At 43.2% G+C, this 277844-nt stretch overlaps 2 protein-coding genes across 4 annotated transcripts; both read left to right on the forward strand.

The window, feature by feature from the left end:
- The first annotated feature begins 57270 nt into the window (after window positions 1-57270).
- Window positions 57271-178204, forward strand: reck (reversion-inducing-cysteine-rich protein with kazal motifs). 2 transcript variants are annotated; one of them, XM_055634621.1, is made up of 23 exons: window positions 57271-57364; window positions 68398-68469; window positions 71151-71236; window positions 86200-86258; window positions 99271-99345; window positions 99585-99621; window positions 109281-109366; window positions 116613-116657; window positions 119208-119241; window positions 121215-121412; window positions 125100-125367; window positions 134889-135068; window positions 136402-136611; window positions 139921-140060; window positions 142420-142560; window positions 147759-147947; window positions 154369-154491; window positions 159734-159905; window positions 160805-161000; window positions 162950-163157; window positions 163561-163634; window positions 165415-165570; window positions 173799-178204. In XM_055634621.1, the coding sequence occupies exons 3-23, from the start codon at window positions 71164-71166 to the stop codon at window positions 174003-174005; spliced, it is 2871 nt and encodes a 956-aa protein (XP_055490596.1). In that variant the 5' UTR covers window positions 57271-57364; window positions 68398-68469; window positions 71151-71163; the 3' UTR covers window positions 174006-178204. The 2 variants fall into 2 exon arrangements, with proteins under 2 accessions (XP_055490596.1, XP_055490597.1); XM_055634622.1 differs by having other exon boundaries at window positions 71154-71236.
- Window positions 178205-188720: 10516 nt separating this feature from the next.
- Window positions 188721-226134, forward strand: LOC129696580 (activin receptor type-1-like). 2 transcript variants are annotated; one of them, XM_055634624.1, is made up of 11 exons: window positions 188721-188919; window positions 195309-195435; window positions 196787-196866; window positions 200127-200381; window positions 208823-209034; window positions 213716-213815; window positions 217132-217278; window positions 219154-219429; window positions 219515-219712; window positions 221826-221956; window positions 224171-226134. In XM_055634624.1, the coding sequence occupies exons 3-11, from the start codon at window positions 196800-196802 to the stop codon at window positions 224303-224305; spliced, it is 1521 nt and encodes a 506-aa protein (XP_055490599.1). In that variant the 5' UTR covers window positions 188721-188919; window positions 195309-195435; window positions 196787-196799; the 3' UTR covers window positions 224306-226134. The 2 variants fall into 2 exon arrangements, with proteins under 2 accessions (XP_055490599.1, XP_055490598.1); XM_055634623.1 differs by having other exon boundaries at window positions 188721-188886.
- The last annotated feature ends 51710 nt before the right edge of the window (window positions 226135-277844 follow it).

A 277844-nucleotide genomic window follows, 5' to 3' on the forward strand; every position in this document is an offset into this window, starting at 1 on the left:
AGCGAAGGAAATAGGCGACGTTTCGGGCCGAAACCTTTCTTCAGTCTGAAGAAGGGTTTCGGCCCGAAACGTCGCCTATTTCCTTCGCTCCATAGATGCTGCTGCACCCGCTGAGTTTCTCCAGCATTTTTGTGTACCTTCGATCTTCCAGCATCTGCAGTTCCTTCTTGAACAACATGTTGATGCGAAGATTGTGCTCGTCAATAGAATAATTTCCCAGGTCGTAACAAGTGGAATAGCCTATCGTGGAGATTCACATCCTAAAACATTAACAATTGGTGATTATTTGCTTTCGTTTCCCATGCTGTTTTGAAAATTTCCTGATCATGGATATTGTGAAATGATGAATATGAGAGTGTTGCCTAAAAATCACACTCATTCCTTCATCAGCTTTCCATGAAAGTAGTCAGAAAAATTCCGGCGTGAAAATAGGCTGTTGACCTGGGGATACTTTGTTTCAAGCCAATCAGTAATGGTGCGTAGCAAATCCAGGGCAAGGTTAACATATGCATGGGGTGGGAGGTACACTGCTGTTAGCACATCCAAAGTGAATTCCCATAGCTTGGTGTTATGCCCCTGTCCCACTTAGGAAACCTGAATGGAATAACTGGAGACTTTGCGCCCCACCCAAGGTTTCCGTGCGGTTCCCAGAGGTTGCTGGTGGTTGCCGGAGGTTGCAGGTAGTGGAAGCAGGTAGGGAGACTGACAAAAACCTCCGGGAACCGCACGGAAACCTTGGGTGGGCGCAAAGTCTCCAGAGGTTTCCGTTCAGGTTTCCTAAGTGGGACGGGCATAAGGTTGACACTTCACCGTTACATACAAGTCTGGGGAACTGATAGGAACTCACCAAGACCACCACGTCAAACCAGCATGAGATACTGATTAAGAATAGAAACCTCCATCTCTTCCCTGCCCAAGGATGTCATATGGTCCATCCAGTGAATTGAGAAGCCCTCGGTTTATTTGGCAGTCAGGCGCTTCATGAAGATGTGTAGGAAGGAAATGCAGATATTGGTTTAAACCGACGATAGACACAAAAAGCTGGAGTAACTCGGCGGAACAGGCAGCATCTCTAGAGAGAAGGAATAGGTGACGTTTCAGGTCGCGACCCTTCTGTGTTACTGGATTGCAGCATTACAATTATAAGGAGAAATTGGATTGGATTGAGAGATTACCCGAGGCTGGTATAGAAAAAAAATTATGAGCGGGATAGATAAGCGAGGGCGTCCAAAGCAGGAGGGACAATGTATAAGCTGAGAGGTGGAAGGCTTTGAGGGGACCAGAGGAAGAACATTTTCACACAGTGTTATAATCAAGCATGCGCTGCCTGGGGAAGTGTTGGAGGCACATACTTGCAGAAGCATCTAGACAAGCACCTGGATAGCCATGGGATAAAAGATTGCAGTCCAAATACAGGTAAGTGGTATTATTATAGTTGGTAGTCAGCATATGGTGGGCTAAAGAGCCTGTTTTTGTGCTGTACTACTCTACATTCCATCTTTATGCTGAATACCTGCTACCACTAATTATTTGATCTTTTGTGCATGGTGAACATTTAGTGATGCCTGAATCTTGAGTTCTAATTTAGCAGCCCGGGTGTTAAATCAGCCTTGCCCATTGATGGACCTGATCTGGAGACCTGGAGAATTGTTTGGCTTTGCACTTTCTATTGCCCTCCCAATATGGAGGCCATGGAGAATATGACCTGCATGTATTGTTCTGCATTTGAAGCATGTTGGCCAAAATACTGATGCACCGTGGTCAAGCTTCGCAGCCTATATATATCTCTGCCCGTCCTTGGAAACCAAGGATCATTTTGCAGTAGAATCTTTCCTCGCGAGTAATTCCATGACACATATACACATTAACCATCAGGATATATCCATTTTTTTTTTTACAGAAAATAATGTCTTGAGCTTCAATCAGTCATGTTATTTACAAGGTGAGAATCCATCAGAATTAGATAGTTTGGAATGTGCTCCTCCATTCAATCAGAAAAAAACTTGCTTCTGTTGCCTTGTGCACAAGGCAGAAAAATATAAAATGTTGGTTCCTCAGAGTCTTAATTGCACTTGTGCTTCCTTCCTATTTAACCACGGAGATGTTACAGGTAAAGTGAGAGTGTAGCTAAAATCTCCCTTGTAAAAGATTTGTTTTATTTCTCAGGAACAAATTCCCCAGAGTCCACCAAACTGTTGCATCCTGTGAAGATTGAGTTCTTTCAGTGCTGGTTGGCAATTACTTTATTTATAGCGAGGCTGGACGTTTCCTGGAGTGAATGTGTTAACGGGCAATGATTTGGCATTTCCTGTTGCAGTCCTTTGCTTGTGCAACTGCCAAGGCCAGTGAGTAAAGGAAGGAGGCTGGCCACAGTTTACGGTAACGACATTGCTTTTTAAACTCATAAGGTTTACACAAAGGATTACAAAAGATGCAAAAATGAAAATGATTGTAAATCATTAGAAATGAAAAATTAATATTCTTGGAAGGAGCGCCCAGTGGAAAATATATTGTTTGCCTTTTGCATTAACATACTTTATTGTGCATTGCAGTAAAAGTCATATGTTCAGGTAAATGTTTACTTGTCACTCTAAGCCCTGACCTATTCACAGCTCCTCTGAGGCTCCAGCATTTACATTGAGTGCTACAATAATCCCTACTTCCTTAAAGCCCTGCCCCATGGTACGGGTTCATTCCAAGAGCTCTCCCGAGTTTAAAAAAAAAATCAAACTCGTGGTAAGCATGGAGAATGAACGTAGCGGGTACGTCGGAGCTCGGGGACATCTCTTAGTGCTAACGGCAGGTATTCGGGAAGACTCGTTAACGGCAGGTAAGCACGGGAAGACTCGTGAAGATTTTTCAACATGGTGAAAAATGTCCACGAGAGCCCCGAGTACTGACGAGCGGCCATTACCGTCAAACTCCGAGTTCGAATCAGGGCAAACTCGGGAGAACTCTTGGAATGAACTCGTACCGTGGGACAGGGTTTTTATTTGTATGGTTACATTTATAGAACTCATGGTCCCAGTGATAATCTCAAACAAGGGTAGCACAACCGTGCAGCCACCAGAGCTGCTGCCTCACCAGTTCAGGCACTGGTTTCAGTCCTGACCACCAGCAGATGCTCCATCTGTGACCCCATGGCTTTCTCTGTGACCCCATGGCTTTCTTCCAGTAATCTGGTTTCCCCCCACATCTTAAAGGCATGCTGGTAGGTTCCTGAGCTACTTGTAAGTTGTTCCTTGGTGGAGTGCAAAGGTGAAAAGAATCAAAAACAAAGTTGGCAGGCATATGTGAGAGAGAGTTAGCTGAGAATAAGATACAGAGAAATAAAGAGAGGAGGAATAGAGCGAGTGGGATTGCACATTCTGGCAGCAATGGGGCTGAGCGGCCTTTATGTCAGAACAACTCTACCAATGACTTTGAAACTCAGTTGTCAAATATTTCTGACAGACTGAATGCAATCAATAGGCAGCCAATTCACTCATCGGCATGGTGTATTTAACTGTCCATGACTATCAGTAACGTGACTAGTGGGAGCACAGCTGGCAATATTTTAGAACTTTCTACTTGTGTTTTTAGATTTCTTGCTGCAGTGTGTTTGTATTTCTCACAACACACAGTTTGCCAGTTTCTAAACGAGGAATATTGTTTGAAGTCACATTGTGTTAACAATTCATGGAAGGGCTCACATCTGGCTCTTCCTGCTCCTGCAAATGAATGAATTTGTTATCTGACAAATTAACCAGGTACAGCTAGGAGTGCTGGAGTTACTCAGTGGTTCATGCAGAACGTGGAGAATGTGAATATGGGGTGTTTTGGATCGGGGACCCTTTCTCAGACTTTAGGTTTCATCAAGAAATGTGTGCATGACTTAATTCCAACAAAGTCAATTAAGATTAGCAATGTTACAAAATTTTGAGAATTTTAAAATCAAGTCTGCAATTTATCCCATCAGATAAAGCATAAAAATAAGTTTAATTTGACATCTAATTCACTTTCATATCTTCAGTATTAAAGTTATGGCCATTTTCATACTCGGAAATTAGCATCTTGTTCCCTATTGATTTTCCATTGACTTAACACAAAAGCTGTGATCGAGGACAGTCTAAAGCCCATAACTTTATTAAAAATTAAGAGAACTGAAAGAAATTTTCAGTTATTATAGATTGAAGCATTCTGAAACAAATATTAAACAATCTTACTTGGATGACCTGAAATTAAAGCATATAATTAGTTAGTTACCCAATTGTAGCTAATTCCAAAATTCAATTACTAGATCTAAACATCTATCCATTTCTTAAGGAAAGACTAACATTTTTAAATAACCTAAGTTTCCAAAGAACATTCACACAAGAATTCACAATAAAACATGATTTTTAAATCTTATTGACATTAATTTATAGGCCAAATGGAGGGGATTTAGTTTTCAATTGCTGTAAATTAATGGCCATTTAAATCAGCCATTAAATGGGATTCTATGGAACGCGCTGGTTTAGAACGCTGCCATTGCCGTGAATTTGTACCCCATGTCGGCATGAAAGATACTGCTGGTTCAGATGGGCCCCCAAGTCAGCTACTTGCAACTTAAAAAATTTTGTATAAAGGGATCTTACGAATCCCTTTTTAATGTAAAAATGAACAACCTACCTTGCGTTGTCTCCTACATGAGATCCGTCCCGTTGTCGGGGTTCGCGGCTTTAGAGGATGATTTTTAATCCACTATAACAATTAAATAACCCAATTTACTTTCTACTGGTGGAAATAATTCTCAGAAATAATGGAAAACCATATAACTGATGGCAAAGTTGAAGTATGCAAAAAACGTGTATGTTTACTCATTTGGATGCCAACCTCCAAGCCATCACTGTTGTATTCATTGGGACATGCAAGTGGATGGGTCTTACACTTAATATCCACAAAACAGACTTCTCTATCAATGTGGCCCTGCTGTACAACGCTGCCTTCTGACAACTGAAGTGCATGGTGAAGTCCTCAACAACGCCAGTCATTGATGATGAAATCTGTCACTGCCTTCGATGCATCAGTATCGTCTTTGTTCAATTGAAGAAATGTGTATTTGAAAATCAAGATCTCCGATCTGCCAGAAAACTCCGGGTCTACAGCAATCCCTGCTTTCTCTGTGCTTGTCAGACCTGGACTATTTATAGCAGGTGTAGAAAGTGCAACAGTGCGGCTGAAGAACAGGCCCTTTGGCCCACAATGTTTGTGCAAACCTAATGGCCAGACCATCACATAAATATCTGCACATAACCCAAATCCCTCCATTTCCTGCATAATAGAACAATGCATCTCAAGGCATCGAAAAGATGGCGCCAATGCTTTCTCTGCCAAATCCTCCAGATCTACAGGAAGATTCAACCAATCCTCTCCCCAGCCAACATCCCAAGAATTGTAGCCAATTGCACTCACTGAGGGCCAGTGTTTTGCTAGCTTCAAACCAGACTCTTGAAATGGTCATTCCATGCTAGACTATCGTAGGAAGAGATTATTAGGAGAACAGATGATAACATTCAAGAATTTTCAGAAAATCTTCCTGCAGTGTCCCCATGTGACCCTCTGACCATGACAGCTCAAAGTGGAGGAACGGTCAAAATGGCACTGAAGACCTCTAAACCACTTGCTTAGAGCACATTGAAGCCCAACGTAAATGACAGAAGAACCAAACCACCCGACACCTCAGGCATAGCCTGACCTATACATATCCGACCCCAAGGATACCACATTTTGCTTCAGTGTATTGGAATAATTTTCTGCATTAAATGAGATTTTTTATCCAAATTTCTAGCCAGGCTGAAGAGAAATCTCGAGAGTATTATTTTTTCTCACTTTTCCCACTTGCCTCCAAGGTAACCATGAAGCTCTGTGTTCTCACTTTGGCCTTTCATTCGACTCGCAGTAGCATTTTTGGGTCTTTCTCCAAAAGCTTAGAGTACAGCAAATAGTTCTGTGTGCAAGCTCCAATCTCATGCAACCAATGTAAAGGAAAAGACAAGCCATCTCTGGAGGTGCTCATTGAATACGACCAGCTCTGACATCCATATTGATTAAGGTTTCCTATGCTTTGCAGCCAATGTTTACAGTCAGGCTGTGTGCGATACAGTCTCTTTCAAAGGGTATATAAATTCAGGCATAATCCAGACATTGTGATGATTTCCACTCTTGACACATAATCTGCCAATTACCAATAAAGAAGTGAATGGTGACACAAAATGAGCCTTGACCCAGTTGCAACACTGCTGGCAGCTGGTCTCTTGCCAGGATGATTTACCAAGCAATAGGACAGTGTGTGCAAGGGAGGATTTACTTCATATTCACAAGGTCAGTGGTATACACTTACGCTATCATAAAATTAAGCCCGTTTAAATCCCTTTGAGAAAATATTGCCGGACAAAGTTGCAGCTCTGCTTGCTTCAGCCTTTGTTTAAGTTTTTAGCATTCAACACAAAGCCCAAAGCTTGATAAATCAATTGCAATACTTTTAAGTAGTACTGGGCTCCCACTGCTGTGGTTAATCACAGCAGCTTGCCAGGATGCTGTACATTTCAGACGTCAGTAAGTTGAAAAACAAGAGTTGTGACTGCCAGCAGCATTCTAATATTGAACCCGCACAGCCATCAAAACTTTTGAAGAATTTAATCTCAGACCTTATAAACAGGCATTGATTACATTCCCATTATTTTCTCTGGTCAACAGTTGCAGCCCTTATATATATACAAATAATGAAACAACTTAGGATGAGGCAGTCAGATGTTTTCCATGGGAAGGTTGGAAACTGATCCAAATAGCTGAAATTGGCCCCAACAAATCTGAGACACAGTGTTGGATCAAACTCTGGATGACAGATGAATGACTCCTGTTTCCCCCAGCTGTTAAAGATGTTGTCAACATTTATTTCGGCATCTTTAACAATTTGGTTCCCCGAGTAGCTCACGACGACATAATTTGGCACTGGATCACACTGCAGTTGTGAATTCTTCACACACTAAACTCATTATGTGAAGGTGACTGAGGGAGAGACAAAATTAATGACCAAAAGCTGGATGGAGCATAGGAAAATCAATATATTTTCAGGCGCTTACCTAATGCTGTTCTCATTCCCTTTGTTGTGGCAACACTGACAGTCAGTGACAAAATGCAATGGGCAGACTAGTTGCTCAAATTGCCAGAATCTCGACCATTTTAATTTGTAGGTCATAAGCAAATGAATCAATAACACAGCACCGTGTAAATCGTAAATAATTTCAAGTCTGCACCACCCAAGCTTGAACACGATGTAGACAGAATGTTTCAACCATAATTGTTTGGTTGGCGAATGTAGTTCCCAATTATTTAAGAGCATGGATTGCTAGTAATGCCTAAGACTAATTGAAAGGTGGCATAAGTCAATTGCTTGAACTTCTACTGTCCATATGATGAAGGTTCATATGTAGTCTATGAGATTGGTCAGTTCTAGGACTGAGAGACAGAAACAATAAAGCAACAGTTGAATATTTTCAAGTCAAGGGAAGGTATGACTTTGAGGAGGTTGTTGAGATGGTCATGTTTTGCCCCCTTCCCATTGGTGGTGGAGTCTGTGCGTTTGTGAGGTTCTGCCACGAGAACGGATGTAATTGTAGTTGTTTCATAAATGCGTGTCAGTGTTGGAGGAACTCATCATTGTGTTGTAGATGTGTTGCTAAACTGGCCGAGGTCATGCATCTTAAGTGTTACTGGAGCTGCAGTCATCGAGGTGAGTGAAGGGGATTCCAACACAGAGCACACGTGTGTTTTATTGATGGAAAAAGGCAATTTACTTATCCCATAGTACACAACCTCGAACTCCAGCTTTTATTTATGTGGTTGTTATATTGTTTCTGATCAGTGGGCAGCCCCAGGATGTTGATGGTAAGGTCTCAGCAGTGATCATCACGTTAAATGGCAAAGGTAAGTGTTAGACTCGAAGGTAGACACAAAATGCTGGAGTAACTCAGCGGGACAGGCAGCATCTCTGGAGAGAAGAAATGGGTGCCGTTTCGGGTCGAGACCCTTCTTCAGACTCTCTGTTAGACTCCTATTTGAAGGCGATAGTCATTAACTGGCCCTTATGTGCCTCACGTTATTTTCAATTTATCATTCTATGCCTGAATGTTGTCTAGGTCTTGCTGCATGCAAGCATGGATTGCTTTGTTTGCTAAGGTTTTATGAATGGAATGGAACATGGAGCGATCAACATCAAACAACCCCATTTCTGACCTTCTGAAGAATGTTCAATGTGAGACGGCAATATTGAAATCGATGCAAATGTGCTTCCAGTTGTATTTGGGGTTTATTGGCCAATTATTGGCCAATTATTGGCCAATTGGCTGTAAGGCCAATTATAGCAATTTATTGCTTATGTGGGTTTCTGAACCATCTCGGCTATTTAGTTCATGCTAAAGTTGAACTTGCATTGGAAAAGTCCAATGGGTGGAATGAAAACCATAAGAAAGTGGGATTCTTCTGCAACCTTACTCTAATGATGCCCAGCATTAAGGCGCAGCTTTGCGTAATGCCTGGAACCATTGGCTTTTACAATGATTTCTTCAGATGTGAAAGTTACATGATGCAGATGTAATATTGTAAGGAAATATTCAATCCTCACTGAATTCGAGGGGAATGACAAAGAAAATGATTGAAAGATTTTTCAGTAATCTCATTCACGGATATGCCTGTATTTGCCAGCAAAGTGATTTTCAAGCTACAAATGTTCTCTTTTGATGACGGCTGAATGGTCTGACGAGTGTGCTGAATAACAAGTGTGTCCTCATGCTCATCAATATTATTATCTAACATTTTTACATGCTTTAATGAGATCTGATGCATAATTTGGTGGATGGTAGAACTTCTTTGACTTCTAAATCTTTTTGTTGCCTTCCAACTAACATAGTTTCAAGAATGGAACATGTACAGTACCTGCTTAAGCAATATGCAATTCAAAATAAAATCAGATGAGCTGACAGGTGGGAAAATAACATAAAAATATGCAAATAATTAGTGGGGGTACTTTCAGGTGATGTTATTACCAGGATGTTGCACCATTCAAAAAAACTGGTCTCCAAAGAACATTCATGGATGGCATTCCTTCATAAATAAAATCCAAAAGGTAATGGAACGGTAAATGGAACAATTAATGTCTTCAAGTGCCCCACTGTACTTGTTAAAACCGACAATAGACTCGTCTTGGCTTCAAGTTTCAATTCGGGCAAAGTAAAATCAAGAATTGAAGTAGGATTTCAGATTTATGGGAAGTGCAAGATTTGGATTGGTGTGTCAGCAAAGTGCTATGATTCAAATTGATACATTTTATATAATTTGTGATGCGCTCTTGGGCACTGGATAAAAGGAGTACAGGTGGGTGAATGCAGGAAAACTCCTTGGTCTGTGCGGGGCGATGGTGGGGTAAGATAGAAGTGCGATAGGGGTGAGGGCTGTAATTCAGAAGGAGGTGCGGGAGCCGTATTCCCTGAAAAAGGAGGACATTTCGGATGTCATCTGGGCCCTAATGTGGTGGAAATGGAGAAAAAAGCTGTATCTGGGCCCTAATGTGGTGGAGATGTAGAAACTGAGAGAATTGTGTGGCATTGTCTCAAGAGACAGGTTCGGAGGGAATGTAGTCTCCGTTGCTATGCGTATTGATGAGTTTGTAGTAGATGACAGTAGATACTTTCCCCCCTGAAAACGAGACAGAGAGATCCAGAAAGGAAAGAGAGGTATTGGAGTTGGTCGAACTTGATTTGGGGGCAGGGTTAAAGTTACCGACGATGTTGATGAAATTGATGAGTTCCACATGGGTACAGTTGTCAATATAGCGGAGAAAGAGTTGGTGGTGCCGCAGTAGGCTTGGAACACGACTGCTCCATGTAGCCAATGAAGTAGGCTGGCATATCAAGCACCCATACAAGTGTCTTCAATTTGTCGGAAGTGGGTGAAATTAAAAGAGTAAATGTTAAGAGTGAGAATAAGCTCCACCAGTCAAAGGAGAGTAATAAAAGAGGGAATGGATTGGATTCATATTCTAGAAGAAATGCTAGGCTCTAAAGCATTTCTTATGGGAGATGGAAATGTCTAGGAATGCAATTCACGGTAAAGATGAGGAGGTGGTGGACAGTATTTGAGTCATGACATGGAGTAAAATAGCTCCATGCCATGGAGATGAGGGCCTTCGGCCCACCGAGTCAACACCGACCATCCATCATCCATTCACACTCGTTCCATGTTATCCCACTTTCTCATCCACTCCCTGCACATCAAGGACAATTGACAGCAGCCGATTAACCCTCATGTCTTTTGAATGTGGGAGGAAACTTGAGCACCTGGAGGAAACCTCGCGCAGTTACAGGGAGAACGTGCAAACTCTACACAGAAAGCAGCCCAGGTCAAGATCGAACCTTGGTCTCTAGCGCTGTGAGGAAGTGGCTCTACCAGCTGCACCACAGTGATGCCCCGGTATTGATTTGGACTCCTTGTTACTGGTGCCGTAAGGCAGTAACTCTACCACTGCGTCTCTGTGCAGTGGCTATTATGAGTACAGTTGCATCATAAATGCACTCAGTTGCTGAAAGTACATGCAGAAAAAGGATGTATAGAGTGAAAATCCAGATGCTTTCGAGCAAGTTTGGAACTCAAAAATTCACACGTCAGCACCAGATTTGAAATTAATCAATGCAAATTTGAATGTGTACTTATCTTGCTTAACGTCTCATTTGTCAATAAAAATGATGTGAATTATTAAACATGTTGTAGTCTCAGTTATAGTTCTGTTTTAATGATAAAAACAACCAACAGCATTGTGAATTCTTTTCACACCTTAATCTCCTTTTGATGAATGATTGATGAGAATGTGACTGCAGTTTGTTTGGGATCCCAGCGATTCCAGGACTGACTAATTAAACCTCTGTCATTGTAGGAGTATAAACTGTTTGAACATGTACCCTCAGCGGTGGATATCACAGAGCCACAGAGTACAGAAACAGGCCCATTGGCTTATCCAATCTGTCATAAAGATTCATAGAAATGTGCAGTGCAGCCTTGCATCGCCCCTCCTGTCCATGTACATCGCCCCAACCTCACTTGCCCGACTACTCCCTATTCAAGCACACATTGTAATCGTACCTTCCCCCACCACTTCCTCCAGCACTTTGTTCCTCTATGTGAAAAACGTACCCCTCAGATCTCTTTTTAAATTTCTCACCTTAAATCTGTGCTCTCCAGGTCCAGACAGGCCACTGCTCTGAGATAAAAGTTTCTGACGATTTATCCCATCAATGCATCTCATAATCGTTGCCTCAGATTTAAGATTTCCAACCCCTGCACTGATCTAGTTCTCCCCACCATTTTCATCAATTCGTCCACTTTCTCACTCACCCGCAACTAGGGGCAATTTACAGCAGCCAATTAACGTGTTAACCTATCAACCTGCATATCTTTCGAATGTGGGAAGTCACTGCACCCAAAGGAAACCCATGTAGTCATTTGAGAACTTGCATACTCCACACAGACAGCACCAGAGGTCAGAGTTGAACTTAAGTCACTGGAACTGTGAGAAAGCAGCTCAACTAACTCAATGGGTGTACTCCTGTTCATTGCTATCACCTTTATTGTTATAACAGTGCATTGTTCAAATAATTTCAGAAGCCATGATGCTTTTGTTTTAAGAATAATCCAAATAAGAGTCTTCAGGAAATAACCAGTACCTCTCTCTCTTAGTCACCCAGGAACTCCAGTGCCCCGTCTGTATGAAAGCTTCTTGCTCCCCTCATGTTTCATGTTCCATCCATAAACAGGACGTTGCAGAAATACCTCTCCGTAGAATAATGCTGCTACATTGAAACTGATAATCCGCTATTCTTGGGACTTCGGTGGTGCTGGACTGGAAAATGTTTGAATTATTGGATGTTACATTTTAATACTCGAACATACTTTAATTTCATCTTTCTTGCATGTTACACAGTGCTATGATAAATTGATGAGGGAACGGTGATTTTAACAGGAGCAGGACGCATACAGGACCCTGACTCTGGCCACTGAGCTCCCCTTGTTCCTGACCATTTTAAATGTTGTTGTACATGGTTCATGTTACAATGACAATAAAGAAACGATTCTATTCTACCAGCTGATCCAGACGCTGACCCCAGCTACAGTCGTACACCTGGCCCAAGGTCCAGACCTCGGACCCGGCCACACTCTGGACTCCCACTCTGGATCCCCAGCTCACGCCAGAAAATTAAGTTGAAACAGCAAGGGAAAGTTGTGAAATTATCTGATTATATGACACAAAGCTGGGTGGCAGTGTCAACTGTGAGGAGGATGCTATGAGTATGCAGGGTGACTTGGACATGTTGGGTGAGTGGGCAGATGCATGGTAGATGCAGTTTAATGTGGATAAGTGTGAGGTTATCCACTTTGGTGGCAAAAACATTATTATCTAATGGAGTCAAGTTGGGAAAAGGGGAAGTACAACGGGATCTGGGGGTCCTTGTTCATCAGTCATTGAAAGTAAGCATGCAAATACAGCAGACAGTGAAGAAAGCAAATGGCATGTAGGCCTTCATAACAAGAGGTGCAAAGAGGTCCTTCTGCAGTTGTACAGAGGTCCTTCTGCAGTTGTACAGTGACCACACCTGGAGTATTGTGGGCAGTTTTGGTCTCCAAATTTGAGGAAGGACATTCTTGCTATTGAGGGAGTGCAGCGTTGGTTCACCAGGTTAATTCCCGGGATGGCGGAACTGTCATATGTTGATAGAATGGAGCGGCTGGGCTTGTATACTCTGGAATTTAGAATGATGAGAGGGGATCTTATTGAAACATATAAGATTATTAAGCGTTTGGACATGCTAGAGGGAAGAAACATGTTCCCGATGTTGGGCGAGTCCAGAACCAAGGGCCACAATTTAAGAATAAGGGGTAAGCCATTTAGAACGGAGATGAGAAAAAACGTTTTCACACAGAGAGTTGTGGAATTCTCTGCCTCAGAGGGCGGTTGAGGCCGGTTCTCTGGATGCTTTCAAGAGAGAGCTAGTCAGAGCTCTTAAAGATAGCGGAGTCAAAGGATATGGGGAGAAGGCAGGAATGGGGTACTGATTGTGGATGATCAGCCATGATCACATTGAATGGCGGTGCTGGCTCGAAGGGCTGAATGGTCTTCTTCTGCACCTATTGTCTAGAGACGAGTGGAATTGAATCGATGTTTTGCCAGTCATCAGCGTACCACGAAAGTAAGGAACATAGAGAGGTTTCAATCCATCTCTCTGTTGCCATGAGTCAAAACAATAAAAATAATCACACAACTCTCTCACAGATGCTACCTGGCTGCTTGCCAGATGTAATGGACAAAGTCTCTGGTGGGTCAGCTGCTATTTCCTCTCTGAGGCTGGGTTTGGCAAGATTGATTTAATGTAACACTAAACAAAAGACGAAGGAAATAGCCTGTCTGATCTTTACAGCATTTCACTGACGGATTCCTCGAACAAATGACCATTTTTATCTCGGTGAAAAATACCTATCTTTGGAATGACTGGTGTAAGATTTGATAAAATAGAAAGGGAGACATTGATCCATCGAAATGAGGGGATGGAACCAATGGACAGAACTGTAAGATAATTGCTGAAAAGCCCAGTGGGAGGGAAGGTTAGACAAAAGTATTTGTGCAGCGAGTTGACACAAACAGGAAACATGCTGCCTGAAAGGGTGCTGGAAACAGAACCAATGATATATTCTTCTTGAAACGAGTAAGCAACAGGGATTCAGCTAAAGATCAGGGGAATGAGCCTTTCCTGATAACTCTTTCATAGAGCAGGTCAAGGCACAGAGGGTTGCAGACCCAGTTCCTTTCTGTCTGATTCTATGACCATCTCAGCCTGTGTTCGATCTCCATTAATTGCCATGTGCCTCAGTTCAATTGTTTCCACAGTTCAGTTTGTCAAAATAGATTTCAATGGGTTTTTTTAATAATTGGTGTTCCCAGAGTGTGAGAGCAGGAGCCATTTGCTCTGAGCTTGGCAGTGATGGTGCTGGAGATTGTCGCAGCCTGTCCAGTGCCACACACACAGCCTCTTATCTCAGTCTCTGTGGAACATGGCTGCTCTGCTGCATGCTCACGACTGTCATCCCACTCCTCTGCCTACTGCCCTCTGCCATCCTCATTTGGGGCCTGGTAACGCCAGTCCTTTCTCTCCTTTTTGCAGTTGATGCCACTCCTATGTGTTAATGTGTGCTGGCCATGTGGGGACAAAGATCACTGTTGCCTGGTAGACCACAGGTTTTCTGCCAGCTCCAAGGGTCCTGATCTTCAAATATGCTTTTCCTCATTCATCTAAAAGCGTGCTGGTACATTGAAGGCTACAGTGAAGCTCATCATCGATAGCTACACTCACCAAGAGGTGGCTTCTGAGATGGGGAAGTGTTTCCAGTTTTTCAGGGACCGTGTCAATTTTTATTGTTGGAGGATAGTGACCTAGAAATTCTTACATTCACCACAAGGTGTCACTGCACATGGCACCCACATCATACATGTATTAACATCACTATTTCCCCTGATCTTAATTTCACACTGTAGCCATAGGCAAGATGCCAATTATCCTGATAGACCCTGGGAGGACATTCTGCTAACTAGGGATAGAGAGAGATGCTGGGAATCACAGAGTTGAGAAGCACAGTGAAGGAAGATCATGTGCTCCCGTTCCTGTGCTGCACCGTTCATTGGTCTATGATCAACGTCAGGTCAGAGAGAATAACTGAGACTGCTTTATAGCTATGTGATGTGATCATAAGAAACAGTGCAAACAAGATAAGGGTGTTTGGGAATGACCATTGAGTGAAGTTCAAATAGCCACATATAATTAGGGAACTTTCTTGCATAATAAGGTGGAAGATGTGTTTTGTATATCCTGTGGATGAGGGCCAAATTGAAAAGATTGACTTGAGAGTCATGAGAATCTTGGTCTGGGGTAAGAAAAAAGAAAGCCTGCAAATGATTGGAGGAAAGGCATATAAAGTCTTAAATTTTATTCTAAGACTGTGGCCCCTTGTTCTGGACTCGCCCAACATTGGGAACATTTTTCCTGCATCTAGCTTGTCACTTAGCAGCATTTTCTGTGATTGATCTCGAGTGGTGACCTCAGTTATATAGCCTTCGAAATTGTCCTCTTGCCCTGGTTTTTTGGTGTGCGGTTTTATAGTCAATGTTTTTAAACAGCACCCCATTTGAAGTAAGGATTATTTTTAACTACAACAGGTGATGAAAAAAGAAAAATACCAGAATGCAGAAAATGATGATACAGCATTACAGCCTGATAAATGGGGGGAGTGAGTCAGGCAACTAAGGATTCAGCTGCAGAGTGGCGGGGGGGGGGGGGGGGGGGGGGGGGGGGGGGGGGGGGGGGGGGGGGGGGGGGGGGGGGGGGGGGGTTGATGATGAGTTTGGTTATGATTACACTGTTGAATGTGGAGCAAGAATCAAATAAGAGTCTTGTATAGCTATCTGGCATGAAAGAACTGAAACCTTGCATGCCTTAAACTGCAACCATTTATAACAAAGGCCAAACTACATATAATCAGCAAAATTATGATGATACAAAAGTGGGTAGTTTTGCAGATAGTGACGATAGTTGTGAAAAATGTTGATCGATTAGCCAGGTGGGCTGAGGAATGGATGATGGAATTTAATGCACAGAAATGTGAGGTGTTGCATTTTGGGAAGTCTAACATGGGCAGGACCTACACAGTGAATGGTGGGGCTCTGGGGAGTGTTGTAGAGAAGAGGGATCTAGGAGTGCAGGTTCCTTGGTGGAGTCGCAGGAAGATTGGGTGGTCAAAAAGGGTTTTGGCACATCAGCCAGTGTATTGAGTTGGGAGATAAGCTAAAGGATTATTCTTGCACAGATTATTTTGAACATACTTGTCTTTGCTCTGTCAATGTGTAGCACAAACTCATGAATATGAAGACACCAGAAGTTTGTTTTCACAGCCCGTATGTGGCCTCCTGGGAATTTTGTGTCTGATTTTGTCATAGCAGTGCTAATTGAACAGAGCTCCAAAATATCTGTGGAAAGCTGCTCACAGGGAATGTATTATAAAGGCGTTACGGAATTAACAATCCTGTACTTCCAGTGGCACCATACAAACTTGATGCAAGTTTATTTCTAGTATCTCAGCTGCTGCAGACTAGAAAAGGTTATCTGGACAGGTGTTAGCAGTGAAGATTCTGGGTGTTTTAAAGGAGAAATTTGAAGTAATGAACATCAATGTATTTTATAAATAGTGCAGCTCTGGGGAGTGTTGTAGAGCAGAGGGATCTAGGAGTGCAGGTACATGGTTCCTTAAAGGTAGAATCGCAGGTAGATGGGGTGGTCAAAAAGGTATTTGGCACATTGGCCTTCATCAGTCAGAGAATTGAGTAAAGAAGTTGGGAGGTCGTGTTGCAGTTGTGTAGGACGTTAGTGTGGCCGCATTTAGAATATTGTGTCCAGTTCTGGGCACCGTGTGATAGGAAAGATGTGGTCAAGCTGGAAAGGGTACAGAGAAGACTTACAAGATGTTGCCAGGATGTTGCCACAATAAAAATAGAGGAGGTGGAGAGGCTTTTCAGAGGACAAAAAAGCCGGAAATCTCCAGGACCTGACAATGTTTACCCCTCTACTCTTAAGCTCTGTGCCAAACAGCTGGCCATACAGACATTTTTAACCAGTCCCTGCAAACATGTACTGTCCCTGCCTGCGTCAAAGTCTCCACAATTATCCCTGTACCCAAAAAGGCAAGGATTACCTGTCTTATTGATTACAGGCCTGTCGCACTGACCTCTGTAGTCATGAAGACACTCGAAAGGCTTGTGTGGACCAAGCTGAAAAATATCACAACCCCCCTGCTGGACCCTCTGCAGTTGCATATTGGGCCAATAGATCTGTGGATGATGCAGTCAACCTGGGCTTGCACTTCATCCTCCAGCACCTAGACCGCCAGGGGACCTATGCGAGGATCCTGTTTGTTGATTTTAGCTCTGCATTCAACACCATTGTGCCAGAGCTACTGCACTCCAAACTTTCCGAGTGAACTGTGCCTGAACCCCTCTGTCGGTGGATCACCAGCTTCCTGACAGACAGGAAGCAGCATGTGAGGCTGGGAAAGCAGATCTCGAACCCGCAAATGCTCAGCATAGGAGCACCGCAAGGCTGCGTACTCTCTCCTCTCCTCTAATCTCGCGACACCAACAACTGCACCTCCACAAACACCTCTGTCAAGCTTCTCAAGCTTGCGGACGACACAACCCTGATTGGACTGATCCAGGATGGGGAGGAATCTGCCTACAGACAGGAAGTGTCGCAGCTGGCGTCCTGGTGCCATAGCAACAACCTAGAGCTCAATGCTCTTAAGACAATGGAATTGATTGTAGACTTTAGGAGAGCTCCCCCTCCCCTCACCCCACTCACCATCAACAACACCACAGTCACATCTGTGGAGTCTTTTAAGTTGCTGGGAACCATCATCTCCAAGGACCTTAAGCGGGGGACTACCATCGACTCCACAGTCAAAAAGGCACAACAGAGGTAATGATGGTCCAATTCTACACGGCCATTGTAGAGTCTGTTCTCACTTTCTCCATCATGGTCTGGTTTGGCTCAGCCACCAAGCACGACACCTGGAGGCTGCAGCGAATCGTCCGATCAGCAGAGAAGGTTATTGGCTGCAACCTTCCATCCTTAGATGAACTGTACAGTACAAGGGCCAGGAGACGAGCGGGCAAGATCATCTCTGACCCCTCTCACCCTGGCCACAAACTCTTTGAATCACTTCCCTCTGGAAGGCGACTTCGGACTGTCAAAGCTGCCACAGGCAGACATAAAAACTGTTTTTATCCACGAGTAGTTGCTCTACTTAACAGCCAAAAATCTGTAGCCTCCCTTTGATCTGGTATTTTGTTGGTTCACATGCTTGATCAATGGTGTTTTATCATTAATGTTTTATTATTATTAATGTTTAGTGCTTTCTAAGTCATTCGTAACTGTCACTGTATGTCATGTTGTTACTTGTGGGCGTAGCACCAAGGCAAATTCCTTGTATGTGAATACTTGGCCAATAAACTTACTTAATTACTTACTTACTTAGAGGGCCTGAGCTACAGGGAGAGGTTGAGTGGGCTGGGACTCTATTCCTTGGAGCACAGGAGGACGAGGGGTGATCTTATAGAGAATAAGATCATGAGAAAAATAGATTGGGTAAATGCACAGAATCTCTTGCCCACAGTTGGTGAATCGAGGACCAGAGGACATGGGTTTAAGGTGAAGGGGAAAATATTTAACAGGAATCTGAGGGGTAACCTTTTTACACAAATGGTGGATGTATGGAACAAGTGGTGGATGTATGGAACAAGCTGCCAGAGGAGGTAGTTGAGGCAGGGACTATCCCAAAATTTAAGAAACAGTTAAGACAGGTACATGGATAGGACAGCTTTGGAGGGACATGGACCAAATTCGAGCAGGTGGGAGTAGTATAGCTGGGGCATATTGGCCAGTATGGGCAAGTTGGGCCGAAGGGCCTGTGTCCACACTGTGTGTAGGTATGTTACAATACTTACCTTCAGCGGCGCTGCAGTTCTGCCACTGGCCGTGTGCGCAATTTTGGCACCTTTGAGGGGGGGCGGGGTTAAACGCGGGTTTCTCCTACCTGGTCCTGGATTATATATTGTTGGAGTGCAAGCTTTTGCTGAAGATTTGTTCCGATGGCCGTTCTGTGTATTTTTTTTTAAATCGCCCTACAAGTTCACCGCTGGAGTAATTTTAAAATCAGCTTCTAAAGCCGTCAACGCCGACAACGGGGACGGATTTCACGTATGGGACAGGTAAAGGAAAGCAGTTTATTTTATGTATAAAAGTGCTCCTTAAGATGCCTTTAATTCACATTTTACATTGCAAAATGGTGGTTTTTCCCCCATACGAACAGGCAGTACTTTTCCTGCCGATATGGGGTTTAAATTCACTGCAACCGCAACGTTCCAAATGATCGCGTTCCAGAAAAACCCACTCGCAAGATTAATTTACAGGTATTAAACATTAAATTCCTTCCATTTGACCTATAAATCCATGACAATGAGATTTAAAAATTATGTTATATGGTGAATCCTTGTGTGAATGTTATTTAGACACTTAGGCTATTTAAAAATGTTAATCTATTCTTAAGAAATGGATAGATGTTTAGATCTAGTAATTGAATTTTGTAATTAGCTACTAGGTAAATAACTAATTATATGTCTATGTCTATGTCTATATGCTTTAATTTCAAGTCATCTAAGTAAGAATTTCATATTTGTTTCAGAATGCTTCAATCTATAATAACTGACCATTTCTTTCAGTTCTCTTAATTTTTAAGAAAATTATGGGCTTTTGACTGTTCTCGATCACAGCTTTTGTGTTAAGTCAATGGAAAAGCAATAGGGAACAAGATGCTAATTTCCGAGTATGAAAATGGCCATAACCTTTTTAATACAAGATATGAAAGTGAATTAGGTGTCAAACTAAACTTCTTTTTATGCTTTATCTGATGGAATAAATTACAGACTTGATTTTTTAAATCTCAAAATTTTGTAACATTGCTACTGTATGACTCTAAATCACAACTGTATTAGGTTGGACCTGGCTCACTGCCTGAACTTGATGCCCATTGTGTCTGCCCATACATACTTGCCCTTTCCAGATGCACAAGCCAACAGCATGACACACTGTAACAACAGTCATTTTGCAAAGTGAAATGTGCTGATAGAGCTATTTAAAAGCTAGTCAAGTAGATTTAAGTCCCTCAAACATTATTTAAAAAAAAACATGGATGCAATAAAATACTCCCAAACAAATAAAATAATTAAATATCATCTGCTCTTATCCTTGGACAGGAGAATTATATAATGGGGTTGCTAGTTTTAAGACAACTCTGATATAGAACTGAGAGGCAGAATAAGGACCCAAGATTCCTCTCCATAAGCCGCTCACTGCTTCAATGCCAGACTCAGTGGCGAGTCCGACAGTGAGAATTAAGGGACTGAAGTTTAGGGGTAACATGAGGGGGAACATCTTTACTCAGAGAGTGGTAGCTGTGTGGAATGAGCTTCCAGTGAAGGTGGTGGAGGCAGGTTCGTTTTTATCATTTAAAAATAAATGGATAGTTATATGAATGGGAAGGGAATGGAGGGTTATGCTCTGAGCACAGGTATATGGGACTAGGGGAGATTATGTGTTCGGCATGGACTAGAAGGGTCGAGATGGCCTGTTTCCGTGCTGTAATTGTTATATGGTTATATGGTTGAGCAGAAAGCCAGATGCATTGGCATCTGATCTCTGAGTTGTTACGATTTAATAATTGGCTAAGCTTGAATGGAAATTTGAAACAAGCTAAGCCACAAATGGCTGACAATCAGTGGCTTGATGTGGCCCTATATCTGTCACCTCTAAATGTTCAAAAGCCAGTGGATTGACTAAAACATTAAATGCCCTGCCCCATGTGTTGTGTAGTTCAAGAATTGTGTAGTTTGCAATTCTTTGCACTTTGTCCTGTTGGTGCAGTTCCTGCTTCCACGGGACAACAGATGACTCCTGGGCTTGGAAGGAAGGAAATTAATCAGCTTCAGCTATTACTCCTGGTCACTGCCTGATGTTTCCTGTTGGAAAGATTCTTCGTTGATATCATGTGAAGAAAGGATTTGACCCAGTTGTGATGCTCCACACAGTGCAATCACCACTATATTAATACATTGACTGCTTAAGTGAAAACGTCATCTGCCAGCACTGCTCAGTTCCTTCAGGAAGGAAAATGGAATTAAGCAATCAGCTTTGTTGATCTATTAATTGTGACAAAACTATACTGACTCATTTCAAAATTCTAATGCATTGAATCAGGGGGTAAAATTAAATGAACGATGTTGTTCTTTGGTGTATTGCCATTGTTCAGTATAAACAGGTCCTTGTGCGTTCAATTGCTAAATATAAGGGATTGAAATTTACCTAGTCTGAGAGGGACACTTAAGACAGATGCATATTATTTATATACATACACTTCCTGAATGACCTAATGGGCAATGAATTTTAGGGGAGGCTCTTGTGGCCCCTGTACCCTTCCCCTGCACCACAAACCCCTTGCATCCCCTTGTTATGTGTCTACATATGTGTATACTGACATTATATGACATTATGGGACTGGCATCAGAGGTCATATCTAACAATCCAGTGAAAATGGTTTAGAAGTCTAGATTAACAATCCAGGGAAAGGAAATTCTAACTTCGACGTTGTTGATTTGGAATTTTACATTCAATTTTGAAAAATAAACTCGGGAAATAAAAATATGAGGCCAAAGCAAAATACTAAGAATATTGCAATTCTTTCCTTCTCTTTGCCTCCACACCCTGTTCTATGGCCAGGTATTTCCCCCCCCCCCCACCAAACAGCACCTATTTTCCCATCTTTCAAATGCTCAAGATGGCTTTGTCCATTTAAATTTATCTTTGAGACAGCCTGACATCAAATCACCTTCGCCCTCCTCACTCACTTTAACCTCCCTCTCTCTCTCTTATCTTGGACTTCCATCTCCCAATGTAAGCAAACATTGATGCTAAACATGTTGACAAGGGTCCTGTAGTTTGGTGAACTGATCTTTCCATTTATACCCAACACCAGCATCCTGCACCACATCCTCAAACGTCCACCTGGCCCATCACACACCAATGATCATTCCCACGTTTCCCAGACTGTAACTTTGCATACTCCTACAGTTCCCCAACCACTATTGCAGCACCACAGTTCTCTCATGTCGTTCTTTCCCTCACTTCCCCAATTTTCATTAACGTCCACAAACTCACAAGCTCTCCAACATTTGGGGGTGTACTTGATCAGGGGCACGTCCATCGTTCTAGCTACATTCCTTCCTTCTCTACTGTGCATCGTGATAAATGCACATTGTTTACTTCCATTTGCAACACTGCAAGTGAAGCAACCCGTGCCTGCCTGCCTGCCTGCAGCAAGACCTGAGCAACATTGAGGCTTGGGCTGTTAAGGAGCAAATAATATGTCACAAAAGCACCAGGCACTGACAGAGGACTTCTTGCCGAAGGACCGTACCACATCTTTAGGGGCAAGATTAGGGGCAGAGGCGTCTGCTTTCTAATTAACTCCATATGGTGCTCAGATGTGGCAGTCCTGGCAAGCTCATGCTTCCCAGAACTGCAAAATCGTACCGCGAAGTGTGGTCCCTACTACTTGGCACGGGAATTTATTTTGGCTATCCTGACAGCAGCCTAGCTGCACAACTATCAAACATGCAGAGAGCTCCAATCCCAGACTGCAGTTTGGTCAATCTGATCTTCTACTGCCTGCGTTCAAGCAGAAGCAGAAGTGAGAGCATTCGGTACAGAAAGTCTACACACACAGTGAGGCTCCAATGAAGCAGATGATACTCTTCGCGACTGCTTGGAGTTGGTGGACTGGTCCATATTCAAGGCATCTGCAGCCGACCCCGATAAATATTTCAGTGCTATCACAGACTTTATCATTAATTTCCCGCCGGGCCGTGGCGGCTGTGGACTGGGAAATGGCCAGAGGACTTTATCGAGGCGCCGCGGTCTCGATGCCTTCCGGATCGCCACGTAGAAGCCCGGGTCGGGGTCGAGTCGGCAGAGCGGCTGCCGGAGCCACGATCCGCACCACTGAGGCGTGAAGTGGGGGCGCCGACAGTGGTGAAGCGGCAGCAGCGGTCAAGCCTTGAGACCGATGGGGCCGGCGCAATGGACAATTGGGGAGGGGGCAAACAAAGCAAGGGGGACCCGGTCGTGGGAGAACCTGTTGAGCAGAGCCGACTGATTTGTAACGTTGTCAGCACCAAAGATCCTATAGGATCTGTGGTCAGCACTGTAGTTGGCTGGCATGTGTATACATTGGGTATGTAGCAAAGCATTTCACTGTGTCTTGTCATATGGGACAATAAAGTATTCCATTCCAAGTGTGCAGAGGACTATGTTCCAAAGAATACATGCATTCCCCAACCAGAAATCACGGATGAACGGTGATGTCCACTCCCAGGTGAAGTCCATGTCTGCAGCAGTCAAGTCAAATGACCCCGAGCAGTATAAGAAATCTATCTACAACCCTGGCAGTCATTAAAAATGTCGAGGGAATTCCGGACCAAGCTGAATTCTCGATGCAATGGCATGGATACCCGTAGACTGTGACAAGGCTTGCGGTCAATAAAGGGCTACAAAGCGAAAGCGGGCATTATTGCCGGCAACAATTGGTTCTTCCCTGATGAAGTTAATGCATTCTACATCTGCTTTGAACAGGTCAGCGGAATGCCACCGCTCTGCTAGTCTCACCTGTGCCTGTACCAACGAACGGTTTCGACCTGCTGAATATTTCTGGCATTCACTGATTGTATTTCAAAAGTTACACATATTTACCTTTTTGGTGGTTTTATGACTACATTTTAAAATGGCTAAGAACAGCTTGAATAATTGGTTATTGGTGTAAACCCATACCAACTCAAATAGCCTAAACGTTTTCACAGCACAAGTGCAGCACCCAGTGGTACTGGTTCAATATAGCAGCTCTTGTCAGTTTGTTTCTAACAGTTCTTTAATTCAATGAGTTGGTTGACGGTGGCCTAATAAGAAAGCCTGACCAAAAACAAGGGAAATCTAAGTGCAATAGCTTCAATTGAAGCTGCCTGAAATTTCAGAGAACGATGTGCTAGATATGGAGGTAGGTGATAGATATGGAGGTAGGTGAGTTGAGAGCTAAAGCCCTTTTCTGTCTGAGGAAAGGAGGGGTGAGAGCAGACCTGAAGAAAGGTAGACAAAAATGCTGGAGAAACTCAGCGGCTGAGGCAGGATCTATGGAGCCAAGGAAATAGGCACCGTTTCGGGTCGAAACCATTCTTCAGACTGAAGAAAGGGGTGGCTTCCTTGTAAGAGGCAAGATATGCGAAGATGTAGTCTATGGAGATTCAAGATTCAAGAGAGTTTATTGTCATATGTCACTGATAGGACAATGAAATTCTTGCTTTGCTTCAGCACAACAGAACCTAGAAGGCATGACTACAGAACAGATCAGTGTGTCCATATACCATTATAGAAATATATACACACATGAATAAATAAACTGATCATGTGCAAATAAACAGATAATGTGCTATTAATGTTCAGAGTTTTGTCCGAGCCAAGTTTAATAGCCTGATGGCTGTGGGGAAGTAGCTTTTCCTGAACCTGGTCGTTGCAGTCTTCAGGCTCCTGTACCTTCTACATGAAGGTAGCAGGGAGATGAGTGTGTGGCCAGGATGGTAGTGGTCCTTGATGATACTGCCAGCCTTTTTGAGGCAGTGATTGCGATAGATGGAAGGGAGGTCAGAGCCAATGATGTACTGGGCAGTGTTTACTACTTTTTGTAGTCTTTTCCGCTCCAGGGCGCTCAAGTTGCCGGACCAAGCCACGATGCAGCCAGTCAGCATGCTCTCTACTGTGCACCTGTAGAGGTTCGAGAGAGTCCTCCTTGACAAACCGACTCTCCATAATCTTCTCAGGAAGTAGAGGCGCTGATGTGCTTTCCTAATAATTGCATCATTGTTCTCGGACCAGGGATGATCTTCAGAGATGTGCACGGCCAGGAATTTGAAGCTCTTGACCCTTTCAACCATTGACCCATTGATATAAATGGGGCTGTGGGTCCCCATCCTACTCCTTCCAAAGTCCACAATCAGTTCCTTGGTTTTGCTGGTGTTGAGGGCCAGGTTATTGTGCTGGCACCATATGGACAGTCGCTCGATCTCTTTTCTATATTCTGACTCATCCCCATCATTGATACATCTCACAACAGTGGTGTCGTCAGCGAACTTGATGATGTAGTTTGCACTATGACCGGCTACGTAGTCATGAGTATAGAGTGACTACAGCAGGGGGCTGAGCACGCAGCCTTGAGGTGCTCCTGTGCTGATGGTTATCGAGGCTGACACATTTCCACCAATACGTACAGACTGTGGTCTGTGGATGAGGAAGTCGAAGATCCAATTGCAGAGGGATGCGCAGAGTCCCAGTTCTGCGAGTTTGATAACCAGCTTGGAGGGGATGATTGCGTTAAATGCTGAGCTGTAATCAATGAATAACAGCCTGAGATGTGGGAGTCACTGGGTTTGTTAGATGTCTGTGAGATGGCGACAGAGAGATCAAGAAAGGGGAAAGAGGTGTCATAGAGGGTCTAAGTGAATTTAAGGGTTAGGTGGAAGTTGCTAATTACTTATACATTTCAAGAGATTTTCAATATCACTGAATACTACAACAAATGCCTGCAGATGCGCTGCAGAAAGTATCCTAATTGGTTGCATCATGGCCAGGTATGGCAATTCCAATGCACAGGCATGCAAGAGGCTGGAGAGAGTGGTGGACTCAGCCCAGTCCATTGTGGGCACAGTCCACCCCTCCATCAAAAACATCCTCATGAAATGTTGCCTCATAGAAGGCGGCATTTATCATCAAGGATCCCCCCTACATCTGGGCCAAACCCATTTCTCATTGGGTAGGAGATACAGAAGCATTAAGTCTCAGACCACCAGGTTCAGGAACATTTATTTTCTTTATAACCAACATGTTCTTGAACCAATTTGCACAACTCAGCAATGCAAACTACTTCTTGAACTACCATGGGCATTTTCTAATTGTGTTTGGTACTAATGACTTGTTTTTGTGCAGTCTTTTTTCTATTGACTGACTTGTATAACATGTATAATCTATGTATAATTTGTGTACCATTTATAATGTTGTGGATCATGTACTACATTGTCTATAGTATGAGTCAATGTGTCTGTGATGCTGCAGCAAGCAAGATATCAACTTTACCTGTATCTGTAGCTGTACCTCACCATACTTATGCATCTCACAAACATGACTGGGTTTGACTTGATAGTGAGTTTGATGAGTTTTGCATGGGTGCAGGAGGCAGCCTAATGCAATCATTGATGTAGCAAAGAATGATGTGTGGAGTGGTGCCAGGCTACATTGGAACAAAGCGTGTTCAACAGAGCCAATGAAAAGACAGGCATAGCTGGGGCCCATGGCTACACCTTTAATTTAGAGGAAAGTTAGAGGAATCAAATGAAAAGTTATTGTTAAAGACACACTTGTCTCTCCTGCTTCTCTGTTATTTGACAGCACCCAGGATATGTTGTGTGTGGGGAACTTCAATCTTCACTCTTTGTGGACAGAACACCAAAGCTGCAATGCACTAAATGGAATGGCAGGAGGTGCAAGACAATCCAAGGTCTAGTTTTCACAGAAGCATACATAAACTTAGAACACTGAAGTACATTGGGCAGCAAAAAAGTGTCATTTGGCCACTCTAGTCAGATACTGAGGTTAAGAACAACAGTCACTTCCTGTGCGAGGTGCGTGAGAAGCTTTGAGCCATTCACCTCAAATTATTCATCCCATCCATACTGCATTTACTGGATAAATGTGTAAGTCAGACTCCGAGAAAATATCAGCTCTGCTCACCTAAGTTGCCCTGTGCACCTCTGTAAGATAAAGGTTTAGATTTAACAAATTCATCCTCAGTTGGCAATGCTAAATGCACTATATTGCAGTACCAGCATACTGCACTCACCCTACAAAAGTATTTCATTGACAAATCAATTAAGTATTTTATTGACAATACAATGTATGGGGTGATCGCTGGTTTGCACGTGATCGTTGGGCCGAAGGGCCTGTTTCCACGCTGTATCTCTAAAGTTTAAAGTCAATGACCTAATCGTGAAACCTTTTAATGTAAGAAGCATCAATTTGAAGACAGCAAGATCCCATAAATGAAATAGATGATAAAATAAGGTTTAAATTCTGCACAGTGTGAGACATGTAGATTGCTATCTTTGTCACCACTGTCAGCTTTGGGTTGGTCCACACTTGAGTTGTGAGGCAAGCGAGAGTTGCAGCTGCCTTCCCGATCCTTTTATCAATGTCTGTGTCCAAGGAGAGGTTGTCGGTGATGGTGGAGCCGAGGTACATGAATTGATGGACGGCATCAAGTTCGTAGTCGTCGATGGTGATGACGGACGATGCCTCTGTATCCTGCCCCAAGACGTTTGTCTTCTTCAGGCTGATGGTCAGCCCAAAGCCCTTGCATGCCCGATAGAAGCGGTCCATCAGTGACTGTAGTTCCTGCTGGGTGTGGGACACAACTGCGGCGTCGTCGGCAAACAACATGTCTCTGATGAGAGTTTCATGTACTTTTGTCTTTGCTCGGAGGCGGGTGAGGTTGAAGAGCCTGCTACCTGATCTAGTACGCAGGTAGATCCCCTCTGTTGTAGTGCCGAAGGCATGTTTCAGGAGCAGAGCAAAGAAAATCCCAAAGAGTGTGGGAGCAAGGACGCAGCCTTGTTTGGCGCCACTGCGGATGTCGAAGGGCTACGATAAGCTGCCATTGAACTGCACTGTCCCCTTCGTGTTGATGTGGAAGGATTCTATCATGCTCTGCAGTTTTAGTGGGCAGCCGATCTTTGGCAGAGCCTTAAATAGGCCATCTCTGCTGACGAGGTCGAACGCCTTGGTGAGGTCCATGAAAGCAACATACATGGTCATCCACTGTTCTCTGCATTTCTCCTGGAGCTGGTGAAGGGAGAAGACCATGTCTACTGTTGACCTTCCAGCTCGGAAACCGCACTGTGACTCTGGGTAGACACGATCTGCCAGCTTCTGCAGGCGGATCAAGATGACCCGAGCAAAGACCTTGCTGATGATGTTGAGGAGGGAGTTGCCTCTGTAGTTGTTGCAGTCACTTCTCTCGCCCTTGTTCTTGTAGAGGGTAATGATCGTGGCAACCCTCATGTCCTGCAGTACAGCTCCTTCTTGCCAGCACTGGCAGAGGACTTCACACAAAGGAAGCAGTAAGGTAGTCTTGCAATGGTTGATCAGGCCAGGGGGAATCCTGTCGCTGCCTGGGGTCTTGCCAGAGGCCAGGCTGTCAATGGCCTTGCTGAGCTCTTCTACCATCGGCTCTGCGTCTAACTGATCCATGGGCGGCAGGCACACGATGGCATCAAGGGCTGAGGGGAACACAGTGTTCTCTCTTGAGTCGAGGTTGGAGTAGTACTGTTCCCCTGTAACAGTACTATAACATAATTTAAAAGACAGGTACATGGGTAGGAAAGGTTTAGAGTGGTATGGGCCAAACACAGGCAACTGAGTCTAGTGTAGATGGGACATACTGGTTGGCATAGGGAAGTTGGGATGAAGGACTAGTTTCCATGCTGTGACTCAATGAACCTAATAACGCTATAGAACCGCAGAAGAGATTTAAGATGTTATAACCATATAACCATATAACAATTACAGCACGGAAACAGGCCATCTCGACCCTTCTTGTCCGTGCCGAACACATATTCTCCCCTAGTCCCATATACCTGCGCTCAGACCATAACCCTCCATTCCCTTCCCACCCATATAACTATCCAATTTATTTTTAAATGATAAAAATGAACCTGCCTCCACCACCTTCACTGGAAGCTCATTCCACACAGCTACCACTCTCTGAGAAGTTCCCCCTCATGTTACCCCTAAACTTCAGTCCCTTAATTCTCATGTCATGTCCCCTTGTTTGAATCTTCCCCACTCTCAGTGGGAAAAGCTTTTCCACGTCAACTCTGTCTATCCCTCTCATCATTTTAAAAACCTCTATCAAGTCCCCCCTTAACCTTCTGCGCTCCAGAGAATAAAGACCTAACATTCAACCTTTCTCTGTAATTTAGTTGTTGAAACCCAGGCAACATTCTAGTAAATCTCCTCTGTACTCTCTCTATTTTGTTGACATCCTTCCTATAGTTAGGCGACCAAAATTGTACACCATACTCCAGAATTGGCCTCACCAATGCCTTGTACAATTTTAACATTATACCCAACTTCTATACTCCAGGATCTGAAGATTTTAAATATAAGGAAACATTAGCGAGTTTGGGCTTGTTTTCTTTGGTATTGGGGAGGCTGAGAAGAGATGTGACTGGTAAGTATCAAACCATGAGAACCTTAGATATGCTGTGCAGGAATGACCCATCTCATTTAGCACTGAGAACCATAACTAGAGAGCTTTGTGTAAGTTAGTTGGAAAAAATTAGAGGGAAGCCAACAAAAACAAAATTTCCTCAGTGTGTTTTGTGTTCTGGAGTTCACTCTGGTCACAGATTCAGAGATCCTCATCACATTAAAAAAAGTACATGGATAAACACGCAACAAGATGTAACCTGCAAGGCAATGGACCAAGACCTGGGAAGAGGAATCATCTCAAGATCATCTTGGACCAGTATGGAGTCTCCTTTTCTATTATAAATTTCTATATTTCTACACCTGTAAAACAAGGCAAGTAATTTGGGAACTTAATGTCTCAGTTAAAAGAGAGCAGCTCGGTATACTGCATAAATTACTCGACTAAGGCTCTAGGGCTTTGGAGATGATAGTGTTACCACGTAGCAAAGCCAAACAGCCTCTGAGTCACACAAATCGAGAGAAAATGCTTTCCTATGCATGCCATCTTGTCATCAGTGAACTGGAAGCCAGTAAATCAAAAGAGTAAAAGTAACCACAGGGCTGATTATCTGAAAGTAATTGTCAGGAAAATGCTGGTATCCATTATTGAGGAAGTGGCAACCGAACACTGAAGATCATTATGTAATTAGACACATTCACGTTGACAAATCTAATAGTTTTTGGATTGAGGCATAACTAGCAGGAGATAATGCAGAGCTATTTGATGCAAAACATATGGATGTCCAACCAGCAACTGATAAGGTGACAATGGATAGTTAGTTATAAAATAGGATTCCCATGGTTAGGGAGCATTATACTAGCATGGGTTGAGGGCAGAGGGCAGTAAACATGTAACTAAATATGTTGGCAGGCAGGCAGGCATGATATTACTTATGAAAAGCTCCTTAGCTATCTACAAATCAGTTCTAGATAAATATATGTGTATAAAAATGTGTATAATAAAAAGTTTGGAGGTAAAGTAAATTTGCAATGAATCAGCAAAGGGACATAGGATAACATTTAGCTCCTGCTAAAGTATCTGCATTGTTAAGGTCACCACAAGTAAGGAATAGAAGATGGTAAAAGGAGTATAATATGCAGAAATTGAAAAATAGAATAGCCTGACAAATCTATTTCTAAGTACCAAATGCAGAATGTTATTAATAACCTGAGAGTGCACCTATGGAAAACTTTAAGGTTATTTTTCTGCAAAGCTTACAAAGATACATAGACATTAGGTGCAGGAGAAGGCCATTCAGCCCTTCGAGCCAGCACCACCATTCAATGTGATCATGGCTGATCTTCCACAATCAGTACCCCGTTCCTGCCTTCTCCCCATACCCCTTGATTCCGCCAGCCCTAAGAACTCTATCTAACTCTCTTTTGAATGCAAACAGTATGTACGTAGACTGCTGAAGATTTACAATAACAGAACCAGTAAGCTATCTAAGTTTGCTTTTATTTAAATTAAAGGATGTCTGACTGTAATTGGTTTGGAGCTATGGAGGCTGAGGCACTATATTTTCAGGTAGCTTCTTCATGTATGTAGGGTCTTCTTTCCCTGATATTGGCTATCTGGTGGGGAACAAATCAGACAAGTCGGAGGGCACCACTTGGTCTAGCCAAGATGAGCAGATGTCACCCTGGAAAGGGTACCAGCTCACTTCTGAATCCAAGGCAGCTGGCTGATGCTCGATTTAGCCCAGAATAAATTTTGGATCACCTGCCTGCATCAATGTCAAAGTTGTCTATTTACATCTTTTACAATGCCTGACAATGTCAGTTCATCTGCTGTTGAAAACCTATTCCACACCAATATTAACTTCATTTTCGGCCGTCCTGGAATACTTTGAGTCAATCCTCTTCATCTACCCTCTATACATGTTCATAAAGGAAAATGCTGCAGTAATTGGAAATCTAAAATAAAACAAATATTTCTGAAAATACTTGCAGTATTAAAGAGAGAGGTGTTCATATCAATGACCTTTCATCAGAATTGAAGTAAAACAGGTATTAAGTCACATAGATGGGGGAGGGGGAAGAGGGCCGAGGTAGGTTGGACACTATGAAACATTGAGCGACTCGGGGGTGATGGAGTTGGGTGAGAAGGATGGTAATGACAAATGGTGGGACTGGGGAATTGTAGGAAGGAGAAGATGAGTGAAATCTGAAATTATTAGGCTGGTGGAAATATGGGATACAGGGCTGATGTAATGCCTGACCGTCTGAAATGAACAAATTCTTTATTAATTTCAGAACTTAAAAACTTGCAAGGTGGGATGCTAGGTCCAGGATCTGAACCCACAACTTTGGGGATGAAGTTGCTTAAAATTATGGTGTTGAACTATAGCCAATAAATACGAGTCAGCTGAAGGTGTTATCCAGATGTTCCAGGGATATTTGTAGGACCAGGGATATGGTATCTGCCACGGACCTGCTGCAGCAGTAGGCAAATTGCAGTGGTTCAAAGCTCTCTGGGAGACTAGAGTAAATATGCGCAATGACCAGTCTCTCAAAGCACCTCACGATGGTAAACCATTGGATGAAAGTCATGAAGCCACTAAGATGATAATTGTCTTCTGAAAGCAGTTGGGGACCTAAGATAGGTTTGGAGTAGGAAGAGGTTAAAGATGTCGGTGAATACTTCTGCCAGCTGGTCTGGCAGGTTTTGAGGACATGGCTGGGGAAATCCTCAAGAATCTGGAAAGGTAGCTCTTCTCAGACAGTCCTTCAACTCCCAGTCAAGAGGAACTGCAGAATACCCATAACATATGAACTGGCCTGATGTTCACCATAACCAGCACCCATGAAGGGAATCTTGGAATCTTTACCAAGAAGATTCAAGGTATATTTGATAAGAATGATTAGTTGATTTCAACAACTAAGTTACAGAGATAGGTTGAATAAGTTAGGTCTTTATTCTCTGGAGCACAGAAGGTTAAGGGGGGACTTGATAGAGGTCTTTAAAATGATGAGAGGGATAAACAGAGTTGATGTGGACAAGCTTTTCCCTTTGAGAATAGGGAAGATTCAAACAAGAGGACAAGACTTCAGAATTAAGGGACAGAAGTTTAGGGGTATCATGAGGGGGAACTTCTTTACTCAGAGAGTGGTAGCGGTGTGGAATGAGCTTCCAGTGGAAGTGGTGGCGGCAGGTTCGTTGGTAACATTTAAAAATAAATTGGATAGGCATATGGATGAGAAGGGAATGGAGGGTTATGGTATGAGTGCAGGCAGGTGGGACTAAGGGAAAAAAAGTTGTTCGGCACGGACTTGTAGGGCCGAGATGGCCTGTTTCCGTGCTGTAATTGTTATATGGTTATATGGTATAATGACCAGGAGATGATTAACCACAAACACAAGATGCCCCTGGATTGGTCACTTTGCCACATATCAAGAGAAAACAAGCAGTTCTACAGGTACCTGGAGTTTGAGATCTTGCAGAAATGCCATTGCCAAAATAATAGATGGTAAAATGAAATAAGAGGCTCAGTACCTCACTGGCCACTGTGACATGTGCAAGTTCTTTAATGCTGTCAATCGCTTCTGGAAAGAATTGAGAAGAAAGGTGAAAAGGAACTTTTTGAATACCTTCTCAACCATGACTGTGTCCTTGAACAGATCATCCATGCCATTACAGCCTTGCTGCGACTCCTGTCTGACAACATGGAAATGGCCATATGCCAACTTACACATAACAATGCCTTGGGAGCAGACATTCTCTCTGTTGTAGTTGCATAAATTGAGTGCTTTGTCAAGACCTGGGACAGGGAAAATATGCCAGGGGATGCCATGATCATGATCATGATCAATCTTCAAGAAAGGACGTAAGACTAATTGTGAGATTTCCAGATAAGGCATAAGGCCATTAGGTCTTCCTCAACTGCCTCCCCCCAGCAGTTACAAAGCTGCCCTGCAAAACACAGCACAAATTCCAACTATCTGCAGACATAATAGATATGATCTTTATGGTGCAACATTTCAAAAAGGAATGCAGGGAGCAGCACCAGTCATTATATTGGTCTTCCTTAATCTCACAAATGATTTTGACTCCATCAACTGGGAATGATATTGGAGCATCCTCCCCAACTTTGGCTACCCACAGAAAATCCACTTCATCAGCAAAAGTGCTGGAGTAACTCAAACAAAGGCCACAGACAAAAAGACAAAGGCTAGTGAGCTAAGGAAGTCATGAGAGAAGAGGCATCAAATGTGAATCCAGATGAAGGAATATGGTGTAAGACAACAAGGGTTAGGGGAAAAGGTGAAATGTTGCTCATCCGGGTGGGTCACAGGGAAGAAAGAGCTGGAAAAAGCGGTGGGAACAAGAGGTGGTATTTATGTGTTAGATACTGAAAATTGGAGAATTCAATATTCATATCATCGGGTTGTAAGCTACCCAAGTGGAATATGAGGAGCTGTTCCTCCAGTTTGCATTTGGCTTCAATCTGGCAATGGAGGAGGTCTAGGACAGGTCAGTCAGTCAGAATAGGAAAGGGAGTTAGAATGGTTAGCAATTGGGAGATCCAGCAGGCCTTGGTGGACCAAGCTCAAGTGTTCAACAACCCCATTGCCTAGTCAATGCTCAGTCTTGTCAATGTAAGTAAGGTATGCCAAATTAAGAGCACCAAATGCAGTAAATGAGGTTAGAGGATGTGCATGTGAATGTCTGTCTCACTTGGAAGGCTGATAGAGTCTCTGGATCGATGTGAAAGAGGATGTGTTGGGGCAGGTGTTGCATCTCCTGTGGTTGCAGGGGAAAGTATTTGAGAGGTGGTGGTTTTTGTAGGAAAGGATGAGTGAACCAAGGAGTTACGGAGGGAGCGGCTCTGCATAAAGTGGAAAAGGGTGGGGATGGTAAGATGTGACTGGCGGTAAAATCACGTTGAAGGTGGCAGAATTTCATTATCCCATCCGGGACATATGACAATAAAACACTCTTGAGAAATGTTGGAGAATTATGTGTTTGGATGTGGAGGCTGATGGGGTGAGAGGTAAGGACCAAGGGAACTCGATCCTTGTTCCGGGGGGTGGGGGGTGGGGGAGGGCTGAACTACCGGATATAGAGGCCTGTGAATACTTAGTAACTGACTGACTGCATTCAAAACAGAGATCAATAGATTTCCGAATACAATATTAAATAATTCAAAGAGTATAAGGATAGGGCAGGAGGATGGTGTTTGAGGGAAAACATTCATGATACTGTTCAACGATAAATTTCCACCGACTCTCATCCAGGCAGGGGAGGGAGAACCTCGACTCGCTGCTGCGCTGTACACTTATGGGCGAACTGTAAACCAACATCACCTGGTCCTTCTGACCTTTTTGCTCCATGGGCCACTCCTGCTCCTACGCCCTTATACTTAATTTATATGTCTATTATGGTCACGTGTACCATTGTGTCAAACTCAAGTAAAACAGGTAGAACAATGGGAAAGATAGAGTGCAGAATATAGTTGTTAGCATTCTAGCCCCACCAGTTCCATACACATGGTGTATGTTTATGTTTAGTGCTTTCACGAGGCCATGGTGGGGAATCTGGACTGCGTGATGGGCTGTTCCACATCTCCAACTACTTAGTAACTGACTGCATTCAAAACAGAGATCAATAGATCTCCAAATACAATATTAAATAATTCAAAGAGTATAAGGATAGGGCAGGAGGATGGCTGTTTGAGGGAAAACATTCTCTGCAAATTCTTGCCGTCTTGAACAGAGCTGTTCCCAAACCAAGCTGTGATGCAACCTGATAGTATGCTTTCTACGGTTAATCTGTAGAAGTTGGTTAGAATGTTTGGAAATATGGTGATATATGGAAATATCTAGAGGAGATATGGAAATATCTGGAGGATGTAATGCCGTTGGTGCGCCTTCTTGGCTGTAGCGTCAATGTGCTTGGTCCAATGCAGTTCGTTGGTGATATTAACACCAAGGAACTTGAAGTTCAACCATTTCCACAGGCACCTACATCAGTTATGTGGACGGCTGGTGGGGCAGCGGTAGAGTTGCTGCGTTACAGCGCCAGAGACCCCGGCTCGATCCTGATTTCAGCCGCTCGCTGTACGCCTTTCTCAGGGTGCTCCGATTTCCTCCCACACTGCAAAGACGTACAGGTTTGTAGGTTAATTGGCTTTGGTGAAATTGTAAATTGTCCTTAGAGTGTGTAGAATAGTGTTAATGTGGGAGGATCGCTGGTCAGCAAAGACTCGGTGGGCCGAAGGAACTGTTTCCGCACTGTATCTCTAAACTAAAAGTTTTAGATGTGCAGGAAGAAACTGCAGATGTTGGTTTCAACAGAAGATAAACACAAAATGCTGGAGTAACTCAGCGGGAGAGGCAGCATCTCCAGAGAGAAGGAATGGGTGACGTTTCGGGTCGAGCTGAAGTCTGAAGGGTCTCGACTCGAATCGTCACCCATTCCTTCCCTCCAGAGACGCTGCCTGTCCCGCTGAGTTACTCCAGCATTTTGTGTCTATCTAAAAGTTCTAGACAGTCAATAGGTTGCATACTTTACCCTGAATTCGTCCATGGTGAGAGCCCCCCAACTGCACCTTGTGCCTCAAAAGTCGGTTGCTAGGAGATCCTGAGCAAGACGCTCTGGAGCCGGGATGCAAGACTCACCACAGAGAGAGGGAAATAAATAAAATAGTCACGGAGGGAGGGCGACAGCCCAATGGTCATGTGAGCGAGCGAACTAGTGGCAGACTTTTTTTTTCTCCTTACAAGGACTTTATTCAGTAATTGCAATTTGCAGTGTACCAGAAGGTACAAAAACTTTCAATAGCCACATTACCTTAGACAATCATTATAATTCAATAGTGGCATCTTTATCTGCAATACACTCGACCCCCAGCGGCAACCAGCATTGATGGAAGGCTTCCAGAGTCCTCTCCAGGGACACGTGAGCATGGATGTAGGCCCATAAGAGGGGCAAGCAGCCGACTCTGGTGTGACCATCGACTACCCGCTGCCTGGACCTGTGAATGGCCATCTTGGCCAGGCGCAGGAGCAAACCGACCCTCCCGATCGACCCTCCTCACTCCCTGCCTTGTGCCCAAATTCCGAAATCATGGGACTAAAATGCAACCAGAAGTTGAAGAGTAGCCCCTTCAGATATTTGAACAGGGGCTGCAACCTCTCACACTCCATATACACGTGGAACAGTCTCTTCCTCGCCGCAGATATTACAGGCGGCTGGCGAGTCTGTGACCCGACTCAAATATTTATTACACGTCACGGCCCTGTGCAACATTCACCACCCCAGGTCCCTGATGTAAAGGGGGAGGACTCCCTTATAGAGAGCCCTCCACTGGGGACTGCTACTGCCGTAAGGTGGTAACACGGACAGATTACGAGGACGAGGAAATGTAGAGTGTGCAGGAGCAACCTGTACAGTAAAAGTCTCTCCGTGTCATGGAACGGCACGCTGAGCATTTGGAAAGGCAGCTCATGTTGTGTAGGGCCGGGTCCGGGAAGAGATTAGGGCCTGGGCCCAATGAGCAATTCCGACAGAGTTGGGGTAAGCTCGGTTGGAATAGTTTCACGCACAGGCCTCTCCTTGACACCCACCGTGACAGGGTGAGGACCGGCCACCCTCGCAGTTATAACACCCTCCTCCCCCTGAGATGCTGCACACTGGCTGAAGGTGACCAGATTCCTAACTCTTAAGATATCACGGTAAAAGCTGGGCAGATCCCGTGTGGCGGGTCGACTGATGCCCGCCAACAGGAACCGCGAATCTCCCTCTAGGCAACGGACCTGGCGGAAAACATACGTGGCCAGAGCGTGCCATCAAGGAGGGTACACATACCTCCGCAGGGTCCTGAGACGGTGAGCCGCCACCTGGGTATGCACGCATACCAAGGACTGGCTGCCCTCCTCTAATGGGAGACTAAGGACCACTGCGGAAACACAGTGCTTCTTGCCTCCACAGAAGAAATTCATTAACCTCTTTTGTATCATGGTAACAAAGATAGATGGTGGGACAAGAGTGGCCAGCCGGTACCATAACATGGAGGCCACCAGCTGGTTTATGACCAGCACACTACACTGAAAGGAAATAACTCTGAGCAAGCCTGATCAACGCCACAGCCAGGTGACGACTTTTGTCTCCAGCTCCAGCCAGTTCGTCAGCCAAGCATCCTCAGTGGAACACAGGTAGACACCCAGGTAGAGGAGGTGCACGGTGCTCCATGCAAAAGGTGTCATCTTCTTTGGCAGGGAGTCCACCTGCCACTGACCCCCATAAACTGCCAGTTCAGCTAGGTCGCGGCGTTTTTTTCAACAAAATGCCTGCGAATAAAAAATGGTCGCCATGGAAAAAATCGATACTTTTTTTACTCGTAGGTTTAGTCGTAGTAGGTCGACATGTTAGCCGTAGGTAATCGAGGTAGTCGAAGGTAGTTGGAGAAAGTCTTCATCCTAGTCGAAGGGAGGTTGAAGGAGATTGGCTTCACTGGACACTATTTTGTGTCCAATTTTCCCAAAGTTAATCATAGCTGGTCTTCAACATGACATGGTTTCAAACTCTTCTAATCTCGCCAATTAGCCAATTAGGTCGCCCAAGTGGGACAGCCCTTTTAGTGTAAACAGCACATCCAAGTTGGCCATATGCAGAGTAACTGCCCTGCCGTCTACAAATTCAGAAGGTTGGCTCGCACGCGCGCGCGCGCGCGGGGCTGCAGGCGGTTGCGTGCGCGTGAACGAGCGGCGGCGGCAGACGTTGGTCGTGCGCGTGAACGGGCGAGTAGCGGTCGCTGGTGTCGCGCGCGGACATTGCTCGCCGCCCACAGATTGTGCTGGAGCCGGAGAGAGGGGCATCTATATCTGCTGTGGGGAGCGGCTCGGCTGGGCTGGGCTGGCGGCACCGGTAAGGCAGCGACAGCGGCAGCGGCAGTACACCGTCCGGTCTTTACTCGGGAAAACTGCCGGGACAGCTCGGGGGCCGGTGTTGAGCTCCGAGGTCGGGGGGGGGGGGCGTGAGAGAGAGAGAGGCGGAGAAGATCCTGCCCGCAGCCCGAATAGAGGGGGAGGGGAGAAGGGAGATCTCCAGGAGGGCAATGCCTTTTCCCACCCCACCCCCTCCCCTCCTCTCCGGCCTCCCCTCACCTGCGGGGGAAACTCCCCACTCCCCCCCCCCCTTCCCCACTCTCTTCCCTTTTTTTTTCACACAGAGAGTGGTGAATCTCTGGAACTCTCTGCCACAGAGGGTAGTTGAGGCCAGTTCATTGGCTATATTTAAGAGGGAGTTAGATGTGGCCCTTGTGGCCAAGGGGATCAGTGGGTATGGAGAGAAGGCAGGTACAGGATACTGAGTTGGATGATCAGCCATGATCATATTGAATGGCGGTGCAGGCTCGAAGGGCCGAATGGCCTACTTCCTGCACCTAATTTCTATGTTTCTATGTTTCCCCTGGCATGTCCACCCCCCTCTACCCCAGGTGTGTCCAACCTCCCCCCCCCCCCCCCCCCCCCGTGACCCCCCCCCCCCCCCCCCCCCCCCCCGACCCCCCCTCCCCTGGCGTGTCCACCCCCCTCTACCCCAGGTGTGTCCAACCCCCCCCCCCCCCCCTCTACCCACGGTGTGTCCTCTACCCCCTAGTACCGGTACACTATAGATAGTACAGGAGGAGGAATTTTTTACGCCTGTGTTGGGAATTTCCTTTGAATGGCTGTCGTAGGACGAGTCCAGTGCGATGGTTGTCTGTAATTGTCTCAATGCATTGGTATCATCTCCCTCCGTTTCTGCATGGGGTGTCATGTGAATGGCCAAAATATATTGTTTCCCAAATGGATTTGCAGGAATAACATATTTTTAGCATCAGTTTTGATAATATTGGATCCAAATTACATTCCATATACTAGAATCATGAAAGTAGTGGGCTTGTGAGATTGTTGATGTTGCTTTTAATGTTTCAGAATTTTCCAAATGGTTCCAACGGATTGGAAAGAAGAGAATGTAACATCTTATTCCAAGAGAAACATAGAAAGTGGGATCCTGCAGGCTAGACAGCACATTTGTAAAATGGACAGTTGTGTTGCACGTTAGACACAAAATGCTGGAGAGAGAAGGAATGGGTGATGTTTCGGGTCAAGACCGTTCTTTTGTGCATGGTCAGTAGAACTGCGTCGCAGCGCCATGGTTCCGGGTCTGGTTTTGACTTCAGGTGCTGTCTGTGTAGAGTGTGCACATTCTCCCTGTGACTGCGTGGGTTTCCTTAGGGAGCTCTGGTTTCCTCTCGCATCGCGTGTGTTTGTAGGTAAATGTTTCTCGGTAAATTACCCCTAGTGTGTAGGGAGTAGATGCGAAGGTGGGATACCATTGAATCGGTTTGAATGTGTGATAGATGGATTGATGGATGGTTGGTGTGGTCTCGGTGGACTGAAGTGCTTGTTTCCATGTAATATCTCCAAACAAAACTAGTTAGCTTAACATCTGTCTGAGGGAAATTGTTGCAATCCATTATTAAAGAGATGAAATCGGCAATTTTGAAAAAATTGAAGGTAATTAGACAGTTGACATTGTTTTGTGAAAGGAAAATCACGTGTGACCAATAAGCGAGTTCAGTATTCCGTCTGCACGTGCCCAGGTCATAGGACACTTGCGATAAACATTCTCGGCAGCTGTGTATACAGACCTGCGTTTAATCCGTAGTCAGGATCGAACCCGGGCCTCCGGCGCTGCAAGCACTGTTGAATTGCTACTGGACCATTCCCGTCCCCTCCCGAGTATCCATTCTCTGTCCGGGGGTGGCTGGGGTGACCCTGGACTGACGGGACAATGGGCCGGAGCAGTGGCGGCCCCAGGCTTACAGCCAGCGCGGAGAAGAACGCTAATTTCAGCTCAACTCTGCTTGTCCCGCCGGGTTAATCGACAGCCCTGGACTGATGGGACATCGGCCCGGAGCAGTAGCAGCCCTAGGCTTACAGCCAGCGAGGACCGTCAGTCCAAGGCTGTCGGTTAACCTGGCGGGACAGGCAGAGTTGAGCTGGAGTTAGCGCTCCTTCTACGCGCTGGCTGTAAGCCTGGCGCCGCCACTGCTGTGGGCCTGTGTCCCATCAGTCCAGTGTCACGCCGGACATCTCCGGCCGACCCTGGACAGCGATGGGACACTCGGGAAGAGATGGGGACTGTCCAGTAGCAATTCAACAGCGCTTGCAGCACCGGAGACCCGGGTTCGATCCTGACTACAGATGAAATGCAGGTCTGTACACACGCAGCAGTTCAGTTGCCGAGAATGTCTCACCGCCGGTCCAGTCTCTCCCTCTGTCTCCCACTCCCATCTGCCCCCTCTCTCTTGCTGTTACACCTCCCTCTCCCGCTACCTGGCACCCCTGTTCCTCAGATTAAATATATTTTTACACAGAAATTATGAATAAAGATAAGAATTTATACACAGTTCTTACAGCCAGCGCTTTCTCGTTTTCTTTATCGCGAATGACCTTTGACAAATTCCTTGCTTTTTTCGGAATACCGAACTCGCTTATTTATTGGAGTTCTTTGAAGAAGTGACATTTGCTGTGAATAAAGGGAGTCCAATGAACATACACTACTTGGATCTATAGAGAACATGGGACAGTACAGCCCAGGAAGGTGGTGATAAAGGTTGAATCACGAACAGCCAACAAACATCAAGCAGTTGCCATAAACTGATATTTTTTGTTGGCCTCATGTTTACGATGTGAACTTAGATGCTAAGTTTTCTGATAGCACAATGACAAGGCGGAAAGTAAGATGTGAAGGGGTGTTGAATCCAGAGGTGATAATAGGGATATCGATAGGTGAGTAAAAAAAGAATATGATTTGCAGAAGATTGTTATACAGATAAATCAAGTAATGTGCAGCATCAACAGAATGGTCTCTATTGCTGAGTGAATTGAACACTGAAGTAGAGAGATTATGCTTAATTTGTATAGGACATTAATAAGAACATATCTACCACGTGCAGCAGCAGTCTCAATTAAGAAAGCATGTTAATGTTTTGGAAGTTCAGAAAGGTTTACTGAATTGGTAGAAGACACAGAAGACTGCACATGCTGAAATCATGATGTTGGAAGTGCTGGAGGAACTCAGCGGGTCAGGTGGCATCTGTGGATTAAAATGGGTTGGTGACATTTCGGGTCAGGAACCTTCTTTGACTGAAGCTGCTGAGTTCCTCTTGAACCTTTATTTTACTGTGTTGATATCTGGAATAGCAGTGTTGTCACATGAGAAAAAGGTTGAAAAAGCTACATTTGTATGCATGCGAGTTTGGCAGAGTGATTTATTTTCTGCCCTGATGAATTTTGATGGGATTGACATGGGGAGGCTGCTTCTTCTGACAGGGTAATCTAGAACTAGAGGTCACTGTTTAAAAATTTAAGACAAAGATGAGGCAGTATTATTTAACTGTCGTGGGCTTTTGAAAGTCCACAAAGGGCAGTATGATGTGGAATCTGCTTATTTTTCAGGCAGAAGTCAGTATGTTCTTGTTTAGCAAACTTGTGAAAGATTATAGTGGCAGGAATTTGGAGTTTAAATTATTGTCAGATCAACTAGCAATACAGCATGAAACACAGCATCAACCACCATCTACACCATCTACTCCCATTCACTATACCGGGGGCAATTTGCAATGGGCAATTAACTTACTGAACTGCACGTCTTTGGGATGTTGGAGGAAACCCATGCAGTTCCAAGAAGAATGTGCAAACTCCACATGGATAGTGCCCGAGGTCAAGGTTGAACCTGGGTCTCCAGCAGCGTGAGGCAGCAGCTCTACTAGCTGTGATACTGTGCTGCTTGTTATTGCATAGCAAAACAGGCAAAAAGGGGCTGAGTGGCCTATTCCTGATGACAAGTTGTATGCTTGTTTCAATAGTCACACATTGCGTTTAAAGCATTTTAAGCTGGAAGCTGAATAAGGAAAAACTGCATAGGAAAACTAGGTATGCGGTCCTACAAAGTAAATAATTTTGTAATGAGTTGCTCCGACTTGCTGTTTGTATTCCTTTTATGAAGAGGTTCACTGAAAGTTTTTGTAAAACTATTGGCTCCAAGTACTTATAGGTTTTGATGCAAATAAAAATAATTCTCTCATGAAGTAAGATTGGCTAGGGATGAGACAGTTTTAGTTTTGAAGTATTCAAGTTGATTATTGTTTGCCAAGTGTCCTCTTTTCTGAGTTTATAATGCTTTCATGATTTTGCCTGATCATAGCCAGAATCTGTTTATTCACCCTTAATGTGGGAATGGTTAGAAACAGATTTGACATGCGCCCTCTGGCTGCAATTAGCATTTGCCAGAGGACGCAAGGCCACCCAGAGTAAAGTGATTAGCTAATATTTCGTGGTATGAACATTTTCAATTTACGTTTTTTAACTTTAAAGTCTCCCGATGTGCTGCAACGAAAATAGTTGATACTAAGGTAAAGATGGATATGCCAGGTATTTGCCCAAGGAATGTGTTCAAGTATTCTTTCTGGCTGTTCAGCCTATGGATTTGCATATTATGGTTTTGAAATATGCTTTTGCACTGAGGTATTGTGTTTAGTAGACTCTCTTCAAAGCAGATTTATATGGATTAGTGTATTAGAGTTTAAATAGGATATCTGGCAGAAGTTATTGCATGAATTGATGCAATGCCTCCAATATCCCTGAAAATGTCCTAGTACTTGCACATATAAGATCATGCCCACAGAGCTTTTGAGTGGCTGGTAAACCCTGTTCCTAGATTTCCTGCCTGTCAAGGATTTCCATTGCTTCTGAATATTTGGCATTCAGAAAGATCTCAATTCTTGATTTAAAGAGTAATGTTAAAATTATAGGAACAATTAATTAAAACACTTTTAGATGTTTTAAAATAATTAAGAACATTAAATAAAATGGTACAGTAAAAGTAATGTAACCAGCCCAATTTTACCTTAAAGTCTTGCAGTTCTAAAATCACAATTGAAACTGGTGGGGCTTTGGATCAATTACTGGCTCATGAAATCTGCCAGCACATGTGTTGAGAAATGCAGATTTTTTTAATAGTTAATTGGCTTATTATTATTATTATTATATGTACTGAGATACAGTTAAAATTTCTACCTTGTTCGGAAATAGTTTCTCACTCTCTTTATCAATTTACTTTGCCGGTTTAAGTAAAATCGCATCTTAACTAGCTAAATTCTTGCTGTTACAAAGTAAAATTTTAACCTCATAATTTAACTCTGAGCCCTGGTGAATTTGTTCTGCTCCTCCGCTAAGGCCAATATTTTGTTTATTGGGTTGAGTACCCAAAGCCAAATGAAATAGTCCAGAAGTCTCTATACAACTGAAGTGTACATCCTCTTGCACATTATTGAGTCCTCATTAGATGATGGTTAACCTTCCAGTCACATTTCTTTCTGCTGTGCATTGACGTAGAAATCTGTGGAATTGACATTTTCCTTTTTTCCTCTCTTGTCCCTGTTTTCTTTAAGCAAAGTGGTTTGAACTTTCTTGGTTAATTACTCATTCACTATTCCAAATGACAAATGTATAGATATAGATATTTTGTGTCTAGGAATGATAATTATTCGTTATTGTTTATTTTAAGGTGGAATATTGGCCAGGGTACAAAATGATTGCTCCAATTTAATCCTTAATATATCTTGGGATTTATTAAGGATTAATAAATTTATAGATGAATAGATCTATAGGTGTTTTGTTTGGATTATGAATGTCTGCTCAATTCCTGTTGTGGGCTTGAAAGTGTAGTCTTCTGGCTCGGGTCTGAAATAGTTATGGCTGAACTAAGCTAGTTTAATCACATTTTTCCCTCTTTTTGGTAAAGTGGAGGAAGGCTGGTCCTTGTGGAAAGCCTGTGGCAATCAAGACATATCAGCCATTAAAAATGAACGTTTGAGTTCTACAATGCTGCAAATCAGGACAATTACCCAAATCACAACACCTCTAATGTCAAGCTGGTGATGCAACTTTATATTTTCATCTGAGCACCACCTTTGGAATATGAAGAAACCTCTTGGTGGATCTTGCAGCCCATTGATGCTTTCAATGATTGTGAGGGGGGAGACTTGAGATACTGGAACAGAGATATGCAGATTGCCACACGGTGTCATGCAGGCTTAAAACAAGTGCAGTTTATCTGGTAACGCTCTCCACAGTCCTGCAAGTTTCTACGTTTTTTGAATTAGTACTTATTGTTTTGGTCCTAGATGACCAGGTTTGAATCTGCCTCAACTGAATTATGGCAGAGCTTTCCAAATCCGAACTGCCTGGTGTATTAATATGTTTTCCCGCTCGTATTGGATTTTTTCCAGATAGTTTCACCTACAACTATTTTTATCTGAGTTTCGTCTGAGGTGGGAAAAATCTGATAATGTGCATAGAACAACACAGCTATTAAACAGTTTACTAAATCATGACCAAACAGCACCGTTGCAACAACATAAATGCATGCATTGTAAATTATATTGTAAATAGTGTTGCCTGAAATAACTGAAGGTTTAATATAAAATGCTGCAAACTCGTGCTCTGTAATAGTATCTCAATGCTGTATATTTCCTGATTAAATCCTTGCATACAGCTGCTGACCTCACTCACCCTACAGCTGGTCAATCTTGTTAGCAGTTTTGCTTGCAAACTACACTTTTAACTCTAAAGTTTAATATAGACCAGGACTCGCATAACTTTTTTCCCCTGTTGTCAGTCAGGCAACCTTGGCAGCTTTTTAGGTTGCCAAATGACAGTTTAGGTGGTCATTTAAGATGGCTTGCATGACGCGTGCTCGGACGAAGTGCATAGTTACCAGTCGGAATTATGCTCAATGAAGCATTCACATATTATTTCTGATTCAAATAAAGTCACAAATTAACATATTCACCAATCAAGACGTGATATATACCAAAATGACATGCAGCAAAATTATAATACAGTATCTCAACTCTTTTTACACGTTGCAATTAATGCAATTTGTATTATTTCTTTCCACTTCCAAACAAAAATGTGGTTGGATTATTCAGCGTATGATCAACCTGTGTCAATAAATCAGCCTTTTTTTTTTGCCATTTTAACGTAACTTACAAGAAAACTTACACCACCGGGGCGAAACCCGGCTGTAAGCGGGTGTTAAGTGGTGATTGGAGAGGGGTGCGTGGGAAAGGGTCCAGTCTTTGCAAACTGGAGTCAAGCTGTGAGTAGGCGTGAAGTGTTGGTTGGGGTGGAGTGTGGGGGTACCAGGGTTAGGTTTCTGCTTATAGAACCTGCAGTAATACTCGTTCAGGTCATTGGTCAGCTGATGATTGTCCAAGGAGCCGGGGGTTTTCCTTTTGTAGCTTGTGATTTCTAGCAAGCCTGGCAAGCAAATGACTGAAGAAGATTCATTTGCTGAGAACTTGCTCCTCAATTTCTCAGAGTACCTTTCCTTGGCAGCTCTGATTCCTGTTCTCAGCTTGTACTTGGCTTGCCTGTAGAGGTCTACACCCCCGCTCCTGTATGATCTAACCCTTTAAACGTCAAAATGCCTAAAGTCAAGTCAACGCTTTGTAAAAAACGGATCGATTTGGTGTGAGTGTACGGGAGTGATATATTCTCTACAGAAAACTGTGTGCTGTTTTGCAAAGCATGTGAGAAAGCAGTAAATCATGAGAAGAAATATTTTGTCTCTCAGCATGTACAGACAGCTAAACACAAGTCGGCGGCAGAGAAACTGAAGGTAGGAAATACGCAAGAAGTGTCTCCTCACAACATTTACTGCTGGCTCCAGTCGCAAATCTGAGTTTTCGAGTGATCTGTGCAATGCATTCATTGATGCTGGAATTCCACTGTGGAAATTGGAAAACAAATCTCAGAGGTTTCTTAGGGAAATATACAAAGGAACATATACCAAGTGAGTCATTACAGAAAAAATATGTTGACAGCAACTTCAACATTGTTGTGCAGAAAATTAGAGATGAAGTTGCATGCAACAAAATATGGCTCTCAATAGACGAGACAACTGATGTTGTGGGGAGATATGTTGCTAATGTGGTCATTGGTACACTGGAGGCAGGCCAACCATCAAAGGAGTATTTCTTGACATTGGAAGTATTGGAGAAGTCAAAGAGTTCAACAATTGCTCAGTTTACACCTTCTCTTGCTGTACTTTGTACTTAAAGTTCCTGGTGACGTAGGTAAAGACATACAAGGAAAATACGAGAGCGTGATTTTAGCTAACAAAGATCTTGAAGAAATATAAAACATAGCTAAAGTTCTCAAAGGTAGTTGTAATGCACTAGATATCGACATGAATGTAGAGTTTATAGCTTGTTTCAGGTATGCACCAGTGATCACAGCTGGGGTAGAAATAAGTTTTTCACAACTCGCATATTCTGTCTGACAGACGGCATAGTTTAACACCAGATAATTAAAAAAATGCTGGTAGTTATGTGCAACCGGGCAACTTTGGTCATTTAATGTAGTATACCTTTATAATTGAAACATGCAAAATTCATTTAAGTTTAAGAGGATAGATGCAGGAATAATATTTTCCCTAAATGGGTTTTTAGAACTAGGGATCGGAGAATCTAATTAAGGTCAGACATTCAGGTCTTTAAAATTTTCCACACAAGACCGCTGAAGCTCAGTCAGAGTATATTCAAGAAGGTATTTTTAAGATGTTAAAAAATCAAACGGTGTGGGATTCTCGTAGAAAAGTGGCATTGAAGTAAAAATCAGCCATGAGCTTACCGAATGAAACCGCAAGCACCTGGAGTCAAATCACAATTGCTATTTCTGATTTTTTAACTATATTTTGCTGGTGGAAATAAATGCCTTTTTTGTCAATAAATGCCTCTTTCATGCCTTTTTTGTCATTTTATTATGCCTTTTTGGCTGCCTATTTAAGAGATTTTTAGCGCCTAAACATCCTGGCTCTAGTCATATGTTTTCTGCCTTCATGAGATGCCATAAATGCATCAGAAATAGCTATTGTGATTTGACTCCATGTGCTTGCGGTTTCATTCGGTAAGCTCATGGCTGATTTTTACTTCAATGCCACTTTTCTAAGAGAATCCCACACCGTTTGATTTTTTAACATCTTAAAAATACCTTCTTGAATATACTCTGACTGAGCTTCAGCAGTCTTGTGTGGAAAATTTTAAAGACCTGTAACAGGAAAAAAGCTGCTCGTCCTCTTATAGTTTTATTCCCCAAAATGTTGCATTTGACATGCTTAGCTCAAGCACTTCATAGACTTGCCAAGCACATACGTAGCTTGTTCCCAAATGTCGATCACCTAGTTTCCAATGTCAAGAAAATCTTCCTCAAAACACATGTCACGTGTGCAGTTGTTCAAGGAAATGACACCCGAGATTCCGCTACCTCCTCAGCCCGTTTTGACTAGGTGGGGTACATGGTTCTCTGCTGTACTCTAATATGCTGCAAATTTTGAAAAGATAAAACAAATCGTTAACTGTTTTGAAGAAGAAGAATCTGCTGCAGTCAGGATCGGCAGTGAAATCATGCAGAAAAAGTATTTCCACCACGATCTTGTGTTTATTGCTTCCAATTTTGCAAACTTCCCACAGGCTATCACTTCCCTTGAGAAACACGGTGAAACGTTAGTGAATAACTTGCAGGTTTTCAACAAAATAACTGACGATATCCGTAAAACTCCTGGCAATGTAGGTAAAGACAAACAAGGAAAATGGGAGAGAGTGATTTTAGCTAACAAAGATCTTGAAGAAATACAAAAGTTCTCAAAGGTAGTTGTAATGCACAAGATATCGCCATGAATATCTATATTACTAAAAGTAAGATCTTGACCACTTCCTGTTTTCTGTTTCATGATTTTTGAAAAACCGCTACCACTTATGGCTGTGATTTTTGGCCATCTTACTTAAGAGTCCCCCTCTGCTGCGCAGGACAAGAGGATTTTTCCCATCGATGAAAAATAAAAGTTCTTAATGTTTAAAAAATGTTGACATTCTCTCTGCTGCCCCTGCTGGTGGGAGGGGGGAGGGACTATAAAACCCAGAAGTGTTGTGCCCTACTCAGTCTCTGCATGATGGAGGAAGCGAGAGGGTCACATCTCTGAGCTGTGAATGCCACTGAACACATGTCTACTCAACTGTGAATGCCCTTAATGTGGTTTGAAAATGAAAATGTGGTTGCTTTGAAATGCTGCACTGCAAAAATGGTTGTTGTTGGTGGTGGTAACTGCTTTGAAATGCTGCACTGTAAAAATGGTTGTTGTTGGTGGTGGTAACTGCTTTGAAATGCTGCACTGCAAAAAGGTTGTTGTTGTAGTTGGTGGTGCTAACTGCTTTGAAATGCTGCACTGCAAAAATGGTTGTTGTTGGTGATGGTGGTAACTGCTTTGAAATGCTGCACTGCAAAAATGGTTGTTGTTGGTGGTGGTAACTTCTTTGAAATGCTGCACTGCAAAAATGATGGTTGTTGGTGGTGGTAACTGCTTTGAAATGCTGCACTGCAAAAATGGTTGTTGTTGGTGGTGGTAACTTCTTTGAAATGCTGCACTGCAAAAATGATGGTTGTTGGTGGTGGTAACTGCTTTGAAATGCTGCACTGCAAAAATGCTTGTTGTTGGTGGTAACTTGACAACTTTCTGTTTGCACTCTATATTGATTTTAGATAAAACGCTATCACTTATGGCTGTGATTTTTGTCCATCTTACGCAGTCCACGGCCGCTCATCAGGTGCAGAGGATTTTTCCCATCAATTAAAAATAAAAGTGTTATTAGTGTTTAAAAAAACGTTGAGAATCTCTCTCCTGTCAATCACGCCATGAAGGCCACACCCATTCCGACGAGGGGGGGGGGGATTATAAAACCCAAAAGTGTGGGTGTGGCTCAGTCTCTGCAAGATGGGGGAGGGAGATGTCATGACAGAGCTGTGAATTAACCGAACACACTGAATGTCTACTGAACTGTGAGTGTAGTGTTTATGTGGTGTCTTGTGTGGTTTTATAGTGGTTTTATGGTGGTTTCACCCTGCTTGAAATGGTATGAAACTGCATTTGAATGTGGTGGCCTGGCACCCTGCACAAAATGATATGAAACTGCACTTGAATTTGGTGGCCTTGCACCCTGCTTGAAATGGTATGAAACTGCACTTCAATTTGGTTGTCTTACACCATGCTTGAAGTGGTATAAAACTGCACTTGAATTTGGTGGCCTTGCACCCTTCTTGAAATGGAATGAAACAGCACTAGCATTTGGTGGCCTTGCACCCTGCTTGAAATGGCATGAAACTGCACTTGATTTGGTGGCCTTACACCCTACCTGGTGGTCTGAAACTGCACCTGAATTTGGTAGCCTCGCACCCTGCTTGAAATGGAATTTCAAGGAATAGCCGTGAGTCAACTGCTAGCCCACCAGCCATGAGTGAGCTGCCAGCACATCAGGCTTGAGTGACTGAGCTGCCACCCCAAGAATCCATTTGGCCCACAATGTCCATACCTGCCCTCTGGAAACCAGTTCCTTCAGCCCACAATACCCATACTAGCGCTACAGAAAGCCTCCTCCCACTAGCCACCAACATTGGAATTGGTGGAGAGGTGGAATATTGCATTGGGGGACCAACCCTCCCGTGTGAACATTGGACCCAACGGGTTCCACTTAGTCTAGTAGAGTCTGTTGCTTGTTTTGGGTGTGCACCAGCGACCTCGGCTGAGGTAGAAAGAAGTTTTGTACAACTGAAGCATATTCTGTCTGACAGATGGTATGGCTTAACACCAGATAATTTCCCCCTTCTCCTCATGCCTATCCTCTCTGGTTCTATATTCCTCTACTCTGGGCAAGAGACTCTTGCGTTTCTTGCATTTACCCATTCACCCTCCCATTATTTTATACACCTCTAAGATCACTTCTCATCCTCCTGCTCTCCAGGGAATAGAGTTCCAGCCTGCTCAACCTCTCCCTATAGCTCAGACCCTCGAGTCCTGGCAACATCGTTGTAAATCTTCTCTGCACACTTTCCAACTTGACAACGTCTTTTCTATAACATGATGCCCAGAACGGAACACAATACTCTAAATGTGGCCTCACCAACGTCTTCTATACCTGCAACATGACCTCCCAATTTCTGCATTCAATAATCGACTGATGAAGGCAAATGCTTCAAAAGCCTTTTTGACCATCTATATGACGCCACCTTAAACTAACTACGTACTTGCATTCCTAGATCCCTCTGGTATACAACACTTTCCAGACCCATTCACTGTGTGCGTCCTACTCAAATTAGACTTTCCACACCTCGCATTTGTCTGCATGACATTCCATAAACCATTCCACAGCCCACCTGGCCAATCGATCAAGATCCTGCTGCAATTTTTGAATACCATCTTCACTTTCTGCAATGCCACCCAGTTTTGTATCATCAGCAACCTTGCTAATCTTGCCATGTGCATTCTCATCCAAACCCAAATTATTAATATAGATTCTTTGATGTGATTGAACAGCTGGAGCCCAAACATAAATCCTTGTGACATCTGAACGGTTGTAGAAGTAATGGTACTTGGAAGATGGCAGTCAGTGCATTCACTACATCTGGTGCTAACAATTGCACAACCCTAGAATGTGGAACATCATGTTCTGGGAAGTCTGGCTATTCGGTCCCATTATTATCTCCAGAATTACTAATTTATGACCCTCATTCTTTTTTGACCTTGTCGTGCTCCAACATTTTTGTCTTTTGTGAAAATGCATTTAATCTCTTTTTAGTTACATATTCTATATTCTACAAATAATTTCTCCTGTCTGTTTGGAAGGGTTGAAATTAATTAGATAATTATTTTTACATCTATAAAAGCTTTTGTAGTGTTGTTATTCCTCACTAGACTTCTTTCATATTCTACTTATCAGTGACAGAACCTTCTAATAAATTTTGAAATGCTCTCAATCCTTAGGCCTACTGCTTTTTTGGCAACATTGTAATTATTTTCCTTTGATCTAATATTGTCTTTATCTTGATAAGCAAAGTTGGATCATTTTTCCTGCTGTTCTTTTGCCTTAAAGAAATGTATTTTCCTTGTACTACTTCAAATTGTTTATTGTCATGCCATTTAGTTACGTTTCGCAATGTACCATAGCCAGTTCATGGCTCATGCTTTGATTTTTTTTGTTGTTGCTTAATTCAGATGTCTTTTGGTTTCAGGTTGCACTGAATCACTGTCTTTTGCTATAAAATTCTATAATATTATGATCACTTTTTCCTCAAGTACCTCCATTTGCAACAAACTTTAAATAGACTTTCCCCTTTGGTCCCTGAAAAAACTATTTTTGAAGACCATCTCTGATATTCTGCAATTTATCCCCCACATTATTACTGTTAATTTGGTTTGCTAGTTTAAGATTTAAGCCTATGATATTGACTATACTGCCCTTGTATTTGTGAGTACCTTTCCTTTCCTGGGAGCGTTTCTGCCTCTTGTTGATTAATTTTAAAGCTTTTCCCAGGATGATTCTACTTTTTCTTCTGTTGTTTGATCGGGGCAACCCTTGCCTCCTTTTCCATTGATTTCTTCTAAAAGTTAAGTATCTCAAAATATTTAATTCTCAAGTGCCTCCGCAGCCGCAAAGCGATGTCCTTAATTTTGGCACCAGCAGACGACAGAACCTTGTATACTCATTCTGCTATCTGCACAGGATGGCATGCACCCCCCTAACTTTACTGTCCCCTACTTGTAGTCTAAGCCATTTCACTCCTCAACTTGAGTAGCTATTCATACCATGATACTATGGTCAATTTGGTCAACCACCTTATGGTCATTGTTCTCACTCATACAGGTTATATAAACCTTGTGCCTGTGAACAAGAGCAAGTGCTGAGGCTGATGTAGAACTATTTTCTTAATCTCCATTCCGTTCACATTCATTGTCATTAATGCCTCTCTTGATTAACCCTTTCTACAGTACTTAAAGTAAGGTGTGTGACTACCTCCTATAATAATGTATAGAGGTAGTTTTCCAATTCCAATCTCAGCTCAAAGGCTTAAATCAAAGTTCCATGTGCTGAAACTACTTTCATGGAGATGTGATTGCCATGAACCCCAATGCCTTTCATCAACTCCCACATATCATGAAAAAGAATAATAACATTTCTCCCCTTTTTGGTATCATTAATTAAAAAAAAAAATCTAAGCAGTACCCACCTTTCCCTCCTCCCAACAGCATACATGCTATTTAAACAAAGGAGGAAATGAGTATAAAAGCAAAAAATACATGTTAAAAGGGCCACTTTGAGGGAAGCTTCCTGTGAATGCAAACAGGTCATCAGGGCAAGTAACTTGGCTAAATTTACCCGCAATTGTCAAATGATGAGGGGAGTATCGGGATAACGTCAATCAAATCTTCCTGTGCTATTTGTTCTCGGGGAGATTATATCTAGAGAAGAAAGACAAAAAAACATTTATTTTGCAATTCATAACCTTGGGGTATCAAAAGCCAGTTATCAAAAGAACTTTATTGACTTTACAGATACAGAGTGGAAAGAGGCCCTTCGGCCCACTGAGTCCGCACCAACCAGCGATCCCGGCACATTAACTCTATCCGCAAAGGTGTAAAAGGTCTTTTATTGTCACGTGTACCAATTTTTTTTAAGGTTTCCCCCAACTCTCTCCCCTACCACCCACATAAAACAAGCTAAAGAATACTTAAAATCACACATTTAACACATACTAAAAAAACAACAGAGAAGGAAGGGACAGACAGACTGTTGGTGAAGCAGCCATTGTTGACGCCACCTGGGACAATTTACATTTATACCAAGCCATTGAACCTACAAACCTGTACGTCTTTGGAGTGTGGGAGGAAACCGAAGATCTTTGGGAAAACCCACGCAACCATGGTTATGGTGTATTATAGAAAACATACTGGCCAATTCTGCAGAGAAAGTGTCCACAAACATTGATATAATGACCAGGTAATTTGTTTTAACTGTGTTGATTGAAGGATAAAAAGTATGCAGGACACTGAGCAGTCTGTTTCCATTTGCCCATTATGTGTATATTCCTCTTTCTGCATATGTTTTGATGCCAGTTGAAAACAAACAAAGCTGCCATCTAAAATTAAATCCTAAAGAAAAAATATAGACATGCTTTAGATGCAGAGTGCAGGTTGGACAAATCATTATGTATTGAGGAAGAGAATTTGTTTTATATATCCTTTCATGGGAAAGAGTTGAACGTCCATGCCCAATTACGTATCAGGTGTGAGAGGTCATCTGAACCATTGCTTGATCTTTGTGGCTGGTTTGATGCTGCCCTTTCTCTTTCAACTTGGAAATTATTTTGTTTGTTATAGTGCTTTCCTTTTGATTTCAAATGACTGAAATGACTTCAAATATTGCATGTTCTTTTTTCCTTCTGCCAAGCTTTCATTTAGACATAGTTAAAGTTTCTCTTGCAGTACCTGGAATTCTCTTTACTTCATTTGCATTTAATTCTTCGTTTCTTTTATCCATTTGACCTTGCTTCCTTTTAATCCCCAGCCACCAGTCTGCCTCATAAACAGTGCTGCAGAAATGTGCTGATAAGTCAGTGGTGCAGCAATAGAGTTGCTGCCTTACAACGCCAGAGACCAGGGTTCATAGAAGCATAGAAACATAGAAAATAGGTGCAGGAGTAGGCCATTCGGCCCTTCGAGCCTGCACCGCCATTCAATATGATCATGGCTGATCATCCAACTCAGTATCCTGTACCTGCCTTCTCTCCATACCCCCTGACCCCTTTAGCCACAAGGGCCACATCTAACTACCTCTTAAATATAGCCAATGAACTGTGGCCTCAACTACCTTCTGCGGGAGAGAATTCCAGAGATTCACCACTCTCTGTGTGAAAAAGGTTTTCCTCATCTCGGTCCTAAAAGATTTCCCCTTTATCCTTAAACTGTGACCCCTTGTTCTGGACTTCCCCAACATCGGGAACAATCTTCCTGCATCTAGCCTGTCCAACCCCTTAAGAATTTTGTAAGTTTCTATAAGATCCCCCCTCAATCTTCTAAATTCTAGCGAGTACAAACCCGAGTCTATCCAGTCTTTCTTCATATGAAAGTCCTGACATCCCAGGAATCAGTCTGGTGAACCTTCTCTGTACTTCCTCTATGGCAAGAATGTCTTTCCTCAGACTAGGAGATCAAAACTGTACGCAATACTCCAGGTGTGGTCTCACTAAGACCCTGTACAACTGCAGTAGAACCTCCCTGCTCCTATACTCAAATCCTTTTGCTATGAATGCTAACATACCATTCGCCTTCTTCACTGCCTGCTGCACCTGTTCGATCCTGACTACGGGTGCTGCATGTACGGAGTTCTCCCTGTGACTGCAGGAGTTCACCGGGTGCTCCTGTTTCCTCCCAAGTTCCAAAGACGTGCAGGTTTGTAGGTTAATTGGCTTCTGTAAATTGTCCCTGGTGTGTATTATAGAATTAGTGTATGGGTGATCGCTCTTTAGCACAGACTCGGTGTGCCGATGGGCCTGTTTCCATGCTGTATCTCTAAAATAATTAAAGACTAACCTTTCTTCTCTTTTTGGTACCATAATTAATTTTAAAAAAGTATATTCCAAGAAATATACAAAAACTGTTTATGGAAAGACAGGGTGGGTATAATTTGAGAGGGGAACATAATTAAAAAAAACTCAATGTCAGAACAACTCTTAAAAGTATGTGCATAGCAATCTGTGGTGTGAATTTGTGGAATGGTCTGGAACAGGAGATAAAACTTAGCACAAGCATAATTCAGTTTAAAAATATGGACAAAAACACTTGTTTAAAAGGATATTGGGATGAGGATAGGTGATTGTGAGTGGGATATTTGTTATACTGATTGTATTGGGAAGGGTGATTATAGAGTGGGGTTGTATATATGACTAAGATACTGTATAGTATATGAGGGTTTTTTCTTTTCTTTTTTGTATGGCTTTGTAAATATTTGATTAGTGTTTAAATGTAAATAATTTGGTGTACATATAGTGGCTGGTGTACCTATGGTGTACATATAGCTGCTAAATTTGTATAAGACAATTACAAGCAGTTGAATAAGAGGTAGGAATTAATAAGCTTTGGCTTCTTCCTGCTCCTTTTTGGACACATACGATTTCATTTATTTATAGATATTGTTTATGACACTTTATAAATATTTTTGTTTTGTTTTTTGTATGCTGTTTCGCACTTGCTTTTTATTCATTTATTCTGCTCGAAATAAATAATAAATAAATAAATAAATAAATCTAAGCAGAACCCTTCCGTTCCCCTCTCCCAACTGCATAAATGCTGCATGAGTTTTCTCTAGGTGCTCCGGTTTCCTCCCAAATTTCAAAGACGTGTAAGTTTGTAGTTTAATTGGCTTCTGTAAATTGTCCCTGGTGTGTAGTATAGAATTAGTGTACGGGTGATCGCTGTCTGGCACAGACTTGATGGGTGGATGGGCAAGTTTCCATGCTGTATCTCTAAATTATAAAAAACCTAACAGAGTCAGAGATTTGAAGAAACATTACCTATTTTGTAGATTTGTGGAAATTTGCAGAACAGAGAGTCACCTTTTTATCTATCCAAACCACGCGTGGACTTTGGTGTTGCTTCCCTCCTAGCTGTTGGTTTGCAATCTTTTAAGTGCTGGCTCTTCAAGTGTTCTTAGAATGCTCATTAAATACAGTGAAGGCTGCTGGATTCACTTATACCCTGAGGCAGTGAAGTCGAAGCTCCCCACCACTCGTTGAGTGAAATCGCATGGGGATGTGTGTAAATAAAGTAGATCAGGAGGCTGAACATGCTGCCTTGATGTGAACATGTGTTCATGTTTTTCGAGAATAGGACGTGTTGTTACCAATTTGCAGTATCTGAGGTCTGACGATGACGTCTGGATCCAGTTGCGAAGCGAGGTACGGAGGCCCAGGTCTTTGAGCTGGTCATGAGTTTGACGGAATAATAGTTAATGAATAGCAGCCTGATGTATGCACTTCTGCTATCCAGATGGTCCAGAGGGTAGAGCCAGAGAGATGAAGAAGGGTCTCAGCCAGAAACGTCACCCATTCCTTCGATCCAGAGATGCTGCATGTCCCACTGAGTTACTCCAGCAATTTTTGCCTATATCCAAGGAGATGAATAGGAAGACACTGCAGATGCTGGTTTAAACCGAAGGTAGACACAAAAAGCTGGAGTAACTCAGTGGGTCAGACAGCATCTTTGGAGAAAAGGTATAGGAAAAAGAACCTATTCCTTTTCTCCAGAGATGCTGTCTGACCAGCTAAGTTACTCCAGCTTTTTGTCTTTACAGGGAGATGATATCTGCGATTGACGTGTTATGGCATTAGGCAAATTGAAGTGGATCTAGGTAATTTCTGAGGCAGGAGTTAGTTGATAGCGCCATAACTAGCCTCTCGATGCATTTCACTTACTGGAAGTGGTTATGTCAGAAAATTATCAGTTGTATAGATTTGTGCAATATTAAGATTTCAAAATCTAATAGTAAAACGTGATTAAACGATGCATTCTGTGGGTTGCGGGATCCACAAGGGTACCATTGTTTTTGAAGAGAAAGCTTGGCCTCCCTCTGAAATTGCTCCCTCTGGTTGTACTTGAATCTTGTTTGATTGTTTTTGTTAAATCAGAGAGTCCCCAGGAAATTAGGTCTACAATTCCTCTGCCCAGGCAAAGTAGCAAAACACAAGAAGCTGCCTTGGGGCTTGGAATCTCAAATGGTAATTAATATCCTGAACCCTCTCCCAAAATATGCAGATGCTGATTGATCTTTCTCTGCTAAAGATTTGTTTTTTCCTTAACTAATGTTATTGTCGGAGCAACTTTGCCTTTCTTGAACTATTTTTCTGTGTAAATTTGCATTGAACGCAGTAAGTTTACCACTTTGTCAGTTTTTCCTTTTTTTAATCGTATTGTTTAAAATGTCTCCAATCAAGCACTTGTAAACATTGCTGAAGCTGTTGTGAATGATTTACTGTTAGTGTTCCTGACTATTGATTATTGTGAAGAAGTAATTTGGTTCACTATGAATGTCCTTGCTTCATCCGAGCTCTAGTATGAGCCGCTCGCTGTAATGCAAAAGATAATTCAACACAAGTCAAATTTTTAATCCAAAATTTATGTTAAGTATTTTCAACTCTTAATTATTTTTAATATTTCTGGCATCTTTCATATCTAATTGTCACATGCACAAATTGGTGCATGTGAAAATAAATGTAACTTGAACTTGAACTGAATTGAAGGATGAAATGCATCTCTGATCTACCTTTTCTTCCCTCAGGTGAAAAAATGTCAACTATGTTCCGATGGAATGATGTATGTAGACTTTTGTAAAATTTCTAACATGAAAACAAGTTAATGGGTAAGTTTATGGTTATTTCTGAAAATGTATATGATTTTTACTCTCTGCATGAATATTTAGTGGCAAACAAAACTGCAGCCGAAAATTGCATGAAGAATTTAGTTGGATGAACTTTAAACCTTTTATGTATGTGCTTTTCTACTGGGTACTCCATTGGAACTTCTGAGATTTGGTTTACAGGTAGCTGTTAGTGACATATTAATATTTTTTTAAAGCAATTGTAAATCATCGCAAGATAAATTAACAGTTCACATTATTACAGCCGTTTGCATTGCAGACATTTATAAATGCCTGCCAGGGTTACGAGAAGGGCAAAAGACAATGTTTGTGATTGCAGAAATTTCTGAAGGGTTTTGATGCTCCTATGGAGTGGTGCTAGAGCGAATATTCCATACAAAGGGATACAGCCTTCATTCGTAATGGAGCGGGGACAGGTAGATGTCAGAAGATAGACTTCCACTGGTGTGGCTGTCAAAGTTTGTTGGAGGCAAGGATAAGAATCTTGGACAATTTGATGAACCTTCGTGACAATGGAGCTTGATGAGAACTGGATTGTGCGAAACAACTTGGGCATTGAGGAAACTAGTCAAGGGGCAGAGATTGAATATGTGCAGCTAGTTACGGCACTGGTGCCATATTTGGTTATTAAGCTATCTGAAAATTCTAATGCATTGTTTCGGTGTAATATCTTAAAAAGCTTGTGTTAGTTAGGGGAATGGAACAATAACTGACACTTTGCTCCCCTCTCCCTCACTAGTTCTCCGACTAGTTTACCTGTCCTGATTAATTTTACTGTTTGTATGGCTCGCTGTCATCTTCCAGTTAACCATTCTACATTTGCTTGATCACCATCTGTTTGATGGGAGAGTGAGGGGGGAGAGGAAGAGAGAGGAGAGAGAGGGGGTGGAGGGGAAGGAGAGAGGGTAGGAGAGAAGGAGATGGGGGAAAGAGGGGGGTGGTAAAAGAGAGAGGGGGAAGAGGGAGACGGGGGGGAAAGAGAGAACGGGGAACGAGAGAGAGAGGGGGGCAAAAAGAAAGAGGAGATATAGACAGAGGAGAAAGAGAGAGAGGGGGGAGAGAGAAGATAGAGAGGGAGGGAGGGGGAGAGAGTTAGTCGAAAGAGGGGAGAGAGAGTTAGGGGAAAGAGGGGGGAGAGAGAGAGGAGAGGGGGCAAGAGAGAGGGGGAGTGAGAGGGGTGAGAGAGCAGGAGGGGTGAGAGAGCAGGAGGGGAGGGGGGGAGAGGGGGTGAGAGGAGAGGGACAGGCAGAGGGGGAGAGAGAGAGATAGAGGGGGATGAGAGGAGAGAGAACGAGAGAGAGAGAGGGGGGGGGGGAGAGTGAGGTGGGAGGAAGGGAAAGGTGGAGAGAAGAAGGGAGGGGGAGAAAGAGAGAGAAAGAGGGGAGAAGAGAGGGGGATAGAGATGCAGGGCTGCCAACTCTCATGCATTGAGCGTGAGAATCATGCATTTCGCCAAATTCTTACGCTGATCACAAATTTCTCAGGCTCTGCCGTGAGAAATTCTGTGATCAACGAAAATTTCAAAACTCATATCAACTGCATGGGCCACGGGTGTTGCACGCAGAAGCAGCGGCGGGGACAGGTGCGGACGGGGAGCGGGACTGGCGAGTGTTTGCCGGGCTGGCCAGTCGCTCACTGCAGATCCAGCCATGGAGCAGCCTCAGTGCAAGAGTCACGGGCAGTTGGAGGCATCGGAAGCATTGTGCCGCTGCCGTGAGAGTCTCTGTGCCAAATTCGCCTAGGTGACCGGCATGGATCAGGCTGCGGCTCAGTGCATCCTGGAGGACAACCAGTGGCTGCTGTGGAAGTAAGTACCAAGCACTGGGTAGAAACGATGGAAGATAGTGGACTTCAAACGGGGGTGGTTGGAGAAAGCATCCTGCTTGCCTGCTAGATTTTCACTTACTGTAACTGCAGGAACAATATTCCCGATGTTGGGGGAGTTCAGAACCAGGGGTCTCGGTTTAAGAATAAAGGGTAGGCCAGTTAGGACTGAGATGAGGACAAACTTTCTTCACGCAGAGAGTTGTGAATCTGTGGCATTTTCTGCCACACAAGGCAGTGCAGGCTAATTCACTGGATGTTTTCAAGAGAGAGTTACATTTAGTTCTTGGGGCTGACGAAATCAAGGGATATGGGGAAAAAAACAGGAAAGAGGTACTGATTTTAAATGAACAGCCATGATCATATTGAATGGCAGTGCTGGCTCGAAGGGCTGAATGGCCTATTTCAAGTCAAGTCAAGTTTATTCGTCACATACACATACGAGATGTGCAGTGAAATGAAAAGTGGCAATGCCTTTGCAAATGACTTTGTGCAAAAAGACAAACAAACAAACTACAAACAGAATGTAACAGAATCACATATTCTTTTTCAAATTAAATATTGTGGGCGGAAGGAAAAAGGGAAAAAAACAGCAATTAAACAAAAACGCAGTAGAGTGGTACAGTAAAGTTAGACCCTGGTGAGATAGGAGTTTACAGTCCTAATGGCATCTGGTAAGAAGCTTCTCAACCTCTCTGTTCTCACAGCATGGCAACGGAGGCGTTTGCCTGACCGTAGCAGCTGGAACAGTCCGTTGCAGGGGTGGAAGGGGTCTCCCCATGATTTTATTGTCTCTGGAGTTGCACCTCCTGATGTATAGTTCCTGCAGGGGGCGAGTGAAGTTCCCATAGTGCGTTCGGCCGAACAAACTACTCTCTGCAGAGCCTTCTTGTCCTGGGCAAAGCAATTCCCAAACCAGATTGTAATATTTCCGGACAAGGTGCTTTCCATAGCCGCTGAGTAGAAGCACTGGAGGATCCTCGGAGACACTCTGAATTTCCTTAATTGCCTGAGGTGGTAAAGGCACTGCCTTGCCTTACTCACGAGTGCTGCGGTGTGTGATGTCCATGTCATATCCTCAGAGATGTGGACTCCCAGGTATTTAAAGCAGCTCACCCTATCCACAGTATCCCCATTTATCCTCAATGGTATGTACGTCCTCGGATGATGTGCCCTCCTTAAGTCCACGATCAGCTCCTTAGTTTTTTTGATGTTCAAGAGGAGGCTGTTGGCCTGACACCAGAGTGCCAGATCAGCCACCTCCTCCACCTATTTTCTACGTTTCTATGCTTGAGTATATAGCAATAAAACTCGACCATGTGATTTTGAAGCATTCATGCATGGTGGAGGTATAATGTAGTCATAGAGTGATACAGTGTGAAAACAGGCCCTTCGGCACAACTTGCCCACACCCGCCAACATGTCCCAGCTACGCTACCTGTTCTTGGTCCATACCTCCAAAGCTGCCCTATCCATGTATCAGTCTAACTGTTTCTTAAATGTGGGATGGTCCCTGCCTCAACCACCTCCTCTGGCAGCTTGTTCCATACACCCACCACCCTTTGTGTGGAAAAAGTTACCCCTTAAAAAGTTGCCTCTTAAAAATACTTCATACAAAAAGTTGAAATCATACTTCTACAATACACTAAAACATGATTTTAATACATCAAATTTCAAAAGGTCCCCACCCTGGGAGGGGGGAAACTCCCCTTCCACACCCTCTCCCCACTCGGTAGCTCCACTCCATCACCGGATACCCCCAAGGCCAGTGATCAGTGATCGCTCAGCCTCCCTACTTTCAAAAACGGTCCGTGGCCCCTGGTTCAGATGGAGAACACTGCCAGATGTGAGCGGGGAACTGAGGCCAGTTGTCCTTGATGTCTGGATCCCAATGCTCAGCGCTTCATGTTTCAGAGTTGACTAATGTTATTGATTTGTAATTAGCCTGATTTGTAATTAGTTGACAAAACCTTAATTTATTCATCCGGAATACCCAGGGGGGTGGGAGATTTGTCTCCGACCGGAAAGCACTGCAGAGGGTGGTGAAAACTGCTCAACGCATCACCGGTTCCTCACTCCCCTCCATTGAGTCTGTTCAGAGCAAGCGATGTCTGCGAAGGGCGCACAGCATCGTCAAGGACTGCTCTCACCCCAACCACAGACTGTTTACCCTCCTCCCATCCGGGAAGCGCTACAGGTCTCTCCGTTGCTGGACCAGCAGGTTCAGGAACAGCTGCGGCTGTTACACAACTTAACTCTGCACCTTGGTGATTGCCAGTCACCCCCCCCCCCCGGACACTCCTTCCCCCAGAAAAATATTAAAATGACATGCAAGGCGGCAGGCTGTCTGTCACAACATACAGCCCAGATAACCCATTATATCCTTCAGTTAAATATTGGGAAGGTAGCACTTCAATAGCAATTCCGACCCCCGATGCATGTGGCAAGGCATCCAGGCCATCATGGACTATAGATCCACCAACACCACCCCCACATCCAGCGACACCTCCTTCCTTGAGGAGCTTAACCAATTTTATGGCCGCTTTGACAGGGACAAGAGATGGCCATCAAGGCTGTGCTCGTTGCTGATCACCAGCCCCTCACACTCACCCCCTATGTGGCACTGAGCAGGATTAATGCACGAAAGGCTGCTGGCCCTGACGGCATCCCCGGGCGTGTCCTCGGGGCCTGTGCTGCACAGCTGACAGACGCCTGGACTGACATCTTCAACCTGTCACTTGCCCAAGCAGTTGTCCCCAGGTGCCTTAAAACCACCTCCATTGTGCCGGTGCCAAAACACTCCACTGCGGCGAGCCTTAATGACTTCCGCCCAGTTGCACTTACTCCCATCATCATTAAGTGCTTCGAGAGGCTTGTCCTGGCACACATCAAAGGCTGCCTACCTCCCACACTGGACCCCTATCAGTTCGCCTACCGCAAGAACAGGAGTACGGAGGATGCCATCTCAACGGCACTTCACTCCGCCCTCTCCCACCTCGACAACAGAGACACCTACGTGAGAATGCTGTTCATTGCTCATAGCTCAGCATTTAACACCATTATCCCCTCAAAACTGATCACCAAACTCTGCGACCTAGGCATCGACCCCTCCCTCTGCAACTGGATACTGGACTTTCTAACTAACAGACCCCAGTATGTTAGGTCAGACAACCACACCTCTTCAACCCTCACCCTGAACACCGGCGTTCCACAGGGCTGTGTGCTGAGCCCCCTCCTCTACTCCCTCTTCACCTACGACTGCACACCTGTACATGGTACTAACATCATCATCAAGTATGCAGATGATGCAACGGTGATTGGTCTCATTAGCTACAACGATGAGTCGGCCTATAGGGAAGAGGTCCAGCTCCTAGCAGCATGGTGCGCTGACAACAACCTGGCCCTTAACTCCAAGAAGACCAAGGAGCTCATTGTGGACTACAGAAGGTCTAGGGGTGGCACGCACACCCCCATCCATATTAACGGGATGGAGGTGGAACGTGTTTCCAGCTTCAGGTTTCTGGGGGTCAACATCTCTCTTGGACCCACAATACCTCAACACTGGTCAAGAAGGCTCACCAGTGTCTCTTCTTCCTGAGGAGACAAAAGAAGATCCATCTGTCTCCTCAGATCCTGGTGAACTTCTACCGCTGCACCATCGAGAGCATCCTTACCAACTGTATCACAGTATGGTATGGCAACTGCTTTGTCTCCGACCGGAAAGCACTGCAGAGGGTGGTGAAAATTGCCCAACGCATCACCGGTTCCTCACTCCCCTCCATTGAGTCTGTCCAAAGCAAGCGTTGTCTGCGGAGGGCGCTCAGCATCGCCAAGGACTGCTCTCACCCCAACCACAGACTGTTTACCCTCCTCCCATCCGGGAAGCGCTACAGGTCTCTCCGTTGCTGGACCAGCAGGTTCAGGAACAGCTGCGGCTGTTACACAACTTAACTCTGCACCTTGGTGATTGCCACTCACCGCCCCCTCGGACACTCCTTCCCCCAGAAAAAAATTGCACTATTGCTAATGTATGTACATATATATATTTTGCTGTTCCATTATTCTATGTTCGCTCTTCTGGGTGAGATGCTAACTGCATTTCGTTGTCTCTGTACTGTACACTGCACAATGACAATAAAGATTGAATCTTAATCTGACTATTGTCATTCACCACTCAACTATTATGTTTGTTTACCTCACTGACTATTTCTTTTTTTTTTTTTTTTTTTTTTTTTTTTTTATTTTTATTAGAAGTACGGTAACTTACAATCCTACACAACACATATATCTTAATACATTTTTTGTACCGCTTCATTTTTTTTGAGCTTTAAGAAAAATGTAGAAGTAAGGAAAGTAAAGAAAGTGCAAGAGAGTCGTGCAGTGCAAGAGTGTAAGGAAAAGAAAGCCCCTTAGGAAAGAAGTTAGAGAAGGAAGTAAAGTGAGAAAATAGACCCTAGAAAAGAAAGAAAGAGAAAATAGAAACAATCGCTCTATTATAACATTAAACTCCGCAGAAAGGGGACTACCAACCAAGTCTGTTTTTGTTGTTTTACCTCCCGTTACCAGGTCCTGATACCACTTATTTATATATTTGTTTTTTTTTAATTACTATTGCACCTCATACTTGTAATAGGTCCAGAAACATAGACCACGTCTTTTGGAATTGGTCTGCTTTACCTGCTAGGAGGAATCTCATCTCTTCCAGATGTAATGTTTCAAACATATTTGATATCCACATTTTTATTGTTGGTGTCGGCGCATTTTTCCAGAATTTAAGTATAAGCTTTTTTCCCATTATTAGCCCGTAATTAAATAAATTCTTCTGAAACACGTTTAATTCAGGGTTACCTTCCGATATTCCGAAGATAATCCATTCTGGTTCTGGTACCAGTTTTATTTTTGATCAATTTTGAAAAAATATCAAATATTTCATACCATAATTTTTTGATTTTTGTACAAAAAACAAAAGAGTGCGCTATGGTAGCTTCTTGACACAGGCATTTATCACAGATTGGTGAAACATTAGGGAAGATTTTATTTAATTTAGTTTTTGAATAATATAATCTATGTAATGTTTTAAATTGGATGAGCGTATGTCGTACGTTGATCGAACATTTATGCACCTGTAGTAAATGATTATCCCAGGTCTCTTTTGAGATTTTTATAGCTAATTCTTGTTCCCAATCTTTTCTAATTCCATCTGTTGTGGGTATTTCTATGTTTAAAATGATATTATATAGGTACGATATTAAATTAGCTGATTCCGCCTTGGTCTTCATTGCTTCATCCAATAAGTCGGAAGGCATATTATGATAGTCTTTTGTGTGTTTTTTTTCAGATAATCACAAATTTGAAGATATTTAAAATATTGGTTATTTTTCAAATTATATTTCAGTTGTAGTTGTTGAAATGATAGTAAATTCCCCAATTCATACAGATCTTCGAGCGTTTTAATTCCCATTCTTTCCCATTGTATAAATGATTTGTCTATGATTGATGGTTTAAACGATGGATTATTGACTATTGGTATTAAAAGAGATAGGTTTCTTAATTTTTAATTCTGTTTTATTTGTTTCCATGTTCTTATTGTGTTATGTATAATTGGATTTTTATTATAATTTTTATTATTCAAATTTATTGGTGAGAGGATGGTCGCTCCTATATTACTCGGGGAGCAGTCCCCTTTTTCCATTACCATCCAGTCCGCCTGCTGTGCAGAATTGTCCAGCAGGTGAATCATATTTTTAATATTTACTGCCCAATTATAATACATAAAATTAGGGAGCGCTAGACCCCCCCAGCTCTTTTCGTTTATTAAGGTGTGCTATTTGTATTCTATGGGATTTATAATCCCATATAAAATTTGTAATGTCTGAGTCCAATTTTTTGAAAAACTTTTTTGGGCTCACAGACTATTTCTAACCCCCCCCCCCCCCAACTCCTTTTGAATAGAAATGTCCCCAATCTCGTTGTTTTTATTAATTGAACATGTAGAGTCTTTAGTTTTAACTTGAACCAGGACATCTGAAGATTCAAAGTTTAATATAGTAATTGTGCTGATACTGACCCCAACCAACCACGTAATAAATATCATCCATTCTGGAGGTTTTACGTTTATGATGCCATTTAAACTTCACTTGGATTTCAATCACTTCAATGTAAAAGCAATGGGAATGGAGAGCATTGGAGCAAAAATATGCCCTCGGTACCTATTAACTGTAATATAATAATGTATGCATGTTAGTAGGTGCAATCAAAATAAAGATCATTTTTTATCATTGTTGTGTTATGAATACCACAGAAAATATGATGTACTCTCAAGATCACAGAATAATATTGCTTAAATATATAGTTTTTGGACTTTGCATCTCTGAAAGTCCCAGCTGTCTAGTGATAACGGATCCCACTTCACCAAATCAGTTATAAAGGAAATGTGCAAAGGGCTGCAGATCCACCAGCACTTTCACTTCACCTCCCAGCCCCAGTCAGCAGGACTATTAGACAGAGAAGATCACCAGATCACCCCAACCAGCAATCCAGGACCTATACCCTTCTCGCTGTCGCAAGTGAGCAAGCAATATTATCAAAGACACCACTCACCCAGCACACAAACTGTTCGCCCTCCTACCTTCCGGTAAGCGCTACCGCAGCATGCGGAGCAAAACCACCAGATTTAAAAACAGCTTCTTCCCTCAGGCCATCAGACTACTCAACACACTTAAGAAAATTCCATGAACAGTACCCAAACAAAGACAAACAAACTGTGAAAATAACTTTGGCTCAATGTCTCCAGTACGAAATTTGCACTTTTTCTATATTGCACCTTTCATTGTTGCACCCTTTTTAAAATACCTCAAAGTTTTTGCTACATTTCGGCATACTGTGCATATTTTAATATTTTAAATAATGTATGTCTATTGTCTACTTTTATTGGTATGTTGTCTGTGTTTTTAATATTACTTGCACATTTGGAGTGTGGGGAAACGTAATTTCGATCCTCTGTGTAACTACTGTTGCATAATTGAATTGACAATAAAGTTTACTTTGACTTTGACTTTGACTATTAGTACAATACAACGGAATGCTAAAAACTAAACTCGCCAAGCTTTGCAACAAAATGTGTTGAAGTATTATCACTAGCTCTTCCAGCAATCGGACAATGGGATTGTGTCCTCATGGGACGACCCCAGCATTTGCCTTTTACAACATCCTTTTCAGCTACACAAATTTGTAAGATGGAGAAAATATGCTTAATTACAGCATTGCTCTAACCAAATGTGTTTCTAGTTTTCATTCTTAGATCAAGGAAGCACAGGTCAATACTGTAGCAGAGAAGTGTCAAAGCCTGGAGCCCAGCCACTATGTGTATGTAAAGACTTTTAAAACAAAGGCCAACACGGATCCATGCGTCACACTGCAAGAAGGCACCAGCCCAAGAAAACCAGGGCTCAGACGACCACTTCAATTTGAAAAGCAAAGTGATTTTGGGACTTTGTAGTTTCTGGATTTTAGTACCGATTAAGGCTGAACGACATGTCAACACCTCTCTGTACATGAGATACCTATACAAAAATCTTTATTGTCCTCCGGATTCCCAAAGTGAATTCCCAAAGCCTATAATGGAACTTATTTTGTTTGTGGACTAGCTCTGGCTGTTCAGTGCCATATATTTACCATTCTCCAAACCTTTCCGGCACGGATGTGAACATCAGATCCAGAGTGCTTGGGGCCATTACTGAGGTACAGCACTACTTTGTGATCCTTTTTCCCCAGTTATGAGATGGCCATGTTGGTCAAATGGCGAGACAGATGGCATCAGCCTTAGAAAAAGTGGCCAACGACACGGCAGAAACACTAGAAAAAAATGACCGAAGAGATGGTTGCCATCCGAACTATTGGCCTGCAAAATCCAATATCCCTCGATTTTATCTAGGCTGAAAAGGGAAGTCCCTGTGCCATGATTGGTGCTGAATGTTGCACCTATATCCCGGACAGCTCCGAAAATATAACTAACCTAACAGAACACATTCGGAAGGAAACAGCAAAATTACACCAGGACCCTTCCTATAGCCATTGGTAGCTATGGGGGTGGGCTACAAGTTGGATGGGAAACATAGGAAAGAATCTGATGCAAGGTCTCATCATGGTCGTCATGGTAATATATGCCCTATATGTGACACGAGCCCTCATAAAATGCTGTTGTGCCCGCCTTGGGGTAGTAGCTGTACCGACGACCTGGCCACGATGATGGCACAAAATACTGACTCCAAAGACGGAAATGAAAGAGGCTATTTTTAAATAACTCTGTCAAATGGCTGATGGTTATTGTCTTGAGAAGGACAAAAAGGAGGGAGTGCAGAAGAGTAACATGACGATCGCCAAAGTGCTTGCTGGGATACTTGACACAAAAACTATACATTTGTTTATTTCAGCAGTAAACACACGGCGAGCATTAGTCATCTGGGCAGTTAATCACAAGCTCTTTTCCAAGCTATTACTAAAGTAGTGTAGATGGAGTCAATGGAAGGGAGGTTGGTTTGTGTGATGGTCTGGGCTACGTCCACAATTCTCTGCAATTTCTTGCGGTCTTGGATCAAGCTGTTCCCAAATCATGCTGCGATGCATCCCACTAAAATGCTTTCTATGGCGCATCTGTAGACGTTGGGGAGAGTTATTGGGGACATGCCTATTTCCAAAGCCTTCTCAGGAAGTTGAGGAGTAGGTGTGCTTTCTTGGCCATTGCTTTGATATGGCTAGTCCAGGACAAGTTGCTGGTGATATTTACTCCTAGGAACATGCCTACCTTAGGTTGCAATGTTGCTGGAAATCAAGTCCTCAGCTCACTTTAATGCAGTTCCTCACTCTCTTTGTCCGTGCAGTATTTCTTCCCTTACTATTTTCCTCCATCTAATTTCCATTGATCAATAATTTGTTCTCTACTGCCTTTCCTGCTGTCGCTGCTGCATCGTAAAGGATACAGTGCAATTGCTTGTTTCATAGTTATTCTACCAGATTTATTCAGTTATAGTTTTGGACAACCCTGCAATATCTCCCACTCATTAGTGCATATCAGTATTTTTTTTATTGGTTTCGATTTTGTTTATCTTAATATAAACTTGTTTTGCCTTTCCTTTTAAATTATCTGATGAAGTGTTCCCAGACTGAAGTGGTCATTCTTTTTCTCTCTGCAGATGCTGCCTGACCTGCGTAGTAGTTCCAGCAATTTATGTTATTACATCAGAGCTCTATCACGTAACTTTGTGGTGAGTTGGATATCAAGTAGGAGGTTAGATGTGTCTGCAAACGGGCTTGTTCATCATAATAAATTAAATAGAATCTATATTTCTAACTTACCTTTGCAAAATCATGTAAATAATGTGAAAGCTGTTCTTACATTTAGTGACTGTTTGCCTCTCTCCTCTTTTCCTACATAACCCAACGGTGTTTGATTCTGCAAACCAGGCTTCCAATTTCATGATTTACTGAAAGACAATTCTTCTATTGATTTGAGCAGTATGGAAGCCGATCTGGCAGCCCACTGAGTCTCAGAATCATCAACCACCCATTTTTCACTAATCCTATATTCATCCCATTTTTATTCCCACCACATCCTCTTTGACTTCCCCAGATTCTACCATTCATCTGCACCAGGGACATTTTATGGTGGCCAGTCAAGTTACTTAGTTGAATGTCATTGGGATGTGGGCCGAAATCAAAGCATCTGGTAAAAAACCCAAGCAGTCGCATGGAAACTGAAACGGCATTTCGTTTGGACATGCAACTCTACACATGCAAGCTCCTGGGTTAGGATTGCACCTGGGTCTCTGATGCTGCGTGACAATGGCTCTAGTTAATGGTGTAATAAGAGCAGCATTAAACTGGATGGGAGGTGGGGGGGGTACGTTATTTTCCTAAACCATGAGAGTCTGAAGTTAACCTGCATGTCTTTGGGGTGTGGGAGGAAAGCTCAGCATCCGGAGGAAACCCATGTAGTCACAGGGAGTACGTGAGACACAGCGGTGGTCCAAGCACCCCCTCCTGAGGCACCGCTCACAACTCCCACCCTCACCTCCAGTGGCTCTGTGTCCGGTCGCCGCTCTGTCCACACCGCATGGAGTTTTAACCTCAGCCCAGAGCCAGGAGCGGACCGGGTGAGTGGGGGCTTCGGTGCCGCCTCCGGAGCTGCGGGGATGAATCTCGAGCTAAGGCTCCTCTCCGATGCCCGACCTCGGGGCCAGTGACCCTCACCTCCTCCGGACCCCAGCTGAACACGGAGCACCTGGGCTGGCCCGCATTCCCGGGGAGGGGGGGGAGCGAGGGAAATTCTCCCCGGACATCGCCAAGTCTCTGCTCACTCCGGGTGTTGTCGCCGCTTCACTGACCCACTCTCACACACAACTTAACACACACCCTTACATACACACTGGCACACACACAAGGTTTAAAGGGAAATGGGCCAAATGCGGATGAATGGGACTAGTTTAGATGGGGCATCTTGATCTGCATGGACAAGTTGGGATGAAGGGGCTGTTTCCATGCTGTAAGACTATGTCACACCGTAGAAAGGGTGCAATTGCTCTGGAGAGGATCCAGGGGCGATTTATGAACATATTGGCAGGGCTGGAATTTTTTATTCACTTTGAAGATTTGATAACTGGGATTGTATTCTCTGCAGCAACGGAGGTGAAGAAAATACTTAGTTGAGGTGAATAATATGATGAGAATAGGACCTGTTTTGCTTAACAAAGAGTGTAGGAAGGAACTGCAGATGGTGGTTTAAACTGAAGATAGATACTAAAAGCTGGAATAACTCAGCAGGACAGGCAGCATCTCTGGAGAGAAAGAATAGGTGATGTTTCGGGTCAAGACGTTCAGACTGAAGAGGTTGAAAACCAGCCATAAAGCACAATGACTGGAGATGTGTGTTATCCAACTAAGGGCAGAAATCAGAATCACGTGTTCATCTTCATTGACGTGATACCATAATAAATATATTACAGAAAAAATAATTTAATGGGGTGGCACAGCAGTAGAGTTAATGCCTTGCAGCACCAAAGACCCAGATTAGATCCTGACTACGGGTGCTGTCTGTACAGTATTTGTACATTCTCCTTATGACCACATGGCTTTCTCTGGATATACTGGTTTCTCCCACATCCAAAAGAAGTGCAGGTTTGTAGGTTAATTGGCTTCTGTAAATTGTTCCTGGCATGTAGGATACAACTGGTGTATGGTAGATTGCTTGTCTGTGTGGATTTGGTGGTCTGAAGGGCCTGTTTCCATATAAATGTTTTACATATATCTTAATTTCATTGAACCATATACGGTTGAATATGTGCCATTATTTCCGTCTTGTTTCTATAGTCAAAGAGTAAGGTTGATTTATTTGTGCAGAACAGTGATGGAGGTCTGACTCCTCTTGCCTTGTTTCTATGTTTTTGCTTCTCTATGTATATATACACATATATTTTAATATATATATTATATATGTGTATGTGCATAACAGCATGAATTATAATCTGATTTCCATACATGAATATACTTAGGTCATTCATGTGCTGCACTTGTTGACCAGAGCCTGGCTCTACTGTGGAATGTAATTAGGAATGTAATTTAGCCTAACATTATTCATACCTAATCCAATTTGAAGCATAAATGTTGCATTCAAGTGTAAGTTAAAAGACTCGCTACAGCATGCACCAGATTGCACAATTTCAAGCTGAAAAATGGAAAAGCCCCCTGTCACACTCTCCCCCCCCCCCTCGGTCACTATGCTCCCTCGCAATCTCTCACTCTCAACTCCCACCCAATGTTGGCAGTCCTGCATTTATGGTATGATAGTGTGTGTTAAATACTCCAGACTGATGCACTATTTAAAACTAAAAACTTATTTTTTTAGGAAATTGTCCAGAATCACTGATTAAATTGTATCCTTGTTTTGCAGTAGCTTTTTCCTCATGGCCTACAGCAGCAGCCTAGCAGTTTCGTTACTATTTTTAGTACTGATGATCTTCAGATGTGGAGCTGAAGGTATGTTATTTTCATGCGCAGAGCATTTCAACTTTGATTCATTTTTCTTTATTCATATGTATTATCCACATATGCACTGGAAGTAAAATAAGTAATTGATTGCCAGATTTTGAAAAGTTCTGCAGATTGCAGAACACTGTGTTATCTTGTCATTACCTTTGATTTTTAAACTCTTGGAGGACATCTGCATCGAGTTGCATCAGATATTTTTTGAACCAATTGAACTTTATGGAGAAAACAGTATGTTATGTAGGCAGATTTTAGCATTGGTAGATTTGCAGGTGGTGCAATGGAAAGGCAGGATTAATCAAAGGGGAGAGGTTTCAATTTGGTTAAAATTGTAACAAAATATAGTTGAGGGCTATACATCAACTTCAGTAAGACCTTTGACAAGTTCCCACATGGGAGACTTGTCCAATAGGTCAGAGCTGATGGGATTCACGGAATATTGGCATATGGATTGGGAATTGTCTTCCTGGTAGGAGTAAAGAGGTAGGAGGTGGAGAGTTGCTTTTGTGATTGGGAAAACTATGATATCTGGTGTACCACAGAGACATGTGTTGCAACCCTTGTTATACATTCGTAATTTGGATTGGAATGTAGGAGATAAGGTGAATAAGTTTCCGCACGACATGAACATTTGTGCTGTCGATAGAAGGGTAGTCTCAAGGTATCCATTGGTATACAGGGGAAAAGAAAGGCATACATTGTACAAGCTTCAGTTAGGACAAAATATATAAGAGCAGAGATGTTTTGGTGTAATGACATAAATTATTAATGTTGCAGCTTTATACAGTGTGGTGTTTTGGAGTACTGTGCATCACCGAGTGTGTTTGCACGAGAAATGGAATAGAGGGTATTTGCCTGAATGTTTAGTTTATTGTCAAGTGTATCGAGGAACAGTAAAAAAAAAAATGTTGGTGCATGCTGACCAATTAGCAGAAAGAGTATACATGATTACAATTAAGTCATCCACTGTACAGGTACATGATAAACGGAATAACGTTTAGAGCAAGATAAAATCCAGTAAAGTTCAAATTAATGATGGTCCAAGGGTCTCATTGGAGGCAGATAGTAGCTCAAAACTGCTCTCTAATTGTTGATAGAATGGTTCAGTTGCATGATGACAGCCGAGAAAAAATTGTCCCTGAATCTGGGGTTATACGTTTTCACACTTCTGTATCTCTTGCCTGATGGAAGGGGAGAGGAGAGAAGAGGGAGTGAGAACTCCCTTGATTATGCTGATGGTCTTGCTGAGAAAGTGTGAAGTGTAGATGGTCAATGGAAGGGAGGTTGGTTTGTGTGATGGTCTGGGCTGCATCCACAATTCTCTGCAATTTCTTGCACTCAGATCGAGCCATTCCAAATCATGCTGTGATGCATCCCAATAAAATGCTTTCAATTGCGCATCTGTTGATGTTGGTGAGACTTATTGGAGAATTCCCTGAGCCTCTGAGGAAGCCCCGAGCGGCATAGTTGTGCTTTCTTGGCCATTGCTTCGATATGGCTAGTCCTGGTGATAAGCTGGTGATATTTACTCCAAGGATCTTGAACCCTTTCACCCATCTCTTCAGCACTGTCAATGTTTACTGGAGGATGTATACGGCTTCACTTCCTGAAACGTTATGTCCTTTGCCTTGCTGACATTGAGAGAAAGGTTGTTGTCTTGACATCAGGGCGAGAGGTTCTCAATCTCCTTCCTGTACTCCATCTCATCATTATTTGATAACTGGTCCTGGATGTTTTCAAGGATGGTGGGTTTTGGTTGTGAAGAGAGACGGGATAGGCTGAATTTGTTTTGCTTGTAACAGAGGAGGCTGAGAGGTTACCTAATTTAGTTGTGCACAAACATAAGGGCCATATATATAGGTTAAATAGTAAGAAACATTTGCCAATAGTTAAGGTTTATTAAACTGGGAGGGAATGGGTTTAAGGTAATGGACAAAGCGGTGTAGAAGGGGTCCGTGGAAGAATTTACCAACCCGTGATTGAAATCTGGAACACACTTACTTTGAGCGTGAAGGAGACAGATTTGCATAACATTTAGATATTTAGAAAAGTACATGAATTGGCAAGGCAGAAGACTGGGCGCCAAGTGCAAAAAAGAAAAATAGGATTAATATCGATGTGCACTTGATTGTTGGCATAAACAAACATGGTGGATTGCAGGATCTGTTTTGGGGCAATATGACTTTGACTCTGAGTTTATTTAGATGCTGGATATCAACCTTGGTGCTGTCTGTCCCTTTTGGGTTTGGACTTTATTGATGTATGTCTCTTTCTAATCTTTTGGCATTTGCTCAACTGTTCATAGTTGGATTTGTCTCCATTCTGAAGAAACTAAACCTTTTCTTTGCTTTTGTAATGCTGTTGATGATGTCAGCATATTCTCCAAAGTGCTTTACTATATTATTGATGTCTAACCAATTATCTCACTTGTTGTATAAAACCCACATTGATGTTTGCCTTGTCCACATTGTCTAAATTCGTGATCTGCAAATGGCATTCTGTAGCGCTGATATTAAGTAATTAGTTATCCCTACTGAACATCTTAGCTGTGTTTGGAACTGTTGATTACTTTGTTTCCCATTTTGTGAATTTCAGCGCTCTTTTCATCAGCCATGTACATTTTGTGCTCTTGTCTATCTGGATCAAAGGAATGGCCTGAATTGCTTTATCCCAAAAATGACATGTTTGATGCTACTAATTAATCCAAAGACTTGAGCACCAAAGTATGGATGGCAAATGGCGATAGCATTGAATGTGCGGCGGCTATCTTTCGGATAAGATGTTAAACCAAGCCACCATTTGAGGTTGAATCACTATCCGAAGGAAGAGTAGGGGGCGATGTCCTCAATGCCTTAACTGGTATTTACTCATTCGGTCGTACCAGAACAGATGATCAGAAAATCTCATAATTGCATTACCATGTGTGGGAACTTGCCTTGTGCTACTTTTCCAATGTTACAACAACCATACTTTCTGTTTGTAAATTGTTATACGATGTGAAAGGGATGTGAAAATTGAATTATTTTTCTCCATCAGTGACATCTTCAGCAAAAATTGCTATCAGTAATATTTTGCTACTTTAACCACCTGTTTAATATTATATTTTGAATGGATTTCCTCATTGGGTCATTGTTGGTACAGGTGCACAACCTTTTATCCGAAAGCCTTGGGACCAGACACTTTTCGTAATTCAGAATTTTTCGGCTTTCGGAATGGAAGGTTTTTAGCGTAGATTTTAACGGCTGGCTCAGTGGTAGGGTGCTCGGCTCATATCCGCAAGATCGCGAGTTTGCGCCTGGATCCCGGCAGTTACTCGATCGCGAGTTTCAGTCTTCAATGTAGTTTTTTCTTGCAGAATAGGGAGGGTTAGGCTGGGATCATTCTCTGCGAGATGATCTTAGTGCGGGAGACAAGTGTAGGAGAGGTGTACTGACTGTGTGGGCAGAACTTTGGAAGTGATTGCCCACCATTCTCAAAAGCCGCTGTGTCTCCCTGTCCCTCCAACTCCAGAGGAATCCGCTCCCCGATGGGCCGCTACGGCGACAAGTGGCAGTTCGCCCACAGCCCGAGCTGTGCCACCCCAAGAACAAGACGTACCTTGCACACCATCACCTTCTGCGTGTTCCTCTGCAGTTGGAGCGGGGCTGGGCTGGAGTTGCTGATCTGGGATCTCCGTGCTTGCAGTGGGCCTGGGGGTCGGTGTCCCGATGAGGGGGCGCAGCTCGGGCTGTGGGCGAACTGCCACGTCGCCGTAGCGGCCCATCGGGGAGCGGCTTCTGGTGGTCCTGACGTCTCTCAGCTCCTGTCCAGGGGGGTGGCCGGAGACGTCAGGACCAACAGGAACCCGCTCCCCGATGCGCCGCTACAGCGACAAGTGGCAGTTCGCCCACAGCCCGAGCTGCGCCCCCTCATCTGCAACCCGGGTTCCTCTGGAGTTGGAGCGGGGCTGGGCTAGAGTTGCTGCTGGCTGTGAGTCTCTGGGATCTCCGTGCTTGCAGTCGGTGTCCCGTTGGTCCTGACGTCTCCGGCCATCCCCCTGGACTGGAGCTGAGACTGGGAACTGTACCGCCCTTGCCCTCTCCCTCTGCAACTGCAAACAACCCCACAGTTCCCAGTCTCAGCTCCTGTACAGGGGGGTGGCCGGAGACGTCACAGCCCGAGCTGCGCCGCCTCATCCGCAACCCCAAGACCAAGACGTACCTTGCACACCATCAGCTTCTGTCCCTACGGGGAGCGTGTTCCTCTGGAGTTGGAACGGGGCTGGGCTGCTGCTGGCTGTGGGTCTCTGGGATCTCCGTGCTTGCAGTGGGCCTGGGGGTTGGTGTCCCGTTGGTCCTGACGTCTCCGGTGACTGGCACTGTGCTGCTAGCATCGCCGACGTGAAGACAGTGCAAAGCTCCCACGCCGGTGCAATGGGCGGGGAGCTGGAGAGGGGAGGGAAGGGGTCACACACATGGCCGGGAAGCAGAGGGGTGTAGGTGGGGTGAAACTGAAGGGAGCGACAATCTGCTGCTGCCTGCCCGCTGACTTTAAAAAGTTCCCACGCAAGACTCACGATACACTGTGTATCATGAGTCTACCGTGGGAACTTTTTAACTCAGCGGGCAGGCAGCAGCAGATTGTCAATTATTAACCCTCCCGCGCAATATACCCTCACCTTCTCTTTTATGAATGGGGATTTAGTTCCCCTTTCTTCGAGGACCGACCGGAGGTTCCGCTGTCACCTCTGCGGGCCGCCCTCGGTGAACCTTTCTTCAAGGACCCAAAAAGATGTCCACTATTCGGAGCTTTTCGTTATTTGGAACTTCGGATAAAAGGTTGTGCACCTGTAAATTGGAAGCCTCCATTCTCAAAACCTCCCAGCACTACTGGTTGTTGCTAAATGCAGTTAATCCCTACTGGGATGTTTGCATTAAGAGTTAAAAATCTTGATGTCAAATTCAACCAAGAACTGCATATTTTATCTATTTTTAAGTGTCTTCCCCTATGTATTGTTACTCATCTGTCCTCCTGCTCCTGCAATGTTTCTACAAAAACTAAAATTCATGCTTTCATTACCAGAACGCTGTAAGCATTATCATTTGTGTTCATCCTCTGGAGGTACCATCTCATGAAGAAAGTCATGATCCACACCCTCTCCCATACAAAGTTTTTCCAATTAACATTGCTGTTAGAAATTTCCATTCATCTAATGGGGACTTTGAGAGCATCATCCAAATATTTAATTCACAGCTTAGCTCCATTTTTTCTGAATTCTCTTTACTAGCCCTATTTCTTCGTCCTCTCTGTAGTCTGATTCCAACCAAGAATGACCTCCAACACTATCTTGTTGCACCACCTGTCACTGGAATATTGTCATTTTATGTTTATCTACTGAAGATTAATCTTTTAACCACTATATCATTCTCCTGTAGAATTCTGTTTTTGAAGCCACTTGGCTTTTTGGCTGCCTCTGCTAATCTTCAAAAGCTTCAAAGCAGCACAACTGTAGAGTTGTGTAAGAAGGAACTGCAGATGCTGGTTTAAACCACAGATAGACACAAAAAGCTGGAGTAACTCAGCGGGACGGGCAGCATCTCTGGAGAAAAAGGATGGGTGACGTTTCGCGTCGAGACCCTTCTTCAGACTGTAGAGTTGCTGCCTTATAGCTTCTGGGGTGCAGTCTGTACAGAGTTTGTATGTTTTCCCTGTTTGTTTTGTTCAGAGCATCTTGGAAAAACTGCCAATTAGTTTGTATGAGGAATTTTATGAAGAAATGAATATGTTGGCCTCCAGTCCATTTTTGATTTGAAAGTATCTATAGTTAACTACAGTGCATTTGGTCAAGGATTAAAGTATGTTCCATTGCTAAGATCTGCTTTGTCGTCGTGCATGATTGACATAATTCTAACTATTATGAACTAGTGTAGTCAAGATTATTTAGGAGATATACTAGTAGTCAAGCTGATAGTGGCGAAAGGTGAAACTTTAAAGGCTCAGTTAGTATTAACAATGGGAACCTCTGGCAATTCTGGACTTCAATGCAGTAATTTATATATTGCCTTACTGCTTAAAATTGGTGAGTCCTAAAGTATTTCACAGAGAGCCATTGCGCAATAGACACTAAACCTGGAGATGAGAGTAGGGAAAATGTCTGAAGACCCGGCTGAGACTTGGAAATATTTTAATGTTGAGGTGGAGAAATTATGTTTGGAAAGTGATTTTTTTTAAAAGCGTACCTTCCGTAACATTTCTGGTTTCACAATTTTAAAGATCAACAAGAAGAAACTATTTTGGACTAGACAAAAGGTCCAAATGGTTAACATTACTGGCATTGAAGGTGACCATTTAAGGGCGGCACAATGGCGCAGCAGTAGAGTTGCTGCCTTGCAGTGCCAGAGACCCAGGTTCGATCCCTACAATGGGTGCTGTCTATACGGTTTGTACCGCGTGGGTTTTCTATGGATGCTCTGGTTTCCTACCATATTCCAAAGACATGCAGGTTTGTTGTTTAATTAGTTGTCGCAAGTATGTAGGATAGAACTAGTGTATGGATGATCATTGATCAACGTGGACACGGTGGGCCAAAAGCTTGTTTCATTGCGTGCCTCTAAACTAATCTAAACTGAAGTGTTCACAGTATTCACTTGCATGAGATTGCTATTAAATATATTGAATAGCATAGTTTTCCAAGCATGGAAAATAATCTAACCAATTATTAATAACGCTTTGCTCTTTTAAAGTATTTGCAATTTATTTTGCAAAATTGTTGGTTTATTTTGGAACAAAAGTTGCTTACAGGGGGTCATCTGCCTGAGACATGAACTTTTCATTCTCTAAAAAAAAAACAGCTGAATGTTTGGAATTTAAAAATAATAAATGCTGGACATATTAAGCAACATCTATTGCAAGAAAAAACAGTTAATGTTTCAGAATAAGTTTTCATCAGAAACTGAGAAAGCAAGTTTTAAGAGTGAGGAGAGTGAGATGAAACTTGGATTTCATATTTTACTTTAACATTTAGATCCCATTCTCTAACGTACTCTTGCTGAAACAAATGACATTAGCAAAGGATTTGTTTGATTTTGGAGGAATCATTAAGGACGTGTTTAGACACTCCTTGGAAATGGTAGAAGTTAGACAAAATGCTGGAGTAACTCAACGGGACAGGCTGCATCTCTGGAGAGAAGGAATGGGTGATGTTTCGGGTCGAGACCCTTCAGACTGATGCCAGGGTAGTGAGTGGTACAGAAATAAAATGTAGTCGTAGACAGTAAGACTAGTGGTAGAACTGGGGAGGGGATGGAGAGACAGTGAAAGCAAGGACAACTTGAAGTTAGAAAAGTCAATGTTCATACCACTGGGGTGTAAGCTACCCAAGCGAAATATAAGGTGCTGATCCTCCAATTTGTGCTGGGCCTCACTCTGACCATTGAGGAGGCTAAGGACAGAAGGTCAGACTGGGAGGGGGAGTTAACGTGCTGAGCAACCGGGAGATCAGGTCGGTTTAGGCAGACTGAGCGGAGGTGTTCAGCGAAACGGTCGCCAAGTCTGGACTTGGTCTCGCCGATATACCGGAGTCGACACCTGGAACACTGGATACAGTAGATGAGGTTGGAGGTGAACCTCTGCCTCGACTGAAAAGACTGTTAGGGTCCTTGGACACAGTCGAGCGGGGAGGTAAGGGGATAGGTGTTGCATCTCTTGCGGATGCAGGAGAAAGTACCTAGAGAGGGAGTGGTCTTGGAAATGGTCATTGCCTTGCACTTTTGTGGGGAAGAGCATGTGTGTAATGGGCACTTAAAGTTCTTTGTTCTGAAGAAATCTTTTTAATTTTAAAATACTGAAATAAACAGTACTCCTAGTGGCAGCATGCTGTAAGGTTGTAACATCATTTGCTCCTTTAACTTTTAACTCCTTGCTTACCATTCTTTCAATGTTACTTGTTATTACTTGATTTCAAGACACGGTTTAACCTTTTTTAAAGTGTTGATAACACTTTTATACATTTCAATCGTGTAAAGGATGGAGACAAGAGCAAAAAAACTTCTCCAAGGAAGGAGCGTGGTGAAGGCGAAACCTCTGACTCCGGTACCTTAGAAGCAATATCGAAAATGAACGGAGAAATGAACACAAGATTCTGCGGTTAATGGTCTGAACCTTCCCATTACGAGGACACAATACATGGGACTAAAACTAATATTTAGTATAAAAATATTGACTATGGGTAGACAACAACACAAAATATAGACGATTTAGGCGCTCTTATGACATAATCATCTTGCGAGTGGGTTTTTCTGGAACGCGATCGATTGGAACGTTGCATTTGCAGTGAATTTGAACCCCATATCGGCAGGACAAACACTGCCAGTTCGTATGGGGCCCAAATCACATTATCGCAACGTAAAATATGATTAAAGCCATCCCAACAAGCAAGTTTATATGTAAAATACACGACTTACCCGTTGTTTTGTCCCATTTCGTGCAATCCGTCACACTGTAGGCGTTGAGGGCGTTAGAAGTCGCTTTTTATTTTAATCAAATTATTAAAGTGTGTCGCGATTAACAAAAAAAAATCTGAAACGGAAGTCGGATCGATTTTTCACCAGCAGCTAGCAGCTCGAGGAACTCCGACTCCGACAAGCAGGAGAAAATGGCATTTTAAACAGATGCGGCTCCTCCATTTCCTCCAAACACAAGGCGTAGCTATGGGCACACGCATGGGTCCCAGCTACGCCTGTCTCTTTGTTGGGTAAGTTGAACAATCCTTGTTCAATATGTACCAGGGCCCCATCCCCGACCTCTACCTCCGTTACATTGACGACTGCTTTGGGGCCACCTCCTGCACCCACACACAACTGACTGACCCACTTCACCACCAACTTCCATCCGGCTCTCCAATACACCTGGGCCATTTCCGACACTTCCCTACCATTCCTTGACCTCACCATCTCCATCGCAGGGGACAGACTTCTGACCGACATACACTACAAACCAACTGACTCACATGGCTATCTGGACTACACATCTTCCCACCCTGCCCCCTGTAAAGACTCCATCCCCTACTCCCAATTCCTCCGCCTACGCCGCATCTGTTCCCAGGATGAGACGTTCCACACCAGGGCATCGGAAATGTCCTCGTTCTTCATCTTCCCATCTCCCCCTATGTCTGCCTTCCGCAAAGACCGCTCCCTCCGCAACTCCCTTGTCAATTCTTCCCTTCCTTCCCGTACCACCCCCTCCCCGGGCACTTTCCGTTGCAACCGCAAGAAATGCAACACCTGTCCCTTCACCTCCCCCCTCGACTCCATTCAAGGACCCAAGCAGTCGTTCCAGGTGCGACAAAGGTTCACCTGTATCTCCTCCAACTTCATCTACTGCATCCACTGCTCTAGATGTCAGCTGATTTACATCGGGGAGACTAAGCGGAGGTTGGGCGATCGTTTCGCCGAACACCTCCGCTCAGTCCGCAATAACCTACCTGAACTCCCGGTGGCTCAGCACTTCAACTCCCCCTCCCATTCCCAATCCGACCTCTCTGTCCTGGGTCTCCTCCATTGCCAGAGTGAGCAACACCAGAAATTGGAGGAACAGCACCTCATATTCCGCCTGGGTTGCTTGCGTCCGGATGGCATGAACATTGAATTCTCCCAATTTTGCTAGCCCTTGCTGTCTCCTCCCCTTCCTTAACCCTCAAGCTGTCTCCTCCCATCCCCCCACCCTCGGGCTCCTCCTCCTCCCTTTTTCTTCCTTCCCCCCCCCCCCACCCCCCATCAGTCTGAAGAAGGGTTTCGGCCCGAAACGTCGCCTATTTCCTTCGCTCCATAGATGCTGCTGCACCCGCTGAGTTTCTCCAGAATTTTTGTGCACCCTCACATATGAATGGCCTGATGGCTGAGGGGAAGAAGCTGTTCCTGAACCTGGACGTTACAGTTCTCAGGCTCCTGTATTTTCTTCCCGATGGCAGTGTTGAGATAAGTGTGGCCAGGATGGTGTGGGTCTCTGATGATGTTGGCTGGCTTTATGAGGCAGTGACTCCGATAAATCCCTTCGATGGTGGGGAGGTCAGAGCCAGTGATGGACTGGGCAGTGTTCACAACTTTTTGCAATCTTCTCCGCACCTTGATGTTCAAGTTGCCGAACCAGGCCATGATGCAACCAGTCAGTATGCTCTCTGCTGTGCACATGTAGAAGTTCAAGAGAATCCTCTTTGACATAACGAATCTCCGTAATCTTCTCAGGAAGTAGAGGCGCTGATGTGCTTTCTTATAATTGCATCATTATGCTTGGTCCAGGAAAGATCGAGGGAAATATGCACGCCCAGGAATTTGAAGTTTTTGATTCTCTCCAGCATCATCCCGTTGAAATTGGTCGGTCAGGACGCTGCGAGCCGGCAGCCCTGCCAGCAGTGTGCTTGTTTTTCTACTTTTTTTAATGTGTCTTAATGTATGTTTTTAATGTGTCTCGGTGTGTCTTGTTTGGGGAGTGGTGTGGGGGGGTAAGGGAGAAAACGTTTTGGTCGCTTCCTCCACGGAGAGGCGACTTTTTCCATGTCACCTCCCCCGTGGCCTAACATCGAGGATCGGTGCGTCCTTTCCCAGAGACGTGCTTGGGGCTTCAGCTGCGGGCGCATCGAGGACGCTTTCGTGGTGGAGCGGGCGAGCCGTCGCCAGGGGGGAGCATTCCATTTGCTGGCCCGCGGCAGCCTGAAGCTGCGGTCTGCGGAACTCCAGCTGGCAGCGTAATGAGCCTGGGATCCCCCGTTGGAGACCTGGGAGGAGAAGAGCTCCGACCGCCGGTCCGCGGCCTACTTTTACCACGGGCGCGGCGGGGACTTATCATCCGGAACGGGGTCCCTTGCCGGGGATCCCTGGAGAGGAGCTCCGACCGCCGGCCCTGCAGTCTGCGGTGCTTCTTGCTGTGGTGCGGCGGGGACTTTAGATCTTCAACCGCCAACCTGCGGCCTACACCAACTTGAAGCCGCGGTCTCCGGTGGGGAGGCACCGATTCAGGACTTACCTGGACTTACCTTGTCTGAACATCTGGACGCCCACAGCGGCGACTGTGGAGGGTTGAGGTCCCGACCATGGGGGAAAATGGAGGAGGACTGACCAAATTTTGTGCCTTCCACCACAGTGCTGAATGCTGTGGTGGATATTTGTGTTAAATTTTTATTGTGTATTGTGTGTTTTTTTTTATTGTACCGCTGCTGGCAAATTCATTTCACTTGTACTTTATGTGCAAGTGATGAATAAAACTTGACTTGACTTGAATAAAACTTGACTTGATAAACAGGATTGTGGGTCCTCAACCTTCCTGTTCCAAAGTCCATAATCAGTTCCTTGGTTTTGCTGGTGTTGAGAGCCAGGTTGTTGTGCTCGCACCATTTGGTCAATCGGTCGATCTCACTTCTATACTCTGACTCATCCATCTGTTATTCATCCCATAATGGTAGTGCCGTCGGCGAACTTGATGATGGAGTTCGCACTATGTCCGGCTACACAGTCATGGGTGTTGAGTGAGTAGAGCAGGGGACTGAGCACGCAGCCTTGAGGTGCTCCTGTACTGATTGTTACTGAGGATGAAGTATTCCTACCAATTCGAATAGACTGTGGTCTGTGGATGAGGAAGTTGAGGATCCAATTGCAGAGGAATGCGCAGACACCCAGTTCCGTGAACTTGGTAACCAGCTTTTTTTTTTTTTTTATTCAAAAAATTTATTCAATTATTAAAAAATAATATTTACACTACAATAAAACAAGCCAGAACCCACCACCATAAATACAATACAAACATATATCCATAATAAACTATTATACAATTATGATACAATCCTTATTGAAGATCTTGGTAACCAGCTTTTTTTTTTTTTTTTTTTTTTTTTTAATAATCAAAAAATTTATTCAATATTTACACAACAATAAAACAAGCCAGAACCCACCACCATAAATACAATACAAACATATATCCATAATAAACTATTATACAATTATGATACAATCCTTATTGAAGATCTTGGTAACCAGCTTGGAGGGGATGGTGGTATTGAACGCCGAGCTGTAGTCTATAAACCCCAGCCTGATGTAAATGTTGTTATTGTCCAAGGGACAATGCGGAGTGGAGTGAAAGTGAGATTGCATCCTCCGTGGACCTATTGTGATCATAGGTGAAGATTCAGATTCAGATTCAATTTTAATTGTCATTGTCAGTGTACAGTACAGAGACAACGAAATGCATTTAGCATCTCCCTTGAAGAGCGACATAGCAAACGATTTGAATAAAAAATAATAAGTGTCCGGGGGGGGTGGTGATTGGCAGTCACCGAGATACGTTGTTGAGTAGAGTGACAGCCGCCGGAAAGAAGCTGTTCCTCGACCTGCTGATTCGGCAACGGAGAGACCTGTAGCGCCTCCCGGATGGTAGGAGGGTAAACAGTCCATGGTTGGGGTGAGAGCAGTCCTTGGCGATGCTGAGCGCCCTCCGCAGACAGCGCTTGCTTTGGACAGACTCAATGGAGGGGAGCGTGGAACCGGTGATGCGTTGGGCAATTTTCACCACCCTCTGCAATGCCTTCCGGTCGGAGACAGAGCAGTTGCCATACCATACTGTGATGCAGTTGGTAAGGATGCTCTCGATGGTGCAGCGGTAGAAGTTCACCAGGATCTGAGGAGACAGATGGACCTTCTTCAGTCTCCTCAGGAAAAAGAGACGCTAATGAGCCTTCTTGATCAGAGTAGAGGTATTGTGGGTCCAAGAGAGGTCATCGGAGATGTTGACTCCCAGGAACCTGAAGCTAGAAACACTTTCCACCTCCGTCCCATTAATGTGGATGGGGGTGTGCGTGCCGCCTCTGGACTTCCTGAAGTCTACAATGAGCTCCTTGGTCTTCTTGGAGTTAAGGGCCAGGTTGTTGTCAGCGCACCATGCTGCTAAGTGCTGGACCTCCTCCCTGTAGGCCAGCTCATCGTTGTTGCTGATGAGGCCAATCACCGTTGTATCATCTGCATACTTGATGATGGTGTTAGTACCATGTACAGGTGTGCAGTCATAGGTGAAGAGGGAGTAGAGGAGGGGGCTCAGCACACAGCCCTGAGGAACGCCGGTGTTTAGGGTGAGGGTTGAAGAGGTGTGCTTGTCTAACCTCACAGACTGGGGTCTGTTGGTTAGAAAGTCCAGTATCCAGTTGCAGAGGGAGGGGTCGATGCCCAGGTTACCGAGTTTGGTGATCAGTTTTGATGGAATAATGGTGTTGAATGCTGAGCTGTAATCGATGAACAGCATTCTTACGTAAGTGTCTCTGTTGTCGAGGTGGGAGAGGGCGGAGTGAAGTGCCGTTGAGATGGCATCCTCCGTACTCCTGTTCTTGCGGTAGGCAAACTGATAGGGATCCAGTGTGGGGGGTAGGCAGCTTTTGAGGTGTGCCAGGACCAGCCTCTCGAAGCACTTGGTGATGATGGGGGTAAGTGCAACTGGGCGGAAGTCGTTGAGGCTTGCCGCAGTGGAGTGTTTTGGCACTGGCACGATGGAGGTGGCTTTAAGGCAAGTGGGGACAACTGCTTGGGCAAGTGACAGTACTGTAGCGGGTCGAGGTTCTTATTGAGGTAGGAGTTGAAATGCCCCATAACCAACCTCTCAAAGCACTTCATCACCATGGACGTTAGTGCCACTGGTCGATAGTCATTGAGGCACAGCATCTTACTCTTCTTGGGCACTGGTATTATTGATGCCCCCTTAAAGCAGGTTTTGCGGAGGTTGAAAATGTCCGCAAAAACCCCAGCCAGTTGATCTGCGCAGGTTTTCAATACTCGACCGGGTATACATCAGCTCCAGGCGCTTTCCGAGGGTTCACCCCCTTGAAGGATCTTCTGATGTTGGCCTCTGTGACTGTGACAGTAATACCATCAGGGCCTATGGGGGCTCAGGAAGGCACATCTGTGTTCTCTCTATCAAAGCGTGCGTAGAACGCTTGTCAGGGAGTGATGCTTCGCTGTCGTTTGAGCTGCCTCTTGATTTTGCGTTGTAGGAGGTGATGGCATTCAAGCCCTGCCATCATGTGAATAATAAACCTAAAATTGAACATGTGAATAATAAACCTAAATTTATGCACCAACTTCACTTGGAACTATGTTGGCGATTCTGCATTGCAGGGCTTAAATCCCCAAATTCCCCTAAACAGCACTATGTGTGGTGTTACTTCACACAAACTGTCACAGTTCAAAGAGGCAGGTCACCATCACGTTTGCAGATGGGCAATAAATGCTAACCTTGCCAGCATTGCCAGATCTGAAGTTAAAACAAAACAATGCCATCTGGCCTACATTTCTCACCATTTGCTGTAAAACTTGCCTATTCCATTCCCATGATATGCACCATTCTACATTGATGTAATTTTATTAAAATTGTGTGTAATTTGAAGACTGCTTTGATTTTAAACCTTTGGGGTCAGCAATGTATTTTTCTTGCTTACAAGTTTTTGCCTATCTAATTTGGCTGGTGTTTAACAGTAAAAATACCAATTACAGGAACATCCCAGGTTATGGAATGCCTGAGGTGCAGGAATCTGAGTTAAAGCAAATCCCAAGCTTGTAATAATAATATGTTTAGTACTACTCATTATCAAATGGATACAACGTATGTTCCATTTGTTTAATATTGGGGAGAATTTGATGAAAAGAGAATTATAAGAATTGTAAGCAGCGTGCTACAATGGGTAGCTATAGAAATCAATCAATCAATCAAAGACTTTATTGTCATTCAAAAATACACCAATAAATGCAAATCTGAACAAAATTTTTTTTGCATCTGGCTCAGATGTTTCTAACATGGAAAAACCGAGAATGGACAGTTCTTGAGAATGGAGCCCTTGCATAACCTGGGTTCTGCCTGTGACTTGGAGAAGATTCCATTAAGTTCCATTATGGCTTGGAGAAGATTTACAAAACCTAGCATTTAATATTCTATCTTTAATTCTGCAGAAGCATCATGTTGTTATCAAGCAAGAGAATATCCAGTTTGCAGAGATTTCTGTGATCAGGTATGACCTTTAATGACTTTTCAATAAATGTTTTTTTAATTAATGAAAGTTAAAATAAAGTATGAATGATTATGTACTATTTTCCTCTTTAGTTTCTCTAATTTCCTCCCTGTGCTCTTTAACTGTTATATCAGCCTTAATATCTCACCCTTCAGACATGCAAAATCAATAGATCATTAGGTGTCAGAGTGTTTTATTGTCATACTAGCGGTAGGTAGCGGGGGCGGCTGTTTCCCCAGTCTTGCGGAGAGCTGCCTCACCCCGGAGGGGAGAACCCATTGAAACATGTTAGTGGGGGAGGGATTTTATGTGGTGGGGGTGGTGGTGTAGAGGGTGAGGGGAAGGGGGCGACTCCCAACCTCGCGGAGCTGGGGGGGAGTCCGGCCGCGGGCGGGGCGGGTTGTAGCTCCGACCCCGGGGCTGCGAGGCGCTCCAAATCCAGCGCGGCCCGCGGCCGGAAGCTCCGAGAATGCAGTCGGCGACGTCGCAGAGCTGGGATACCAGCGGGGTGGGGCAATGGGGTCGCCGTGCGGCAAGATCCGGAGCGCTGTGGCCGCCTTCTTCAAACATTCGCGGAGGTCGGGATTTGGAGCCGCGGAGCTGGGGGCTCCGTGGCCGGGGGGGCGGGGGGAGGCAACTCTAGGGCGGGTCCAAATCCAGGACGAGATGGGGTGAGGCGGCCACAGCGGGGGCTTGGGGCGAGGGTAAGGGCCCGCACCCGCTGGGCGCTGGGGCCGACTCCCGACATTCGCGGAGCTGGGGCGTCCAGGGGCCGCGCTGGAGGGCGAGCAGGGGGTAGAGGCCGGGGGGAAACCGGAGGAGGCCACAGAGGGCCCAGGACCCGGTAAGGCATTGACCGGACCAGGTAGGGGACTAAGGGGACTAACATTTAAGCAAGATTTACAGATGTTTAAGCGTCTCCCGGTCTCCAGGGAGGAGGAGAGTACAGTAGGGGACCTGGGTTGACGGGGTCGTTTTGGGAGGGTTGGGCCAAACGCGAGCTTTGGGCAGACGACATCTGGAAAGAAAATGGCCGGTTTTCGGAGCTTTTCGGGAACACCGGATAAAAAAGGGTGCACCTGACTAGGTGTAGACCCGTTGGATCTGTTTCCCCAGGTGAGCGGGGGGGGGGGGGGGGGGGGGGGGGGGGGGGGCAGGGCTGCGGGTGCACACGAACCACCCCCCAAACACACAGGTGGGGGGGAGGGGAGACGGGGTGGGGAGAGAGGGAGGGTGAGAAGAGGGGGAGGAGGAAAACGGGAGAGATTTGGGGGGAGAGGAGAGCGGGGTAGGGGGAGAGAGAGGGGGGGAGAGTGGGGGGTAGGGGGAGTGGGCGAAGGGGGGAGAGAGGGGGGTGGAGGAGGGTAGAGGAAAATGGTGCAAGAGGGGGGGGGAGGGAGAGAGGGGTGAAGGGGGGGGGGGGGGAGGGAGATAGGGTGAGGGGGGAGAGAGGGGGGAGAGAGGGGTGGGGGGGGGGGAGGGGGGTGGAGGGGGAGGAGACAGGGGTGCGGGAAGGGGGAGAGAGGGAGGGGGAGGGGGGGAGGGGGGAAAGAGTGTGGAGGGAGGGGAGGAGGGGAGGCGGGGGAAGGGGGAGGGAGGAAGAGGGGAAGGGGGAGAGGGGGAATAGGGTGAGAAGGGGGAGCGTAGGTGCGGAAGAGGGGTAGGGGGGAGTGGTCGAGAGGGCAGAGATGGGAGGAAAAGGGGGGAGAGAGGGGGGGGAGGGAGGGGGAGGGAGACGGGGAGGAGAGGGAGGGAGGGGGGAAAGGGAGAGGGGGGAAGGGGTGAGGGAGGGTGGGGGGAGGGGGGAAAGAGTGGGGGGGGTGGAGAGAAAGGGAGGGGAGGATGGAGGGGGGGAGGAGGTAGGGGGAAGAGTGTGGAGGGGGGTGAGAGAATGGGGGGAAGAGTGAGGAGGGAGGGGGGGAGAGGGGGGAGAGGGAGTAGGGGATGGGGGTGGAGGTAGAATGGGAGGGAGGGAGGAGGAGGAGTAGAGTGGGTAGGGGGAACGAGGGGAAGGGCGAAGGGGGGGGGGGGAGAGGGATGGGTGGGGGAGGAGGAGGGGGAGGAGAGGGAGAGGGGTGAGGAGAGGGAAACATAGATATTAGGTGCAGGAGTAGGCCATTCAAACCTGCACCGCCATTCAATATGATCATGGCTGATCATCCAACTCAGTATCCTGTACCTGCCTTCTCTCCATACCCCCTGATCACTTTAGCCACAAGGGCCACATCTAACTCCCTCTTAAATATAGCCAATGAACTGGCCTCAACTACCTTCTGTGGCAGAGAATTCCAGAGATTCACCACTCTCTGTGTGAAAAATGTTTTCCTCATCTTGGTCCTAAAAGATTTCCCCCTTATCCTTAAACTGTGACCCCTTGTTCTGGACTTCCCCAACATCGGGAACAATCTTCCTGCATCTAGCCTGCCCAACCCCTTAAGAATTTTGTAAGTTTCTATAAGATCCCCTCTCAATCTTCTAAATTCTAGCGAGTACAAGCCGAGTCTATCCAGTCTTTCTTCATACGAAAGTCCTGACATCCCAGGAATCAGTCTGGTTAACCTTCTCTGTACTCCCTCTATGGCAAAATGTCTTGGGCAAGGGAGATGGAAAGGGAGGAGGAGAGAGGGGGTGGGGGGAGGGAAAGAGAGAGGGGTAGGGGAGAGAGGGGGAAGAGTGTGGAGGGGGGGGAAGAGTGGGGAGGGAGAAGGGGGGGGGGAGGGGGGAGGAGGGGATGGAGAGGGAGAGGAGGGGGAGGAGAGGGAGAGGAGAGGAGAGAGGGGGAGAGAGAGGGGGGGAGGGGGGGAGGGCGTTGGGGGGGGAGAGCGAGGGGGAGGGGGGAGAGGGTGGGGGGAGGGAGGGGAGGAGGGTGATGAGGTAGGGGAGGGAGGGGGGGAAGATTGTGGAGGGAGGGGGGGGGGTGGGGGGGAGAGGGGGGGGGGGGACGGAGGAGAGGGAGAGGGGTGGGGTAACGGGGAGAGAAGTGGGGGAGGGAGGGAGGGAGGAGGGGTAGGGAGGGTGGTGGAAGAGGGACAGAAGGGTAGGGGAAGGGGTTGGGGGGAAGGGGGGAGAGAGAGAGGAGATGGGGGAGGGAGAGGGAGAGGGGTGGGGTAGGGGTACAGAAGTGGAGGTGGGGAGGGAGGGGTAGGGGGAGTGGTGGAAGAGGGACAGAGGGGAAGGGGGCAGGGGTTACAGAGGGAAGAAGGGGGGGGTGGGGTAGAGAGGGAAGGGGGTGGGGGAGGGAGGGCTGGGGGTGGGAGGAGGAGGGGGGAGGAGGGGTGAGGGGAGATGGAGATGGAGAGGAGAGGGTGTGGGGAGAGAAGGAGAGAGTGGATGGGTAGAGAGGTGTGCGGGAGAGGGGGATGCGAGGAGGGAGATGGGGTAGGGGGTAGAGGGGAAAGAGTGGATGGAGGGGGGAGAGTGGGAGGGGGAAGGGGGTGGGGAGAGAGAGGGAAAGGGGGTGGGGGAGGGAAGGGGGCGGGGGGGGGTGGGGGAGAGGGAAGGGGGGTGGGGAGGGAAGGGGTGGGGGTGGTAGGGGGTTGGGGAGGAGAGGGGGTGAGGAGAGGAGGGGGAGGAGAGGGGGATGGAGAGGGATGAGGATAGAGGGGATGGGGGAGGGGGAGGGGAGGGGGAGAGAGGTGTGGGGGAGGGAGGGTAGGAGGGAGATGGGGTTCCTCCGGGGGAGGGTTTCTGGAGCGCTAGTATGGGTATTGTGGGCTGAAGGGGCTGGTTTCCAGAGGGCTAGTATGGACATTGTGGGCCAAATGGATTATTGGGGTGGCAGCCCTGTCACTCAAGCTTGTGGTGGCAGCTCACTCATGGCTGGTGGGCTAGCAGTTGACTCGCGTCTAGTCCTTGAAATTCCATTTCCAGCAAGGTATAAGGCAACCAAATTCAAATGCAGTTTCCTACCATTTCAAGCAGGGTGCAAGGCCACCGAATGCAAGTGCAGTTTCCGACCACTTCAAGCAGAGTGCAAGGCCACCAAATTCAAATGCAGTTTCATATGATTTCATGCAGGGTGCCATGCCACCACCACATTCAAATGCAGTTTCATACCATTTCAAGCAGGGTGAAACCACCATAAAACCACACAAAACACCACATAAACACCACACTCACAGTTCAGTAGACGTTCAGTTGATTCACAGCTCAGACGTCCACACTTCTGGGTTTTAGAATCCCTCCCCCTTCAACCGGAAGGGGCGTGGCCTTCATGGCATGATTGACAGGAGAGAGATTCTCAACATTTATTTAAACACTAATAACACTTTTATTTTTCATTGATGGGAAGAATCCTCTGTACCTGGTGAGCGGCGGGAGACTGAGTAAGATGGCCAAAAATCACAGCCAGCAAGTGGTAGCATTTTATTTAAATCAATATGCAGTGCAAACAGGAAGTTGTCAAGTTTCGACCAACAACAGCCATTTTTGCAGTGCAGCATTTCAAAGCAGTTACCACCACCAACAAGTCATTTTTGCAGTGCAGCATTTCAAAGCAGTTACCACCACCAACGACAGCCATTTGTGTAGTGCAGCATTTCAAAGCAGTTACCACCACCAACAACCATTTGCAGTGCAGCATTTCAAAGCAACCACATTTTCATTTTCAAACCACATTAAGGGCACTCACAGTTGAGTAGATATGTGTTCAGTGTTATTCATAGCTCAGAGGGACGTGACCCTCTAGCTTCATCTTGCAGAGACTGAGTGAGGTACAATACTTCTGGGTTTTATAGTCCCTCCCCCCTCCCACCAGCAGGGACAGCAGAGAGAATGTCACCATTTTTTAAACATTAATAATTCTTTTATTAATTTATTTCATTGACGGGAAAAATCCTTTTGTCCTGCGCAGAGGAGGGGGACTCTGAGTAAGATGGCCAAAAATCACAGCCGTAAGTGGCAGTGTTTTTTCAAAAACCATGAAACAGAAAACAGGAAGTGGTCAAGATCTTAGTTTTGGTAATATAGATGTTATTCAGCTGGAAAGGGTGCAAAGAAGATTGACGAGGATGTTTCCAGGACTCGAGGGCCTAAGCTATAGGGAGAGGTTGAGCAGGCTAGGACTTTATTCCTTGGAGCGCAGTGGGATGAGGGGTGATCTTATAGTGGTGTATATGATCATGAGAGGAATAGTGAGGGCAAATGCAGAGAGTCTTGATTAGTGTAGGGAAGTCAAGAACAAGAGGACATAAGTTTAAGGTGGGGGAAGATTTAATAGGAACTTTTTTATACACATGGAGCGAGCTGCCGGACAAGTGAGTTGAGGCAGGCACTGCTCAAAGTTTATGAACCATTTAGACAGGTTCATGGATAGGACAGGTTTAGAGGGATATGGACCAAATGCAGGCTGCTGGGACTAATGTGGGCAGGTTAGGCCAAACACTGTTTGAGTCTGCGTAGCCGGACACAGTTCTAACTCCATTTTCAAATTAGCCAATGACATCATCATTGTTAGATGAATTACGGATGATGACGATGGTGGGGAATTAATCGACTGACTGAATTGTGCCGGAACACCAACCTCCCTTTCAACTTCAATAAAACTTAGGAACTGATTGTTGACTTTAGAAGAGGGAGGCCAAAGGTCTACATTGACAGGACGGCAGTGAAGAAAGTCATCATAATCTTCAAATTGCTGGGCGTGCATATCTCTGAAGATCTGTACTGGACCCAGCCCACTCATAGAATCAGAAGGAAAGCTCATAACGCCGCTACTTCCTTAGAAGATTGAGGAGATTTGGTATATCGACAAATACTCTCTTGAACTTCTACAGGTGTATAGTAGAGACCATGTTGACTGGTTGCATCATGGCCCAGTTTGAAATGTCAATGCAAAGGAATGAAGAAGATTGCAAAAAATGGTGAACACCACCCAGTCCATCATGAGTACTGATTCCCCACCATCAACGGGAACACGAGTCGCTACCTCAAAAAGGCAGCCAGCATCATCATAGACCCACTCACTCTGGCCATGCTCTCATTTCACTCCTGCCATCAGGAAGAAGATATAGGAGCCTGTTACAAAAGCCATACTAAAAAAAAGCAACATAACACACAACTACATAACCATTTATGATTTTTTAGTAATCTGTTCCACAAAGGTGGAAGCAGAGTTATTGAATAGTTTTCAGGTAGAGGTAGATCACTATTTGATGAACAGCAGATTGAAATGTTACTAAAATCAGATCAGCAATGAGCTTGTATGTTCCGGTAGGGCGAGAGGGACAGAATTGCCTACTCCTAATTTGAATGTATCTTTTTGTTCACTTGACAGCAACTGATAATTGATAAGAATGCGTGCATGTTTCCTTAGTTTATCAGGTTCCATTTAATTTGTTTTTGCTAACCAATTATTTGTGTGTACCTCGTGAGTTTAGGGTAGCAAGGAGGTATGCAGCAGTGTCTTATTTTCTGGAGCATGATAGAAACATAGAAAATAGGTGCAGGAGTAGGCCATGCGACCCTTCGAGCCTGCACCGCCATTCGATATGATCATGGCTGATCATCCAACTCAGTATCCCATCCCTGCCTTCTCTCCATACCTCCTGATCCCTTTAGCCACAAGGGCCACATCTAACTCCCTCTTAAATATAGCCAATGAACTGGCCTCAACTACCTTCTGTGGCAGAGAATTCCACAGATTCACCACTCTCTGTGTAATAAATGATTTTCTCATCTCGGTCCTAAAAGACTTCCCTCTTATCGTTAAACTGTGACCCCCTAGTTCTGGACTTCCCCAACATCGGGAACAATCTTCCTGCATCTAGCCTGTCCAACCCCTTAAGAATTTTGTACGTTTCTATAAGATCCCCCCTCAATCTTCTGAATTCTCGCGTGTACAAGCCGAGTCTATCCAGTCTTTCTTCATATGAAAGTCCTGCCATCCCAGGAATCAGTCTGGTGAACCTTCTCTGTACTCCCTCTATGGCAAGAATGTCTTTCCTCAGATTAGGAGACCAAAACTGTACGCAATGATCTGGGATATCTGGATTTTTGCTTATTATATCCATTCTAATGGGTAAAGGGCACGGTCTCGTGCAGAGTTCTCCATTGTTATGAGTCCAAGCATTATTTTAGTCAGTTGTATGTTTGTCTGCTCAGGTTCTTTTGCAGAACATTCACAGGCATGCTTGGGACTTATTTAATAAACCTTACATTTGTTTATATTTAAATACGTTCCTGAATAATACCAGTACAAAGGATGATGTTTTGAAATTAAATGAATTCCAGCTGTTTTGACAAATCCATGTGAGACACTGTGGCATTTGGTTGTTGCAAAACAACGATGTCGGTAACTTTGTGCGTGGACAAAGTGAGTTTTTCATCCTGTTTTATGGGTCCCTGACCCCTTGTTTCCTGCCAATTTTAGTTTTCTGGTCTTCATATTTCAACTTGACTTGACTTTGTGGGCTATTAGATTGTTCAGTTTGAGCTTTCATTAACTTTTATGGTTATGTCTGTTTTGACACCTGGTTTCATAATCTGGGTTCAGCATCTGATAACGGAACAGATACAGTTGAAGAAACAACATAATAAATTGGAAGCATATTAATATCTAATGTTTGGACAGTAAATATCTAGATTATTTTCTTGATCATGAGCATTTTGATTTTATTAAATTACCATCTGTTTACAATATCTTTATCTTTACTTTGCATTTACACCATATACAATGCATTGAGAAAGTATTCAGACCCCTTCAATTTTTCCACATTTTGTTATGTTACAGCCTTATTCTAAAATTGATTAAATTCTTCTTTTTTTCATCAATCTACACACAATACCACATAATAAAGCGAAAACTGGTGTTTAGAATTTTTTGCAAAGTAACTAAAAAGAAATAACTGAAGTATCACATTTACATAAGTATTCAGACCCTTTGTTCGTTTATTTGTCGAGGCACCTTTGGCAGCGATTACAGGATCAAGTCTTCTTGGGTGTAACGCTACAAGCTTGAAGCACCTGTATCTGGCTAATTTCTCCCATTCTCTGCAGATCCTCTCAAGCTCTGTCAGGTTGGATAGAGAGTGTCGATGCACAGCTATTTTCAGGTCCCTTCAGAGATATGCGATCGGGTTCAAGTCTGGGCTCTGACTGAGCCATTCAAGGAAATTCACAGACTTGTCACAAAGCCACTCCTGCGTTGCCTTGGCTGTGTGCTTGGGGTCGTTGTCCTGTTGGAAGGTGAACCTCCGCCCCAGTCTAAGGTCCAGAACGCTCTGGAGCAGGTTTCCATCAAAGATTTCTCTGTACTTTGCTCCGTTCATCTTTCCCTCGACCTTGACTAGTGTCCCAGTTCCTGCCGCTGAAAAATATCCCCACAGCATGATACTGCCACCACCATGCTTCACCGTAGGTATGGTATTGGCCAGGTGATGAGCGAGCGGTGCCTTGTTTTCTCCAGACGTGACGCTTGGCATTTTGGCCAAATAGCTCAATCTTCGTTTCTTCAGACCAGAGAATCTTGTTTCGCATGGTCTGAAAGTCCCTTATGTGCCTTTTGGCAAACTCCATGCGGGCTGTCGTGCCTTTTACTGAGGAGTGGCTTCCGTCTGGCCATTCTGCTAAAAAGGCCTGATTGGTGGAGTGCTACAGATATAGTTGTCCTTCTGGAAGGTTCTCCCATCTTCACAAAGGAACTCTGGAGCTCTGTCAGAGTGACCATCGGGTTCTTGGTCACCTCCCTGACCAAGGCCCTTCTACCCTGATGTCTTTCCTCAGATTAGGAGACCAAAACTGCAATACTCCAGGTGTGGTCTCACCAAGACCCTGTACAACTGCAGTAGAACCTCCCTGCTCTTATACTTAAATCCTTTTATAATGAATGCTAACATACCATTTGCTTTCTTCACTGCCTGCTGCACCTGCATTCCTACTTTCAATGACTGGTGTACCATGACACCCAGGTCTCGTTGCATCTCCCCTTTTCCTAATCGGCCACCATTCAGATAATAGTCTACTTTCCTGTTTTTGCCACCAAAGTGGATAACCTCACATTTATCCACATTATACTGTGTCTGCCATGCATTTGCCCACTCACCCAACCTATCCAAGTCACCTTGCAGCCTCAGCATCCTCCTCACAGCTAACACTGCCCCCCAGCTTCGTGACATCCGCGAACTTGGAGATGTTGCATTCAATTCCCTCATCCAGATCATTAATATATATTGTAAATAGCTGGGGTCCCAGCACTGAAAAGGACCCGTTTACTCCTACTCTTTGCTGCCTGTCTGCCAGCCAGTTCTCTGTCCACATCAATACGGAACCTCCAATACCGTGTGCTTTAGGTTTGTATACTAATCCCTTCTGTGGGACCTTGTCGAAAGCCTTCTGACAGTCCAAATATAACACATCCACTGGTTCTCCCTTATCCACTCTATTAGTTACATCCTCAAAATTTTTTATAAGATTCGTCAGACATGATTTATCTTTCATAAATCCATGCTGACTTTGTCCAATGAATTCACCACTTTCCAAATGTGCTGCTATCCCATCTTTAATAACTGACTCCAGAATTTCCCCACCACCGATGTTAGACTAACTGGTCTGTAATTCCCCATTTACTCTCTCCCACCCTTTTTTAAAAGTGGGGTTACATTAGCTACCCTCCAGTCCTCAGGAACTACTCCAGAATCTAAAGAGTTTTGAAAAATTATCACTAATGTATCCACTATTTCTGCGGCTACTTCCTTAAGTACTCTGGGATGCAACTTATCTGGCCCTGGGGATTTATCGGCCTTTAATCCATTCAATTTACCTAACACCACTTCCCGGCTAACCTGAATTTCACTCAGTTCCTCCATCTCATTTAACCCCCAGTCCCGTGCTATTTCCGGCTGATTATTTATGTCTTCCTTAGTGAAGACAGAATCAAAGTAGTTATTCAATTGGTCTGCCATGTCCTTGTTCCCCATGATCAATTCGCATGTTTCTGACTGCAAGGGACCTACATTTGTTTTAACTAATCTTTTCCTCTTCACATATCTATAAAAACTTTTGCAGTCAGTTTTTATGTTCCCTGCCAGTTTTCTTTCATAATCTATTTTCCCTTTCCTAATTAAGCCTTTTGTCCTCCTCTGCTGGACTCTGAATTTCTCCCAGTCCTCTGGTAGGCTGCTTTTTCTGGCTAATTTGTATGCTTCATCTTTTGTTTTGATACTATCCCTGATTTCCCTTGTTATCCACGGATGCACTACCTTCCCTGATTTATTCTTTTGCCAAACTGGGATGAACAATTGTTGTAGTTCATCCATGCAGTTTTTAAATGCCTTCCATTGCATATCCACCGTCAACCCTTTAAGAATCATTTCCCAGTCTATCTTGGCCAATTCACGTCTCATACGCTCAAAGTCACCTTTCTTTGAGTTCAGGACCCTTGTTTCTGAATTAACAATGTCACTCTCCATCCTAATGAAGAACTCAACCATATTATGGTCACTCTTGCCCAAGGGGCCACGCACAACAAGACTGCTAACTAACCCTTCCTCATTACTCAATACCCTGTCTAGAATAGCCTGCTCTCTCGTTGGTTCCTCTACATGTTGGTTTAGAAAACTATCCCGCATACATTCCAAGAAATCCTCTTCCTCAGCACCCCTGCCAATTTGATTCACCCAATCTATATGTAGATTGAAGTCACCCATTATAATTGTTTTACCTTTGTTACACACATTTCTAATTTCCTGTTTGATGCCATCCCCAACTCCACTACTACTGTTAGGTGGCCTGTACACAACTCCGACTAGCGTTTTCTGCCCCTTAGTGTTTCGCAGCTCTACCCATATCGATTCCACATCCTCCAAGCTAATGTCCTTCCTTTCTATTGCGTTAATCTCCTATCTAACCAGCAACGCTACCCCGCCTCCTTTTCCTTTCTGTCTATCCCTCCTGAATATTGAATATCCCTGGATGTTCAGCTCCCAGCCTTGGTCACCCTGGAGCCATGTCTCCGTGATCCCAACTATATCATATTCATTAATAACTATCTGCACATTCAACTCATCCACCTTATTACGAATGCTCTTTGCATTAAGATACAAAGCCTTACCCTCTCTTACCCCTTATACAATTATGTTGAAATGTGGCCCTTTTTGCTTTTTGCCCTGGATTTGTCTGCCTGTCACATTTACTTTTCACCTTGCTACCTATTGTTTCTATTGTTTCTACCCTCATTTTACACCCCTCTGCCTCTCTGCTCTTGCACCCATCCCCCTGCCACATTAGTTTAAATACTCCCCAACAGCACTAGCAAACACTCCCACAAATTTCTTTAAGTTGTGGGGCTGCATGAAATGAAAAAAAAAACACATATTGGTTTTGATTCAAAGGGCATAGAGAACAAGAGTAAAAATGATCACTGAGAGTTATAAAATGGTTGGTTAGCTGTGAGATTTGGCAATCTGATCGTGGAAAAGATATTGAAGCCCTTGAGGACAAAGAGCAAGGGAACAGTATGATAATGAGAAAATGTGAAACTAAAGCTATAGAACAGGCAATCAGAAGTGGGAAGGGAACAGAGACTTAGTTTACTCTAGAAGTTGAATTGGAAAAAATCTGATGTAACTGTACAATGTTAACAATGTGACTGAGGGTATACATCCTTTGTTTTCAATTTGTGATGTGTTCTTATCCTGATTTGTAAGTTTAATGTAATTTTTTTCAGATTTTCTACTCGCTGTTATGATAGGAATTGTCACTAATTATATTTTACTAGCCTGTGCATCTATTTTTAAGTGTCCTACATATCATGTTATAAAGTAGCATACCCTTTCATCCATCATTAATAATGCATCAGGTCACTTGCTCTACTATGCAGTTATGTTAATTACAGATTACAGGCTATTTTCTCAGGCAAATGCAGCAATAGAAAAATATATAAATTGCGTTGATGACCTTGCGACTGTTTCCCTGCCTGAAAATATTCAGTATTTCTCAAGATCAATATGCCAAAGGGGTACAGAAAAAACACCATGAAATCGCATGCCTCACAACTAGCTAAGATTGGCTTTCCATTGCCATATCAATGAAGACAGGTAATCCATTAACATTATATGGATTGCCAATTAAAAAAATTATAGATTGCGTTTGAAAGGGATAGTCCCGGTTGTAATCGTTCTAAGCTAATGCTTTTCTATTGGGAAATGCTTTTGTAGTTATCCTATATACCCAATAATGTGGTGACCTTAATACACTTTAAGAGCCACCACCTCCTTGATCTCAAACTGCACAAGCATATTCAGATATCCCACGTTGATTTTACTATTCTTCATGTTCTTCTACTTGATGATCATACCCGAAAAGTAGCTGCTTCCTACCTCGCCTACATTTTCTGACCCCCAAGCACAAATTCCCTCCTTCTCCCTTGTTACTACTAACTACTGCTACTTACTGCCTATTATGCCTCCTGGCATGTAGGGCAGCAACGAAGGTACTCCACTCCTGTCTGTTCTGGGCTAGCTTCTGGACATCACCCCATGTCAGGTCCATTGTTTCCATTTCCTCCTCTACAGTTCGACACCAAGTGGTTTTGGGTCTCCCTCTTTTCCTTTTCCCTTCCGGTGTCCAGTACAGTGCAGGGCTATTCTTGGGATGCTGCCTGGCTCATCATTGACATTCATCCAAGCATCTGTCGATAGCCCTGGAATTCCATCACGCCCAGTAGTGTTGATTCCTTCAGTTGCTGTTTCCGTAACATATTTGTTTTATGAGACAGCTCGTTAGCCCTGTGCTCAACCTCCAACCTGGAGGACCAGTGGATCGCTCTTCGTCTCGCCTCTACCCTTCGACCTGTCCAGCATAGGAGACCCTAACAGGAGACATATCTCCCGCTGGCATAGCTCTTGGGAGACACACAAGCTCCCCGACCACGACAAGGTTGCAATCCAATGCCTTGTTACCCACTTGTTTTTAGTGTGCTTATAAACAGCCTTTGGATTCACAACGAAAAATCTTATGCAGGTTTGTCTGCCTGATCTAGCGGGTTTAATTTTGTATTAATTTTGTTTGTCACCAGCTTACATCCACAAAAAGTGAGGCTCAATTGAAGTTTCTTCTGCAGCGATTGCCGGACTACTGTCCTGAGTCTGTGGTAAGAAAAATATAGATCCATTGAAATTAACCTGTAATTGCTAGTTTATTAGCTGCATATTATTGTTCGTACTGGAACGTTGGATCAGTTGTCATTTCTGGTTGGATCATTATGAAAATTGAACCGAGTCTTGCCATTTGTTTATAAAAAAAATACATCTGCAGTTGGAAATATTTAAAGAATAAGTGATTAAAATAATTATGAAGGCTATTTACTATTTTTAAAACTTTTTTTTGCAGCTTAATTTCTGGGTTTGCATCAATGCATCTTTGCCTGGTAAGTGTCATTGATTGTAATTGAGAAAAAAGAGTCAGTGGGAATATAGGTAAAAGGACTGTAACTTGAAATGTGTATGTCCAATGATTCAATAGTTCTTTTATAATCATGTGTTCTAAGGTACAGTGAAATTCGTTTTTTGCATTCTGATCATTAAGATTCTTGCCATACACAGTACCACACCAGATTAAGTTCTGTATGCTTAGAAACAGCCCACTGAGTCCATATACAAGATTCTCCAGGTTTTAGGGCCATTTTCAACATCCCAGCAGCAGTTGGCCATAAAAGCCCATTACAGCCGTTGCCTCCATCCTCCTCAGATCGCCAGCAAACCCGTTATCCCTCTCTCACCTGGGCTTCCCAGGGGGTGCCTCCTGCAGCCGACCTTGAGGGTGCAGAAGGTAAGACCCCTGGGAGTCGTTGCCAGTCCAATGTCCTTCGCCGTCTCCCTCCACCTTCCGGTTCCTGGTCTTCTGGGGCAAGCAGGAGATTGGCCTCGGACGAGGCTCACACTCCATGTGGGTTTCCTGGTCCTGCGGCGGTCAAGCCAGGCTAGCCGTCAGGTGTTCTCTGTAGTGTTCTTAAGTTGTGGGGTCTAGTGCAATTTGTTGAATATTCATGATGTTTACTGATATGAAACACTCGGCTACAGATTGAATGGTTTTGAATTTTTGCTAGCCAAAATCAGGAGAGGGGAATGAGACCAAAGGGCCTGCATCTCGTGCTGTTATCTGTTCTATAATCTCTACTGTCCCTTGTTTTTATTTTTGTGTTTTTTAAAGTTGCTTCAAACGTTCTATGATTCCTCATGGCATACTAAGAATAAATTTTCCGGTCAAATTTGTTCTGTGTTTGTTCACCAGATGTTAAATACAGATTCCTTGTTATATTCGTGGATTTCCCTTTAATATCCAGAAATCTCTGCATTAAATACACGGTGACTGAGTCCCCACACCCTTCTTACATAAAAAATTTACAAAGATCTGCAATTAACTTGATGAAGAAATTTCTTATTACCTCAAATCTGAATGGCCAACCCTTTATTTTGAGACTGGACAACTGACTGGGGAGGAACATCTACCCATCAACCACTTTAAAATATTGCGTTTCATTATTCCTCAGTGGTTCAGGTTGAAGTTGGAATTGTTACTTCCTCCTATGCTAATCATACCCTTGAATTTCCTGGGTATTTGTGGCCTCTTGCCACAGAGATCCTTTATCTTCTCCCTTTTTCTCATCCAGATCAATTGACACATGCTTCCATTATGTTTATTGTTGGTACTCTGAAAAGTATGCATACCATCCAAATATTTGTGGTGATTCACCGCATCCGCCATCGAGTTGCTGCACACTTATAAACCAGTATTCCGAGGGGGAAAGGCATTAGATGTACTTTGGCAGATTGGTAGCATTTTCACTGTCTTTTGATCTCCATGGCCTTTACATGTATAACTTGGTTCCAGACAGTTCTGTTTGTTTTGTTTTTCTTGTCTTGCCAGCAGTATTCTTGTCTTTAAAAAAAAATCTATCCAGTGACTTTCAAGTTGCTCCCTGACCGGTGCCACTGACTATACTGATCCTCACTGGCTCCCTGACTCAAGCAGGTTGTGGGTCGTTGACTCAGCTAGATTTGGTGGTGCCCTGACCACTTCCAGGCTGGGGGCGTCGATGCTGCTGGCTCCAACTGCTTCCCTCTGTTGACTCTTGAAGCCGGGGACCTTAATACGACACCGCTGGGTCTTACTGCCGTTCCCCATATGATAACCATGCCACGTCTATTCCTCACTCCTACACCACCCCATATATCCCCTCAGCCCTCCTCAGAGCCTAGGTCTCACGCCAGCCCCAACTGATGCTTTCTCCCATTGACCTGGGCGGAATGAGCGAATGCAATGCCGGAGACCCGTGTTCGATCCTGACTATGGATGCTGTCTGCACGGAGTTTGCACGTTCTCACCGTGACCTGCGTGGGTTTTCTCCGAGATCTTCGGTTTCCTCCCACACTCCAAAGACGTACAGATTTGTAGGTAAATTGAATTGGTATAAATGTAAAATTGTCCCTAGTGTGTTGTAGAATAGTGTTAATGTGCGGGGATCGCTGTTCGGCGCGGTCCCAGTGGGCCGAAGGGCCTGTTTCCGTGCTGTATCTCTAAACTAAACCTCCCATAATTATCTTGACTACACCTCCTACCGCACTGTTTCTTGCAAGGAAGTCATCTCTACTCTTCATTGGTAGACACAAAATGCTGGAGTAACTCAGCGGGACAGGTAGCATCTCTGGATTGACACAAAATGCTGGAGTAACTGAGGGGGAAGGCAGCATCTGCAGTTCCTTCCTACACATTTTGTCTACTCTCCATTGCTTTGACTTTGCCACATCTGCTCCCAAGATGAGGCTCTCTACTCTGGGACATTCAAGATATCCTCTTTCTTTAGAGACATGTTTTTTCTGCCCTGCTGTTTTGGTAGGGGTCCCTCATCAATGCTCCACTGTTGCCAGCAGTTCAGCTCTAGCTTCCCCTACCCGCATAGAGTTCCCTGGAGGACACCAGGATAGAGTTCGCTCGTACTTACCTTTCACCATGGTCGTCCCCACATTCAATACATTATTCTCTGACATATCCACCCTCTGCTACATGATCCTATCAGTAGTCACACTTTCCCATACCCACACCTTTCAGCCTTTTGTAGAGACCACTCCTTCCGCAAATCCTTGATTCACTCATCTCTCCTTACCTAAACTGCACTCCCACCCTCTGCTTCCAGCTGCTTTCCCCAGCAACCGCAGGAGATGTACATCAGTCCCTATAGCTCCTCCCTCACCTCTATCTAGGTACCCTACCAATCCTTCAAGGTGTGATAGAATTCACATGCACTTCCTCCAACCTCATCTACTGGATTTTGTAATCCTGATGTGGCCTCCTTTATGTTGGTAAGACCAAGTGTAGACTATGTGACTGTTTTGCTGAGCACTTGCGCTCGGTCCACCAAGGCCAGCCGGATCTCCTTGTTGCTAAAGGGCCTCTGACTATACTCGCCATAAGCTCGCCATAAGCTTGCAGCATGGTCGACACATGGTCGTAGGTGGTCTCTGGTAAGTCTCCTTCATGGTCCAGAGGAGTTCCCACATAGTGGTTACTACTCGCAGCCTCAGTTTGGTCGAGGAAAATTTTTCAACAAGCTGAAAATTTTTCTGCGAGTAAAAATTGGTCAGTGTGGATAAAATCGATACTTTTGAACTCGTAGTGCAGTGGTAGTGGGGTCGCAATGTCGTTGTAGGTAGTCGAGGTAGCCGTAGCTGACCGGGCATTTTAATTGGCTCATTAAAACGTAAGCACGAGTTTTCAGAACCAAGGAAAACTGAGCGGTAATGTTAAATGTCCGCTAAACATCACAGCTGTGTATCTCTGGCTTATAGCTGTAGCTGACCGGGCATTTTAATTGGCTCATTAAAACGTAAGCTTATTAAAAGTTGTCTGGCTTCTTAAAAGTGTCTCTCCCCCCCTTCTCCCTTGCGTGTGTGTGTGTCCGTCTGTGTGTGTGTCCCGAGCTTGAAGGTCGCAGACAGTTTGCTGAGAAGTCGCGTAAGTGGGACAGGCCCTTAACACTTTTTATCCTACAATATCAATAAAAGATTTCCTCAATTTCAAGTATTTCAACTCCCACTCCCCCCTCCCCCACACACACACTTTCCGGCATACCGTCACCCCTGTGTGCACCCATTTCTCTCACTATTCGACCCTCCTTGACCTGCATCCTCTTCCACCTATATCCCTCTCACTGGCTGTACATTTCTATCCACTTTCACTCCTCTTCTCTCTTTTTCTGACACCTATTTGTCTCCTTTTGTCACACTTTTGTCTCCTGTTCATCCCAGGATTAGTAAAATTGTACGAATGCTTAATATTTGCATTTAATTTTCCATATTCCCATTCTAATTTGCTAGTTTATGTGCATGCCTGCACAGAAGAAAGATATATCTTATTTAGAGCTTCTTTCAAACTTCAACCTGCACATGGAGCTAAGTAAGACCATATTTTGCTTTGGTGATTGGATAGTTTCTCAGTTGGGTTTTAACCAAAAAGCACATCAAAGGATGATCAAACACTCTTTCATTCATCTTGGCATTAAACGTTGGTGTATCTTTGATCTTATACAAAGCATTAAAACAGGTGTAGTAAATATGTTATTAACTAAAAGATCTAAATGGAGATAATATATATAAGCATCTGGATAAACAGGGTCTGATTAGGAACAGTCAACATGGATTTGTGCCTGGAAGGTCATGTTTAACTAATCTTCTTGAATTTTTTGAAGATGTTACTCGGGAAATTGATGAGGGTAAAGCAGTGGATGTTGTGTATATGGACTTCAGTAAGGCCTTTGACAAGGTTCCTCATGGAAGGTTGGTTAAGAAGGTTCAATGGTTGGGTATTAATGGTGGAGTAGCAAGATGGATTCAACAGTGGCTGAATGGGAGATGCCAGAGAGTAATGGTGGATGGTTGTTTGTCAAGTTGGAGGCCAGTGACGAGTGGGGTGCCACAGGGATCTGTGTTGGGTCCACTGTTGTTTGTCATGTACATCAATGATCTGGATGATGATGTGGTAAATTGGATTAGTAAGTATGCAGATGATACTAAGATAGGTGGGGTTGCGGGTAATGAAGTAGAGTTTCAAAGTCTACAGAGAGATTTATGCCAGTTGGAAGAGTGGGCTGAAAGATGGCAGATGGAGTTTAATGCTGATAAGTGTGAGGTGCTACATCTTGGCAGGACAAATCAAAATAGGACGTACATGGTAAATGGGTGGGAATTGAAGAATGTAGGTGAACAGAGGGATCTGGGAATAACTGTGCACAGTTCCCTGAAAGTGGAATCTCATGTAAATAGGGTGGTAAAGAAAGCTTTTGGTGTGCTGGCCTTTATAAATCAGAGCATTGAGTATAGAAGTTGGGATGTAATGTTAAAATTGTACAAGGCATTGGTGAGGCCAATTCTGGAGTATGGTGTACAATTTTGGTCGCCTAATTATAGGAAGGATGTCAACAAAATAGAGAGAGTACAGAGGAGATTTACTAGAATGTTGCCTGGGTTTCAGCAACTAAGTTACAGAGAAAGGTTGAACAAGTTAGGGCTTTATTCTTTGGAGCGCAGAAGGTTAAGGGGGGACTTGATAGAGGTTTTTAAAATGATGAGAGGGATAGACAGAGTTGACGTGGAAAAGCTTTTCCCACTGAGAGTAGGGAAGATTCAAACAAGGGGACACGACTTGAGAATTAAGGGACTGAAGTTTAGGGGTAACATGAGGGGGAACTTCTTTACTCAGAGAGTGGTAGCTGTGTGGAATGAGCTTCCAGTGAAGGTGGTGGAGGCAGGTTTGTTTTTATCATTTAAAAATAAATTGGATAGTTATATGGATGGGAAGGGAATGGAGGGTTATGGTCTGAGCGCAGGTATATGGGACTAGGGGAGATTATGTGTTCGGCACGGACTGGAAGGGTCGAGATGGCCTGTTTCCGTGCTGTAATTGTTATATTGTTATATGGTTAAATGGAATACAATGAAATCTCAAGGTGCCAGAATTGTACTACATTACAATTCTAAAATAAATTAATCAGTTGGCCATTTACAGAAGCCAAGCTGCCACCACATTAAAATTAAGACACTGAGTGGGATGTCAACAGGCTTGTGCTTTATTCAACAACCAGATGGACTGCGGTTAACAGTTATATATTGAAAATCTATCCAGATAAACAGAAGAGGATGCATCGTGCTGTTTTAGCAGATTGCCAAACCTCTCATACATTTCTAACTTGCAAAAAATTCTAAATACAAAAACTAAACCATAAATACTAAAAACTAAAATAAATTGATTGTTTAAAAAAAAATTACAATTGATTCAAACGTGTCATTGGCTACCACAGCTATTCCTTTCCATTTAAGTGCATGGAGAATCACAAAATGCAGGTTCAATTGGTAGATTCTCCAACATAAGTCAGCAGCTGGCTGTGAAAGCGCAGCATCATCAGTAAAGTAAGGACTTCCACTTGGAACTGCCAGCATTATGGGCAGTATAATGGTACAGCTAGTAGAGTTGCTGTCTCGCAGCGTCAGAGACTTGCGTTCAATCCTGACTGTTGGTGCTATCTATGTGGAGTTTGCATGTTCTCCCTGTCACTGTGGCTTTCCTACATTCCTCCCACATTCCAAAGACGTGCACATGTGTCAATTGCCCCAGGATGTAGGGAGTAAATGCGAAGGTGGATAACTTAGAACTAGTGTGAATGGGTCATCAATGGTTGACGAGGACTCGGTGGGCCAAAGACATAGACATAGAAAGTAGGTGCAGGAGTAGGCCATTCGTCCCTTCGAGCCTGCACCGCCATTCAATATGATCATGGCTGATCATCAAACTCAGTATCCTGTACCTGCTTTCTCTCCATACCCCCTGATCCCTTTAGCCACAAGGGCCACATCTAACTCCCTCTTAAATATAGCCAATGAACTGGCCTCAACTACCTTCTGTGGCAGAGAATTCCAGAGATTCACCACTCTCTGTGAAAAATATTTTTCTCATCCTGGTCCTAAAAGATTTCTCCTTAAACTGTGACCCCTTGTGCTGGACTTCCCCAACATCGGGAACAATCTTCCTGCATCTAGCCTGCCCAACCCCTTAAGAATTTTGTAAGTTTCTATAAGATCCCCTCTCAATCTCCTAAATTCTAGAGAGTACAAACCAAGTCTATCCAGTCTTTCTTCATATGAAAGTCCTGACATCCCAGGAATCAGTCTGATGAACCTTCTCTGTACTACCTCTATGGCAAGAATGTCTTTCCTCAGATTAGGAGACCAAAACTGTACGCAATACTCCAGGTGTGGTCTCACCAAGATCCTGTACAACTGCAGTAGAGCCTCCCTGCTCCTATTCTCAAATCCTTTTGCTATGAATGCTAACATACCATTCGCTTTCTTCACTGCCTGCTGCACCTGCATGCCTACTTTCAAGGACTGGTGTACCATGACACCCAGTTCTCATTGCATCTCCCCTTTTCCTAATCAGCCACCATTCAGATAAGTCTACTTTCCTGTTTTTGCCACCAAAGTGGATAACCTCACATTTATCCACATTATACTGCATCGGCCATGCATTTGCCCATACACCCAGCCTATCCAAGTCACCCTGCAGCCTCCTAGCATCCTCCTCACAGCTAACACTGCCCCCCAGCTTTGTGTCATACGCAAACTTGGAGATGTTGCATTCAATTCCCTCGTCCAAATCATTAATCTATATTACTAAAAGACTGATCTTGACTGCTTTTGGCCCACTGTGCTGCGATTTACGAGTGAACGGCGCCACCAACGGCCATCATTTTTGGCCACCTCGCTCAGAGCCCCCCCTCCGCCTTCCGGTACCAGAGGATTTTTCCCATCAATGAAAAATCAGAGAGATATTAATGTTTTTAAAAAATTTCCCATTATCTCTGCTGCCCCTTCTGGCGGCAGGGGGAGGGACTATAGAACCCGGAAGTGTAGTGCCTCACTCAGTCTCTGCCAGACCCAGGAAGCGAGAGAGTCACGGCTCTCTGAGCTGCGAATAACACTGAACGCACGTTTACTCCACGGTGAGTCCCCTCGATGCGTGTTCACAAAATGAATTTTGGTTGTGGGGTGGCTGCAGCCCAATTGTTTGCCTCGCCTTTTTAACAAGTTTGTGTTCACAAAATGAATTTTTGTTGTCAGGTGGCTGCAGCCCAATTGTTTGCCTTGGCTTGGCTTTTAAAATTGTTGCAACATTTGGATGCTAGCCCACGAATCCATTCGACCCACAATGTCTATTCTAGCCCTCTGGAAACCAGTACCTTCAGACCGCAACACCCATATTAGCTCAACAGACAGCCCCCACATTGGCGAGCAATATTGGAATTGGTGGAGAGGTGGATTATTGCGTTGGTGACCAGCCCTCTCGTGTGATGCTGGGACCCAACTGGTGCCACTTAGTCTAGTATATATTGTAAATAGCTGGGGTCCCAGCACTGAGCCTTGCGGTACCCCACTAGTCACTGCCTGCCATTCTGAAAAGGACCCGTTTACTCCTACTCTTTGCTTCCTGTCTGCCAGCCAGTTCTCTATCCACATTAATACTGAACCCCCAATACCGTGTGCTTTAAGTTTGTATACTAATCTCTTATGTGGAACCTTGTCAAAAGCCTTCTGAAAGTCCAGATATAACATATCCACTGGTTCTCCCTTATCCACTCTACTAGTTACATCCTCGAAAAATTCTATAAGTTTCGTCAGACATGATTTACCTTTCATAAATCCATGTGACAAATAAAGTTGACTTGACTGATGATTGTGAGACCTGCACTCGAGATCTCAGATCAAATATACCAAGACAGCTGTGGAATTTGAATTCTGTAAATGATCTGGAATAGAAAAAGATGATAGTCAAGGTGATGTTGCAATGAATTCAAAGTCTTCTGAATACTCATCTGCATCTTAAATGTTCTTCAGGGAAGGAAATCTGCTATCCTTTCCTGGTCTGCCCTAAATGTGACTGAATGGCAGCATATTTGGTTGATTTTTAAATGCTCTTTGAATGGCCTAATGAGGCACGGTTCAAGGGCAATTAGAAATAGAGAATAAATGCTGGGCCAGCCAGAAATGGTGAGATTGCAACAAAAAAATGTCTATTTATGCTTGGAGGACATGTGAAAATCTTAGAATTGAAAAACATAACTGATTCAGATGCAAGGTCTTTATGGATTATTTATGTATATTTCTGTTATGGAAGTCTCAGTACTCACAAGTATGGCATTTACAGCATAAAACCTGAAGATGACTATTTGGTTTATCACCAAAGTACGTTAGTAAGATTTGTGTTGGGAGAAACTATTTTTTGATATTTTGGATAACGTAAGTATACAGTCATTCCTTTTCAGTAACCAGAAGTTTGAAGGATTGCATTTACAAATTTGAAATTATTTTTGCCGCAAAGACCAAGATTCAACTGATGCATGAACTTAATTTTCTAAATCTTTGGTGCTTTCCAGTTCAGACACCATTTTGCTCTCTTGCCTCACAACTGCTGGAATGTTCTGTGACAGAAAATGCAAATCATTTCAGATTTAGCGATAATTTGTAATACTGCAGGGGTAATAAGGCATTAATGACATTTTGTTGTGACACTGTGAGTGTCACGACGGCTGGGAAGGCGGATGAAGGCTGCAGCAGAAAAGGGTCTCCGTTCGTCTTGGACTCCACGCCACTGGATCCTGACCCAGATCTGTCAAGGACCGTGTGGTGGCTGTCTGTGCACCAGTCTCCCCACGTTAAACAAAGTCATTACTAAGACGTCCTCCATATAGGGAATAGCACCCTGGAGATACCCACCGTCAGCCGTGACCGAAGTAGAAGATTAAATCTACAACTAGGAAATGTGAGAGGAAAATTAAACTGATTAAAGTTTCCCATTTCAGAAGTCAAAATACAGTATTTCATTGCTTATATTTTAAACTGACTCTTTCCATTAAGCTATGTTGTTTAAAAATCAATTGTTTCTCTTTGTCTATTTATGAAACTCTTTGTTGGATCAGTTAACAGTTTTGCTCCATCAAAGAACTTATCACATCCAAATGTTCCTGTATTCAATTTGTAGGAGCACCAAAAAAGACAGAAGGCTGGGTTGGCCTGGGATGTTGTGAACTGGCCATTTCCTTGGACTGTCGACGTGCATGTAAACAGGTAATGCACCTGAGCTACGTATAGCTTCCAGTCAGTATTTTTAAAAAGTCCCGAATATTGTTGCGAATTGGGATGGAAGCAGTTGCATTTATTGACAACAACAAAAATGTTTTATCATTCCCTGAGAATGTTCATAGATATAATTAATGTAAAACAACAGAATAGTGTAATCTGAAGTGGTGCAAAACTAATACTAATGTACACTAACCAAATAACTGAATGTGGTAGAGTTAAGAGTAAAAGTATGTAGCAGCACCTCCAGGAAGAGGGTGTGAAAGAGAAAATGTGTCCAGGGGTCTGATCACAGTGGGGAAGAAACTGTTCTTAAGTCTAGACATCTGGACTTGAGTAGAGAAAAAATGAATGGCCAGGGTCCAGGAAAATTCTTGTGGTCATGCCAAATCTTCTCAGATGCCTAAGGAAGTAAATATGCTGATGCATTCTCTTGATCACCGCACCACGTCAGTTTGAAGGGACCAGTGTAGGTGGTTGGAGTTATGGATACTGAGGAACTGGAAACTGGTGACAACAGCTCTGTGGTGACGATGGAGTTGTCTTCACCCCCTACCCTGCACCTGAAGTCAACAACCAACTATTTCATCCAGCTGACAAGCCAATCTTTTTCCTGTACTTTATCTCATCATTGTTTGTTTGGCTGGTAACAGCGAACTTTAAGATTGAGTTGGCATTGTACTTGGCCATGAGTAGAGCCAGGATGTTTAGGCGCTAAAAATATCTGAAATAGGCAGGCAAAAAGGCATTATAGAAGGACAAAGAAAGGCACGAAAAAGACATTTATTGACTAAAAAGGCATTTATTTCCACCACCAAATTATGGTTAAAAATGATAATTATAAAGGTGTACTAAATTAAATGACCAAAGTTGCCTGGTTGCACATAATTATCAGCATTTTTTCAAATTATGTGGTGTTAAACTATGCCGTCTGTCAGACAGAATATGCTACAGTTGTGAAAAATTTATTTCTACCCCAGCTGAGGTCACTGGTGCATTCCTGAAACAAGCTATAAACTCTACATTCTGGTCGATATCTTGTGCATTACAACTACCTTTGAGAACTTTAGCTATGTTTTGTATTTCTTCAAGATCTTTGTTAGCTAAAATCACGCTCTCACATTTTCCTTGTATGTCTTTACCGACATCGCCAGGAACTTTAAGTACAAAGTACAGCAAGTTAAGATGTAAACAACTGAGCAATAGTTGAACTCTTTGACTTCGCCAATACTTCCGATGTCAAGAAATACTCCTTTGATGGTTGACCTGCCTCCAGTGTACCAATGACCACATTGGCAACATATCTCCCCACAGCATCAGTTATCTCGTCTATTGAGATCCATATTTTGTTGCATGCAACTTCATCTCTAATTTTCTGCACAACAATGTTGAAGTTGCTGTCAACATAATTTTTCTGTAATGATGACTCGCTTGGTATATGTCCCACTGTATTTCCCTAAAAAACCTCTGAGAGATTTGTTTTTCCAATTTCCACAGTGGAATTCCAGCATCAATGAATGCATTGCACAGATCACTCAAACTCAGATTTGCGATTGGAGCCAGCAGTAAATGTTGTGAGGAGACAAGCTTGTGTATTTCCTACCTTCTGTTTCTCTGCTGCCGACTTGTGTTTAGCTGTCTGTACATGCATGGAGATGAAATATTTTTTCTCATGATTCACTGCTTTCTCACATGCATTGCAAAACAGCACACAGTTGTCTGTAGAGAATATATCACTGCCGTACACTCTCACCAAATCATTTAGTTTTTTACAAGGCGTTGACCTGACTAGGCATTTTGACGTTTGCAGGGTTAGATCCTACAGGAGCGGAGATGCAGACCTCTTCAGGCAGGCCAAGTACAAGCTAAGAAGAGGAATCAGAGCTGCCAAGGAAAGGTACTCTGAGAAGTTGAGGAGCAAGTTCTCAGCAAATGACTCTTCTTTAGTGTGGAAGGGCTTGCAAGAAATCACAAGCTACAAGAGGAAAACCGTCAGCTGACCAACGAGCTGAATGAGTTCTACTGCAGTTTCGATAAACAGAAACTTAACCCTGGTAACCCCAATCACCACTTCACACAATCACCACTTCACACCTACTTAAAGCACGACTCCAGTTTGCAAAGACTGGACCCTTTCCCACGCATCCTCTCCATTCATCACTTAACACCCACTTTCAGCCAGGTTTTGCCCCGGTGGTGTTAATATTCTTGTAAGTTACATTGACATGGCAAAAAAAGACTGATTTAGGCACTCAATCGTGAAAAGGGCATTATCTTCCTGAAATCATCAAAAAATACATGAAAAGGCACATGGCATTTATGGCAAAATCCTGGCTGTAGTCATGAGGGAGTAGAGCAGTGGATTAAGCACTAGGGTTAGGGTAGAAGAAATGTCATGACCAATTCTAACTGACTGAGGTCTGCCGGTCAGGAAGTCCAGAAGCTAGTTGCCGATGGAAACCCAAAGGCCATAGTCCAGGAGTTTGAGATAAGCTTATGTCTCTGTATTAATAGTAGCTATATTAATGATGTTGAAGACTGAGTTTAATCAGTGAATTTCATCTTGACTTGGGTGATCTTATTATCATGTTGATCCAGAGATGAATGTAGTGCAAGAGGTTGTCCTTCAGGGAGTTAGATGTGGCCCTTGTGGCTAAGGGGATCAGAGGGTATGGAGAGAAGGAGAGACGTGATACTGAGTTGGATGATCAGCCATGATCATATTGAATGGCGGTGCAGGCTCGAAGGGCCGAATGGCCTACTCCTGCACCTAATTTCTATGTTTCTATGTTTCATAGACCTGCATGTAAATTGCAAATTGTCCAGGAGACTGGCACAAATGTAGACATTACCCATCTTTCAACATGAATTCACTTTCATGGATCTGGTAAATATGATTATATGGTAAAGTTGAACTATGAAACTGGTGAGACAGGAATTAATATCTACCTCCATCATTGGATACCTTTGGAAAGAAGGTCTCCCAGCCATAGAAGGTTTTGCTTATTTCGGTATGCCTGATTTCCCATCCACATCCTCCTTGAGTGGCTTCACAATCTATTGCTTCTAAATCTGCATTCCATTTCCCAGTGCCTTGTTCGTATTATTGGTAAGATTAAATAGATAATATTCCCCTTGCTTTTCTGCTGCTGTCACTTCTTCTCACCAATCTGTGCCAATGTTAGCTGTTGGGGAAAAGTGCATCTCCACCAAAGTCAAATAGTGAAGGGCCATGTGGTTGAGACTATGATCATGGCCACTTTGCGTTGGGTTGAAGCTGTTCCTGAAACTGGATGTTACGGTTTTCAGGCTCCTATATCTTCTTCCAGATGGCAAGAGTAAAATGAGAGTGTGGCCAAGATGGTGTGGGTCTTTGATATTCCGGGTCTCTGAGGTTGCTGGCTGTTTTTTGGATGTAATGATTCCTGTAAATCCCTTCGGTGGAGAGGTCAGAACTCATGATGGTCTGGACATTGATAACGCCCAGGAATTTGAAGCGTTTTCCTCTCTCCACCATCGTTTCTTTGATATAGACAAGTTTGTGGGTCCTCGTCCTCTTTCTTCCAAAGTCCACAATCAATTCCCTGTTCGTACTGACGTTGAGAGCCAGGTTGTTGTGCTGATACCATTTGGTCAATCAATCAATCTCATTTCTATACTCTGACGCATCATCTGTAATTCGTCCAACAACTGTGGTGTCGTCGGCGAACTTGAAGATGGAGCTCGCACTGTGTCCGGCTACGCAGTCGTGATTAGAGCAGGGGGCACACAGCCTTGAGATACTCCCGTACTCCTGCACTGTGAAGAAGCATAAGAACTAGAAGCAGGAACGGTACATTTGATGGATCTTGCCTACCCTAAAATTGCTTACCAATCCTATACCTCTTGATTTCCTTAATATCCAGGCATAAATTGCACCAATCATACATTGGAAATGAACATAATTGGCAAGAGGGATCTCTACATCTTGAATCTGCTCCGAGTTCCATGGGACAACAATCTAGCTTTGGCCATCATTTCATGGAATAAGCATGGGCATCTCCAGTGTTGATGATGAAGGGCACTGCATTGTTTCTACCCGATATGCTCCTATTTGAGATCTTGCTGTTTGGTACAGAGCTCCTTGCATGCAGCATCAAGAATCTGTGATCTGGTTTACTGATTTTGTGAGGTGAACTGAGCAAGAATAAATGGAAAATATTGATTTCCCAGAATAACTAGAACCTTGTTTGGCCAGGAAGCAAAGCTGTTGCAGAATGCCTAGAATTTAAGTGGCATTTCTTGAATGCTCTGCTTCCAGCAAAATAACTTTGTGAAATGTCTCAAATATAATCTTGCCACCTCGGAGTTTCTCTTTTTGACCATCTGCCATGGGATTGTAGCTAATATGTTTATGTAACCAATTGTTGATCTGTGGCAAATGTAAAAATCGGTAAGTAGTGATTTAGTGGAAATTGTGCCATACGAACAGCAAAGCCCTGGAGATGTGAATGTAAAGATAACATAATCATTGTGCTGCTTGCCATTTATTACACTGAATTTCTTACACCAGTGATATTGCCACTAATATCATATTACAGGTCCACCACCGATTTAACAAGCACCCTTGGTTCCAGAACCATGCCGTATTATGCATTTTGTGAGACAACAGCATTCACGTAATAATGATACGACAATACACCTCTGATGCACTAATTATACCCCTCCAAATTCTCTAAAGCACCATGGACTGCTGGAAATGTAAATAATGAAAAAATGTATAAATAAATGTTACAATGAAACTTGATTTTCTTGCACGGGCAGCCAGTTAACGAGTTGCCCTCAGACGTCCAGATGAGGCTCGGATCACCGCTGCCTACGGGGCTGAGGTGCCGCTTTCCTGACTGCACTACCAGGCCGCCCCCTGCCTACCTGACATTTCCCGAAAATATCGCAGGGCAGGCGGGTACGCGGGCCTCCGAGAGGAGTCCGACGTTACCGGAATGGTACGCCAAGGCCACAGGGGGCTGAGATACCGACTCGCAAAGTCGGCCTCATAAGTCGGCTATGAGAACGGATCCGTTGGCTCCAGCTGGGCCAGTGTTCCAGGGCGCCGGCCACGGGACAAATTTGACCTGCCGATCGGCCACGAAAGTCCTGATTAGGATGAGATCAGCCATCTCCCCCGGCCATGGTGCCACATGTTTAGGGGTCTTCTGAGGAGGATTTCAAGCGCACTCTCGTAATTTTGTATGGATTAAAAGAGGTGCCCGACCGCCAATTGCTTGAAAATTGCTGGTGGACCTGTACTGTGATATGTATATACCGCTTCCCCCCCCCCACCCCCCACCATCAACTACAATCTATATTTCACACTGCTTTGGGAAAGCAGCTGACACAATCAAAGAACCACTCACAGCCTGGCTCATCGCACTTCTGGTCTCAAGTCAAGTCAAGAGAGTTTATTGTCATGTGTCCCAGATTCTTGCTTGCTGCAGCACAACAGAATATAGTAAGCATAAATACCAGAACAGTTCAGTGTGTTTATATAATGTAGACCATATATATACACATAAAATAAGCAAATAAGGTGCAATAGGCTGTTATAGTTCAGAGTTTGTTTGATGGCGAGTTTAATAGCCTGATGGCTGTGGGGAAGAAGCTGTTCATGAACCTGGATGTACCAGATTTCAGGCTCCTGTACCTTCTACCTGATGGCAGTGGAGAGATGAGTGTATGGCCAGGATGGTGTGGGTCCTTGATGATGCTGGCAGCCTTTTTGAGGCAGCGACTACGATAGGTCCCTTCGATGGTGGGGAGGTCAGAGCCGATGATGGACTGGGCAGTGGTCACAACTTTCTGCATTCTTTTCTGCTCCTGGACGTTCATGTTGCTGAACCAAGCCACGATGCAACCAGTCAGCATGCTCTCTATTGTGCACCTACAGTAGTTCGAGAGAGTCTTCTTAGACATACCGACTCTCCGCAATCTTCTCACGAAGTAGAGGTGCTGATGTGCTTTCTTTATGATTGCATCAGTGTGCTGGGACCAGGAAAGATATTCGGAAATATGCACTCCCAGGAATTTGAAGTTCTTGACCCTTTCCACCTTTGTCCTGTTGATATAAACGGGATTGTGGGTCCCTATCTTACCCCTTCCAAAGTCCAAAGGTTTTTCTGGTGTTGAGGGCCAGGTTTTGTGCTGGCACCATTTGGTCAATCGGTCGATCTCACTTCTATACTCTGACTCGTCACCATCAGTGATTCGTCCCACAACAGTGGTGTCGTCGGCGAACTTGATGATGGAGTTCGCACTATGTCCGGCTACGCAGTCATGAATATAGAGTGAGTAAAGCAGGGGGCTGAGCATGCAGCTTTGAGGTGCTCCCGTGCTGATTGTTATCGACGATAACACATTTCCACCAATGCGGACAGACTGGTCTGTGGATGAGGAAGTCGTGGATCCAATTGCAGAGGGATTCGCAGAGACCCAAATCTGAGAGTTTGGTAACCTGCTTGGAGGGGATGATCTTATTAAACGCCGAACTGTAATCAATAAATAACAGCCTGACATATGAGTTTTTGTTGTCCACGTGGTCCAGAGCGGAGTGGAGAGCCAGTGAGATTGCATCCACCGTTGATCTGTTGTGTCAGTAAGCGAACTGCAGTGGGTCGAGGTTCTTGTCGAGGTAGGAGTTGATGTGCACCATGATCAACCTCTCAAAGCACTTCGTCACCACAGACGTGAGTGCCACTGGTCTTCTGACTTCCTCCTTGAAAACATTCCTAAAAATTCATCTCTGGTCAATAATTTAAATGGCAACAGTGAAATCTTTGTTGAAAAACTAGTTCAAATAAAATATTTAATTATTTTCTGCAAATTGTAGGGGTTTAATTTTGTTACACTAACTGTAGTACAAAGTTGTTAGAATGTCAAATACTAAATTGAAAGTCATTCAAATCATATCAAACAATTTAAATTCATTATATACAGTGAAATTAAAGAGATACCTGTCTAATACCAGAGACCTTTTATTCTGTGGGAACACCTATTGAATTGATTATGTTTTAAACAAAGAAAGTTGTGTATTTTCATGTTGACTTCCATGACTGGGACATTTCAGAGATTCATAGCCTTCAAGTACTTTTTGAACTGTTGTTACTACTGTCGTATAGAAATTGCCTCATGTCAACATGTTCAGGGGACTATTACAATTTAAGTAAGTTTCTCTACATATGCATTAATTTGTTTTTAGGCTTCGTCAAAGGAAGATCTTAAGGATTGCAGAAAAGAATTTGAGGTGTGTATAATAAAATATTAATACATACACTGCACAATATAAAAATGTAACAGTCACTACATAGGTTTCCCAGAAATTCTGGCAATATAAGGGAGAAAAACAGACTTGTAAACCAGCAGGAAAAGGACCGCTCATCCCAGGCCCTCAAGGAAGCCACGTCTTCCAATCATGAGCATTCTCCTCCTCCCAAAATGATGCCGCTGAAGTATGGCAACTCTTTACGTGTTCTTCTCAGAGAAGGACCCACTACCAACAGATACAATCACCTTACTCTTCTAAATCTCTTCTTTTGTGGTTGAATTTGAACTGATTGTATCGATGTATGGCATATCTGATCTGTTTGGACAGCATGCAAAACAAAGCTTTCACTGCACCTCGGTGCATGTGACAATAATAAATTTAAACTTAACTGTTGCCTGATTATGTCATTTCTCTTAACAACCACTGACCTCCCATATCATCTTTACTCCCTTCTTATCCCATCCATTTTCCACCCTCAGACTGTTGCCAGGACCATCATCAATAGTTATTCCATCCAGCAACTGGCATGTCTGTCAATTTGAGATTCTGCGTTAAATTCAACCCTGGTTTTTCAAATTTTACCCCTCTCCATCCTCCTCATATTTGTATAAATGTCAAGACATTTTCAAATACCTTGCATATTTTGATCCACATTAAAGGTGTCATTTTTTATGATTGTGGTTATCTGCAGGCAAAGTTGCAGAATCAGTGTAAATTCTGGTTGCACTCTTCATTCAGCCTTTGTTTTTGCAGTAGATCTCATCATCTAAAATTTAGTTCTGATATCCAAGTAATTTATGTGTACATTGTACTCCCGAATAGGGATTTGTTTATTATTTTGCTCAATGCAGGACATATGGCCCACATGCTGGCTTATTATGCCTTATTATGCAGTTGCAATTTATTGTAATCTAACACTATATTTCCTAATCGAGAAACCAGTTTTCTGGCATCTTTCAGACTGCCTAATAATAAAATCAACCATTGCAATCACACTGCTGTTAAAAAGGTTGTTAATCGGTTGTTTTGCTTTTGTCAGTTATGTATTAAATACTTCCTCATAATTGTGACCTTTTATAGAGAGAGGAACAGGAAGGCTTAAGGGTACAGCTATTCTTAGCATGTGTAGGATGATATGAGGAGTTAGAAAATTGTTCCAATGATAAAGGTCCCCTTTATCAGCAAATATTTTCTGTAGATATATTAAAAAGATCGTTATGTAGGAAAGAACTGTAGATGCTGGTTTAAATCAGTTGACACAAAATGCTGGAGTAACTCAGCGGGACAGGCAGCATCTCTGGAGAAAAGGAATGGGCGACGTTTCGGGTCGAGACTGAAGAAGAAGGGTCTCTTAAAATAATCTTTGACGATTGAATAGTAATTAAAGATGATCACATTTGAGGGTAGAATTTTCTCATGAATAATTACTAGAATTTTCTGTAATGCCGATATTCTATTTTAGTAAGTTTTTCTGTTCATTGTTGAAGATTTAGAGTCAGTAACTTCAGAATTGAGAAAGGAAGTGAAATGTTATTAAGAGATATGAACAATAGATTCAAAATTTCATCTGCTAATTCAGGATTCTGATGCGAATAGTACGCATGCTTACTCGGCTTTGTGGGTTATATTTTTGTACCATCAATCTCGTATGAAATGTGAACTATATCGTTTTCTTTATCCTTTAATTATAATATACGTTAATATTTTAAACAATGTAACGTATTGAGACTAATTGTAAACCATTGAATCTGGTGAAATAGTTTTGGCATGTTAACTGTTTAAATTATCAATCATTGGGACAATTGAATGTTTTTACATTGATTGGCTATATTTTTTATAGGTCTTCCTGTGACTGCTTCAAGATTTCCTCTTTCTCTGAGGTCTTTAATCTCTACATTTTCCCTTACTGCAGCGCTGTCTGTATCTGCCTACTATAATTTCTGCTTTGTTCTTACTACCTAAACATCTTTTGACATCATTCCTATGTTCTGCACCAAAGACATCTAAAATTTTGTTTTTTACATATTTGTGTCCAGACCATACTGTTTGTCTGATTTAGTGTACATTACATTTGTCTTAAAACATTATAACTGAATATCAAAATGATGGGATCTTTATTTCTTTGTACATTTTGGGTGTGGATTTTATGTAACATTAAAAACTGGCTTTATGCATGAAAATATGGTAATATAATGTTTATTTTGCAAATAATATTTTTGATTGTGCACATTTAAAGTATGTGTGATTATTTGGTCACTTCGGGAGCAAATGCCAGTTCTTGGCTGAAGAGCAAAGTATGATTGGAACACTTTAATTTTGGGGTGTATGTTGAGAGGGATGGGTAACAGATGAGAAGATTATTCCAAAGCCTGACTGAAAATATAATTGCTAATGTTATGGCAAGCAGTCACTTTGAAGGAGGGTGTGGTAGAATGTTTTTGTGGGATATTTGTGATTTAAAATAGATTTTTTTCACGTTCTTGCTTTTACAAATACTAATGTATGCATTGTATTTTGTTTGTATTTCAGACAGCATTTTTCAGCTGTGTGAACAGAAATGAGAGTAAGGTTCCTTTTTCTAAAAACAGAACATGATACTAATGAAATCATTATTTAAATCTGTATATGATATAATTTACATTGAAAGGGTACAAATTGAGATAATTCACAATACAACATGTAAATGCCTTCAGTAACTGAAACCTTTTGTTGCCAAATCTAAGTCGAAAATAATAACATCACAAAAGGCGGTATTGGGCATTATCCTTGACAATCCCAGAGTTATTGTGGCATGGTCAGAGATAGATAAGGTACAATATATGACATCAAGGTGGTCTTTGAAGCAGAAAATTGCCCATTGAAATATTGAAAACATAGCAGTGAAATGCTTCCATGATCTAATTTCCTTCATCAGGATGGGAAGGTCTTCCATTTCCAACTTCCCCCATCTCACAGACGGAACAAGGATAGAGTTCCTCTGGTCCTTGCATTCGCCCCACCAGCCTCATTATCCAACACATAACTCTCTGACATTTCTGCCACCTTTGACGTGATCCCACCCCCAGTTATATCTTTCCATTCCCACCCCTTTCTGCTTTCTGTCAGTAGACTACTACCTCCCTCAATCCATTCAGTGATCCCACCAGGCCTTCCAGGTGAGACATGCACCTCCTCTAACCTCATCTATCGGATTTGGTGCTCCTGGTGGCCTCCTTTACATCGGCAAGACCTAGCATAGACTAGGCGACCATTTCACTGAGCACTTGAGCTCGATCCGCCAAAGCCTGCTGGATCAGCCATTTGCTAACCATTTTAACTCCCCTTCCTATTCAAATGTCGACCATTCTGACCTGTGCCGCCTCCGTTGCCAGAGTGGGACTACACACAAACTGGAGGAACAACACCTCCTATTCCACTTGTGTACCTAACAGCATGAACATTGAATTCTCCAATTTTATCTTGCCCCACTTTCCCCATCTCCCCTACCACCGATATCCCATCCTCTGGCTTCACATTTCACATCTCATCTCTCCTTGTCTTGCACACTTTTGTCATTTTTCATCTAGCCTTTGTCCCGTCATCTACCTATCGATAACCCCCTTATCGAAATCCACCTTTGCCAGGCTTTGCCATGCCCCCACCTGTTTTCCAGCTTTCTCTCCTCTGCTACAGTCAGTCTGAAGAAGGTTCCTGACCTGAGACGTCATCAGAGACGTCCTCCAGAGAAGCTGAGTTACTCCAGCAACTTGAGGTTTTTTTGTTAACGAGCATCTGCAGTTCCTTGTATCTCCAAATATCATTGACTCCTTCGCTGAAGTGTGTAAGAGGATGAGTCTTTTATTAAACTTTTGGAAATTGAAAACACTTCATGGCGCAATGGAGAACTGCTCTCTGTACATGTGACAATAAACTAAATTCAAACTCAAACAAACAATAGAGATTACTAGGGTGCCCCAACTCCCAAGGTTTGCCCAATTCTATTTTCTGTTTTTTGGCAGACAAATGCCGCAATCTCCTCTCAAGCCAGCATCTCCAGTGTTGAGGCTCATGTAGTGGGTACACAAAACAAATACACAGCTTTGAACTGTCATAGCAAAAGATTTATCTGATTTAAACATTGATTATGAACATTCTCGATGAAAAAAAATAACTTATCTGCTGACTCATGGCCCATGACTGCTCAAAATGGGGAAGGAGAATTTTAGACGTTCACTGAGCATCTTGCGTCTCAATGCTGGGCACATTTAGGCCAAATGCAAATATTTAAAAGAGCACACCACATCCCCAGCTAGGCACTCACCTACTCTGCCCACCAATGTCAACGGATCATCCATTAAACGTCACAGATTTGAACCAGCAAGTCATTGTTGGCCCAGAAGGATTATCTAAGAAAGATGGGGAGTATGTCGTGATGAAATGACAGTGGCAATGCAGTGTTTGCATAGGGAGAAATTGTTCTGGTTGAGATGAACAAATAAGGATATTGCGATTTATAAGAAGATGCATGAGTTAAAATATGTTCTTGTAATGTTACAGTGGGATCGTTATGCTGTAGCTATGCAGGTCGGCATACAAACTGTAGAGAATACTGCCACGCTATTTTTCGCACAGATTCTTCTCCTACGCAGTCGCAGATTAAAGCTGTGGAAAACTATTGTGCTGCCATCAGTCCACAACTTATTCAGTGTGTTGACAATTACACTCGCTCATATCCAATGAAAAATCCTGTTGATAGTAAGTATTAATCCTTCAAATTATTTCATGTTGCAGTTGATTATGTTGGGATTGTTGTGAAGTGTGTGGAGGGCTATGCGTCAGAGGGTGTGAGATTGGAATTAGCTAAAGGGTTTCCAGGTGAATTTGTCAGGGTAGAAGTTAGTGGTGAAGTTAATAAAGTCCATAAGTTCTGCACGGGTGCTTCCACTTCCCCTTCCCCCAGACGCAACAAGGACAGTGTTCCCCTGATCCTCCCCTTTCACCCCACCAGCCTCTACATCCAATACGTCATCCTCTAACATTTCTGTCACCTCCAACATGATCCCCCAACTACTCACATCTTCCCATCTCCACCCCTTTCCACCTTCCACAGAGATCACTCTCTCCGCAGCCCCTTGGTTCATTCACCCATTTCCACCCAAACCATCTCCTCTCCAAATACTTTTTCCTGCAGCCGCAGGAGAAGCAACACCAGCCCTCTCCTCCCTCAAATCCATCCACGGACAACGACAGTCCTTTGTGGTGAAACATGCCCTTCTTCCATTAAAAGTTTGTTTACCAGTTCCACAGTTTCAAATTCTTGGGATCACACCATCCCATGCCAAGAATTAGCCTATCAGGGAATCACTGTGCCTGAGGTCATTTGTTGCCAGCCCTGTTTTTTTTGGTCTTGCTTCCAGTTCTCCCCCTTACAATCAGTCTGAGGAAGGGTCCCGACCTAAAACAAGACATACATTTTCTCCAGAAATGCTCCCTAACCCACTAAGTTACTCTGGCATTTTGTGTCTATCTCTGGTATAAACCAGCATCTGCAGTTCCTTACTCGAAAGGGTAGGCTAGGACTAGGGCCCCGGTGAGTGGAAAGGACCATGGCATATGGTGAACCAGAGGCTAAGCCAATGGGATTTCCAAATATCAGATGGCAGCTTCACTGTAATCTGGAGTGAGCGCATGTGAACATGGTCTATATTGATTTCAAGCATCCTACAAATGTGATTTTCGTAGTACTTACATTTTATGTGTGTTCCTAAATGAAAGTTAAATATTCTTCATTGCTGGTAATTGCTAGTTGGTCTGTGACATTGAGGAAGCTTCAGAGGTATTATTTGTTCCCTATGATTCTCGTCGAAAGCCTAAATATCGCTGTAAGTCCCAGTAATCCTGCATTAATCGTGCTTTGTTGTGCAAGGCCTTCTGTCCCCCTTGGATATCTGGTCTCACATTTTCTATGAGATGGAACCTCTGGAATTAATAACCACCTATGAAACGGTATTAACTACCTGGATAAATTGTTAGTAGCTTTTGAAAAGCACTTCATTGGGTTTCCCTGGGACAAGTGTAACATGTCCTAAATTAGAGAGTCATACATTCAATTAATTGCTTATAATGCTGCACTGCTGCAGGTACATTCCTGCCTACGCGAGGCATTAAACCAGTGCCTCATTGCCTGATCAGACTAATGTTTCTGGTGAGGGGAGAAAGAACGAACAAGTTCAAAATAATTTGTTATCTTTGCTCCAGTCAAAGTCAATCTTTGCTTCAGTAATTGAGGCAGGGACTATTGCCATGTTTAAAAAACATTTGGAATGGGTATATGGATAGCACAGATTTTGATGGATATGGTCAAATGCAGGCAGGTGGAACTAGTGTAGAAGCGACGCGCTGGTCGGTGTGGGCTAGTTGGGACGAAGGGCCTGTTTCCACACTATGACTATAATTTATCAAATTTAGTCTTTCCTGGTGAGTTCCATCAGTTGTCTTTCAGGAGATGTTAGCCACGCAGTTTGGTGTCAAAAGGTATTTTTTTTAGAGTGGGTGTTGTAAAGCTGTTTGTACCAAAAGGCGATAGATTGCGTCATAGGACCTTTGATCCAGTAATTTTGTTATTGTATTCTATCAACTCCAAGCACTGCTGGGCTATGCATCTTATTGCCAAGAGTTGCTTTGCCCTTTGTTTTCACTGTTTAAAATGTTTTCAGATGTGGAACAGAATATGAGAGCTGAATTTTTTTTATTTGCCCACGTAAAGTTTTCGTGGTGTGTTAACCCAATCTAAACAGTTCAAGTTCTTCATAATACCAAAGATAGCTTCAAGTTTTGGTTTGAAATGAAAAATTCATCAAAAGGATTATATTCTCCTAAAGATTGGTAACTTTATCCGTTAATTTCTACACAATTTTTCACTGTGTGAGCAGCTGAGATGAGCAGCAGACTGGTAGATTAAAAAAAAACTGCCATTGGCCTCGTGGAGTTATTGCTCCTTGTGTATAAAAGAAGCGGAATGGCTTGTTGAGAGCAGCCATGAGTTGCAGTGCAAGGGCTTTGTTGCGGTGCAAGCAAATGCTGAGACTGGCACATGAAGCTGAGCAGAAGGAGATGGCAAGGTAAGGCCAAGTCTTTTTTGCACAACTGTTCCTTTCTCTTCGTGCAGTAAAGATGGCAGTTAGAGCATTGGTATGTTGTTCCTGCAGGATGTGGGCAGCCATGGAGACGTCCAGTTTTCCTGAGGATGACATCTACAGGAAGCATTGTCCAGCTGCAGTTCCTAATTAACCAAGTGAGGGAACTGGAGCTGCAGCTGGACAACTTCAAGATCATCTGTAAACTGAGAGCATTATAGATAGGAATTATAGTGAGGTGGTCACATCTGCGATATTGACAGAAACTAGATTGATGCCCACTAGGAGAGGGAGTGGACAGAGAGTTCACAAATCCCAGTGGCCATTTCCCTCCAAAACAAGTATAATATATACCTTTGGGTCCAAGTGCTTTGTTGTGGAGAACAGCGTAGCAATCGGGTATGTGGCACCAGGCTTGGACAAGGTCAGACAGAGCTATAGTTATGGGCGACTCATTAGTCAGGGGAACAGACATGAGCCACTGTACTCTTAGGATGTATTACCCTGTTTAAAAGGGTAATGTCTTCATGGCCACCTGAGGGCAATGTGTGGAGGCAACTACCTGTGAGGTGCAGCAACATTCATTACATTACATAAGCAATCAACCGTCATGAATCCCCAATATGATCGCTGGTTCTTAGAACTTCTTCAAGAGCCAAGTGTTTAATTGGCATTCGTATCGACAATAGGACAATTACATTCTTATTTGCAGCAGTATAACAGACCTGTAAACATAAAACCCAAAGATAATATATAATATACAATGAACCAACATTCAATGCATTGATTCAATTCAATTCAATTCAATTCAACTTTAATGTCATTGCACAAATACGAGTATGGGTACAACGAAATGCAGTTTAGCGTCAGTCCGTAGTATAGTGCAATATAGAAATAAAAATAAAAATACAGAATAATCGAACAATAATCGAACAATGTGGACGGAGAGACTGGAGAAGTCTATCGGTGGGACTCCGAGTTCAGCAATGTGATGGTATTATTGTAGAAGCTGTTCCTCATCCTACTGGTACGAGACCTGAGGCTCCTGTACTGCCTCCCTGATGGGAGGAGGGCAATATTACCAATGATGACCAATATTAATTAACCAATACTAGTGCAAAACAGCCGGACGTCCTTAGAGCAACGAAAGATTGTCCATAATTCTTGTGTTAAATTCTGCTGGCACTTTCATTTACTGAATGCAATGTAACTTTTAATAATTCAACAATCTAACATGAATGGCTGTCCCAATAAAGAGTAAAGAGCAGCATAAAACTAAATGATGGTTGAATTTCCAACTGTTTAGGTTTATATTGCTGTGACAGAGCAGAAGACCCTGCTTGTCAGACTACATGTCGAAGGGTGCTGATGACAAAATCCACTGATCAGGAAATCGTTGATGGGCTTATTGAAGGCTGCAAGAAAATGCCTCTGCCTCAGGATCCGCTATGGCAGTGCTTTCTAGAAAGTTCTGGATCAAGTAATCCAGACAACAGCACAAATGGATTGCCTGCGACAGCCGTTGATGGTGCAAAATTGCATTGTTGTTCTAAAGCAAATACTTCCATCTGCAGGTTGGTCATTTTTTCTCTAAATTTAACATTTTAAAACAATTACATCACAGAAAATATATAATGCAACATAAAATAATTGCCGGCTCCTATTATTAATTTGGGTTTGGTGGGATGTCAGATTTGCTGAGATAGCACAGGTTAGCATGATATCGGTGTCCCGGGAAGCCGCGCGTCCGCAGCGGCAGTGTCCCGTGGAGCTGCGAGGGACCAGTCCACCTGCCGAACAACCGCGGCACTGACCGGAGAGCACCCGGAGATGCCCGACTCGCCCCACAGGCCTCCCAGGGGACGGCAGAAAAGCCAGATGGCGAGGCCTGCCTGGGCCGAAGGAGCCTCAGCGGAAGTGATGATAGGAACATCGGCGGTGGCAGCGGGTGCCTCAGTGGCAGCGTCAACCTTGACGGCAACAGGGGCCTCGAGAGCTTCGTCGACAACGGGAGCCTCCGCAGTGGCAGGAACCTTGGCAGTGATGGGGCCTCGCGATCGACCCACGATCAACGGTTGGTGAGCGTGAGGGGGGGTGGGGAAGACAATGGTGACCCGGCGTGGGGGGACCGCTGTAAAGAACAATGGAGGACCTGGCGTTTAGGGACCGCCGTGAGGGATGGTGGGAGAACAGGGGGACCCCTTGTGGGGGAGGGAGGGGGGCACTCTAGTTTAGAATTCTCTGTCCATGGGGATAAGTTTGTGTTTGTTTGTTCAATTGTTCCAGTGAAGGCACTGTGCACATAGCAGCCAGACAACAGTCGCTTGTCTTTTTCTTTTTACTTTTAACTTCAACTTTTTCGTATACCTTGTGTGTTGTGTGTGTGTTGGGTCACCAATTTCCCCCTGGGGATGAATAAAGTTTATTCATATCGTACCAACCTGAAATCACCCCATTTTGTTTTTTCCTCCAGAACAGCTGTCTGACTGGCAGATATTTCTATCATTTTACTATCCTCAAAAGCAATAGGTTGCAGAATTTTCTCCGTATTACTTCCATTCAATCAATTGGAAATTCTAAATATCCAAGACTTCTGTGTAAATTAATTCACCACTTTTTCCATGTATATTTTGTTTTGACTTTTACAATATATGAAGGATATCTCAAATAAACAAAAATTGGGTTAAGGCGAGTCATTTTATCAAATGATGAACATCCTGCACACAGTGGAATTTTTCCCAATCGATGAATTGAAATTTGTAATTTTATTGGGGAAAATGTTACATTGATTTTAGGTTAAAATAAGTTGGTGCGTATGTATTCATCTGAATTTTCATCAGGACATATGTCAGTTCATGCTCACGGATCATTTTGTAGGACTTGTTTCAAATGAATACTTCCAGAAGTGTTTGAGGTGTTAAATTCCATCGGTGCCTGGAAAAAATTGTACCTTCATGGCAAATTTTCCTGTCCCAAAATAGAGTTTTTAGCCTTCGGGTTTCTGAGGATGACAGTATTCTAACCATATTGTCACTCTCAGAAACCTTACAAACGTTAATCTGATTCATACTTTCAGAAGATGCACAAAATTGGCGTATGGTGCTTGTTTTCATAGCAAAAGGATTTGAGTATAGGAGCAGGGGGGTTCTACTGCAGTTGTACAGGGTCTTGGTGAGACCACACCTGGAGTATTGCGTACAGTTTTGGTCTCCTAATCTGAGGAAAGACGTTCTTGCCATAGAGGGAGTACAGAGAAGGTTCACCAGACTGATTCCTGGGATGGCAGGACTTTCATATGAAGAAAGACTGGGTAGACTTGGTTTGTACTCGCTAGAATTTAGAAGATTGAGGGGGGATCTTATAGAAACTTACAAAATTCTTAGGGGGTTGGACAGGCTAGATGCAGGAAGATTGTTCCCGATGTTGGGGAAGTCCAGAACAAGGGGTCGCAGTTTAAGGATAAGGGGGAAATCTTTCAGGACCGAGATGAGAAAAGCATTTTTCACACAGAGAGTGGTGAATCTGTGGAATTCTCTGCCACAGAGGGTAGTTGAGGCCACAGTTCATTGGCTATATTTAAGAGGCAGTTAGATGTGGCCCTTGTGGCTAAAGGGATTAGGGAATATGGAGAGAAGGCAGGTACAGGATACTGAGTTGGATGATCAGCCATGATCATATTGAATGGCGGTGCAGGCTCGAAGGGCCGAATGGCCTACTCCTGCACCTATTTTCTATGTTTCTATGTTTTAATACAATATGGATTCAGAATTGATGTCAACAACATTCTCCTGTGAGATCCTCAAAAGATTGTCAAGGATTCTTTGACAAAGAGCACTTTTAAACCTGGGAATGCTTTTGCTTTGATGCAGTTTTATCTAAAGGTTTGGTTTGGAGGTGCAGAAGGTGGTGTGACATTTAATCGGGCAATAGTGCATTTAATATTTATCATATTTATCATGGATCCTCTCATAGATCTTTTCAATAGAAGGGTTAGCTGCCAAGATCGAGCCCTGTGATGAGACACTTATTATTGGCCTGCATCGTGATGTAAATTGACACTTGAGAAATCAATGAACCTCCTAATGAGGAAGTTGAATATAATTTGAGTACGGTATATAAACCCTGGAAACGAAAGCCTCTCGTATTCTTATTATTTCTGCTGCCAGAATTATTTTTAAGTTTTCTTCCCTATCCTCTCCCATACGCAGATGTAAGCTCAAGAATACCAAATTCTTTGGAATGTTCATTTTAAAAATCACCATGACAAGTCAAGCTGAAATGAACTTTAGTGTTTTCATTCCTGGGTAACCTTTCATGCATTTCAATTACATTTTAGCGTCAACATCTATGCTGCCAAACTCAATGTAAAATACTTGTTAATCCCTTGAGGATTTTTAAATTGAGGATTGTAAACTAGTAACTCAGATACTGCCTGCTCAGTCCTTTTTTTGCACTTGATGAAAATTCAGTTGGCCAATACCTAGAATTGTTCAGATTCATGTATTTTTGTGCCTCTTGTGTGATTCATCATTTTGCTTTGTATTTAATAACTCTTTGAGAGACATCTAACCATATTGTAAATGATCTGTTTACCCTGTGCCTGAGGTTTTAATGTTTTAATGGTCAATGGTGGTTCGTGTTGTTATTAATTGGAGCAGGGGCAGAGCTACGTCCGGATGCTCTTTGTGGATTATAGCTCAGCTTTCAATACAATCATTCCGGACATTCTCATTGGTAAACTGGTCACTCTCGGCCTCCCCACTCTCACATGTGCCTGGATAAAAGATTTCCTCACCAACCGGCCCCAGACTGTGAGACTCGGCCCCCACCTCTCCTCCACTCGCAGGTTGAGTACCGGCTCCCCACAGGGCTGTGTGCTAAGCCCCCTCTTATACTGTCTCTACACCTACGACTGTAGTCCGGCCCACAACAACAACCGCATCGTCAAATTTGCTGATGACACTACTGTAGTCGGACTTATTTCAAAGGGAGACGAGGCAGCCTACAGAGAGGAAGTCCTGAAGTTGACAACCTGGTGCTCAGAAAACAATCTGGCTCTGAACACCAGGAAAACAAAAGAGCTCATTGTCGACTTCAGGAGGCACAGCACCGACTTAGTCCCCCTACACATCAACGGCGAGTGTGTGGAGAGGGTCAACACCTTCCGGTTTCTCGGCGTCCATATCGCTGCTGATATCTCCTGGACAGACAACACGACAATGGTCATCAAGAAGGCTCAGCAGCGGCTGCACTTCCTGAGGGTTCTCAGGAAGCACAACCTGGACTCTAACCTGCTGCTGACCTTCTACCGCTCGTCCATCGAGAGCCTGCTGACATACTGCATTACAGCATGGTATGGCAGCTGCACCATGGCAGACAGGGAGAGGCTTCAGAGGGTAACCAGGACAGCGCAGAAGATCATTGGTTGCCCTCTCCCCTCCCTGATGGATATCTACACCTCCCTTAGCAGGGCAAAGAATATCATCAAAGACAGCTCCCATCCTGCATTTGGACTGTTCGACCTGCTGCCCTCTGGAAGGCGCTATAGGTGCATCAAATCCAGGACAAATAGACTCAGAAATAGTTGCTTTCCGAAAATTATAACTACTCTTAATTCAAATTCACACATGCACTGACTTCACAGCCCAACACCCGGACTTCCATCTGTATATATGTATATAGCGCCGCAGAATTGTGCACCTATCCCCCCCCCCCCCTTCTCCCTTCTGTTTTTTGTTTTTCTGTTTTTCTTGTTTTTTGTACTAAATTATATGTATGCACTGAGTACGAGCAGCTTTCAATTTCACTGTACATGTATAGTGACAATAAATGGCATATCTATCTATATCTATCTATATCTAATGAACTTTCTTGGTGATCTTTGATATTTGAGTAGAAGCATTGGTGCAGCACATCTAATATTTTTGCCCTCTTAAGAAATTAGTTATTTTGTCAATCTCAGTGTTTCTTTATATTTTCAGTGACTCCATCAGTACTTTTCTCTTTAATGATTTCAAGAAGGGCTGCAGGGAAAATGCTGGGAACTAAGTTAAGCCAGTGAGCTTAACATCTGTAGTCGGAAAGTTACTAGTTAGTATTCTGATGGATAGGATATACAGGCATTTGGATGGACAAGGGCTGATTAGGGAGAGTTAGCATGGTTTTGTATGTGGGAGGTCGTGTTTCACAAATCTGAGTTCTTTGAAGATGTGACCAAAAAAGGTTGTTGAAGGCCGAGCTGTAGACGTTGTATACATGGATTTCAGTAAGGCATTCGACAAGGTTCCTCATGGTAGGCTGCTCTAGAAGGTTAGATGGCATGGGATTCAGTCTATAATCTCAGTGCATCATATGTTAAACCCCTGTCTCACGGTGCGAGTCATCTCACGATTGACCCCGAGTTTAAAACAAATTAAACTCGTGGTAATCTCGTACAATTAACGTAGCGGGAAGGTCGGAACTCAAGTCAAGTTTATTCGTCACATACACATACGAGATGTGCAGTGAAATGAAAATGGCAATGCTCGCGGACTTTGTGCAAAAAGACAAACAAACAAACAACCAAACAAACTATAAACACAATCATAAACACACACATATTCTTTTACATATTAAATATTGGAAGGAAAAACGTTCAGTAAAGTTAGTCCCTGGTGAGATGGGAGTTTGCAGTCCGAATGGCCTCTGGGAAGAAACTCCCTCTCAACCTCTCCGTTCTCACTGCATGGCAACGGAGGCGTTTGCCTGACCGTAGCAGCTGGAACAGTCCGTTGCATGGGTGGAAGGGGTCTCCCATAATTTTATTTGCTCTGGAGTTGCACCTTCTGTTGTATAGTTCCTGCAGGGGGGCGAGTGAAGTTCCCATAGTGCGTTCGGCCGATCGCACTACTCTCTGCAGAGCCTTCTTGTCCTGGGCAGAGCAATTCCCAAACCAGATGGTAATATTTCCGGACAAGATGCAACTAATATTTCCGGACAAGATGCAACTCGTGGACGCAACTTAGCGACTCGTGCCGCTAACGACAGGTAACCGGGAAACTTGTTAACTTTTGAAAAACTTTAAACATGATTAAAGATTTCCACGAGTTAAATTTACTCTTGAAGTTAAAATTTGAAACATTTAAACTCGTTGTAAGAACGTAGTAGCCCGTGAGTTTACCGTAGTGATTAGTGAGTCTACCGTGGGCACTCTTTAACTCAGCGGGACAGGCAGCATCTCTGGAGAGAAGGAATGGGTGACGGGATGACATTTCCAATTTCAAAAAGCCGCAGGATGGAGCTGTCTTCTTTAACACTGTTGCTTCGGCGCCACCGCCTCCTTGTTGCACAATGGCAGCGAGTGCGGGGCCGAGATCCTGTCTAGTTTTTTTAAGTTCTGAAATTGAATAACTTTCAATACTGAATCAGAATATACTTACTGTATGAGATGCTGTCCAGCTCCTCTATTTGATACTTAAAACAGGCCTTCATTCACGGTTGGCACGAGTAACTCGGGAGAGGAACTTGGTACATCGCAGAAATGAGAAGTAAACGACAAACTTAGACATACGCGTGGGAACTCGTTTAAACTCGTGAACATCAACTTGGAACCTCGTAGACAACCACGAGTGTGATTTTTAAATATTTCACTCGGGATCACTCGTGGGTGGACTCGCACAGTGAGACAGGGCTATTAGGGGAACTGACCAGAATTTTAATTGCACAGTATGTTTTATGCATTGTGTAAATTAATTGTAAAATAAAATTGAGCGCACAATATCATAGCACTTTATTTGCATTGTGATCATGCAATTCCATGAAAACAAGTGACATTGGTCTGTGTGAAAAGTCAATTCAGCTCTTCCCCTGCAAAATTGATTTGTGTAAAAGCAATTGCCATTCATTATTGGGCATGAAGTTGAAGGTACGTCTGAACATCTGGAACTAGCCTTGCACCTACCCTTTAGACTTTAGAGATATAGCATGGAAAAAGGACCTTCAGCCCACAGCCCTCCCTCTCCCCTGACTCTGAAGAAGGGTCCCAACCTGATGCGTTGCCCATTCCTTCTTTCGAGACATGCTGCCTGTCCCACTGAGTTATTCCAGTATTTTGTGTCTATGGTGTAAACCAGCATCTGCAGTTCCTTCGTACACATAGATTTTTGAGTGAAAGAGTTACACAGCATGGAAACAGGCATTTGCTGTAACTCGTCCATACCCAAGCTAGTCTATCCAAGCTAGTCTCATTTGCCTGTGTTTGACCCATTTTACTATAAACCTTGTCTATTCCTGTATCTGTCTAAATATATTTTCATCATTGCAATTAACCCACCTCTGCAGCTTCCCTACCACTCTTATTTGTGGAAAAAGTTTGGGTCCCCTTTGAAATCTATCTCTTCTCACCTTAAATCTATGTCCTCTAGCTTTGGACTCTCGGCCATTCACTTTATTTTTGCCCCTCATGATTTTACATATCGTTATAAGGTCACCCTTCAATCTCCTATGCACCAAGAAAAAAAGTCCCAGCCTTTCTTTATAATTCAGGTCTTCTAGTTCCTGTAACATCTTGAATCTTTCCCAGCGTATTGGCATCCATCCTGTGCTTCCAGTATACCTCAAGTGTGGTAACGCTAACTCCTTCTACTGTTGCAACATAATTTTGTAACTTATGTAATCAATCCCCTGACAATGAAGGCAAGTGCGTCAAACTCCTTCATCACTCGACCTGTGTTGCCAAATTCAAGTGACTATGTCACAATACTCTCCAAGGCCTTGCTATTTACTGTGTCAGTGCTGCTCTGCTTTAATATACCAAAATGCAACACCTCATGCTGGTCTGAATTTTGTCTAAACCACTCTGCTCCAAACCTCATCACAGCTTTCCTCCAAATATGGACCTAAGCCGAAAGCAGAATTGGATGAAATATGGCCTTGAGGCACACTGGTAGGATTACAATCAATTGGCATCAAGGAGCAAACACTCCAGTACTGGAGTCATATCTTGCACAAAGATGGTTGTTGTCAGAGGTCAATCATCCCCGCCCGAGAGTATTACTGCAGGAGTTCTTTGGGGCAGTGCATGGATTCAGTCATCTACAGTTGCTCTATAAGTGACTTTCCTTCCATCGACAGGTCAGATGTGTAGATGTCTGTTGCTGATTGCACAATAGCTGTCCATACCTTCATGCAAAAAGTCCTAGTCAACATGAGCACTGGCTGATAAGAAAGTAACATTTGTGTCACAGAAGCTGTAAACTATCACTCGGGCACGAGGTCGAACCATCTACTATTGATTATCAGCAGCACTACCATTGCCGAGACCACCTCCATAAATAATCAGAGTGGTCACCATTGACCAGAAACTACAAGTTGTGACTTCAGGCAGAGTCAGCAACTGGGTATCCCACGGCGAGTGACAAGAGAAATGTTACTGCCTTTGTGCTTGCACCTGTGTTGAGGATTTGTATGAAGGATTTGAGGTGAACAATGAAAAAGCTTCATGGAAGAACTGAACTGGGAATAGTGAAGTGAATTGTCTGTAGTGCTGATTCACTTTTTAGAGAATCCTTTGATGATCTGGCACATGTTGAGGGGCTCATTCTGGCAAATCATAGCTATGCAGTCAACCACTTTTTTGTTCTTTAATTTTTTTGAAAAAAATCTTGTCTGTTGGACTAGTTCTTTGAGGTGCGATATCTGTGATTATATTTTTTGAGAAAATACCTGTATGTTAGTGTACCTGTGAGTGCCATTTTCTTCAAAGAGATGTGTTATACTGCAAGCAAAGCCAATGTCAGCTTATCTAATGTGGTATTTGGGCAGTTTGCAATTTACGACATAGCCTCACCAATCTTCTTAAAACCCACATAAACAAACCAAAAGCAAAAAAAAAGCTACTGGAGGAAGTTAACCAGTTGATCAGCGCCTGTGAGAGTGGTGAGGGGTTGAAGGAATGAGGAGATGAGTTATCTACATTTTGGGTGGATTCGAACTAAGTGTCGAAAGGGAAGAAAGCTGCTATAAAACGGGGAGGGGGGGAGATAGGAGCCAGTGAATGCTAGGTGGATCAGGAAGGAATGATGGGTGATGCGTCAAAGGAGCCAGGTGGAGGAGTGCGAGGTGTGGCGTTGAGAAACGGGCAGGTGGGCGAGAGATGGAGACACAATAAAAGGGCAAATGGAATCGAGAGCAGATAGGATAAAGGTAGGGCCAGTTGCTGGAGGGTTCAAAGCAGGAATGTAAAGGCTACCTGTGCTGGATTCAGATAGGTAAGGAAGGTGATTATGGGAACCATTAGGGGAAGGGTGAAGGGCAAATGGGAGCAGATGGGGGAGGTGATGAAATGAGTATTTAGACAGTGGGGGGGGGGGGGGGGGGGGGGGGCATTGGAGGTCAGGGGGTGGATTGGATGGAAAAATGGGTTGGGGAAAAACAGGAGGTATGTTTTTCTTGATATTGGAAAATTCAATGTTTACATCATTGAGCTGCAGACTACCCAGGTGGACTATTGATGTAGAGAAGACCGCATTGGGATCATTAAATGTAGTAGACAAGGTTGGAGGAGATGAATGGGAATATATGCCTCACCTGGGGCTATTAAGGTCTCTGGGTGGTAGTGAATGAGGTGGTGCAAGAATAAGTGTTGCATCTCGTGCTGAAAGGAGAAAGTACCAGGGGTCATTGGTCTGTGTGATGGACTGGACTGCATTTACTGCTCTGCAATTTATTGTGGTCTTGGGAAGAGCTGTTCCCTAACCAAACTGCAATGCAACCTGGCAGTATGCCTTTTATGGTGCTGGAGGTTGGTAAGAGTCCTTAGAGGCGTGCTGAATTTCCTCAGACACATTCTTTGAAGATGTTAGAAATTTTTTTAAACTGAGTTTAATTGCAGGAAAAAAAAGCAAGTTCAGTCCTGGAGTTGTTCAAACAAGCATCAGAAAACTAGAACGGATGTCACAATTCGCAATTATCCTTCTATAGTTATACAGGGTAATTAACACATACTGTGGTTATTTTGAGTTTTATGAATTAATTTGAGAAGTAGTATGTGTTTATAATAATTGTGTACTAATATTGACACTCTTTCCTCTCTGAAATGCTTTTCATAATTTGGCAGGGATCTGTGCATTAAGTTGTACAGTACCAGATGGGGGAGCACAACTCACTGGCAAGAATTCGATAGAGTGTGTGAATATAACCATCTGGAATCTGCCATGTTTACATGCCTAGCTGATGTAAGAGAGCCTTGTCAACTGGGTTGCCAAAATCTCAAATACTGCACTAATTTTAATAGCAGGTAAAGCTCCCATTTAATGGGGTTTTTTTTAAACCACCAAATATTAACATTACTTGCACTTAAGTGAAAATGTATAATGTAAGTTGTCAACCAAATTGGCAAAAATATAATTTTATTTCATTGTCGGGGTTTCTAGAATGCCAGGAAGTGTGGTAGAAGCAGGTTCCATAACTTATTGGCAATATTTTTCAAAATCCATCTAAAATTCCTCACCGCCCAATGATGACCCCTTTTCCCGTCTTCAACGGTCCCCTCCATCTCTTGGACTCCCTCAGATGACCTTCAACCCTCTTTAGACCTTTATATTTCTATGCCGATGGGATAGCAACCATCTTAACTTTTCCAATCTTCTTACCTACTCTAATCACACACCCTCTGAACATACAAACAAGCTGTACGAACTTCTTGATTTTCATAAAAATCTAATTCAAAAATAACTATTTGAAATGAGTTCCCTTGTAGATTGGGGACAGAATATTAGCTCGTTCCCATGCTGATTCATAGCTGGTGATCCAATTGCTCATGCAGAGTGATAACTGGATTAATTTTATTCAAATAATCAGTCATTATCTGCTGTCTATGCTTGCCAAGAACGGAACACATTGATTGAAAAATGACGTCCAAGGTTTTTGATAGGAGGAGAAAAATTATTTTAAATTGAAATTAATTGCTAAATGAATAAATTCATTGTAAACATGCTTCATGGCATTTTAGGTTTCTGCTTTGACCCCTTTATAAACATAAATTAATATTATCACCAACAATGGTAATTTAATGTTGTTATACCAAAGATAGATCAAGGGGCTGTCCCACTGTACGAGGTAATTCAAGAGCTCTCCCGAGTTTACAAAAAATCAAACTCGTGGTAAGTACGTAGAATGTACGTAGCAGCGACGTCGAAGCTCGTAGATGTCTCGTAGCAGCTTGTAATGCTAATGGCAGGTACTTGGTAAATTCGGTAAGCTCGTGAAGTTTTTTTAGCACTCAAAAATGTCCACAAGAGCCCCGAGTATTAGCCTACGAGCGGCCATTACCGTAATTCTCCGAGTTCGAATCAGGGGAAACTCGGGAGAACTCTTGAATTACCTTGTACTGTGGGACAGGCCCTTAAAGAGCTTCTGCCTCTAAAGAGGTTTTCTTCCATCGCCTCCACCTCCATGCTGCCTTCTATGGGGAAAAATCATGAAGGAGGGTCCCGACCTGAAACGCCACCCATCCTTTTTCTCCAGAAATGTTGCCTGACCCACTGAGTTACTCCAGCACTTTGTGCCCATCTTTGGTATAAACCAGCATCTGCAGTTCTTTGTTAGTACAAGTGAATTTTGTTGTTCAGACCCACAGAATTGTTCCGAAGTTGCAATGCTCAGTCAGACCAAGGAGCCAAAAATGACATAAAGCTTTGGGAGAAGGGGACCATCAAGATGCCATTCATGAATATACCTGTACAAAATATTAACACCTGTCAGCCGGAAATGTGGAAAGCTATTGCCTGTTCGTTACAAATCAAGCCATGCTATAGCAAGTCTGGAGGAAGCATCTGCAAGTAAGTTTAGTCTCATTGGCTTTGTGACTCAATACTTGTTGGGAAAATTTGTATTGTTTTTGGGAATATTTCATCTCACAGTGCCTTGTAAATAGATTTGATATTGTCATTATGTTCCATCAAATTATTTTAATTAAGTCAAATTAACAGCCAAAAGTAGCCAGATGAATCCTACCCAGCTCTAGATCCATAAGACCATACACACTGAGAGCAGGAGGGGATCACTCGACCACACAAACATGCTCTGTCAATGTAAGATTGGAGCTGATCTGATGGTAACACATCATTCTTTCATATTCATGGTAGCCTTTTACTACCTTGCTTATCAAGAGAAAGGGTAGCTCAATCTTCCATGGGCCGAATGGCCTTATTCTGATCCTAGCCCTTATGACCTCATTAGGCATGGGTGAGGTGTCAGAAAACTGGAGAGTGGTTTATGTTGTGCCTCTTTTTAAGAAGGTCTGCAAACTCTGTAAGAGATCTATACACCAGCATGCCTAACAACTGTGGTGGGCAAATTACTAGAGAGGGTTCTGAGGGACAATATATATATGCATTAGGATAGTCAGGGAATGATTAGGATAGGCAGCATGATTTTGTGCATGCGAGATCTTGGCTTAATCTGCATTTTTTGAAGCAGTAACCAAAAAGGTTGACAACGGCAAAGCCATTGATGTTGTCCGTATGAACATCTGTAAGATATTTGATCCACATGGTGGGTTGCTTTTGACTGTTTGATTGCAAAGGATCCAGGGAGAACTAGCCGACTGGAAAGAGAATTTGCTTCATGGAAAGAAGCAGAGGGTGATGGTGGAGGACTGCTTTTGAGACTGGAGGCCTGTGACTAATGATGTGCCTCAGCGATCAGTGCATGGCCCATTGCTCTTTTGGTTGAGATCAATGATTTGGATGAGAAGGTAAATGGTGCGATTACTAAGTTTGCAGATAACATTGAATTGGGATATTCTGTAGATGGTTTAGATGTTTATCAAAAATTATAGCAGGATCTTGATCAGTTGGGTCAGTTGGCTGAGGAATGGTTATGGAGTTTAATGCAGATAAATGTGAGGTGTTGCATTTTGAGAAGTCAAACCAGGGCAGGATCTTCACAATAAATGTCAGGGTCCAAGGACGTGGTGTTGCAGAATGATCTAGGAGTGCAGGTGCTAGTTCCCTGAAAGTGGTGTCACAGATAGATAGAGTGGTCAAGAAGGCTTTTGGTACATTGGCCATTATCAGTCAGTTTATTGAGTATGTTTTGCACAATACATTAGTGGGGCTACATTTGGAGTATTATGTTCAGTTTTGGTTACCCTGGTTTAGGAAGGATGTCCTTAAGTTGAAAGAGTGCACAGAAGATTTGAGAATATTGCCAGGACTTGACAAGGTCGGGCAGGCTAGAACTTGATTCCTCACAGCGCAGGAAGCTGTGGGGTGATCTGATAGAAGTGTGCAAGATCATGAGGGGAATAGATCGGGTAAATGCACAGAATCTTTTACCCAGAATAGGGGAATCAAGAACCAGATGGCAATGGTGTAAGGTGTGTGGGGAAAGATTTAATAGGAACCCGAGGGGCAGCTTTTTCACTCGGACAATGGTGAGTATATGGTCCGAGCTGCTAAAGGTATTTGAGCCAGGTACAATAACAACATTGAAAAGACTCTTGGACAGTTACATAGATAGGAAAGGTTTCGGGGGATATGGGCCAAACGCGGGCAAATGTGTCTAGTGTAGAAGGGGCATCTTGGTCAGCATAGCCACTGTTGGGCCGAAGGGCCGGTTTTCATGTTATATGGATTTATGACTATGACTCTAATCAATTGATCTGTTTTTAAAACATTCAGACTTTGGTTCACTATTTGGGAAAAGAAGTACCAAAACTCATGATCCGATAAGAGGAAATACCTTTTCCCTGTAATCAGTAACATCTTATTTTTTGGCAGTGATCCCCAGTTTTAGATTCTTTCAGGAGATTAACCTGTTAAGGGCCTGTCCCACTTGGGCGTCATTTACGCCGCATCATTTACACGTGCGTCGTGTCGTGCACGTGATGCGCGCATGGTGCATGTGACGTAGGCAGTGACGCGTGGCTGCGCGCGGCGACCCAGGATTTTGGGATGTATAAAATCTTTGCGCGCCATCCGCATGCAACTGACGCCCAAGTGGGACATGCCCTTTATGTTTCATCAGGATTTTGTTTCAAACAAGTCCTTTTTGCACTCTCCTGAACTCCAATGTACACAACCATGGCTGTTTAACCGTTTCTCGTATCTCAACCTATCCATGCAAGATATTAGTCTCCTCCAAATAGCTTTGAATGCACATACTTCCTTAAATAAAGACCAATATTGTATGCGGTGCTCCAGATGAGCTTTTACACATGCGCAATAAAGTGAGGCATATCCTCCCTAGTTTTATATTGAATTCCTCAAGCAATGAATGATAACATTTTGTAATCTTTAATTATTTGCTGTATGTACCTACTATGTTGCTTCATTTGGATACTTAAAAAAAAAAAAAATCCTATTGAAATGGACAATTTCATATTTAATTTGCCTGTTCTTTGCCCGCTCCATCAACCTCTAGGTATCCCTCTTGTGCTTCTTTATCTCATAAACACAACTTACTTTCCTACTTTTCTTCGCATCATTAGCAGAACTGGGAGGAAGATAGAAGACGTTGGGATAAATTATTGTATGCAACATATATGATAGGGTAAAATTTTGGCAGCCACGGATAAACTGTAAACAAGATCATCTAGTCTGTGAGTAAATGGGAGTAGTTAGAGAGTGGGAGCAGACAAAAGAATGTTGACATAGACAAGAGTATGAAATAATTGCAAAATGGAGAGCAGGAATGCATGATCAGTCTGGGTGTGTACTGCATTGCAAGAAAATAAGGGGAAAAACGCAAGCTAATCTCACAGATGGATGACTGACTGAGAAATAAAGTTACCTGAAGCATCTGGAGTTTTGTATTCAAATCTGAGAATCGGGCATAAGCATCCTGCTACCTTAATGTTTGCATTCCTCAATTTACAATTTCACAGGACGGGTATTAACGCAGCTCCAGCTGATGACTGACATTGCTTCATCTCACACCCTGTCATGGGTTCCAACATTAGTGAGAGGAGACACAGGAGCGATATATAATTCCAGGGTTTAAGCTAGAATTACTCACGATCCCTTTAGGTTGATAATTGATCTGGTGTACAATCCCTTAGAGCTCAGTTTTCTCTATGCAGGAGCGTCATGACATCAAAGCTGCATCTGACTATTTGTTTTGCAAAATCTCTGTTTTAATTATAGATCTGACTGTGTAGAAATTCTGACGAATTGTGGAGATCACAGTAAATTTCCAGCAGGACAAACTGCTGAAACCATCTGCAATCAATTATCGCCAAATAACGATGACCACAAGAATTGCATCCCACTCAAAAATTACCTTGGTATGTTTGCTGCACAATAGTTCAATGGCTATGCTTATTTTTTTTTTTTAAAGCCAGTGTGAAGAAGCGAAGAAACAACTTGGATTTAACACGTGCTTTGTGATGTCCTTAGAATGTCTTGAAGAATCACATGCAGCAAATTACTTTGAACACCATTTTTTCCTAAACTGCTTTGTTTGAAAAAGGGTCTCGACCCAAAAAGTCGCACATTCCTTCTCTCCAGAGATGCTGCCTCACCCCAGCATTTTGTGTCTACCTTGTTCATACAATTGGCAGATACAAGGTGTTAGTGTGTCACCGTTCATAGCACAAGACATATTATTCTATTGCACCTGCTTGAACTCACTTTTTTTCTTTTGCATGCGTTCGATTACTTTTTTTTCCCTCCACTGACCTTTTCTCGTGGTTGCACCAAGTTTCGGTGTCCTTCTTGCAGTGGTGCAGCTTGGAGTGCTCCTTGCGCTGATAGATCAAACAAAGGGTGTCCTATACTGAAATCTTGTTTTCAGCACCAGTTGTTGTTTGTCTCAGTGTGTATGCGACCAACCTGTAGAGGCTGTTCAGTTGCGCAAGTACCATCCACTTGTTAACATGTCTAACAGTAAATGAGGTAAATTACTAGTTCTTTAACCACCACCATTAATAGGATGAATAACGACGTGGAGTCTCATGGATTTTTGATGCTCTTTGAACTATGCTATCGAATTTTTGATCTTAATGGAATTGACAATAGCAACTTCCATTCCTAGATGGCAGTTAATATAGTGAAAGGTCTGTGACACAGGTGCATACTTTGTTAATATGTTTTACATATCCAAAGGGGGAAATATTAACATGGGTAAATGCAAGCTTAGTCAAAAAACTGGTTCTTTATGCATAGCTTTATAGTATTCAAGCTTGGTCTGAAGATTATGTACTACTATCTTAAATCAAGGTTGATCCAGTCTCCCCCAGTCATCACTTTCCATATATAATTTTTACTGCTAGTTTTCACACTGCTTTCATTTTGACAAGGTGAACTCTATGACTCTTACTACCCTTTCTTCACATCTCCATTTCAGCTGGTTGGTTGCAACCGTTCCATTCTCTGTTTCCCCATTCTTGGGATGACAATTCATTCCCTGCTGTTTTCCATCCTGCGGTTTGCATTCTCCTCTTCCAGCCAGAACAAGTAATGAAGTTGGCATTCCTCTTGTTTCCTTCCATCTCACATCCACATTCATTTCCACCATCACCTTTGTTGTCACAATTCACATCATTTCCACTTTCAAACTTCTGAAGGAACCAATTTCTCCATGGTTTGCCAGTGCCTTTTAAATCAACTCTTATCACTCTCCCTCCATGCAATCGCAGGAGTTGCAGCGGCTGTCTTCTTACATCTTGGCCCTAATTTTGCAGAGCAAAGTCCGAATTTCACCAATATTCACTGTCATTATCCAGTGAACTTTCCTGCCAAGTGTCATTGGCTGAGAGGCTGAACTCTGATGATTTTTTAAATGACTTCAGTAAGAGAGCAGTAATTTGGGAATATTGCAAATTGCAAATTTCTCATGATCTCATCAAAAAAATTATGTATTCAGTCTGAGAAATCAGAATGAATATTATCCCATTAGTTTTATTGGTGATAACTTTGAGAGACTAGCCTGCTAATATAAAAAATGTTATTATTTTTTTAACTTATTCAAGAGTTTAAAAAAAAAAAATCTTGTATTTTAATAATGATTTTGTTTTTGGTATTTAAAGAAACATTTTTTAAGCATCTGACAAGCATTCAGATGTTTTTAAAAGATTTACATTGCTGACCTGTTGACCTGTTTCAATCTCGGGGCATGTTTAAACAGGCTTGACATGTTAACAATGAGGCTAATTTTGATCAATTTGTGTGATTGCCCAGGGTATTTCTGTGTAAGTTCAGTTAGTTGCTGATCACAAAATTTTCAAGCCATTAATGTTTGTCAAGTTATGAACAGTGATGACATTTTTTACAAGTTTGTTTAACAGTAATGAAGTTGGCTAACAGTTGTGTCTAGAACATAGCTGCATATGGATTGACATCTTCATTCCAACTTTACAATCATGTACTTTAAAATATATTTTTTATTGTGTAAGGCTTGGGAACATCCTGTAATCATAAAAGCTGTTTCTCAAAGTTCAAATTATGGTTTAATTGTGCTATCATGACTCCATTTGTTTGTCCCTTGCAAAAACAAAACATGCTCGATACACAAATATGGTTTAAATTGGTTTGGTTGATTTTGATTGTGTGTAAACATCTTGGATACTTCTAAAATGTAATTGTGTGGAATGAAAAAACTCTCAGAAGGTTTTACTCAGACATTCTCCGTTATGTTTTTGACAGCTCCAAGCCCATTCCATAGTACTGTTGCAGAGGTGATACATCCATGCAATCCAAATGCCTGTCCCAACAACTATGTGTGTGAAGTAAATCGAAAGGGATGTCAAGCTGGACAAGATTGTCTTCCCTACTTGTGTGTCCCAGGTGTGTATTAGCAGTTCCAAGTTTAAAATGGTTCCTTCTTGTCTTGGGATTCCGTTGCACTTTCTGAAAAATGACATGTAAAAGGGATATGTTATTTCTATAGCATTAGATGAGGATTTTAGTATTAATTCCTTCTCCACTGCAAATCTCCTTCATGTCTTCCTATTCTGTATTTTGTGGCCATGTTGATGTCCTAGCTGCTCATTTTGAAAATTGTGATCTTTATAATGGCTACTTGTTCAGTCTTTAGAAGTCCAGAACCAGGGGTCACAATCTTAGAATAAAGGGGAGGCCATTTAAGACTGAGGTGAGAAAAAACCGTTGCATCCGGAGAGTTCTGAATTTGTGGAATTCCCTGCCACAGAGGGCAGTGAAGGCCAAATCACTGGATGGATTTAAGAGTGTGTTAGATAGCATTCTAGGGGCTAGTGAAATCGAGGGATATGGGGAGAAGGCAGGCACGGGTTATTGATTGGGGACGATCAGCATGATCACAATGAAGGGCCGAATGGCCTCCTATTTTCTATGTTTCTAAGTCGTAAAATTAGAGGGCATCTGCTGGAGGAAATACATTTTTTAATAAATATGACTATCCTATATTGTCCTGAAAAAAACAGAGTTCAGAAGTTTACATTTCACAACCTAAAAATTTGATAATCTTATTAAGTTTATGAACATTGACAGAATTAATTAAAATTAAATTATTAACAATGAGAATGGGTATATGTGGAGACATGAGATAGCAAATGCTCTAATTTTGAGCTGAAACAACCTGCATGAAGTCAGGTTTTCGTCAGATCGCATCTGTGGGGGCAGAACAATGATCGACTTTTTAGGTCGAGACTGCTTCAGGATTTATAAGATCTCTTGTAGTAAAATATGTAATTACCAAATTTGGGTAAATTCAGAACAAATTATTTCATGCAGTGTGATGGGTAATTGAAGGACATTAAAATAAATTGTATACAGGCATTCAAGTGAAAGCTGAATGTGGTTTAGAATTAGTATCAGGTCCCTCACGTTAACATGTGTTTCTCATTAGGATTGCCTGGAATTGGGATGAAAAGTTAAATTTGTTCAAGATTTCAGCTAATTGCAATTTCTTCATTTGATTTGACTTTAAGTTTAGTTGATGTCGGATTTTAAAATTTAATAACAGCTTATCATGACATGCATTTTTCTTGGCTATTAGTCTTGGTTCAGGAAGTAATTTTGCTGCTTTATATAACTTTGGTTAGGTCACCTCATTATAGGAAATATAGGAAGCTTTGGAAAGGTTGCAGAAGAGGTTTACCAGAATGCTCACTCTAAGTAGCAATGTTACAAAATTTTGAGATTTAAAAAATCAAGTCTGCAATTTATCCCATCAGATAAAGCATAACAATAAGTTTAATTTGACACCAAATTCACTTTCATATCTCAAGTATTAAAAAAGTTATGACCATTTTCATACTCGGAAATTAGCATCTTGTTCCCTATTGATTTTCAATGGACATTACAAAAAAGCTGTGATCTTGGATAATCAAAAGCCCATTTCTTAAGGAAAGATTAACATTTTTAAATAGCCTAAGTGTCCAAAGATTATTCACAAATAATTCACAATATAACATGATTTTTATATCTAATTTACATTAATTTATAGGCCAAATGGAAGGAATTTAGTGTTCAATTGCTGTAAATAAATGCCCATTTAAATCGGCTTTCTAGTGGGTTCATGTGGAACGCGCTGGTTTAGAACGTTGACATAGCGCTGGATTAGTGCCCTCAAATGCCGAGAAAAATACTGCGGGATATAAAAAGCCCAAAATGAGCTACTCGCTATAGATAACTTGATATATAGGGTTATATATATGCCCCATTTAATGTAAAAATAAGGTACATACCTTTAATTGTTTGCTCTATAAAACCCTGGGGCTGCGAGAGGTTGCGAAATGAAACAGTAATTTTAAAACTATTAGAACTATATTATCGAGGCCTATAAAACTAATAATACCTTTTGCGACCGGGTCTTGCAGCGATTTTTCGTTAATGATTTACTAGGCTGAACATGTGCGATTAGTACAGCCTAGTAAAAATCGCGTTTTAAACCCGCCCCCTCCAAACAGCGCCAAAATCGCGGCCATGGCTGAGGGCAGATTCCCAATGACGATTCAGGTAGGTTTTGTAACATACCTACTCTAAGGAGATGTTGGACACACTTGGATTGTTTTCTCTGGAGTGTTTGGAGTTGAGGGCAGATGATAGAAGTATATAAAATCATGAGAGGGTAGACAGTCAGAACCTTGTTTACAGGGTGGGTATGTCAAAGAGCAAGGGGCATAACTCTAAGGTGAGAGGGCAAAGTTTAAATCAGATGTGCAAGGCAAATTGTTTTAGACAAAATGGTAGGTGTCTGGAAGAAATGGCCAGGGGTGGTGATGGAGACACATACGATAGTGACATTTAAGAGGCTCTTGGATAGTCCCATAGATATGCAGAGATATGGATCACGTGCTGGCAAAATAAATTGATTTATCTTGGCATGAAGTTCGGCCCAGATATTGTGGGCTGAAGGGCCTGTTCCTGTGCTGTAGTTGGTTCTGTGATGATAACAAATTTAACAGATAGAGGAGTGACTGGATATTATTTGTATGGGCTTCCAGCAGACTTTTGATTCCTACCAATAATCAAAGTGTGGGAAATTGGATGCAAGCTTTTGATGTGACTTTTCAATGAGTAATGAGCTGACACTCACTATTATGGTATCATTTTCTACACATTGTGGTTATGGTGTCCCTTGGTGTCCTCTGTTCAGCCATTCAACAGATGTTTCGGTAACTTGTATGAAGACAATATCTGTGTATTGCTGTCACTAAATAGAGAAATAGAAACATAGACAATAGGTGCAGAAGGAGGTGATATGGCCCTTGAAGCCAGCACCACCATTCATTGTGATCATGGCTGATCATCCATAATCAATAACCAGTGCCTGTTTTCTCCCCATACTCCTAGATTCCACTAGCCCCAAGAGCTATATCTAACTCTCTTTTAAATTCATCCAGTGAATTGGCCTCCACTGCCTTCTATGGCAGAGAATTCCACAAATTCACAACTTTCTGGGTGAATAAGCTTTTTGTCATCTCAGTTTTAAATGGCCTCCCCTTTATTCTTAGACTGTTCTGGACTCCCCCAACATTAGGAAAATTTCTCCTGCATCTAGCTTGTCCAGTCCTTTTATACTTTTATATGTTTCTATAAGAGCCCCACTCATCCTAAATTCCAGTGAATACAAGCTCAGTATTTCCAATCTATCCTCGTATGACAGTGCCGCCATCTCAGGGATTAACCTCGTGAACCTACGCTGTACTCCCTCAATAGCAAGGATGTCCTTCCTCAAATTAGGTGACCAAAACTGCACACAATACTCCAGATACTCCCTGGTCTCACCAGGGCCCTGTACAACTGCAGAAGGACCTCTTTACTCCTGGGTCTCCGGTGCTGTAAGGCAACAATTTTATAGCTGCGCCACTGTGCCTGGAATGGACATGCGATGTTTTGGGTCGGGACCCTTTCGTACTCTTTAAACCCAATGTTAAAATGTTACTGAAATATTGCCTACATCTTAAGTGGATTCAGATACAAGTAAAGCTTTGTCACAGTTCTATGGACTCTGGCAAAACACGTAATTAGACAATAGACAATAGGTGCAGGAGTAGGCCATTCGGCCCTTCGAGCCAGCACCGCCATTCAATGTGATCATGGCTGATCATCCCCAATCAGTTCTTGCCTTCTCCCCATATCCCCTGACTCTGCTATTTTTAAATGCCCTATCTAGCTCTCTCTTGAAAGCATCAATCATTGTATTTGATGGTGCATGATGCTTATCCCAAGAAGATGATATTGACTGTGCCATTGTGCTATAACAGAATCTATCATGAGGAAAGATTGCATAGATCAGGTTTGCATCCTTCCGTGCGAAACCTTCATGGATGAACTAGTTGCAGGTGATGAAACGTTTTGATTGGGTACGTAGAATAAAAGGGAATTAGCTTGAAATTCGAACTGAGCTCTCCAACCCAAATGACAGGATTTAAATCTTTATACAACGTGCAGTGGAAATACAGAACAGTCTTGCCCCTCTATTCTTTCTCCCTCCCCACCATCCCCTCCCTGCTCTAATTCCAAATCAATTGCTGAGATTTAGTCAATTGAAAATTTCAAACCTGAAGCTGATCATCGTTTCTTTACTTGAGGTTATTCAAAGGGTATGGAGCTAACTAAAATGGTTAAATGTGAATTGATGCAGATCGACTGTGATCTGATTTAATGGAATCAATTCAGAGTAACAAATGTCTATTTTCTTGCCCTAGCAGATAGTTTTTTCCTTAGTTTATTATCACGATCTTCAAAGTTCACAAAGTGACAAAGTAAGTAAATTGTCACTATCTTTAAACTTCACCAATTTTGTCAAAATAGAATCTAATGATCTTTTGGAGAAATTTACCAGCTGCAGGCAAGTGCTTGCAACCATAATATTGAGCACATGATCAATATTAATAATACAGATGGAGGGACAAGACGACAGATGCCAGAAAATTGAGCAAAAAAGTAATCTTCTGGAGGATAGACACAAAATGCTGGAGTCATTTAGCGGGACAGGCAGCATCCCTGCAGAAAATGTCATCCATCCATTTTCTGCAGAGATACTGCCTGACCTGTTGAGCATTTTGTGTCTATCTTTGGTATAAACCGGATTCTGCAATTCATTTTTATTATATTTACACTTCTGGAAACTCCCGCCGTGTCGAGCAGCATCAGGTCGGTGGTTCAGGGTGAGGGAATGCAGGGTCTCAACCCCAAACATCGACAATTCTCTGTTGGTCACCAGATAAACACCAAGATGTTTGCTAACTATTGCTTTATTTTAAATGCTTGTATTAAAAAATTGGATGCTGCCTCCCACAACAGTTCCTTACACTGATTATTATTAGGCTTTAGTTTGAGGATGGCAGGTGTGCTAATGGAGAATAGAATAGGGGATATACACAACATCATCACTTAATTGTCGCAGTGACTTTTTTGCAATGCAGTTTAGTTGCCACTGATTTCAATGAACTTTCAAATAGCTTCAAATAAGTTCTCATTTGAAATGTAGTTTATTTTAATGATTGCTATTTATTACCTTCTGTAAAATAAATAGATGCTTTGCTTTCTTAAAGGATGCAAGCTGGGAGAAGCTTCAGATTTCCTAGTACGGCAAGGCACCCTAATTCAGCTGCCTGTGATAAGTGGGGAAATGGGCTGTTACAGAGTGTGCACATGTGAACCAAGTGGACGGCTGGAAAATTGTTTGGAGATGCCCTGTATTGACGTGCAAAAGTCCTGCATTGTAGGGGGTCAGAGGAAAGGTGTGTTTTAAAAAAAAGTATTTTTATTTAATATTGTACTTCTTCTTTTCGTGTTTGTCTTGTTCCATGTTTACCTCGCTGTCATAGTCTGTCCTGAAAAGGACGCAAGCTTCCGGTGACAATCAGTAGAAGCCATCACTTGTCGTAGTAGATGATGGTGGTAGCAAAATGAGCTCAGGATACTTCCAGTTTCCAGCCCCGCTATTAGGATGTGGGCCGAGCATCAAAAATGTGTCTAGAAATCGGTTTTCGTGACCCAACTCACCAAACTACATGAAATTTTCTGCAGATTTAGATGAAATATAATTGAGAAGGATGTCACAACTCGTCATTGCCAAACGTTGCACATTAATTAATTAAACTAATTAGAAAATGAGATCGGGAAAATAAGCGCCATCTAGTGGCCAATGCCCATATTACACCATGGGCAGCCTATTTCTGTGTTGCAGTCCATTTAAACTATATATTATTATACCAAATTAACATCCACCACAGTGAGTTCACCAGGCACCTCCTCACTGTGATGGAAGGCAAAAATCTTAAGTCTTTGTCTCATCCCTTCTTATTCTCCCTCTGCGCCGAGGCGATCCAGGCTTCGGATGTTGTGACCCCGCCAGGCGATGGTAAGTAATGCCCGTCCTGCGGCTGAATCCGAGCTCCGCGAACGGTCCAGTTCAACTCCGCGGGCCCGGGGCGGTCGAAGCTGCCGAAGCTGCGGCCCTCCAGTCCAGCGGACGCAGCTGTTGTTGCGGGAGCTCAGGAGAACAGGTCACCAACCTGTGACTGAGTTCCCGACGATGTCGTCCACTGGGCCCGCGGTGGGGTCGGGTGGCCGCTGCCGCCGGAACACTGCCCCAGCTCCTAGGCCGGGTCGCCGCTGCCGCCGGAACACTGCCCCAGCTCCGAGGCTGGGTCGCCGCTTCCGCCAGAACACTGCCCCAGCTCAGAGGCCGGGTCGCCGCTGCCGCTGCCCCCAGCTCCGAGGCCGGGTGGCCAACACTGCCCCCAGCTCCGAGGCCGGGTTGTGTGCTAGCCTGAATGAATGAATGAATGAATGAATGAATGAATGAATGCATGAGTGAGTGAATCAGTGAATGAATCAGTGAATGAATGAATCAGTGAATGTGCAGCTTCCAAATCTCATTTTTTCACATTATAAAAGGGTGCAATTGAATTAATTAAAGTCCATACAGAGATTTTCATAAATTCAGACTTTAGATCTTACCTTTCAGTTCCAGTTGATTCACAAAGTTTGACTGCAGCACCTCAGCAGCGACTTTGCGTTCAAGACTTTCTTCCTCTTCTATCCACTTAGCAGCACATTCTTCAACCTTCTTAATGCTTTTCTCACTAAATTCAATTACCCTGCTGCAAGTTTCCACGGCATGTATTCCACAGAACTAGAAAGAACCTTCATCGGAATCTCCAGTAAAACAGGCATCAGTGAAGTCCTCTCAGCCATGTTGTGTGCTAGCCTGAAGCCAAGCGCGTGATTGGCCAACTGGCATACAACTCAATGTTAAACGTGCTTTGATTGGACTAAAAACACCCGAAATTTTTCAGTTTTATCTCTAATTTAATAAAAAAATGTGCAAGTCATATTCATGATGAGTTTCAGGGGTGATTTATATAATATTTTTACACAATATGTGAAAATTTCATGTATTTCTGTGACTTGTGTCACGAAACACTGGAATAAAGCTCCTCGGCCCACAGCCTAGATGTAGCCGCTTCTGCTACGGAGTCATTTAATATTGTTTAGAATGTATATTAAACATATCCCTTATGATAATTAAATTTCATATGTCTCCCAGAGATTAGCAAATAGCTATTGACCTGAGACTAGTTAAGCTTAAGACCTTTAGGCAAGTCAGACTTATAAATGTGATTGGTGCTTTACAACTTGGTTTGTGAACAGGCCTAATCAATATTTCTAATGCCTGTCAAGTAGCAGAGCATGCTTTGTGTTACCTTTGACAGCTCAATTTCACCTTTAACTCGATGTTCATGGCATTTAAGCAAGGTTTATATCAATTAACCACCTGCTGGAATGATTTTGCTGCAGTCAATTTAATAAAAGAGTATATAACAAAGTTTCACAATTTCCATGCGTTCCAACAAGTCTCCACCTCATCTCCCTTGTGAACATTTCAGTAGGATAGCTATGACTCCCTGGTCTGTTCTTCCATCCCCACCAACCACTCTCTGTCAAATGCTACTTTCCCAAGCAACCACAGGAATTGCAATACCTCTTCCCTTCCCATCATTCAGGATTCAATCATCCTCTCAGGTGGCGCAGCAATTCACTTGCACTTCCAATTTAATGTCCTTTGCATTGGAGAAACATAGAACAGTAGACCAAGGAACATGCCCTTTGGCCAACAAAGTCTGTGCAGAACATAATGCCAAGATCAACTAATTTAATCTGCCTGTACATTATCCATATCCCTCCGTTCCCTGTTCAGACACCCACTGTGTAAAACAAAAACTTGCCCCATATATCATCTTTAAACTTTGCCACTCTCACCTTAAAGCTATTTCCACCCTGGGGAAAGAGATTCTGACTGTTTGCCCTATCTATGCCTCTCATCTATCTATATTACTAAAAGTCTGTTCTTGACCAGTTTTGGCCATCTGTGCTGCGATTTCCGAGAGAACGCCGCCATCTACGGCCGTAATTTTTGGCCACCTTACTCAGAGCCCCCCTCCGCCGCATGTGTGCTGAGGATGTTTCCCGTCGATTAAAAATGACAGAGAAATTAATGTTTTTACAAAATTCCCCATTCTCTCTGTTGCCCCTGCTGGCGGCAGGGGGGAGCGACTATAAAACCAGGAAGTGGTGTGCCTCACTCACTCTTCAAGATGGAGGAAGGCAGATGGTCACGTTTCTCTGAGCTGTGAATAACACTGAACACGTGTCTACTCAAATGTAAGTGCCCTTAGTGGTTCTAAAATGCTTGAAGAATGTGTCTATTGGTTCTAAAGCTTGCAAAAAAAGTGTCTATTGGTTCTAAATCTTGCAAAAATTGTCTATTGGTTCTAAAGCTTGCAAAAAAATGTCTATTGGTTCTAAAGCTTGCAAAAAATATCTATCGGTTCTAAAGCTTGCAAAAAATGTCTATTGGTTCTAAAGCTTGCAAAAAAGGTGTCTCTATTGGTTCTAAAGCTTGCAAAAAAATGTCTATTGGTTCTAAAGCTTGCAAAAAGTGTCTCCATTGGTTCTAAAGCTTGCAAAAAAATAACTATTCGTTCTAAAGCTTGCAATAAAAAGGTCTATTGGTTCTAAAGCTTGCAAAAAAATGTTTATTGGTTCTAAAGCTTGTTTATTGGTTCTAAAGCTTGGCTTGAAGTTGAAAGCACTACTTACTGAAAATGGTGGCTTGGGAGCTTTGGTTTGAAGTTGAAAGGCACTATTACTGCAAATGGTGGCTTGGTTGCTTTGGCTTGAAGTTGAAAGGCACCACTTACTGCAAATGGTGGCTTGTGTGTGGCTTGAAGCTGAAAGGCACCACTTACTGCAAATGATGGCTTGGGTGTGGCTTGAAGTTGAAAGACACCACTTACTGCAAATGGTGGCATGAAGTTGAAAGGCACTATTACTGCGAATGGTGGCTTGGTTGCTTTGGCTTGAAGTTGAAAGGCACTATTACTGCAAATGGTGGCTTGGGTGCAATGGCTTGAAGTTAAAATGCATTACTTACTGCAAATGGGGGTATGGGTGCATTGGCTTGAAGTTGAAAGGCACTACTTCCTGCAAATGGTGGTGGGAGCTTTTGCTTGAAGTAGAAAAGGCACAATTACTGCAAATTGTGGCTTGAAGTTGAAAGGCACTAACTGCAAGTGGTGGCTTGGGAGCTTTAGCTTGAAGTTGAAAGGCACTATTTACTGCTAATGGTAGCATGAAGTTGAAAGGCACTACTTACTGCAAATGGCGGCTTGGGCGCTTTGAAGTTGAAAGGCACTACTTCCTGAAAATGATGGCTTGGGTATGGCTTGGGTGTGGCTTGAAGTTGAAAGCCACTACTTACTGCAAATGGTGGCTTGGATGCAATGGCTTGAAGTTGAAAGGCATTACTTACTGCAAATGGTGGCATGAAGTTGAAAGGCACTACTTACTGCAAATGGTGGCTTGGGTGCTTTGGCTTGAAGTTAAAAGGCACTACTGTAAATGCACTTACTTCCTGTTTGCACTGTATATTGATTTTAGATAAAACGCTACCACTTACGGCTGTGATTTTTGGCCATCTTACTCAGTCCCCCTCCGCTGAGCAGATGCAGAGAATTCTTCCCATCAATGAAAAATAAAAGTGTTATTAGTTTTTTTTTTAAATGTTGAGAATCTCTCTCCTGTCAATCACTCCATGAAAGCCACACCTTTTCCGGTGGGGGGGGGGGGGTTATAAAACCCGGAAATGTGGGTGTGGCTCAGTCTCTGCAAGATGGAGGAGGGAGAGGTCACGACTCGCTGTCTTTAGTGGCTTTGCACCCTACTTCAAATGGTATGAAACTGCACTTGAATTTGGTGGCCTTATACCCTGCTTGAAATAGAATTTCAAGGATTAGCCGTGAGTCAACTACCAGCCCACCAGCCATGAGTGAGTTGCCAGCACAACAGGCTTGATTGACTGAGACGCCAGCCCAAGAATCCGTTTGGCGTACAATTTGCATACTAGCCCTCTGGAAACCAGTCCCTTCAGCCCATAACACCCATACTAGCGCTCCAGAAAGCCCCCCACCCCCCAACTGGCCACCAATATTAGAATTGGTGGAGAGGTGGAATATTGCGTTGGATGACCAGCCCTCCTGTGTGATGCTGGGACCCAACGGGTCCCACTTAGTCTAGTAATTTTATATATTTCTATCAGGTCTCCCCACAATCGCTGGCATTCCTCAACTCCAACAATCTCATTGTCCTCTGCAAACTTACTAACTCACCAATCTTGCTTTCAAATTGTACATATCACAAAATACAGAGGTCCCAGCACAGATCCCTGCCAAACTCCACTGGTCATGGACCTCCAGCCAGAATTATGCCCTTCTACCACAACCCTCTGTCTTCTATGAGTAAGCCATATGACCATGAATCCTGCGCATCTTAATCTTCTGGATTAGTCTTCCATTGGGAACTTAAACAAATGCCTTACGAAAATCCATGTCAACAACATCCACTGCTCCACCCTCTTGATCACCTTCATCACCTCCTCCAAAAACAAAGTCACAGTTCATTACGCATGACCAGCCGTATACAAGCCACGTTGACTGTCCCTAATTAGCCAAACTTACAATTGGTGGCTGCTTTGCAGAGTACCTTTGGTTTGTCTGCTACTTTAATTCTCCATCTCTCTCTCTCACTCTGACTCATCAATCTGTGCCGAACATTAGCAAGAGGAACAACACCTCATCAGCTGCAGCTTTTAGGATATGGTTTTGAATTCTCCAACTTTTAAGTTTCTTTCATTCTATCAGAATCAGAGCCTGCCATTTGCGTCATTTATCTATGACTTTGACCCATTTGGTTGTTTTTTGGAGATATTGCCAATGTTCTGCTTATTCCTACCCCTTCTCTACAACTGAAAACTAACTGTTTTCTCTCTTTTCCAGACCTAATGAAGAATCTCGGATTTGACACGTTAACTGTTTCTTCTTCACAGATGCTGCCTAACTTGTTGAGTGTTTTCATGTAACAAAGTTTATTTGTTCTGTGCCAATGAATAATGATTGATTTAATTGGAAGTGACTTGTGACACTAGAAGGATTAATGAAACCAATTCCATGCAAAAGAAAATTGCTAATTCATAAATTTATCTTTTGAACAATGTCTGCACTGAGCACAATAGTGTTGACATGTAATGCAAATTTATCCCATTGTCTTTGTGATATCCTTGTGAATAAAGTCCAAATGAATGGTAAAATACATTGAAATAATAATGTTTGCGTACATCCCAAACTCTTCTCAACTACTTTCTACAACTCCATAATTGCTTACTGTAGAGTCAGTTGTATCTGTTACTTTCCCACATAAGGCAAATAATGTAAATGACCATAACAATTTTGGTGTTATTTGAGGGTAGAATGTTGATCTGCATGAAATAAACACTGCCTTTAATTAATACCATGGGATAGAAGACATTTATGTTAATGGATAGACAGGATCTCGGGATATAATAATGGGATTTTTATATGATATTGGGATGTTGAAAGGCCATCTTCCGTAATTGTTAAGTTTACTTTTCTCTCCACAGATACTACCTGACATGCCAAATATTTCCCACATTTTCTGTTTTAATATTATTTCAAATTTCCTGCAGCTGCAAATCTGCTTTTTAATTACTGTCTGCGAGTGAAACCTTGTGGGTTCTTTTAGTTGAAACATCTTTCTTGAACTTCTGAATAATCCTGCTTTTGTTTCTTTCTCCCATAGGTCATGGGACATCTTTTAGAGTGGACTGCAACACATGCTCATGTTTTGCAGGGGTGCTGACCTGTTCAAATCGTCAATGTTTGAGTGAATACAGTTCTCAGATGGACCGACGAACGTTCACAGGTCAGCATTCAATTGGCATATAATGCATTCTGAAAATGAAGACCATAAAATAAATAATTAATCACCCTTACGGGTATTTCTTGGGAAATTGCTTTGTTCTAATAATAACTCTTCCTGTGTTTAATGGATGAAACAGCCACCTGATGCCAGCATGTTGCAGAATTGTGTGCACTCACAGCACAGAAAGCAGACCTGGGACCAGGCTCGAACAACTAAAATTATATTTCCAACCTTGTTCTTTTTCCCGGTGTCTGTAATTTTCTGTCGTCTTCAAACTATCCATTTATAAAAAAACTACGACTACTTAATCATGCAAACCTCAATCAATGTGGATCGGCAACTGCATCTCCTCCTCACTATCAACTCAGCTCTGTGTGCTTAGCCCTTTTTCTAATCTTTTTACAATCATAAATGTGTGGCTAGGCACAGCTCCAATGCCATCGAAACAATAGACAATAGGTGCAGGAGTACACCAGGAGCCCTTCGAGCCAGCACCGCCATTCAATTTGATCATGGCTAATCATCCACAATCAGTACCCCGTTCTTGCCTTCTCTCCATATCCCTTGACTCCGCTATCATTAAGAGCCCTATCTAACTCTCTATTGAAAGAATCCAGAGAATCGGCCTCCACCGTCGTCTGAGGCAGAGAATTCCACACTCACAAATCTGTGTGAAAAAGTATTTCCTCATCTCTGTTCCAAATGGCTTACCCCTTAATCTTAAACTGTGGCCCCTGGTTCTGGACTCCCCCAACATTGGGAACATGTTCCCTGGTTCTAGCGTGTCCAAACCCTTAACAATCTTATCTGTTTCAGCGCTACAGGTCTCTCCGTTGCCGAACCAGCAGGTCGAGGAACAGCTCTTTCCGGCGGCTGTCACTCTACTAAACAACGTACCTCGGTGACTGCCAATCACCCCCCCCCCCCCCCCCTGACACTTATTATTTTTTTTATTCAAATCGTTTGCTATGTTGCTCTTCAAGGGAGATGCTAAATCAATTTCGTTGTCTCTGTACTATACAATGACAATGACAATTAAAATTGAATCTGAATCTGAATCTGAACAGCTATTTTCCTACAACTAAAGATTTTGCTCTTTTATTCCTTGTCAGTCCCATCCTATCTGGATCTGTTTCTTTATGCTTTGTGCTTTGACATCCTTCTTTATTATTGGCTATTGGTTTCTCATATATTCTCTATATGGTTTCTCAGGTGTGATAGAATTGGAGGGGCAAGAGGTGGAGAGTCAAGAGTATATTTAATTGTCATTTGGACCCCTGGAGGTCCAAATGAAATGCCGTTTCTGCAGCCATACATTACACACAAATAGACCCCAGACACAACATAATTACATTTTACATAAACATCCATCACATAGCTGTGATGGAAGGCCAAATAAACTTATCTCTCCACTGCACTCTCTCCCCCCCGATGTCAGAGTCAAAGTCAAAGCCCCCGGCTGGCGATGGCGATTGTCCCGCGGCCATTAAAGCCACGCCGGGTGATGCGAGGTCGCACACCGGGTCTTGATGTTGGAGCCCCCGGTGTGCGCTCGCAAAGTCCCGCATTCCAAGCCGCGCGGGGCAGTGATGTAGGCCCCGCTCCAGGAGCTCTTCGACCCCGCAACTCGGGCGGGAGAAGTCGCCGTTGCAGGAGCCCTGAAAAGCGGTCTCCCTCCAGGGATCCGCGGGCTCCCGGTGCCGCCGTCCGCAGACCCGCAGCAGCAGCCTCCGACTCAGCACTCAGCAGCAGCGGCAGCGCTCCACCACCGCTCCACCCGCTCCGGTACTCGGCGCAGACCACCAGCTCCGCGACGGTGAGGTGAGTCGGCACCTGAGTCCTCCCTCCCACTAGCTTCTTCCTGTTGGAGGCCGCTCCTCGTTGCGGCCCCAACGACAGCTGAGACCCGACGAGAAAAGGTCGGGTCTCCAGTGCAGGGAGAGATTCAAAAGTTTTCCCCCCCCCCCCTCCCACCCCACCCCACCCCCCCACACACACACCCCAACATAAAATAACAAAAACTACATAAAAACACAGACAAAAAATAATAAAACGCGGACAGGCTGCAGAGGCCGCTGCTGACCAGGGTCGCGCCGCCTACCGGAGGTGTTGCATTGCTTATCAGGGAAGATATTACAGCAGTGCTTTGGCAGGATAGATTAGAGGGCTCGTCTAGGGAGGCTATTTGGGTGGAACTGAGAAATGGGAAAGGGGTAGCAACACTTATAGGGGTGTATTATAGACCGCCAAATGGGGAGCGAGAATTGGAAGAGCAAATATGTAAGGAGATTGCAGATATTCGTAGTAAGCACAAGGTAGTGATTGTGGGAGATTTCAATTTTCCACACATGGACTGGGAAACACATTCTGTAAATGGGCTGGATGGGTTGGAGCTTGTAAAATGTGTACAGGACAGTTTTTTGCAGCAATACATAGAAGTACCTACTAGAGAAGGGGCGGTGCTGGACCTCCTGTTAGGAAATGAGATGGGTCAGGTGGCAGAGGTATGCGTTGGGGAACAGTTCGGGACCAGTGATTACAATACCATTAGTTTCAATATAATTATGGAGAGGGGCAGAACTGGACCTAGGGTTGAGATTTTTGATTGGAGAAAGGCTAACTTTGAGGAGATGCGAAAGGATTTAAAAGGAGTAAATTGGGACATTTTGTTTTATGGGAAAGATGTGGAAGAGAAATGGAGTACATTTAAAGGTGACATTTTAAGAGTACAGAATCTTTATGTCCCTGTTCGGTTGAAAGGAAATAGTAAAAATAGGAAAGAGCCATGGTTTTCAAGGGAAATTGGACACTTGGTTCAGAAAAAAAGGGAGATCTACAATAATTATAGGCAGCATGGAGTAAATGAGGTGCTTGAGGAGTAGTCAGAGTGGACAGCTATCTGCAGAGCCAAAAGAGATGGGGGAGATATTGAACAATTTCTTTTCTTCGGCATTCACCAAGGAGAAGGATATTGAATTATGTGAGGTAAGGGAAACAAGGGATTCAAAGAAGAGGAAGTACTGACACTTTTGAAAAATATAAAAGTGGATAAGTCTCCAGGTCCGAACAGCATATTCCTTAGGACATGGGGGAAGTTAGTGTAGAAATAGCCGGGGCTATGACAGAAATATTTCAAATGTCATTAGAAATAGGAATAGTGCCGGAGGATTGGCGTACTGCGCATGTTGTTCCATTGTTTAAAAAGGGGTCCAAGAGTAAACCTAGCAATTATAGACCTGTTAGTTTGACGTCAGTGGTGGGCAAATTAATGGAAAGAATACTTAGAGATAATATATATAAGCATCTGGATAAACAGGGTCTGATTAGGAACAGTCAACATGGATTTGTGCCTGGAAGGTCATGTTTGACTAATGTTCTTGAATTTTTTGAAGAGGTTACTCGGGAAATTGATGAGGGTAAATCAGTGGATGTTGTATATATGGACTTCAGTAAGGCCTTTGACAAGGTTCCTCATGGAAGGTTGGTTAAGAAGGTTCAATGGTGGAGTAGCAAGATGGATTCAACAGTGGCTGAATGGGAGATGCCAGAGAGTAATGGTGGATGGTTGTTTGTCAGGTTGGAGGCCAGTGACTAGTGGGGTTCCACAGGGATCTGTGTTGGGTCCACTGTTGTTTGTCATGTACATAAATGATCTGGATGATGGTGTGGTAAATTGGATTAGTAAGTATGCAGATGATACTAAGATAGGAGGGGTTGTGGATAATGAAGTAGATTTTCAAAGTCTACAGAGAGATTTATGCCAGTTGGAAGAGTGGACTGAAAGATGGCAGATGGAGTTTAATGCTGATAAGTGTGAGGTGCTACATCTTGGCAGGACAAATCAAAATAGGACGTACATGGTAAATGGTAGGGAATTGAAGAATGCAGGTGAACAGAGGGATCTGGGAATAACTGTGCACAGTTCCCTGAAAGTGGAATCTCATGTAGATAGGGTGGTAAAGAAAGCTTTTGGTATGCTAGCCTTTATAAATCAGAGCATTGAGTATAGAAGTTGGGATGTAATGTTAAAATTGTACAAGGCATTTGGGGAGGCCAATTCTGGAGTATGGGTTACAATTTTGGTCGCCTAATTATAGGAAGGACGTCAACAAAATAGTGAGAGTACAGAGGAGATTTACTAGAATGTTGCCTGGGTTTCAGCAACTAAGTTACAGAGAAAGGTTGAACAAGTTAGGGCTTTATTCTTTGGAGCGCAGAAGGTTAAGGGGGGACTTGATAGACGTCTTTAAAATGGTGAGAGGGATAGACAGAGTTGACGTGGATAAGCTTTTCCCACTGAGAGGAGGGAAGATGCAAACAAGGGGACATGACTTGAAAATTAAGGGACAGAAGTTTAGGGGTAACATGAGGGGGAACTTCTTTACTCAGAGAGTGGTGGCTGTGCGGAATGAGCTTCCAGTGAAGGTGGTGGAGGCAGGTTCGTTTTTATCATTTAAAAATAAATTGGGTAGTTATATGGACGAGAAAGGAATGGAGGGTTATGGTCTGGGAGCAGGTATATGGGACTAGGGGAGAATACGTGTTAGGCACGCACTAGAAGGGTCGAGATGGCCTGTTTCCGTGCTGTAATTGTTATATGGTTATATACTTGCTTTGAACTTTTTTGCCATTCTGCATTCACATTGATTTTCTGCTGAATTACAACTGACAATTATCATGATTTTCTTTTGTTTCATTATACAGGAACTCCCCAACTTGTGCAATAGGTGACTTGTGTAAACTTGCACTAATGTAAGCAATTTGTTAAGCCCACTGAAGCCCACGTGGGATCCACATTGGAGCTGCTCTGTGGTTTCCATGCCAGATAATAAATTTACTTGTATTCAGTAGCACTTCTGTTTCCGACTTGCATAACATTCCACTTAAGCAAGGGTCCATGGAAAGTAACCATTACGTAAGTCGGGGAGCGTCTGTACATTTATCTTTACCCATTCAGGCAGGTGCTTGCTTTTCTCCATCTTCTACCTGACGTGTGGATATGTCTGATCTTTACTTGTTCTTCTCTTCAAAATTGCTCATTTACTGCGTGCCTCGTGATCTCAGAGAGTTAATATCCAAATGTTTAGGTAAGCTGACATGCATGGCTGAAAACTGTGTGACAAATTCTCTATTCAGGAACACAAGAATACCAAGTTGCTGAAATTATTCATACGCTTGTATTATTCATAAAAATTGCAAACACAGTATTTCCAAGTAAGTTATTTATAAATGTCTTTTGTAGGTCTTCCCTGTAATTGTGCTGATCAGTTTGTACCAGTTTGTGCCCACAATGGACGTACGTATCCAAGTGCTTGTATTGCACGATGTGTCGGACTGAAGGATAATCAGTTTGAATTTGGATCCTGTGCTTTAAAAGATCCATGCATTTCTCATCAATGTTCCAAAAGTCAAAGGTACCAACATTTTATATGGATAGGTGTATGTTCAAATTTATCGTGCCCTTAATTGAATATGATATTAGATCTTGACAGCTAGCGATTGGTATGTGTTTTTCAATTTGCATCATCAGCCCTTAAGACCCATATAGGGCAGTAAGGCATAGCAGAAAATTGTGGCCATTCGGCCCATCAAGTCTACTCTGCTATTCGATCATGGCAGTTCTATTTTTCTCTCTCATTGTCATTCTCCTGGTTCACCCCATAACTTAACACCCTTATTAATCAAGAAGTTATCAATCTCAACTTTAAAAATACCCAATGACTTGGCCTTCATTGCCTTCCATGGCAATGAATTCCACAAAGTCCCCACCCTCCGACTTAAGAAATTCCTTCTTATCTCCATTCTAAAGGTATGTTCTTTAAAACTGAGACTAGGCCATCTGGTCCTAGACCAGAAACATCTTCTCCACATTCACTTTATCTAGGCGTTTAATTATTTGGTAGGTTTCAATGAGACCCCCCTCATCCTTCTAAACTCCAGTGAGTACAAGCCCAGAGCCACCAAACATTCCTCGTACGTTAACCTAATCATCCCTGGGATAATTCTCGGGAACCTCCTCTGGACCCTCTCTAATGTCAGCACTTTCTTACTCGGATCTGTGAAAATCTGTGCGCATTTCTGCTCGGTTACAGACAGTCATAGCCACCGGTTTTGTGTTTTAATAATTTTCAGTCATCCAGTTTTCCTACTTGTTGGTTCAAACATGCTCTACGTTTCTGAGCTGTTGTCATCAGTTAGTCTGGTTGTACTAATGGTTTTATTTATTATTTTTCAATAATCTGTAATGTGACCTTTACTTGTGACATGATAACAATATTATCCAATTGTCTACTTTGGTAACTTTTTTTTAAAGGTGTATTCCAAAACCTAAAGTTTGTCTCACCAGCATTGATATCCTTGAATGTGACCAGTATGAGTGTATCTCGAGATCAGTGAATTGTGAGCTGCTTCCTATTGAACCGGTTTGTGATACTGAAAATGTCGAACACACCAATCGGTGTGCCCTGTACCAAAGTTCCAAAACTTTGTCCTATGTGGGCCCATGCCAGGTATGAATAAATACGTCTCCCACTCTAAAAAAATGTCTCATAGGCTAATACCGTTCATGGAACTGTGTATTTGAAAAACGTCTGTCATGTTTCCAACTGAGACTGAGGGGGTTAGAGAGGGGTTAGTAATGAATGCTGGAAGGAAATTTCACATTCAAATTTATCTGGCTCAACCTTCTGCAATAGTGCCTAATGGATTTCATTCCCAGTTTCCTCCCCATTCCATTCACTTCTGCTCATTCCTTACATTCCCCAACTTTTGGGAGATTTGTCTCCATGTTAAGTCAGGTTTCCTCAATTGTTTTCGGTCTCTTCCAAACATGTTTTTAATAGTCAACTCTGTTTATTTTAAATTGGTTTATATTGTTTCAATCAAAGATAGTTGCATTTGTTTTTCTACTGCTTCCTTAGCAACTCTCTCTCTCGTATGTTTCCCTATTGGTGCAACTCAGACTTCTCCTTGGATTTCCAAAAAAATGTAGTTATAATTATTTATATACATTTTATGACATTGAATTATTCAGTCTAATCTGCTCTTTGTTGTTCAGACCTTGTCCGATCCTAGCAAATTCTGCCGTCCATTTCCACTACACCCTGTATTCTCATTGCTCTGAATGCAATGATCTTGCGATCACCTGAGTTTAGTTTAGAGACACAGTGTGGAAACAGGCCCTTTGGCCCACCGAATCCACACCGACCAGCGATCCCCGTACCCTAAGCAAACTAGGGACAATTTACTATTTTACCAAGCCAATTAACCTACAAACCTGTTCATCTTTAGAGTGTGGGAGAAAACTGGAGCACTTGGAATAAACCCACCCAGGTCACGGGGAGAATGTACAAACTTAGTACAGACATGCGCGCAAAGTCAAGATCAAACACGAGTCTCTGAAGCTGCAAGGCAGCAACTCTACCGCTGTGCCACCATGCCGCCCAACGTGCTGGTGTATTTTTGTGTACCCATTTTTCATTATTTGTTCTTTTAAATTAACATTGATGAAATACAGTGGCAAAAAATTAAAATTAACAGTGCAGCTAACAGTACCTATTTCCAATGCACCACCATTTTCAGGTTGAGGAAGATGCATGATTAAACTTGGGATGTGAAACGTTTGTATCCTCCGCCGGTTTTGTAAAAACAACATTTTGGCGTCTGTTGAAGTACATTAAAAGTTAGATATAGTAAACTTGCTGCGAAAGTTACATTGTGTGAATATTTTTATAATTATGTACTTGGTGGTACTTTCTTCTATTTAACCTTTTTGGCAAAGAAAATTAATAATGCTACGTATGGAATATTAATACATATGTCTTTTTTGAAAAACTTATCTCAATCTTTCTTTCTCTTCTATGACATTGAGTTATTCCATTTGAATCTGATCTGTTGTTTAGACCTTGTCAGATCATTTTATACTCATTCAACCTAATTCACAGGAAGGATAGTTTCAGAACTTGGAAACACTGCAGAGAGCAGAATGACATTGGGAGGGATGGGGAGACTGAGACAGTATTCTCTCAAGTTCAGAAGAATGGGAGGAGATCTCAGCAAAACATTCAAAATTCTGAAAGGTCTTGGTAGGCTAGATTAAACCTCTACCTTGGAGGACTGTGCAGACTTGGTCATTGATTTCTGGGAAAATGAAGGGGCTTTAGGAATAGCGTTGAGTAATGGAATATCAACTATGGCAAAGCTTGCTCAAAAAGCTTGCTCAAAAAGATACCATACTCCTGTCGTCTCATGACATTATTTCCAATACTTCCAGCAACTGATCCAGTAAAATCTCACTAAGAGTAAACACAGATGATTCACTAAGACTGAGTGCCTGTCATTACTTACATGAATTATGAAGCAATTGTTTGTTAATTCAATAATATTATTGATTTTAGGTTTAGGATGTTCATATTAAAACAGATCATGCAATGTCACTTGGTTTGTGTTTTCTCTGAAGGATGTGTGTAAGCAGCAGCCAGTTTGTGGTCATAATGGTGAGACCTACGATAATGTGTGTGCTGCCTACTCTGATCGTGTGGCAGTGGACTATATTGGACCTTGCCAAGCAGTGAGCATTCGGCTCGAATATAATTCTCATCCGGAGTGCACAAGCGTCATATGTTCACCGCTGCCTGGCAATGGATGCAGACCTGTTACTCCACCTGGTAGGAGGAAAATTTTTTGATCTGATTTTCTTTTTTTTTCCATTTCAATCTACTGAATGATTTTCTTTTTCTCAAATTCCTAATATCTGTGCCTGTTTTATTTTTCAAGATAAAGCCTGGTCAAAAGGATTCTATTCAAGTGTAATGCACAGAGGGAAATTGTCAGGAAGATCGCATGCTGAAACTAAAACTAGGGATGATCATTTTCCTTTCTCGGTTATTTGCTCCCTACTTTATTCAGGCAATTCATAATACTTGGGTATGAATTTATAAAAGTGAATTACTTTGATTCACTTCAATAAGCACAAACTATTTACTGTAAAAGCTTGAATATGAGGCTGAGGGGAAAATATACTGCTTGAATAACAGTGGTTCAAAGGTGTAATGTTTATTCGCCATGTAGGAGCCTGCTGTCCATTATGTGCTGGAATGCTGCGAGTTTTATGGAGCAAAGATCAGTTGGACAGCCTTGCCAAGGTAATTCCCAGATATAGAGTTAAAACAAATGGTTTTAATTTAATTTGGAATTGAATTAGATAATGTGCTAACCTTTTAATACAATTGATTTTAAACGTTACTGTTATGGGGAAACATTTTCATTAATTTCAATAACTGAGACAGAAAACAATTTTACTCTATCATAGTAAAAATCAAAATGCTGGAGGAACTCAGCGGGTCAGGCAACACCTGTGAAGAAAATGGACAGTGTTGATGTTTTGGATGGGAACCGTTTTTCAGACTGGTGGAATGGGGGAGGAGAAAGATGAAAAAGACAGGTGGGAGTGGGACAAAGTCTGGCAAGAGATAGATTTTTTACAGGTGAGGAAGATGTGGTTGGCAGACGGGTGGAGTAAGTGACAAAAGCTTAAAGTGGAATGGAGAAAATAGGAGAAAAAGTGAAGTGGTGGAGGAAGGATTAAAGGGAAATATGGAACGGAATGGGAATCGGAGTGCATGGAGGGTGGGGAAAAAAGCAGGGCTACAAGGTGTTGGGAGATGAAGGGAGAAATGTGTGCACTATGGGGTAGGGAAACGACAGGGGGTGTAGTGGGTTATTACTGGAAAATTTAGAAATTAGAATTCACACCGTTGGGTTGTAGGCTACACAAGTGGAATAAGAGGTACAATTTGCCACAAGGGTGGGTGCTGTTTGCTATCCATATTAACAGTTTGGATGACAATGTAGTTAACAATGTTAGTATATTTATGGTGTAGCAGATAGAATGGATATCGAAATTTGCAAGTTATCTAAGATTAGATCAGTAGGAAGGTGGGCCAAGGAATGGCAAATAAAATGTATTTCTTAAATGTGAGGTGTTGCACTTTGGTATGTCGAACCAAGGCAGAACTTGCACAATAAATGGCAGAGCCCAGGAAAGTGTTGTTGTAAAATGTTACACAGTAGTGTAATAGATTTACCAGTGGGTCCAGGTGAGTTTAAAAGGATTGTTGGAAACACTACCCATTGGAAACATAGAAACATAGAAAATAGGTGCAGGAGTAGGCCATCTGGCCCTTCGAGTCTGCACCGCCATTCAATATCATCATGGCTGATCATCCAACTCAGAATCCTGTACCTGCCTTCTCTCCATACCCCCTGATCCCTTTAGCCAAAAGGGCCACATCTAACTCCCTCTTAAATATAGCCAATGTACTGGCCTCAACTACCTTCTGTGGCAGAGAATTCCAGAGATTCACCACTCTCTGTGTGAAAAATGTTTTCCTCATCTCGGTCCTAAAAGATTTCCCCCTTATCCTTAAATTGTGACCCCTTGTTCTGGACTTCCCCAACATCGGGAACAATCTTCCTGCACCTAGCCTGTCCAACCCCTTAAGAATTTTGTAAGTTTCTATAAGATCCCCCCCTCAATCTTCTAAATTCTAGCGAGTACAAGCCGAGCCTATCCAGTCTTTCTTCATATGAAAGTCCTGACATCCCAGGAATCAGTCTGGTGAACCTTCTCTGTACTCCCTCTATGGCAAGAATGTCTTTCCTCAGATTAGGAGACCAAAACTGTACGCAATTCTCCAGGTGTGGTCTCACCAAGACCCTGTACAACTGCAGTAGAACCTCCCTGCTCCCGGAGTAGGTATTGAACCATTGGGATTTCTGTACAGCCAGATTGCGATTTATCAAAGTTGTACTGTACAAGGAGGAGGTAAATATGATTGATAACCACAGGTTAATTAGAAAATTAATTTATTATCCATTACCGGAATGATAGATTGCTCTCACTCAGCATTTTTGTTCTTGTAGCTAAATGCAGGAAGACCATTTTCTGTACACAACATCCTTTACACTTTACGGCTCCACGTATCAGTGCCTCAGTGTGATCTTTTTGGATATCTAAGTATAGAATCAGACCTTGTGATTCTCATCATTCCAGTCGATCATGATCCAACAACACTGCAGGTATGCTTCATATATATATTTGCTTTTAACTTTACATTTTATGCAACGCAGAGAAATGCATAGCCAAACATTTTCAGGTAAAACCAAATGTATCTTCGGGAGAGTGGATAAGTGGAAATGATTTGGGTGAAAATTACCCTTGGTTATGTTGGCTGCTTTCCCAAGACAGCATAAAGTGTAGGTGGAGTCAATAGGGTGGAGGCTACGTCCACAACACTGAAATCTCTAGCAGTCCTGTGCAGAGCTGTTGCCAAACCAAGTTATGATGAATCCCAATAGGATGCTTTCCATGGTGCATCCATAGAAGTTTGTAAGATTTGTTGGAGACATGCCCAACTTCCTTTGCTTTCTGAGGTAGCAGTAGTGTTCGTGTGCTTCAACAAAAAAATAAAATGCTGCTGGAACTCAGCGGGTCAGGTGTCATCTGTGGAGGGAATGTATGGTGCTTGACCTGCTGAGTTATTGCAGCACTTTATTTTCAGAAAATTCCAGTCTCCATTGGTGTACTTTCTGCCGTAGCTTCAGTGGTTAGTCCAGGGTAAAGTATTGGTACATATTTTCACCTAAGAATTTGAAGCTCTCGACCGTCTCCCCTTCAGCAACATTCATGCTGATAGTGGGGTGTGTACTCCACCTTGCATCATGAAGTCAATACCGAGTTTCTTCAGATTGCCGACATTGAGGGAGAGGTTGGTGTCTTCACACCATGTTACTAAGTTCTAGCTGTCTATTGCCTTCTTATACTTTAGTTCATCATTGTTTAAAATCTGACCCACTACAGTGGTGTCATTTACAGACTTGTAAATAGAGTTTGAGCACAATTTGGCTGCATGGGCTTGAGTTTACAGGGAGCATCATGAGGGGCTGAGAATGTTTCCTTGCGAGGCACCTGCGTTGAGAATTATTATGGAGGATGTTTAGTTGACCAGCAGATTCAAGAACAGCTTCTTCCCCACTGTTATCAGATCACTGAACGATCTTCCCATAAATTAGGGTGTAATCCCAATTTTAAAACCTACTTCATTGGAGACCTTGTATTTTTTAATCTACACATACTCCTTAACTAACACTTTAATATTGCATTAATATATTCTGCATTCTTCTGCAATATTCTTTGTGCACTACCTGCTGTACTTATGCAAGGCTAAAATTGTACTTATTTCTGATAAGATTTGACTGGATAGCACGCAAACAAAACTTTTGCACTGTCTCAGTACACGTATCAATAATAAGCCGATACCGATACCAAATGTTAGGGATGTGACAAAGAGGAAGTCGAGTGGAAAAATGTAAAGGAAGGTTTTGTAAATGTGGAGGTATACTGCTGGATACGAAGATTCTGCCACTAAACATAGAGCTGGACTCTTCAGAGTAATCTAGATGTTGCAGAGGGTTTGACCAGAGACTGCAGATGGCAGAGACTAAGGGTATCAAAGCCATTGAGAGATTTAAAAAATGGCTTTGTTAAAGGATTGGGAGCAAATGAAAGTAGGTAGGGAATGTACACAAAGGTTTAGCCCTCAGGGTAAATCTGTGTGGAACTCAAGTGACTTGTGAGCAATGTTGTACCTGGAAGTTATGACTTGAAGGGATAAAGCCCCACTATACTGAAGAAGATGATTCAAATGAGCTTGATCACGGATGGGATGCAAGGTCATATGATCAATTTAAAATAGATCAGCACACCCATGCTCACTTACCTTCTGGATAAATCTGAGAGGAACCATAGAAGCATGCAAACAAAGCTTTTCACTGTATCTCAGTACACGTGACAGCAACAAACTAATACCAACAGAAGGGAATTGAAGTTAGAGAGAGTGTCATTTTATTTTTCATTCCACTGCAACATATATAGCTAATGTTTTTCAATGAAAGAAATGCATATTTTACCAAGCAGTTCCTCGAAAATCTAGCAGGAAAGTTGCTGAGAGAAGCAAGATAGAAGCCTGGTGCGTCATTGTTTAGATCAGATTCAGATTCAATTTTAATTGTCATTGTCAGTGTACAGTACAGAGACAACAAAATGCATTTAGCATCTCCCTTGAAGAGCGACAACTAGCGCATTAACCATATAACCATATAACAATTACAGCACGGAAACAGGCCATCTCGGCCCTACAAGTCCGTGCCGAACAACTTTTTTTCCCTTAGTCCCACCTGCCTGCACTCATACCATAACCCTCCATTCCCTTCTCATCCATATGCCTATCCAATTTATTTTTAAATGATACCAATGAACCTGCCTCCACCACTTCCACTGGAAGCTCATTCCACACCGCTACCACTCTCTGAGTAAAGAAGTTCCCCCTCATATTACCCCTACACTTCTGTCCCTTAATTCTGAAGTCATGTCCTCTCGTTTGAATCTTCCCTATTCTCAAAGGGAAAAGCTTGTCCACATCAACTCTGTCTATCCCTCTCATCATTTTAAAAACCTCTATCAAGTCCCCCCCTTAACCTTCTGCGCTCCAGAGAATAAAGACCTAACTTATTCAACCTATCTCTGTAACTTAGTTGTTGAAACCCAGGCAACATTCTAGTAAATCTCCTCTGTACTCTCTCTATTTTGTTGCATTAGGTTGTAAGTAGAGTCTGTTAAGTTATCCATTAATACTGAGTCTTAACTGGACTGGGAATAAGGACAGAGGATGAAAGTTAAGGCTGAAACTCTTTAAAAATTTAGAAAAGATTGCACTGATTGTCTAATGGTAGGAAATTTTAATTGTAAGAACCTTGAACTGGAAGAAAGCCCATAGGTTTGTCTTCAGGTGTTTCTCAGTGACATAATGCTCCTCGGTAGAGGGAGGCAAGATGAACCACTGGCTCGGTTGGAGTAACTGTGCAGAGCAGCTGAGTGACATAAAATTATAGTAGAATTGAGAAATTAAAATTTTACTTGAACTTTTCACAAAGTTGTCAGACCTACGTTTTCAGAAGGACATGATTGGTTCTCTGAAGCTCTTTCCAAGTGATTACTGTTAAAACTTAGAGATCTGATTAGACCCGCCTGACAAATTTGTGTTCAAACAGTTGAATGCATCAAACTATTCGTAAAGTTCAATAAATTCCATTGCAATTATTTCTTGATTGCTGGGCAATAAATATTGCCATGTGAACCAATAATGAAATAACTAAAACTGAAAATATTTAAGGGACCGTGTGTGGATTCCTTAGAGGATTGGAGGTTAGGAGATTCCAGTTGACGTCCTCCCTTATTCAATTGAAGCTTATTTCTACTTCTGCACCGTGTGATGATCAAGCAATCTGAAACTTGGAGAATCTACAGTACTTACCGGTGGGTTGGGATTCGGCATTACCCAACAGGCGAGAGAAAAGACATAAGCTCTCCAGATAACCTAGCTTATATTGTATTTCCTTCATTTGGTACAGAGACCACATCAATATGGTCAAAGTATAATGTCACCATACAATTGCAGCATGAAGAAAGGACAATAGACCATTTGCCTCACCAGTTCCTAGCAGAAGCTGGATGTTAATTTCCAATGGTTTGTGAGTTCCAATATCCAGGTCTCTCTGTACACCAGCACCTTTCAGCTTCTCATCGTTTAAAAATTAACCCACATTTCTATGTTTTCTTAAGTAATATACTTCACCCGCCATGTTCCTGACTGTTCACTTAGTTTATACAGATCTCTTTGAAGCCTCTCCCCATTTGCATTGTAGCTCAAGCTGCCTCGCTAGTTTTGTATCAGATGAAAGAAGTCTAATTACAAATGTACAAGACCATTGTGACGACAATATGCAGTATTCCACATCCGGAAACCAAAAATATACAATTGCAGGAAATCCAAAATACACAGGAAATACTCTGACATGTTCCCCACTTCCACCATTTTCAGTTTTAATTTTTATTATAAAATGTACTGTGAGAAAATATTCATTAAAATGGGTCCACACTCTGGAGTTCAGGAGGATGAGAACTGATCTCAATAAGAATTGATTTCATAGAAATACATGCTACGCTGAGTGAATTATGGAGAGACTTATAATGATGCTTTCCCGTAACAAATCCGTAAATTGGCATAGCCTCAGCATAAGAGGTTAACAACTTAAACGGAGGAATTTCAACTGTGAATCTTTTGAATTTTGTACAAATTAGCCTTGATGTTGGGGCCAATAGCTGCTGATGCTGGAAAACCAAAACTGAAAACACTGGAGGCAATCGTCAAGCCAAGCATCGTCTAAAGAGATAAAAACCGATAGAGTCGTTGATCCAAAACTTTGACTCTGTTTTTAAATTTGAGTTTCACAGTACCTTAATTGGTGCATGTGACAATAAACTGACCTTTGCAGTCAAAGTCAAATTTATTCGTCACATGCACCAACCAAGGCACAGTGAAATGAATTTGCCATGCAGCGGTACAGTTGAAAAAAAGAACACACAATACACAATAGAATTTAACATAAACATCCACCACAGCATTCTTCACTGTGGTGGAAGGCAACAAGGTTCAGTCAGTCCTCCTCCCCCTGTTCATCTGTGGTCAGGGACATAAACCCTCCGTAGTCGTCGCTACGGACGGCCGGATGTACAGGCCCTCTTGTCGGGATGATCAAAATTCCGACATCGGGGCGGTCGAACACACTCCCGCTGCTTAGGAGTGCCTGAATCGGCCACTTTCTCACCGGAGACCACGGCTCCAGGATGTCACAACCTTTGAACCTTTGAAATCATTGATCTACTGAGCACTTTTACTTTTTATTTTTTGTTTCAGCCTTGATATTGAGTGATAAAATAGACCAACAGCACCACCCATCTATGTGCTGAAACATGGGGTTAGTTTCCCCTTGTTTACTGACAACTTCCAACTCTATCTCACAAACGCCTATCTCATCTCCTTCATAGTTTCCAAATGATCAGAATTCCTATCCAACATCCAGTAATGCATGGGCAGAGATCTTGCCCAACTAACTACTGAGAAGACAAAAATAATTATCTGTTATCTCCTTTACTTTTCTGATCTTTTGAGGTATCAACATTCTATACGAACTCCATCGTACCCAGGCAGCTTTCGCTGCTCAGATTCAATGCTCAGGAATTGTTCCCTTTTTTCTTCTCACCAGTGGCTTCTGTGCTTCTTAATCTCTCTTCCCTCTTTAAGCACTTCAAAATCTTACGACTTTTGAGGAAGCATTAACGCTCATTTCTATTTATGTAGGCGATTCTTAGTTTTCTTTGATAATTCTGCTGTAATGCATCCAGAGACATTTGAGGCACTAAGAAAGCAGCACCACCACCATCCCAAGGAAGGTCAGGGTGGGCAATGAGTGCTGGCCGTGCTGGTAACATTCAGATCCCCAAAACATGTATAAACAAAGAAATGAAAATTATGTTTTAACTTTTTATTTCTCCTCTGAAATTTACTCCACCAAGTCTTCATCAACTATAACTAGATCGAGTACTGGGTTTTTAAGCTGGAAACATACATTGGTCCTCACAAGTCACAGTGCAACCTGACTTCCTCATTTATATTTAGAAATGAATGCCCTCTCAGGCTGCTGTATTTTTTCTCTTGAATTCCCTCATTTTGATGTTCTGAAATAAATGCTCAGTAATGTAAAAGCCATTCTCCTGCCCCTTCACTGTAGAAAATCATATTAATTCAGTCCTGAATACTTCCAGCTATATGTTTTCTCTGTAAGACTGTAATGTTATCTTTGGCCAATATTCTGGAAGTTAGTGAAATCAGATTTTAAGGAAAAAAATATGACAAATAATCAGTCAGGAAGGTTAAGAGGACATGGGTAAACATTTTCATTAAAGGAAGCCTCACATATAGCGAATTCAATACTCCCAAGAGCTCAGGAAATTGCAGCAATGGCTCAGTTGCAGCACTCCTTCATCTGAGTCATAAGGGTGTAGGTTTGAGTCCCAATCCAGAAATGTGACCACAAAAGTCTTGGCCGACATTTAAGGCAGTAGTAAATCTGCTGCATTATCAGAGCTGCTTTCTTTCAGACAGGACAATAAATTGCTTTCTCGAGTGAAAATTCGATTCCAATACACCATTTTGAAAAATAAGTCCTGACTAATCCTTATTGCAATGGTTTCAGGGATGTGTGATTTTAATTTCAAGACAAGGGTGGATTAGTTAAGGATTAGTTCCCTTGGCTGACTGAGATGTGGACACATTGATTGAGGGCTCTATCCACAACGGCAGCAGGGGGAACTATATTTACTGAATAAAGAGGATATCTCGGATGTCTGAAAGTGGAAAGTCACCTTGGAAGCAGATGCAGTAGAGATGGAAAAATTGAGAATAAGTCTTTGCAAGAGGCAGGGGGAAGGAGGTTTGAGACGTGGGCACGGGGCAGAAAGCAAATGGTGAGGGTAAAGGGTGGTTTGCCAGAGAGGAAAGATGTCTTAGGTATTTCACTTTATCAGTGATGGGAGCAATTGAGAGCTTGCATGTCAACTGCAGAGTGATAGTGACATTGATTCCAAAAGAACGTTTTTGAATCTCAACCTTTAAAGGTTGTTGCACATGGAGTGTGAGGAGATTTGCCCCAGCCAATTAGACAGAAAAGTGGAGGTACAGGGGCAATGCTGGGATTAAAAGGTATGTTGAACTTCAATTGCTCAAGTAAGCCTGTTGTAAGGATCTGAGGGCTTTTGGGACACTGTGACGCCATGTGCAAAGAACATCTATATTTTGGAAGTGAGACAAAAGTAGCTTAATGGTGAAGCCAAGTTATCTGCAATGGGAAATGTTAAATAAAATAGCTGTAAAATCTTAACCTTCTCATCTCTCGTGAAACAGACTTAATTATTGTCATATATCATTCATTGAATCTGATGGATCCTCATTTTAGTTTTAGTTTGAGCGATACAGTGTGCAACCAGCCCCTTAGGGCCTCTGAGTCCACGCCGACCAGTAATCCCCACATTCTAATGCTGTCCTACAAACACTAGGGACAATTTACAGTTATACCAAACCAATTAGCCTACAAACCTGTACATCTTTGGCTTTTTGGAGGAACCCACACAGGTCACAGGGAGAACGTACAAACTCAGTACAGACTGCACCCGCAGGCAGGATCCAACCTGGATCTCTGCCGCTGTAAGAAAGCAACTCTACCGCTGTGCCACCCACTCATCTTTAGTCTTTGCAATATTCTGCACTTCTGTCTCTGCATTGATATCGCCTCTTCTCCATCAAGTTTATACAATTGGCTCGCTGTGATTACGATTATCGCAATGTGCATACCTCAACATTGTCATTTCGAGAGCCCCAGTAAGTCTGTCCTTAGACACAAATTGCTGGACTAATTCAGCAGGTCAGGGAGTCACTCCAGCACTTTTATTTTGTAAATTAGCATCTGCACTTCCTTGTGTCTCTAGGTCTTTCCTTAGCTTTCTCTTCTTAAGTACATTTTTATAACTCAGTGCCAACTGAAAGTATGGTGTTTATAATGTTTTATAATGTTTAGTTTCTCTATTGCACTGACTGCCGTTCTGTATCATTCTTCTTTCACTGGAATGATCATGTGATATCACACTGCTTGGCTTGCATCTAGTATTGAAAGAGTCTTAACAACACTATAACTGAAGCATCAGGTCTCAACACACTCTGTACATTCTAGATCTGTGTTTATAGAGTAATCTAAATCTCTAGCTCTATTTGACCAGTGTATCAAGTTTAGCTACATCGTCGACTTCATTAGTTGAACCCTATGCCTGAACCCCTCCAAGCCTGTCCCCCATATATAAGTTTTACCTTCTGGCCCAAGTCTTTCCACCAGACTTGCCTTCTGTCCAATTAAACTTTAAACCAAGCCCTTATTTTCCCTAACTGTCAAATATTTGTCTCTACACCAACTTAAGCATTATCTCATTGTTGCTTGTGGGATTTTACTTTGGGCATTTGGCATATGGCACTGGTTGTAACAGTGAGTATATTTCAAAGTAATTCATAAAAGTTGGGATGTAAATGTGAAATTTTTATTTGTGATGCATCTTGGAAATTATTTGAATTATAGATACAAAAAAAATAGAGATTGTCTTTGTAACAAACAAAATCTGACTCTTCTGAGTGTGATAATTTAGCTCCGGTGATATTGTCACGGAATATATTTTTCATTATGTATAATTCCATTCTATTTTATTTTGATACAAACTGTTCCATAAGGTCTACTTGAACATTCTTAAACTTTTGATATTGACAATTCTTGAAGTATTCATAACCGACATATGTTTTAAATTGCAGATTGAAGCTTGCAATAAAGAGGCTGAAAAGATAGACTCCCTGATACAATCTGCTAGTCCAGCTTTAATGGCCCACGTTCCTCTGTCAGCACTCACTACCTCACAGGTGCAAGTTTCTTCAAGTGATTCATCTGACTCAGCAACGACAATCCTTTCCACAACTGCACTTTTGCTCAATCTAGTTTTTGCTTTATCAGGGTTCTTGTGATTCCAATTGACATTGCATGTTTTTACCTGAACTGGTTGCATTTAATTTGCCATTGAACTAAATTGGAAGGTTTAGCTAATGACTGAACTACAAATCCCAACATGGTAACAACAGGCAAAGCAGGCTGTATAAAGCTTAATCATCAGTATGTTTTAAATAGAAGTAAAAATCCTGAATATATCTTTATACAAGCCTTTTATTGAAGGGATGTCTATTTTATTTTATATGATTGCAGTTTGAGTTGATAGTTAAAAGTGGTTTTATATGTTAGAAATTTGAAATAATTTGGATTTTAATGTACAACAAATTACAAGTTTATTGTGGGTCTAGACAAGTCAAGCCCATGATACTGGACCTAAAACAAGCAAACAAGCAAATTCACAATCTTTTCTAATGTATAGGTTCTACCAACATTGAATTAATTCAGGCTTATTTCAGCAGTTACTGTTTATAAAGCATGTTTAAGCATCAATGGAAATAGTTGCAAAGCTACAATTACATGGAATCTGCAGACAAGGAACTGACCATTTGACCAAATGGTCTGTGTCAAGTGTTTAAACTTCACATGAACCTCCATCTATCCTGCCTGATTCTTTGCATCAACACCTTAAAACATGTGATTGAAATCTATTTCAGCCTCTGCTGTGAACTCCCTAAGCCTGATTCTTTCAAAGCAGCAAAATTTCTGCACATTCAATTTAACCTGCTGCTTTCCAATCTCTGTTAACGGATTGCATTGGCCTGTTATGGTTTCTTTACTATTTTGTTCATTTTAATATCCTCTTTTGGCCTAATCTTTATGTACCAAATTGCTCCTGCTGTAATTCTTTTAGCTGCCATTCCTCCTGTATCATGCTTAACTATAATAAAACTCCAATAATGCAGATTTCCCCATTGTTTAGTAGTTCAAATGGTTCAGCATTGTTTTCTGTGCTCCATTCAAATGTATGAGTGTTTTTTGCGCTTCCTTTAAACTTACCAATATCACTGGAGAATTTCTTGTACTAAATAAAGAAAATGAATTATGGTGTGTTACCATATTTTTCCGAAGATAATTATCCTATAGCTATTAATGATGCCCAGTAATCAAAAAACTTGCCAGTTTGACATCTCAAGTCTTGAGGGTGTCAGCTTATTGGAGTTTTATTTTTCTTTCATCGTCTTGCTCTATTGGTTTAACCTACTGATTAATCCATCCAATTAGGGGCTGGTTTAAAGTGAGCTCTTTCCTTCACCATCACAATTGTTTGCATGACTGTCTCTCTGGTCTACCTCATCTCAATAAAAAGACAAGTTAATTTTAAACTTGCAAAATGCACACACATTTTTCTTTACATTTAAAATTCACGCTGCACACAGACATCAAACATTCCTATAAATATTTTGCAACAAATGAAAAGTCACTGAATAATTCTTTATCTAACGGCGCTTCTCCACCGTTTTGACAAATCATGATATCTGAATATTAAATATGGGGTTTTAGCAATCTGGTATATACTACGGAAACGCTTTTAAAATAATCCTTTAAAAAGAAAACTGATAAATATTTGTAAGCAAAATAAATGGCAGACAGCAGGGGAAGTGCAGATAAACAAGTTTAAATGTAATGTACTGGAGCAGATTTGGGTTATGTAACTGTTTTTTGATTGACATAATTGAAATGTTTTTAGATCTTACTCGTCATTTTTGATGAGCAAGAAGATGAAAAATTATGGCTTGAGTGGAAATATATTTTTGGGATAATGGAAAGTAGAAGTTGAATTAACACGGGACCCTTTCAAGACAATCACTAATTTTCAGCATCAATGGAACGAGAATTTTAGCATCACTCTAAATATTCTTTGTTTCAGTAGTTATTGCATTGATTAAATAATTCACCGACATGTGCTCTTTTCAAAACTACCTGTTGTTGCTCAGCCATAACTTGCTAATTTTATGCCCACTTTAAATTAATTTAGTTCTCCCATATATATGTTTATTATCATTGTATTAAAATGTTTACATCCAAAGTCAGTATTATGGAAAAGGTATAATTGAAGGAAATGGTAGCACTTTCATTTTAAAGAGCATGAACAATTTTACTAATAATGGGTTTACATTTAGAGATTGATGGTTATCATTACTTGATCCCTAAAATACAAAACTGAGCATGATATGGAATTGAATACTACAGATGAGGTCTGATCTTCAACTGACCATTTTTATCTTGCATTTACTTTGGACAATATCCTTACAGCATGGATTGATTTTTTTTAAACAACCATTTCTGTGACTTGATACACCACAGGTTCATGATGACTGTTGTGCCTCCCACTCACTGTGGCTTAAGTTCCCACACTCGCCTCTCATTCATGGAAGGGCCAGTTCTCCCTCTCCCTCCCATGCATCTTTAATACATCAGGGTCTTCGGTCCTGCACACCCTTTATTACTCCACTACCCCAGTTCCCACGTTCCCTTCCAGTCACCACACTCCGTTCCCACTCACCAGGGCCAAACTTCCCACCTTATATTTCCATCATAGGGGCCACGTGTCCCCAGGTCACCAAACCTGCCTGTACCCTGGTACCCTGGTACCCACACTTCCTTCCAACTCCTTTGGCCAGAAACCTGTGCTTCCTTTCAACTTAACTGGAAAACTCATTTTTATTCTGTTTAGTATTTTAAAACAGGTTAAAAAGTATCCTGGTAATTACATCCAATAATCCAGAAAATCTGCCAATCTGACATCACCTCAGTCTGTGCATACCAGATTTTACTGTACAGAGGAAAGTAATGTCCACTGCAGTTTAAATCATTGTGTGTGAACATCCCTTAAAGGTGAAATGTCTATTGGAACTATATAAATGTTTTCCCCAATTAATCCCATTAAAAAGCAAATGACTGACTCTTTTAATTTGTCAACATTATTTTCTATTGAGATCAAAACCGAAGCATTCCTTTTAAACATTTTGTAACAAAAGCCAAGACCTGTGACATGAATTCAATCCATCTGAATGTTTTGTACTAAATCAAGTTTTCTTCTTTGAAATCGTAGCTAGCTGTTGTTTATAAAAATAATTTGTTCATGCTCCTTTAAGTGATACCAAAAAAATGAAACCATAGAACTGTAGAATTTGATAAAAAATGAAATACATTTTCTGCAAATATTTGAAATTAAATGTATTGAAATTTAAGAGGACAAGCAATGAAGGAGAGTTTTGCACAATTATTCACCAGTGTTGCCTTTTTAAAGTTTAATTGATATTTGTACATTGCAGAAAATGTATTTTTACATTAAATCATTGTGTTGTTTTCAGTTAACGGGGAAGGAATGCATGGAATGTAGAAAATATTGAATATTTTAAATATCCTATTTGTATGTATAACAATTTGAGTAAGTAACCTTCCTTCACCTTCGAGAGGTACAATCTTTAATCGAATCAGGGAGTTAAATCGTATGAAAATAATTGACATTGTCTTTTTAAGGCCATTATATATAAATAACAGCACACAAATGCAAGATCTAACAATTTTCCAGATTCTTACTTTGTTTTAAATGAGCTTTGCCAATTTTTATCAAAAAGCATTCTCTTATTTGAATAATAGAATTGCTCTCTATTTTTGTTAAGGTACTAAAATGAGAGCCATTTTTACAGTTTGACAATCATTTAAATGTATAAAATAAGCTGAAATTTATTATTTTAATTATCCTTGAAAGATTAAAAAAATAAGTGTTTAATTCATGGGCTGGAGCTGAAATATTTATAGTGTATATGCTATTTAAATGTTTATGAAGGTTTTGATATACAACTTTATGAAGTGCCATATTAAAGTATTAATGCATGATAACTGATGGACCATCTTCAAATTAAATCTTTTCTAAAATGTGTGACATTCTATTGTCAAGCTGAATGTTGTGTGCCATCTTTACCTCTATTTGTGCTCTTTATTTTTGTACTTGGTGCACACACAAGACTATCTTTTATATGAAGTCAATTTTATATCTTCAATATTATGTCATAGGTGCCTTCCAGAAGATTTTGTTTTACAATGGAAGATGTGCAAAAATCTGATTTTTGTCCATTTTTAGATTTTGTGATCTTGTAGGCACTTAATGTAGACAATGTATCACAGTACAAGGAACAATTCTCCTTGGAGCAGAAAAATACCAGTATTTATGTTATACATGTTCATTTTATTAAAGAAGTATTTAAAATAATTGAAATGGTTTTGTTTTGATGTGGATTCTTAATGATTATTTACAATACTTGTGTAACTCCTCTACCCACAGCTGTCACTTTATCAATTGTTACAGGTAATATGGGAATTCTGCTGGACATGACATTTCCATGTATTCTCTATTGCAGAACCTGTGCAGGCATCTAGCAGTGTCTGTTTATGCCAATCAAATGGTTAGACTCTCAAAGACCTGAATAATCAAATGCCATGTCCCTCTAAATCAGAGAGCACATGAGAGTAAAAGGCATTGAAGTGCACAATAAATATTAACCAATCATTTTGTCAAAAACAATCGTGAACTGTAACAACACTTTCAACATTTGTTTACAAATTATACCACTTCTATAAAGTACCAGCTATCCCAGTGACTTGTACAGGAGTCCTGTACTCATTCTATATTTCAAAAATATTCTTTATATGCAGGTACAAGCCTTTTCTCTGCATTCATTGCTCCATCAAGTCAATATGTTCACATACAGTGGCTTGCAAAAGTATTCATACCCCTTGAACTTTTCCGCATTTTGTCACGTTACAATCACAAACGTAAATGTATTTTATTGGGATTTTATGTGATAGACCAACACAAAGTGGCGCATAATTGTGAAGTGGAAGGAAAATGATACATGGTTTTCAAATTTTTTTACAAATAAAAAACTGAAAAGTGTGGCGTGCAAAAGTATTCAGCCCCCTTTACTCTGATATCCCTGAAATCCAGTGCAACCAATTGCCTTCAGAAGTCACCTAATTAGTAAATTAGTAAATAGAGTCCTCTTGTGTGTAATCTAATCTCAGTATAAATACAGCTGTTCTGTGAAGGCCTCAGATGTTTGTTAGAGAACATTAGTGAACAAACAGCATCATGAAGCCCAAGGAACACACCAGACAGGCCAGGGATAAAGTTGTGGAGAAGTTTAAAGCAGGGTTAGGTTATAAAAAAATATCCCAAGCTTTGAACATCTCACAGAGCACTGTTCAATCCATCATCCAAAAATGGAAAGAGTATGGCACAACTGCAAACCTACCAAGACATGGCCGTCCACCTAAGTTGACAGGCCGGGCAAAGAGAGCATTGATCAGAGAAGCAGCCAAGAGGCCCATGGTAACTCTGGAGGAGCTGCAGAGATCCACAGCACAGGTGGGAGAATCTGTCCACAGGACAACTATTAGTCGTGCACTCCACAAATCGGGCCTTTATGGAAGAGTGGCAAAAAGAAAGCCATTGTTGGAAAAAAAGCCATAAGAAGTCCTGTTTGCAGTTTGCCACAAGCCATGTGGGGGAAGGTGCTCTGGTCAGATGAGACCAAAATTGAAGTTTTTGGCCTGAATGCAAAACGCCAAGTGTGGCGGAAAACTAACACTGCATATCACCCTGAACACACCATCCCCACTGTGAAACGTGGTGGCAGCATCATGCTGTGGGGATGCTTTTCTTCAGCAGGGACAGGGAAGCTGGTCAGAGTTGATGGGAAGATGGATGGAGCCAAATAGGGCAATCTTGGAAGAAAACCTGTTGGAGTCTGCAAAAGACTTGAGACTGGGGCGGAGGTTCACCTTCCAGCAGGACAACAACCCTAAACATACAGCCAGAGCTACAATGGAATTAGATCAAAGCATATTCATGTGTTAGAATGGCCCAGTCAGTCCAGACCTAAATCCAATTGAGAATCTCTGGCAAGACTTGAAAATTGCTGTTCACAGATGCTCTCCATCCAATCTGACTGAGGTTGAGCTATTTTGCAAAGAAGAATGGGCAAAAATTTCAGTCTCTAGATGTGCAAAGCTGGTAGAGACATACCCCAAAAGACTTGCAACTGTAATTGCAGCGAAAGGTGGTTCTACAAAGTATTGACTCAGGGGGGCTGAATACTTTTGCACGCCACACTTTTCAGTTTTTTATTTGTAAAAAAATTTGAAAACCATTATCATTTTCCTTCCACTTCGCAATTATTATTATTATTTTTTTTTTATTTTAAATAATTTTTTTATTATTGGAGATAGGTATATGATCTATTACATCATTACTGTTACATCATTTTTAAATTGATAATATTGTCAGTTATTATTACATTGTCTCCAATACTTTTTGCATTTTTCTTCGTTTTTTTTTTATAACTAGATAGAGCTAAAGGGATAGATGAAATAGAGAGAGGGAAGAAGGAAAAAGAAAACTAAAATAAAAAAAAAGGAAGAGGAGTGAAAGAGGTAATTGAAGAAGAATGGAAAAATTTGTTAGAGTTTAAAAACATCATTCGAGATATGTTCGTACATTTCGAAGTATAGCATTTCATCCAATCTTTAGTCCGGGTGCTAGTCAGGTTCCTGTGCTGAACTATTCTGACCCTTTAAGTAATCAATAAAAGGAGACCATGTTCCAACGAATAATTCCTGTTTATCCAACAGGGAAAATCTGATTCTTTCCATGTTTAAGGTCTCCGTCATTTCTATAATCCACATTTTGATTGTGGGGGCCGTAGGGCCTTTCCAAAATTTTAGGATTAATTTTTTTCCTGTTATTAAACTGTAATCGATAAAGTTTCTTTGTGTTATTCTAAGTGTTTGATTTAATTCTAATATTCCGAGTATTATTAATTTTGAGTTTGGTTCCAGTTGTGTGTTGGTTACTTTGGAAATTATACTAAAAATATTTACCCAAAAATTTTTAATTTTTGTACAGTTTGTAAACATGTGCGATAACGTAGCTTCTAAATGTTGACATTTATCACATATAGGTGAGATATGTTGAAAAATTTTATGTAATTTTGTTTTGGCGTAATGTAACCTATGTATTACTTTAAATTGTATTAGAGAATGTCTCGCGTTTAGTGAACACTGATGTATGTGTTGTAGACTTTCTTCCCAAGTGTCTTTCGTTATTACCTGATTTAATTCTTTTTCCCATGCTTGTCTGTATAAGTCCGTCAAAGGAATGTCACTATCTAATAAGATATTATATATATAAGATATTAATTTTTCTGTATTAGGATGCTTATTCCAACATTCATCAAGAATCTCTGGGTTTCTATTTCGAAAATTTTTAGAATTCGATTTAACATAATCTCTAAGTTGAAGATATCTGAAATAATCATTTCCTCGAAGTCCATAAATCTGTTGCAACTCCTGAAATGTCAAAAAAGAGCCTTCCTTGTAAAGGTGTCCTATATTTTTAATTCCATAATTCTTCCATTGTGTAAAACCCCCGTCTAAACATGAAGGCTTAAACAATGAATTATTCACAATTGGAAGAAAAAGAGATAAGTTATCTAATTTTAATGTCTTTTTTAATTGTTTCCAAATTTTTATAGCACTAAATATTATAGGGTTTTCCCTATAAATTTTCTTGTTTAATTTAGACGTAGCAAATAATATCGAACCAATATCATAAGGCATACAATCTTCCTTTTCCATTTTTAACCAGTCTGGTTGCTGGTCTATTTCTCCCAACCAGAAGTTCATATTTTTAATATTAACTGCCCAGAAATAAAACAAAAAGTTAGGTAAAACCAAGCCTCCATTATTTTTTGATTTACACAAGTGTCTTTTGCTTATCCTATGATTCTTATAATCCCAGATAAAATCATTAACAATAGAGTCCAATTTTTTAAAGAAGTTTTTTGCCAGGTATATCGGAATCGTCTGAAAAAGGTATAATATTTGCGGTAAAAAAATCATTTTTATGGCATTAATTTTACCAACCATTGAAATAGGTAATGTTTTCCAGTATTGGATATTCTTATGTAATTTATTCAATAATGGGGGGAAATTTGCTTTAAATAATGATGTATATATCTTAGTTACATAGATACCTAGATATTTAAATTTTTCATTTACTACTTTAAATGGGAATTGTTGTATTATCTGTTTATTATGTTCCCTTATTGGCATAATTTCACTTTTATTCCAATTTATTCTGTATCCTGAAAGTGCACCGAATTGGTTTATTAGTTTTAATAGGTTTGGGATACTAATTTCTGGTTTTGTGATGTAAATTAATACGTCATCTGCATATAGAGAAATTTTATTCACTGTGTCTTTACTGTTATACCCATATATTTCCGGATGCCCCCTAATTCTTTCTGCAAGTGGCTCAATTGCAAGTGCAAATAGTAATGGAGATAACGGGCATCCTTGTCTACACCCTCTAGATAGACTGAATTTAGATGACAGTCTTTGGTTGGTAAGTATTCTGGCCGTAGGATTTGTGTATAGCAGTTTTATCCATGTGCAAAATTTCTCCCCTAGCTGCATCTTTTCCATCACCGAAAATAAATAAGGCCATTCGACCTGATCAAATTCGACACTTCGCAATTATGCACCACTTTGGGTCTATCACATAAAATCCCAATAAAATACATTTACGTTTGTGGTTGTAACGTGACATAACGTGGAAAAGTTCAAGGGGTATGAATACTTTTGCAAGCCACTGTACAATATGGCAATGTGGCTCATGTATTCAAGTTAACCAATACATCTGTGAAGCTTTTGAGCAGCTGATCACAGGGTCAGCCCCTCAAGACTGTGACAGTAGTTCTTCTCCACAAGCCTCTGCATTGGCTGCACTGTGCTTCAGTGCATCTGAGCACATACTCTTGCACCTTGGACAGTTGGAGGCATCAACCTGCATCCACCTCCTTGCACTTACTGAGACCGGTGTGTTGGAGTTTGGATGGCAACTTGATTGACATTGCCTTTAGGGGTATCGATAAGCTTTATGTGGAAGTGAATGCGGAAAAATCTAACACTAACTGCCCCAGTTATCGGAGATGTCCTCATCCTTCAGGGAACTTCAGATGTCCTCATTCTTCTACCATAGATGAGGCTCTCACCAGGGTCTCCTCTATACCCCGTGACTCTGCTCTCACTCCCCCATTCCCCCACTCGTAACAAGGGCAGAGTCCCCCTTGTCCTCACCTTCCATCCTATCAGCCGTCACATACAACAAATAATCCTCTTACATTTTCGCCACCTCCAACGTGATCCCACCACTTGCCACATCTTCCCACCTCCTCCCCTGTCTGATTTCCGCAGAGATCGCTCCCTCCGTAACACCCTGGTCAATTCGTCCCTTCCCACCCGAACCACCCCCTCTCCGGGCACTTACCCTTGCAACCGCAAAAAATGCCACACTTGTCTCTTTACCCCCCCGACTCCATTCAAGAACCCAAGCAGTCTTTCCATGTGCCGCAGAGGTTCACCTGCACCTCCTCCAACCTCATCTATTGCATCCGCTGCTCTTGATGTCAGCAGCTCTACATCGGTGAGACCAAGTGAGAGAAGAGTCACGGGGTATAGAAGAGACCCTGGTCAGAGCCTCATCTATGGTAGAAGAATGAGGACATCTGAAGTTCCCTGAAGAATGAGGACATCTCTGATAACGGGCAGTTAGTGTTAGATTTTTCCACATTCACTTCCACATAAAGCTTATCCATACCCCTAACGGCAATGTCAATCAAGTTGCTAAACACCTCCGCTCGGTTTGCAATAACCAACCAGATCTCCCGGTGGCTCAGCACTTCAACTCCCCCTCCCATTCTGAAACCGACCTTTCTGTCCTGGGCCTGCTCCATGGCCAGAGTGAGGACCACCGGAAATTGGAGGAGCAGCACCTCATATTTCGCTTGGGCAGTTTGCACCCTAGCGGTATGAACATTGACTTCTCTAATTTCAGATAGTCCTTACTTTCAACTCTCAGCTCTCCCTCAGCCCTCTGATTCCATCTCTACCTTTCTTCCTCCCGCCACCAATCCCCCCACCCCACCCACACCAGTCTGAAGAAGGGTTTCGACCTGAAACGTTGCCTATTTCCTTTGCTCCATAGATGCTGCCTCACCCGCTGAATTTCTCCAGCATTTTTGTCTACCTTCGATTTTGCAACATCTACAGTTCCTTCTTAAACAGGTTGTCCTTAAAGGCAATTTTGATTTTCCTTTTGGATCCTGATTCTTCAGAATTCTCTTCCTCAGTTCATTGTGAAAAGCAGTCTTTGAATATTTTGAGGGAATGAGTAGATCGACACTTGACAAGCAAAATGGTGGAAGGTTACTGCAGAAAGAGTGGATTGCGAGTTGAGATCACGATCAGAGTAGACAAAATCATGCTAAAAGGTGAGCATGTTGAAGGAGCTTACTCCTGCTCCTCATTTGTACACTTGTATTTTTCCATATCTGGCTTGATCATCACCCAGATGTTCTCTGACCTGCTGAATACTTACACCATTTTGTCTCTTTATTCCATCAGTGAAATGCTATTCCCCAGAAATATATGCTACTCAGCTGCAAACAAGTGGCCCTGTATTCCTATTTATTTGATTACAGGATATGATCATTGCTTAGAATCCTGCATTTATAATCCCAATGACAAGTTCCAGATTTGGAAAATGTCTTGAAAGCCAGGGCACATAAGCATGACAAGATGAAAAAAGCTCCTGAAGTGTACCATAAATATCAACAAATCATTTCATGTGAGACACAGATCTCACTTTCATTACAGCCAGTAAGGCTTACCTCACTGGCCACATGTGATGTTGGCCCATCTCTTTTTGCAGGAGAGAGCCATTAAACTCAGAGCCTCAATCAAGTAACTAGATATGTTTGCAATGGGACCCGAATGTGTGTCAAAGTTTATACATACTCTGATAACACAATTGAGCGAGGTTGTGTAAGTCTGACTAAGTATGCACAAATTGCTCAAAATGTACCCTAAGTTTGAGATGGTCATGATCCTGGGCATGGAAATTAATTCTCAGGTACTCAGGGTCAGCTTTAATTTTATGCTGAAACTGAGCTCTTCGTTAATTTAGTATATTAGCACCTGATTGATGAGTTTGGAAGCAAATTGTGGAAGCGTTATGCTTTGCATCCATGTCTGGCTTGAAATTACTTGTTAATAATATTCAATACTTTCATAGAAACATAGACATAGAAATTAGGTGCAGGAGTAGGCCATTCGGCCCTTCGAGCCTGCACCGCCATTCAATATGATCATGGCTGATCATCCAACTCAGTATCCCGTACCTGCCTTCTCTCCATACCTCCTGATCCCCTTAGCCACAAGGGCCACATCTAACTCCCTCTTAAATATAGCCAATGAACTGGCCTCAACTACCCTCTGTGGCAGAGAGTTCCAGAGATTCACCACTCTCTGCGTGAAAAAAGTTCTTCTCATCTCGGTTTTAAAAGGATTTCCCCTTTATCCTTAAGCTGTGACCCCTTGTCCTGGACTTCCCCAACATCGGGAACAATCTTCCTGCATCTAGCCTGTCCAACCCCTTAAGAATTTTGTAAGTTTCTATAAGATCCCCTCTCAATCTTCTAAATTCTAGAGAGTATAAACCAAGTCTATCCAGTCTTTCTTCATAAGACAGTCCTGACATCCCAGGAATCAGTCTGGTGAACCGTCTCTGCACTCCCTATATGGCAATAATGTCCTTCCTCAGATTTGGAGACCAAAACTGTACGCAATACTCCAGGTGCGACTTCATATTTCGTCACATTTGGATTCCCTGTATTTTCAAGGTGATTTCTGTATCTGGGGTTCTTCATTGGTGTGAAATTAAATATTTGTATGGAGATCACTTATCCAGTCTGAAGAAGGGTCTTGACCGAAACGTCACCCATTCCTTCACTCCAGAGATGCTGCCTGTCCCGCTGAGTTACTACAGCATTTTGTGTCTACCTAACATGTAATCACAGTTACGTGACTGAGTTTTACGCGGCAAGACCAAGCACAGGAAAGATTACAAGATACATTTATTTGTCAAATGTACCAATCGGTAGTGAAATGTGTGGTAGTCATTCGAATAATAAAGAGCACAGAACACGATAGTTTTTTGACACAGACATCCCCACACAACGGGATCAAAGTTTCCCACTGTGAGGGAAGGCTCCAAAAATTCAGTCATCTTCCTCTGTTGTCCTCCTGTGGTCGGGGAGCTCCCGAACCCCCGCTATCGCCACTACGGGTGGCCCGATGTTCAGTCCCGCACGTCGGGGTGATGGAATCCCAACGTTGGGACTGGAGGACATCCTCAGCGGCTTGGACATCCGAACCGGCCACCTCCCACCGGAGTCCTCGGCTTCCGAAGTCCACAGTCCGCGCTGGGTGGAGATTCAACGCTGGCGGCACTGGCCAAAGGGCCCCAGGAATGGAATGTTAAAATTAGCGCCAGCTGCGCTGGAAGCTCTTCAAACCACAGCTCAGATGTTGAAGCAGCAGGCCCAACTCCGGTGCCTCAAATGGCGATCCAGGTAAGGCATCGCCCGCTCCGTGATGTATCCAGCCCTGCGCCGCTGCCGCTGAGGCTTTGGTCCGGTGCCCGGCAGGAAAGGTCGCACCAATCCAGGTGGTATGCCGCGAGGAGGGGGGCGAGAACGCTACTCGGAGAATAGTCACGTCCTCGCCAGGAAGTGACTTGGAAACTGTTTCCCCCTTACCCTACCCCCTCCATAGAAAAGCTAGAGAAACTAAAGAAACATACTTTTAAAACTAAATTTTTTTTAAAAAGATGGAAAAACAGGTTGTAGGCAGAGGCTACCTTCAATACGGCGCCCCTAGTGGACTATTCCTTCGCACTGTGCGCATTGTGGAGAGGCTTGCTGATCATTTCGCTGAACACCTCCCAGTCTGCCTAAACCTGCATGATATCCTGGTTGTCAAACATTTTAACTCTTCCTCCCATTCCCATACTGACCTTTCTGTCCTGGGCCTCCTCCATTGTCAGAGTGAGGCCCAGCGCAAATAGGAGGAACAGCACCACATATTTTGCTTGGGAAGCTTACAGCCCAGTGGTATGAATATTGACCTCCATCTTCAAGCAACCCTTGCATCCCCTCTCTATCCCTCCCCCACCCACGTTGTACCAGTTGTACCAGTTGCACCAGCTTCAAAGTCCTCTTGTTGAGTCTCATTATCTGTAACTCGTTCTCACCTAGCTCAAAGCTAATGATGATTTGTTTCCTTTATTATTGTTGGGGGTTTTTTTGCATATCTTTTGTTCATTTATTCTATATCTCTCTACATCACTGTCGATTATCTCTCGTTTCCCTTTCCCCTGACTCTCAGGCTGAAGAAGGGTCTCGATCCAAGACATCCGAGTTGTGAATTTGTGGAATTCCCTGCCACAGAGGGCAGTGGAGGCCAAATCACTGGATGGATTTAAGAGAGAGCTAGATGGAGTCAAGAGTCAATTTAATTGTCATTTGGACCCCTGGAGGTCCAAACGAAATGCCGTTTCTGCAGCCATACATTACACACAAATAGACCCCAGACACAACATAATTACATTTTACATAAACATCCATCACATAGCTGTGATGGAAGGCCAAAAAAACTTATCTCTCCACTGCACTCTCCCCCCCCCCCCCCCCCCCCCCGATGTCAGAGTCAAAGTCAAAGCCCCCGGCTGGCGATGGCGATTGTCCCGCGGCCATTGAAGCCACGCCGGGTGGTGCGAGGTCGCACACCGGGTCTTGGTGTTGGAGCCCCCGGTGTGCGCTCGCAAAGTCCCGCGGCCATTCCAGCCGCGCGGGGCAGTGGTGCTAGGCCCCGCTCCAGGAGCTCTTCAACCCCGCAACACGGGCGGGAGAATTCGCCGTTGCAGGAGCCCCGAAAAGCGGTCTCCCTCCAGGGATCCGCGGGCTCCCGGTGCCGCCGTCCGCAGACCCGCAGTAGCAGCCTTCGCATCAGCGGCAGCAGCAGCGGCAGCGGCAACGCTCCTCCACCGCTCCACCCGCTCCGGTCTCGGCCAGCTCCGCGACGGCAACGGTGAGTCGGCACCAGAGTCCCCGGCTTCTTCCTGTTGGAGGCCGCTCCTCGTTGCGGCCCCAACGACAACGGAAACCCGACGAGAAAAGGTCGGGTCTCCAGCGCAGGGAGAGATTCAAAAGTTCCCCCCCCCCCTCCCACCCCACCCCCATCCCCCCACACACACACCCCAACATAAAATAACAAAAAACTACATAAAAACACAGACAAAAAATAATAAAACACGGACAGGCTGCAGAGGCCGCTGCTGACCAGAGTCGCGCCGCCTACCGCCGCCGAGCTCTTGGGGCTAGTGGAATCAAGGGAAATGGGGAGAAGGCAGGCACGGGCTATTGACTGGGGACGATCAGCCATGATCACAATGAATGGCGGTGCTGGCTCGAAGGGCCGAATGGCCGAATGGCCTCCTCCTGCACGCGCCTATTTTCTATGTCTATGTCTACATCACCTATTCCTTTTCTGCAGAAATGCTGTCTGACCCAGTGAGTTACTCCAGCTTTTTGTGTCTATATTATTTTCTCCTTCTCCATCCGTGATGCTTTTGCACCGTTTCCCTCCCCTCCCCCACTCTTGACCTCTCGCCACACGTGTCGGAGCGGTGGCTGGTGCGCAGGCGCAGGGCGGGAAGCCTGTGCCGCACGACCATCGGCCAAGCTGCGGAGTGACGCAGCGTGCGTGCCCTGCGCGGTGACGCTCGTCGGCACGGTCGGCGCGGCGACGGAGTGACGCAGCGTGCGCGGTGACGCTCGTCGGTTCGGTGCAGGGCTAAAGTTTGGGCTGATCCGGAGAGAAAGGATTGAGCGGCGGATCCCGGGCGCTGGGCCCCGCCGCCGAGCACAGCCCCGACACGGACACGGACACCGCCGACACGGGCACCACCGACACGGGCACCGCCGCCGCAAGGTTGGCGCAAAGCCGAATGAAACGCACCGTCTGGTAACGGAGGACGGAGACGTTCATGTGGGCGATGGGGGCGGGCGGGCGGGGAGAGAGACTGGGGGGGGGGGGGAGCAAGATGGTGGGGAAGGAAAGGGAAGGAAGGAAGGACCGGAGGGAGGGGGAGTCTGGGGAAAGAGACGTGTAGAGGGGGTGGGAGACTGGGGGCAGGGAGAGGGAATGAGAAGGAGAGGGGGTTCAGACTGGGGGGTCAGTGGGAAAGATGATGGAGGGGGTGGAAGGGGAGAGATGAGAGGGACGTGGAGAGGCGGGGGGGAGAGAAGAAAAGTGGAGATGGGAGAGGGGGAGAGCATTGAGTCTGGAGTGTAAAGGAGAGAGATGGGGAGAGGGTGGGAGAAGGGAAAGAAGGCAGGTGATGGAGAGAGACGGGAGCGGAGGAAGGTACACAGGCGGGCAGGGAGAGACAGGCGAGATTGGGGAGAGGGAGTTGAGTTGAAACTGGGGAGAGGGAAAGGGACGGGGAGTGGTGGAGACTGGAGAGAAGAGAGGCTGTGTGAGGGGGAAGAGAGGCTGTGAGGGAGAGATAGGGGGATAATGGTGAATAGGAAAAAACTGGGATGGGGAGATTGGGAAGGGAGGGAGAGCAACAGGATGAAAGGAGAGAGATGGGATGAGGGGAGGAATAGAGAGAATGTCACCTGTCCATTCCCACTACAGATGCTGCCTGATCTGCGTAACTCCCAACAATTATTTTTGCTCAAGTTTTCAGCATCTGCAATCTCTTGTGCCCTGAGGGTAAAGCGTGACTGTGTTCCTCCGCAGATGTTGCCTGACTTGGTGTTTCTGGCATTCCAGATTTTCAACATCCACAGTATTTTAGATTTGTTTTTGTAGGATTGTGTATGTTATGTGCTTTTAATAAAATCGAGTAGTAAGGGAGATAAATTATATGTCGAAGGATTGAAAGCAATCCTTTTTTTTTAAAGCAATCTGAACAGAAGCAGAATCTGGTTTAGCATTAAAAAAATAAATATATTATTACCTGAACAGAGAAATGTGAATAAGGGCAATATAATTAGGACAAAATCTGAAGAAGGATGTCAATTATAGGGCCTTGATTCAACATAGCTTCTGAAAGACAAGAGCAGTGCAGCCTAGATGGGGTGCCCAGATGTCTGGGCAAGAAGAATCAGTTTTGAGCAGAAGATAGGCACAAAAAGTCGGAGTACCTCAGCTGGAGAAAAGGAAAATAGGTGATGTTTAGGGTCGAGACCCTTCTTGAGTCTGAAGACCTGGGTCTCGACCTGACACATCACCTATTCCTTTTCTCCAGAGATGCTGTCTGACCCACTGAGTTAATCTAGCTTTTTATGTGTGTCTGGTTTAAATCAGCATCTGCTGTTCCTTCTTACACATTGGAGCAGAAGACTGCAGGCTGGCACTATTTCTAGCATTTCAGCACTTATTCGAGGTCATTAAAGCAGTGATATCATGTGGTACTTTGTGTGACATTACTTACAGATTTTCTACTGTGCGCTATGGGAACCATGCACTAAGACTGGTGCAGGTCTGAGGTTGCTCGGCATTTATTAACCATTCTAACCTTCATGGTCCAAATTATCCTCCAGACTAGGGCAGCCTTACTTTTCTATTACCATTAGGCCTCGTCTGACGGCTGAAATGCTTGCTGTCAGGATTGGATTGCTGGATATTGGAAATAAAAAGCACTGAAAGCACTCAAAAGGTCAAGCAGTATCTGTGGTAAAAGGTGCAGAATTCATGTTTAAGGTTGAAAACTCTTTGTCAGTACTGGGAATGAGGTTAAACAACAATATTTTAAGCTTTGGAGAAGGCTGTGGTGGATTGGTTATTTGTGATAGGATCAGGACCCAGTGATGCTGTGGGAATGGGTTGTCTGGCAAAATGGTGACTGAGGATAGTTAGAGGTTGATGATGGGTGGTGGCTTATAGCTGAATGGAGGGATTTGTCCAGGAGGATATGTTGTACCAATGGACAAAGGCCAACTGAGCCAATATAGTGATGGATGATCTGCAGCAGAAATCTGACAGAAAGAGAATAATCCAAAGTTGCAGAAATAAAATATTGAGTTTTGAAGGCTGTAACATTTATGAAGAAAATGAGGTGTTGTTCCTCAAGCTTGAATTTGTTCTTGGAACAGTGGAGAGGCAAGTGGATCAGTGTTCAACGGAGAATTAAAGTGGCAGGCAACATAATGCTCATTGTCACAGGTCACCCCTTTTTTAGAGCATCTATCTACATTTAGAACACGGGTCTACAATGTAGAGGAAGCTATGTATTGTGAATGCAGTATGTTAAATTGTTAAAGACGCCTTAAAGTGAAACAAATATGGAGACAGGAATTGGGAGAATGGAATGGAGTTCTTCCAGTACATTGTAGGATCATCAGTGGGTTAAATCATTCACTTCAGGAGCTTGCATATTGTTTGTTTGCTTACTTGTAATGGCACATTGTCTTGAATCCAGTGTATTGATATCCATCAATATATAACGTTTATACAATGGATTTTGGTCATAATGGACTGAGGTGTCCGTTTGTTTTGGTGGGCGGCGCGCAGTGCAGAATGGGGCAGAGGAAAGGCAGTGCCGGGGAGAGAGCGGGCATTAAAACACATTTGATCGTTACATTGGGCGTGCAGCGGCTGCCACATAGCGAGGTCCCGGGGTGTTGGATCCAGAACCACCTTCCTTGGCAACGTGCCTCAGTCGCCTGGTAATGGCACGAGGCTCTCACTGCTCTTTCCCTCCCCTCCCGGGTTTTCTGGTGAGGTGCCGCCAAGTGGCATGCTTGCGGTAGTGGACAGAGCAAGCTGCATATGTACCGGGGCCTACCCTGGAGCACTGGGGGTTATGTGGCTTCCAGGTCTGTGAATTCCCCCTGGTTTAAATCCCTCCCACCCAACACATTGCTTCGCACCCCGAGTTAAAACATGAATATTTACCCCCCACACCTGGCTATAGCAGACAATCGGCAATAACAGACACCATCCGTCCCCGTCCACCCCGTGGTTCGTTATTGTGAGGGTTTACTGAGCGGGAAAGACATTTTAATGGCTTTTCAGTGTTTCTTTTTAATGAATTGGGCAATAGACAATAGGTGCAGGAGTAGGCTGTTCGGCCCTTCGAGACAGCACCGCCGTTCAATGTGATCATGGCTGATGATAATTTGTGCAATTTGGGCAAAACTGCACAAAGACCATTGAGTATGAAAATGGCAGCAACGTGGCTGAACAAGCACAATGGCAGCAGACACACCAGACTATGACTGGTTTCTGTTAGTGCAAGGCAAGTGCCTGGTTTTGGCATTCCAAGAAGGTTAGTCAGTTTGTATTAATTAAAATAATTATGCGTCCACTGTCTGATGTATATTCTGTCATCTATCATGCCATGATCTCCCTGATTAACTCATCCCTTCCCACCCAAACCACCCTTCCCCAGGTACTTTTCCCTACAACCACAGGAGTTCAGTTCAGTTTATTGTCACGTGTACTGGGGTACAGTGAAAAGCTTTTGTTGTGTGCTAACCAGTCAGCGGAAAGACAAAACATGATTACAATCAAGCCATTCACAGTGTACAGATACATGATAATGGAGTAATGTTTAGTGCAAGATAAAGCCAGTAAAGTCTAATCAAAGATAGTCCGGGGGTCTCCAATGAGGTAAATAGTAGTTCAGGTCTGCTCTTCAGTTGCGGTAGGATGGTTCAGTTGCCTGATAACAGCTAGGAAGGAACTGTCCCTGAATCTGGAGTTGTGAATTTTCTCACTTCTATACCTTTTGCCCGAGGGGAGATGAGGGAGTGGCCTGGGTGCGACCTGTCCTTGATTATGCCGAGGCAGCGTGAGGTTTAAATGGAGTCAATGGAAGGGAGGTTAGTTTACGTGATTGTCTGGGCTACGTCCACAATTCGCTGCAATTTCTTTCTGTCTTGGATGGAGCTGTTCCCAAACCAAGCTGTGATGCGTCCTGATAAAATGATTTCACACATCCCAATAGTTCCTCCCTTGACTCCGTCCAAGGAACCTGACAGGCGGCAGCTCAAATGTCAGCAAAGCATCACTCCCTGACGAGCTCAATGCGTTTTATGCACGCTTTGATATGGAGAATTCTGCTGTGACTTCCCGAGCCGTGATGGTATTTCGGTCACAGTCCCAGAGGCCGACGTTAGAAGATCCTTCAGAGGGGTGAACCCTCAGAAAGCGCCTGGACCTGATGGTATACCCAGGCGTGTTTTAAAAACCTGTGCGGACCAACTGGCTGGAGTTTTTACAGAAATTTTCACTTCTGAGGTTCCCACCTGCTTTAAAAGGACATCATTAACACCAGTGCCCAAGAAGTGCAAAGGTGACGTGCCTCAATGACTATCGACCAGTGGCACTAACGTCTGTGGTGATGAAATGCTTTGAGAGGCTGATCATGGTGCAAATCAACTCATACCTCAATAAAAACCTGGACCCACTGCAGTTCGCTTACCGCCACAACAGATCAACGGTGGATGCGTTCTCACTGGCCTTCCACTCCGATCTGGGCCATTTGGGCTACTAAAACTCATATGCCAGGCTGATAACCATCATCCCCCTCCAAGCTGGTTACCAAGCTCTCAGATCTGGGTCTCTGCGCATCGCTCTGTAATTGGATCCTCGGCTTCCTCATTCACAGACCACGGTCTGTCCGTATTGGTGGAAATATGTCATCCTCGATAACAATCAGCACGGGAGCACCTCAAGGCTGCCTGCTCAGCCCCCTGCTATACTCATTCTATAATCATGACTGCGTAGCCTGACATACTGCGATCTCCATCATCGAGTTCGCTGACGACACCATGACATTTCACTGATGGGGACGAGTCAGAATATAGAAGTGAGATAGACCGATTGACCAAATGGTGCCAGCACAATAACCTGGCTCTCAACACCAGCAAAACGAAGGAACTGATTGTGCACTTCGGAAGGGGTTGGATGGGGACTCACAGCCCCGTTTATTTCAACGGGTCGATGGTGGAAAGGGTTAGGAACTTAAAATTCCTGGGTGTGCATATTTCCGAAGATCTCTCCTGGTCCCAGAAAACTGATGCATTTATAAAGAAAACACCTCTACTTCCTGAGAAGATTACGGAGAGTCGGTATGTCAAGGAGGACTCTCTCGAACTTCTACTGGTGCACAATAGAGAGCATGCTGACCGGTTGCTTCGTGGCTTGGTTCGGCAACCTGAGTGTACAGGATCGGAAAAGGCTGCAAAAAGTTGTAAACACTGCCCAGTGGCTACAATATTCTGTTGTGCTGCAGCAAGGAAGAATGTCATTGTCCTATCTGGGACACAAGTAAATAAACTCTCTTGACTTGACAGTCCTTTCAGCTTTGGCAGAGGTTCACTTCCACCTCCTCCAACCTCATCTACTGTATATCCTGTTCTAGGCATGGACTCCTATATATTGGCGAGACCAAGCGCAGACTGGGCGATCGTTTCGTTGAACACCTCCGCTCAGTCCACCTGGGTTGCTAAACACTTTAACTTCCCCCTCCCATTCCCATACTGATATTTCTGTCCTGGACCTCTTCCACTATCAGAGTGAGGCAAATGCAAATTGGAGGAACGGCACCTCATATTTTGCTTGGGTAGCTTACAACCTAGCGGTATGAATACTGATTTCTCTAACTTTAAGTAACTCTTGCTTTTTCTCTCTCTACCCACCCCGGCCCTAGTTTCACTGTCCTGAATAATTTTACTGTTTCTATGCCTTCCCATCAGCCCACAATAAAGTATTGTACATTTCCTTGAGCATCGTCTGCTTTGATCTGTCCTTTGAACCTTGCATCCTCTTTGTGCCCTTCCATATCTCTAGTTTCTTTCTCCCCCTGACTCTGTCAGAAGAAGGGTTTCGACCTGAAATGTCAGATGCACAGCCACTCCAGCATTTTGTGTCTAACTACTGAAAGAATGAGATCAAGTGAAAAGAATCAGGATTATGAAGGAGGTTATTTGTTTAAACCATGTTTTGGGATATTTGTAAACTGATTTGTAGCAGGAAGATGAGGCTCCAAGTCTGTCTATTAGAATGTCTACTGATGCTGCACTTAAGGACTTGTTTGAGTACAGTTGTCTTTTGATCAAAAGTTAATATCGAAATTAGAATATGAACAATTTGTTGGCCAGGCCCTCCTGATTAATTCCTTACAAGCCCTTCACTGTTTCCAGTCAATTGCTCATTGAGACCTTGACAGTCTTTAAAAAAACAGTTTTTAAAGTGGAAGCTAAAAATGTAGATAAATGGTTACTATTAAGTTATAGCAGTGTTTTTCAGGAAATTTCTGTATTTTTGTATACCATTTATGCTCTTGAATAACAGAAAGGATTTGACTAATTCCACTTTTTTTTTTGGACCTTAAGCTACAATAGAAATCAAATGTCACCATCTCTGGAATCGTACACTGCAGAAGGAGGCCATTTGACCCAACCTCCCTGGGCTGGATCTTAGCACCTTTTGTGATTAGCTCTGGAAGTTCTTCCTTCTCAAGTATGTATCCAAGGTTACTTCCTCAAAAAAGCTTGACATTTTCATTGATAGAAGTTCAGAACTTACTGCAAAATACACAGAGTGGTTGATTGGAAATTAAATTTGCTGCATGTGATGTTAATGCCCAATGATCCCCTCAAAAAAATCAGTGCAATTGGCTAAAAATGTAGAAGTAGCATTGTGGTTGTACACAAAATTATGCCTGCACTCATAGGATGCCAGTAATGCAGTACCCAGACTCTGCATATATTCCTTGGATGCAGTGACCTCAAATGTAGTGGTGTAGCTAATTGTGAGACATGGCAGAAATTTGCTGCTGCTTGCAAAGATCTGTGGCAAGGAGATGAAGTCATTGACCCCACGAAGAAAGCAGTCTGGAAAGTATTCCCACAACACCTCATGTGTCTCTGTCAGAGCATTAGAAAAGCTGAATTGGAAATGCATTCAGCTTGGATCCAGGTAGGATGTGGTGTCCCTGAACACGGAAGGACACAGGGGGTCTCTAGCTCACCCTGTGCAGCTAATTATTGCAACAATAATGCATGTTCTAATGGAAAGTTGCCAGCGATGTAAGCATTGAGACACCTGTGGTACGAGTATCTTAGCTGCCGAAAGCTCAAACTGAACTCTCCCTGTTAGCTTAAGCATACTCTTGTCACATGGGAAGGTGGTTGAGGAGCATGTCAATACTGAAACTGCCCAGTCAAGTCTCCAGATCTCAATAAAGTTTCCTTTTAACTAGATGTAAAAATATTAGAATAATACAAAGTGCACTCAATCATACTGTGAACAGTTCAATGATATCAATGATAGTTGTAGGTAAGATCGTGAATTTAAAGTAAATGGTAGTAAGGCAGTGCCCGACCAGTCATTTGATGTGCAACTGATATCAGGACCACTTCAGTTGCAACAAAATAAATAGTGCATGGAAGTCTCCACTCCAGTTTACCAAACTCTCTTAGATGATGATGATGATGGTGATCAGAATCTATGATGGGTTACTTATTTTTACATGCTGTTTGTGCATTAAAGACTTGGTGATAATGGATCTAATTTCTAGGTTGCTTATTTGTTAACAAGTAATTGTGTTTGTCTGATCAGCTTATTTAGCTATGAAGTGTCTGGACAGATGGGAAGGAAATGCTGAGCTTGTTTTAAATTGGGTAAACTAGATAGACAACTGTAGATCCCTGTGTGCCATCAGCAACATTTGGAAATGTGGCACCAAAGCAACACAGCAAATGATGAATGGGTCATAGCTGGTAGGAGACTAAAGACAGTGGAACGGAAATGTTGTACTAAGATAGAAGCATGGCAAGAATAAGAAATAACAACTCTTCTTGTTTTGCAGTAATCTTTTCCTGATGGCCCAATGTAGTATTCTTGTTCTGCTACTTCTGGCCCCAAAAGCCTTTCGATGTGGAGCTGAAGGCAAGTTGAATACCCGGAAACTTAACTGAATAACTTAAGCTTCCAGTTGTGAATTTGTGAATGTGTTAAGTGTGTAAGCAGTGTTAACATTATTATTGGTATTAATTATTAAATTATTTTTAATTTATTTTACACTACAGATAAACATAGTATCCTGGGCACATGTTAACTAATAGCGCACTAATATTGATATAAATCCCCAGGGCCAGATAGGCTGCATCCCAGAGTACTTAAGGAAGTAGCTCCAGAAATAGTGGATGCATTAGTAATAATCTTTCAAAACTCTTTAGATTCTGGAGTAGTTCCAGAGGATTGGCGGGTAGCAAACGTAACCCCACTTTTTAAGAAGGGAGGGAGAGAGAAAACGGGGAATTACAGACCAGTTAGCCTAACATCGGTAGTGGGGAAACTGCTAGAGTCAGTTATTAAAGATGGGATAGCAGCACATTTAGAAAGTGGTGAAATCATTGGACAAAGTCAGCATGGATTTACGAAAGGTAAATCATGTCTGACGAATCTTATAGAATTTTTCGAGGATGTAACTAGTAGCGTGGATAGGGGAGAACCAGTGGATGTGGTGTATCTGGACTTCCAGAAGGCTTTCGACAAGGTCCCACATAAGAGATTAGTATACAAACTTAAAGCACATGGCATTGGGGGTTCAGTATTGATGTGGATAGAGAACTGGCTGGCAAACAGGAAGCAAAGAGTAGGAGTAAACGGGTCCTTTTCACAATGGCAGGCAGTGACTAGTGGGGTACCGCAAGGCTCAGTACTGGGACCCCAGCTATTTACAATATATATTAATGATCTGGATGAGGGAATTGAAGGCAATATCTCCAAGTTTGCGGATGACACTAAGCTGGGGGGCAGTGTTAGGTGTGAGGAGGATGCTAGGAGACTGCAAGGTGACTTGGATAGGCTGGGTGAGTGGGCAAATGTTTGGCAGATGCAGTTTAATGTGGATAAATGTGAGGTTATCCATTTTGGTGGCAAAAACGGGAAAGCAGATTATTATCTAAACGGTGGCCGATTGGGAAAGGGGGAGATGCAGCGAGACCTGGGTGTCATGGTACACCAGTCATTGAAGGTAGGCATGCAGGTGCAGCAGGCAGTAAAGAAAGCGAATGGCATGTTGGCTTTCATAGCAAGAGGATTTGAGTATAGGAGCAGGGAGGTTCTACTGCAGTTGTATAGGGTCTTGGTGAGACCACACCTGGAGTATTGCGTGCAGTTTTGGTCTCCAAATCTGAGGAAGGACATTATTGCCATAGAGGGAGTGCAGAGAAGGTTCACCAGACTGATTCCTGGGATGTCAGGACTGTCTTATGAAGAAAGACTGGATAGACTTGGTTTAGTACTCTCTAGAGTTTAGGAGATTGAGAGGGGATCTTATAGAAATTTACAAAATTCTTAAGGGGTTGGACAGGCTAGATGCAGGAAGATTGTTCCCGATGTTGGGGAAGTCCAGGACAAGGGGGTCACAGCTTAAGGATAAGGGGGAAATCCTTTAAAACCGAGATGAGGAGAACTTTTTTCACACAGAGAGTGGTGAATCTCTGGAACTCTCTGCCACAGAGGGTAGTTGAGGCCAGTTCATTGGCTATATTTAAGAGGGTGTTAGATGTGGCCCTTGTGGCCAAGGGGATCAGAGGGTATGGAGAGAAGGCAGGTACGGGATACTGAGTTGGATGATCAGCCATGATCATATTAAATGGCGGTGCAGGCTCGAAGGGCCGAATGGCCTACTCCTGCACCTAATTTCTATGTTTCTATGTTTCTAAATGGATATTTGATGATTGGCAGGGGCATGGTGGGCTGCAAGAATAGCCTTTATGCGTATTGCTGACTATCTTCATCAAATATTTAGCTCTATTTTTAGTTACTGATTTCTTTGAATTTAATATGCCCTGTGTCCTCACAGTTCTTAATTTTATTTTCAATAATGCACTTTATGGTATATTTTATTTGTTGCTCATGAAGTGTATGTGTTAGATGGTGCTGTAAGAAAAACGGCAACAAAAAGTATCGGAATGAGAGAAGAGTAAAGCAGCTTGGATGTGTTTGCGTTATTTAGTACTGTGGGAAGAAATTATTGATAATATTATCCAATCTTCCATTGCCTGAAGGGGGTACAGTCAACCATGTATTATGAAACTGAGCAGATTAAATATCATGATGGGTCTTTCCTCTTAAGGGCAATAAATGTGGAGTCTGAAGAAGGGGCCTGACCTGAAGCATCACCTATCCATATTCACCTTAGATGCTACCTGACCCTCTGAGTACTTCAGCAATCTGTGTTGTCTTCCACAATAAATGTGGACCCTATTTTGCAACTATATAGACATATTTATAGCCAACATTTTCTGCTGTTCTACATCTAATTAAAAATATTGTATTCATTTTTACAACTTGGTAGGATTTAAACCTCTGACCACACAGTTGCTGGTGCCATTCTACCCAATGTATGATCTGGTTTTGTATTTTTGAAATTTGACTGTTATTAAAGTATAGCAAAATGCAAATTCTACTGAGGCCCTAATCTGATATTGACAATCAATGATACTTGGGCTCTGATCCATTTGATGGCTGTGGCAGAACTAACAAAAATATAATTGGTTAAGTTTAGTTTAGAGATACAATGTGGAAACAGGCCGTTTGACCCACCAAATCCATGGTCCAGTGTACACCAGTTCTATGTTATTTCACTTTTGCATCATACAAACCAGGGACAATTTACAGAAGCCAATTGCAAGCCTCACATCTTTGGGATGTGGGAGGCACCCGAAGAAAAGGAGAACGTACAAACCTGGAGTCAGGATTGAACTCATGTCCCTGGTGCTGTGAACCTCTGCGCTATTGCGCTTTTGCAGAGTTTATTGAGAAGACAAAAGTTTTTCACCTTATTTTAAGCAAAAAAACGTTCTAAGTATATCATATAAAAATCACTTGTACATGATCTGTAACTATGCAAGCTATCTGCTTGTGTTTCTCAAAATATTGCAGGTTTTTGTATAAAGTTGATTCATCCCACAAATTAGGTCAGTTGTATTTGTTTTCTGTTGGAATTATTTTGTTTAGCTTGGTTTGCATTGGCACGAAGGGGTATAAAAACCCAAGTTTGGAAGATTGCCAACTACAGTAAGTACAAATGAGATATGCTTTTATCTTAATGTAAAATTTGGTTAAGATTTTAATATTGAGTTTCAAAGTTGTTTCTGATCATTTAGATGTTACATAAATTTTATTTTTTTGTGCAGATAAAGACAATCCAAGTCGGTTTCAATGTGTCTGTGAGGGGAATTCATGTGGAAGGCCTGTATGCTATGGCCAAGCATGTTTTGCTTCAGTTATACAAAATGGAGAGGTTCCTGTATACAGGAAAGGTTGCTTCAATGGTGAAGATCAAAGTGGAATGATGTGCAAGACCTCGCCTTCTGAAAATCAGGTGGTGCATTGTTGCAATGGGGACCTGTGCAATAGGAATATTACTGCAATGCCACTTCTTTCTCAGGGTAAGAACTTTGATTTTGTTTTTCCTTTACAAGAAGTGTAAATGTCACTGTTTTCCTGACTGCATGCCCTTATTCCAGACAAAAACTAGATTAATGGTTAACTTACCAAGCTGGAGAAACCTGGTATAGCTCTTGCACTCTCTTTCTAATGTTAGCCTTGCCAGTTACTCTGTGCCATACATTTTAAATAATTTAAAGTAAACTTGCTTTATTCGCTGTAATTGCTTCTTTGATATGAAACTAATATATTTTGCATTCCGAAGTTCAGAATTTGTTTTTTGTAGTACGACTTCTTTAGATCTTTAGATATGTTTCCTGCAATTGCCTCGTATCTGATCTTTTTATCAGGGCAAATGTCATAGACATAGAGTGATCCAGTGTGGAAACGGTCCCTTCGGCCCAACTCGCCCACACCGAGTTGTTTCTCACAGAACATCTGCAATATTAAATGAGTGATAAGTCTCAAACCATTTCCTTTCAATTTCCATGAAATTTTAACATACTTGAAAATATGGCAAAATGGTAGCAGATTTGTAACCAAAGAAGTAAGAAATACCAACTAAGGCCTGTTTTGAAAATCAGGATATCATGCATCAACCAAGTGGTCAGAGCAGACAGAATTATCTTGCTTTCCCAGGACAGCTTATTTTGTATGCATCACCCATCAGACAGAATACAACTTCCATATTGTACTCAAGTGCAAGCTCATTGTCCTTACTTAGCAGTTGGTTCATTTTCCTACATTAATATGGCAATAAATGAAAGTTACCATTGGAAGATTTCTTTGCAGCATAAAATGTCAGGTGAGTCATAGTGCCTGCACGTTATTTTTTTAACGTTCATTAAAAACTAATTTATAAGCAATCATGTGACACAGTTTGCCTTTGACTTAAATTGCAAAAGAGTCAAGAAAGCACGTATTTTAAGGTTTATAATTTCTTCCCAATTTGTTTTTTTTACATATATGGAACAATTGCTCTCATATGTGAATAAAGAAAATATATTCTTCAGTATTGCTCCCATCTTGGTCCAGCCTTGAAACCACTTCAACTTTTACGAAGTTGGCCAATCTTAATTTTAGGGAAGGGAACATGAGCAACTACTGGTCATATAGACCCACTGCTATCCTGACTAGGACTATGTACCTCTAAGGTTTATAAGAGGTGGTTTAGATACAAATGGACCCACATAGTATGATATTATCTAGACTAAACTTCTTCCCACGCTGCTTCCTGTAAAGACTCTATCCCCTGCTCCCAATTCTCCGTCTATGCTGCATCTGCACCCAGGATGAGGTTTTCCATATCAGGGCATTGGAGATGTCCTCATTCTTTGAGGAAAACGGAGGTTCCCCTCTTCCATTATAGATGAGGCTCTCACTAGGGTCTCCTCGATATCTGCAGCTCCGCTCTTGCTCCCCCTGCACCCATTCGTAACAAGGACAGAGTCCCCCTTCTCCTCACCCTCCACCCCATCAGCCGTCGTATACAGCATATAATCCTCCAACATTTTTGCCACCTCCAACGTGATCCCACTACTGGCCACATCTTCCCATCTCCACCCCTTTCTGCTTTCCGCAGAGACCGTTCCCTCCGAAACTCTCTGGTCAACTCGTACCTTCCCACTCAAACCACCCCCTCCCCAGGCACTTTTCCCTGCAACTGCAGGAGATGCAACACCTGTCCCTTTACCTCCCCACTCGATTCCATCCATGGATCCGAACAGTCTTTCCAGGTGAGGCAGAGGTTCACTTGCACCTCCTCCAACCTCATTTACAGTATGTTCCACGTGTCAACTTCTCTACATCGGCGAGACTAAGCGTAGGCTTGGCGATCATTTCGCTGAACACCTCCGCTCAGTCAGTCTTAACTTACCTGATCTCCCGGTTGCATAGTACTTCAACTCTCCCTCCCATTCCCAATTTGACCTTTTTGTCCTGGGCCTCCTCCATTGTCAGAGTGAGGCCCAGTGCAAATTGGAGAACAGCACCTCATATTTTGCTTGGGTAGTTTAGACCCCAGTGGTATGAACATTGACTTCTCTAACTTCAAATAGCCCTTGCTTTCCCTCTCTTTCCCTTCCCCCTTCCCAGTTCTCCCACCAATCTTACTGTCTCCGACTATATTCTATCTTTGTCCCGCCCACTCCCCTGACATCAGTCTGAAGAAGGGTCTCGACCCAAAACGTCACCCATACCTTCTCTCCAGAGATGCTGCCTGTCCCGCTGAGTTACTCCAACATTTTATGTCTTCCTTCATATTTTTTGGTTTGTGGGAACAGTTGGAAGTAAACAAGTTAGATGGTAATTGTGAAGAAAGAAAAAAGGGTTTAGAACGATGACCTTTCCACAGAACTGGTAGCTTATTGTTACGGAAGAAACTGCATCTGCTGGTTTATACTGAAGTTAGACACAAAACACTGGAATCTCAGTGGGTCAGGCTGGATCTCTGGACAAAAGGAATAGTGATGTTTTGGGTCGGACCCTTCCTTCAGACTGAAAGATAAGGGTGGCGGGGCGGGGGGGGGGTTAGTGCAGGAGTCACTTAAAATTAGAGAAATCAATGTTTATATTGTTGGGTTCTAAGCTGCCCAAGCCAAATATGAGGTACTGGTCCTCCAATTTGTATGTGGCCTCATTCTGACAATGGAGGAGGCCCAGGACAGAAAAGTCAGAATGGGAAGGGGAGTTAAAATGTTTGAAAACCGCGTGATCGTGTAAACCAAGGCAGTGAGCTGAGCGTAAGTGTAACCAGAATCTTAAATGTTATTCGCTTCCACTGGAAAGTTTCAGCATTATTTGAAGCCAATGCCCCCTTTTTTTTGTTGTGAGGTTACGCCGTCTTTAACTTTCATTGGGATTGACTAGTTTTTTTAAATTGTCTGACGACTAGTTTGCTTTTTATTTCTGGCAGCATTTTGACCACCTTTGTTGAATAAGGAAACTAACTGAAAGGGAAGACAGTTTTTTAATCATTTAAAAATAAAAGAGAATTGAGAATCCTGCATCAAACACACTTATTCTTATCAACATGTACTAAGAATTAATATTTCAAAATTGTTGCTAATGAAATCTAAAACACTGCAATTGGTTTGGAAAGAAAAGTTTCTGCGAGCTCAACTTTGCAATTATGGGAATGGAAGACACAGTCAAACCTGGTGTCTTTTTTTAAAAGGCGATACATGTTATAAACTCCTCGTGCACAATGTATTAGCTTTTAAACCAGCATCAGCAGTTCCTTCCTACATTAACGTTTAAACAGTTCATTGAGTTAAGTATCAACATCTGAAGGATAGAAGGTAGACAAAAATACTGGAGAAACTCAGCGGGTGAGGCAGCATCTACGGAGCGAAGGAATTTGTGACGTTTCGGGTCGAGACCCTTCTTCAGGCATCTGAAGGATAATCAGTTTTCAGGGAAAACAAAGCATTATGTTCAAACAGCAAGGATTGTCATGGATATATTAAAAATTAGATGGATTCTACATGTGCTGCCTTGGTATTAATGGGCTGCAAGATTGTGAGTGGAGAGAAGTGAAATTCAGTTGACCTGGTGCCAGCAACAAGCTGGCAAAACTTGGTTATTAACATGTTGGTCTGGATTATTAGATTAGACAAGAAAATGTCAATTTTGAACATGTGTCCACTGTAAATAGTGTGAACTGTACTACAAACTCAGTATCTTTAACTTACCCATGGAACTTGATCAACTTCCTCATTCATAGAACACATTGCTAGTATTGCTGCCAATTCAAACTATCAGCATAACAGCAACTCAAGGTTGTGTGCTCGCCCCTCTGCTCTACTCACTCTATACCCATCACCGTGTTGATGGACGCTGTTCCAACTGTTCTTTAAATTATCCGATGACACCACCGTTGTTGAATGAATTATGGTTGACAATACTGTATGATGTCAGAACACCAACCTCGCTCTCATCAGTAAAATCAGGGAATTGATTGCTGACTTTAGAAGAGGAAGGTTGAAGATTCGCAAACCTGTCTTCATCGACAGGAGAGAGTCAAAAAATCAGATTCCTGGGAATGAATATCTCAGAAGATCTGTGCTGGATCCATAAAGAAAGCCCATCAACGCCTCTACTCCCTTAGAAGATTGAGATTTGTTATGTCGACGAATACTCTCTTGAACTTCTACAGACGTACAGTAGAGAGCTTATTGGCTGCTTGCATCACGGCCTGGTTTGACAATTCAAACGCCCAGAAACTTGCAAAAAGTGGTGAACACTGCCCGGTCCATCACGGATGCTGACCTTCCCACCATCGATGGTATCTACAGGAGGCGCGGTTTCAGAAAGGCAGCTAGCATTATGACGTAACCACACCACCCTGGTCACACTCTCATTTCACTTCTGCCATCGCGAAGAAGGTACAAGAGCCTGAAAACGGTAACATCCAGGTTCAGGAGCAACTTCTTCCCAACAAGCCTCGGGCTATTGAACACGACAAACTCTAACTAAACACCAACCTACAAACTGCCTTGATTGCACTAGTGGCTTGTCTTGTTTTTTCTTTGCCCTATATTGTTTGTTTTTTTATATATTGACTCTACGAGTACTATGTTTACGTATCTGTTGTTCTGCTGTAAGTAAGAATTTCATTGTTCAGTTTTGGGACATATAACAATAAAACACTTTGTACCTCTAAAAATAGAGATGTCCTTGGCCCTTAATTATTTCCTGTCTATATGAATAAGCTGAAGAAAGGGGCAAAGCGTAAGGAATCAGTAGTACAGGTGCACAACCTTTTATCCGAAAGCCTTGGGACCAGACACTTTTCGTAATTCAGAATTTTTCGGCTTTCGGAATGGAAGATTTTTAGCGTAGATTTTAACGGCTGGCTCAGTGGTAGAGTGCTCGGCTCGTATCCGCAAGGTCGCGAGTTTGCGCCTCGATCCTGGCAGTTACTCGATCGCGAGTTTGAGTCTTCAATGTAGTTTTTTCTTGCAGAATAGGAGAGAATAGGGAGGGTTAGGCTGGGATCATTCTCTGCGAGATGATCTTAGTGCGGGAGACAAGTGTAGGAGAGGTGTACTGACTGTGTGGGCAGAACTTTGGAAGTGATTGCCCACCATTCTCAAAAGCCGCTGTGTCTCCCTGTCCCTCCAACTCCAGAGGAATCCGCTCCCCGATGGGCCGCTACGGCGACAAGTGGCAGTTCGCCCACAGCCCGAGCTGCGCCCCCTCATCCGCAACCCGGGTTCCTCTGGAGTTGGAGCGGGGCTGGGCTAGAGTTGTTGCTGGCTGTGAGTCTATGGGATCTCCGTGCTTGCAGTCGGTGTCCCGTTGGTCCTGACGTCTCCGGTCACCCCCCTGGAATGGAGCTGAGACTGGGAACTGTACCGCCCTTACCCCCTCCCTCTGCAACTGCAAACAACCCCACAGTTCCCAGTCTCAGCTCCTGTACAGGGGGGTGGCCGGAGAGGCCACAGCCCGAGCCATCAGCTTCTGTCCCTACGGGGACAGCGGAGAGCGTGTTCCTCTGGAATTGGAACGGGGCTGGGCTGCTGCTGGCTGTGGGTCTCTGGGTTCTCCGTGCTTGCAGTGGGCCTGGGGGTCGGTGTCCCGTTGGTCCTGACGTCTCCGGTGACTGGCACTGACTCCAACGTGAAGACAGTGCAAAGCCCCCGCACCAGTGCAATGCGCGGGGAGCTGGCGAGGGGAGGGAAGGGATCACACACATGGCCGGGAAGCAGAGGGGTGTAGGTGGGGTGAAACTGAAGGGAGCGACAATTTGCTGCTGCCTGCCCGCTGAGTTAAAAAGTTCCCACGCAAGACTCACGATACACTGTGTATTGTGAGTCTACCGTGGGAACTTTTTAACTCAGCGGGCAGGCAGCAGCAAATTGTCAATTATTAACCCTCCCGCGCAATATACCCTCACCTTCTCTTTTATGAATGGGGATTTAGTTCGCCTTTCTTCGAGGACCGACCGGAGGTTCCGCTGTCACCTCTGCGGGCCGCCCTCGGTGAACGTCTTCAAGGACCTTTCTTCAAGGACTGAAAAAATGTCCGCTATTCAGAGGTTTTCGTTATTTGGATCTTCGGATAAAAGGTTGTGCACCTGTAGTAGGCACCTCTTGGTCATGACTGACCATGGGTGATGCATCCTGGTCGGATGCAAGCCTGGGCGATGTCATATGGAGGACAGGCAGTTGCCCATGCAGCACGTCCCCCCTCTCCACATCGCTGATCGATCCAAAGGAACAGCAGGGCCGTTACAGTTTGGCACCAGCGCCGTCGCAGGAGCTGCCAGAGCGAGGTTGTGGACAACGACAAACTGCCTTAGGGGCTCCAACTCCGGATTTTCTTGAGGTTTACTCCAGGAGCCTTTTCCATGACTGCATATGGCCACAAGGCAGTGGAGGTTTTAAATCAGAATTTTCCATCTCCTAGATGGACTGCCTTCCCAGGTTGACGAGCCCCATCTGCCCGAGACATGTGGGGGCGGGAGCATCTACCTTCCCGCGCAGGTCTCTAGCCCATAAAGCACAAAAAACAGGCCCTCCAGTCACAATGTCCATGCTGACCATTGAATACCCATTCATTCAATAATTCATCCATTCAACCTACATTAGTTTTAGAGAAATTGGTAATAGTAGGGCTAACTGGAACAGTGCACGTGCATATGGCAGTTCGCAAGGAATGGAAATTCACCCTTGCAGAATTCACAAAGAAAATGGCTTGCAGGTAGTTCAGCAGTAGCACGATGATTGCATTCCTATGAAATCTAGAATATTACATTATAAAAAACCATTATGACAATGGAGAAAAGGTAGTTAACGGCTAGAGAGTTAAGTTATTTTTCTTGGCAGGAGAAATAAATGTCCTTTTATTAACTATGCGCTTATGCTTGTTACTGCAAGCTTAAAGTACCATGCTGCTTCGGCAAGGCCACCAGCAGAGTCCAGGACGAGTCTCACCTCCATCTTCACCCTTCTCCCATTTGTGGCACAGAAGTTAAAAATGCCCACCTCCAGATTCAGGGACAGATTCTTTCCAGCTGTTATCAGGCAACTGACCCATCCTATCACCTACTAGAGCAGTGGTTCTTAACCTGGGGGTCATGACCACTATGGGGGTCGTTTGGAGCTTTGCCAGGGGTCATGAAGGGGACACAAATAACATATCAATTTGTTGAGCCCATGTTTAGGAACCTAACAAAGGTACATACCACATACAGTGTTTTGTTCACGTATGGCGTACTGGTGCCAAAAAGGTTGAGAAACACTGTACTAAGGCAAGGCAGCGCCTTTACCACCTCAGGCAATTGAGGAAATTCAGAGTGTCTCCGAGGATCCTCCAGTGCTTCTACGCAGCGGCGGTGGAAAGCATCTTGTCCGGGGACATTACCATCTGGTTTGGGAATTGCTCTGCCAAGGACAAGAAGGCTCTGCAGAGAGTAGTGCGTTCGGCCGAACGCACTATGGGAACTTCACTCGCCCCCCCCTGCAGGAACTATACAACAGGAGGTGCAACTCCAGAGCAAATAAAATCATGGGAGACCCCTTCCACCCCTGCAACGGACTGTTCCAGCTGCTACGGTCAGACACACGCCTCCGTTGCCATGCGGTGAGAACGGAGAGGTTGAGAAGGAGTTTCTTCCCAGAGGCAATTCAGACTGTAAACGCCTATCTCACCAGGGACTAACTATACTGAACGTTTTTCCTTCCATTATTTATTATGTAAAAGAATATGTGTGTTATGACTGTGTTTATAATTTGTTTGGTTGTTTTGTTGTTTGTCTTTTGCACAAACGTCCGCGAGCATTGCCACTTTCATTTCACTGCACATCTCGTATGTGTATGTGACAAATAAACTTGACTTGACTTACTAGAGAGTAGTCCTGACCATCCATCTACTTCATTGGAGACCCTTGGAGTATCTTTTATTGGACTTTACTGGACACTATCTTGCACCAAACGTTATTCCCTTATCCTGTATCTGTACACTGTGGGTGATTTGTTTGTAATCACGTATAGTATTTTCGCGCTGAATGGATAGCACGTAACAAAAAAGCTTTTCACTATACCTCTGTACACAAAACAATAATAAACTAAAAACTAAACGGTGTTATGTGGCTTAAGCAATGCTTACTTGCAGGAAATTCAAATGAAAGCAGGTAATTCATATGAAAAAGCATGTAAACCACATTGATTTGCGAGTTGGTTTAATATATGTGTATATATGGTGACAAGCAACCAATGTAATTCCCTTGTCCAGATCCTGTTTCCTCATCCTTGTTCTTTGTTTTCCTGCATTGAAGTTATTTTTTTCCTTTGACATAACTATTGTAGGAAGCTGCTCTTAATATACAGATAAAACAAAAACTGCACTGAAAACAACATGGTATGCATGTGTTATTTGTAAGCAAGCAAGCCACCTGTAAACTATGCGAATGAGCTGGATTTACTTTTTTTTGTTTCAGCACCAAAAGGAGAGCCAATCGAGTACAGTGTGGAGATGTTAATAATTGTTGTTGTTAGTACGGTCATAGTGCTGATAGTGTTGTCACTCGTTGCTGTCCTGATTTGTCGCAAAATTCACCAGAATAGGATGCAAAGGTTACATGCTCGTGATGCCGAAAATGGAGCAATTGATGGCCTTATAGCTTCCAATGTGGGAGATAGTACACTTGCGGTAACTAATTTTTACAATTTTTATTATTCTCTAAAGTCATTGTTGTGCAAATATGAGTACCTATTGCAAATGTTGGATTTGGATGGTCTTGATTACATGGTGTGTATTTCTTTAAAAAAAAATGTGGGCATGTCTTCACTGTGAACACATGAATGCTTAAGTGGTTAAGTGGAGGTGATGTATCAAATGTGACCATAAATTTCAAAGACTATAAAAAAGATTAATTATACTTTTGGTAAAATAATATTGGTTTAATTCTGTTCACATTGATCAAATTTGCATTGCAGCTCAATAGGACACCCCTGCTGCAGAGAAATTTCAGTTTGTAGTTTAATTATGTGGAACTAAATTTTATACCAGCGAAACAAAATTATCCCTTCAGATATCTATTTTTAAAAATGGACTAGCACAATTTACAATTAGAATGTTTTTTTTCAGAACACCTGCCTTAAGTGAAGTTATAGCAAAGATCAGATCAGCTGTAACCATGACAGAAGAGGCTTGAGGAACCTAGTTGGATCGTCAAATATTGTTAAAGACTTTTTCCACATATGTTTATTAAATTACATATCAGTATACCATCTGATATACATCAGTATATCATTACAATGTATTTTGAATCCTTCTATTAATGTACATTACTGTAGTAAGCTTTCTTGAATTGTATATAGTTTATAATTTCCCCACTTCAGATACAATCCCTGAAGAAGTTTAAAGCAGATAGATCAACCTTTACTTTTGCTCATGTTTTTAATCCATGAAGGTTAGAAATGTAATTGGGAGCCTAGATTCAAAATTTGACACACATTTTCAGCACAAGAAACAACACAGACCCCTGTTTATGTGTGTAGCTTTTCTCAGCCTATCTATACTACATTGGCTTCATCACTGGTCGGAACAAATCTCTGTAAGTCTTGGAAATAACTTGGTCAACGTGGCGCTCTGACGTTTGATACTAGATCTGACAGGGCCAGCCTCACCCTTTGGTGATGAAATTTGTTCCCACTGTGTCACTATCATCTGCATTAATGCCATGGTTGCAATGGTTAACTCAAGGGATGCATTCTGCAAGCCTGGCCTGCTGGATGTCAAATCCTAAATAACATTTTATTTGTAGATGGTTAAAACTTATCCAATTGAACTAACGAATGAAATCCAGTCCAAGGACTTTCAATCACGATGGTGGTTCGTTATTTGACAGTTAGTTGTCAATCACAAATTGGATCACACTGTAGTTTCTCTTCAATGAAAACAGTGTCATTTTCACAATTTGTTTTTTTTTTGATTGAAACTCGGGGCATATTGCAGGATAATAGGTAATCAACACTGATAATAGGTATCGGCTCTGACTTCTCCGTCTTCCCGCATCAAGATAGTTTACTGCCAAATGGAGCAGAATTATAAAGACGAGATGTCATATCCTTGTGCTCACACAATCAGATAATCATGTGCAATATGTATATATAATGAAAATACATAAATATTTACTGTCTTTCCTGTTCCTAACTTGAGGGCCTCTGTCAAGGCTATTCATTCTGCCTCCTTTGCTGATCTACCACTTTTCCTCCTTTGTCTACCACAACAAACACAGTTCCAGAGGAACCGTTATATTTCCTTGACTTATCCACAAAAAATTCATGTATTTTGAATCCTTCTATAAACCTGACACTCTTTCCTGTGTCTACTTTTCTCTGCATTAATGATCTTGTCCTTCCTTCACCATAATTGTGGCCAAATTCACTGCTCTATACCTGACTATCTGTACATGCTCTTCTTATTATTAGTCATCATCAAGCAGTACATCATGTGCTCCAATGAAATGTTAAACAATATCTCTCCAAGACGCTGTCTTTGTATCTTATTTCTCTGCATCAGTACCTAATGTCTTAATTCATACAGCAATCTTGCCAAGCATTGAAACCACTCCATCTTTTCCCGCTGATATCTTCTTTTAGTACTGCAACTTATGGTCTCTGACAGTGTGGGATCTACTCCTCAGACTATGGGTGGTAAAATTTAAACAAATTCACCCAAATAGAAGCCACATTCCTGTACGGTACCCTGCTTGCAGTGCCAATTATTGGAGAGATTTGTGTGTTTAACCTGCTCCCAGATACTGGTGTCACTTTGGGCACAGTCTCCCTCTTAATTATGACTCCGACAACAAACAAAGAACAATGTGTGCATCAGTGGTGAGATTCTAGAACAAGTCGGTTTATAAAGGCCTTGATCGTACTGTTTCGGAACCACTATAAAAGGACGCAAAGTGCTTCACTGACTTAAAACACTTGCATCATTTTATGCTTTTTGCCTTTCGATAGTTCCATGCGAAATTCCCATTTTTGCAATAATTCACCTGCCACCCACTTTTCTTTGTAGTCTTTGCCGTTTTTTTTTTTAAATCTCTGCTGGCTGAAACTTCTTCCGTTGCTTAGGAAACCATTCCTCCATTTGCTTTGTTAATGGTTGTTATGAAGTGACTCCTCTTGTGATCAATTGTATTGTCCTCAGCCTGGTCTACAAACTTCCTATGTTTATCTTTGCTCCACCCAGCTATCCCTTGCATCTAAACACTTGCCTAATCTAAACGCTGCCCCTTCTAACAGGACATTTATGTTACCGTCGCAACATTGGCCTCTATTCCCATCATGCCTCTGCAGCATGTAAGGCTCTTTGGGTTAACTATTCTGCAAACTTGCCCAAGTTTCTTATAATTTCCAAAAAATCTCACATCACAATTGCTACTGACTCCCAACTGCAATCTCTGTAAATTTGATGTAGAAGCTCTTCTGCAAATATTATTTCTGACCAATATATTGATTGAAAAAATCAAGCCGTTAGCATTGGGGAATAAACCAGGAAGTAAGTGGGGCTTTCGTGGTATACACGTCCGTGAAAAGCCGAAAACTGAGAATAGATTGCAAATTCAGTTTTAAATTTGAGTTTGTGTTGTAGCTGTATCGATTTTGCCAATTAAAATGTTCCTACATAATCTGAGAAAATGCAATAGGGAAGATAGCATCAATGGCCTTAAACTTTTAACTCCAAGTTCATCGGGTGAAAAATATTTGACCTTGGTGTCAGGCAGGAATGTCTATGGGCTTCTGAATAAATAAATAAATAATCAGACATTGCAATGCCACTGGAATGTTGTCCTACTCAGGAGACCAGGGTCTGCACACTGGGCTGTTGTCGTTTCTCTGACAACTCTGGGCCGGATTGGAGAGATTATAAGTAATTTTTTTAAAGTCTAAATAGGATTACATTTGAAAAATGATGGGTTAAAGTATGATTAAGAATTCTGCAATATTTTAATTCCCTTGGTCATGTGCTATTTAGTTTTTCTCACAATTACAACTGGCACTTTACACCTGCTAAATACTTATGTTATAAATACCATGTCTTCATAATTAAAATAACGTAATCTGATTCTCGTCTTCTCCTTTGCTTTAATTGAAATTTAATTATGAACTTTTCACACCTTGCACAAAACTATTTCTGCAAAATCAGCAGGTTAGGATGTCAGTTTTGATGGTGTTAAATAACTCCACCTACTGTTTCTGGAGAGAATCATCTGATAAAGGAATTAGAATAGAGGCAATAGTTTTTTTCAGTGTTCGCAACTGATGAAGCAGTAGGCTTCACATTACAACCTACATAAAGATTGGATTGTGGAAAGATGGTGAACAAATGGGTTTTAGGAAAGAACAAATTGGGGGGAAATTTAGCATAATGGGCAAAGCAGGGGAAATGAGGGAGAGAGAAATGTACTGAACAGGGCAAATGTAGTGAAGAACCAATCTCTTATTGCATGGTGTATAAATCAGACTCTTGATCCTATGTCTGACTAAAACTTAGGGCAGGTTTGATTCTCCAGATGCTGAGTTGGATGATCAGCCATGATCATATTGAATGGCGGTGCAGGCTCAAAGGGCCGAATGGCCTACACCTGCACCTATTTTCTATGTTTCTATGCTGGCTGAGGGTACTACTGAGTTTGGCAAAATTCCCCCGCAGAACTGGTGGTAACCATTTCAATGCAGAATCTGCAACTCCAGATCTATTTGGATCGAGATATAATCTAAGCTTCAATACCATTCTTCACATAGTTCTGAAAATTACTTTGAATTGATTTCCAACACTTAAAAGAAAGAGAAACAGTCAAATGTAGACCTTCTTAATCACACTTTTTTCCTCCCATCTGGTTCTTCTTTCCTCAGCTTCTGCCTTGTCTTCCATTACATTACCTTATGCAAGCAAACACATTCTAAGTATATAAATTAGTAGTAAGTGCAACCAAGCTATGTGATAATTAGCCACTTTTGATTTGACAAGGGATTTCAATGTTCCTGTAAAGGCTATGTATAATTACCCTAAAATGAGAATATTTATATCAAGGGATAGCTAGGTAAGGGTAGAAATGTGAGATTTGTTGGATTGGTAGAGGTGATGTAAATGAGGAGCAATCTTGAAGTGAGGTTGGAGTATTAAAATGCAAACTACATCTTTAACGATTATAGTGGAATGGCATTAATCAGAACATACATATTGCTATTCAGTATTTAACAATGCTGTTATGTCTGGTTTACTTGGGCCTAACTTTTCATTTCTCAGAACCTCTAATTTTATCTGTATCATAGCGATAGTTTCTATATTAATGTTTAATATTCTCCATTCTTAGGATATGCTTGACCACTCTTGTACGTCAGGTAGTGGATCGGGGTTACCATTTCTGGTACAACGCACAGTTGCCAGACAGATTACCTTGATGGAATGTGTAGGTACGTGAAATAAAACGTCAGCCACTTTTGATCAAAGTTATCAAATAATAATATCAGTTTGTTTATTAGAATTAGCTGTCATCAAAATAGCTGGGTACACTTTTGATTTGGAGAGTACCTGTGATGTACCTCCCCTTATCCGATTGATTTGGTTGTCAATCTTAACAACTTGGGCATTTGACGACTCGAGTATTTTATTTAAGCCATTGCTTCCAAATTGGGTTGTGTAAGCATGAAGCTTGAGGGAAAAGTGAGAGAATAATTTTAAATTTTGCAACATTCAGAGAAAATTAATAGGTTTAAAAATCCAGAATTGGATGAAAAATACATTTAAAAAATACATTGATAGTTTGTCCTTCATATTTTAGTTGCGAGGGTTTAATATTTACAGTATATTGATTAAATGATTATAATATTACTCAAGAGTTTGAAACTTGTATTAATAAGTGTCTAAAGTAATGTTTTTCATTATATGGTGGCCAAGCACACAGCTTGAATGTTTGCACAAATGTCTCATTTTAGTTTAGCATGCCAGCTTCCAAGAAATGTTTTGGCCGTGGGAGCATCCAATAAAGATTGTCTTGGAAAGGGATACATAAACAACTTTTGACATGCGATTCATTGGAAAATCAAATCTTGCAATGCAGACAGTTGAAGAAAAGTGCCCGACAGGCTATCTGTTTACAGAAAGGCTTCATTGCTCTAGTATGGGTCGTGGCCAGAAGAAGTGAACTGCAAATGTTTTCTCAAAAAATGAATAAAGCTAGAAGTGAAAATGTTTTAACAATCTACTTATTTAGGAATTAAAACCAAAGTCTGAAAATGAATAAAGGTGTTCTATAAATATTTTCCTCCATTCCCACATACAGTGCCCTCCATAATGTTTGGGACAAAGACCCATCATTTATTTATTTGCCTCTGGACTCCACAATTTGAGATTTATAATAGAGAAAATCACATGTGGTTAAAGTGCACATTGTCTGATTTTAATAAAGGCATTTTTTATACATTTTGGTTTCACCATGTAGAAATTACAGCAGTGTTTATCCATAGTCCCCACCCCACCCATTTCAGGGCACCTTGGCGTTTGGGACACAGCAATATCATGTAAATGAAAGTAGTCATGTTTAGTATTTTGTTGCATATCCTTTGCATGCAATGACTGCTTGCAGTCTGCAATTCATGGACATCGCCAGTTGCTGGGTGTCTTCTCTGGTGATGCTCTGCCAGGCCTGTATTGCAGTCATCTTTAGCTTATGCTTGTTTTGGGGGCTAGTCCCCTTCAGTTTTCTCTTCAGCATATAAAAGGCATGCTCAATTGGATTCAGATCAGGTGATTGACTTGGCCACTCAAGAATTGACCATTTTTTAGTTTTGAATCACTCCTTTGGTGCTTTAGCAGTATGTTTGGGATCATTGTCTTGCTGTAGAATGAGCTGCCGGCCAATGAGTTTTGAGGCACTTGATGGAACTTGAGCAGATAGGATGTGTCTATACACTTCAGAATTAATTATGCTAATACCATCAGCAGTTTTATCATCAATGAAGATAAGTGAGCCACTACCTTCAGCAGCCATACATAATAATAAATTGAATTTATATAGCGCTTTTCAGGGACTCAAAGTCGCCTGCACAGGCCATAACACCCCCGCCACTATTTCACAGATGAGGTGGTATGCTTTGGATCTTGGGCAGTAATTTCTCCCCTCCATACTTTGCTCTTGCCTTCACTCTGATATGTTAATCTTTGTCTCATCTGTCTCATCCTTTTTCCAGAACTGTGGTTGCTCTTTTAAGTACTCCTTGGCAAACTTTAACCTGGCCATCCTATTTGTGCAGCTAACCAGTGGTTTGCATCTTGCAGTATAGTCTCTATTTCTGTTTATGAACTCTTCTGTGGACAGTGGTCATTGACAAATCCACACCTGACTCCTGAAGAGTGTTTCTGGTGTGTCAGACATGTGTCTGGGGATTTTTTCTTTATTATAGAGAGAATTCTTCTGTCATCAGCTGTGGAGGTCTTCCTTGGCCTGCCAGTCCTTTTGCGATTAGTAAGCTCACTAGTGCTCTCTTTCTTCTTAATGATGTTCCAAACAGTTGATTTTGGTAAGCCTAAGGTTTTTGGCTGATGTCTCAAGTTTTATTCTTGTTTCTCAGTCACATAATGGCTTCTTTGACTGTCATTGGCACAACTTTGGTCCTCATGTTGATAAACAGCAATAAAAGTTTCCTTAGGTGATGGAAAGACTGGAGGAAAGACTAGGTGCTGAGAGCTCTCTTATACCTGCATTAAGGAGGCAATTAAACGCACCTGAGCAATTTCAAACAGCTGTGAAGCCATGTGTCCCAAACATTATGGTGCCCTGAAATGGAGGGACCATGTATAAACAGAGGCAAATAAATAAATGATGGATCGTTGTCCTAAACATTATGGAGGGCACTGTAGCATGTATCCTGGAAAGACTTGGTTATCACCAAACATTGCAAAAACAGGTAAAATGGCTTCAGTACATCATGGACATGGACTGCACCAGTTATCCAAGGCTGGTGATTTGAAGAATATTTCCTGGAATTTTATAAAATATAACCACTAATGTCAATCCTCTACCATATGATGTAGCAAATGAAGTTCAGTCAAGTGAGATCAGATTCAGTTTCACTACAATCCCCGAATAAGTACAGAATGCCTAGAAAGAGCTTACTGAGATCATATGCAAGAGTTGTCATGCTTTGGCGCCATTTTCAAAGTCCCAACTGCAGCTGGCCATAAAGGCCCGTTGCAGCCGTCGCCATGATCCGGATCGTCCAGCAAACCCGTGCCTGTCCTTGCCTAACCACTTTCAGCCTTCGTGCCCCTGGAGCGCCTCCCGCAGCCGACCGTGAGGGCACGGAAGGCAAGACCCCGGTCCTTCTGACTGACCCTTTGTTCTTGCATCCATCACCAACTGCCTCTTCCCTCATCTCCGATTCCCAGTCCTTGGGGACGAGGCTCCCACTCAAGGTGGGTTCCCGGATCCGGGGGTGGCGGGTGAGCCATGCCTGGTGCTGGAGTATGGGTGCAGACCGCGGCCCTTATTGTTAATGTGTGTAGTTTGATTAATCCATCAGAAGGTTGTGAGGGCTTGGGGTGTCGAGATTGAAAGTGGTTCCCATCAATTCTATTAGTTTAGATTCCACTTTAATTGAGCTTAGACAGTGCTAACTTGACAGGTTTACAATATCTCTCTTCACAACTGAATGGAGATATGGTTTCTGGAATCAGTGAACAAAATTAAAACTTTTTTAAACCCTGTCTTCCCCCACCCTTCTGAAACAGGAAAGGGGCGCTATGGAGAAGTTTGGAGAGGCCAGTGGCAAGGTGAAAGTGTTGCTGTAAAAATCTTCTCATCTCGAGATGAGAAATCCTGGTTTCGAGAGACTGAAATTTATAATACGGTTCTTCTTCGCCATGAGAACATATTAGGTGAGAAATAATTCATATGCACCATTATAAATTCAACGTAATTGCTTTATTTTATTGTACGATGCAAAATACTGTAACGCACGTTGGTTAGCGAACAGAATTGAAAAGGTGATGCCATTTTGTATCATTCAGGTAAAAAATATGTCTACAACCCACTACCTTGTAAAATCATGCTTTTAAATCATTTTCTGGCATCTTTGGATAAAACTTGTTGCATGTGCAAATTTCTGAATCGGGTAAGCATCCCCGTGGAAGTTAGAAATTTAAGCTATGTTGAAAACCATCGCTAAATAGTAGAAATTAAATGTTTCTCATTCACAACAGTGAATGTAAAACAGAAGATAATCTGCAACTTCAGATACCAATACCAGTTATCACAAGCAATGGATCAAATGCCATGGGTGCCATCGGTAGTGGAAGAAATATTGTCCAACAACTAAATATCGGTATAAGCCCTGCTGGTTTTGATACTCACACAAACGTGAACTCGTCCTGTCTATATTCCATGTACAAATCGTGAGAAATTTTGCTGTACACCCTTCCCTACCATACTATCAAACTCCACCCACAAACAAAACAAATTGGTGGATAGAAATACGAAGGCATAACCAAAGCGGATGCAGCAGAATCAGTGTTCCCAACCAGAAAAATACAGTACTGTAAGTGGCAAATCATCTTTGAAACTCTATGAAGCAATAATTTTCCTTCCAATTTGGTAAGCATGTAATAATTCTAACCCTAAATTCCAATGCATGTATCTCTCCAGTTAAACGATAGGTCATCACCAATTTGTTTGCTGTCTTTCAAGCAATCACGTACTGGTTGCCAAATTTCCTTTGGGGTGTGTGGCTACAGTATTTCTATAAGCACGCTTTATTAATACTTTAAATTGTGTTGTTTACATTTGAATCGACAATACCCTGTGAACTTAAAGACCTGTGATTTAATAATAACTTGCAGTAGGTCATCTTTTTGATTGTAAATGATTTGGTTGCATTTGTTGGAATGCAGGTACCTCCACAAAAATAAATAATTTCCAGATAACCATCCATATATATTGTCAATTAAAAACCTGCCTCTCACTCCACAGTCTTTTCTCATCTTGTCATTGTCCGCTCTTTTATTAGGGAGTTAAACAAAAGCAAGATTATGGTGCAAATTCCTTGCATAAACAAGACAAAATTGTCAAATAATGTGAAAAGTGTCAAGTCGCCAACTAGCTGTTAATGATTATATTCTGGCTCGGGTGCTGACTTTGGATTACTTTGGCATATCATATATTGGCTTTATTTTTAATCTTTAAATTACACAATTGGTTATGAAAATTATGTGACAAGGTTTGTCTGTTAATATTGTAGAGTTTCTGTTTAGTTTAGTTTATTGTCACATACCTCGTTACAGTGAAAAGCTCTTGTGTGCTAGTGAAAAGACTATACATGATTACAATCAAGCAATTTACAGTGTATCTGCCCAAATTCAAATTACATCAGACCACAATGGATTTTGTTTGTTACAGTAATGCTTCCAATGCAGATAAAATATTTTCAGAATTATGGTTTAAGATAGGATGGTCGTTTCAAAAATGTTAGACAATGTTTAAAAGGTAGGTAATAGAAATGGTGGAAAGCTAAGAAATAATTGGGAATGATGAGATTGTATTGGAAAGGTCCAATTAATCATCATAAGGAAGGATGGAAAGGTTTTTAAATGAACAAAATGTGACTGAGATAATTTAGCAGCATGTGGGATTGGTACAGTATTATAGGAGTCCATCTACTTTTTATATCTGTCAATTTTCCCTTGATGCTTTAATTTATCTTTGTATCTTGTTTAATGTTCTTAAAATTGATTGTAGCCCTTTTGATTTTCTTTAAGGTTTCATTGCTTCAGACATGACCTCAAGGAATTCTAGCACTCAACTGTGGCTTATCACTCATTATCATGAAAATGGTTCACTCTACGACTATTTGCAACGTAACACAGTGGATACTGTAGTCTGTCTGAATTTTGCCTTATCTATAGCCAACGGTCTGGTACACCTTCACAATGAAATTTTTGGAACCGAGGGAAAGCCTGCAATTGCTCACAGAGATTTGAAAAGCAAAAATATCTTAGTAAAAAAGAACTTGCATTGTTGCATTGCTGATCTTGGTGAGTACATAGAAGTCCCACATTATCTAGTCCTTTGAAGGACTCTAAATGACAGTAACTGTATTAATAATGTCTCTCTTTGTAGGGTTAGCGGTGATGCATTCACAGACTAACAATCAATTAGACGTCGGAAATAATCCTAAAGTGGGCACGAAACGTTATATGGCACCAGAAGTACTTGAGGAATCAATTCAGGTTGACTGCTTTGATGCCTACAAACGCGTGGACATCTGGGCATTTGGACTGGTCTTGTGGGAAGTGACCAGAAGAACATTCAGTAATGGTAAGCATGAGTACCAACCTCTTTTTCAATTATTAGTTATCTCAATAAAATTGAATTTAAGGAAAATAAGTTACTTGGACTGAAAACGAAATTCGTAAAACAAATGTTTAACATGCTTAACATTTATGTAGTTCCCATAAGTGCAATAAATTGCTTGAATTATTTCAAAATTCCATAGATTCTTGAATGGTTCCCATATGTTGGAAAGTACTTAGTATAAAACCACTGGTTAAGAGAGAAAATAGAATTAGAGTCCAGTAGACTGACTTTAGTATAGAACTAGACTAAGTGGAACCCGTTGGGTCCCAGTATCACACGGGAGGGCTGGTCCCCCAACGCAATATTCCACCTCTCCACCAATTCCAATATTGGGGGCCAAGAGGGGGGGGGGCTTTCTGGAGCACTAGTATGGGTGTTGTGGGCTGAAGGGACTGGTTTCCAGAGGGCTGGTATGGACCTTGTGGGCCGAATGGATTCTTGTGCTGGCGGCTCAGTCACTCAAGCCTGTTGTGCTGACAGCTCACTCACTCACGGCTGGTGGGCTCGCAGTTGACGCGCGGCTATTCCTTGAAATTCCATTTCAAGCCGGGTGCCACCAAATTCAAATGCAGTTTCATACCATTTTGAAGCAGGGTGCAAGGCCACTAAAGACAGCGAGTCGTGACCTCTCCCTCCATCATCTTGCAGAGACTGAGCCACGCCCACAGTTCCTGGTTTTATAGTCCCCCTTCCACCAGCGCGGGCGTGGCCTTCATGGTGTGATTGACAGGAGAGAGAATCTCAACATTTTTTAAACACTAATAACTGTTTTATTTTTAATCGATGGGAAAAATCCTTGGCACTTGATGAGTGGAGGGGGGCTGAGTAAGATGGCCAACAATCACAGCCGTACATGGTAGCGTTTTTTCTAAAATCAATATAAAGCGCAAACAGGAAGTGGTCAAGATTAGATTTTTAATTATATAGAAGGCAACTTTAATTAGGCAAGGGAGCTTTAATTAGGCAAGGTAGCTTTAATTAGGCAAGGTAGCTTTAATTAGGCAAGGTAGCTTAAATTAGGCATGGCAGCTTTAATTAGGCACGGCAGTTTTAGCACTTTCAAATCATAGGCAACACAGCTTTAGCAATTTCAAACCAAAGGCAACACAACTTTAGCACTTTCAAATCAAAGGCAACACAACTTTAGCACTTTCAAACCAAAGGCAATACCGCTTTAGCACTTTCAAACCAAAGGCAACACATTTTATCGATGGGAAAAATCCTCTTGTCCTGCCCAGCGGAGGGGGACTCTGAGTAAGGGCCAAAAATCACAAAAATCGCCGTAAGTTTGGCATCACGGTTTGAACAGACATTGTGACTGAAGCTATACTGTCATTGTTCTGGTCATCCTGAGTATAAAAGTTTGCTAAAATCTGATCCACGCCTGTATTCAGAGAACTGGGTTGATACAGCTGTGATGTGCATGTGTATAGCCTCCATGAACGGACATTACATTTATATGTTTACACACACACACATAGCACTTTCTGCATACTTTTGGGCTGGCCAGATGTCTTTTGCAATGAGTTATTTTTGAAGTTTAGACACTATTGCAACGGAGAGAGTAATCAGTTTGTATGTTGGGAGCTCCCACAATTTGAAAAATAACAATGATGAGATGAGCTATTTTAGCAATGTTGGGTGAGCAATAAATATGCATTCGTATGCATTTTGTTTGAAGTCAGTAACTGAAATGCAAATGTCATTACCCCCCCTCCCGCCAATATCAAGGTTCTATTGGAGACTTTGATGAGATGAACTATGTCAGTTAAGAGTGCAAATCAGGTGGGATTCTCTGCTTCGGTGTTGAACAAATTGGCTACTCAGTAGTTGAAACCACTGTTGTTTTGGGGCACGATTATGAACAAGGATCCCTGACCAAGGGCAAGGGATCCTCTGTCCCATGGATTCACACAATCAACTTAATTGTGGCACAGTGGCGAAGGGCCTGTTTCCGTGCTGTATTTCTAAACTAAACTAAAATCCTTTTTAGATTGTCAGGTTTATTTTGGATTATCTTGCAATGTGAAATCTAAATTTAATTTGCTTAGAGTTCAAGTTCTTTCTTTTGCAGGGATTGCAGAGGAATACAAGCCCCCATTTTATGATCTGGTACCGAATGACCCTAGCTTTGAAGATATGCGGAAAATTGTGTGTGTGGAACAGCAAAGACCAAATATTCCTAACAGATGGTTCTCTGACCCTGTGAGTTCAATACTCTTTGTTTTAAATGATAATTCAATTCAACCGTTTTGTTTCAGGGTATTTCATCTTATTCTATTTGCTAAGTATTACAATCATATATGTACTAAGTTTTTCTATTCCCTCACGCTCTCTCACAATCTGTTCTTTTCCATTGTCCGCTTTTGTATTTTCATCTATTGAACGTTACTGAAAGCCAAATGTCACTTATTTTCAACTAAGTTGCCTCCAGTATTTCAGTTTCTGCTGATCCAAAGAATCAATCCTGTGTCTAAAAATCACATGTGCGTGTGCATAAAAAGCATATGTGGCGGCCTGGAAACTATTTGGATTAACCAAACAAGAGCAGTTCTGAAGCATTTGGCTGCCAGTGATTTCTAAATGTTTAATTAGTCTGTGGATGAAACCACAAAAACTTGGTAGATGACAGAGTTGAAACGGCCAATATAACCATCTTAAGTATTTTGGATTAACACCATCAATTATGTAGTAAAAGTATAAGAAATCCCAGGCAATGCAGCCCTTTCAGCGTGTTCCACCATTCAGATATTTTTGTGCTGTCCTCTTAATTCCCTTCAAATTCAAAAATATATAATTTGTATTTTGATTATCCCAACCATTTGGCACCCTGAGATTTATAACCGTTTAAATGAAAAAAAAAATGATCTCAGTCCTACATTTCTTGCCTTTCCCCACTTAAAATACTTTTTATTTGTGTTCTCATTGTCCAGTGAAGTAAATAATGTACCATGTGGCAAGAAATGTTTTGCATCTCACAGATGCCCTTCGGATCTGATATCCTTTCCTAGCTGGAACATTCCTGCTCTTTGGGCCCACAAGTGAATGTTTTGCCTATTCTATTTTGTTCTCTCATTCATTTCAAGCATTGTTTTTGTCCTTTTAATGATTCCACAAACAATGGATCCATCCTTTAATGATTCCACCAACAATAAGTTCAAAATGTGAATTGTACTATCACGTGGATCATTTGGAATTGGAAATAACCAAAAATCAGAAAATTGGCAAGAGGAGAATTGACGTCCTAGACCATAGCCAAGACTTAAATAAGTATGCTTTGCGGTGGTGAGACAGTGGCACTGAGTAAATTAAATCTCTAGCACCAGTGTCGTTGAGGGGAGGACATGCAAGGGGTTCTACTAATGTTGGAAGAGCAGATGGTACGCAGAGACATTTAGGCTAACAAAAAAGGGCAATCTCGCAGCAGGGATTTTGACATGGATGTGTCGAGTGACGAGCTGCTGACAAGGTCACTGGTGATTGCTGAATAAGGCTAGGAAAGCAAGGTATTGTGGTACTAATAGCGAGGGTGGAACTTAGGAACGATCCATTAAAGCAATTATGGTAAATAAGCCAACCCGTTAGTGAATGTTTCCGCATAAGATATGTGATGTTCAAATGGAAGTAATTTTATTGGTGGCTAACATTTGCTGTGATGCTCGGCTTCTGACTAAGATGCTGGGGGCAATGTGCCGTCTGTCTATGCTGAAGGGAGCAGACGGAAGGAAAAACTTTGGGACTGCTTGATTTAGCTGATGATTCACCACAATCGTGGCTGGGATGCGGTTGATGAAATGCTGAAGGATTGTGTCAGAGAACTGGAGCCAAGAAATCAAGCAAGAACACTAAGTAAGAGAAAGCCAGGGGTGTACTGAGAGTGAATTATAGATTATATTAAAGCAGGCATGTTAAGCACAGTTTGGATGGTCGGCCTGATCTGACGAGCTAACGTGCGGTATGGATAGAAATGATTTGGAAACTGGTGGAAATTGCCTTTGCTGCAGAAATGGGAGCATTTTGTATCAAATGAGGTCTTGCACCTAATCTTTGCCAAAATAATGATCACCACTGCTGAACTGGGCTAAAAATAGAAGTCATAAATTCTTTTAACATTGGAATGGAAAGAAGAAACGGGCGTGTTATTCCTATCTTCGTAGCTTTTCAGGAGTTCCACTTGCCTTAATCAACTCTCCTGCCTTCTTCCAAGTATTGAAGCTTGTGCCAGTTCACACACTGACATTGATTGCTTTTGTGGAGTTGAGATGACCTGGAAATGTAAATTAAGATGGCCAGAACAACTGGGACACGAGTGTCTTTTCAACCTTCACAAGAACATTGCTGTTCTGACGTGCAGAATAGGGAGACTGAATTTGAACTAAAAACCTGTCTGCATTATAACATTACTCATTTCTCTTTCAGACCTTGTCTGCTCTAGCCAAGCTGATGAAAGAATGTTGGTACCAAAATCCTTCGGCGCGGCTCACTGCATTACGTATCAAAAAGACTTTAGGGAAAATAAGCAATTCGTTAGAGAAAGTGAAAATGGACTGCTGATAGGAGGTTGAGAATCGATATTTATCATTGTCACCAAATGTACGAGATCTACTAGCTAGGATGAAAAGCAGATCTCAAACTGTCCGTTATTCTGTTTTTACAGTTAAACATATGGCAGTATCGGTGTCAGCAAGGGCACCATGGTTTTATGGCAGATGAATCATTGTCTTTAACCAGACCAATCACTCAACCATGGCTGTTCCTCTTGATGCAAATAAAAGTCAGAGTGGTCGCATATTCACTGGCCACACTCTAACTTGAATTCTATTTGGAAGGGGATTTTATTTGCACTAATTTTTTTTTTGCATTGCTGTACAATTATCAAGTAGGCTGCAATAGCCCTGGCCTGTGTATTTATATTCAGTCTGTAAAATAGCATGCAGGTTTTCATTATGAATAGGCAAGACATGATGGCTTTGTTACAGGAATACATGAACCATTTAATGGTTATTATAATGTAAAACTACAGTGGCCCTTATGTTTTAATGTGACAGGAAGACATATACACCAGTGAATTGTGGTGGTGCCTTGACACTAGAGATAGTTCTTTAAGGTTAAGTTACACAGATGAGCTACAGAATACTTTCCACAGTGGAATGTGTATCATTTTAAAACTAATGTTTATGCAGATTGTATGGTTTGCCTTTGGTGCTGTATCCAAAATGTAAGATTATTTTTTATATTTTCATCATAGGAAGTAACATTGTCTTTTGAATTACAGTTTAGAATTTGTTCTATTTCTTTCTTTTATCTAGTAACATACAGAGACTTGATAGGCCTCTGATTTTCTCATTAACTACATTGAGAAGATTATGATTCATCTTTGTTAAGTGCTCAAATTATTTAACTTAATCATGGTCAAAACACTCCTGTAACTAGTCTTCCTGGAATACAAATGACCATGTCAAGTAAAGGAAATTATTAATTTCCTTCTGGTGCAAAGTGACAAACACTAATAAGGATATTGTACAGGAAAGGTCTAAAATCTTCAAACATTGCTTCCTTATATAGTGTTGGAAGATCAGGAAAATGGCCGCAGTTACTTCAAGGAAAAATACAGTAATAGAACACTAATATGGTTTTTAATGTAAATGTATGCAGCCTGCTGTGTTGCCTTTTTGTTATTATGTATCTTAATTTGTGCAATGACTCACAAAGCACTCAACGTATATGTAGTTTGAAAGAAAGGGCTTACTGGGTTATTTTATGTTAAAGCATTTGCATTAGGATATAGGTTCATTTCATTTGGGACATTTGAGGTGCTTTACCATTTGGTGAATTGTGCAACAAATATCATTATTGCACTGTAATATTACCACTAAAGTGTGTTTGTTTTCAAAAAGCAATAATTGCATTTTAAAACCGAATATTCCTGCAATTCTGCGCACAAAGCATCATCCATAGCTGCAGCCTAAATTAACGTCTCACACTATGCTTTGTAATCTGGTTGCCTACAGTTTCCATTTAAAAAGTAACTTCTAAACAAAACAATTATGAGCAATATTTACTACTATGTCACATTTATTTAGTGCTGCATTATAAGATGCAACAACTACAGTTCAAGTTTCAGTGTTCACGCATAGAAACATTATTTAAGCCTTAATTCCTAGGACTGGTGCAATTTTTTGCTATTTTAAAAATACACCAATCTCAAAAGTTTTTTCATTTAACTCGGAAATCATTAATAAAAATGTCCTGTGTGTTATACATTGATGTCTTTGCTTACATTATTCAGCATTCATTTATCAACAGGATGCTGGAAGAGCACATTTTGGAATAATAAATGTATAAAGGGTGACATCATTAAAAGCCATTCTGCAATACTGTGAGATGTACAATTTCAAAGCTATTATTTACATTGGATAAAATGTAATTTGTTCCCTGGAGCAAACATTAGATTACTTGTATGTTATTAACCAGCATAGTTTGCCTTGTGAAGGATTCCAAATAATCAATCAAATTTCTATTTTTTGGGCATAGTTTCACTTAAAAGACTGCTGTGTAAAGAGATGAAAGGTGCTCCATCATCCAGCGAAATGTCATCTAGAGAAACATTGACCAATCAAACAATATTGTGGCTATAGGAGTTGGTCTGGTGTTGGATAGTCTGCAGTAGCTGCCTGTCCTTTTAGATTTCCCAAGAGAGTTCCACCTTCTACAAACCAGACTGTCCACTTGCCTAGATGAGTATCGAGTGAACAACTAGTAGGACAAAAACTTGCTTAAGTTGGCACCTGTTAACTATCTGCATCCTGGCTCCAGTGAGCAGCAGTTTGGGTTTTTTTTTTTTAATGTTGCATCAAATCCTAAAAGTTCACCACCAAGAATAAAGTGAATGCAATCCCTTCAGATTTTCCTTTCAATGTGGCTCATTATCCTAACGTGGAAATATTTCACTGTTCTCTTTTTATCAGTAGGTCAAAATCTAAGAGCTCCCAACTGAATGGTATTGTGGAAGTACCTTCACCTTACTGCAGGAGCTTACCGCCATCTCAAATTGCATTAGGGTTGGGCCATAAATGTGGTTTTTGCCAGCAACAGCCATCTCAACATCAAATAGAGAGGGAGGACGTGATTACAAGGACAGTAGTGGCCCATTAGTTCAGTCATGTGGCTCAAAAGTTGAATTCTGGAATTGCCCATCTGAGACATCAGATCCAAGTCTGATCATACCTGGCACCATGTGTACTTAGTATGAGGAAGGTTCACTTCGATCAGAAGAGTGAGTGCTGCCTAATCCTTAATTATCGACCAATTATAAACATTTAACTAATGCTCCATTGGAGAATTGACTTATGCATATTAGCATCTACCGATGTCCTGACTAAGCCATCAGTTATTTTAATTGAATCTGACCCAATGAATAGTAAGGTCGATGTTAGTGACGGACCGCATCTCCATTCACTCGTATGGATTTAAAGGACTGGTGCAGATTGAAGGAAAGGGGCACCATAAGTAAATCTTCCTCGGAACTATTTGACTAGGTGTTGGCATCGTTGCTTCAGAGTCAAGGGATCATGAATTCGACTTGCACTGTTGAGGCCTGAGCCGATCATCAATTCCTGACTGTTGGAACAGATGTTAAACGAAAGCCCCACCTATCCTCCAAAGTAGATGAAAAAATTCAGAGAGGTTCTCTTGGTGGTTCTGGATGACATTTCTACAGGAGCAGTGTTTGGCTTTGACCAGAAAGCCTGCCGTAGTTGGTTATGAATAGTTGGCATTCTAGCTGTACCAACTAAATCTAACAGAAAAATGAGTCTTGGTAATGTCTTCATAGGACAGGGAATGATTTAAAATGGATAAATTAACACTTACATTTTTTGAAAGTCACATTTACTGTGGCAATTGTCAGTGCCTTCAAAAGGAAGTGAAGCATTCAGCCCAGCACGTGCCTGTTGATCATATACCCAAATATAATACCACCATGCACCGTTACCTGGTTTGTAGACATCTGCCTTGGTGATTCAAATGCTCATTTAGGGACTCATTAAATTTGTCTTTGCCTCTGGGGGGGGGGGGGGGTGGGGGGGGGGGGAGGGGGAGGTGCTTAAATTCTACCTTCTATATGTTAATCAGGTGCCTCATTACCACAAGGAAAACAAACCAAGCCTCAGTCTCTTCTCATAACTGAAACACTGCATCTTGGGCAACATCCTGGTGAATCGCCTCTGCATCTTTCCAATGCAATCACATGCCTCCTATAATGTGGTGACCAGAACTGCACATAGTACAGCTGTTGCCTAATCAATATTTATTAAAGTTATGCTTTAAATTTCCAGCTTTATACATTTTAAGCCTCAGCGAATTATGGCAATATTCCATATGCTTTCTTCACCAACCTTATCTACCTGTGCTACCTTCATCCGTGTCCTTGAATGTGCGCATTAAGATCCCCCTGTTCCTTTGTATCCCCTTGGATCCCACTATTAATTGTGTGTGACCTAGCCTTATTAGTCCTCCGCATTGCTTCACACAACCAGGATTACATTCTATCTACTGTTCTGCCGTTTTTACCAACTCATCATTAATGTCCTTTTGCCTGAGACTACCCTTCACATTGTGAACCCTACAAATCTTAAAGCGATCTGAATTTGCTAGCCGTACTTCCTAATCCCTATCCAGATCGTTAATGCATATACCATAGTTCCTTGTGGCCACAGCCTTTAATCACCAAAACAAACCCTGAACTGTTGCCCTCATACTCCTATTACCGATACAATCTTGGATCCAATTTGCCATAGATCAAGGCTCCATCCATTTGGACCAGTCTCTATTGTGGAAAATTTTCAAAAACCTTACTGAAGTCCTTGCAGAGTACATCGACTGCACAGCCCTTATCAATATGCTTCAATCAAATTCAATAGAGTTATTCAGACAAAATCTCCCCATTAAAAAAGCCATGTTATCTTTGATTAGCTTATCTTTAATGAATTTGTCTTTATATATAAATTAATAATTTCCCTCAGAAATACTGCCGATAACGTCCCTACTGTTGATGATAGAATTAGTGGTTTGTAATTGTCTGGTTTATCTCTGCTGTTCAGTTCATGCACAACCGTTCAACGTCATTTTGAATTCTATATTAATCGCATGTCAAACTCGCCCTTCTGAGAGGATTGAAATCTGTTCAGTGCTCTCAGTAAAATGGCTCTCCTGTTCATTTTATTCCTCTGATAACCGCAGAAGCTTGTTAGATTTTCACCACAGAGACTGCTTTCCAAAATTGTTTTTCAGTTGCTGACGGAACACTCGGTGTCTCCTATACAGGAGGGGCATTTCTGTCCCTCGTTCTACTAACGAAGGAGTTGATGACAAACTTGCAATTTGTTTTGAGGTTGGAGGGCAAATCAGCCTTTCATTCAAGCGCAGCAATGGGACAACAGAGAACAAAATGGAAAAAAAAAACGGATTCATTTCAACCACATGCACAGACACGTGGGCATCCTTGCCTCTGCTGCATCTTAGTTGTTGCTCGGAAATTTAAGAGAGGCACAATGGCGCAACTGTAGAGTTGCTGCCTTATAGCAGTTGCAATGCCAGAGACCGGGTTCGATCCTGACTATGGGTGCTGTCTACACAGTTTGTACATTCTCTTCGTGACCTGCCTGCGTTTTCTCCCAGATCTTCGGTTTCCCCACAAATTTTGTAGGTTAATTGGCTTGGTATAAATGTAAATTGTCCCAAGTGTGGGTAGGATGGTGTCGATGTGCGGGGATCGCTGGTTGTTGTGGATTCGGAGGGCCTGTTTCCCCGCTGTATCTCTAACCTAAACTAAAACCTCAAAATGCTGCAATGATAAACTGCTTGATGTGGCATGGGATGTGAGGCTTGTTTGTATGGGAGTGAGTGAGGAGAGGCGGGGAGCAGCCTCCAAGTAATGCAGCATGTCTGCTTTGGACTACTTCAATGTTTCTCTCAGTATGGCGTTATTTGCCTTGTGCGGAATATGTTTCCTAGCTACAATAGACTATAAAGCGGCCACCTGTTCTATGATGTGCTATGTACACTTGCTTCCAGTCGAAAGCTGATGTATTTACCTGCAGAAGCTGCTGAACTGTCTCGGGCTCACAGCTTCTCATTGACTGCTGTGTGCTGTAGTGTGAGAGATTGTGTCTGTCAGCTGGTTGCAAAAGATCTGTACAAATATTCTACAGAACAAGTATGTCAATTTTATCCCTCAAACAATATCGCCTAAACAAAACAGCTGGGAATTATTTTGTGGGAATTTGCTGTATCATGTTTGCCACATTATAAATGTGATATTATTTATAATCTTGTCAATTGGCTGTAAAGTGCTTTGGGTGATCTGTGGTCACTAAAAAGGCAGTGTAAGTGAAAGTCATGATTTTAACAGCTAGTAAGTGCGCCACCTAGCCGTTACAAATTGTCCACAGACCCTCAATAAAGGCCATGATAGCACTGACCTGTCCAAGTTCCATCAAATGTATTTATGCTGGAGAACAGATCCTCACAGTGCCAGAGACCTCTGTTCGATCCTGATCGTGGGCGCTGTCCCTGTGAAGTTTGCACGTTCTATCTTTGATGGTGTGGGTTTCCTCCGGGTGCTCGGATTTCCTCCCGCATCCTAAGTTAGGATTCCTAACAACGTGTGGGTTTATAGGTTAATTGGCCTCCGTAAACTTCCCCCAGTGGGCAAAGAGTGGATGAGAAAGTGAGATAACATTGAACTAGTGGGAATAGGTGATCGATGGTCAGCTTTGACTTAGAAGGCCAAAGAGCCTTTTCCAAGCTGATCTCTAAACTAAACAGATGACAACTCTCAACCTCTTCACCAAATACCCTTCTTTGGCCCTCAACAAAACCATCTTCATCTCTGGCAGAACTCTCTTGCATTGCAATGCAAAGTAAAGAAAGAGGACAGGGATCTCACTTTCCACATTCTCCAATTAAATTAAATGTCAGAGCATTTTAAATGACAGTATGACCATTAACAAATGGATGATGTGGTGATCTTCATCCAGTAATGTGAGTCATTCACCAAAGCACAAGTAATATGGGCGGGACGAAGGATCCCAAACCGAAACATCACCTATCCATGTTGTCCAGAGATGCTGCCGGACCCACTGAGTGACTCCAGCATTGTGTGTCGTTCTTTAGTACGAGCCAGCATCTGCAGTTCCTCATTGTTATAATATGATAATATGGATTATGATGCTTCAGGTCGGATATTGCATCTGTGCTCCTCATTTCTAAGAATAGATCGGGAATGTAGAATGCAGGCAAGTCATTCAGTCAATGTGATAAAGATTTGTTGGAGTAGCTTTGCAGAGTTTGGGAAAACAGGGCTGGAGTTGACAGTGACACAGTGGTTTCACTGATCACAGTGTTGCAGCCACAAGAAAATAAATAATCACAATTTCAAAGACTTGACTTCAAAGCTGCCGGTATGCGCAGGCTTTGATGAACTCAGCCAACTGGGGTGAGTATATCCTTCCTGTCGCCAGAATCAGAGCAAGCCCACTGAGTTCTAACAACAGTCCTGCCCACAACACAGCAGATAACAATATGTTTCCCCAGGAGTTGAATAAAATTGCAGGCATTTCTGCTCAGGCCCGGGTGTGTAGTGTGACCCGCCTGACTTTCTGTGGGAATTTTCATTACATATGTAAATAGCTGTTCCAATTTTAAATATGCATAGTGTATTAACAATAGTACAATGCTGTTACTTATTTGTTTACTCAGACCACAGACTGATCAGCTGTTCTCACCGAGTCCACAGCTAACAACGAGGCCTGTTTCCTTTATTATAGGAAGGAACCGCAGATGCTGGTTTAATCCAAAGATAGACACAAAATGCTGCAGTAACTCAGTGGGACAAGCAGCATCTCCGGATAGGAGGAATGGGTGGCGTTCGGGTCTCGACCCAAAACGTCACCCATTCCTTCTCTCCAGAGATGCTGCCTGTCCCTCTAAGTTATTCCAGCATTTTGTGTTTATCTTCCGGTTTTACAAATATTGTTTCCAGTGTAGTTTAGTTTATTGTCACGTGTACAGTGAAAAGTCTTTGTTGCATTCTAACCATGTCCTGTGGAACACAACAGTAAAGGGCTGCTCACGCTTTTTCTTTTGCCAGGCTGGTCTAAAGCACTTTGCATGCTGCCTGCTTACTGTGCACACTATGTTTATTGACATCGTCACAGACATGTTCTCACAAAGTGTCCAAACAGTCTTGTGTAAGAAAGAACTGCAGATGCTGATAAAATCGAAAATGCTGGAGTATCTCAGCGGGTCAGGCAGCATCTCTGGAGAGAAAGAATGGGTGATGTTTCGGGTCGAGGCCCTTCTCCAGGGTGATGTTTCGGGTCGAGACCCTTCTCCAGACTGATGTCAGAGGAGGGGGCAGGACAAAGATAGAATGTAGGCAGAGACAGTAAGACTAGTGGGAGAACTGGGAAGGGGGAAGGGATAGAGAGGGAAAGCAAGGGCTATTTGAAGTTAGAGAAGTCAATGTTCATACCGCTGGGGTGTAAACTACCCATGTGAAATATGAGCTGCTGTTCCTCCAATTTGCGCTGGGCCTCACTCTGACAATGGAGGAGGCCCAGGACAGAAAGGACAGTGTTTACCACAGCATTGACAAACAAGTCAATGTGGTGGTAAAAGCTAGCTTCGTCCAGCTTCGCACGGTAGCTAAAATCAAACCATTCCTCCACTTCGATAGCCTTGAAAAACTCATCCACGCATTTATCTCCTCCCGTTTTATTACTGCAACTCCCTATACACTGGCATTAGCCAATCATCCTTGTCCCGCCTGCAATTGGTCCAAAACGCCGCAGCGAGACTTCTGACGGGTAGCCGGAAAAGAGTCCACATCACCCCAATTCTGGCCTCTCTCCACTGGCTCCCAGTGCGGTTCAGATTAATTTCAAGCTCCTCCTTTATGTATACAGATTCCCCCACCTACATAAAAAATCTGCTAACCCACCATTCTACCTCCAGGTCCCTCAGGTCGGCCGACTTGGGGGCAACTGACCATCCCGCGGTCTAGGTTTAAGCTCAGGGGCGACTGCGCTTTTGCGGTTGCTGCTCCTAGACTGTGGAACAGCATCCCTCTTCTAATCAGAACTGCCCCGTCCATCGACTCCTTTAAGTCTAGACTTAAAACCTATTTCTACTCACAAGCGTTTCTTGAGGGCCTTTGAGGGAGCGCCGTATGTATGTCTAGTAGATCTGTGTAACATTGTATGTAGCACGTTAGTACCTGCACTGATGTAAAGCACTTTGGCCAACGAGAGTTGTTTTTAAATGTGCTATACAAATAAAATTGACCTGAGTGTGGGAATGGAAGGGGGTTGAAGTACTGAGCCACCAGGAGATCTCTCAGAAACCTCCTCTTACTCACCCTTGGAGCATGACCCCACAGACGAGCACCAGACCTTAAATTCAAGCACCATTGCTGACCATCACTTCCGGATCTCTGCCCCGTAAAGCCTCCAACCTTATCGTTCCCCAGCCCTGCATGGCCCGATTTTATCTTCTCCCCAAAATCCACAAACAGAACTGGCCTGGTAGACCCATTATTTCTGCTTGGTCATGCCCCATCAAATTAATTTCCACATACCTCGACTCCATCCCATCCCTCCCCCTCCCGGTCCCATCGCTCCCTCCCTATGTCCAAGGCACCTCACAAGCTCATCTTCCACTCAATGACCCGTTTTCCAGGCCCCCACTCCCTCACCTTTACTACGGATGTCCAGACGTGACGCTTGGCATTCAGGCCAAAGAGTTCAATCTTGGTTTCTTCAGACCAGAGAATCTTGTTTAGGTGCCTTTTGGCAAACTCCAAGTGGGCTGTCATGTGCCTTTTACTGAGGAGTGGCTTCCGTCTGGCCACTCTACCATAATGGCCTGATTGGTGGAGTGCTGCAGATATAGTTGTCCTTCTCTAAGTTTCTCCTATATACACAGAGGAACTCTGGAGCTCTGTCAGGGTGACCATTGGGTTCTTGATCACCTCCCTGACCAAGTACCTTCTCCCCCGATTGCTCAGTTTGGCCGGGTGGCCAGCTCTATGAAGAGTCCTGGTGGTTTCAAAGTTCTTCCATTTAAGAATGACAGAGGCCACTGTGCTCTTCGGGACGTGTAATGCTGCAGAAATTGTTTTATACCTGTCCCCAGATCTGTGTCTCGACACAATCCTGCCTCGGAGGTCTACGGACAATTCCTTCGTCCTCATGGCTTGGTATTTGCTCTGACATGCACCGTCAACTGTGGGACCTTATATAGACAGGTGTGTGCCTTTCCAAGTCATGTCCAATCAATTTACTTTACCACTGGTGGACTCCAATCAAATTGTAGAAACATCTCATAGATAATCAATGTAAACAGGATGCGCCTAAGCTCATATTTTAGTGTCATAGCAAAGGATCTGAATACTTATGTAAATGTGATATTTTAGTTATTTCTTTTTAATTACTTTGCAAAAAATTCTAAACACCTGTTTTCGCTTTTTTATTATGGGGTATTGTGTGTAGATTGATGATTTAAAAAATGAATTTAATCCATTTTAGAATAAGGCTGCAACGTAACAAAATGTGGGGTGTGAATACTTTCTGAATGCACTGTACATATGCCATGTAAGATTTTATTGGAGTCTCAAACATCAAGGTTGACACTCATTCATATCTTACTCACGGATTTACTGCTTCATTTAAGGTATTAACATGTGTTAGAATTATGGGGAGCACCTCCTGATTCAGGGACCGTTTCTTTCCAGCTGTTATCAGGCAACTAAATCATCCTACCTCATTCTGAGAGCAGTGCTGAACTACTATCTACCTCATTGGTGATCCTCAGACTATCCTTGTTCAGACTTTACTAGCTTTACCTTGCATTATACGTTATTCTCTTATCATACATCTATATGCCGTAATGGCTCAATTGTAATCATGTCTTTCCGCTGACTGGATAGCACGCAACAAAAGTTTTGTACTGTACCTTGGTGCACGTGACAATAAACTATACTGAACCAAACTATGCAGGCTGTGAGTACAATTACAGGTACATTATCAACTGCAAATGTTCATTGAATTAACGGTTGGAAAGAAATCGGCAGATATTTGCATTAAAGGAGCAGGGCAAAGTGCTCCAAAGTACTCTATCGCATACAGAAGTGCACAGAAGCACTGAGAAGGCGTGCAGGGTCTGAAGACGGGTCTTAACCCAAAACGCCAGCCATTCCTTCTTTCCAGAGATGCTGCCTGTCCCATTGAGTTACCCCAGCATTTCGTGTCTATCTTCTGAGAACTCTTTACTTGGTGTTTCGCAGTGATCACAGTGCTCTGTTTCCACACCTTTGAATGCTACGAGATCAAAGATCCAGTCATTTTCATCTTCATGTATAACACATCTTGTTCTTGGATTGATGTCATCTACATTCAAGGAACCTGATGAGAAGTGGCTCTCCCAGTTAGCAGCCTTCCAGGTATTTATCAGATGTCCGTCCCACTATTGAACCCCAACAAGAATGTAGCCTGATGGATATTTAGGATCAGTACAATTCCAGCTGGCTGGATGAACCTCACAACCAGGGCTGTAGAGAGGGCTTTTAACTAAATAGTGTGTGGGGGGGGGGTCAACAAATTGGAAATGTATGGATGAAGTTCAAGGGAAGGAGAATGCAGGAGAGGTTACTGAAGTCTCCGAAGTAATAGGAATAAGAGACTAAGACCTGGTAAAATTGTGACCAATGCGAGAAGGGGTGGTGAACACCGAAAGAAAGGTGTTACATAGAAACATAGAAATTAGGTGCAGGAGTAGGCCATTCGGCCCTTCGAGCCTGCACCGCCATTCAATATGATCATGGCTGATCATCCAACACAGTATCCTGTACCTGCCTTCTCTCCATACCCGCTGATCCCTTTAGCCACAAGGGCCACATCTAACTCCTCTTAAATATAGCCAATGAACTGGCCTCAACTACCTTCTGTGGCAGAGAATTCCACAGATTCACCATTCTCTGTGTGAAAAATGTTTTCCTCATCTCGGTCCTAAAAGATTTCCCCCTTATCCTTAAACTGTGACCCCTTGTTCTGGACTTCCCCAACATCTGGAACAATCTCCCCGCATCTAGCCTGTCCAACCCCTTAAGAATGTTGTATGTTTCTATAAGATCCCCCCTCAATCTTCTAAATTCTAGTGAGTACAAACCGAGTCTATCCAGTCTTTCTTCAAATGAAAGTCCTGACATCCCAGGAATCAGTCTGGTGAACCTTCTCTGTACTCCCTCAATGGCAAGAATGTCCTTCCTCAGATTAGGAGACCAAAACTGTATGCAATACTCCAGGTGTGGTCTCACCAAGACCCTGTACAACTGCAGTAGAACCTCTCTGCTCCTATACTCAAATCCTTTTGCAATGAATGCTAACATACCATTCGCCTTCTTCACTGCCTGCTGCACCTGCATGCCTACTTTTAATGACTGGTGTACCATGACACCTAGGTCTCGCTGCATCTCCCCCTTTCCTAATCGGCCACCATTCAGATAATAGTCTACTTTCCTGTTTTTGCCACAAAAGTGGATAACCTCACATTTATCCACATTATACTGCATTTGCCATGCATTTGCCCACTCACCCAGCCTATCCAAGTCACCTTGCAGCCTCCTAGCATCCTCCACACAGCTAACACTGCCCCCCAGCTTTGTGTCATCCGCAAATTTGGAGATGTTGCATTCAATTCCCTCGTCCAAATCATTAATATATATCGTAAATAGCTGGGGTCCGAGCACTGAGCCTTGCGGTACCCCACTAGTCACTGCCTGCCATTGTGAAAAGGACCCGTTTACTCCTACTCTTTGCTTCCTGTCTGCCAGCCAGTTCTCTATCCACATCAATACTGAACCCTCAATACCGTGTGCTTTAAGTTTGTATACTAATCTCTTATGTGGATATGTGTTATATTTGAATGCACGTCGTACACAGATAAAAGTGGATAGGCTTGTAGCACCGTGTAAAATGGTTAGGTACAAGGTTGTGGGCATCACGGAGATGTGGCTAAAAGAGGATTGGAGCAGGGAGCTGAATATCCAGGGTTACACATCCTACGGAAAAGACAGTCAGGTGGGCAGAGGGGTAGTTCTGCTGGTAAGGAATGAAATTGAATTTAATTGAATTTAATCCTTTATTTGTCATTCAGGCCTTTCAGTCTGAACAAAATGTTGTTGCCTGCAGCCATACTTGTAATAATAACAAAACACACAATAAACACAAATTAACATCCACCACAGTGAGTTCACCAAGCACCTCCTCACTGTGATGGAGGCAAAAGTCTTAGGGTTGCTGTCTCTTCCCTCCTCTTCTCCCTCTGCACTGAGGCGATACCCCACCGGGCGGTTCAAGCTCCGCGGCCCAGGGGTGGTCGAAGCTGCCGCCCTCCAGTCCAGCGGACACAGTTGTTGCCACAGGAGCTCCGGAAAACAGGCATCAACCTGTGACCTGCGAGCTCCCGACGATGTCATCCACTGGCCCGCGGCCGAGCCCCGGATTCAGGTCGCCGCCGCCAGAACGCCGCCTCAGCCGCCGGAGCACCGTCTCCGCCCCGAACCGGGCCGCCCCCACGGGAGCATCTCAGCCCCACACCAGGCCACCCCCACGGGAACGCCTTCCAGCCAGGAGCCGGGCCGCCCACACCGGAGTGCCTTCCAGCCCCGTACCGGGCCGCCCACACGGGAGCGCCTTCCAGCCGGGAGCCGGGCCGCCCACACCGGAGTGCCTTGCAGCCCCGCACCGGGCCGCCCTCACGGGAGCGTCTCAGCCCCGCACCGGGCCGCCCACATGGGAGCGCCTTCCAGCCAGGAGCCGGGCCGCGCCGTCCACCCTCACCGGCGCGCTGAGTCGAGCCGCTGCCCGAACGCCGCCGCAGCTCGAAGACGGCCAGCCTCGCGTTGGTAAGTCCTGGCTGGCTCTACCTCCGGATCCTCGAGGTCGGTCGCAGGTTGGAGGCCGCCAGCTCCGCCATTAGGCCTCAGCTCAGACGGGGGAAGAGAAGGGGGATACGGCAAGAAAGCCGCATTCCCTCGAAGGGAGAGACAGAAAGCCCTGTTTCAGCCCCCCCCCCCCCCCCCCCACACACACACACACACATGACACAACCTAATAACCAAAAGACAAAAAAAAACAACACAAAAAAGTAAAAACAGACAGACTGCAGGCGAGCCGCAGCCGTTTCACAGCGCCGCCACTTCTGGAGTATTGGGTCCTTAGCAATGGGTGACATAGGATCAGAAGATGTAGAACCCTTGTGGGTAGAGCTGAGAAATTGCAACGGTAAAAATACCTTGATGAGAGCTATTTACAAGCCCCCAAACAGTAGCCAGGAAGTAGGGTTCAAATTACAGCAGGCGATACAATCGGCATGTAAGAAAGGCAATGTTATGGTGGTCATGAAGGATTTCAATCTGCAGGTAGACTGGAAAAATCAGGTTGGTCGTGGACCCCAAGAGAAGGAATTTGTGGAGTGCCTCCGAGATGGTTTCTTAGAGCAGCTTGTAGTTGAGCCTACCAGGGAAAAGGCAATTCTGGATTTGGTATTGTGTAATGAACCAGGTTTGATTAGGGAGCTTAAGGTAAAGGAACCACTAGGAGGTAGTGACCATAATATGATAAAATTCAACCTGCAATTTGAGAGGGAGAGGATGAAATTGGACATGTCCGTATTCCTCTTGAGCAAAGAGGACTACAGGGGCATGAGGGAAGAGCTGGCTAAAGTTGATTGGTAAGGGACCCCAGCAGGACCGACAGTGGAACAGCAATGCCGGGAATTTCTAGGAACAATTCGGAAGATGCAGGATCTTTTCATTTGAAGATAAAGCACAATTCTAACGGGAGAATGGCGACAGCGGCTGACAAGGGAAATCAAAGACAGCATAAGCATAAAAGAGAAGGCATATAAAATTGCAAAGATTAGTGGGAAGCTGGAGGATTGGGAAGCTTTTGAAAAACAACAGAAAAAGACAATACAGGAGAAAAGATGAAATATGAAAGTAAACTATCCAGTAATATAAAAGAGCAAGTTTCTTCAGATATATAAAGAGTAAGAAACAGGCAAGTGTGGACGTTGGGCTGCGAAGATTATGCTGGAGACGTGATAATGGGGAATAAAGAAATGGCAGATGAATTCAATACGTTTTTTGCATCAATCTTCACAGTGGAAGACACCAGCAACGTGCCGGAAATTCAAGAGAGTCGGGGGGTGGAAGTTAGTGGAGTGGCTATTACTAAGGAGAAGGAGCTTTGGAAGCTGAAAGGTCTGAAGGTGGATAAGTCACCTGGGATGGACTGCACCCCAGGGTTCTGAAAGAGGGGGCTTTAGAGATTGTGGAGGCATTAATAGTGATATTTCAAGAATCACTAGAGACAGGGCTTGGTTCCAGACGATTGGAAATTTGTCAATAGTTCAAGAAGGGATCAAAACAGATTAGTGTGGATTATAGGCCGGTTACTCTCACTTCAGTGGTTGGTAAGATTTTAGAGTCCGTGATAAAGAATGAGGTTTCTGAGTACTTAGAAGTTTGCGATAAAATAGGCCGACGTTAGCATGGTTTTGTGAAGGGGAGATCTTGCCTGATGAACCTGTTGGCTAAGGAAGTAAATAGCAGGATAGACAAAGGTGAGTCAATGGATGATCACCTGGATTTTCAGAAGGCCAGTGATAAGGTGCCCCACATGAAGCTGCTAAAGGAAATGGGAGCCCATGACATCAGACGGAAGATACCAGCATAGATATCAGGTTGGCTGGATGGCAGAAGACAAAGAATTGCAATAAATGGGGCTTTTTCTGCTTTGCTGGCAGTGTCTAGCAGAGTTCTGCAGGGGTCGGTGCTGGGGCCGCTACTCTTCACGTTGTATATCAATGATTTGGATGAGGAAATTGAAGGCTTTGTGGCCAAGTTTGCAGATGATACGAAGATAGGGTGGAGGGGCAGGTAGTGTAGAGAAAGCAGGGACTCTGCAGAAGGACTTGGACAGATAGGGAGAGTGGGCAGAGAAGTGGCAGAGTGTAGCAAAGATTGGAGTCATGCATTTTGGTAGTAGGAATAAAGGCATAGACTATTTTCTAAATGGGGAGAGAATTCAAGGAATCAAAAGTGCAAAGGGACTTGGGAGTGCCGATACAGGATTCCCAAAAAGTTAATTTTCTAGGCAAATCGATAGTAAGGAAGGCATATGCGATGCTAGCATTTATTTTGAGATGTCTAAAATATAAAAAGGGGAATGTAATGCTGAAGCTCTATAAGGCACTGGTCAGACTGCATTTAGAATATTGTGAGGTGTTTTAGGCCCCATATCTGAAGAAGGATATGTTGGCGTTGGAGTGGGTCCAGAGGAGGTTTATGAGAATGATTCCAAGAATGAATGGGTTAACGTATGATGAGCGTTTGAAAGCACCGGATCTGTACTCGCTGGAGTTTAGAAGGATGAGCGCATAAGATTATAAGTGATGGGAGTAGAATTAGGCCATTCAATGAAGGGACCTTGTTGAAAATTACTGTGAAAGGCCTGGATGGAGTAAATGTGGAGATGTTTCCACTTGTGCGAGAGCGTCTCGGACCAGAGGTTATAAATTCAGAGTAAAAGGACGTTCCTTTAGGAAGGAGATGAGGAGGAATTTCTTTAGTCAGAGGGTGGTGAATTTGTGGAATTCATTACCACAGACGGCTGAGGAGGCCGTCAATGGATATTTTTAAGGCAGAGATTGACAGATTCGTGATTAGTCAGGGTGTCCGGGGTTATGGGGTGAAGACAGAAAAATGGGGTTGAGAGGGATAGATAGATCAGCCATAATTGAATGGCGGAGTTGACTTGATGGGCTGAATGGCCTAATTCTGCTCCAATAATTTATGAACATAAACCCTATGAAGCAACCAATTCTGAAGGGCCCTTAATAATTTGATCCAGATGACATGAGAGAGAGTGAAGGAGAGAGTGTTTTATTGTCATATGTTCCGGACGGGACAATGAAATTCTTACTTGCTGCAGCACAACAGAATATGTGAACATGAAATATATAGGCATCATTTCATGATCACATGATGCTCAGTGCACATCTTGAAATATATCAATTAACTAAATAAAGTTGGCTGCAACATTCCTAAAAGCCCATGCTGCCATCAATGTCTATATTTACAGAAAAGGGCATATGCCCACACAGTTACTAATAGCGGGGCACTGACTCATATTCACCAGGTTAGGCTGTACAAATACACCATCAAAAAACAATTGATAATAGATGCAGGAGTAGGCCATTCGGCCCTTCGAGCCAGCATCGCCATTCAATGCGATCATGGCTGACAATCAGTACCCCGTTCCTGCCTTCTCCCCATATCACCTGACTCCGCTATCTTTAAATGCCCTAATTAGCTCTCTCTCGAAAGTATCCAGAGAACCAGCCTCCACTGCTCCCTGAGGCAGAGAATTCCACAGACTCACAACTCTCTGTGTTTAAAAGTGTTTCCTCATCTCTGTTCTAAATGGCTTACCCCTTATTCTTAAACCCCTGGTTCTGGACTCCCCCAACATTGGGAACAAGTTTCCTGCCTCTAGCGTGTCCAAACCTTTAATAATCTTACATGTTCCAATAAGATACCCTCTCATCCTTCCAAATTCCAGAGTATACAAGCTCAGCCGCTCCATTCTCTCAGCATATGACAGTCCCCCCATCCCGGGAATTAACCTTGTAAACCTACGCTGCACTCCCTCTATAGCAAGAATTTCCTTACTCAAATTAGGGGACCAAAACTGTACACAATACTCCAGGTGTGGTCTAACTAGGGCCCTGTGCAACTGCAGAAGGATCTCTTTGCTCCAAATACTCAACTACTCTTGTTATGAAGGCCAACATGCCATTCGCTTTCTTCACTGCCTGCTGTACCTGCATGCTTACTTTCATTGACTGATGAACAAGGACCCCCCCAGATCCCGCTGTACTTCCCCTTTTCCCAACTTGACCCCATTTAGATAATAATCTGCCTTCCTGTATTTGCTACCAACGTGGATAACCTCACATTTATCCACATTAAACTGCATCTGCCATGCATCTGCCCACCCACCCAACCTGTCCAAGTCACCCTGCATTCTCATAGCACCCTCTTCACAGTTCACACTGCCACCCAACTTTGTGTCATCTGCAAATGTGCTAATGTTACTTTGAATCCCTTCATCTAAATCATTGATGTGTATTGTAAATAGCTGCTTTCCCAGCACCGAGCCTTGCGGTACCCCACTATTTGAAAGGGACCCGTTAATCCCTAATCTTTGTTTCCTGTCTGTCAACCAATTTTCTATCCATGTCAGCACTCTACCCCCAATACCATGTGCTCTAATTTTGCCCACTAATCTCCTATGTGGGACCTTATCAAATGCTTTCCGAAAGTCCAGATACACCACATCCACCGGCTCTCCCTTGTCCATTTTCCTGGTTACATCCTCAAAAAATTTCAGAAGATTAGTCAAGCATGATTTCCCGTTCGTAAATCCATGCTGACTCGGACAGATCCTGTTACTGCTATCCAAATGTTGGGCTATCTCATCTTTTATAATTGACTCCAGCAACTTCCCCACCACCGATGTCAGGCTAACTGGTCTATAATTCCCTGTTTTATATCGAAGTCACGTGAGCAACTACGTGAAGAGCCCGCCAGCCTGCATGTGCGTCAATACATCGACACACGGCGCGGAAGTTGGAGCAGTTCGAAACTGCTCTGGCAGGTAAGTTCATTTTGGCTTCAGCGGGCCGCTGCGGTACAGCGGGCCCGGAGTAGCTGACAGGGGCGGCGGATTTGGAGGCCGCCGTGGAAGCTCCATTAGGAGTTGGGGCTGCCGGCACGGCTAGGCTAGTGATCGCTGCTAAAGATTAGCAGCAGCCAGTAGTTTAAATATAGCCGCAGCTTGGTTAGCGATCGCTGCTAAAGATTAGCAGCAGCCGGTGCTTTCGAAAAATAGCCGCGGCCTGGGCAGCGAGGTAAGCTCAGCTGCCGTAGCGCCTACCAATTTTAAACATAGATGCTGCCGGCTGAGGCAGCATACGCTGTAGACCAGCATATAGTGTGTGCACTATTTATAGGGCAATTATAAATAGAGCTGGCAGTTTTTAATAGCGGTTGCTGTTCAGTCACGTTTGTGACTATCGCAGCAGATAGGATACAAGGGACGTTTATTATCACATACATCAAATGGTGTTGTAAATTTTGACTTGCCATTGCGGCACAGAATGGGGCTCCACTGGAGCAGGGGGCTGTTTGGAGTAATGCTCCGAAAGGGAGTCAGCCATAGGCCTGTGTAGGCAACGCCTGGTTCAGGGTTGCGTTCTATTTCCTCCCCTAAGAACTCCATTGAGGCTCCAGAAAGGAGCTCCTGGCTTGGGAAGCCTCTTTTCAGCTGTGTCTATTAGACACCTGTGGAGCAATACCTGGTTCAGGGTTGCGTCATGATAATTTCCGCTCAGTAGAGGGGACTGTTGGAGATTCTTTCATAAGAGACTCCAACCATGTGGATATCGATAAAGCAGTCGAATCTTTGATCTAATAGGGCTCTGTTTCTTTTTAATCATATGAACAAACTATATTCCGTGTACCGGAGGCATTACAGACGGCTCCAGCAAGTAGCCTGTGACAACACCTGGCAGGGTTGCAGTATTTCTCCCACTCTGTCTAGGGGAGTATCGGAAAGAGGTGACTCCGATTATAATGCCGGCTCATCCAGGTCATATGGGGGCCAGAGGCCTGAGGAAGCAACACCTGGTGCAGGGTTGCGCTCTATCTCCTCCCTAAAATACTCCGTTGAGGCTCCAGAAGGGAGCAAGGACTCAGAGTCACTAGCAGGTGCAACCTGTCTGGTAAGTACAATAAATAATGATGAGTTATACCGACAGCACAGTGCGGAAAGCCACTTCGGAGTCGCTGGCAGCACCAATCTGCACAGCTAGTCCCGATTCGGCTCCTAGAGGGAGCAGCTTGGCAACCCCGAGTTGGGGCAAAGTCAAAGCCACGTCTGTGAGACAAGTCCTGTCGGACGATTCGGGTCAAGGGGATTCTGTCCCCACATCTATGGCAGATGTGATTGGCCGTTTGTCTCAATTGGAACATCTGATGAATCAGATGGTGGCACAAAATATGCTCTGTGTTACGGAGGCATGTACAGCCAGTTCGAGTCATATGCCTGTGGCAACGCCTGGTTCAGGGTTGCACTATTCCGCCCACTTTAGGGGAGTGTCAGAGATCATGGAGCTGACACTGAACATGAGTATGTGCCTGAAACCCATGCTTTAATGCATGATGTACGAGAGTCGCATGAGGAAGAGCTGCCTGCTCTTGCCTCTAAATTTACTGTTCCCTCGGGGACGGGCAAGCCACTACAAGCGGAGTTGGCCAGCAGCATCAGCTATCTAACATCACACCAGCTGAAGGAATGGCAAGCATGGCAGACAGGGTCTGCAAATGGAACTTCGCTGAAGCTCTAACAAGCAAATCGGCCTGGGTTCAGAGGTGCTGGCAGGTAAGGTCTCTTTATTAACCTCCGTAAAGTTCCGAAATGGAGCAGTCTGTCGGCCCAGGTTTGGGTTTACTACGGGCTGTCTAGTATCTTTTCACTGTCTCTGGAGAAGATCAGGTTGATGCAGAGTCATTGGCAGGATGCCTTGCATAGTAACCTCTGTAAGTTCCAAGTAGGAACAGCTTGGTTACCCTGGTTCAGGGTACACCATCATGGAACTGGCTGGCCATATGGGTCACATTGACCAGACCACTGCCTCAACATCTGTGGTTGAGGTTATCAGGCTGCTCAGTAGAATTAAGTAGTTGATGTCTCCCTCAACACATGTTTAAATTTCTGCTCAGTTAGTAGATTTGCCAGTTCATTGAAAACATCGTTGCCATCCTCTCTGGGATAGGTACCTACCAGCAGGAAGATGGTCTGGCATGTAATATTTTTATCTGACCTGCAAGTTCATGTTGTGAATCAATAATTTATTTATAATAATCCGTTGGCTCTCAATACCGGTATTCCTGATTGAGTGGCGGGTCGAAGAGATTGTGTTGCGCACTCTGGTGACTCAGATAAGTGGTTTCAGTCAGAGGACTGTGAAGCAATTCCTGATTCAGGCTTGCATTATGCTAAATTCCACTCTGAGGAAGAACGCTGAGAATTTGTGGGACTCTTTTAGTCAAGAGTTGACAGGGAACTCGTATTCCCACATCAAGGGGAGACTGTGTTTTCTAGTCATAAGGTTCTGATTATTTGTTATCAGCGAAATGTATGAATAACTAGATAATGCATCTTCCGCTGCAAGAGAAGCCAAAAATATTCCGTCCCTACGGTCAATAGAGGAAACGATGGTTCCAAGTGGAATCGGTGACATCTCACGGCGGATGAGTGGTCTGCCCAAGAACACGAGGGGTATATTTCTGATACTTCTCAAAATCACAGAAACATGGAGCATGCCGAATCAGGTTAGGATTTGGCTAATCTGATCATGTGTTTAGTTACCCAGTTTAAGATGGATGATTGGCTTTCTGCAATTTAACCGATTCAGAGAATCGATCTTCAAGATGCATACTTTGCCATATCTATACACATGAGGCACAGATTATCTGGTGTTTTGATAACAAAGCTAGTGGTGGAAGCTAATGCTGCCCTACTCAGCTCAAAGGGCATTGTGTCATCGAGTTTTAGATAATATGCAAAATTTGCAGCTGATAAAACGTAGGGGTTTATCAGTAGATACTTCTTGCGATATTAAGGATGAGACAACATGAAATTTAATAGTGCCAACTTTGCCTATTCATTCAGGCCATGGTAAGGCGGCTGAAGCAACTCCTATTTACTCAGTCACGAGTGATGGCTGAGGCAGCCTGTCTTCTCGGGCAGCTAGCTCTGCACGATTGTATGGGAAGTTTGTGAACAAAATACGTGAGTTACTTTTAAACGGAAGTAACAGAGGTTTGTGGCTTTCAGTTTGGGCCTAGAGAAGCGTTTATGTGATAGCACAATTGACACTGCTTGTGCTGCCTTGTCATTCTCTATTGTACCATAGGTGGGACAATAAATGCTTTGTTATTCACCCTCTGTTCACTAACGTTATGCAGGGTGTCTTTTATATGACCACTCTAAAACCCGGAAATGTGGGTGTGGCTCAATCTCTGCAAGATGGAGGAGGGAGAGGTCACGACTCGCTGTCTTTAGTGGCTTTGCACCCTACTTCAAATGGTATGAAACTGCACTTGAATTTGGTGGCCTTGCACCCTGCTAGAAGTGGTAAGAAACTGCACTTGAATTTGGTGGCCTTATACCCTGCTTGAAATAGAATTTCAAGGATTAGCCGTGAGTCAACTATCAGCCCACCAGCCGTGAGTGAGTGAGTTGCCAGCACGCCAGCCCAAGAATCCATTTGCCGCACAATTTGCATACTAGCCCTCTGGAAACCAGTCCCTTCAGCCCACAACACCCATGCTAGCGCTCCAGAAATCCCCCCCCCCCCCCCAGCCCACAACACCCCTGCTAGTGCTCCCCCCCCCCCCCCCCCCCCCCCCAACTGGCCACCAATATTAGAATTGGTGGAGAGGTTGGAATATTGCGTTGGATGACCAACCCTCCTGTGTGATGCTGGGACCCAACGGGTCCCACTTAGTCTAGTAAGTTATAAAATTTGGTTGAATATGTCTGGATGTTTGCATATAGAATTCTGCATAGTGTTGCATGAGTTATTGTCTAACTCAAAGTCAATTGGGATTATGGTCCGGTTGAGAACAATGGCCATGTATGAAAGTTAGCATCATGGTATTGATAACCCATGTTTTTCTACCATTAATGGTTTATCAGTTTACGTGTTTCACACACAGATTGGGTTACTGCATGAAACCACAAAGCTTTGAAGGCTTCACGTAGTCACTCATGTGACTTTGATATAAAATAGAAAGATTAAACGAGAACTTACCGTTTGAAGTTTGATCTTTATTTTATGCGAAGTTGAAGTGAGGGAATACGTGCTCTCCCCTCCCAACCCTATTCTCATAAAGATAATTTGGTAATTCTAAGGTTGTTAATCTTTTTATAGCTTAAGTTCAGCAACTAGTCTGTGGTTTCATACAGCTGCTCTGAAGATTGACGCGCATGCGGGCTGGCGGGGTCTTCACGTATTCCCTCACTTCAACTTCTCATAAAATAAAGATCAAACTTCAAACGATAAGTCCTCGTTTAATCTTTCTATTTTCTCTCTTCTGCCTTTCTTAAAAAGTGGGATAACATTAGCTACCCTCCAATCCACAGGAACTGATCCTGAATCTATAGAACATTGGAAAATGATCACCAATGCGTCCATGATTTCTAGAGCTACCTCCTAATATCACTGATGAAGAGGCCTGAGAAAGTTAGAGAAAGTTAGTTCCTTAAAATTGGAAAATTCAATATTGAGTTTGGACTGCTACAACATTCCCAGATAGAGGTGCTGTTCAACCTTGGGCTGGGCTGCCTTGTATCAGTGCTGGAGGTTACAGATGGAAAGGGGAGTGGGATGGCGGATTCAAGTGGTGGGCAATTGGGAGCTGAGGGTCAATTCTGCGGATAGGATGCAGGTGCTTGGCAAAGTAAATCTGGTCTCTCCAGAGTTGAGCAGATCATGTTGTGAACACTGAATGCAGAGTGTACAGCAAATGATTCATTGCTTCACCTCGAAAGAAAATGTGAGTCCATGGATGGTGGGAAGGGAAGAGATGAAAGGACAAGTGTTGCAGCCCAGGAATGCAGGTGGCACGAGATCTTTCATAATAGCAAAGACGAAACAGCAAGACAAACTTTTCTCCAATAATTGATAGATTGAAAGTGATCAAGTAAAAAGCTATTAGATTTTGTTAGTGTTTCGTGGCGATGCTTCTATTTATGGGCAACCAGAACTAAGGGCTATTAATAAAGGAACAGCTCTAATAAATACAATGGGGAATTCATGAGAAATACCTTTGCCAGAGAGTGGTTGGAATGTGAAAAACATAATTACATTGACCAACTGAAGCAGATAATTTGACAGTGAGCCTGAGGAATGGAAGAATTTTAGGATTTGACTAAGGAATTTATAGAGACAAAGTACAATGTGAACAAACTGGCAAGAAATATAAATATTGTCAGTACTTCTGAGTGTAATAAAAGGAAGAGATTAATGCAAGCCTGGGTCACTTACAGGGTCAGAGAAGAGAATTAAAAATTGGGAATATGGAAATAACGAAGCTATTTTTGACCCGGCTTCATGGTAGGAAATGGGAGAATGGTGAGAGTGGGTAATTTAGATGCAGAATGCGTACATTAGTAGACCCAGACAAATAAACAATACAACCTAATGCATCTACCGAATCTGAAGGCCCTAATCAAGGAATTCTCCAAGAGATTATGAATGCATTGATTTTGGTCTTCCAGAGTTTTCTGACTTTAGTTTAGTTTAGAGATACAGCGCGGAAACAGGTCCCTCTGCCCACTGATCCTCGCACAGTAACATTACATGCTAATTAACCTATAAACCTGTACGTCTTTGGAGTGTGGGAGGATACCGAAGATCTCTACCGTTGCTTTACCGTGCCATCATGTCTTACTTGTGGAGACACGGTGGCGCAGCGGTAGAGTTGCTGGCTCACAGCGTCAGAGTCCCAGGTTCAATCCTGACTATGGGCGCTGCCTGTACATAGTTTGTATGTTCTCCCTGTGACCACGTGTGTTTTCTCCAGGTGCTCCGATTTCATCCCACATTCCAAAGACGTACAGATTTGTAGATTAATTGGCTTCAGTAAAATTGTAAAATTGTCTCTGGTATGTTGATCGGGGGTCGTTGGTCGGTGTGGGCTTGGTGGGCCGAAGGGCCTGTTTCCGCAATGTATTTCTAAACTAAACTTCCTCTGCAGATTGGATATGTTCGGATAACACTAGCTTGGTTTCAGAGGAGGTAAATTACCAGAATATCAGGGAGTTTTCCATTGAAATTGGTAGGGAAAATAAGGAAGAAGCAGAGTTCAAAAGAGAAACAAAAGGTCATTAGGATCCAAGGGAGCAGAGGTCAGGTGTTGGCAGATTGATTGCTCAGTGGATAGTTTGGGGGCCAAAGTCCGTTCCATGTATCCTTGGCTGGAATTTCATTCACACGCTGACAACATTTTACACAAAGGGCACTAGGTGTAGTTCCCACCTCTGGTATAGTCTGTCCAGCTACAGGAATGTGAGGATTTAGCACAGTGTCGCAGCTGGTAGAGCTGCTGCCTCACAGTGCCAGAGTTCAATCCTGACCTTGGGTGCTCTCTGTGTGGAGTTTGCATGTTCGCTCTGTCAGTTTCGCTCTGTGAGTTTCTTCCAGGTGCTCCAGTTTCCTTCCAAAAAGATACGGGTTGTAGATTAATTAGCCCCTGGAAAACTGCCCCTGGTGAGTAGGAAGTGGATGAGAGGTGGTGGGATAGCAGAGTGAATGGGTGATTTACGGTCTGAATGTGGGCTGAAAGGCTTGTTTCTGTGCTGTGCCTCTAAACACAAAAACAAAAAGCTTCCAGAACGCTACAGGATGTCAGAGGAAACCTTGAACATTTCTGGTAAGTTGCACCAGATATATGCCCCAGTGTAAATCAATATCCACACCACCATATAATCATTTAGTTGCAGTAGAGTTATAACTGGATAACTACAACAGAATTACTGCAAAGGCATCACAAAGGATAACTGGATGTCCGAAGTACAGTGAAAATGACCAGCTACAATTTAACCGGATGCACCATAATAGAATAAATTAACATACACACTGCAATATTAATGGCTATAATTATTCCAGAATAGATCAATGTGGGCACCATTGAATAAAATGTATTCACATAAAATATTCATGGATTTATCTTGCAACCAAATATATCAACCAGCAAGCTGCTGATACACCAGACACAAAATGGATATGCTTTTCAAAATATAACAAGATAAATGCTCCCAAGTGTAAATTAATTAACAACCACAATATTTATTTGATACTCGTAACAGAAGTGTAGTTAAATATACAGTGTTTTCCACAGTGCAACTGGAGATACTTATTACATTATCAATGGATGTACTTGTCTTTGTATAAATGAATATATCAAATCAGTTCTATTGAAGTATTTGTAATATTCATGTATACTTTTTCCATGCTATTAATTTAACAAATAGAGAGTATTAAGGTTCCTACCACTTTGTGTAAAATACTGCCAAATATATGCAATTAGAGCTTCTACCAGCATTCTAGGTCTTTGAGAGTGATCTCTCTCAGAGGGGGGGGAGGGGAGGGGGGAGAAGGGGAGGGGGGGTGAAGGGGGGGGGGGGGGGGGGAGGGGGGGGGGGGGGGGGGGGGGGGGGGGAGGGGGGGGGGTGGTCCCTGTTAGCTGTATTCCCTTGTCACAGGTTTGAGGAAGGTTGAGTCACTGGGACAAACCTGAGACCATCAGCGTCACTGTGCAGTAAAAACTCAGCTGCCGGGAGGAAGCTGTAGACAGCCAGCGTCTGAGTGAGCTGCCGGAGCAAGCCTGAGATGGCAGTGCCTCTTCCTGCCCGTAGATAGTGAGGGACTGTGGCCGCACAAAGATAGAACCGCCGGGATAGGCCCGAGACTGCCAGCGCCACCTCTTCAAGCCCCAAAGCTGAGCTGCCAGGATAAACCTGAGACCGCCAGCACCTCATCTTGAGGCAAGGGCGACCTGCAGGGGGAAGCCTGAGATCATCACGCCTCCTTCCCTCGAGAGCAGGACAGTAGTAACGCACCTGTGCGCTGACGGCATGGGACAGCGCTCCCTTGTGGAAAATAGAATATATCATGGGAGCTCACTCTACTGCGAGTGCCGGTGTGCGCACTGCCCAACCTGGCATCTGCCCACTCACCCAACATGTCCAAGTCACCCTGCAACCTCCTAGCATCCTCTTCGTAGTTCACACTGCCACCCAGCTTTGTGTCATCTGCAAATTTGCTAGTGCTACTTTTAATTCCATAATCTAAATCATTAATATATATTGTAAATAGTTGTGGCCACTGCAACAAGACTTGCGGCACTCCACTCGCCACTGCCTGCCATTCTGACAGGGACCCGTTTATTCCTACTCTTTGTTTCCTGTCTGCCAATCAATTCTCTATCCATGTCAATACCCTACTCCCAATACCATGTGCTCTAATTTTGCCCACCAATCTCCTGTGTGGGTCTTTATCAAAAGCTTTCTGAAAGTCCAGATACACTGCATCTATTGGCACCCCTTCATCCATTTTACTTGTCATATCCTCAAACAATTCCAGAAGATTAGTCAAGCAGGAATTCCCCTTCATAAATCCATGCTGACTTGGACCAATCCTTTTACTACAATCCAAATGCGCTGTTATTACTTCTTTAATAATTGACTCCAGCATCTTTCCCACCACCGATGTCAGGCTAACAGGTCTATAATTCCCCGTTTTCTCTCTCGCTCCTTTCTTGAAAAGTGGGATAACATTTGCTGCCCTCCAATCCACAGGCGTTGCCTCAGACATTGGCATCAGGGACAAAAATGATTTTTCTTGTACATTTTAAATCTGTCTCCCTGATTTTCTTTGCTCTTTTGTATCATGCCTTGTCTTAACTGCAACAATATGTCTCCTCTGGAGGTTTTGTTGGACAGAATGGATTGGGGATGTGGTGGGCATGTAGATTGAAAAATTATTATTAAAATGCACAGGCCAAAACATTTGATTCCATGGCACCCAGGGTTTAGGCCAGTGGATACTAAATAACTTCCACTATGGCATCTGAGGAAGAAGTTGCATCCAGTTTTCATTTTCACAATCCAGGGGGAGGCGGGGGGCTGGTTCCCCCCCCCCCCCAGGACTGGCTGCAGTTCCCAGCTTGTGAAAACGAATTGGTTGCCGACCCCTGCCTAGATGTTAGGCCTCATTGTGTCCCACCCATCCCCCCCCCCCCCCCCCCAGGACTGGCTGCAGTTCCCAGCTTGCGAAAACAAAGTGGTTGCCGACCCCTGCCTAGATGTTAGGCCTCATTGTATCCCCCCCCCCCCCCATGTTTTAAAAGCAATTTCCACCCATGGCCAAGAAGTAAGTTACCTTGGGATGATGTGATGATGTGCGGAGGACACATAGAACAGGAGAAGCACACTGTAACTGAAGAGAAAGGAAGAGGAGAGAAGTGGTCTGAGCAGGTGACTATACCTGCCCATGGTGCTCAGGTGAACAATTGCCTTGTCTGAACTTCAGTGCAGAAAAGCACGTGAGTGATCTACATTTAAGATGTCCTGGCAGAGATTTGTTATTTATGCGAAAATAAGCACAATCTTAAAACGGGGAAAGGACTGCATTATAAAGACTGTGAAAAATACAATGAACAGAACTGTGGTTGATCAACAGTGTGGTTCGAGCCAGAACGAAAGAAGCTCTGCTCACTCAATCCCCATTGCCATGTGGCCTGACATAGAGCCAATATCCCATAGGAGGGAGATGAAGCATCAGATGGTACCAGAACAACAACCTTGCTCTCAACATCAACAAAACCAAGGATCTGATTGTTGGCTTAATAAGCGGAGAGCTGAGGACCCACAAACCTGTCTTTATCGATTGATTGACGTTGGAGAGAGTCAAGAACTTCAAGTTCCTGTGCAAGCACATCTCTGAAGATCGATCATTGGCCAAGCACATTGATCAATCACAAACAAATCCCATCAATGCCTCTTCTTTCTGAGAAGATTGAGGAGACTTGGTATGTCGAGGAATACTCTCTTGGACTTCAAAAGGAGTATGGAAGGGGATCCCCAGGGTTCCTTATCCCTAACCAGTAGAAGAAGGGTCTCGACCCGAAACGTCACCCATTCCTTCTCTCCAGAGATGCTGCCTGTCCCGCTGAGTTACCCCAGCTTTTTGTGTCTATCATCGGTTTAAACCAGCATCTGCAGTTTCTTTTTACATGCAGTCCAATTCTATGACTGCATGAAACTGCAGTGGAGCTCTCAGATGTTGGGTGACATCTTCAAGTGCAGCAATGCATGTTGAAGCTTTGATGCAGCAAACGTATTACTGGAAGTGTCCACCATGTCCCCATGCTGTAAACCTAGTGTGCGTTCGAATGATGTTGATTCTGATCTCCTCATTCTCCAGTCAAAGGTTTGCTGCATGTTGAGCCAATGTTTCAGGCATTTAATTGTACTTGTTGATGACACATTTTCTGCAGACTCCTCCATCAAAGTGTGTATCTGACACATGTACTCTGACACTCATTTAGGTGAGTGAGATATTCAAGAAGGGAACTGAACAATGGGGCAGCACGGTGGCGCAGTGGTAGAGTTGCTGCCTTACAGCGACTGCAGCGCTGGAGACCCAGTTCGATCCTGACTACAGGTGCTGTCTGTACGGAGTTTGTACGTTTTCTCCGTGACCTGCGTGGGTTTTCTCCGAGATCTTCGGTTTCCTCCCGCGTACAGGTCTGTAGGTTAATTGGCTTGGTGTAAATGTAAAAATTATGCCTAGTGTGTTGCGTGTGTAGGATAGTGTTAATGTGCAGGGATCGTTGGTCGGCATGAACCCGGTGGGCTGAAGGACCTGTTTCCGCGCTGTATCTCTAAACTAAACTAATAGAGAGAAAATACCAGTTTATTGACACACAACTGACAACTTTGGTGGGTGAGGTGGAGAGAAGCAAAGATGTGTTTCATCATCTTGCAGAGGGTAGGAAATCCTCCACAGACAAAGCAATAGACAATAGGTGCAGGAGTAGGCCATTCGGCCCTTTGAGCCAGCAGCGCCATTCAATGTGAGCATGGCTGATCATTCCCAATCAGTACCCCATTCCTGCCTTCTCCCCATATCCCCTCACTTCGCTATCTTTAAGAGCCCTATCAAGCTCTATCTTGAAAGCATCCAGAGAACCTGCCTCCACCGCCTTCTGAGGCAGAGAATTCCACGGACTCACCACTCTCTGTAAGAAAAAGTGTTTCCTCATCCGCTTAGAAGCTGTTGGGACAGAAGACGTGAGCGGTGGACTGGCCTGTGATGCGAATAGGGCTGTTGAGCCAAAACCAAAAAGGCCTAAGGCAGGCAAGGCCATTGTAGTGGGAGACTCCATCGTCAGAGGTACGGACAGGGGTTTCAGCGGCAACAGACGGGATGAGAGGATGGTGTGCTGCCTTCCCGGTGCCAGGATCCAGGATGTCACGGACAGAGTGCAGAAAATCCTCAAGGGCGAAGGTGAACATCCGGAAGTGATAGTGCATGTCGGCACAAACGATGTCGGAAAGAAGGGGATGAATATTCTGCAACGTGACTTTAGAGAGCTCGGAAAAATGTTGAAAAGCAGGACCTCCAGGGTTGTTATCTCCGGTTTGCTTCCAGTTCCCCGTGCTGGCGAGAGCAGGAACAGGGAGATACGGGACCTGAACGTGTGGCTGAGGATCTGGTGCACGGGGCAGGGATTTAGATTCTTAGATCACTGGGATCTGTTTTGGGGTAAGGGGGAACTGTACAAAAGGGACGGATTGCATCTTAACAGGTATGGGACCAGCATTCTGGCAGGCAGGTTTGCCACTGCTACACGGGTGGCTTTAAACTGAATAAGGGGGGTGGGGTGTTGAATGGGACAGTGGAGGATGGAGTTAAAGGGAAAGGGTTTCTTAAATGTGTGAGCGTAGAGACCGAAGGGTGTAAAATGAGGGTAGAAGAAATAGGTAGCAAGGTGAAAAGTAAAAGTGGCAGGCAGACAAAACCAGGGCAAAAATCAAAAAGGGCCACTTTTCAACATAATTGTGTAAGGGGTAAGAGTGTTGTAAAAACAAGCCTGAAGGCTTTGTGTCTCAATGCATGGAGCATTCGTAATAAGGTGGATGAGTTGAATGTGCAGATAGCTATTAATGACTATGATATAGTTGGGATCACGGAGACATGGCTCCAGGGTGACCAAGGCTGGGAGCTGAACATCCAGGGATATTCAATATTCAGGAGGGATAGACAGAAAGGAAAAGGAGGTGGGGTAGCGTTACTGATTAGAGAGGGGATTAATGCAATGGAAAGGAAGGACATTAGTTTGGAGGATGTGGAATCGGTATGGGTAGAGCTGCGAAACACTAAGGGGCAGAAAACGCTGGTGGGTGTTGTGTACAGGCCACCTAACAGTAGTAGTGAAGTTGGAGATGGTATCAAACAGGAAATTAGAAATGCGTGCGACAAAGGCAAAACGGTTATAATGGGTGACTTCAATCTACATATAGATTGGGTGAATCAAATTGGCAGGGGTGCTGAGGAAGAGGATTTCTTGGAATGTATGCGGGATAGTTATCTAAATCAACATGTAGAGGAACCAACGAGAGAGCAGGCTATTTTAGACTGGGTATTGAGTAATGAGGAAGGGTTAGTTAGCAATCTTGTTGTACGTGCCCCCTTGGGCAAGAGTGACCATAATATGGTTGAGTTCTTCATTAGGATGGAGAGTGACATTGTTAATTCAGAAACAATGGTTCTGAACTTAAAGAAAGGTAACTTTGAGGGTATGAGATGTGAATTGGCCAAGATTGACTGGCAATTAATTCTAAAAGGGTTGACGGTGGATATGCAATGGAAGACATTTAAAGACTGCATGGATGAACTACAAAAATTGTTCATCCCAGTTTGGCAAAAGAATAAATCAGGGAAGGTAGTACATCCATGGATAACAAGGGAAATCAGGGATAGTATCAAAGCGAAGGATGATGCGTACAAATTAGCCAGAAAAAGCAGCATACCGGAGGACTGGGAGAAATTCAAAGACCAGCAGAGGAGGACAAAGGGCTTAATTAGGAAAGAAAAAATAGATTATGAAAGAAAACTGGCAGGGAACATAAAAACTGACTGCAAAAGTTTTTATAGATATGTGAAAAGAAAGAGATTAGTTAAAACAAATGTAGGTCCCTTGCAGTCAGAAACAGGGGAGTTGATCATGGGGAACAAGGATATGGCGGACCAATTGAATAACTACTTTGGTTCCGTCTTCACTAAGGAAGACATAAATAATTTGCCGGAAATTGCAGGGGACCGCGGGTAGGAGTTGGAGGAATTGAGTGAAATCCAGGTTAGCCGGGAAGTGGTGTTGGGTAAATTGAATGGATTAAAGGCCGATAAATCCCCAGGGCCAGATAGGCTGCATCCCAGAGTACTTAAGGAAGTAGCTCCAGAAATAATGGATGCATTAGTAATAATCTTTCAAAACTCTTTAGATTCTGGAGTAGTTCCTGAAGATTGGCGGGTAGCAACCATAACCCCACTTTTTAAGAAGGGAGGGAGAGAGAAAAATGGGGAATTACAGACCAGTTAGTCTAACATCGGTAGTGGGGAAACTGCTAGAGTCAGTTATTAAAGATGGGATAGCAGCACATTTGGAAAGTGGTGAAATCATTGGACAAAGTCAGCATGGATTTACGAAAGGTAAATCATGTCTGACGAATCTTATAGAATTTTTCGAGGATGTAACTAGTAGCGTGGATAGGGGAGAACCAGTGGATGTGGTGTATCTGGACTTCCAGAAGGCTTTCGACCAGGTCCCACATAAAAAATTAGTATACAAACTTAAAGCACAAGGCATTGGGGGTTCTGTATTGATGTGGATAGAGAACTGGCTGGCAAACAGGAAGCAAAGAGTAGGAGTAAACGGGTCCTTTTCACAATGGCAGGCAGTGACTAGTGGGGTACCCCAAGGCTCAGTACTGGGACCCCAGCTATTTACAATATATATTAATGATCTGGATGAGGGAATTGAAGGCAATATCTCCAAGTTTGCGGATGACACTAAGCTGGGGGGCAGTGTTAGCTGTGAGGAGGATGCTAGGAGACTGCAGGGTGACTTGGATAGGCTGGGTGAGTGGGCAAATGTTTGGCAGATGCAGTATAATGTGGATAAATGTGAAGTTATCCATTTTGGTGGCAAAAACAGGAAAGCAGACTATTATTTAAATGGTGGCCGATTGGGAAAGGGGGAGATGCAGCGAGACCTGGGTGTCATGGTACACCAGTCATTGAAGGTAGGCATGCAGGTGCAGCAGGCAGTAAAGAAAGCGAATGGTATGTTAGCTTTCATTGCAAAAGGATTTGAGTATAGGAGCAGAGAGGTTCTACTGCAGTTGTACAGGGTCTTGGTGAGACCACACCTGGAGTATTGCGTACAGTTTTGGTCTCCAAATCTGGGGAAGGACATTATTGCCATAGAGGGAGTGCAGAGACGGTTCACCAGACTGATTCCTGGGATGTCAGGACTGTCTTATGAAGAAAGACTGGATAGACTTGGTTTATACTCTCTAGAATTTAGAAGATTGAGAGGGGATCTTATAGAAACTTACAAAATTCTTAAGGGGTTGGACAGGCTAGATGAAGGAAGATTGTTCCCGATGTTAGGGAAGTCCAGGACAAGGGGTCACAGCTTAAGGATAAGGGGGAAATCCTTTAAAACCGAGATGAGAAGAACTTTTTTCACACAGAGAGTGGTGAATCTCTGGAACTCTCTGCCACAGAGGGTAGTTGAGGCCAGTTCATTGGCTATATTTAAGAGGGAGTTAGATGTGGCCCTTGTGGCTAAGGGGATCAGGGGGTATGGAGAGAAGGCAGGTTCGGGATACTGAGTTGGATGATCAGCCATGATCTTATTGAATGGCGGTGCAGGCTCGAAGGGCCGAATGGCCTACTCCTGCACCTAATTTCTATGTTTCTATGTTTCTATCTCCGTTCCAAATGGCTTACTCCTTATTCTTAAACTGTGGCCCCTGGTTCCTGGGATGTCAGGACTGTCTTATGAAGAAAGACTGGATAGACTTGGTTTATACTCTCTAGAATTTAGGAGATTGAGAGGGGATCTTATAGAAACTTACAAAATTCTTAAGGGGTTGGACAGGCTAGATGCAGGAAGATTGTTCCCGATGTTGGGGAAGTCCAGGACAAGGGGTCACAGCTTAAGGATAAGGGGGAAATCCTTTAAAACCGAGATGAGGAGAACTTTTTTCACACAGAGAGTGGTGAATCTCTGGAACTCTCTGCCACAGAGGGTAGTTGAGGCCAGTTCATTGGCTATATTTAAGAGGGAGTTAGATGTGGCCCTTGTGGCCAAGGGGATCAGAGGGTATGGAGAGAAGGCAGGTACGGGATACTGAGTTGGATGATCAGCCATGATCATATTAATGGCGGTGCAGGCTCGAAGGGCCGAATGGCCTACTCCTGCACCTAATTTCTATGTTTCTATGGTTCTGGACTCCCCCAACATCGGGAACATGTTTCCTGCCTCTAGCGTGTCCAAACCCTTAATAATCTTATATGTTTCAATAAGATACCCTCTCATCCTTCTACACTCCAGAGTGTACAAGTCCAGCCGCTCCATTCTCTCAGCATATGACAGTCCCGCCATCCCGGGAATTAACCTTGTGAACCTACGTTGCACGCCCTCAATAGCAAGAATGTCCTTCCTCAAATTAAGGCACCAGAACTGCACACAACACTCCAGGTGTGATGGGGGAATTTGTGGGCAGAAGTCCAGCCCTGAGGTATGCTGCAGGAAGATCATTGATCTGAAGAAGGGTCTCGACTCAAAACCTCACCATTCCTTCTCTCCAGCGATGCTGCCTGTCCCGCTGAGTCACTCCACCATTTTATCTCTGTCTTCGGTTTAAACCAGCATCTGCAATTCCTTTGAACACAAAGATCTCACTTACATGACTGCGATCTGTGACTTCACTTTCAAATGAATTATGTTACCGACAAGCCCTGAGTGCAATGATTCACGTCTGCACAACTCATCTGCCAACAGCCTGCGTCAAACAAGATCACCAGTCAAAATAATATGGCTCACTGATCTGCGCATGCTGCAAACCTTTGTGTATATCTCTCAGCTTGTGAGTCATACCAACTGTTTAGTTTAGTTTATTATTGTGACGTGTACAAGGTCAAGTGAAAAGCTTTTTGTTGCGTGTTAGTCAGTCAAAGAAAACAAACTATTCATGATTACAATCAAGCCGTCCACAGTGTACAGATAAACAATAACGGCTACAGCATTTAGTGTAACATAAAGTCAGACCGGAACTCTGAGTGAAGATAAACACATCAAACAATTAAAGATAACCAATGTAAAAATGCTGGAGTAACTCAGTGGGTCAGGCGGTATCTATAGAGAAAATGGATAACAGACTTTTAGTGGAGGAGGTGGGGGAATGGGACAGAGTGAGGGGAGCAAGGATTGTAAACTATCCATGCAAATTATGAGATGCTGACCCTCCAATTTGCGTGTTGCCTCACTGTGACAATGGAGTAGGCCCAGGACAGAAAGGTCAGTATGAGAATGGGAAGGGGAGTTAAAGTGGTTAGCAACCGGGAGATCCATTAGGCCTTGGCAGACCGAATGTAAGTGTTCAGCGAAATGGGCGCCTAATCTACGCTTTGTCTTGCCGATGTACAGGAGCTCACACCGGGAACAGCGGATACAGTACACGAGGTTAGAGGAGGTACATGTGAACCTCTGTCTCATCTGGAAGGAGGAAGGGTGGAAGTTAGTGATGATGTTAATGAGATCCATGAGTACTGGATGGGTGCTGGAGGTAGCCCCGATGCAGTTATCAATGCAGTGGAGAAAGGTTTGGGAAATGGGGCCAGTGTCGACGTGGAACAAGGATGTTTCAGGTTGATTATTGTTTGATGTAATCAGTAAAAATGCACACTTAGCTGTAGCCCATACGAGTGTACATGGCAACACCTTTAACTCAGGGAAAGTGAGTTGTTGTTGAAAGTGAGGGCCAATTCCACTGGGCAGATGAGAAATGTAGAGGGAAAATGTGTTGGGTCTTTGTTCAAGGAAGCAATGGAGTGCCTTGAGACCTTCCTTGTGGGGGATGAAGGTGTAGAGGGAGAGGACATCCATGGTCAAGATGAGTGAACGGGGGCCTGAAAACAAAGTTATTACAGAGTTGAAGGGCGTGTGTGGTGTCTTGGACGTAGGTGGGAAGGGACTGGACAAAGAGGGATAGGATGGAGTCGAGGTGTGTGGAGATGGTGGGGAAGGAGGAGGCAGAGTCAATGGGTCTGCCAGGGCAGTTCTGTTTGCGGATTTTGTGGAGGAGGTGGAAGTGAGGCGTGTGGGGCTGGGGAACGATGAGATTGGAGGCTATTGAAGGGCAGATTGCCAGAGATGTTGGAATCGGAGAGTGTGTAGGAAATCATGATCGGGTATTGATCGGTGGGGTCATGGCCAAGGGGCAGGTATGAGAAGGTGTGGTACAGTTCAGTTGAAATCACGGCAGCAGTTAGAAATAAAAAGAGGGTGGAAGGCTGGCCAAGGGAGACCAAGAGGAGAAAGAATGGTGGAGATGGGAGAATGGGTCATCACCAGGCAGTGAGGACACCTTCCCGTAGCAAAAGGCCCGGAGATGGAGGCACCGGAAGAAAAGCTCTATGTGATGGTGAGCCCAGAATACATTGAGGTAGGAGTGGACGGGCACAAAGGTAAGGGCCCAGTCGAGAACAGACCATTCTTGTTTCCAGTTCCCCATCGCTATGCTCAGTCTGAAGAGGGTCACGGCCCAAAATGTCACCCATCCATATAACCATATAACCATATAACAATTACAGCACGGAAACAGGCCATCTCGGCCCTACAAGTCCGTGCCGAACAACTTTTTTTTTTCCCCTTAGTCCCACCTGCCTGCACTCATACCATAACCCTCCATTCCCTTCTCATCCATATGCCTATCCAATTTATTTTTAAATGATACCAATGAACCTGCCTCCACCACTTCCACTGGGAGCTCATTACACACCGCCACCACTCTCTGCGTAAAGAAGTTCCCCCTCATATTACCCCTAAACTTCTGTCCCTTAATTCTGAAGTCATGTCCTCTTGTTTGAATCTTCCCTATTCTCAAAGGGAAAAGCTTGTCCACATCAACTCTGTCTATCCCTCTCATCATTTTAAAGACCTCTATCAAGTCCCCCCTTAACCTTCTGCGCTCCAGAGAATAAAGACCTAACTTATTCCATTTTCTCCGGTGATGCTGCATTACTCGCTAAGCTGGTCCAGCATTTTGTGTCGATGTTTGGTATATACCAGCATCTACAGTTCCTTTTTGCTATGTTTCCTCTGCTCCACTGCTAAATCTCCTCAAGTTTGCCTACTTTGAAGAAGTTCTCCTCCTCTCTCCAACGGGAGCTCTGCAAGACCCTCTCTCACTGATCCTCCTCTGTGATTCCTGCTGCTCGAAGGCTCCGTAACCATGTTTTAACCGGGACTCGCTACCACAGCTGCGAGCGCCTCCTCACGCTTGCCTGCACCTCCACCTTGCGCCTGGTGGATTCCAACTCCAGTTCCAGACCTCCTCGTTTGGACTTAGCCCGGATTTCAATTGCCGACAGTCAATCCACTGCTTCTCACAATATTTCTCCTTCTGAGTTCTGAGTTCCACACTGATCGCCATGTGGCACCAGCCGGCCCTCTCTCTGAATCTCCTGCACCTCCAGGCCTTGCTCTCCCTGACGTGCAATGGACCCCAACAAGACATAACTGTTAGGGGATTATTCCAGGCTTGTTGAATCACCAACTTATTGCAGAGATTGTTGGCCACTATTGGAGTGGGAATAAATTTGGAGTCATCCTTCTTAGATCCTGCTCAACATTCATTATTAGTGTTCTATGTGACTTTGAAGGTTTAGTTTAGTTTAGTTTAGAGATACAGCATGGAAACAGGCCCTTCGGCCCACCGGGTCCGTGCTGACCAGCGATCCCCGCACATTAACACTATCCTACACCCACTAGGGACAATTTACATTTACCAAGCCAATTAACATACAAACCTGTACATCTTTGGAGTGTGGGAGGAAACTGAAGATCGCAGAGAAAACCTATGCAGGTCATGGGTGGGAATGTACAAACTCCATACAGACAGCACCCGTAATCGGGGTTGAACCCGGGTCTCTGATGCTGCGTTCGCTGTAAGGCAGCAACTCTACCACTGCGCCACCGTGACATGGCAGTCAGCAATCTACAGGAAAGTTTTCTCTGGCAATATGTAGAGGACCCTACATGGAGAGGGCAAACTTGATCTATTAGGAAATTGGGAAAGGCAAGTGACTGAAGTGTCGGCGGGCAAGCCTTTAGCGATCAATGTTCTACTAACTTTAATATAGTTATGGATAAATTCAATGCAGGCCCACCAGTTAAAATTCTGAACTGGGTCAATGCCAACTTTGATAGTATTAGTCAGGAACTTTGATTGGAGTAGTTTGTTTGCGGGCAAAGGAACATCCGGAGAGTTGAATGCTCTTAAAAGCGTGAAGATGAGAGTTCAGGGCATGTATGCAGTTTGGGATGAAGGGCAAGGCAGGTGGGAATAAGGAAGCTTGGATGAGAAGAGAAAATGAAGCTCTGGTCAAGAAGGAGGAGGCATGGGGCAGGTATGTGCAGCTAGGATCAAGTGTACCCATGGACACTAGGATCAAGTGTACCCATGGACGAGATTCAGGAACTGAAGAGCACACTTAAGAAATAAATCAGGAATTCAAAAAGAGGTTAGACAAAATTAAGGAAAAGCCTAAGAGATTTAATGTGCATTAAAGGGAAAGAGAGTAACTAGAGAGAAAATAGGGCCATTTAGAAAACAAAGCAGCCATCTCTGTGAGGATGAAGAGAACGGCAAGGTCCATAATGAGTATTTCCTGTCTATTTATACAGTGGAGAAAGGCATGAAGACTGGGGAACTTGGGAGAACTAATGGAGATGTATCATAGGCAGTCTATATTACAGTTGAGGAGGTGCTGGACATCCTCAAGCTTCTGAAGGTAAATAGATCTCCTGGGCCAGATCAGATATATTGAGGACATTGTGGGAAGCAAGAGAAGAAATTAAATGAACCCTGACTGAGAGATATGACACATCATTAGACATGGGTGTGGTGCTGGAAGACTGACGAGTGGCTTATGTGCCTGTAGTTAAGAAGGCCTGCAAGTAAAAGCCTGGAAACAATAGAGCAGTGAGCCTAACATATGTTGTAGGCATTTTACTGGAGAGGATTCTGAGAGGTAAGATATACATGCATTTGGATATACGGGGGCTGATTAGGGATAGTCAGCATGGTTTTATACATGGGAAGATCGTGTCTTACCATCTGATTGAGTTTTTTTGAAGTAATCAAAAAGGTTAACAAAGCCAAAGCCATAGACATTTTCTATAGGGACATCAGCGAGGCATTTGATACGATTCCGCACAGCAAGGTGTTCTGGAAGGTTAGATCGCATGGCATCCAGGGTGAGTTAGCTGACTGGATGGAGAATTGGCTTCAAAGAAGGAAACACAGGGTGATGGTGGAAGGTTGGCTTTGGACTGGAGGCCTGTCACTAGTGGAGTGCCTCAGGGATTAGTGCTGGGCCTGTTACTGTTTGTGATTTATATCCATGGTTTGCATGAAAATGTACAAGGCATCATTAGTTCATTTTAGTAAAATGAGCGATATCTCAGATAGTGAAGGTGGTTATCAAAGGTTTACAGGTAATAAGGTGGATAAGAATGGAAGTAGCCACTGAATCTACTCATCCAGTCTGCCAAAGGAGGCGAAGCAGTAGGGAATGATGACGTGGTCAGTGGACATTGTGGAAGCGTGATGTGGTCAATGGATATTGGGGAAGGTGGGACACTGTGGTCAATGGATATTGGGGAAGGTGGGACACTGTGGTCAATGCACATTGGGGAAGGTGGGATAATGTGGTCAATGGATATTGGGGAGGGTGGGACACTGTGGTCAATGCATATTGAGGAGGGTGGGACACTGTGGTCATGAGTATTGGGGAAAGATTACATGATCAATGGACATTCGGGAACGGTGTCATGGTCAATAGGCATTGGGAAAGAATGATGCATTCAATGGGCACTGGGGAAGGATGCTGTTGTCATGAGTATTGGGGAAGGACACCATAATCCATGGGTATTGCGAAAGGATGACATCGTCAATGGACATTGGGGAAGGATGATATGGTAAACGGTTACCTCTGACAATTTTTGAAGGATGAAGAGAAATAGTTTACCCGGGTTGGGGACAACACCGGATGATGTTTAGGACTGTGATAAAAGCTGTCTAATAGACTAGAAAACTGTTTGGTTAAATACCTCAGCTGTACCTTGGCACAATATAAATAACTCAGTTGCAAAGAAATTACACAGTATAAATAACTCAGCAGCAATTGCACGGTGGACTATCAACAGCCTTGGCTGCAGCTGAATGTGTAATCTCCAGTGTGAATAATTCTTGGCTGTGAAAGACCGTAATACCTGTAAGCTGCAACTACTCAAGAGCGTACATTACTCCTTTTTCCCTGGCTCACACCTTTCTTCATACCACTCCGGTCCACATCACTCAAATTCCTTCCAGAAAATAACCTACAGTGCATGTTATTCTCATTCTCATACAATTATTTTTCATGTCCTCTAAACCCACTAAATACCTGTCCCAGGTTTCCTCCTATTCTCATCTACAAGTCTCCCCTCCCACTCCCTTAACTAAGTTGGAAATGACAGCCGTTGAGTGTATAGTTAATCATTTATTGTTGGCTTTGTTTAAAAAAATATAAAAACTCAAGGTACTTGCGATGGGAGATTCTACTGGGGCGATCTCCAAGAGAATGTTCATAAGGAGCAGAATTAGGCCATTCGGCCCATCAAGCCTACTCCACCATACAATCATGGCTGATTTATCTTTTCTTCTCAACCCCATTCTCCTGCCTTCTCCCTATAACCACTGATGCCTTTATTAATCAAGGATCTGTCAATCTCTGCCTTAAAGATATCCATTGACTTGGCCTCCACAGCCTTCTGTGGCAAACAATTCACCAACCCCTGACTATATCAAAATTCTTCCTCATCTCCATTCTAAAGGTACATCCTTTTATTCTGAGGCAATGGCCTCTGTTCCTAGACTCTCCCACTGACGTAAACATCCTCTCCGCATCCACTCTATCCAGGCCTTTCACTTCGGTATGTAGTAATGAGACCCTTCCCCTCTGTCGAATTATTTGTTTAATAAGGCTCGTACGACGACGTAAACGGAGTATATCTTTATTTAGCAACTCTGTACAGCAGCCGCAGGCTCGTGTGCATGCCCAGGCAACTCCTCAACCACCACACCCCCGGGTTCCCACGTCACATCCGGCCACCGCATTCCTTACACTATTATTCCCATAATACCACATCTCCCTTTCTTTGAGAACAAAGGGTGGACTACCTTTGTCTCCGCAGGTCTTAAGGGGTTTATTCTGCCCTTTTTCTGGAAGATCTGTCCCTGATTCAAGCATGCAAAATAGAAATAAAATAACTTACGCGTTACCATACTGTGAACTATTACTTTAGCATGCTGTGTTCTTCAAAACTTAAACTCTCAGGTTTCAGGTAAATGTACCAGGTTTCAGGTAAATGTACCAGGTTTACAGAACAATTTCACATCACATTTCACTCTCTTTTTCTTTACTGTAGAAAACAGATCAATAAATCACAAATCAAGTCTCTTCGGCTTTCTAACCTCTCTCCCACACCTGGTCCGCACAGTCTCTGTGGTGGGGCCCTCTCCGCTGGGTGATGTTGTCACTGGTGGAGCTAGCTCTGGTGGAGCTGGCTCTGGTGGAGCTGGCTCTGGTGGAGCTGAATCTTCCCCCACCGTTGGCTCATCCGCGTTGACTACCTCACTGTTGGTCTGCAGCGGCACCAAGTGCTGCCGGTTCCTCCTCAGTGTGCCATGAGGCACCTGGACGATATAAGAGCGAGGGGTATTGTGTGTAGATAACACTGTGCCCTGGACACGTGCATCGGTGATCCACACATCCTCCCCAGGTACTAGTGGCTCCAGATTTCTCGCTCCGTGCCTCTTGTCGAAGGATCTTGCGTCGTTCCTCCTCTTCTCCCTTTCATTGGCCCCCAGCGTGTTGTAGTCAGGCAAAACTGGATTCAGCAGGGCTGGAAGGGCAGGAACTGTAGTGCGGAGGCGGCGCCCCATCAACAGCTCGGCCGGGCTATAGCCGTTCTGTAGAGGGGTTGCTCTGTAGGCCAGCAATGCAAGATATGGGTCTGACGCCTTTGTTAGCAGGTTTTTCACGGTTTGTACAGCGCGTTCCGCCTCCCCGTTGCTCTGAGGAAACCTGGGGCTGCTCGTGATGTGCATAAAGCCATACTCTGCGGCAAAGGCTTTAAAGTGGCTACCTGAGAACTGAGGCCCATTGTCACTTTTAAGAAATTCACAAATTCCATGACGAGCAAACATGGATTTCAGGTGCACCACCACATCTGTGGACCTTGTGGGTGACAGCAGCGCAACTTCCACATACCTTGAGAAATAATCTACTACTAGTAGATAAGTCTTGTCTTTCAGCGTGAATAGGTCAGCTCCCAAGGTTTGCCAAGGCCTGTCTGGCATCTCCGTTGGCATCAGCGGCTCTTTGACGTTCCTTCTCTCTTGGATGCAGGTTCTACATTTCAGCACCATGTCATTCAGCTGGCTGCTGAGTCCTGGCCACCATACCGTCTGTTTGGCCCGGCCCCTGCACTTTGTCACCCCCAGGTGTCCCTCATGTAGTCTCTGCAGCACATCACCTTGTAAGGCTGATGGGATGACGAGCCTCGTGCCCCGCAGCAGCAGCCCATCGTGCACAGTCAGCACTGCTCTATCAGCCCAGTAATGTCTCAGCACTCCCTGCAGTTGGCTTTTGTCGGGCCAGCCGTCTGTGCAGTACTCCATCAGTGCAGAGCATGTGCTGTCTGCCTGCAGGTGCTCACGTAGGCTGCTCAGATAATCTCCACTGACAGGAATGTTGCTGATGACAGAGTCTACATAGATGTTGGTGTCCTCTAATAGGCTTGTGTCTGTGTGTGTTCTTGCGGCTCTCAGAGGAGCACGAGATAAGGTGTCGGCTGTCCACAGGCTTTTGCCAGGGACATGATCGACTGTATAGTTGTACCTCATGAGTCTCATCCTAAATCTTTGGACTCTTGGTGGGAGGTCATCCAAAGCTTTCCCTCCCAGCAGACTCACCAACGGCTTATGGTCAGTTTCCAGCTCGAATGGTCTTCCCAGGATGAAACAGCTGAACCTTTCACATGCCCACGTCCCAGCCAATGCCTCCTTCTCTACTTGAGCATAGCGCTGCTCTGTTGGTGTCATTGACCTGGACGCATATGCCACAGGTGACCACATGGCATCGCTCTTCTGCAGCAGGACTGCCCCTAGGCCAAAGGAAGAGGCATCAGCAGATATCTTTAGAGCACTGTTTGGGTTGTATAATGTGAGCACTGGTGTGGATGACAGCTCTGTTTTGAACTGATCAAAGGCGGCCTGCTGCTCTGTCCCCCAGTACCAGTGGTTCTTCTTGGACAGCAGGTCTCGTAGCACTTTGTCTTTTTCAGCCAGGTTAGGCAAGAAGCGGCCCAGCTGATTGACCATGCCCAGAAAACTCCTGAGTTCGCTGACATTTTTGGGTGCATCCATCTCTTGTACTGCTCTCGTCTTCTCTGGATCTGGCTTCACTCCATCTGCTGAAATCACATGACCCAGGAATCTGACTGTGTGGCGTGTGAGCTCACATTTGTCCATGTTGAGCGTAATGCCGGCCTTATGTGCCTTCTCTAGCACCGCATGTAGCCGCACATCATGCTCCTCCTGCGTCTGTCCCCAGACCAGGATGTCATCCATATGACACAGTACCCCCTCCAGGCCACCGGTCACTTCTGTCATCATCATCCTTTGAAAGTGCTCGGGGGCTGATGCTATGCCAAAGGGTAGACGGTTAAAATAGTAGCGCCCAAAAGGCGTGATGAAGGTGGTGTATTTGGCAGACTCTTTTGTCAATGGTACTTGCCAAAAGCCCATGTTGGCATCTAATTTGCTGAATACTGTTGCGCCAGCTAGCATGCCCAGAGTGTGCTCGACAGAAGGCAGGATAAACTTTTCTCTGCATACTGATCCATTCATCATTGTGAAGTCCACACAAATGCGAACATCACCTGCTTTTTTCGGCACCACCACCATCCCGGCACACCAATCAGTCGGCTCCTCAATCTTGGTGATTACGCCCATCTTCTCCATACGGTCTATCTCCTCCTTCACTTTTCCCATAAGCGGCAGAGGGACTCTGCGTGGCGTGTGGAGAGAGAAGGGCACAGCCTCTGGCTTCAATTTAATTGAGTATGGCCTCCGAACAAGACCCAAGCCGCTACACAGCTTCGGATATTGTTGTCTCACAGATTCCAAGGTGATGCCGTCAACCCTGCACACAAGCTGAAGCCTTTCTATGGCAGGCCTTCCCAACAGTGCAGTGTGCAGGTCTTCTAGTACATAAATGTTCTCTATGGCTGTCTTTTTGCCTCTGCGTAGTGTTTCTCTGGCTGCACCCAGGACAGAGAGTGCATTGCCCCCTGGCCCAAACAATGGGCGTGTCGACACTGCCAGGCGCTTCACATCATGCCCCCCTGTAATGTCATGGTACACCTCGGCTGGCATGGCAGTGACATCAGCACCATGTCTATTTTAAAGCACACTTTTTTTTGTTTCACTTGTAGCTGCACCATCCACGGGTCTTTTCCAGCATCCACGGCTCCCAGGAAAAAGCTCTCTTCTTCCTCTGTAGTGACAGCATTGAGAGATTTGGCACTGTTTCTGCACACTTTGCCATAATGTCCCTTTTTGCCATAGTTGTGACACACAGCATCTTTAGCAGAGCATTCCATTTTCCCATGCGAGGGCATTTTTCCACATCTATAACAGGCCTTTGAACAGCTGTGGCTGTGTATTAAGTTTATTTTTGCTTGGTGTTTGTGCTTGTGGCTGTGGCTTTGAGGGAAATTTGGGTTTTCTGTAGCTTTTAGCATGCACAGCATCAACATTAGAGCACTTGCTAGCACCGCTATTTACTCCTCTTAAGTCAGACCGCTGTCGTCTAACTTCTTCAGACTGCCTTGTTTTTGTTATAGCAGTTCCAAGGGTTAGGTCTCTGTCTAGCTGTAGCGTTTCTGACAATGAGACCTTTCTCAGCCCGACCACTAACCTGTCGCGGATCAGCTCGTTCTGTAACTGTCCATAGTTGCAGTGTTCAGCTAATCTGTATAGAGCAGTGATGAAGGAATCCACCGTTTCTCCTGGCAGTTGCACACGCTGATTGAACTTGGCTCTTTCATAGATTACATTCTTTTTAGGTACAAAAAATGCATCAAAGCCCGCCTTGACATCCGTGTACTCCCTCCTCTCATCTGCAGTTAGCGTTAGCCCCATTAGCACATCTTCTGCTTCATCGCCCATGCAATACACTAACGTGTTCACCTGGTTTTCTGCCGACGTCGTAGTTTAAGTTGCTTGCAAGCCGAAAGCGGTCGAATCTCCTGATCCAACGCTCCCATTCTTGAGGCTTGGTAAAATCGAATGGCTCTGGAGGTTGTATTGTGAACGTAGCAGTTGGTGTGGGTTGCGCCATATCTGCCAGCTCCTCTCCCATTTCGCGCCAAAACGATACCCCTTCCTCTTTTTTTTTGCTTACAAGGCTCCCACTTCCGACACCATGTCGAGCTATTTGTATAATAAGGCTCGTACGACGACGTAAACGGAGTATATCTTTATTTAGCAACTCTGTACAGCAGCCGCCTGCTCGTGTGCATGCCCGGGCAACTCCCTAACTGCCACATCCCCGGGGTTGCCACGTCACATCCGGCCACCGCATTCCTTACACTATTATTCCCATAACACCACACCCTCATCCTTCTAAACTCCAACGAGTACAGGCCCAGCGTTATCAAATGCTCATCATATGCTAACCCCACTCATTCCTGGAATCATTCTCATAAACATCCTCTGGACCCGCTCCAACGTCAGCACTCCTTCCTCAGATTTGGGGCCCAATACTCCAAATACGTTCTTCTGACCAGTGTCTTATAAAGCCACAGCATTACATGCCTGTGTTTATATTCTAATCCTCTCGAAATAAATGGCAGCATTGCATTTACCTTCCTAACTTGCAAATTAACTTTTTGGGAATCCTGCACCAGTACTCCCAAGTCCCTTTGCACCTCCGATTTCTGAATTCTTTCCCCATTTAGAAAATACTCTGTGCCTTTATTACTACTACCAAAATGCATGGCTCCACACTTTGACACGCTGTATTCCATCTGCCTCTCCTCCCTCATGCCTCTGTAGTCACCTTTGCTCAACAGCAATAACGGCACATCAGATACCATTATGTACCATTTTTTTAACACGTACACATTAGCCTACCTTGGCTCCCAATATGACAATGTTTAAAACATGCATTCCTCATTCTTCATTCCTCCCAGCTAACCTGCTGGGAATCTACAGCAATAATTGCTCCAATATTAGCAATCTGCCTTCACCTGCCTAGATCTTGAGCCCCAGAATTCCCTCCTTGAAACACCCCCTGTTCACTCCCTGTCTTCACCTTTAAAACGTTTCTTTAAACCTATCTATCTTAGTACTATTTGAATATTCATCATCAATGATAGGATGTTGATGAAACTACAGCCGCAGTACCGTGCAGTTTTAGTCTCTTTGCTTAAGAAAGTAACACTTATGTATCTTGATCACAATCCTTAAATAATGATTCACCATTTGCTTCATGTTTAATCCCCAGATGCTGACATTGCACAATGTGAAAATCTTCCAGATTTGAGTAATTTCTTTTGAGACACAATAAATGTTTACTGACTGATTCGAAGTGCCAAGTGTCAGTCTGGGATGTTCCATGCGCAATATGATATGTAGCAGAAACCCATACATCTGTCTGTGGCAGTGTATTTTTTTAATACAAACTACCAGTTTTCAGGAGATATTTACTGAATGTATTAATATTTGCAACCAATGTTTTGAATGGCTTTTTAAAGAGTGTTTGTGTGCATCATGCGTACCAACAACAGAATAACAAAATTCATACTTGCAGCAGCATAATGGGCCTTTAAAGACATTACTCATATGTAACATATAATAAACAAAAATCAATAAATGAATAACCCCAATACTTGTGCAAAAAAGCCCGTTCTTAGTGAAACCAAAGACAGTCTAAAGGGCCTGTCCCACTTGGTGATTTTTTCGGCAACTGTCGGCATCATTGACTGTCGTATCAGGTCACCGAAAACGTCGTGGTGTGATGTGGCGTGACATGGCATGACGCGGCATGATGGCGTATTGACGCGTGGTGTCTCCTCAAGTGTCGCAACATTATTTTTGTCGCCGCTGGATTTTGAAATGTTCAAAATATTTCAGCAACCCTGATATGTCAGTCAATGACGCCGAAAAAATCGGCAAGTGGGACAGGTCCTTAAAGAAGTTCAGAGTTGGCGTTACTATTGTGTAGTTTTCAAGAGCCTGATGGTTCCTGTGAAGAGACTATTCTTCAACCTGGTGATCAGGATGTGACCGATGGTGTGGATCTTTGATGATGTTGGCTGCCTTTTTGAGGCAGTGCCTCCTACAGAACCCATCGATGGTGGGGAGACCAGTATCTGTTGTGACGACAGATAGCACAATGGGCTAAGAGTTCGACTGGCGACCGGAAGGTAGCCGGTTCAAATCCCGCTTGGAGTGCATACTGTCGTTGTGTCCTTGGGCAAGACACTTCACCCACCTTTGCCTGTAATGGAATGTTACGGCGGCAGGCGCGGGCACACCGCGACGCCCTGTGTCTCCCTTTCAAGGGAGATGCTAAAAATGCATTTCGTTGTCTCTGTACTGTACACTGACAATGACAATAAATTGAATCATTTTTTTTTCATTTCATCTGTGGTAGATCGGGCGATGTCCACACTCCTTTTTAATCTCCTTCATTCCTGGGCATTAGAATTGCCAACTAGGTCATGGTGCAACCAGTCTGTGTGCTCTCTACTGTACACCTGCAGACTTCAAGAGAATATATGACAACACACTGAATCTCCACAATCTACTAAGGAAATCGAGGTGATGATAGGTTTTCTTAATAATTGGAATAGTCAGAGTCATGGAATACTAGAAAACCACTCAATTGCACATATTGACATCTTTTGGATTTCAACTTATGAAACACCTTGGAATCTTCCTCTTATTAGGTGGCACAGTGGCACAGCAGTAGAGTTGCTGCCTCACAGCGCCAGAGGCCCAGGTTCGATCCTGACTATGGGTGCTGTATGTACAGAGGTTGTACATTCTCCCTGTGACCATGTGGGTTTTTTCAGGGTGCTCCAGTTTCCTCCCACACTCCAATACGTACAGGTGTGCAGGTTAATTAGCTTTGATAACACAGTAAATTGTCTCAAGCACAAAATCCACACGGAGCAACTGGCTGGAGTTTCTGTGGATATCTTCAACCTCTCATTTCCAAGGTCCAAGGTGACGTGCCTGCCGACTGGTAACCATCGGGTTTTTTTTCCTTCGGAAAAATCCTTCAAGTTTTCAGGAAATTTTTTGTTTTTCTTTTATTTCCCCCTTACCATTTCCGTACTTTTTCGATAGCTGCCACGACCCGTTTGATGTCATCCTTCGCCCTGCTCCTCAAAGCTGCTCCTGGTCTTGGCCCGCACAGATCTGCCGGACATGCTGTGTGTGTGTGTGTGTGTGTGTGTGTTTTTGGCGGAGTCTGAGGGGAGAAGCGCCGGCACCAAGAGCGAGCGAACGTGCGGACAGACGGACAAAAGCAACGCTGGTTCAGTTCTGCCTCTCGCAGCGTTGTGGGGGAACAGTTGCGGAGCTCTAGGGTCTTTTGATTACTCTAGCGCGGGGCCCCCTTAGGCGTGGGTCCAATTGGGAGCAATCGGTCCAATTGGCGTAAGGCCTGCCCTGCTGGGCTCTGTGGGGTGAGTCCTGGCCGGGCTCCTCCTGCGTTTCACCAGGTTCAAGGCCAGTGCGCTGCACCTCTTTCTCCTTCTCCAAGCATTTCATTATTAGGCCTTTCCATATATTTATTGGGTGTCTTCCTAACGAAAGACACAGACTGGGCTGCTAACCCAGCCTGTCCCGGGTGCTGCCTATCCATGCCGTCAACTGTCTCTCCAGTAGTCACCAAACTATTCTTGATTATCACCCAGTCTATTCCGAGGTGCGACTGGCTGAGCCAGACTTCAGTGTGAAAAATGTACATCTTCTAGATGCGCTGTGATGCATCCTCAGTGATGTGATCTGGGGTCATATAAAATCACATTATAACATTGCCGACCTGGGTAATTTTTATCATTTGTACTTTGATAACCAGACATGTGAATGCCGAAAACCAATAGTACAATTTTTATAATCACCAAAATAATGATTAATATTTGCAACAAAGAATTAGAACTGCTGATCTGGGACAGCAAACTGATGGTGAGGGGTGAAAGGTAATGGAAGTGATGTTGCCTTTTCCAAAGTAACCATCTTCATGGAGCTCTGTGAATAGAGAGCTCCTTCTCCACTGTATGACTAACATCAAATATTGTTGGCACTTTGTGCAGTCCAAGCTGGGAGCTGAGACTTAAAACCAGACAACCATTCCAGACCTTTCAGGAAACCAGGCGGCAAGATGGGAATGCATCCAATATTTTCCTTTATAAAATATCCTAGTGAGCTTAATGTACATTCACTTGCCAGCTTTTTACTATCACGCTTGACTTCTTTATTGCCTCTACATTGCTGTCCTTGAGACTCTTGAAAGGCGCCCATAAGTAAAATGTATTATTATTATTATTATTATTATCTAGTATTCAATAAATGTATCTTTTATTACAAATTCTCTTTGTTTGCTACTGCTCCACCATTCTCCATGCCAAATCTTGGAACTGGATTAGACTATGAGCGAGCTTGGTGTCATGTTGAGGGCCTGTCCCACTTGCGTGTCCACATGGTACGCACAGCCGTCTGGAGCGCATGACGTCATTTGAAGATGGACACAAAGCTGGAGTAACTCAGAGGGACTGGCAGCATCTCTGGAGAGAAGTAATGGGTGATGTTTCGTGTCGAGACTCTTCTTCAGTCTGAAAAGAAGGGTCTTGACCCGAAACGTCACCCAATGCTTCTCTCCAGAGATGCTGCCGGCCCCGCTGAGTTACTCCTGCATTTTGTGTCTATCTTCAATTTTCTTGGCCCCGCTCTGGGAGTAGGAGTGGGGCCGGATCCGGACCGCAACGGCCGTGAGCCCCAGGCCGAGTTCGGCGATCGTTTGCCTGCTTCTGCTGCTGTTGAAGGTGAGACGTTGCGTCGCGCCAGGGTCTTGGGCCTGTCCCACTTTGGCCGTCAGTTCATTCACTACACCAATTTCGGAGCCCCGCGCGATGTCGCGCACAACTACATACCCCTCCGTGGGACCAGCCCTGCGCGGCCATACGATGTCCGTACGCCACAATGCGACCACGAGGTCACGTAATTTGCATGCCAAGGACACGTAAGTGGGACAGCCCCTTTAGACCCCAAGTTGTTGTTTGGGTTTCATATCTCCGTTAGCATTGAGACCTGCTGTTTAGTTTAACAAGATCACCACCCTACCTCACCCCTTCCATTGTGGAAGCTCTTGTTCATTCCTGTTGCCTCTGGGCTGATTTCATTCATTCCTTGGTGTCATCCCACAGTCCATTCTCCATTAACTTGAAATAATCCTAGACTCTGTTGCTAATGCCTTAATTCAAACTAATTTGGTGTTCCCAATGTGGCCTTCTTCACATTGGCAAGACCAACTGTAGACTAGGCAACTGTTTTGCCAAACACTCGCACTCGGGCCTGTTAGATCTCCCAGTTGCTCACCATTTTAACTCCCCTTCCCATTCCCACACTGACCATTCTGTCATGGGCCCCCTCCATTGCCAGAGTGAGGCCGTACACAAACTGGAGGAACAGCACCTCATATTCCGATTGGGTAGTGTACAACCTTACCATATGAATATTGAATTGTCCAATTTTAGGAAACTAACCAACCCCCCCCCCCCCCCCCCCCCCCCCCCCCCCCCCCCCCCCCCCCCCCCCCCCCCCCCCCCCCCCCCCCCTCTTCCCAGTGCCCCATCTGAATTTGCACCCCCGTCCCATTCCACCTATATTCCTTCCACTGGCTTCACTGGGCACGCCTCTTCTATTATTATCTAACGCTTTTTGTCTCTTCATTTTGAATCACTTCCCTCTGGAAGGCGACACTGGACTGTCAAAGCTGCTACATTCAGACATAAAAACAGCTTTTTTCCATGAGTAGTAGCTCTACTCAATAACCAAAAATCTGTAGACTCATTTTGCACTGGTATTTTATTTAATTAACATGTTTAGTCAATAATGTTTTATTATTAATGTTTAATGTTTTATATATCATTCTTAACTGTCGCTGTATGTCATTGTGGGCGGAGCACCAAGGCAAATTCCTTGTATGTGAATACTTGACCAATAAACTTATTCATTCATTTCTGGCGATTTTCCAACCATCTACCTATTAAATCCCCCCCCCCCCCCCCCCCCCCCATACCCCCATACACACACACCCCAACCTGTGTCCACCTCTCACTTGCCAGTCATTGTTCTGCCTCCATCTCTCTTCCAGCTTTCTTCACACTAGCCCCCCCCCCCCCCCACCGCAATCAGTCTGAAGAAGGGCCCTAACCTGAAATGTCACCATGTCCTTCAGAGTTGGTGCCTGACCCGTTGAGTTACTCAGCAATTTGGATTGTTTTTTGTAAACCAGCATCTGCAGTTTCTTGTGTCTCATCTTGGATCATCCATGCAATGAACTCCAATTCAGCGGTATCATAATTCTCATCCTTATTTACAAATTCCTTCATTGTCTCATCTTTCTCCTTCTCTGTAATTATTTGGCTGTGCGTAGCCTGGTAAAATCAATCAATGTGCATCAAAGGGAAAACACTCTAATAGTCTGAGCCTTACCTCGTACAAAGGTTAGGCACAAAATGCTGCAGTAACTCAGCGGGTCAGGCAGCATTCTGGAGATAAACACAAAATGCTGCAGTAAATCAGCGGATCAGGCAGCATTCTGGAGATAAACACAAAATGCTGCAGTAAATCAGCGGGTCAGGCAGCATTCTGGAGATAAACACAAAATGCTGCAGTAAATCAGCGGGTCAGGCAGCATTCTGGAGATAAACACAAAATGCTGCAGTAAATCAGCGGGTCAGGCAGCATTCTGGAGATGGATTCAAAGTGCTGAAGAAACAACGGGTCAGGCAGCATTCTGGAGAAAAGGGAATAGGTGACGTTTTGGTCTGAAATGCTGTCTGACCTGCTGAGTTACTCCAGCATTTTGTGTCTATCTTCGGCATAGACCAGCATCTGCAGTTCCTTCCTACTCAAACATAGGACAATGGTTATAGTTGTTGAAGGACAATCATCCCCGTCCCAAGACACAATACAATAAATCTTCAGGAACTGCTACGGGAGCAACCATCTTCAGCTCTATGCAACTTTAGTTTAGTTTCATTTAGAGATACAGCGTGGCAACAGGCCCTTCGGCCCATCGAGTCCGCACCTTCCAGCGGTCCCCACACATTAACACCATCTTACACACACTAGGGACAATTTTATAATTATACCAAGACAATTAACCTACAAAACTGTACATCTTTGGAGTTTGGGAAGAAACCAAAGGTCTCGGGGGAAACCCACGCAGGTCACGGGGAGAAAGTACAAACTCCGTATACCGTAGACAGCAACTGTAGTCAGAATTGAACCCGGGTCTCTGGCGCTGTAAGGCAGCAACTCTACCGCACACCATCTCAAGCAGGGAAACTGCACCATGTCACAAGTACTCAATGATGCTCTATATGATTGCATTGAAAGACATGCATCATTCACATGCCGAGCAAAACTATTCTAATATTCTCAGACTGGAGCAGAAGGAAATTAGTTAAGTTATGGTCTTTATTAGCAGATTTCATTTTATTTTTGAATGTTCTTGGCATATTGATAACATCAGCTGCAGTTTCAGACATGACTGCTGGGCACCTGATCATTGCCTGATAAATTTATTCTGTCTTTTAACCTGCAGTTCAATCCCATGTCTTAAAGCTTTCTGTACGTAATCTACGCAGGATTCACTTCAGACCTCCACGTTATATCTGATGAGATCATGACATTATATTATCATGTAGGAGGCAACCAAATGTCAAACCACATCAACAAAGAATTAAGTGGGTTTATAGAAGAGGTTAAACACAGGGAAAATGAATGGAAGGTTTTCATATACTGGTGAATTAGCTTCTGAAATGTATTGGAAGCTCTGTAAACCTATTGGACAAATCCGCAGTCAATGACCAACAATCCATTTTTGTTTAATTACTATTGGTACCTGTATCTATGTGTACAGCTGTTAGTGTCTGGACCTTTACACTACTCTTAGTGAGCCACTGTTTAATAAAAATGAATGATTTCACACTTAGAAGATTGTAATCAATCTTGCTCTACCCACCCCACTCCAACAATTTATTTAATGTGCAGTGCTTCCAACACAAGAAAGCTACACTAGAACTACATTAGAATGCCTAGAAAACATTTTATCGGGATGCATCACAGCTTAGTTTGGGAACAGCTCCATCCAAGACCGCAAGAAATTGCAACGAATTGTGGGCGCAGCCCAGACCATCACACAAACCAACGTCCCCTTCTATTGATGTTTAAGAAAGAACTGCAGATGCTGGTAAAATCGAAGGTAGACACAAAATGCTGGATAAAATCAGTGGGTGAAGCAGCATCTATGGAGAGAAGGAATTGGCGAAGTTTCATCAGTCTGAAGAAGGCTCGACCCGAAACGTCGCCAATTCCTTCTCTCCATAGATGCTGCCTCACCCTCTGAGTTTCTCCAGCATTTTGTGTCTACGTTCCCCTTCTATTGACTCCATTTATACCTCACGCAGCCTCGGCAAGGCCAGCCGCACAATCAAGGACGAGTCGCACTCTGGCCACTCCCTCTTTTTACTTTTCCTTGTACCTCAGTGCACATGACAATAATAAATGAACTAAACTAAACTACACTATGTTGCCATTATAGAGTGATGAAGAACCCACCTCTTGGTTTAATATGGCTCTCACAACCAACAGGTCAGATATGGGCGTTTCAGATACTGCAT

The sequence above is a fragment of the Leucoraja erinacea genome, chromosome 4, assembly GCF_028641065.1.
Source record: "Leucoraja erinacea ecotype New England chromosome 4, Leri_hhj_1, whole genome shotgun sequence".
NCBI lineage: Eukaryota > Metazoa > Chordata > Chondrichthyes > Rajiformes > Rajidae > Leucoraja > Leucoraja erinaceus.

Bases quoted from the DNA above. Each gene is read 5' to 3' on its own strand.
- LOC129696580 (XM_055634624.1), top strand. From the start codon at position 196,800: ATGGCCCAATGTAGTATTCTTGTTCTGCTACTTCTGGCCCCAAAAGCC. The intron at 196,867-200,126 runs GCAAGTTGAATA...TTTTTTGTGCAG, and splicing joins CTTTCGATGTGGAGCTGAAG to ATAAAGACAATCCAAGTCGG. The intron at 209,035-213,715 runs GTAACTAATTTT...CTCCATTCTTAG, and splicing joins TGGGAGATAGTACACTTGCG to GATATGCTTGACCACTCTTG.
- reck (XM_055634621.1), top strand. From the start codon at position 71,164: ATGGCCTACAGCAGCAGCCTAGCAGTTTCGTTACTATTTTTAGTACTG. The intron at 163,158-163,560 runs GTAGGAGGAAAA...TTCGCCATGTAG, and splicing joins CAGACCTGTTACTCCACCTG to GAGCCTGCTGTCCATTATGT. The intron at 163,635-165,414 runs GTAATTCCCAGA...TTGTTCTTGTAG, and splicing joins AGTTGGACAGCCTTGCCAAG to CTAAATGCAGGAAGACCATT.